We start from the raw sequence: 288,358 nt of genomic DNA on the forward strand, positions 1-288,358 counted from the left end.
CAGGACTACACACTTGCCAAAGTCCCAGTAAAACACCTGAAATCTGGTGGCTGGGGTGGGGAGGAGGGAGGATATTGGCTCCAAAATACAAGAAGAGTATAAAATTAAAATGAACCAATACCTATTTCAATGGCTACAAAATGTAAATTATATCAGCTCCCTTAATTGTTAACTTTTGCTTTCATAAAAGTTTCATCACATTTGAGAACAATTTGTAGGTTAGGTTTTTCTCATGTTCAGGTTTCTGACTATTCATGGCCTTGAGAGAAATCATAGCCAATATATATTAAATTAGTTTTTTGTAGCCAAATAATTTTAAAAAGCAAAGTTATAAGAGATCTCTGGGAAACAGCAATACAGTGTACCTTTGATGTGGGGGGTAGGCACGCATTTCATGCCTGTTCCTAGGTGGGGCAGGGTCTCTAGAAGGAAGAGCGCCTGGGTGGGGCAGTCTGGAAGGTGAAGCCCCGCTTATTCCTTTCCTGAAGCAACAAGCAGCTGAGGAGTCCTCCTCCCATCCCAGCCTCGGAGCGGCTCTGAAATGCAAATGCATTCAGGTCCATTCCTGCCAACATCTTGCCTGGAAGAAGTCCTCTGACTCCTAGGCTAGGTGGGCCCCTCTCCTACCCGCTCACCTAAGTCCTGTGCTTCCTTGTGTCAAACCACTTTCCTGTTTGAATTTTAATTATCTGCCTCAGTCTGTTGCCCTGGGAGATCCGAGGGTAGGGACCACCTCCTAGAGCTCTTTGTTTAACATTGCAGACATTCCAGAGTTGATGATTAAAAGAATGAATGACAGGCTGGGAGGAGGGGCGGCGACACTGTACAGGGGTCAGGAAGGGGGTGACGGAGGCCAGGTGAGCTGAGCCAGGCTGGGGTCGAGTGGACAGAGCCCTCCGGCGCGGCGCTCAGCAGGGTGGGCACCCCAGTCTGAACTCCGGTGAGGGGCTGGGAGGGAGAAACCAGGTCGTGGCCACTAATAGGAGTGTGTGTGTGTCGGGGGGCGGCGGTTGAAGGCCCGGCTGGGGCTGGGAAGAGGCCACACAGGAAGTGCGGGCAGAGGGAGAAACCAGAGCTCGGGGAAACCTCACCACGGAAGTGTGGGCGGTGAGCGGCACCAGGAAGAGGAGGAGGAGAGCTGTGGCAGGACTGGGAGTGACACCCGAGTGTCCACTGCCGCTGACCCGGCCTTCAGCCAGGCCCGGCGCCCTGCGCGTTGCATGGACACCCCGCTTCCCGGTGTGCGACCCCAGGCGCACCCCGGCTGGGCCGCCGGCCCAGGTCACACAGGAGCAGGGACTCGGCGGCGGGCTCCACGAAGGCCAGATGGCCCCCAAGTGGGAGCGAGGCTGGAGCAGCGTCTGAGCAGGGAGCGCTGGAAGCCGGGCTGCAGGGAGCCCCGAGGCGGCAGGAGGTGAGGAAGGACAGGGCAAGGGGGGCGTTTGCCATTTCACAGGTGTGTTTGGTATTTTTTTCCCACATCAAGAAGCAATAGCCAGTTACTTCTATAATTTTGATGTCTTTTAAAAAATTGCCTTTGAATGTAGCAACAGAAACATAAGCAGCCCTCCATGACTCTTAACTCCTCTTCTTTAAAGCCGACACGCACATCGGAGGGCTTTGTGTTCCATATACCTGCATGGATTTTCTTCTATTTTCTTTGCCCACAGACGCGTTTGCAGAGCGGTGCTGCCTGCAGAGCCACCTGGAGATATGAGGGAGAAGGGGGTGCTCCGTCCCTCCTGAGGCCTTTGCTCTGGATCTTTCTCCCCAGGCACCTGCCTGGCTGACTTCGCACCTCCCCAGGGCCTTATGCCACCTCGGTGAGCCAGCCTGACCCCCCTTACGAATATTGCGGGGCCCCGCCCCGGGCTGCCGCCCCCCAGCCTCCTCGCCCTGCTCTGTTTTGTTCTTTTTTCCACAGCAATTGTCACCTACTATCTGTTTTGTTCCCTGACCTCTCCCAGGGGCCTAGAGTAGTTCTGGGCACTTAGTAGGCTCTCAATTTTTATTTCTGGAGTAATAAAAGGAGTTATCTCAGGGAGCAGTGACTCCATGAAATAGGAAGGGCTTCAGCCAACCCTTGAAAGATGGGAGAGGGACACAAGGAAGGCATTCCAGGTGGTGGAGTGACAGGAGCAAATGCTTGAAGATAGGAACAAGCCCATCATCCAGGGCTGGTTTGGTGGTGCCCAGGATGTGGGCGTCCAATGCCAGGATGGAGAGTGTGGGTTTTCCTTTACAGGCAATAGTGGGGAAGGGGAGGACTATCAAAAAATTCTGAGCAGGGAAGGGACTGGATGCAAGTGATATTTTGGAAAGATGAAGCTGGAGGCAGGGTGCCCATGGGGTGGGAGTGGTCCCTTCCGGATGTGTCTCTCGACCCCCAACCGCCCTCCCCTTCCTCCTGAGTTTTCCAGCTCAGTCTGGGACTTTCCTGTGCCCCATTTCCTCTGAGCTCCCACTGCTCCAAGGTACGCCAGAGCCAGAATCTGCAGGTGTGTTGAGCATCTTCAATTTGGAGGGAGGGGGCTTTGGCTCTTTCCTTTCTCTCTCGAGGTGAAGTCAGGGGAGGCCTCAGCCATGGCCTCTGGTTAGAAATGGCATTCAGCACTTGGTATGCATCTTCCTGCTCCTCCATCTTCAAATTTGTGTAGTGGCAACACTGAAATTCCAAAGGAGTAAAAGGCATGAAGACCTTTGCCTGGTACATCAAGAATGTGGACAAATTTAGAACTAGAGCCTTGTGATACAATTGCAAGTCAAACTCCAAGAGGGGTAACAAGCCCATTAGCGCAGGAACCTGGAAACTGACGTTTCTGCCATCTCTCCAAACCCACACACACATACACACATTCATTGGGCCCTTGAAAGATCAAGGCCAACTGCAAAGCACCCATTCCCCAAGACTCCTAATTTATATTGGGAACTAGCTATAAAGCTCCCCCTGGCCCCCAATCTTCCCTTGCAATGATAAAGAGCATGTCACATCACACTAAATGTGACACTTAATCAAAACCCGTCTTCTTTAACAAACCCTTAACCTCCAGCACACGAGAGTCACCAAGGCCAAGGGACGAGACGGGGAGCCGACTCAGGTGGCACATGCTTTGATTAAGAAGATACAGATGTCCTTTTATTTCACTTTTATCAGAGTTGTAAAATTCTGAATCTGTCCCCTTTTTGATTTGACAACAGCACATTTCAATAGAGGTTGACACCAAAAGACCAAGACTTGTTCTCTCTTCAACCGGGAGTAGGCAATAATTTCTCTGAATCCTCTTCAGTAATGATCGTCAGAGCTTCTGATCTTCCCACAAGCAAGTTTTGCAGGGAACATGGTTAAACTGAAGCGCAAACCTGGCTGGCATCTGGTCCATTACTTAAGTGGTATCTAAATACCCTTAATCTATAGGCCCTGGAAGAGACCTCCCCTTCTTTCCTCCTTCCCTGGGTCTTTTTTTCTGAGACTTAAATCCTCAAGTGAATTCTTTTGCCAGATTTCTGGGGCAGGAAATCTACTTCCCTGCCACATAGTACATTAGGCCTTCTGGGGGGTTCCAGCAACTGTCCATTTCTGTCACACGGCCTGTGGTTTTTCTCAAGACCTATTTAGGACTTTATCTTTAAGTTATAAAATCATCAGCTAAATTAGATAATTTACTATAGAGTTAGTGAATTCTAGTTATGGATGAGGTATGTCTTATAGGAGAGATTTATTTCGGCTTTCAGAAAACTTTCAATCTTGAAGTAAAATGCAATAATGGTGAGACAAGATAGAATGGGACAAGTGGCTACAAGAGTTCCAAAGCACAGGTGGTTCATGCCTTCGGTAAGTGTTGTGCATCTGCCATGCACGAGACCCTCTGCTAGGCACGGGGATGCAGCAGTGTGCAGCATGGACAACGTGCCTGCCCGCAAGGGGCTTGCAGTCTGGTTGGGGCTTGGAGTCTGGTTGGGGCTAGGCAGCATTTTCAACTTTTGTATACATTTGGCTTTTGGACAACCCACACTTTCCAACTGTATACACTGACTCTCTTCACTCACCTTCTGTAGGTTTGAATTTGGACCCACGGACAAGCGAGATGTCTGAGCTGTTGCATGTCGCTGCTTGGACTGCACTCAGCCTGTGCCATGTTGGCCCCCTCATCTGTCCTGTGGTGCTGGTGCCCTTATTGTTCACTAAGAAATGAGCAGAAATGTTAACACTGAAAGTGTGGATGCTGCTGGCAAGGCATGCACTTCTCATTAACTTCTTATAATTGAGACAAAGATGGAAACCATTGAAGAAAAGCAAAATTAGAGAACCCATTTAAAACACTCTAGGAACAGCAAATATTGAGTCGGACAGATAAAGTATAATTAGGGTTTTTAAAATTTATTTGTTGTTTCTGGGAGAGCAGTCTTTTCTTATAACATGTTGGCAACTGCTCCGGCAGGTTTTCAGCAGCAGCGGTTTCTAGGCACAACCCCTCCACGTGAGGTCTTCTTAGGGCTGTGGTCAGTACTAAGAAAGGACTGAGGCATGAGAGCCCTTCAGGAACTTACGTTTTACTCATGGTCATAAAGGAAAATAGAATACCCAGCATATTCCAATGCAGAAGGAAAAAAATTGTTATCTAGAAAAGTCTATGTTATAGGCCAAGAGGAGATAAGAAAGTAGCAAAGAAGCTCATCCTTCGCAAGACCAAGCTAAGGGTAAGGATTGTAGACCAACCTAGAATGGGAAGGTGGAAGTTGGTGCCAAAGCCCAGGGCCAGGAGGAAGAGAATGTGTGTGCCAGGCCCTGCTTTAACTCTTCTAGCAGGAGGCCTTCTCCACTGCTGTGAAGGACAGTCTTTAGCCTGCCCAGACCTATACCGAGTGTCCAGCAAGAGACTGGCATGGGATTATTCCTGAAGATGTGTGCTGAGTGAGTCAGTTCGGGATGACAGCCAGCACAGCGATGGGAACGTGTTGAAATTTTGTGGTGAGGGAAGCAGGGCCAATCCAAGGCTGTGATAACAGGAACCTTACCTAGTTGTTACTCAATGGCATATGGCCTGGGTCCCATTGTCTTTTGCGCAGGCCCTGAGCCACTCATATAGCAAAGCAGTCTGCAGAGGAGAAAGCCACAGCCCTGAACCTGGTGGGAGCTGGAATGCAGAAGGCTGCATTTGTTCTGAGTGAGGCTCCCTTCCCTCTTCTTGCTGGGCAGAGGAGCTGAGTCTGGTACTACAACCTCTGGTCAAAGCTCACAGGAGTCACCTTTGACTGGCCCCATCTTGTCACTTCCCTACTGTGCCCAAGAGCTGACCCCTGGGAGGACTAAGGACCTAAGTACAGAATTCAGCCACCATTGAGGCATATAAACAGGTGTATATTGGTTCTCCTCTCTGAATATTTTTAGACAATGATAAAATTGTATATATTTCCAACTCGTTAGTATAAAAATCTTTTCAACATACATAAAAGTGGAGAGGATAGTATAAAGCATCCCATATATACTCATCATCTCAATTTAACCATGAACACCTTGGCATGTTTACTTCATCTTTTTGTAAAAAAGTATTTAAAAACAAATCCCAGACATTGTATGTCACCCTTAAATACTCCAATATATACCTTTTAAAAGATAAGCACATTTTCTTGTATAACCACAACACTATTAGCACACATATCAAAATTAACAATCGTTCTTTAATATTTTCTAACACACCACCCAAATTCAACTGGTCATCCCAAAATATCTTCTTAACAGTTGGTTTGTTTGAATCCAAACACAGTCCACACATTGCATTTGGTTGTTACCTCTCTTCCATTTCTTTAATCTAGAGGGCCATTCTGAAGTATTAATGAATGGGCTGCTCTCGCCCACCCTCCCCTCTGTCCTGGGCTTCAGCGACTTTCTCCAGAGGTTCTCCCAGGCCCCTCCCTGGCAGTCCCGGCACCAGACCAGAGGGACCAGGGGCTGAAGGAATGAGCCTTGTAATGGAACCAGAAGCTCACGGATTTTGAAAATTCCAGGCAAGAGACTGTGAGATATGGAAAAATGTATGATGTAGTTTCTGTCCTCCCGCCCCAGACAAGAAAAAACTCCCACCAGGCTGGAGAGAGAAGGAAGAGGGATCCCAGGATTGACCCCAAGATAGATGGAGTGAGGAGAAGCCACCCACACACCGCAGCCCCGGCAGATGGGCTCCAGCTGCAGAAGCAGGTGAGGGGGTGGTGGGGTGGGGTTGTGCTGCCCCCACCCCCAGTCTCCCTCCTCAGGGTCCTCTGGTGAGCCTGGCCCCTTGGCAGTCTCCTTTTGTTTGTGCGGTGGGAAGGATGCTCATGTCTGCCCTGAGAGCTTTGCAGTCAGAGGCCCACGAGCCTGGGCAGGCCCCTTCATCGGGGTGAGCGCTGTGAGAGGGCTGGCGGTGCTCAGCAGGCGGTTCTCCTCACCCGACCTGGACAGGGCCACAACGCGGTCATCCGCGTCGCCTGTGGGCCGGGGGCCCTGGCACTCCCCTGCTCCTTCCGAGAGCTCAGCCGTGTGCTCGGCTGGTTCCCATACAGAAACATTGACGAAAAGAAAGCATTTCTTACAGGAGAGGATGATTGTCTGGCGCCTGTCTTTGTGCCCTACACTGTATTCCAGCTTACACTGCGCCCCGGGGCCTCTTAGACCAGAGCTAACCCTGTGGGTGACCCGCAGGCCCCGACAGCTGCGCTCTCGGCTGCGCCCAGCCAGAGGCCCCCAGCGTTTCCGTTTGCATCTGCCAGAAAACTTGTCCCTGAGAAGCACGTTTGGGGGACATGCATCTTCCTTGATGACCCAGTTAGTGTTCTCTGGGCTCTCGTCCTATCTTTGCTGGCTCTGGTGGCAGCTGCGGGGAGGGTGCTGCGCTCAGAGAGGCCTCGGTGGGCCCCCAGGGGCTTGGTACGTGGCGGTGGGAACCTCGGGGAGATGCCGCTCCGCGGGCCCCACGTGCAGCGCCGATCCCGGCGGCTGCAATCTGGCCTGCATCTGATCGACTTGATCTGCAAAGTATTCCGAAAATTTCTCTCCCAGAGAACACGCTGACCCTGTGAAGGAGGGAATGCGGCGTGGGTCGCCTGTTTGAAGACATCCTCAGTTTTGATGAGGCTTTTGCAGAGACCCAAGATAAGGCTCAGAACGTGAGCCAAGCGGCGGGGAGAAGGCTCCTCCGCGAGCCCCCGCATCTTCCCGGCCTTCCATTTTACGTGTTTACCGATTGCGAAAGCAAATCCAGCTGTTGGGAGGAATTGCTTCCAGATGACATTATGGGAAAGGAAAACACACTTTATAAAAAAGCTGCAGAATGAAAACCAGAACATGCAGGCTCTGTGGGCCAGGATTTCATATGGACTATTTCCTGATATTGTGCAATAAGCCCGCTCCTGGGGTAAGTAATAAGAACAGTGCGAATGTTCCCCCTGCTAGAGTCAGGAGACTTGGCAGAACTTAGGGAAAATCACTTGACCTCACTGGGCCACCATATTTTTCTCCTTCCCAAGAACTGCTTCCCACCTTGACTTGGTTAAGAGAAACCATGAGAAAGCAAGGACGTTTTGCTTTTGAAACTGGGATGTGTTTCTCAGCCCCCAGCGCAGAATTTGCTGTGTTGGCTTTCTCAACGATTTTAGAAGCTCTCTAACGAGCTGGAATTAAAGTGTCCCTTTACTAATTTGGTTTTACAGGTCACTGGATAAACCTACTTAGAGAAGTTTGGAAGAGGATTAGGACATTTGCGGCCCTTCCAAGTTGACTTTCCAGGCAGGGTCAGTCAGCAGCTGGAGACTCCCTTGGCTGGGGGCCAGGGCTCTCATACGCTGCAGGTTTTAAGGGCCTGGTGAACACACTGCAACTCTATTATACAAGAAACGGACAGTTTGCAGGGAAATTAAAATGCAAATGTTTAAAAGGCACACATTCCCAAATTTGCCTTCCCTGAGAGAAGCCAGAAAACCCAGCAGCCCAGTTCCCCAGGGCTCGGGAAGCATCCAAAGCGATGGAGTTACTTTCCCCACCTCAGGCCTCACCTCAGCCTTGAGCAACTCTCTCTCTGTCCTCTTTCTTTTTTCTTAATTTTTTAAAAATTAAAATTTATTTATTATTTATTTTTATTTTTTTCTTTAGAGACAGGGTCTTGCTCTGTCGCCCAGGCTGGAGTGCAGTGCGGTGATCATAGCTCACTGCAGCCTTGAACTCCAGGGCTCAGTTGATCCTCCCTCAGGCTCCGGAGTAGCTGGACTATAGCAGCACACCACCACACCCTGCTATGAGCAACTCTCTCAACCCCTCTTGGGGCCAAGCAGACTTAACCGGCTAGCGAATTGCTTTAAACACAGGAAATCTCCTTAGCTGGCACTGGAGCCACTAGCCACAGGTGGCTATGTAGATTAAAATGTAAAATTCATGTTTTTAGTCTCACTAGCCACATTTCAAGTGCCACATGCCACTAGTGACTACTGAGACAGTATCTATACTGCTAGAGACAGTATAGATAAAATGAGCATTTGCTCATTTATTTAACAAGTATTTCTGGAGTGCCACAGCAGTGAACAAAGCATATAAAATTTCTGTCTTCATAGAGTTTATGTTCTAAAGATAAACACTAGGCAATAAACACAAGGAGTAAGTAACTTTTTCTATCAGTTGTGGTCCCAGCTGGAAACTAATGATGATGACATACTCAACTGAGTAATTGAGAAGAGTTTAATAACAGGAGCATTTACCAAGATGTGGGCAGAGTCCAGGGAAACAAGGAATGGTGCAGAACCAGAGTTCCCCACCGTGGGGAACAGTTACCACTACCAGGCCTGGAGGGAAAGCCCAGGGCAATCCCCAGACCCAGTGAGAGGTGGCAGGGAGGGCTGCTGCCGGACACCTGGGCGGGTGCGGGACGGAAGTACTCAGAGCCCACTTCCATCCCTTCTCAGCTCCCAGGCCCAGGCCCAGGGAAGCCAGAGGGTGGAAAGGCTGGAGGATGGGTCAGAGGGACAAGCAGAGGGCATTAGCACTACCACGCAGTCTTCCAGGAGGCAGCCGGTGCTAGGAGACCCAGCGGGGTAAGAGGTAAGGAGTCTGGGGCAGTCTAGGAAAATAACTGCCTCAAGCGCAGGGTCTCCTTCATTGCCATCCCTCCACCCCTCCTCCGGTTTTCCTATAACTGATTGTGTCCCTTTCCCATGTCCTTCTACCTGTCCTCTCTATGGCTCTTCCTTCTGCCACATGTCCTGTTCCTTCTCTCTGGACACCCTCAAGGACACTCCCCTCCTCAAAGGCATCACAGAAAGTTCCCTTATACCCCTCACCAGCTTCCCCTAATGGTACTATCTTACATAACCATGGTGCAGTTATCAAAACTGAGAGTAACCTTGACACCAGTCTATTAGCTAAACTACAGACTTCATTCAGATTTCACCAATTTTCCCTCTAATACCCATTCTTCTGTTCTAGAATCCAATCCAGGATACCACACTGCCTTAGTTGTTATGTCTCCTTAGTCTTCGCCAATCTGTGATAGTTTCACAGGCTTTCCTTGTCTTTCATTGCCTTTTTGGGGATGGGGACAGGATCTCACTCTGCCACCCTGGATAGAGTGCAGTGGTGTTATCGTAGCTCACTACCATCTCACACTCCTGGGCTTAAGGCGTGAGCACCCAGCCTGTTTTTCATGACCTTGACACTTTTGAAGAGTATTGGTTAGGTATTTTGTAGAATGTCCTTCAGTTTGAGTTTGTCTTTTTTTTTTTTTTTTTTTTTTTAATGACTAGACGAGGGCTATGAATTTTGGGGAAGAATACCACTAGGGGAATTGTCTTTCGCATGACATCATACCAGGGGGTACATGATACCAGCATGACAGATTACAGATGATGTTAACCTTGGTTAACATCACTTGGTTAAGGTGGTGTCTGCCAGGTTTTGCCCCTATAAAGTCAGTAATTTTATATTTCCATACTTTATTTGTTAGAATTATGTCACTAAGTCCAGCCCACACTCAAGGGGAAAGGAATTAAGCTCCTTCTTTGGAGGAAGGAGTATCAAAGACTTTGTGGACATATGTTAAAACCACCACAGTCACTAATTAATATTTTGGGGTAGATACTTTGAGGCTATACAAAGATCTTGTTTCTTCTCAAAGTTTCACCCGCTAATTTTAGCATTCACCAGTGAGCACTGCCTGTGGCAGTTATTACTGTGTGATTTTCTACTTCCCTCATTCCTTCTACACTTATAATTTGGGATCCTGCTGTAAGGACAGTTTGTCTCTTCTACTCATTTATTTATTTATTCATCATTTATTTATATTAGTATGTATTATGGGCATTTATTTTATTCTTTGGGTTAGAATCCAATACTATTGTTATTTTATTGTTCAAATTGTTCCGGTTTGGAACATTGGGAGCCTTTTCGGGTTTGGTCCTGTGTCCTTTTGGCATGGCTTCATCCTTTTCTGTGTTTTTGCTTGTTTTGTGTGTGTGTGTTCTGAGCACTCCTCTACTTTTTTCAGGATAAAATGCTCCAGGCTGAGCCTCAGATGTCCTAACCCTAGAATTCACCATTTCTCAGAGGGCCTGCCAGGGCATTTCAGATTTTCCTGTTGATACACTAGTGATTTTACCTGCTGCTCTGCCAGGATCACAATCCTTTCCTTATGAGCAACTCTCACAGTGCTACAGAGTTCACTGTCCCTGCCCTGGCACATAGGCTTTGGGCAAGTCATCCTGTGTAAGCCCCTAAGCGTTCTCTTCTGTAAAATGGAAAATAATCGTACTTCCTTATGGAATGTTGTGAAGATTAAATGAGAGAATGCATGGGAAGCAGTTCACATGCCTGTCATAAATACTTTTTTTAGAGACAGGGTCATTCTGCCACCCAGGCTAGAGTGGCATGATCATAGCTCACTGCAGCCTCAAACTCCTGGGCTCAAATGATCCTCTTGCCTCAGCTTCCCAAATAGCTTGGACTACAGGCATGTGCCACCATGCCTGGCTAATTTTTTCTTTTGTAGAGATACGGTCTTGCTATGAGGCCCAGGCTGGTCTTGAACTCCTGGCTTTAAGCAATCCTCAATTTGTAATCCCAAAATGCTGGGATTACAGGCAAAAACCACCCTGGTGGCCAGCCCTGTCACAAATACTTAATAAATATTTGTTGATAATAATGAAGATGCTACTGCTTTTGGTACAGGTGATTGGTTTTAAGGGCATGGATGCTGGAGGCAGACTGCCTGGCTGTTGTAACCTCAGTAAAACTCTCTGTACCTCAGCGTCTCATCTGTAAAATGAGGATCATCATGATACCTATCTTGTAGAGTTTCTGGAGGATTAAATGAGACAATATACACGAAGCATTCAGAACAGGGTCTAGCATATAGGAAGCACTTGCTAACTGTTAGCTATTTATTGTTTGTAATGATTATTCTTGCAGGCTAGATCTCTGGCTCCTTTGGTGTTAGCCTACCCTTGGTTGGTAGGCCAAGCATTATAGTAGAAAAAGTAAACTATCTAGTAAAAGAAACCACTATGAAATTGAAAGGTAATAGACGGTTCACATCACACAGCTTTAATCCGTGGAAGGAAGGAGAACAGCTAAATTCAAATTCATAACTAGTTTGATCAGCATCGTGCGCCGCTGACATTTTCTCCTCTGCGGTGTTGACAAATGGCTGTGATAGAATTACTCACTTCACATTTGTCTCACATTGACGCATGAGGCCCAAATGGCCAGTGGCTTTGGGGAAACTCTTTGTAAATCCATCAAATTTGGCCATTAAAAAATGATAACTATGATCAGCCAATGCTGAGGGATCCATTTTGTGGAAAAAAAGAAATGGAACCAACACAGTTAGTGACACAATAATTAGGACGCAGGGGAGACTGCTGACAATTTGGAGATGTTTTCTTGGAGAAAATATCAAATAACTTACAGTTTGCAGGACATTAATAGATAATTAAATTGGCAATTTGTTGCTGCAGAGTGACAGTGTGGCCTCTCCTCCCCACACACAGAGTCAACCACCCAAAGGCAATTTCTGCTCTCTCTTAATTGTAGGAGAGAGTGTCATGAAAGCTCCTTCCCTCCCACTGCAAACCCCAATGAGTTTTCTTGTCAAGAATGTTGGGATTTTCTTACTGTTGTCAAAGATGAGCATGGAGGTATGAGGAAGGCCCTCCTGGCTCAGGGGAGCCCACACAGAAGCCCTCCCCTCCTCGCACTCCCCTCAGACTCCTCCACCTTCCTCATCCCCATAGCACCCTCCTTGAAGCCCACCTGCGCTATTCATTTGATGAACATTTCCCCAAATGCAGTCATTTGTGAACAACCTTCAGGTTTTGCCTTATCCACAAACCATATGGGTTTTTTTTTTTAAACATTTCTCGTTTAATAAATTCACTTTGGAGGCTGGGCGCAGTGGCTCACATCTGTAATCCTAGCACTTTAGGAGGCCGAGGCAGGAGGATCGCCTGAGCTCAGGAGTTCAAGACCAGCCTGAGCAAAAGCAAGACCCTGTCTCTACTAAAAATAGAAAAAAAATTAGCCTGGTATGGTGGTGCACACCTGCAGTCCCAGCTACTCAGGAGGCTTAGGCAGGAGGATCACTTGAGTCCAGGAGTTTGAGGTTGCTGTGAGCTAGCCTGATGCCATGGCACTCTAGCTCTGGTGACAGAGCGAGACTGTCTCAAAAAAATAAAAGTACAAACTTTTGCTTCTGGAAATGCTGTTGAGAGGGAAAAAAAGGAAAAAAAAAAACTCACTTTGAAAAACATGAATGCCCAATTTAGCCTCCTCCTAACCAACGATATTCATGGAGGCACGGGGCCCTGATGACACTGAGAAATGTCAACTGACCTCAGCTAATGGCTGCATGGGGTCTCCTCTCTCTCTGAAGAAAAATCCACCGGGATCTGGCTGGGAACAGGAACAGAATGGATGAGGGCCTATGGGAGAAAGCTGGGCTCTCAGTCTTCTCCAAAATAAGACAATAACATTGGCAGCGAGCAGTTCTAACATGAAGGGACACACATCTGTTCACTATTGACAAACACTAAAGTGAGGGGTGGAGGTTGTTAAATGAGTCAGGAGTCTGCTGGAGTGAAGAGGAGATAATCGACTACGAAGATCAAACTTGCTGGCTGGCCCATGGTGGGGCATGTAGGAAGAGGAGGAGCTCCCGATGACTCCTGGGTGTCTAACACAGGTAACTGACATCACGAGCAAGACAGGAATAGGACAGGGAGAGCAGGATTTGGGGTAAAGGTGATACACTCAAGTTATTCACAGACAAATTGGAGGGATCTGTGAGATACCTTTTTGGAGACGTCCAGTCTTTGGTCACAATGACCTAGAGTTCAGGACAGAGGGATGGGCTTGAGAAACAGATCTGAGTTCTAGAGTACATGTGATAGAAGCCTGGAGAACAAGTGGTGATGAAATCATGAAAAGCATTTTCCACAGCTTGTTGAAAATTGAGTATTTTTCCTTGCAAGAAGTGGTCCAAAGCTGGAAGAAGTGGTAGTCAGTTGGTGCAAGGTCTGGTGAATATGGTGGATGACAGAGAGTTTCCAAGTCCGGCCTCTGTAGTTTGAACAGCATTGTTTGTGTGACATGTGGTCAAGTGTTGTCTTGCAAGAGGATTGGCCTGTCTCTATTGACTAGTCTCGGCTGCTAAATTGTAAGCATCCGCATCATTTCATCCAACTGGTTGCAGTAGACATCCGCTGTAATCCATTGACCAGGTTTCACGAAACCGTGGTGGATAATACCAGTGCTGGACCACCAAACATACACCATTAGCTTTTTTTGATGAATATTCGGTTTTGGACTGTGTTTCGGCACTTCATTTTTATCCAACCATTGTGCAGAATGCTTGTGATTGTCAAAAAGAATCCATTTTTCATCACATGTAACAATAAGGTTTAGAAATGGCTCACCTTTGTGTAGTGACAGCAAAGAAAGGCAAGCTTTGAGATGATTTCTCTTCTGGTGCTCATTTAATTCATGCGGAACCCATCTATCCAGCTTCTTTACCTTGCTTATTTGTTTCAAGTGGTCCAATATTGTTGGAATACTAAAGTCAAACCTTGCTGCTAATTCACATGTAGGTTGAGATGGATTCGCTTCCACTACAGCTTTCAGCTCATCATTATCCACCTTGGTCTCAGGTCACCATGGCTCATTTTCAAGATTAAAATCACCAGCATGGAACATCTTAAACCATTGACCTGTGCATTCATTAGCCACATCCTTTCCAAACACTTAGTTGATATTTCTAGCTGTCTGCACTGCATTGGTTCCATGATGGAACTCATATTCGAAAATAACATGAATTTTTGACTTATCCATGGTTTCACAAAAACTGCTCAAAAAAAAATTTGAAAGATAATCACAAGCCAAACCATCCATGCATTTGAAAGAATGTGGATGTACTTTCACAATAAAAATAAAACAAGAAGCGTCAAAGTGAAATGTCAGAGATATCAACTGTCTAACGTGGTACTTAATGAAATTGGACATTTCATATTTAGTAACCTAATGCAACTGGGTGGCATGTTTGGGGAAGCAAATACAAACTGTATTGGACAGCAATTTAAAAACAGAACCAAAGGCTGGGTGCAATGAGTCATGCCTATAATCCTAGCACTCTGGGAGGCCAAGGCAGGAGGATGGCTTGAGGCCAGGAGTTTGAGACCAGCCTGAGGAAGAGTGAGAGATGCCGTCTCTACTAAAAATAGAAAAATTACCTGGGCCTTATAGCCTGTGCCTGTGGTCCCAGCTACTTGGGAGGCCGATGCAGGAGGATCACTTGAGCCTAGGAGTTTGAGGTTGTAGTGAGCTATGATGATGCCACTGCACTCTAGCCAGGGTGACCCAGCAAGACTTTCTCTCAAAAATTAATAAATAAATAAAAATTAAAAAAATAAAAACAGAATTGGCATTTATATATAAATATTGTATGTGTGTATACCAGGATTCCTCCCCCAAACTCAAGTATTCTCAGAACCCAGAGGGATGGAATCATAAAACAGTATTTTAGATTCAGCAGACATGTAGGTTCCTCTCACCATGTCTATTCATTTGCTTTGGAGAACTATAATTTTTTGCTACTCAGATGAAGCCAAGTTTTTTGGGTTTGTTTTTTATGGATAAACTGAGGTATAGTATTCTGATGACATAGTCACATAAGTTATTATAATTGAAACAATAAGACCCATTCACAGACATGTCAGCACATATTAAATCTATAATAAATATTTTTGGGTAATTATGAAGATTAAATATTATTTACTTGGCATTTATGCTTCCTTTAGTGATAGTCAGTATGAATAGTATTTCTCACTCTTCTTGGGTTCTTGTCAAACTTTTGAACAGTCTTTGGTGACACAGGCCAGAAGTTACAAACTGGCTGCCCACAGAATGAGTTTTGATGGTCCTGCAAGTGTCTTCTTAAAAGTTTGAATTAGGGGCAGTGCAGAGGCTCACACCTGTAATCCCAGCACTTTGGGAGCCTGAGGGGGGAGGATCCCTTGAGGCCAGGAGTTTGAGACCAGCCTGGGCAACACAGCTAGACCCTGTCTCTACCAAAAAAATTAGCCAGTGTGGTGGCACATGCCTGTAGTCCCATCTGCTGGGAAGGCTGACATGGGAGGATTGCTTGAAGTTCAAGGCTGCAGTGAGCTATGAGGCTGACATGGGAGGATTGCTTGAAGTTCAAGGCTGCAGTGAGCTATGATCAAGCCACTGCATTCCAGCCCGGGTGATGGAGTGGGAGACCTTGTCTCTAATGAAAAAGAAAGAAAGGGAGATAAAAAGTTTGAATCAGCTGACAACATTTAAAAATCAGGTGATTTCACATCAAAATTCAGATTTCTGGCTTCTCTTGAAAAATTAGGAGATGTAGTAACCTGGCCATGCATGACAATAATCAGTGCAGGCTACACGGGGACTCCACACCATTGGACCAGGACTACCTTCTCCACAGTCCCTTTCTCTTACCTTCATGGTCTCTGGAAGCACTTGAGTTTGAGACCTCACTCCTGTTCTTGGCCAACTGACCACTGCTGGCAGTGAATTGCATTTGCATTGTCTTTGACAATATTTTTGTCTGTTTCTTCCGGTCAGACTGGGAGGGCTGGAGTGTTACTTGTTTTATGTGCTTATGTGCCTACGGCCCTGTGCCTGGCTTATAAATCAAATAAAAGTTTGATTAATGAGTCTATGAGGGTCAATTCTTCGCAAGCATTTGGCTATAATGAGGAAACTGAAATTGCAGCGATGGGCCTCAGGTACAAAAGCTTCAAAATCCTGATCATGAGATTAGTCCAACCTGCTTGTGAGGACGTGAACAAAGGAGAGGCTCAGGCTCGTGTTCAAGTGCATTCCTTGGCAGATCAATCCTCAAGTGCTGATCCTATGGATCTTTTTCGAGTCACAATATGCATACCAAAGGCTCTGAGGAATTCTATTGTAAAACAACAACAAACAAAGAATCTGTTTTATTTGGTTTCACTGAATGTTTCCTAATCTTCATCTACCTTTTCACTATTTTGACACTCAGTCTTTGATTTCATAACATTCCCTCTTCCCAGATGTACTAAATGGTAAGCTGTTTTTTAGTGATCATGAAATAAAAGTATCCTGGTTAAGACAATTTTGCAAGAACTTTGCGACTGTCCCACAGGTCCCTGGGGTCTCCCCCAGGGTATTGCTAAAACAGCATTGGGAAACGTGGCTTTCACTGTGGTGCTGGAAGTCAAGGTTAAGTTATCCTGTTTCTTTTTCTCCTTTGATTGGACCATAAATCTCTGAAGATATAATAGCTTACATTTGTAGGGCATTTTATAGTTTACATTATCTCAATTTCTCCTGCAACCACCCTGAGGGTAGGGATAATTATTCCGTTTTTTTGGATGAAGAAATGGACTCCAAGAGTTTCAGTGACTAGTGTAAGGCCCTAAGCCATCCAGAGGCAATGCCCAGACTTAAACCACTCTTTTTTCTAGATCTGATGCTCTTCTGGTACCTCTGATTCTGTCTTGAACACGTTATTTAGCTTCTTCGTCAAGTTGGAATGTTGGCTGTAAATTTCTACGATTGGGGTTGTAATCCCTTCCCCCACACCGAAATGCCGACCCTGCTGTTCTCCAGTGCAGCTTTGAAGACCACCACGGGAAGGTGCGAACGAAGGTTCTCATACCTGGAGGGCACACGCGGGGACGTCGAGGGGCTCAGATCTCAGTGCAGGACACCGGTGAAAGGGTCTGACCTGGCCTCTCTTGCTCCTTCACCTACAATCTTACCCTCCCTCCACCGCGCCGCAGGGCCGCAAGTCCCATCCAGTGTCCAAACTTTTTCTCCAAGGAGTTGCAACCTTGCCTCTTACTTCCCTGTCCTATGGGAGGAGCTACTCGTGTGAATAGCTTCATTTGCCTAAAGGGCCTCCTCCAAACCCGTTTCTGAGCCTTTAACCTGCTGGGCAGGTGTCGCTTGCTTTTTTTGTTTTGCAGATTCTGGGTCCAGATGCGCCGGGACGCAGGCGGGCAGCGCCGCTGGGGCCCCGGGTTCCACGGCTTCTAGTTCCCCGGGAGGAGCGGGGAAGGGGCCTTCACCTTTGCCCCAGAGGGGGAGAGGGGGGGAGGGGGGAGGGACGGAGGAGGCGAGGAGAGGGGAGGGACGACGAGGGGGTGGGGGATGAGAGGGAGAGAGAGTGAGGGGCAGAGAGAAGAGGGGAGGAGGGGGAGGCTAGAGAGGGGGACAGAAGGCCGAGGTGCTGGGGCGGGCCGGAGGGGGAGGGGAGGAGGAGGAGGAGAAGAGGAGGAGGAGGGCCGCGGGGAGCCGAGACCCGCCCGCGCCGGCCCACAGCCCGTGCCCTGCGCGGTGCGAGCCGCCCCAGACCGGCGGGCGCCGGGGCCCTGGAAGTCGCCGGCCGGAGGCGGCCCAGCAGTTCCCAACCAGAACGGGCGGCGTGAACTTTGGCTCCGTCCCGCGGGGAGGCCGGGGCGCGGGCCCGGGAAGTGAGCAGACGCCCGCGCGGACCGGGCACCGACGGGCGGCGCGAGGGCGGCGCTGCGGGCGGCGCAGGCCGCTCCCTGAGTGCTCTCGCCTCCTCCGGTGGGTTCAGGCCGCGGGGGTGTCGGAGGCAAAGGGCAAGAGTGCCTCTGGGATCTGGTGCTCCGGTCTGAAAGGCGGGAGCCGGATGGTCAGGGGTTCAGTGTGACTCTCATGATTCCTCAACCAACTCCTCCAAGGGGCTCCTGGGCCTGAAAAGGGGGTCTGCATTTGGGTGGGGCCCCATGTTGTAAACCTGCAGAGGAAGGGTAGGAGGCTCACCCTTCCCCCACGCTGAAGGTGTGCGTGAATGCGAGCGTGCACCCAGCAGGGCTGAGCGCCACGAAGGATGAGGGTCTCTGGTTCAGGAACTCCTCTCCCAAACCTCTAGTGAGTAGTGGGGTGAAGGGTCAGAGCTACCTGAAAGGGAGCGTGTCCCCAGGGAAGCCCAGCCTTCCAATGTGACCGAAGTGCTGAGCATCTTAAAGAATGCTCCAGATACTTTGCCTTCCATTCCTGTCCTCTCCTGTCCATTGGTGATCCTATAGGATACTTAATAGTGACGTTTGTTGTATTTGTTCTCCCTTCTCACCTGTTCTCCACTCCCAATCCCAGGCTACAAGCTCATATTTTTGTATCTACTAATGCTTGGCTGGATGTTTCCAGGTTTCTCTTGACTATCCAGTCTCCCCTAGGCCAATGGACATCTCATAGAAGCATGTTAGGAGTCCAACTCTGGAAACAAACTTTCACTGTTGAATCTCAGCTCTGCCACCAACTAACTCTATGACTTGGGGCAAGTTACTTAACTTCCCTGTCACAGTTTCCACTTCTGTAAAATGGGGATTGATGAAATGAAATAATTCATGTAAAATTTATCTAGTATTATCTGTCAGCCAAGAGCCCCCTTTCCACTTTACTTTGCTTCCCCACTCATTAAATGGGAGGTTGCTTGACTGTACATTTTCTCTTTTTTTTTCCCCTGAGCCACAAGGTCTTGCTCTGTTGCTGGGGCTAGAGTGCAATGGCTCATCATAGCTCACTGCAACCTCGAACTCCTGAGCTCAAGGGATCCTCCTGAGTTAACCTCCCAAAGTGCTAGGATTACAGGTGTGAGCCACTGCGCCTGGTGATAGTACATGTTCTTTGTGTATAGATAGCTTGTTTCCTCAACCTACTTTTTAAGTTCTTTAAATTTAGTCACTTTTATTTCTATATATACTCAAGGGCACCAACGTGATGGTGCTCGTATTCAGTAAATGTTTGATTGAATGATGCATGAAACCTCACTGATACCTGAAGAGACATTTTTTTTCTAGAAAATTTGAAGTTATGGAAAAGAAAACTCCTCATGGGGCAGGATGAATATAAGAAAAATTATATGAAGTCACTTTGTTCATTTAGGGCCATAAAAGTGTATCATGTGTAGTAATCTCTGCTATGTAAACTGCAAAAAATAAAACTGGAAGTAAAATGCCAAATGTTATAGTTGATGCCTCAGTGTAGGATTATGAGTGATATTTTTCTCTCGTTTTATCCTTTTTAGACCTTTCCAACTTTTCTACAGTCAGTATGTATTTTTGAGTTACTCAGGAAAAGTACTTTAATTATATATACAATTTAGCTGGTAAAAATGATCATATTTTGGATATTTAGAGATGAGATGGCCTTGGAGGAAAGAATATCTTGAGGACAAAACAATAGTTTTCCTCTAACTTTTCCTTCATTTTTTTTCCAGGCCAGCCAATCTTTACTGATTTATGCTAGAAAATCAATTCATCAGTTTGAAATATAGAGATATTTCTATTTCAGTACCAGAATATTTGTCTTTTCTATCTAGGAGACTTCCTTTGAAGTGTCAAGATCCCAGGCAGGGAACTAAAATCACAGAAGAGTCATCCTAAATCTAGAGTCAAGACAAAGTGAGTCAAATGGTCTTAATGGTTATTTCAATTAGTCTAGTGAACTTTCACCTTTCCAGTGATTTTTTTTTTTTTTAGGCTTAGAGACGGCTCTTTTGCTTATATTACTGTAACACTTTTTATTAAATAAAAGCAATTTCCAAATTTACAATTCACTTCAATCAGCATTACCTTCCATTTCTATTGAAAATAAGAACAATGCCTCGAACAAAAATTTACTAAGTACCTACCAAGTGCCAGGCCCCATGCTGATGCTGGGGATACCCAAACCAGACCCGATCCTTATCTTTCAGAAGCTTAGGGTGCAGCCTGGGCAACACAGCAAGAACCCATCCCTAAAAAAAAAAAAAAAAAAATTAGCTGGGCATGGTGGCACATGCTTGTAGTCCCAGGTACTCCGGAGGCTAAGACAGGAGGATCCCTTGAGTTTGAGACTGCAGTGAACTGTGATCACTCCACCCTGGGTGATAGAGTGAGACCCTGTCTCAAAAAAAAAAAAAAGATGCTTAGTGTGTAGTTGGTGGACACATATAAACAGTGACATATAGAGAATTGTCTCTGGGGCTTTGGTAGATCCAAGTAGACAGACTTACAGCAGCTAGTGGGACGTGAAGATGTAGCCAGTTGTCGTGAGGCAGAAGGACAGCAAGGAGGAGGAAGCAGGAGAAGCCTCATAGATAACCAGTTAACTGGGCTGATTATGAATCTGTAGCTTATGAGGGTAGATCTTCCTGACTTGAGACTATTGTTTTTTTCTGTACTTTGCTCTAACCATATTGTCTTATAGACTAGCTGTCTGATGACATTTTCTGATACATTAATGGTATGCTTTGTGATTCCTTCCTTCATAGATAAATGCAATAAGTTTATAACATTTAAATCTTATTCTATCATATTCTAAGAACTAGCTGAATTTTTAAAATATATTAGTTCTTTTATCAGGTATAATTGAGATTTATAAAACATATATACCTTAAACTTTTAATTTTTACTGAAAGCATATAATTGTACATTCATTCCCCAATCATTACATGTCGGGTTCAGTGTGTGAGTTCTCTGACTGAAATTACTCATTGTTTTTCTTGCACTAACCCCACCCTTGATACATTGGGTTTATGATTTCCAGCTTTTGTTCTTCTATAGAGGAGAAAGCTTAAAGACACTTGTAAAACAATATCAGTGTGGAATTCTTTTAGGCTTTACAATTTCTTTTCCCAGTCTTTTATAGTTTTCTAGTCCATAACTAATTTGACAAGACTTTTTATTTTTTAGTAACTGGCCTTTGTAGTTTTTTTAAGACATTCAACTTCATTTTCATAATTTGGTTTTTTCGTTTGTTTCATGGTGGGTTTTTTTGCACTCATATTTCATTGTTTTATGTAATAAGCATAAACAAATAACTGACTGTAAACACAGAACTCAATTGATTTGTACTTTTTCATTTAAAAAAATGCTGGTCATGACCCAATGGATTTATTTCACCCCAGCAAATTGGTGTGAAGACCTGCAGTTTGAAAAATACAATGTCAAAGAGTGGCCTTCTAGCATTCAGTGCCCATGGGCATCAGTGGCTGTTAGAGAGGGATAGAGAGTCAGCTAATATAGTGAGTTGGTTAGGCAGTGTTCCATTAAGAGAGCTTCTACTGTATTAAGATTTTGTTGGATTAAATTTCTGGACCAACCACTAGGGTTTGGAAATCTCATTGCATTCAAGCTTTGGCTGTTGTGGTTTGAATTTGAAAGACACCAGGCCTAGATCTAGAGATCTCAAGCTTAGAGTCAGTGTTAATTGCCCACAAAGTTCATATTATATATTTAACTAACCATAACTGAGCCTTTTTAAGGCCATTTGATTATATCCTTTTCAATGGATAGAACAAGGAGATTGATTGATAAAATGTTTAAGCTAATTGAAGACAACATCTTTCCTAGTCTATGGCAATGTCCGAGCCTTCTAAGAATGTCCACTTAAGTCTTAGCCCTGAATTCTCCAGGGACACAGGACTTGAAAGATATTTGGTGGAGCCAGAAAAGGATATGGAAAGCAAGAATATTTGTTTAAGTTGAAATCAAGACCTTTCTTCTCCTTGGTAGAGGCTCCTATATATAAAAGGTATTGGGGGCTGTCTCACCAGAGAGCATAGAAAAGGCAGGTGGGTATTTTCCTGGGAGGATAGTTTTATTTACCCTGGTGTGTAGAACTAGCTCTCAGAAGTTGACCCCTTTTCAAAATGCCTGTCTTTCAGGGAAGATGGGGCAAGTGCAAGAATGGATCATCTGTTGCAAACATCTGGGAATCCCTGCCTGCAACTCAGGTACCTCTATCTCCTTTTTAATGAGGGTACACACTGTGACATCCTTCCTTTTTTAGGATGTCAGGCCTGGACACTTAGAAGTATTTGATGTGAAGATTGCTGGGAAGCAGAGCTGGCACATCCCTGGCTTCTCTATCTGTTTTCTGAGTCCTTTAAGATGGAGCTCCCTCTTGCAGTTATAGAGAGGATCCAACACTATCACAGAGAGAAGCCAACCAATTCTGAAAACATGGCCCCATGTGGGAGTCATTGCAGTTTCATAGTCCCCAAACTCAATGTTGTCAATGTGACCAGAGTGACCAGGTTCTGGGGGACAGATTCATGCTAGCCAGACTTGCTGAAGAGCCATGAGTGAACAGAATGCCGGTTCACAATGGGGACATTCATCTCTAGTGACCAAAAGACTCATGTGTTTTCCAGGACTCTCACTGCTAAATCCCGGGTACCTGGGGAACCATACTATAAACCAGAAAGTTGTTTGCTGATCTCAAAACCACAAAAGAGAAATGGATGGTGTTATGGGTTAAATTATATCATTCCCAAATTCATATGTTGAAGTCCTAACCCTTAGTATCTCAGAATATAACCTTATTTGGAAATAGAGTCATTGCAGTATAATTACAGCTGACCTTTAAACAATGTGGGGGGTCTGGGTGCCAACCCTGAGCAGTCGAAAATCTTTGTATAACTTTTGACTCCTCCAAAATTTAGCTACTGTTGATCAGAAGCTCTACTGATAACAAACAGTGGACTAACATATATTTTGTTTTATGTATTATATACTGTGAACTTACAATAAAATAAGCTAGAGAAAAGAAAAAGAAAAGGTTATTAAAAAATCATAAGGAAGAGAAAATACATTTACAGTGCTGTACTGTATTTGTTGATATCAGTTTTTTTTTTTTTGAGACAGAGTCTCACTCTGTTGCCCAGGCTAGAGTGCCATGGCGTCAGCCTAGCTCACAGCAACCTCAAACTCCTGGGCTCAAGCAATCCTCCTGCCTCAGCCTCCCGGGTAGCTGGGACTACAGGCATGCGCCACCATGCCCAGTTAATTTTTTCCCACATATATTTTTAGTTGTCCATATAATTTATTTCTATTTTAGTAGAGACAGGGTCTTGCTCTTGCTCAGGCTGATCTCGAACTCCTGAGCTCAAACGATCCACCCGCCTCGGCCTCCCATAGTGCTGGGATTATAGGCGTGAGCCACCGTTCCCGGACTGTTGATTTCAGTTTATATCATCTGTTTATAAGATCAGTCGTCTGTCTGAATGGTGGGCAACCACAGCTGCAGACCTCAATCCATGGTACATATCAAGTAATTCAACTTTTTCTTGTCATGTCATGCTTTTCTCTGCATCTTGGGAGCACTTCCAGCATTGGTTGGGAGCCAGTGCTGTGTTTGGCGGGCAGACTGGCAGGAAGAAACGGTCCTGGAGGCCGTGCTGTGCCACTGGATCAACACCTGAAGCCTGATCTACCTCTGCACTTTCAGTTATGGGAACCAGTGCCTTCTCTTTGTTATATTCTAGTACTTGCATCCAAAAGCATGCTTGCTGCTACTCTGAACCAGACTCTGAAAAGTCTCTCAGTTGCACTGTTTGCCTAAAGAAAGTTTGTTAAAAGACTTAACGTTTTTAGAGCAGTTTTAGGTTCACAGCAAAATTAAGAGGAAGGTACAGAGATTTGCCATGTATCCCATCCCACACATGCATAGCCTCCCCCGGTATCAAGATCCCCCACCAAAGTGGCACCTTTGTTACAACTGGTGAAACTACGTTGACACATCATTATCACCCGCAGTCCGTAGTTTACATGTAGTTTACATTATGGTTCACTCTCGGTGTTGTACATTCTAGCGGTTTGGGCAAGTGTGTAATTACATATACTATTTATATCATCACACAGTAGCATCTTACAGAGTAGTTTCACTGCCCTAAAGATCCTCTGTGCTCCACCTGTCATCCCTCCGTCTCCCCAGCCTCTGGCAACCACTGATCTTTTTACTGTCTCCACAGTTTTGTCCTTTCCAGAATGTCATATAGTTGGAATCATACAGATGTAGCCTTCTCAGATTTGCTTCTTTCACTTATTACTGTGCATTTAAGGTTCCTCCATGTCTTGAGAGCTCATTTCTTTTTGGTGCTGAATAATATCCCGTTGTCTAAATGTACCACAGTTTATCTATTTAAGAAGTCCTTTACCTACTGAAGGACATCTTGCTTGCTTCCAAGTTTGAGCAATTATGAATAAGTGTGCTATATAAACATCTATGCAGAGGTTTTTGCGTGGACATGAGTTTTCAACTCTTTGGGTAGACACCAAGAAGTGTAGTTGCTGGATCATATGGTAAAAATATGTTTAGTTTTGTAAGAAATGGACAAACTGTCTTCCAAAGTGGCTGTACCATTTTGCATTTCCACCAGCAACGAGTGAGAGTTCCTGTTGCTCCACATCCTTGCTAGGACCTGACATTTTCAGTGCTCTGGATTTTGGCCAAGGATAGGTACCAAGAGGCTGGTACTACAGGGTTGTTTGCATTTTTCTTGTTGAATTTTTAAGAATTCTTTGTATATTTTGGATAACAGTCCTTTATCAGATGTGTCTTTTGAAATATTTTCTCCCAGCCTGTAGCTTGTTTTCTCCTTCTTTTGACGGTGCCTTTCACAGAAGTTTTCTCCTATGTTATCTTCTAGGAGTTTTATAGTTTTGCATTTTACATTTAGGTCTATGATCCATATTGAGTTAATTTTGGGGAGTGTAAGGTCTATGTCTAGATTTATATTTTTGCATGTGAATATCTAGTTGTTCCAGCATCATTTAAAGAAATTTGTCACAGCTCCACCAGAGCTAGACTACATGTAGACCTCAGGGACAATTTTCCTCAAACATTCTCTTTCATGTCTCTCTCATCTCATTGAATTGGTCTCTTGGCAAATTGCAAAATCCTTAGAGCACTGTGCCAGGAGCAGGGCCAGACCAGCTCAACATGGCAGAAAGCCTGAAATTATTAGCATAACATCCCCATGTGATAGTTAGTAGTTTATATTGCCTGTAGTCTACAGAGTTTAGGGTAGAGATTAAGAGACTTACCCAGAATCAGAAAAGTCTTCTATTTCAAATCTAAGATTAGTCTATCTGAGTAATTACAATCCATCTGTCACATGGAAGAGAGTAGGGCTGTTCAGGAGGAGACTGGCTAGCTGGCTGCTTCACTGATTGGTAAAATATTTGTACAGATACTACAGATCTGATCCAATAACTACTGGGCCCTTCGCTTGAGGTGATTAAGCAGAAAAGGATCAATTCATCATAGCCAAACTTATAAGAGACTGATGTGTAAATCTGTTTGTCAGATTATTTATAATAGCAAGTGTTTCTCTCACTTAAGAACCTATAGACTCTTGAATATATCCCAGTTTGAGAAACATTGCATTCAAACTTCCATTATAAGACTTTAGGTGATCACTAGACCAAAACAGTCATAAATCCACATCTGGTCTGGGCATTGATATTATGTGGTAGTACTCTGTAAAAAGGTGGTGATCCAGGTGATGCTTGTGTTAAAATTTTTATATTATCTTTAAAATGAAAAGACAAAATTTAAAAATTCTTCTAAAGAATTTATGGACCTCTGAAAATATGATTTAAGAGTCTAATCTGAAAAACAATGCAATAGGAGAAAGGCTTTGTTTGAAAATTGGGGCTGTTTGTGTATACAGGATGCTCTAAAGCAAGTCCACTCAGGAAACTATTACAGAGTAGAAGGCAGATCGGTGAGTATAGAAAAAGAAGAGGCAGTTGGCTGTCGTCAGGGAATATGGCACTCAGACAGAGTAGCTAGCTATCCTGTCTGCATTTGCTGCCCAGATATTTCAGTTTAAGACTCTACCAGTCATGGAGAACAGAGCACCATCTTTCTTGCATTGCGGTCGAGAAACTCTGACAAATTATTACTCACTAACTTCCCTTTTCCTAGACTTCATTCTGAATCCACGAACCCTCCCTGCCAGTGCATCATTTCTAGGTAAATAGGATGTGCTTTGTACTTGACAAGAAAGAGATTTGGACCAGATCAGTGGAACTCCAGAGCCTGTGTTCTTTCCAATTAGCCCGTTGCTAGTTTCTCTCATTGAACTAAAATTATGAGGGGCCCTTACATACTATGGGAGACGGTAAAAGCAACCTTTTATCTCTTTCCCAATTTTGTCTACAGCAGTCTGAGAATCACTGGTTCTCAGATGACTTCCCCCGGTTTTCTCTACTTACCCCTTTTTGACATCTGCCTCTGACCAACCCACCCCTTCTCCCACCTCCAGTCTCAACTGGGTCAATGCTAGGAACTTGGGAACGCCCACGGCCCACCGCCATGTCCTCCCTCCTAGCTAAGGATCCAGGTTGGACTAGAGCCAGACTCCGCGCTGGGCAGCCTCCAAGCAGCCTGAGAAAATGCCTGCTGTTCCCAGGCAGCGATTCCGGGCAGAATTCAATCGCCAATTCTTCCCTGGCCCCTGAGAGCCCAGAAAAGGCATGTCATCCCTTACACCGCTTGGCAAATGCCCGCTTGCTCTCCAGCACGGTCAGAACCAGGGAGAAGGGCGCCTGCCAGTCCTAGAAGTGAGAGGGCTCCGAGAGAGCACGGCCTGACCTCCAGGTGGGGGCTCAAGGTCGGTGTTCACCGACCCCTGCCTCACCTGTCTGCCACTCCACTCAGTGCTGACGCCTGCGCATGCGCCAGCAGGGACCTCAGGAGCCTTCAGTCCTGCCCGCAGGGCCCTGGGGTCGCCCATCTCACCCTTCCCGTTTCCTACCTGTGCGTGCCTGGACTGCTCCTCCCTTAAAGCTCCTCCTCACCAAGTCCTCCCCGCCCTCCAAGAGCCACAGCTGCAACGAACCCACTGGAAAGCCGTCTGTGATCCACAACCAGAAAGGATCCCTTTTTTTGCCTTCTAACTGCCATACCCATTTTCCTGGCCCTATCTTCGAACACAAACGACTTTCTGTTTCTGTTATGGCTGTTGATGCACATTTCTTATCTATTCTCCCGGGAAATAAGGTGGACATAAGGACATGTCTGATTGGCTTTGTTCTTCCCATAAAGTTCTGCACATTGTACGTACTTAATATTTGTTGAGTGAATAATAAATCAGAAATATGTATACAGGGTACACAAATTACAGAAGACTGGACAAGTCACAGGTTTTCTCCAGCAGCTGCCGTTATGCTGGGCTTCCCTGGGACCTCTCTGGCCGACTTACACACCTGCAGCTCAGGGGCCCTGTTGCGTGGGGCAGGGAGCCTTGACCCAGCAATAAGCCAGCGCCCTTCCAATTGGACAGTGCTAGGCCACACCAGTTGTGTAATATTTCGACTATCAGCCCTGCGTTGAAGGGAGGCAGCACTCAACCAGATGACTCAGGAGAGACACTGTATACAAATGCGTGTTACAGCAGTAACATGAAGGACAACGAGAGAAGTCAGGGAATCTGGTGCTGCTGGAAGCTGAAAACCAGGGGAAATAATTTCACCTTTTGTTAAAACCTTGTGCAATTTTGGGCAAAAGAGCACTAGTCTGGAGTCAGATCTGAGTTCTAGTTCTGGTACAGACACCTGCACTTGGATCTTGGACAAGTCACTTCTTCTTGTCCTAGTTAATGTAGCTACGCAATAAAGGGAGATGGATGGTGGGTTATAGTGAGGTAGAGTGCATGCTGCTCGGTGGATGTAGACAGTCACGAATGAGGCCTTAAGAATGGATATGTCAAAGGGAATGTGTTTATATGTTGAATCTTCCTGTAAAGAAAGTATACATTTTTTTTTCCCTGTGCTTCAGTAGGATTTATTGACACTAGACTAAGTCTTGAAATTGAGCATCTGACAAAAGAGGGAGAAAATAAACAGGAGTATTTAACATTAGCCTGGTGTTTCGATAAATAACATGCCCAGTTTGCTTGAAACAGGAAGTATTTCTTGTCAGTTCAGATCACAATTAAACCATGCTTCTATTTCTTTGTAAAGACAGTTTTTAAACATTTAAGTTCTTTATTATTTCTCCTCTAAAAGGGCTCATGACACATTGCCAAATGTACCCAGTGAGCACAGAGTAGGTATGTAAAAGTCTGGCAGAGTTTAGTTTATTACCATTGTTTTTATGACTTAGTAAAAACAAAACAAAAAAAAAAACGCTTGTTGACTGTATTCTTCTGTGCGAATAGAATTGCTTAATAGAAGAGAAGGAAATAGAGCAACTGTCAGTAAGTTCCCTAAAAGCAGAAGTTGAGTTCCTTTCACGTGTGTATTCAAGTGTGCCAGCCACACACTCTGGTCTTGGCCGCTCATGACTGGGGAAGGCCAGAGCTGTGTAGAGTGAGGTCAGAAGTGAAGATGTCTGAGCAGCCAGAGGAATGCCGGCAGGAGGGAGACTCAGGGAGGTGGTGTTGGGGATGGATCTGCGAGCAAAGCTACTACTTAGTAGCAGTGAACACCAATCACTCACAAACCCAGTTATAATCTGTGTAACAGAAACTTGTTGTGGACTTTCTAATTTCTCACACGTGTTGTATTTCAGGAATCTTGAAAGCTCCCCATGGGAACTTTCTCTAAACTGGTTCTGTTCAAGATCAAATCCCTGACCCGTAAGATGATTTTCTGTATTAGAGAGATATTTGGAATCTGAAAGTCTTGAAATAAGTATATCATAATAGCTTAGAATCTGGAACAGAGGTTCATAATTTTAACATATGCACTTAAAATTGAATTATTATCATTGGTTAGACAGATATCAAATTTATCCAACTCATAATTCTCAGCCTCGTTTTTCTGGATAGAAGCCATGAATATAGTACCAAATGGGAAACGAAGGCTGACAGGTGAGCAGTGGGACAGATGATTGTCTTTCTAGCAGAGGGAATTTTCCTAACTCGTTCATACCCCAATGGATCAATGCTAAGACTGGCTATTGGCTGTTAATTGTCTCCTACAAAAATTTGGTTTCTGTTTTTAATCTTGATAAGAAAGCAGTTGTTACTGTAGACTTCAGAGAAAGAATGGAACCTGAAAGAGCATGGCACCAACAAGTAGGACCAGAGTTTTAAAGAGGAGCTTTATTACATAAAAAGGATCTGGGAGTTGGTATTTCGACACATTCTGCCTCAGAAAATTAAGTTTTATAATTGCTTTTGTTGTTAAATGCAAGTACATAAAATATATGTCTGATTAGTTTCATGATAAGAGGACAAATCCCCAATTCTGCTTTTATCAGATATAAGCTGATGCATTGGTTTTACCTTAAGTTTGATGTTTTAAAAAAGACTTTAAATGTAAGTATTGTAACTAAGGGGCAGCACAGATAATTATGTCCTTCAGGTCTCTGATCAATGTCACCATCTCAATGAGGCCTACTTTGACCACCTTCATTAAAATTGTGATACAGTCCCCAACACCCATACTGTATGCTTTTCTCTATGGCACATATTGTTTTCTGACTTACTAGTTTACTTGTTTATTATGTTCATTTTTTATTATCTGTCTCCTTCTACTAGAAGGTAACCTCCACCAAGGCAAGATGGCCTATGTTGTTCACTGATTTTTTTTTTTCTTTTTTGAGACAGAGTCTCACTCTGTTGCCCCAGCTAGAGTGCAATGGCATGATCATAGCTCACTGCAGCCTCAGGCTGGCCCAAGTAGCTGGGACCACAGGCACACGCTACCACACCTGGCTAATTTTGTCTACTTTTAATAGAGACGGGGTCTCACTCTTTCTCAGGCTGGTCTCGAACTTCTGAGCTCAAGGGATCCTCCTGCCTCTAGCCTCCCAAAGTGCTAGGATTACAGGTGTGAGCCACTGCGCCTGGCCTCACTGATATATTTTTAGTGCCATAAACAGTGCTTTCACGTGTGTATTGTTTATAGTAGGCACACAGTAAATATTTGTTGAATGATTGAATGGACATCTATATATCTGTATTTTCAAATCCTCTTCTGTTCATAGAATAATACCAGCATCTAAGAACCTAAGATACATTTCTTAAAGGCAAAACCCCTGTGGGTGTATATGATCAAAATATAGTCAGAGTACTGATGTTGGGACACAAGTGTTTGGAGTTCTAGTCACCCTTTGAGCACGTACTAGAAGCAGCTCAGTGATAACTTTGTTTAGGACATAAGGAGAAAGCTCTCTCGGTCACTAATAAGTCAAGTCAGTATGTATTTGTGAAGCGCTCATTTCTGTGTGCCTGGTGTGAACCCCCTGTGGGGCTCCCCCAAAAGGAGAAGGCCTTGCCACTGTTCTCAACAAGTTTGTGGTCTGGCTGGGGAAGTCTCTGTAGTAATGGCTACCTTATGCATCGTGACTCTTATTAGCAGGAGGATGCACCTAAGTTTGACAAAGAAACTGCTCTAATTTGAGGCCTTTTTTCTTTCAGGCCAGTGAAGATCATTAAAAGCACCTACTATCACTTGCTTATACCGGTAGCCAGTTCCTTTGGCCTCATGACCAAAGATTTTTAAAAGTGATTATTTGTGCAGTGAGGCTGAGCTGGATATTTTGAAAATATCTCCATATCTGAGCACTCTTGTGAGGAGGATAGCATGCATGTTTCCCTGCAGTCTTCTACTTGCTATGAACGATTCAGTCATGATGGGATGCCCAATTCTCTTGTCTCTTTAAGACACAAATCTGTGCTGACCCGAGGTCCCCAGTCAGAGCCCCCGGGACCTCCCTCGCATGTTCCCCTGTGTTCTCACCTGGTCCATACAGTCATCGGCTGGTCTCACTGTCTCTGGTCCCTGCACTTCTAGCCCCTCCTGCATGTCAGAGCCAGATTAATCCTTTTAAATTATGGCTTTCATCTTATCAGGCCCCTCTTTAGGAGTTAACTTTACAACAATTCCTAGAACTAAATCCAAACTCCTCACCCTAGAATTCTAAGCCTGCCATCCAGTGGGACCAGCTGGCTTACGTGACCTCGGTTCCTGCGCCTGCCCGGGATGAACACCGTGCTCCAGTCCCTTCCCCACTCTCATTTTCCCATTCCCAGCCCTTGCCCCCCACCTTGACACCCTCTCCATGCCTTTGTTTATGCTGTTTCTCCTCCATCCATCATTCATTCATCAAGTAGATACTGAGCTTCTGCCATATACTAGGCAGTGTTTGGGGCCCCCAGGATGTAAACTCAGCAATTTGGAATACACTCTCTCCCCTCCTCCTTCAATCCAAGGCAATCCAAATCATAGACTGCCTTCAGGAGCAGATTCAAACCTCACCCTCCCAATGGTTCCCCAACTCTGGAAGGCATCCAAGTATACTGGTTAAGAGCAAAGACTTAGGAATCAGATAAATCTGGGTTGGAATTTTGCTCTGGCACTAAATACCTATGGAATATTGGGCAAGTGACCCAATCTTTTCAAGCTTCCCATTACCTCATCTACAAAAGGGGGGTCATAGGTACCTCATGGATTCGTTGTGACAATAAAGAAAGATAAAAAGGCCGGGCGTGGTGGCTCACGCCTGTAATCCTAGCACTCTGGGAGGCCGAGGCGGGCAGATTGTTTGAGCTCAGGAGTTCGAGACCAGCCTGAGCAAGAGCGAGACCCCCGTCTCTACTAAAAATAGAAAGAAATTATCTGGACAACTAAAAATATATATAGAAAACATTAGCCGGGCATGGTGACACATGCCTTTAGTCTCAGCTACTCGGGAGGCTGAGGCAGGAGGATCGCTTGAGCCCAGGAGTTTGAGGTTGCTGTGAGCTAGGCTGATGCCACGGCACTCATTCTAGCCGGGGCAACACAGCGAGACTCTGTCTCAAAAAAAGAAAAAAAAAAGAAAGATAATAATTAAGAGTGATGCTGCTGTTACTATCTTTTCCTTCTCTGAAAACTTACAGCAGACTAAATGATGCCGGGTCACTTAAGAATGTGTAAATATTACTTGTCATGTATTTGTGTGTCTCATGAAACTCCTCTGCTCAGCAGTAAACGGTGAATGCACGCTCAGTAAGAGGACACTTGGCTGTCTTGTCTCTCTCCCATTGGATCCCCAATTCCTCAGGGACACCAGCTTCAGGCTGTCCTTTCTATACCCTCTCCCAGTCAAGATGGGGCTTTTCTGTGGATTGAAAGCTACCGAGGTAGAAATGGAGAAGCCTCTATCTGATCTGAGGATAATGGGAGAGGAAAACTTTTACAAACTGGAGGGGGCCTGAATTTCCAGCTAGTGTTAAGTGGCCATAGCAAAGTAGAACCCATGGCTTCAATTTGGCCTGTCAAAGATGGAATTAAAAGTAAATTTGAAGTTTCACAACATAGTTCTCTCTATTACGGGTGCTGCTGTGCATTGAAATCATCTGTGTGAGGCTTGTCGTGATGGGCAGAAATTCAATCACTGCTAATGGCTCAAGGAAATGGGGTGGTGAGAATTAGGGTCATCTATCCCAATTGGGGCAAGAAGGAGAACCAGGAAATGTGTTTTCCAGTCTTGACATCTTGCCAGCTGGAGCTGGAGGGAAATGTTTTTCTGAACTCATTGAGCAGTCTACTCACAAATCACAGAGATAGCTGCATTCAATGAGACTAGATGTAATTTTTATATGGTCTGGTTACAGACTTGCACCACCCACTCAGAGTGGTGCAGAGCACCCCTTAGGGACCTTTGAAACTATACCACATCGCTAGGTAGAAGTCCACGTTAGCAAACACCATGGCAACTGGTTTTACGCAATGAAGCTATTTACATATCCTCGGTAACAGTTTGGAATATTACAAGAGTAATATGATATGGCAGACACAACCACCAAATCCTGCATCAATAGATTTTAATCATCAATAGATAACTGAGATATTGTCTACTAGGAGTAATATTTAGGTGTAGTGTCTGTTTTGGAATTTGGTGTGAAGGAGTCTTAATATGAATAAATATTCTAAATAAGTGACAGGTCAACTTTATATTTTCAAAAGAACTTTCATATGCTCTCTTTTGTATGATCTCACTTGGTTCTTTTTTTTTTTTTGACAGAACGTGTCTCGCTCTGTCACCCAGGCTGGAGTGCTATGGTGTGATCATAGCTCACTGCAACCTTGAACTTCTGGGCTCAAGCCATTCTCCTGCCTCAGCAACGGATCGTGTTCTTCAGTTCAGTTCTACAGGTACATGCCACCACTCCTGGCTAATTTTTAAAATTTTTTTCAAGGCCAGCCTATGTTGCCCAGACTGGTCTCGAACAACTCCTGGACTCAAGCAGTCCTCCCACCTTGGCCTCCCAAAGTGCTGGGATTACAGGTGTGAGCCGCCACACCTGGCCTCATGATAATTATTATACTGACTCCATGACCTACTTCTCTGATTTTTCTGCTCTGCTGCTTCAGCCTACCCTGGGATAGGGAGTAGGGTGTCCCTAGCTCGGTGCTTGACTTTCACAGGGGCAGGAAGGGGCCGGAAGCCGGGGCCGACCCTCCTGGTCCATTTTCTAAATTTGCTTGGGGCCAGGCCTGAGTGGGATATTTAGAACTGGAGCCCTTTTTACATTTCATGTTTTTCTGGTTTCTAAAAATGAAAATGGCAAGAAACCCATGCAGCAGGAGTATTTGTTCCAGGCACGGTGTTTCCTGCCAGTCTCCTCCAGTAGGAGGATCTGCCTTTTGCTCTGACACCTTTTAAAGCTTTATCAGATTCAGCATTTCAGTTATGTCCTGGTCTGACTGTTGGATTAGAGTCCAAATGCAGTAGATTGCATGGATCTACTTCATTAAAAAAAAAAAAAAAACAAACTATTCTTAAAGTTGGGAGGTGCACTCATTATGCTGAAGCTTTAAGAAGGGCCCTCCCCAGCCCCAGGGGAGTTGGGCTGGCTGGCTTGAGTGCAGGAAGGAGCAGTGGTGACCAGCACAGGCTGACACATGCTGGTTTGGAGGTGGGGCGGCATCTGGCAGGAGTCCTGGCTGTTCATTATCTGAGATCATTCACCCACATTTGGTCTTTGCTTGGATTTCTTTTGGAAAAGAAAAGGAGAAACACACCCCAAATTCCAGGTAATGGAACTTCATTAAGTTGAAGGAGCCAAGGTTGCGTGAATGAGGAGGATTTTCATTGCACAAGAAAATGTAAAATACCCTTGCTCCTCCATAGCTGGAACTCATCCATATGCACATCTGCATTAATCCTGCTGCTGCTGATTGTTCTGAGGGCCAGGACCTGAGTTTTGGATGCTTACAAATCAGAGCGGTGCCAGGGGAAACCCAGAGCCATTTAGCAACTCTACCCAGAGAATGCAGTCCCCTTCACACGCTTCAAGGACTGCAGGAGAAGGCATGACTTGGAAAGTCTCTAGCAGGCTGTAAGAACATGCTTTCCCACATAAACTCTGAGACATCTGGGGAGAGAGAGGGATGGAAAGAGGGGTGGAGGCAGGGAGACTTTCTCTGGATAGAATAAGCCAAGAGTGCAACAGCAGCCGTGAACGTGCCAGAGGCAGGCAGGCAGGTAGCCAAGAATCTTTGAGCAAAAGCTAAGCAGCAGGGCAGCCCCCTCTCCCAGCAGAGTCACTGGTCTGGAAGTGTTAGATGGTGCCCACCAGTTGCCTAGACACCACGATGGTGTCTAAAGTCCCCAGCGTTTCCTTTGAGCTCTAGTCTGGCCTCCAAGTGGGGGCTTCCTGATTCTTTCCTGACTTCGTGGGGAGCAGCTGGAGGGTCTGAAGGAACCAGGGTGGTTTGGGGCTCCCCCTGGCCAGCAGAGCTCCTGGCCTTTACAGACTGTGTCACAGCAGCAGCTGTGTGCCTCCCCAGCTAAGATCTGCATGTAAAATCATATTTGTTACTGTATCCTAACCGTTTCAGCATGGCTGTGACTTAATTTTTAAATTGCCCTTTGCTGGCTGGGGATTGTGTTCTTCTCCCCAGAGTCCCTGCGTCACAGTTCCGGAGCCTCCAGCGTCTTCCAGCACTTATGTTTTCTCCTCTCCCACCCCAGCGAGAAAGAAACTGAGCATCGTGACATTTAAAGTATCTCAACCCCAAATCCTAGGAGGCTCAGCCCTCAGGAGAGGAGGTGGCCTCATGAACACCAGCTGTGTGCAGCCCACATCCAGAGAGGAGAGGAGGGAGGGCCATAAACCCCAGCCTCCTCTGGCCTCTGCACCTCCTCTCTCTTCAGCCCTCTTCCTTTCTAAGACACACTGCATTCCCTAAGCCGCCTTACTTTATTTCCTGGCTCCCAGAAATCTCTGGTGTGAGAACAGGCAGAGGAATCTCCTGGGGTGTGTTTGGAAGGAAGGGAGTAAGCTTGGGGTTGGATAACTTCCACGAGCAGAATCTAAATCAGTGGTTCTTAGCCCTGCTGCACAATAGAATCATCTGGGAGCTGTTAAAAAAAATTGCAAGGCCCAGGCCCAGAGATTTGGTTCAGTGGGTCTAAATAAAGATTTTGTTTTGTTCAAAAAAATTTTTTGACAAAGATGTTTTTAAAAACAATTCCCAGGTGATTCTGAGATGAGAAGCACTGATCTGAAGGTGAGTAGCTTGGGCACAAGCACAGAAAAGGTTCCTGTGTGCTACATAATGGGCCTGAGCTTTGTTTATCTGCAGGAAGCCTCTCAGTTTGGGCCAGCCAAGCAGGTGTGCTTGTTGGCAGAGACCGCTTTCTTCGTCTGTTTATCTACCACATACACCCCCTAACTTGGTCTAAACTTGAGGGAGGTTGTCTTGGGTAAAAAGGCCCCCAGTGCTGTGGTACCATTATAGGAAAGAAGCTTTTGAGTGGTCACCAGAGGAGAAATACAACCTCAAAGCACTGGGGAGGTGGGTGGGGGGTGGGGGAAGGAGATGGTTGACTTTTTTTGAACGTCTAAAATAAAACCCAGAGGAGGGGTGGGGCAAAGACAAAAGGAGGAACAAAACAGAAGTGAAACAGCAGATAGAATCATGAACGAAAATGAGAGCGTCCAGCACGATTAAAAACTCTCGCACACCTGTTCTCTGAACATCTCAGAAAGTTGGTCTTTTGACTCAAACAATTAAAATTACAAGTGGCCTTCCTTGAAAATCTGTCTCAAATCTCTGAATAGCTATAGCTCTGGCAGCTGCATTGGGACAGTTATTTCAGTGTCCCAGAGGAAAGATATTTTGGGGTTTAGTCCTTGCCAGAAATAAGAAGCCAAGAGAAAAGGAGAAACATTACAGAATTTCCAAAAATATTTTGATAGCAATGCAAAACTTTGTAAAGGCTTAAAGAAAAATTAGAATACATTCTTATTTTAAGGAAGCCTAGTGGACTGACTCTGTATTTTGGCCAGTAGATTAATTATGTTTCCCTGTGTTGTCAGATTGGCGGAAGGGCCTGTAAGTTCATGGACATACACGTTTGAGTGTGTGTGTGTGTGTGTGTGTGTGTGTGTGTGTGTGTGTGTGTGTGTGTTTGTATGTATACTTGCATATGTTTATAATGTATTTTTTTAGTTACTTTTCTCATTTGGGAAAATGAGGGTGATAACATCAAGTAACTCTGGTGGGAAAGTTAAGCAGGGGAGGCTTCAGTTAGCAATTTAAAGTTGGACTCTACATCTTCAGAATCAAATATGACCTGACCCACGGGCCAGGTGCGGTGGCTCACACCTGTAATCCTAGTACTCTGGGAGGCCAGGGTGGGAGGATCGCTCAAGGTCAAGAGTTTGAGACCAGCCTGAGCAAGAGCGAGACCCCGTCTCTACTAAAAAAATAGAAAGAAATAAAATATGACCTGACCCATCTGTGGTCATCAGGGCAGTACTGGCTCATTACTGTATCAGGAACCTTCCATGGGCCTGGCTGGAAAATAGTTTGCTCCTAATAAAGCTTGCTGTTTTCTTCCTCCAGTCCTTCTTCCCTCTACCAACTCTTACGTCTCTTGAATTGCTTACGAAAAGTCTCTTTCCTTTTTGTGTTTTTTAGAGCCGAGGTCTTTCTGTGTTGCCCAGGCTGGGGTGCAGTGGCTATTCACAGGTGCAGCTGAGTGCACTACAGGTGCTAAGGGTCCTCCTGCCTCAGCCTCCTGAGTAGGTGGAACTGCAGGCACTCACCACCTCATCTGACTTGGCAAAGTCTCTTTCTAATGTGTCCCAATCTTAATGGTTAAAGGACTTTGCTCCTCCCTAGCAGCCTGGCAATAAGACTATTTTATGGGTTCTCATTTTTAATTGGTGTAAACTATTAGTTATTGTTCTGTAATACTTTATTATGATGTGCTCATTTTCTCTGCTAACATCCAAAGATGGCATTGCACAGGGTACAATTTTAAAAATAAAATAAAATAATAAAATAAAAATGTGAATTATGCCCTGGAGGTTGGCAGATGTGAGCCTAAGAATTCTTTCATCGTAAGGGTATCCCTCAGTCCTGTGCATGTTAGTAAATGTCTGCCTGTCAGTCACCTTGTCTGGGCAACCAAATCTATAGAATCACTTTGGGATCGAAGCTACCAAAAGTGGCAAAGCTTTGCTTGTCTCAGCAAAGATAGTGTTCATGCAGTTTGGGATGGAAGAATAAACATTTCCATGGTTGAAAATAAAAGTACAGGATCTGAAGGAACAGATTTTCCCAGTCATCAAAGTGTGAGCCCTTTTGAAGGAGACAGGCAGTTACTACCAAGCAGAATTCAGACTGGAGTTCTGCTGCAAAACCCAGCATTGATTAAACAATGTTATCTGTTCCATAAAATGTGTAAAGAAAAATTCATCCCAGTGGCTCTTTTTTTTTTTTTAGATTTCTCAGTGATAAGAGAAAGAAATTGTATATTTATTAAAGGAAAGAAGGAAGAAAGAAAAATAAAGAGAAAAAGCAAGCAAGAAAGAAAACTATGTTTGTGCACATGATTATACAGGAATTTGTTTTGTTTCCTTGAATTTTAAAATAGTAACATTGATAACATTCAAACCCCCCAATGCAGAGTTTCAAGTTCATATTGTTATTAAATGTAAGATTGAGCTTAATTAAGAAAGTTTTTAAGTGGAATGCTAATTGTAACAATAATTAAAATTTTACAGTGCTTACAGTTTATAAAAAGCGTTCATATGCTTGCTCATTTAATTTTCACAACCGAGAGAGGAAGATCAGGGAGGTTTTATTATTTCCACTTTATTGGTAAAGAGACCAACTCTCAGAAAAGTTAAGGAGCTTGCCCCAAGTCATAACACTGGTACTTGGAAAAATTAAATCTGACACCAAACCCGTGCTTTTGTTTAACTGCTAATTGATTAGTTGGTAAGGACTGTTAAAAGCTAATGAATTATGTATAGGGTGTCTTGGATCATATGGTTTCTTATTAAGTTTTAAGTTTTGTCAGAGTTCTTTAAGAGAAAAATGTCAGATGGGAAGCAAGGGTAAGCTTCCTAGGGTTTCAATTTTCTCCATCCCATAGTCATCAGTGCTGTTGGCTCAGGCAGCTGTTGTTCCTGGTTCCAATATTGAGTGAGATCTAGAAAAATTCTTTCCTCTTAGCATAGTCCAGCCCAGCTGTGACAACACTGGACCCCTTTCAAAATTGGCGTATCCTAATAAACTGAGAAGACAATTATAAAAACACATAAGTGGATTAGTGCACGGAACACAGATTTTATTCTAACTTAACTATAGCCTGGCCTATAGCCACAGGAGCTTTCAGGACACTGGATACCAGCTCCTATGCCTTACTTTAATCCTGTTTGGGGTGATAGAGAAGATGTGATACCTTGGTAATCGAGATTTCCAGCCTAACAAGAAATCTCTCTATCGTCATTCTTGATATGAGCTCTCTCTGACCATGTGTCTTGCTACGCCTCTGTTCTATAGGGTCTAACCTACATTATTATTTTATTTTTAAAATTGTACCCTGTGCAATGCCATCCCTGGATGTTAGTAGAGAAAAAGAGCACATTATGTATTACAGAATAGTAACTAATAGTTTACGCCAATTAAAAACTTGTTAGACCCTATAGGGTGTGTCATTTATAATATGATAGAAAAGCACTAGGCTGGGAGGAAGGGACCAGGGGACAGGGGACACATCCAAGTCCTCCTATGTGACACTGGCAAGTCACTTTGGTTTTCTGGTCTCAGTTTCCTCTTTTGGGAAGTAAGTGGGTTAAACTGGACCCACTCCTATTTTCTCAGCCCCTCTCCCAGAAGTCTCTCTCAGCAGTCAGAGATCCTGAAGGCCAGAGCCTAAGAAGCGCCAGCTGAGGTGGTGAGAAAAGCAGAAAAGTCTCTTCTTTAACCACTGCATATGCACATGGGAGAGAATTGGGTTGAACCTGGGACCCAGAAATGCAGAGACCCTGCCTCTCCAAAGACCCAGGGTGCTGAAAACAAACTCGTCTTGGACCCAGAGATGCAAACACCAGGGATGAACAAGGTAATAACCTCCAAGAATTGAGACCTAGAGAAAATGTGAAACTACCACAAGGATTGACAGATGATGCCGAGATGGGACTCATTTCTGTTAGAATTCAAACTTCATTCTAACAGGCAGTGTTTTTATTCTGTTTAATGATGGATCCCACATATAGGTGTTCAATATATGCTTGTTGAATGGTAAATGAACTCTTTACACTTGTGATAAGCTCAATGAACAATGTGAGATTATCTAATTTATCTAACTGCATTTACCCTAAAATCACCCCTGGGTCCTAGGGCAGGGCTCTGGGTGGTACTGGTGTATTTAGCTAAGCTACTCTCCATGTAGCCACTCAATGGTGTGGCCTTTCCTTGTGCAACTTGCATTGACCCTTGCCTGTGGATTGGTTGGTTTAATTTATGACTCTGCCCGTCATCAGTTAATCAGCGTCCCCAGAATAATCACACTGTAACACAATTCAGTCATTAAGTGGAAATGGTCGGTAAGAGCCCGCAGTCCCCTGGAAACTTTGTGCAGAACTAAGGATGTGTTAACATGTGGGTGGATATGTAAGTAAACAGTAAACTGAGACAAAAAGGAGAAAAAGGAGAAAGCCACCGTGTCCTGGTGCCTCTGTTGCTCTGATAATTAGGAATGTGCTCAGATCAGTTTAAAAATATTCTGCCTGTGTTCCACTTTGTAAACAGACAACGTAAAGTGATTTCATTAACATCATTTTACATATAATAACTTACATATAGGGTTTTTTTGAACATAAGAAAAGCCTGACACAAAAAATGGAAGAAACCAAACAGGGTAATAGGGTTAGAAAAAACCTGGCAGCTCTTGGAAGACCAGCCCGGGGCCAACTGCAAAGTTCTAAACTGTTGTTGAGCCACACACACCCCCTGAGGCCAGGCTGCTGCCTGTCGGCTCTTTCTCCCTTTTTCCGACAGGTCTCCGACAGGTTCAGGCTTCTCTCTTTGGTTTATCTCCTCTTCAGCATTCAGTTCTATACTCTGATGATTTGTCTCTTTTGCTTAATTCCTACGTTAGTAGTTGCTTTTTTTCCCCTACCAACCTCTGTTCTGTGTCTGTGTCATGTGAAACAATTCCTGGTGGCATATGTGTGCTGTGAGACACACACACTAAGGTGCTGAACCCCGTGTGTTCTTCCCAAGAGGCATTTAGGTTTACATAGTTCGGGTTATATGTGCTCCTTGCCCTCTAAGCAGGTTACAGCCAAGTAAACAGATAAGGCAAGCAAATATTGGATGATGTGTAAATAAGTAAATCAATTGACTAGGACAATATAAGTTACTTGGAATATGTATAAAATGCATAATTTCCAAGGAAATATAGTTGTTTTTAGTAGAGAGAGTGAAAAGTTCTGGCAGATAGATTGGATTTACGATTTGCTCTAATGATAAGTACGTAAATGTTCTATGTTGGACACTGTAAGATAGAAGATGGATGAGACATCATTCCCACTCTCAAAGGTTATAGTTTGTAGAAGAAAATGATGTATGCACTCATATCTAAAATACTAGGTAAAAAATGCTAAGTGTTACAGAAGAGGGATGCAAGCTTCAGCAAGGGAGCGATGATTTTTGGCTAGGGAGGAGGTGAAAGCATTTAAAGTGGGCTCGAAGCTTGGGTGGGATTTCATATTTTTCACATAACCAGTGTTTTCAAGGTCACTGATGCCTCAAGGCAAAAATAAGTTACACTAACTGAAGAAATAGCATTTTTCTAGCTTTGGCCAATGTATACCATAGTAGCATGTGCAGCGTCTTACAAACTCTGCTTGCCCCAGTATTTTTTTGGCAGTTGCCAGAGCAGTAGTTCTTTTGAGGATGACACTCTCTTTTGAGAATCTTATAGAACCTTTTTGTAGAAAAATAAACATATACCTAGTAAATTGCATGCAGTTTTCAGGAGTTCATGGACCCTTGCAGCCTACTCTTAGACTCCCAGGAGTCCATGGTTTCTAGTTTAAGAATTCCTGGTGCAGACAGTGCCTGAAGTCCTGAAGCTATTGGTGTTCAGAGCAGCATAGCAGGGTCACAGTGCCAGAGTCTTGGGAACTCTTATGTACAGAGCCACATTGTTTTCTCTGAAGCTCTCAGTGCCTTGGGTGCAGGCTGATCTGCATAACTTTGAGGGCCAATTTTGGTGCAAAAGCAGGGCTCCTTGCACCACATGCGCATGCGCACACACAAGCACACAGAATGAGAGACGTACTTGTTCAGGATACACTTTTTAAAAGATTTCCTGGTGATCCTGACATCTGCAATGTGTTCCCCCACACCCGCTGCCTTAGGATGTTATTTTCTATGAGCTCCTCAGTCCCTCGTGCTGAGAGACTCCTGGCAAGCCCAGCAGACATGCCCAGACGAATCTGTATCCTGGCTCAGAGCCCAGCTTTGGCTCAGACTAGGACATCCCTCCCACTCCCCTTCCATGCTGCATTAACATTGAAACTGGATGGCAAAATAAGGTCACCAACAAGGAAGCTCTAGAAAACAGGGAGTTTACAAGTTTAAAAAAAATATTTCTATAACACAGCTTCATTGAACAGGACCTGGGCTGAAGCCTTTTGGAATCAGGGATGTGACCTGGGGTTGCTGGCTTTAGGTTGAGTTGTTCTGATTTGTAGCTTTAGAATTAGGCCAGCTTTTGCGAGCAGTGAGTAGGTTGGGGTGTACACCACATCCCTTTGACTATTTTAATATCAGTACAGTAGCTACCTGAGGACCAAAGCTGGATTTACCCGGTAGGTAGGAGTAAGCACACGCTTGAGGCCCTAGCAGCACCCTACATGGTCTGCTCCCCCTTAATTAGGGCCCAATGTGCTCTTTCTCCATCAAGATCCCTTTTCTCAATGAGAAAGAGCAATCTGGGAGGAACTACAGGTACCCCTTTGTTTCTGCAGGACAATCTGCATCTCTGAAGACTTGAGGACAGACACCTACTTCATAGACCTCAGGACTTCACAAGGATAATTACATTTCTAACACTTACACATACCCACCCTATCTGGGTACTGGGTCAGGAACTTCAGAAACAAACCATTTATGGTGAGTTGGTGGCAGGGAGATATTCTGGGGAATATGTGAGGAGGAGACCTTCTTGAGGTCCCGTGATTCCCAGTAGAAAAGCAAACTATGCTCACGCCTGTCAGAATGGCTATTATCAAAAAAGTGAGGCCAGGTGCAATGGCTCACACCTGTAATCCCAGCACTTTGGGAGGAATCGCTTGAGGCCAGGACTTTAAGACCAGCCTGGGCAACAGAGACCCTATCTCTAAAATAATACAAAAAATTAGCCAGGCGTGGTGGCGCATGCCTGTTGTCCCAATAAAGAAAATGTGGTATATTATACACGGTGGAATACTATTTAGCCTTATAAAAGAAGGAAATCCTGTCATTTGTGACAACATGGATGAACATGGAAGACATTAAGTGAAATAAACCAGAGACAGAAGGACAAATACTGCATGATCTCACTTATATGTGGAATCTAAAAAAGTCTGTCTTTGGAAGCAGAGTAGAATGGTGGTGACCTGGAGATTGAGGTGGGGAGATGTTGGTTAAAGGTTACAAAATTTCAGTTAGACTGGAGAAATAAATTCAGGATATCTATTGTACTCTCTCTCTTTATATATATATATATATATATATATATGAGATCCATTGCTGACTATATTTAATAACAATGTAAGGTATACTTGAAAACTGCTGAGAGGGTGGATTTTAAATGTTCTCATTACAAAAAAATGATAAGTATGTGAGGTAATACATATGTTAATTAGCTTGATTTAGCCATTCCACAATGTATTTGTATTTCAAAACATCATGTTTTGTACACCATATATATAATTTTTGTCAATTTAAAAAAAAACCAAACTGGCCAGGTGCAGTGGCTCACACCTGTAATCCTGGCACTCTGGGAGGCCAAGCTGGGAGGATCACTTGAGGTCAGGAGTTGGAGACCAGCCTGAGCAAGAGCAAGACCCCTAAGTCTACTAAAAATAGAAAAAATTAGCCAGGCAATTAAAAAACAGAAAAAATTAGCCAGGCATGGTGGCACATGCCTGTAATCCCAGCTGCTCGGGAGGCTGAGGGAGGAGGATCGCTTGAGCCCAAGAGTTTGAGGTTGCTGTGAGCTAGGCTGACGCCACGGCACTCACTCTAGCCCAGGCAACATAGTGAGACTCTGTCTCAAGAAAAAAACAAGCAAACTATGTTTACCATCTGTGAACCAGTCCTCCTTCTTGCCTCAAGTGTTTCTTTTTTATTTATTTATTTTTTTCTTTACTTAACTTGAATATAAAGCTTTCATTGTCTTAAGTGTTTTTATGTTAAAAAGAGAAGAAATAGAAGGCTTTTTAATCTTTCTAGTTCTTTCTAATAACTATCAGTATTGACATCTGTCATAAAATTGTCATGACTGAGAAGGAGAAACAGGAAGAGAAAGCCTGGCCTCCTTGAGCAAGACAGGAGAGCCAAAGCTCTTATTCCTTGTTCCGAGGCAGCCGGGAGCCTTGGGGGAGGACTTGATGGAAGGAGGCGCAAACCATGTGCTGGGAACCCCTACTCTGCTGCACTAAAACCACTAAAACAGACTATTTTGAGGTTTTGGAGCTGAATTGTGTTAAAAGATGGGTGCTTTTTTTGTTGTAACTGAAGGTTATCATTATCTTTGTAATTTATTTCAGGGCAGTGTGCTTTTGAATTTGTTTTCACTTCTTGTTTGTCTTCCAATGCTTGGGGCTGTGAGGATGGGAGTATTGCCTCACGGGGAAGGGGAGCACTGTCATCTGTGAGGAGACTGCTGTGCCACAGGGCTTAAAGACCCACAGGCTGACTTGAGCCGCCGGGAGCTACCAGGATCTGGAACTGAGCTCTGTTTTAAAACTCAGCCAACACCAAACCAAACGACACAAACAGCTTCCAAAGGTAGAAAGCAAATGAGAATGGCTCACACCTCTGAATAGCTAGACATCATTAAATGGCAAATGAAAAACTGGCAAAAAATATTTGAAACATTGAGAGAAAAAGCTTAATGTCATTAATGTGCACTTTCAAATCAATAAGAAAACAATGAATGACTTAATAAAAAATTGGATAAAGGGTATAAACAAGAAATTCATACTGTAATACAAATGGCACTAACCATATAAAAATGCTCAGTCTCACTAGTAATCAAAGAAATACAACTTAAAATGAAACAAAAGAGAGCCATATTTCTTAAAATTAAAAAAAAATTTTTTTTTTGAGACAGTCTCACTCACTCTGTTGCCTGGGCTAGAGTGCCGTGGCATCAGCCTAGCTCACAGCAACCTCTAACTCCTGGGCTTAAGTGATCCTCCTGCCTCAGCCTCCCGAGCAGCTGGGATTACAGGCATGCCACCATGCCTGGCTAATTTTTTCTGTTTTTTAATTACCTGACTAATTTTTTCTATTTTTAGTAGAGTTGGGGGTCTTGCTCTTGCTCGGGCTGGTCTCCAACTCCTGACCTCAAGTGATCCTCCCACCTCAGCCTCCCAGAGTGCTAGGATTAAAGACGTGCAGCCTCGCCTGGCCAAGAGCCATATTTTTGATGATCAATTTGGCAAAGGATAAAAAATTAAGTGTGTGGAGAAACGAGTACTTTTATACATTGCTTGTGAGTGGATAAACTGGTAAATTTATCCACTTTGGAGGGTAATTTAGCAGTGCATGTCAGAAGCCTTAAAATTGGTATACCCTTTGCTACAGCAAGTCCACTTACAGGAATTCAACCTTAGGAAATTATCATGGATCTGTGCAAATGTTTAGCTACAAGGATGTTAAATAATGCAGCCATACTTTGAAATATTATGCAGGCATCAAAAATGACATCAGAGGTGTTTAATTATATATAAAAAGATATTCATGCTATATTAAATGTTTACAGTTAATTAAAATTAGTGTGTATAGATAGAAAAAAGATGAAAAGGATATAAAAACAGTTAACAGTTATAACCAGTCATTTTTCTAGGGTAGGGGAATTATAGGTACAGTAATTTTATTTTATTTCTTTTAGTTATTTCTTCAAATAATATATCTTCATTTCATAATTAGAAAAATAAACTTTTGTAGCTTTTTTTATTAGCCAAATGGTAGTACATATTTTTATTCTCTGAGAGTGGCACAGGTAAAGAAGTCTCATGGCTTCAAAGGTAACTTGGACAATGAGCCCTGCCATTTTGAGTTTAAATAAAAATTTTTTGAATTTGAAGCAATTTTGATTTTGCCTTTTGTGGAACAGTAATGTGAGAACTGTATCTAGAATCAGAAAATTCAGTCTTACTGTATGATCTTGGACAAAGTGATTTAATCCCTTTGCATTAAAATAATGTTCTGTGGAATTTAAAGTCCATATTGGTTAATGTAACCATGAAAATAAGCACTGTCTTTGTAGAGTTTAAAAATAGATTAGGGCTGGGCACAGTGGTGTGTGCCTGTAGTCCCAGCTACTCAGGGGGCTGAGGCAGGAGGATCGCTTAAGGCCAAGAGTTTGAGGTTGCAGTGCACTATGATGGCACCTGTGAACAGCCGCTGCATTCCAGCCTGGGCAGCATAGTGAGAACCCATCTCTAAGAATAAATAAATAAATACATGAATAAATAAATCAATAAATAAAATTAGGGGCCCAAAGCCCATTAAACACCGGTCTAAACTTGAGGAAAACATCAGACAAACCCAAATGGAAGTACTTTCTACGAAATACATGCTCAGTACAGTAGTGCCCCTTATCCATGGTTTTACTTTCTGCAGTTTTAGTTACCTGCAGTAAACCAGGGTCCAAAAATATTAAATGGAAAAAATTTAATGGAAAAAAAAATTAAATGGAAAAAAATTTATAAGCTTTAAATTGTGTGCTCTTCTGAGTATTGTGATAAAATCTTGGGCCATCTCTCTCTGTCCCACCTGGACATGAAGGGTGTACACTGGATACCCTTTTTCCAGTGTATCCACACTGTCTGTCTTTGCTACCTGCCTGTCAGTCACTCAGCAGCCCCCTTGGTGATCAGATGGACTGTCATGGTATCACAGTGCTTGTGTTCGAGTAACCCTTATTTTACCTAGTAATGGCCCCAAAGTGCAAGAGTAGTGATGATGCCAATTCGGATACACCAAAGAGAAGCCATAAAATACTTCCTTGAAGTGAAAAGGTGAAAGTTCTCAACTTAATAAGGAAAAAAAAATTGTATGTTGAGGTTGCTGAGATTTACAGTAAGGATGCATCTTCTGACTGTGAAATTGTGATGAAGGAAAAAGAACTTTGTGCTAGTTTGCTGTTGTACCTCAAAAGGCAAAAGTTAACAGCCATAGTGTGTGGCAAGTGCTTGATTAAGATGGAAAGTCAGCAAATGTGTGGGTGGAGGATGTGAACAGAATGTGTTCCCATTGATGGCAATTGGGTCAGTACTGTCTGCAGTTTCAGGCAACCATTGGGGGTCTTGGAACATATCCCCTATGGATAAGTGGGGACTACTTTACTCCTCAAAAGAGTCAAGGTCATGAGAAGCAAGGAAAGACTAAGAAACCGTCACTGGCCAGAGGGCACTAAGACATGATGACTAAACATAGTGAATGTGGTATCCTGAATTAGATCCTGTTATAGAAAAAGGACATTAATGGAAAGACCAGTGAAATCCAAAGAAAGTCTGGAGTTTAGTAGTAATGCACTGGTGTTGGTTTCGTAGTTTTGACAAATGTACCATGGTAATGTAAGATGCTAACATTGTGGGGCGATTAACCTTCCCAGTTTGACTGGGAGAGGGTTTCTTAAGATGTGGGACTTGCACTGCTAAAACCAGGACAGTCTGGGCAAACTGGGATGATTAGACAACTCACATTGGGGGAAACTGGGTTAGAGGTATATGGGAATTCTGTATTATCTTTGCAACTATTTTTGCGATCTAAAAGTATTCCAAAATAAAAAGTTTATTAAAAAACTAAGATAAATTAGGGCAAACTCAGTGGCTCACACCAGTAATCTTAGCACTCTGGGAGGCTGAGGTGGGCGTATTGCTTGAGGTCAGGAGTTTGGGACCAGCCTGAGCAAGAGCGAGACCCCATCTCTACTAAAAATAGAAAAAAAAAGAAATTAGCCAGATGTGTAATCCTAGCTACTCAGGAGGCTGAGGCAGGAGGATCACTTGAGCCCAGGAGTTTGAGGTTGCTGAGCTAGGCTGATGCCATGGCACTCTAGCCCGGGCAACAGAGTGAGACTCTGTCTCAAAAAAAAAAAAAAAAAGATTAATTAAAAACAATAGAAAACAAGTTAGGGACAACTGACTAATAATGGGATAAGAGAAGTTAAATATCCATCTATTCAACAAATTTATTGAAGTTCTATGTGCAAAGTTTTCTGTTGGTCTCTACTTTCAAGTGGGCAAAGCAGTTAAGTACAAATATAAAACTGCTCTTCTTTCTAGTATCTTGCTATTATATTTTCAGAGACAATGTGTTTATGGAGAACTCTGTGAGTTTATTCATTTTCCCTTTTCATGCATATACTTTTAGCATACATTAAGTAAATTTTTAAAAGTTTGTACTTTTTTCCATTCTGCTGTATCCATGGATTTTACCTACTTCCAAACTATTAATTTCTACGCCTTATTCATACATTTTTATCTCCTCCTCAAAAAAGTTTCCACAATTAAATAGTCCATGTTAAACCCCTCTAGGTACAGGGGACCTGTGCCATCCTCTGTATTATTCTCACAGTGTTTCGCTTTCAGTATTCTACTGGGTTTTTTTTTTTAAGTAAAGATTCTCTCTATTTTTTTCTTGCATTTAAAAAAATTGAGGTATAATTTATATATGGTAAAACTCATGCTTTTTAGGTACACAGTTCTATGAATTTTGACTACTGTAATAGATTTATGCTATTGTAATTCAAATATTTTCTTCTTGATTGTTAACAGATGTTTGAATTCATCAATAAAGAGAAAATGACTTGAAATACTTTATTTTTTTTTAAAGACTAGTCAAATGCAGTAGTGAGAAGGGGGGAAGAGTAGAACAGGAGCTTGATCTGTTAATGACTGTGAACAATCAAGTGAGATAACTCACTACCTCTGGGCTTTGGACTGGCATGTTAGAGCCAGGGCCTCAAAGCTCCGCTGTACACCCCCACCCCAAAACCCCAACCCATGAAAAAATTGTCTTCCATGAAACTGTTCCCTGGTGCCAAAAGGTTGGGGACACTGAGTTATAATAAGTAAAACCCTCATTCAATTATGTATTTATTTATTTATTTTTTTTTTTGAGACAGAGTCTCACTCTGTTGCCCAGGCTACAGTGCCATGGCGTCAGCCTAGCTCACAGCAACCTCAAACTCCTGGGCTCAAGCAATCCTCCTGCCTCAGCCTCCCGAGTAGCTGGGACTACAGGCATGTGCCACCATGCCCGGCTAATTTTTCTATATATATTTTTAGCTGTCCATATAATTTGTTTCTATTTTTAGTAGAGACGGGGTCTTGCTCTTGGTCAGGCTGGTCTCGAACTCCTGAGCTCAAACAATCCACCCGCCTTTGCCTCCCAGAGTGCTAGGATTACAGGTGTGAGCCACTGCACCCAGCCTCATTCAATTATTGTTCATTCCCCAAATATCCCTTTTCCTCCTGAGCATGAGATTCAGAAATATTACGTTTAACTTAATGAGAAGGCATTGGTAAATTTTGTAGGAAATCAACAATTGGAAATATCAGAAAGTTATGATTCAATTTAAGAAGTCAGCATGGATTCATTTTTGATCTGCCTCAGTGAAGTAAAATTACTTCTGGTTCTAATAACAAATATCAGCTAAGGGAAGCTGTGAACCGATTACTTGGACTTTAGGATAAAGCACCATGAAAAGAACACTATACAAACACCTAATCTAGAAGTCAGATAAGTATGGTATAGGGATGAACTACTTAAGTAGATTAAACATTGACTTTGATATCAAAGTCTGGAATAGTTTGGAATGGATGGGTTACAAAGCTCCAGGGATCAATATTAGGACCAATTTTATTCATTTTGTATGTCAATGACCTGGAAGAAGGAACATGCAGTAAGCTTGTTATACAAAACTAGAGGGAGGGTCAGTCAATACAAAGAAGGAATGAAATGACTTGAGTAGACTAGGAACATAAGCAGATAAGTGGCTTATTCAAAGCAGTGTGTAGGAAATCTGAAGTAGAAAGATTGTCTCACAGTAATGTGAAATGAGAATGTTCAAAATAGAGTACAAAAGTAAAACTCATAAGATGAGTAAATAAGCATGCTAGAAACAAATTAATTCCAATGCTATGAGTAAGACAGGAATATTGACTATAGCATTTAAAGAAATAGCATATTTTTGATATACTAGACTAAGAAAATAACTCACTGAAATATATATAGTTAGAACAAAAATGAAGTCATTTGTTGTGAAGGGTGATAGAACCCTTAAGTTATGGGTGTCTATTGGTTCCAGAAATCTTTTAAATTAGGTGACTTCATCACTTAATTTATTATTTATTATGTTTTATAAATTACATATACATTGCACATATTTTATATATATAAAATGGTTCATAATAAAACCATTTAAAGACTTCCTTATAAGTGTTTGACGATTTGTTCAGCTGGTCAATACCAGTTTTGTGGCCCCTTTACAATCAGCAGGTCATATTATCAATAGTTTCTCCATTAAAATAAGTCTGAAATCTTAATCCTAAAAGAATCCAAATTCATGGCTTATTGAAATCAATGAATTCTTCAGTAGATACTTATTGATTGTGTTCTATTGCTCAACACTGTAGAACTGTTTCTTGACCTCTTTCATTAAACAACATCCCTCTTTTGATAAAGTATAAAAATCTCACATTTTCCTTTGACATTTGAACTTCAAATAAGTTAAATGTCATAGCTTAAAAAAAAAAAAAGTCCCCATGGGACAAAGAGCTATTTTGTTTTCAAACTATACCTGTCTCTTTCCTTGAAAATCAGTGTTTAAGAACTACACAAGAAGGCCGGGCGCGGTGGCTCACGCCTGTAATCCTAGCACTCTGGGAGGCCGAGGCGGGCGGATTACTCGAGCTCAGGAGTTCGAGACCAGCCTGAACGAGACCCCGTCTCTACTAAAAATAGAAAGAAATTATCTGGCCAAGTAAAATATATATACAGAAAAAAATTAGCCGGGCATAGTGGCGCATGCCTGTAGTCCCAGCTACTCGGGAGGCTGAGGCAGTAGGATCGCTTAAGCCCAGGAGTTTGAGGTTGCTGTGAGCTAGGCTGACGCCACGGCACTCACTCTAGCCCAGGCAACAGAGCGAGACTCTGTCTCAAAAAAAAAAAAAAAAAAAAGAACTACACAAGAGTAAGGTATGCTTGTGCATAAAGTGCTTATGATTTCAATTGTGGTGACGATGCTAAACCATGAATTAAATAAGTGCAGTATTAAGGGGTACATCCTAAGGTTAATGGAAAGTTAAAGATGAGGGAATGGCCAATAGCTGGAAACAACGGCTTTATGGAAAGAGATTAAAATGAGAACAAGAACTGAAGCTTAAAGTCTTGTTAGAATTTGCACAAGCACAGGGAAGGGGGAAGGAAAATTTTGTTGGCAGACACTGAATAAATTCTCAAGGGTAAAAGTTACTAACTGGGTGGCCACGAAGAATTGTGAGAGATATTATACATGGGAATCACTAAAATCTTTTGAGCCAGGTAAAGGAAGATTAATATGTGTTAATACATGTAGAACAGAAAGGAGCAGAAAGTCTGGTCCTGTCCAGGGCTGCAGAAGTTGGCTAGGGCAAAGCATGCTTTGATCCCTTCCAGAAGGATCTAACTGACCCCTGGTGATTTCTGAATGCAGAGGTAGTCGTTTCATAATGCATCAGGTATATTTTAGATTTTGTTATTTCTTTTCTCTATTATTTGCATTTGTGTATATTTTGTTTCTTAGGTGGATTATCTGTTTCTTGAGAGTAGGGACTACACAGTGTCTTGCAGAACAGGTTCAATAAATTTTGTGATTTCAGTGATCAGGTAGCTGAGAGAGACTCGCAGGAAAACTGGTCAGCACCTGGTAAGTGGCGGCCTATGTGAGAGGGAAGAGAGGAAATGTGTCAAAGACTTCTGAGGAAATGAGGCATTGCTATCACACAGAAGCGTCCGAGGGGAGGTGGAGCTGGTTCTGTACAGACAGTTACAAATATTCTGAGTGTGAGGTGAAAGTGCCAAGTTCAAGAGGCATTTACAGTGCTGAAGGGTATGGAATGGAACTCTGGTGACAGGAGATAACTAAAGATAAGATTTGGGATTGAGTTGAGAGATGAGGGCTGAAGTTGCAGAATATTGAGTTTCTGGGGGAGGATGAGCTTCTAAAGAAAAGCTCAAGGAATCAAAAACTGAGTCTGGAGTAATGTTCTTCTTTAGGGGCTGGAAGGAGGAAAAGAAACCCTAAAGCTGCACTGTCCAATATGATAGCTGCTAGCCACATGTGGCCATTCAAATTTAAATTGACATTAAATAAAATTAAGTAAAATGAAAAATTTCAGTTCCTCAGTCACACTAACTACATTTCAAGTTCCTAATTGGCCACATGTGGTTAGTGGCCACTGTAAGGGACACATCAAAGATAGTTTTTTCATGGGACAGAATGGCAAAGATACAGAGAAATATTCATTTGAGAAAAAAACAAAACAGATGACGTACCAAGGGAGGAAAGAGTTTCAAGGAGGAAATGTTTACAGTGTCCAATGCTGAAATTGGGTGTAGACTTCAATTAGGAAGGCAGTAGGAAAAGAGCAAGTTATTGGGATCTTAGACAAAGAAAGGAAGGAAAGAAAGATGACAATAGCTAGAGACAACAGAGGTCACATGGAGGTTTTTTCTGTTTTTGTTTGTGTTTTTTGTTTTTGTTTTTGCTGTTGAGACAGAGTCTCACTTTGTTGCCTGGGCTAGAGTGCATTGGAATACAGGCACGTGCCACCATGCCTGGCTAATTTTTCTAATTTTTGTAGAGACAGGGTCTTGCTCTTGTTCACGCTGGTCTCAAACTCCTGGCTTCAAGTGATCCTCCCACCTTTGCCTTCCAGAGTGCTAGGATTATAAATGTGAGTCACTGTGCCCACCCATATGGAGGCTTTTTAAAAATGGAGAGACTTGTTCACGTTTGAAGACAAATGCATGGAGCTAAGAGCCTCCAAATCCTTACCTGCCACTGTTTCTCTTTGCAGCTATAGATTGAAACTGACGCTAGTCTGTTGGCTACCTACCTCATGGTGTCCTGCTAGCTCCTTCAACTTGGCACATCTAACACCAAACTTAGGATCACCCATCGGAAACTCATTGTCTCTTTTTTTTAATCCCTTATTTTATTTTATCTTTCTAGTTGCTAAAGCTGGAAAACTTAGTCATATATGAATCATTCTCCCCCTCACCTCCACCCCTTCAGTCAATCAGTTGCTTGGCATATTTATTTTACTACAGTACTTCTATCATGGACTCATTTGTTAATTTTCTTTTTTTTTTAGTTTAAAATAATGATTATGTAGTATTTCAGGCAAAGAGAGCAGTATAGAGAATATAATAATAGTATACTCAGCCAAGCTTAAGAAAACTTGCAAATATAAACAAAGCCTATAGGAACTCATTCAAATCTCATTCTCTTTATACCAAAGGTAATCACCATTTTAAATTTAGCGTTTATCATTCCCATGCAAGATATTAGTGTTACTACACATGTATATATCCATATATAGTATAGAATATAATTTGGTACATTTTAAAGCTTTATATAAATATTGTAGCATTATATGGTTTATCCTTCTAGCTTTTTTCACTCAATAGGTTTTGAGATTTATCCATGATGACAATCATCTCTTTCTTCATTCATTTTATATTTCATTTAATGACCATATCCACAATTTATAAATTCATTGTGGATTATACTATATGTTTGTATATTTATATCATTTATACATATATATTATACATATATATGTGTATGTGCATATAATTGCATTTATTTTTTACTTCAACTCTTGGGTTGAAATGGATTGATTATATGGTGCAGCATTTCAGCCATTTTAGGGGAAACTGGAAAAATTCTATTCCCTAAAGACAGGTAAGAACTGTCTTCAGTATTTTCTACAGTTTTATCTAGTCTTCTCCCGGCCATGTCATTTTTTATTTTATTCCTCTTCCTCTTCCCTTCTCTAGCTAGACTTTGGGTATGCTTGTCTCTTTTGGGATTAGTTGCTATATAAGTCTGGTTTATATAATTAAAGGGAATAAATTTTATTGTAAGATAAAGACTGAATTATGAAATAAAGCATGAATATACTCCAGGCTGAAGGTTGTTACTCATTGCTTAAGGATATCACACTTAAATGGTTATTTGTTACTTATTATGGTCAGATTATTTATTTATTATTATTTGTTAAGTAAAGCCACCTCTTAAGTTTTCTAGTTTATAATCAAGAGAATCTGGAGCATTCTTTTTCTAAGATAGGTTATTAATGAGGTAGAAATAAATAAACCATTTTTTCTTGGAAAATTGCCACGACTCAGAAATCTAACGTCAGTGGACTAAGCCTCTTGGACTGACATGAAGATCGCTTCAGGACTGTTGTAAATAATTAGAAATTTTAGAATACCAAGGAATGTCAATGTTCTGGATAAAGAGAATGGGATTCCTTGAATTATAAAGACATCAGGCCTTTTGTACCATAGTGATATGGTTGGTGTGGAGCTTGAATGAAAATCGGGGTCAAGGCCAGATGCAGTGGGTCATTCCTGTAGTCCCAGCTACTTGGGAGGCTGAGGTGGGAGGATTGCATGAGGCCATGAGTTTGAGAAGAGCCTGGGTAACATAAGGAGACCCCCGTCTCTAAAAAGTAAAAAATTTAAAAAAAAACCAAAGAAAAGAAGGATCTGACTCATTTTGGGAAGGTGATTTTGAAAGAAGTGAGCTATTATGAGGTCAAAGAAATTTTACTATACAGTATTTATCAGTTAACTTTTTTATTTATCATCCATTTTCCCACAAGATGATTGTCTTGACAATCTTTCTGCTTATTATTAAACATCTACAATGTGTCAGTATTGGTTAGAGCATTCAAAGTATAGGATCCCTAACACAAGGAGCTCAAAGACTTACTTTAAAAATGATCTTTCTTATAAATATGTACCAATTTTATCTACTTTATTGTTTTATTTATCTTGTATTTATTTACTTTTATTTTTTCACATAATGGGCAGGTTAATCTTTTAAACTGATCATTTAAAAAGACCTGATATGTTGATTGGCAAGACTGAAGAATGTGGGTTTGAATCTTGTCACTTATTTGAAAGTGACATTGAGCAAATTCCATAATCTTTACAGTTTCCTCATCTGTAAAATGATAAATCTATAGTACTTGTCCTACAGGGCTATGAAGATTAAATAAAGATCTGAAGGACTTGGCACATAGTAAAATAGTAAAAGCTCAAAAATGTTACCTCTACCTTTTGTTAGATTAAGAAAAAAATAAGAGATATGATTTTTGAGGTATATTTTTGAGAAAGTAGGGAAGATATGAAATACGAAGGGGGTTAAGTATACCTGGTTAATGTAAACTAGAATGTTTCTGAAGTGTGATAGTGATTATGTAAGTAGAACAAATTAAGGTTCTTGAAATCCTGTGAACAGGTTAAAGAGATCTAGGGTGGGGAAAAATAGGGTCACAATTATAGCAGTAAAGGTTATGTTCATGAGATATTGATTTAGGTTGAACTATACAAAACTGCCACCTTTTTAGATTAAAAAACAGTTGAATATTGGCAATTTCATATGGTCCATTTGATAGATGTTCAGGAGGGAAGAAATGGACAAGTAGAGAGCATGAACGAAAGGACACAGTCCTTCAGTTGTGCACCTATCCAGGGCTGTCTCTGTTTTTAGTACAGAATGGCTAGCCTCTTGCAGATGTACATCAAACAATATTTAGTGGCCTCTTTTCTTTGTAGGGAAGAAAGGGGTTGAAGATGAGCGAAAGATTTCATGCCAGTAGGTGTACAGAACCTTGGAGACTTTTGACCTTCATCACATTTCCAAAGGATTTAAGAAAACTTATAAAAACACATACAATTTTTTTTAAAAAAGTGATGAAATTGAGGATAAGGAAAAATAAGGTGACATCCAGATCTCCTACTATGATGTAAGCAGTGGCCAGCACAGAGCTTCCTCAAAGCATTTTGCAAAAGAGGAAGTGCAGACAATAGCCAGTACTGTACTGCTCTGTTAAGCAACTGCAATTTTGGGTTCCTATGTAAATGTAGCAGTAGGTGCCACTGAGGTACCTTCTACTAAGAAAACAAATATCTTTTAATTAAACTGTATTTCAAGCTTTGACAATAGTACTAAAATAGTTAGGAAAGGGTGTTCTTTGAAGAGACTATCTTAATTTCCAGCCATCTTCTTAAGATATCCCATGACAATAACTCTTTCAAGTATGGTCCAAGAGGGTTCTCTGAACCTTACTGTAGTAGTGAGTGATAGTTTTGGTATATGTATCTTTTTTTGTTCTTAATTTTTTTTATTGATACATAATATTTTTACATATTTGTAGGGTACATGGGGTATTCTGATACATGCATACTATGTGTAAATGATCAAATCAGGATACTTAGGTTATCTATCACTTTGAACATTTATCATTTCTTTGTGTTGAGGACATTTCAAATCTTCTAGTTATTTTGAAATATACAACATATTGTTGTTAAATATAGTTAACCTACTGTGCTATCAAACACTTATTCCTTTTATCTGTATGTTTGTAAGCACTAATCAACCTCTCTTCATTATCCCCACCACCTCCCCCATATGTGTCTCTTAAAAGCAAAATAGTTAGTTCAGGTAGGTATTTTCTCTTTTTCAGAAAGAAGTGTTTTTTGCATGTCAGAATGTTCTATGGACTAAAAAAGAAAAAACTGACAATTTATTCATGTCATTTGTCAATTGGTATCCATTAAGAAATGAATTTAATTCCTGTGGCCAAAGACTTTGCTTTCTTTGGGGGTTGGACTAATGCTTTGCAAAAGGGGCATAGAAATAGTGTACTTAGACCCATAAAACACATTTCCACTTCTGGAAAAACACCTGAAAATGTCTGAAATATCCTTTCTAGGCAAAGAGCTAGCCTCTAGCTAACATATCCAGGTAAGAGCAAAAAGTGATTAAGTGTGACTTTTCTTCCACTCTCTCACTCCACTTGTTTTCATCGCTGCTTTGCTCTTCAAGCCACCCATCCCTTTTTCTATCCCCTCAATCAGCTTATTCTTTTATTTTCCTTTAAAAATCTAAGTGTACAATAGTATACCAGTTACACTATCAAATTTTAAAAATGATTCTTCTGGTTAAATATGAGACCAAAAGTACTTACTATAATACAGGAAGAGATCAACCCTCTTCTTGGATCATTATTTTGAGTCTTGTTTTAGCAAGTTTGTGGTTTTTAGGTCAATTCCCTGGAAATCTGATCTTCTGTACAATTAAGAGTCGAGTAACTATACAGTGTTTCTGGTCCTATGAGCATAGTTGGCAAGTGTAAGTGCTTTGGAATTGGGATGCAAACTCAGTATGCCACAAAAGGATTAAGAATTTTTTTAGTTAATGCACAGGAAATCTAGTTCAAGTGCTTGGACTTCACTACATCATCCCCCGGCAAAACTACACTTATTACACAAAATATAATAACCACAGTAACTGGAACACTGATTCTTGTTTGAGTCAGATTTCTAATAAAAGGGGTATTGTGGACAGTGTTCCTATCTCTTAAATTTAACACCTTTCTTGGCAACTACACCTAAAGGTAATAGGCAGAGATGTCTCTTAGTTGGCAAAACAAACACATAAAACCTGAGCATTTTCCCCCAAGATGACAGTAAGATATCAAGGATGCCAAAGAGGGAAGGAGTGTTAACCTAATCTAATAAATAAAACAAGATTTTAAAGTAGAACGAAAACGTTCCAAGATAAAAAAAAAAAACTACTTCACTGAGATTCACTACTTTAAAAACACTGGCAATCGTTGATGGGCTTTCTCAGGAGATATCTAACTTGGTACCGAGGATCAAGAAGTGGGTAACATATGTTTGTGCAACAAAATGATTATGTGACTGATTTTTTTAAAAAGGATTCTGCCCATTGAGTATATATGCACACCACATATAAAATGAAATATACTTTTAAGTCCTTGTTTGGTGTCACTGGCCAGAATTAAAGCTTTCGTCCCGTAAGTGAGGTGGCCTGAGATTTCTTTTGTGCTTTAAATGCCTGCCTCCGGGGTACGAGAAAGCGGGAGACCAGTTGGAAACTCAGGGCTAAGGGGGATGGGAACAGGATGGCTTTGACTGTGAATCTAAGAGCTGAATGTGTGAGAGAGAAAATCCTCCTCCAGCCTCGGAGGGGGTGTCTCCCCCAATACCAGCTCCCTCCCCCCGGGCTCGTGGGGCGGGTCTGGTTCGCTCAGTAGCAGCAGCGGCCGCAGCAGCAGCCCCGGGGCTGAGCAGTGGTGGCCTCCTGGCAGCGCAGGGAAGAGCCGGTTCCGAGAGCGCGAGGCCCTGGGGAGATCCGGCCAAGGCTGCCGCTGGGATGGAGGAAGCGTCGAGTAGAGCCGGAGTCACCGGGGACGGATTTCCTTCCCAGCTCAGCTCCCCTACAGCTTGGCGAGGCCTGCTCCTAGCGCCTGCGAAGTGGAGGAGGACTGCGCCTCGGGCCTGGCAGCGGCAGCCGGCGAACGAGGCGGGCACAGCAGGGTAACGGGCAAGCCGTAGCCGCTCTCGGGAACCTACGCCGCCACGGTCGCTCATTGTCTCTCCCCTTCCACCCGGGGGGCAAACAGGAAGCGCGCTGCCTGGCCGAGCGACGGACATGCGTCTGGACCAATGAGCACAGCCGGCGGAGAGCGTGGTGGCGAATGAGCGCGAAGAAGAGGGGCGGGAGTTCCGGGCGGGCTGTCACCCTCTTCCCCCCTTTTGGGCTGGAGGCTCCACCTTTTGTGTTTCCCGCACAGTCAATCAAAATAGGAAAAAAAAATCCCCGGACCGCTCCGGCCGTGTCCGCCGCCGCTTCCCGCATCCTCTCCCGGCGCCGCCGCCTTCGCTCCTCACCATGTGTAAGGCGGCGGGGAGCCCCGCCTGAGGTGCCCTAAACACACTATGACCGGTACGTAAAGCCGAGAGAGAGCAACCCTTGCTGCTGCCGCCGCCGCCGCCGCCGCCGCTGCTGCCGCCGACCACAGCCAGCCTGGGGCCGCCGCTGCCTGTCCCGGCCCCAGCCCCGTGTGTGCGACCGTGTCTGTGAGAGGCAGAAAGCCGCACTCCCCTCCGCCTCCCTCCCTTCCAGCCACCGTCCACCCCTGAAGCCCCAGCAACGCCGTCTCCCCGCCGCGCCCCGGGGCGGGTGGCCCGGTCCGCCGGGAGCGCATCCCCCTGTGTGCGGGCGCGGGCGGGCGTGTGTGAGTGACTGACGGTGCGAGAGGAGCGAGCGCGAGTGAGAGCGAGCGGCGCGAAGGGAAAGGGGAGGAGAGGAGAGGAGAGGGGGCAGGGGCAGCGCGGGGAGGAGGAGGAGGAGGGAAAAAGGAGGAGGAGGAGGGTTACAGGCAGCGGCGGGCGGGGGCAGCAGCAGGAGGGGAGGAGGGAGCCGCCGCCGGGGGGCGGGTGGGGGAGGGGAAGGGGCCTGGGTCCGGGCTTTCGGAGTAATTTCTCCTCGGCCCGCGGGCCCCCTCCCTCTCCTCCACCCGCCTTCCTCCCCACCCCCCCCACCCCCCCCGCGCTGTGCCTGCAGCTCCCGAAAAGCCCGTGAAACAAGAGGAAATGGCTGCCTTGGACGTGGACAGCGGCGGCGGTGGCGGCGGCGGCCACGGCGAGTATCTGCAGCAGCAGCAGCAACAGCAGCAGCAGCAGCAGCAAGGAAACGGCGCGGTGGCGGCGGCGGCCCAGGTGAGGAGCGGCTGAGCCCCGGCCGGGCTCCCCCCCTCGCGCCGCTTTCTCCTCCCCTCGCCTCTCCCCTCCCTCCTCGCCTCTCCCCTCCCTTCCCCCCGCCCCGGGAGCTGCCCGCCCGAGGCGCCAACGCTCCCGACCCCGCCCGCGCTCCCCCGCCCGCCGCCTTTTTGTGCGTGTGTGAGTGTGTGCGCCCTGCCGGGGGTGGGTTCCGGGCGGAAGGTGGAGGCCCGGCGCGCAGCCCGCCGCCCGCCTACCCGCGGACCGGGGTGCCGGGGTGCTTGGGAGCAGGGGACGCGAGCCGGAGGCCAGGGCAGGAGTTAGAGGAGGAGGAGAGAGCGGGCTGGCGCTCGCCCGGGCGCAGCCTGCGAGGACCGAGTCGCACTTCCTGTGCGAGCGGCGGCCCGGCCCTAACCGCCACCCCCTCCTCCTGTCTCCCTCTCTGAACCCGCCCATCGGGGGTAGGACACTCAGCCGTCACCGCTCGCTCTGCTGGCCGCTACCTGCAGCAAGATAGGGCCGCCATCGCCGGGCGACGACGAGGAGGAGGCGGCCGCCGCAGCCGGGGCCCCCGCCGCCGCCGCCGCCGGCGCCGGAGCGGTAAGTCCCGCGCGCGGCCCGCCCCCGCCGAGGCCCTGCGCCCGCCATCCCGGGCCTGCGGCGCGCCCGCCCAAAAGGCCTCCCCGGCGCCCGCGCTTGCCCCGAAACGGACGGGTCGCCGAGCCTTGGGGCGCCCTTTCCTGCTTTTTCGCATCCCTGTTTGGGTCGGGAGCCAGCCCAGGCTTTCTTGAAATTGTCACTGCGGCACCTCGCTCAAAATTTTCTACAAAATGAAGTCTGAGAGGGCGGGGGTAGAGGACTCCAAAATGGATGTTTGAGCAATTCATATCAGTGCGGAAAACTCCTTTGCTTGAAAACACTACAAAATTTTCAAGCACAGCTTGTCGGCCATAGATAGTATCAACTACAGAGGCACTGTCTAGTATTTTTGAACCTGGAGCTTTTACTGCTGGAAGTTGCTAGATTACTGATTTAAATCGTAGATTATAAAAATCGTAAATTATTACTGATTTAAATCGTAGATTATTGAAAAAGAGGGTTTATTCTTGGAATTATCCTTTTGCGTGCAGAAATGAACACTCTTGGAGTGCTTTTTTAGTGACCATTTGAAATTATTGAATTTTAGTTTTTGCAGACTGCTAAAATTTACAGTAAGTTTTCTGAAGTGGGGGTAAATGAAACGTTTAGCGACCATTGACATTAGCGAAGTTACTTAGCACTTCAGCTTTTGAAATTGAATATGAATATCTGTTAGAAACAAAAGTACATGTAATGAATTGTATTTACATGCATACTGATACATACCGTACTTGCCTTTGAATTTGGTCGGCAAAACTCTATTTTTATTTTATTATGATTGTTAGTGTGATAGGATGTGGTGGGATTCTTTTTGTAATGCTTTTACAGTCTGAAGCAAGGGGAGGAGCTGGTTTATGTTATACGAAGGCTTAATTAATACAAATAAGCTAGGAGTAGATTTTAGCCTGTTAATTGCGAATTTTACATTTGTTTGGATTTTTGCTGTTTAATGTGTGTGTTCACCTACTAATATAATTGAAACCCCTCTCAATGTTTTTTTGGTAGTGGATTATAGGATTTGATTTGTGTAGTGATATTTTAAATAGTAGATGGAAAAGTTAGGTATAATCTGCAGCAAATAGTATGCTTAGGCATTAAAAGTTAAGTTAAACAATTAGTAAATATTATATTTGTGATTTTAGTGCTTCAAATTATATTATGGGGGATGTGAGTAGTTTTAATGTCTTAAGTTGTGCTTTTGTAAGCTCAAATGTAAAGGCATAAAATTATGTTGTGAGAGACATAATTGTTATTTTTAAACAAACTTAGGGCATGCTAGACCTTTTTTATGAAATGTATCCCTCCAGTCCCAAAGTGCCAAAACAAATTGTTTATCTTAAGAAACCACTGTATAAGTAAAATTGAAAAGCAGATTGCTTCTACTTATGTTTTTATATTTCAAATAGAAGAAAAAATTTCTTGGAAATGTAGTTTACAAAGTTCAGATATCAGCTTACAGATGGGGGAGGGGAGAGTGAAGAAGGAAGTTAGGAGTGAAAAATATGTATATGTACTTAAATATGTGAGTCTTCAGCCTTAGCCATCTGTGGCCATATACTTGTAGGGAAGTTGTTTCCATGTCTCTTCTGCGCCTTCTCTGAATTACCGAATCACTACTGACAACACATTTCCCGCCAGCTGAATGTGGGACTAGAATCAGTCTCATAAATCTAAGATTTATCAATCAAATACATCATAATTTGTCAATCACAGTAAAATGAAAATACAGTTTTGCCAAAAACCCCTCAAAACATACATTTCTTTGTATGCTTGGTACCTATGTACAAGGTTTTTCACTTCGAGTAAAATTGGTAAGACCGGCTTGTATATGCCTTAGCAGATAGAAAAATGATTTTTCCAGTTCAAAAATGAACTTAAGACATTTTTTCAGTACATTTTAGAAAGTGAAAGAAATTCTTGTGAGTTGTTTTTGTTTTAAAATGTGCTAGATAATCTTATTTTAATTACTCAAATTACTGGAAATCAGGTTATAGCTGTGTTTTTAATTGTATTTTGGAACAATTTTAGATTTACAGAAAAGTTGGAAATACAGAACTGAGAGTCATACCCTTCACCCAGCTTCCCCTAATGTTAACATAACTGTGGTACATTTGTCCAAACTAGGAAATTAACAGTGGTATGATATTACCAGCTACAGCCTTTATTCTCATTTCACCACTTTTTCCACTAATGTCCATTTTCTGTTCTGGGATCTATTCCAGGATACTACATTGCAGATATATGGTGTTTAAAATCAAACGGAAATATATATAGTTCAACTTTTTGCCAGTTTAGCTTGGTATTTTAAGATTAAAAGGGGCTTGAAAAGCCAATCAGCTACATTAAAGATTTGCTTTGAATATTTGGGTTTTGAATTTGGACTTTTTTTTTTTTTTTCATAAAAGAGGATCCTGGCCAAGGGTGTTTGGTTACCCTCAGGACAGTGCTGAAGAGGTCTAATTGCAAAGTAGCCTCACCTGTAATGTCCCACAACATGGACTCCCAAGGATGATTTTATAGCAAGTTTCCTTTGTAACTTTTTTTTTTTTTTTTTGAAACAAGGTCTTGCACTGTTGCCCAGGCTAGAGTGCAGTGGCACCATCATAGCCCTCTCCAACCTCAAACTCCTGGGGTCAAGCAGATCCTCTTGCCTCAGCCTCCCAAGTAACTGGGACTATAGGTGTGAGGCACCACACTGGGCTAATTTTTTATTTTTTATAGAGACAAGGTCTTACTATTGCCCAGGCTGGTCTCAGACTCCAGGCCTCAAGTGATCCTCCTGTCTTGGCCTCTCAAAGTGCTAGATTACAGGCATGAGCCACTGTGCCTGGACTGCTTTTTTATTTTATTAGTAACAGTTGTGTGGTTAATTTTAGAAAGCCAGGAAATAGAATAAAGTAGATCTTTATGCAAGTATTAACTTGTCCATTTCACATTTGTGTAAACTTAAAGATTATTAGTTTACTTACTTCATTTGTACTTTTAGTGAAATAAACTGAACAACATATTAAGAAAGTCATTGCCTGATCTTTGATTTAGGTTGTAAAGTTAGTGTTCATTAATTTAGCATGTAAATGTTGGTGAGCTAAAAAAAAAGATGAATAGTAGCTTATTTTTTTAAAAAGTCATTTTTGCCATTACTTAAGACCTACACTGTCATTATTGTAGTTAATTAATTGGGCAGGGTGATTTTTTTTTTATTTGAAATGTTTGAGTTCTATTAGTGTTCCTTGAAGATTTTTAAGAAACTTGAGTATTTGCCTAAGAATGGTTCTTAGTTTGTTTCCACCTTACCTTCACACTTGTTCTTGTTTCCAGTTATACTCCTTTCTTGCCTATTTCTGGTTTTCATAAAGCCATTTGTGGGAACTGAGAAGTGAATATAATCCTTTCCAAGTGCTATGTAATAAGTGGTGTGAATTTTTTCTTTTTCCCTTTCCACAGGTATTATCTAAGAAGATGTAACCTTTTTTTCTTTCCTCTCTAACCCCCCCCTCCAACCCTCTATTTTTATGTCCAGTTGTGTTGAAGAATGCCCTTGTATTGAATTGCTATAGCAGTGTCTCTGCTGGTGCCACCCCCTGGTGCCCCCACCTCCCAGGGCTACAGTAGGTTGTGGTCCTTTTCACCCTGTGGTTATGTGTTTATGCATAGAGAGACTTAGAGTGCCTTTAGTTACAACTTTTTGCTATGCTAATGCCAACATCTATGTTAGATGGTGTCTTGTTTGTTAACTGTCCAATAAGAATATTAGAGTTACTTAGAGAAACACTGGTGGGTTTTTTGTTTAGTTTGTAAGCTTATGTAAAGGGTTATCTTGCTTCTCAACCAAATACTAGTTCTCCCTAGAATGTATGTTTTTATGTCTTTCTCTTTGTGTTTCCTATAGCCTAATATCAAATACATATATATTTTTTTGGGGTCCCAGATGATTTTTCTAATGTATCCCTTTCCCATTTGGTATTTAATGTGCTTTATCTCTTTTAGTGGTATGTTACTGATGAAATTTCTTTTACAAATTAATGGGCTTGGAAAGCTTTGTAGTTTTGAAATATTTGGGGCTTATTCATTGTGTAATTATGGAAATAGGTTTAAAATTGGTTTAGCCTTCTTCATAGAAGGCTCTAATACCTCAAAGTTAGTGTTCTTTCTGATACGTTCTTTCTGTCATTTTGTTTGCAGTGATTTTAAGTAAAATACCTTTAACTGTTGATTCAATAAATATTTATTGATCTTTGTGCCAGGAATTGTGCTAGGCATCTAATGGATATTTTTCAAATCTGTTCTCATATTCTTAGTAATCATAGTGATCTTTGGGATTGCACAGTACTTTATAGTTTATAAAGCTTAACATTTTCTTGACCCTGCGAGATAATATTTTTCCCATTGTTAACACGAGGAAATTGAGTCTTGCTCTAAATCATGTACATTTCCACAATTCTAGCTAGGATGAGAACTGAGTTCTGAGTTCTTTCCTTTCTAGTATAATATACTCCTCTCTTCCAAGCATAGTTTTAGCTTAAATCGTCAAAATCTGGTAGTTTTCTGATTTAGTGTGTTTTTCTATTCCATTAAAAAAATGGTATTTAGCAAATTTTTTAAAACTGTATATTTATTACATTAAAAATTCTTTTTCTTGCCTCATTCTTTTGTTTAAACTATCCATTGTTTTTTTTCATCTTTGTGCTTCATAGATATTTATATATGCTTTTCATCTTAGGTTTATTTAAAAAAAGTTCAGCATACGTCATTTTGTCCTAGGTTTGGAGATTTTCCTTCAATTAATGGCCTGCATTGCTGGGAAAAATGGTACTACAGTTTACTTTTATTTAGCTTCTGGAGAGGGGGTGACTTGGCAATGTTTACTCAGACTTAAAGCTGCTCAATGGTGGCTGAGTATCTGCCTTTATTACTATTTTAGATGACATAAGTTTTACTTTTTTTTAAACAAAGGAAAAGGAACAAAATGTCAGTATTGTAAAATTAATTTGTGTCTAACATAGTATATTTGATAAATGTTGAATATTTGTAAATTTAATGTTGGTCATAAGAAATTTAAATCAGTTCTTCAGAAGAACAATAATCTTAAGGTAAGGATTGGTTTTAGGCATACAGAGCACAGATTTTAGTATAAAGTATAGATTTAGATATTTTTAGTTTACTTAACATGCCAAAAGACTGAAATGAGACATGATTTGTTACTGTAATGTTAGGAAAGGTGACTTAAGCTTATAATTTCTATATCAGATTGAAGTTGAAGAATGATATATGACTTTAATGTCTGGTGTTTCATTTTAAAATTTGAGTTTAGTAAGTTGAACTTAAGTTTTTGTATTTAAAAGACAGATCACTGTTTTAGTTTAGGCCTAGGGATTTGTGTTAGGTCCTAGGGTTTCTCGGCCTTTAGTCTCTTCCTCATTTCTTTCAATCTCCTTTACTGGACCTTAGTTTATCTTTATAAAATACAGATGTGATTGCACCACTCACTAGCTTATAAACCTTTTATATTTTCCTTCCTTTATCTGCAGGATAAAGTCCAATTTAGTGGGATCCACAAAGCCATTTACAGGCCTTGATAAAAATGTTTAGTCCTGTTCCTTATTACTTTTCTCTGTGAATATGAGCCTTTTCTAGATCCTCTCTTGAACTCCAAACTGCATTCGTCAGGGTTTTTTTTTGCCTGTGATTTTGTATACCTTTATGAATGCCTCTATTTTCTAATTGACCATAGTGAAATCTTATATTTCACTCTAATATTGCTTCAGATATCTCTGTGACATCTTCTTTTTCAGTTTTCTGTGTCTCCACATGGTGTTTTGGTCATACGGCTAGTATATGCTACTTTTGATATTGTATTAGCAAGTATGTATATGTCTGCTTGGATTGATTGTGAAGCATTTGAAGGTAGGGAGTATGTATCTGATGGGTTTACTCAAATCTCCTTACTTCACCCTGGCAGGTATGTTCAAATGTTTGAGTCATTAAACTGGTTTATCCATTGAAATACTGTGTATAGTTCTCAACTGTGTCTGCGTATAAACTAGGTAGTAAGTTTCTTAAAGAAACTTAAGATCTTTTGGTTCTATAATATTTGCATTAAATTTTATGGTATAGTTTATGTTGGGAGAACCATATTTATTTTAACCTTGTTTTATGGTCACAGATCCCCATTGAGAATAGATGATATTGTGAAACCCTACATTATCCCTCCCTCCCATCTTGCACTTTGTCAAAAATGCTGTTTTAGAGGATTCAGAGATTCCTTGTTGCCCAGTCGTGGATCCTAGGTTGACAATATTGCGCTAGATATGCTTATATTCTCACTGTCTAGTGATATGTGGAGTTATAGAAAATCACAGATAGATCTAGAAGGAAATAGGATAGGGATGGCTTTATTTTGATGGTGAGTAAATCACATGGGGTCTATTTTCTTTCTTGATCCCTGGTCTTAGAGGGGGACAGATACGGTCTAAGGGCCTGGTGTTAAAGGGCTTGGGTTTTAGAGTTAGGCTTAGCCTAGACTTAAATCCTGTCTTGTCCATTTGATAGCTGTGTGATTTTGTCCCTCAATTTTCTCATCCGTGAAAATTGGGATAATATTAACATCTACCTCATAGGATTGTTTTAAGCGGTAAATAACATAATCTTATAAACCCTTCTCATAGTACTTGGCATGTAAAAGAAAATCTCGCATGTTAGATATTGCTGTTGTTCCCTTTAAAAAAATCTACCCTTGGACATTGACATGTAGAATTCTGTTGCTTTCTGCTTTTCTATGTTGGTATTTTTCCAGTCTTGCCTATAGGGATGATACCTGAGATTTTAGCAGGTCACAGAATATAAAATGTGTATCCCTGGCATTCTACTGGAGATTTAAAATAGAATAGTAGGTAAAGCCACAGTTTATATCTTCCAGCTTTTAGATTCTAGAAAAACCTTTTAGATGGGGCTAATTTACCATGTGGTCACAGGGCAATAACCTTCCTCATTAAGTTTTTTTAAGGTCTCATATATTTTCTAGTAGTTCATGGGAAAAGTAAAGAGTTTGATAGCCTCCTAATGGAATAGCCCTAGCCTTGAGTTTACTGTAGAGTACATTAATACACACCATAAAAGAGTAGCTTTAATAATTTGATTTCAGGTTTATAGCAATGCTACACAAATCTTACGTTTCTAACTTGGATGACTTAATACACTTCACTAATGTTCCTTTTTTATACACAGATACAATGCACCTGATTTAGTCATGTATTTTTAGTGAGTTGTATACTTTCTGAACCCTCCAGTAGTTGAGATATGTTTGATTTGAACTGTTCATGATCTTTTCCAGCCACCTCCACCTTTTTTTTTCTTTAACTGTATAGCATTAGAGATCATAGATGTAGGATCAGAAGATCAGTTTGTGATTATAAAACAAAAAACATTTTGATTGAGATTTTTTTTTCCCTTGCTCAAATGGGATGGACTATCTTTACAATAACAAATAAAACTGGAAGTTGATGTTTATTGTAGTTCATATAGTAATGCTTTTGTTTTTGAACTCTATTGTGTTATTAACATAACTTGCATCTTCAGGTAGTAGGATTTATACCAATTTTTAGAGCTTTTTGAGGGTTGGTTTAAATATACCACAAATATATCACAACATTTTTGTTTTCTTCATCCAGACAGGTGATTTGGCTTCTGCACAGTTAGGAGGAGCACCAAACCGATGGGAGGTTTTGTCAGCCACACCTACAACTATAAAAGATGAAGCTGGTAATCTAGTGCAGATTCCAAGTTCTGCTACTTCAAGTGGGCAGTATGTTCTTCCCCTTCAGAATTTGCAGAATCAACAAATATTTTCAGTTGCACCAGGATCAGATTCCTCAAATGGTACAGTGTCCAATGTTCAATATCAAGTAATACCACAGATTCAGTCAACAGATGGTCAGCAGGTTCAGATTGGTTTCGCAGGCTCTTCAGATAATGGGGGTATAAATCAAGAAAGCAGTCAAATTCAGATCATTCCTGGCTCTAATCAAACCTTACTTGCCTCTGGAACACCTCCTGCTAATATCCAGAATCTCATACCACAGACTGGTCAAGTCCAGGTTCAGGGAGTTGCAATTGGTGGTTCATCTTTTCCTGGCCAAACCCAAGTAGTTGCTAATGTGCCTCTTGGTCTGCCAGGAAATATTACCTTTGTACCAATCAATAGTGTCGATCTAGATTCTTTGGGACTCTCGGGCAGTTCTCAGACAATGACTGCAGGCATTAATGCTGATGGACATTTGATAAACACAGGACAAGCTATGGATAGTTCAGACAATTCAGAAAGGACTGGTGAGCGGGTTTCTCCTGATATTAATGAAACTAATACTGATACAGATTTATTTGTGCCAACATCCTCTTCATCACAGTTGCCTGTTACGATAGATAGTACAGGTATATTGCAACAAAACACAAATAGCTTGACTACGTCTAGTGGGCAAGTCCATTCTTCAGATCTTCAGGGAAATTATATCCAGTCGCCTGTTTCTGAAGAGACACAGGCTCAGAATATTCAGGTTTCTACAGCACAGCCTGTTGTACAACATCTACAACTTCAAGAGTCTCAGCAGCCAACCAGTCAAGCGCAAATTGTGCAAGGTATTACACCACAGACAATCCATGGTGTGCAAGCCAGTGGTCAAAATATATCACAACAGGCTTTGCAAAATCTTCAGTTGCAGCTGAATCCTGGAACCTTTTTAATTCAGGCACAGACAGTGACCCCTTCTGGACAAATAACCTGGCAAACATTTCAAGTGCAAGGGGTCCAGAACTTGCAGAACTTGCAAATACAGAATACTGCTGCCCAACAAATAACTTTGACGCCTGTTCAGACACTCACACTTGGTCAGATTGCGGCAGGTGGAGCCTTGACTTCAACGCCAGTTAGTCTAAGCACTGGTCAGTTGCCAAATCTACAGACAGTTACAGTAAATTCTATAGATTCTACTGGTATACAGCTACATCCAGGAGAGAATGCTGACAGTCCTGCAGGTGAGTCTTAATTTACGTCATGCCATAAATAAGTTCAATGATAATATATAGGACAATTTTTTACTTTAGGTGTTTATTAGTATCTGATTCTAATTATTAAAGGTGGTGGTCCATTTCCTTATATTTGTATGAAAGTAGACATCAAAGTATTTTTGCAAATTGTTCTTTGAAAGTTTGTAGTTTTTGAAGTTAAGGATTCATTTTTATACTATTCCAATTACATTTGTAGTTTTTCCTTAACAAGTTTACATTCCTTTTGATATCTCATTGGTATTGTTAAGCATTATAAAAGTTTTATTTGGCAGGTAGGGTGTCTTGGTTGGCCTCCATGTAATGTGAGTTAAACATTTTATGCCTTATATTTGGTTGGAGAATCAAGTTGGCATAGTGAAAACATGGTACTGGGAGCAAAGACTACTTATTCTGTCAAAGCTTCTAGCTAGGTGTGATTTTGGCCAAGTTATTTTTCTCTTACAAACTTAGTTTCCTCAGTGTGTAGGTAACTATATCTAGGGTACCTTCCAGATCTAAAATTGTTTGATTCTGTGATCATAGACACTAAACTTAGCTGTGCTAGATATAGTTATTGATAGTATGGGTAGAAATTTCAGAAGTCTAGTCTTTGAATATTATGTAAGAATTAAATAATAAAGTTTAAAAAGAAATAGTATCCTTGTTACCCTGTTAATGTTATTTGTCTAGATAATGTTTTATTGAATGTTTAGTTGTGCACTAAATCCTGAACTTTATTACTTTAATTCTACTTTGTATTTGGGTTTCTGTGGAGATTGTACTCTTAGAACCTTCCACCGGGTCAGTGATTCTAAACTCTTAAATTGGGTCACTTGAATTGAACTTAACCAAAATAACTCCCATCATCACTTAAAGATTGCCCTTTTTCTCTTGAGAAATTTGTAATATATACTTAAAAAATTGAAATTTTCCTGGAGTCTCAAATCTGTATTTGGAAATCCTTTAATTGTGTTAGAGTCTCCTGAAGCTGTGGTTTACAGCAGTAGTTCTTTTTTTTTTTTTTTTTTTGAGACAGAGTCTCACTCTGTTGCCCGGGCTAGAGTGAGTGAGTGAGTGCCGTGGCGTCAGCCTAGCTCACAGCAACCTCAAACTCCTGGGCTCAAGCGATCCTCCTGCCTCAGCCTCCCGAGTAGCTGGGACTACAGGCATGAGCCACCATGCCTGGCTAATTTTTTCTGTATGTATTTTTAGCTGTCCAAATCATTTCTTTCTATTTTTAGTAGAGACGGGGGTCTCGCTCTTGCTCATGCTGGTCTCGAACTCCTGAGCTCAAATGATCCGCCTGCCTTGGCCTCCCATAGTGCTGGGATTACAGGCGTGAGCCACTGCGCCCAGCCTTGCAGCAGTAGTTCTTAAAGTTTGATCTGGGGATCCCTGAGGATCCTTAAGACCCTTTTAGGGATCCTTCATGTCAAACAAACGACTTTTCATAATCATACTAAGAAATTATTTACCTTTTTCTCTGTGTTGACACTTGCACTGATGGTGGATAAAACTGTTTGTGTCTCAGCCTGATCAAGGGAGTGGCATCAAACTGCGTTAGTAGTTGCTGTTTTCTTCATCACCAGATGTACACTTGTAGTTAAAAATTCCAGTTTCACTCAAAAATGACCTTGAAGAACCAGTAAAAATAGTTATTATTTTTTTTTGCTAAATCTTGACCCTTGAGTGCTGCCTATCTTTTAGAAAAATAATAGCTTTATTGGGATTTCAGTCACATACCATAAAATTCACACTTTATACAACTCAGTAGTTTTCAATATAGTCATAGACTTGTACAACCATCTTTACTGTCTAATTTTAGAACATTTTCATCACCCCCAAAAGAGGCCCATACCCATTAGCAAGTCACTCATTCCCTCCACCCTTCAGTCCGTGGTAAGCACTACTCCACTTTCTGTCCTTTCATTTTGCCTGTTCTTATTTCATATCAGTGTAATTACATAATATGTGGCCTTTGGTGTCTGGATTCTTTAATTTACCATTATGTTTTCAAGGTTCATCTGTGTAGTAGCATGTATCAGTACTTCATTCCTTTTTATGGCTGAATAATATTCCATTGTATGGACATACCACATTTTATTTACCTGTTGATAGACATTTGGGTTGTTTTTACTTTTTGACTGTTATGAATAATGCTATGAATGTTTGTGTAAGTAGTTTTTTGTGTGAACATATGTTTTCTTTTGGGTATATACCTAGGAGTGAATTGCTGGGTTTTATGGTAACTCTATATTTAACTTTTTGAGGAATTGCCAGACTGTTTTTCCAAAAAGACTACCATTTTACATTCTCAACAGCAGTGTGTTGAGGGGTTCCAATTTTGCTATAGTCCCAACAGCATTTATTATTGAGCATCTTTAGCCATTCTAGTGGGGGTGAAGTGGTATCTCATCGTGGTTTTGATTTGTAGTTCCTGCTGCATGCCTTTTATATTTTGTGTGATGAAGTGGGAAGTGTGCTTTTTTAATAAAGCATTTCTGCTGCGTACAAAAATAATTGTCTTTGAAGAACACTTTTTCCCCCAGCTATGTAGTTCTGCAAGCTGAACTAGATTCCATTTTCATGAAACATGTTTTTACTTGAAAGAAAATTGACAAACTATAGTTTTTGAGATTAATACATTCAAGTGACAGATATTTTCTCAAAAAAATCTGAAGTGAGCATGTCACTTAAAGGAAAAAAACCTGAAAGTATTTGCTACTGTTGATGAAATTTGGGCTTTCCAGTGAAAATTAGAATTTTGGAAAACTTAAATCTACTCCCATGAGCTTGATGCTGCCTTTTCCTTAAATTTAAAAAAAAAAATTTTAAACTTTGCTGTTTTATGAGGCTTCTTAATATTTGTATTTTTCTGTTGAGATAAGTTGGATTTTTTTGATATTGTATTATAATGACGTGCCAATACTTGGAAAATATAACTCAGTGAATCAGTAGTTTTCAAATGGTCAACTCATTATGTTACAAAATCATGCATGGGTAAAAGATCCAAAGTGCAGGATAGACCAGTAACGGTATAGAAAATTTACAGATAAGGTTTCAGATTCCACATTCATGCTGACCTTTAAGAAACTGCCATGTGTCAAGTTTGGTATCAAAGAAGAATACCCACAATTGGCTGAAAGGCTCTGAAGTTATTTCTCTCTTTTCCAGCTACATATCTGTGAGACCAGATAGTCTTCAAGTGCTTCAGGCCAAACCACATATTGCAAGAGATTGAATACAGAAGCATATCTGAGACTCTAAGTGTCTTCTTTTAATTTTAACCTAGACATTAACAGAGATTTGCAAAAATGCAAAACATGTTTTTGCATTAAACTTTTTAGTTTTTTGTTTTTTTATTTTTATTTTATTTTTTTTTATTTCAGCTTATCATGGGGGTACATAAGTTCAGGTTATATACATTGTCCATGTCCCGCCCATCCCCTTGAGTCAGAGCCTCAAGCGTGTCCATTCTCCAGACAGTGCGCCTGGCACTCACCATGTAGTCATACCTCCATCCCCCCCCCCCCTCCCCGAGTCAGCACCTTCAAGCATGACCATTCCCCAGAGGGTGTGCAACGCACTCATCATGTAGGCATACACCCATCCCCTCCCCCCACCCCCCATCTCAGTCTGATATCCTTGCATTAAACTTTTTTTGTTTTGGAAAATGGTTTTTTATAAAATGTTAATTTATGGAAACAGGTAATAGATTTATTTTTAAATGAATCTAAAAGTTTAAGATTTCTGTTTATAGTACATAGGTATATCTTGTAATTTCTAATACAGTAAATATTGAGAGATACATACATATATATTCTACATGAACAAAAGTTTTTTGTGGACCTTTGTAATATTTAAGAGTTTAAAAGGAGTTCTGAGACCAAAAAGTTTGAGAACTACTGGTAAGGTGACAGATTTTTGAAGACATAGATAGTTTTAGAAACCGGTTTTTAACACTTATGCAAAGCTAATGTTATGGAGTTCTATACATGTTAAGAAAACATTTCTAGAAAATTTGTGATTTTTATGGATTTATGTTGGTTATGAAATTAGGTTGGTATAAAGCACCAAGTGATTTATGAAGTAATTTCTTTCCAAATGTTACCAAATAGAAACATCATATGAATAAATGCAAAATGGAATTTTTAAAGTGCTAATTTAGTTTGTTGAATGGTGGCCAGGAAGCATAAGATAAAATGTTCCAGAAAGCCATTAAATTTGAATTTTGTCCCAATTTTAAAGGAATGGGAAAAGAATTTGAGAAAGTAAAAGTTAAAGCAAATCAGAAGTAAAAGTGCTAGGTGGTACATAGCATATTTAGTAATAGAAATTAGAAAATTCTTATTTTGGGAATATTGAGTATTAGGAGAACTGTCTCTTAGTGTACTATCTTTTTAATTGGCAAGAAGGGGGACAAATTATTTCAAGAAGTTTTTCTCACCAGAAAATCAGAGCAAAAGATCTTTAATCTATGTTAGGCATATGTTGTATGCCCAGATGAATATGATTAAAACTTTGACATCCTTGGTTTGCATTTTTATTTTTGATAGGTATGAAATTAATGTAATAATTTTCCAAAATAAAAGAGAAGGGACCTTTTTTTTTTTTAAAAAAAAAACTAAGGCTCACAGAAAAATGACTACTACTCCAGCCTCTCCACCTACCAGGGTCTTACTCTGTTGCCTGGGCTACAGTGCAGTGGCAAGTGGCATCATCAGAGCTTACTGCAACCTCAGACTCCCAGGTTTGAGTGATCCTCCTGCCTCAACCTCCCAAGTAGCTGAGACTACAGGCTCGCACCAGCGTGCCCAGCTAATGTTTCTATTTTTTGTAGGAGATGGGTGATGGGAGGGTGGTTTACAGGGGGTCTTGCTCTTGCCTGGGCTGGTCTCTAACTCTTGGCCTTAAATAATCCTCCCACCTCAGTTTCCCAAAGTGTAGGATTACAGGCACACCCAGCCCTACTCTATCCTTTTTAAGCAGTAAATCTGACTCTGGGCCCCTTTTCTCATAGAGTACTTTTATTATTCTTTAACCCTTAGGAGCCAAACCACCATCTTCTTGGAACATATAGCCCATCAGGCCCCAAGCTGCAACCCTACTCACTCCTTATATTTCTATCCTCTTCTGGCCCACTGAAAAATCCATGCTGTTTTAGAGAAGGTTTTTGTCATCTTATTTTTACTTTGCTGTCATTGCTGTGTATTTTAAACTGAATCGGAACAGGCAAAGTATGAATTTACGTGTCTTTCCAGCATCTTTTCTAGTCAGAAGATGTCCCCAAAATTTAAGCCAAGACTTATTCAATCTCTCAAACTTTAGTCCTCTGCTAGATTTTGTTTTATCTAAATACAGTTTTATTCTTTAAGGCTGGGTATATTTAAAATGTAGTCAGATGTTTGAAGTAGGAAGAAGGAATTCTAGAAGTTATTGCTACTTTATTTATTTATTTATTTTGAGACAGGATCTTGCTATGTTGCTCAAACTGGTCTCAAACGCTTGGGTTTGTAATCCTAGCCTCTGCCTTCTACAGTAACTCAGATTACAAGCAACTTAATGTTTAGAATTCCCCATTATCCATGGAAAACTGGATATGGAAACCAGTTACGGACTAGCTGGTAGCTGTATTTTTTTTTTTTAAATTAGAGAAAATAGAAGTGCTATAAAAGTTGGATTTTTTTTTTTTTACCCTATTTAAATACTAATGAGCAAAAGGGAGAGATCTCTTACGGGCTCCTCCTGTGTCAGGTACTGTTCAGGTATTTTTAGATATATTATCTCATATAATTCTTTCTTAAATTAATCTCGTTATTATTCTAACAATTGGATAGGAAAGAAACTGGCCCGAGGCTTCGCAATTAAGCTTTGTTATTTTCACTATACTATACTGCCTTGGCAGTCTGCTATTTAATTTATATCAATGTTGTGTTTTTGTTTCTTTTCTTGGTTATATTTATTTAAGATTTTTTTTTCCTTTTGGGGGTAGATATATTAACCTTTTTGAATTAAGTATTTTTTTTATGGTAAGTGGAGGAAATGTCTTCTGAAACATTTTTATTGGTGATTCTAACAAGGTAAAAGGTAAATCTTTATTGATTTTTATCTAAGGGATCATTTGTCAGAACTGGCTGATTATAGAACTGTACCTCAGATATACCAAATCCCTGTATATACTGTGTTTTTTCCTATACAGTAATGGATGGGTACCTTATACAGTGTGGGTAGGCTGGCAAAGGGATGATTCATGTCCCAGGTGGGATCGAGAGAGACAGCATGAGATTTCATCATACTAAGAATGGTGAGCAATTTAAAACTTATGAATTATTTATTTCTGGAATTTTTTATGTAATATTTTTGGGCCACAGTTGACTACAGGTGAGTGAAACCACCATGAAAAGAAAAACCTTAGATAAGGGGGGACTACTATACTTGTTAAGTATTTGGATCAGGACTTATATCCTATTTAAGTATCTATTAATATAGATAAAAGTACCCCACATGAAGAGGAGCTTAGAGTTAGAGTCATCCCTTGAAGCCTGGGGCTGGAGTAGAGCTCCTTTTTGTTTAAGTTGGGAGCTACGAAAAAAGCTTACTTTTTGTTACCCCAAGGTATGGCTTAAATGAAGGTTTACAGAGATGAGAAGAGGATACAGTGAAATAGGAGGACGTCAGCACTGTCTTGTGACGAGCATCTGAACCATTCAACTGTTAGTGTCAGGATTTATGATAGTATTGCTAAATCTAATATAAGAGTTTAGGGGCTTGCAAAAATGCTAGACACAGAATTGTGATACAGAGAAAGAAAAAAAAAAAATTGTACTTAAGATGAGCCTGAAAACCGACATTACAAAATGAAGGTGAAGGCAAAACCTATGAAAGATAGTTGGTAAATGAACAATTAGAAGATGAGTTTATGTCAGATTCAAGAAAGATAAAACAATCTGTTAAAGAGTTTAAAATCCGTATAATTGTCAGTGAGATAAAATAATAGCTTCTATAGATAAGAAGTGAAACAAAACATATGAACAAGAGTCAAATCCTGGATGTGAGAAATATTTCACTGATCCTAAGACACACATTTCTGAAATATGCATCTTGCATTTGAAATGTGCACCTTCAGGGTGCATCTTTCAGTCCAGGGCATGTCAGTTGACTTTGACTGCCACACTAGAAAAAACATTTTTTTCCTTGGGGCCATGGTGTTTTATTATAAAAATAGGATAAAAACTTTGAAAACAAACCAATCTTTTCTAATTTAATGAAAAGTTTGTTATTTTTTATTTTTTTCTGCCTGTGAGTTATATGCAACTTGAAAAATAGTTCTTGCAGCTCCCAAGGTGAAGAGACATGTGAGTTACATATGATTCAAGAGGCCCTAGACTCAGAACTAGCCTGAGTTAGATACAACTCACATGGCAGTTAATGTGTTATTGGCAGTGCTTTTTCCTTTTTACTGATAGTAGTGTGTCTTAGATTAGAAGAAATATAATTTGGGGTCAGGGGGAACCCAGGACAACCTTTATTTATTTATTTTTTTTTGAGACAGAGTCTCGCTCTGTTGCCCGGGCTAGAGTGAGTGCCATGGCGTCAGCCTAGCTCACAGCAACCTCAAACTCCTGGGCTTAAACGATCCTACTGCCTCAGCCTCCCGAGTAGCTGGGACTACAGGCATGCGCCACCATGCCCAGCTAATTTTTTCTGTATATATTTTTAGTTGGCCAGATAATTTCTTGCTATTTTTAGTAGAGACAGGGTCTCACTCTTGCTCAGGCTGGTCTCGAACTCCTGACCTCAAGCGATCCACCCGCCTCGGCCTCCCAGAGTGCTAGGATTACAGGCGTGAGCCACCGCGCCCGGCCCAGGACAGCCTTTAGAATGGATTTAGGAAAAGAATGAGTGAACAGTAGTGTACTGAGGAATTTACTCAGAATATCACACAGAGATAATGTACATTTAAGAGACATGGAAGATAGATTGAGAACCACCAGCATGGGAATTTTAGAAAAAGAATAGAGTGAATGGGAAGAGAAGCAATATTTGATGAGGTAATGACTGAGAATTTTCTTCTGTTAAAGAAATACAGTACAGATCAAAATTTTACTATCTAGATAAAGTAAAAAGTCCATCTCTGACGTAAACTAAAATTGCAAAGACACAACAGAGATGTTATCCTATCTTAAATGTTAACAGAAAGAGAAAGACTAACAAATAACAGACCTACTACTTTTTAGCCACACGGATGTCAGAAGATGGTGGAGCAATATCTTCACAGAGTACTGAGAAAAAATAACCAGCAGCCCAGAATTGTATATGCAATTAAACCACTACTCAAGAGTTAGGGTTTTGTGAAGATATTTAAACTATCATTATTCAAAAACTCATACTGAGCTAACTACTGAAGGATTAAGTAGAAAAACTGGATCCTGGGGAAATGAGGAAATAATGCTAATCATAGAAATGGATAAAAAATCGAAAATTTGATACTAAAATACAGGTAACTAAGAAAAATTACAGGAAATTTCAAAAGTACATGAAAGCAGAATGTGTATACCGCTCACAGCTTCAGCAGTTATTAACATCCTGCTACTCTTGTTTCCTCTGTTCCTACCATTTAAAATTTTGCTTGGTTATTTTGAACCAAATCCCAGACATTGTATAGTATTAAGCTAAAATATCAATGGAGTGATTCTGTGTGTGGTCTGAGACCTCTTGGGCAGGTGTGGGGGGAGTCCCTGAGACCCTTAGGTGGAGGCCTATGAGGTCAAAGCTATTTTCATAATGACATTAAGATGTTATTTGCCTTTCACTTTGACCTCACAAGTAGGGTACAGTGGAATTTGTTTAGCTATTTGTGTTTCTTTGGTAAATTGCTTTTTATGTTTTTTGCTTGTTTTCCCTCACTGCTAATTTGTAAGGCATCTTTATATGTTAAGGATATTAACCTTTTGTCATACACTGCAAATATTTTTACCATTTGTTTGCTGTTACATTTGGTCATGTTGAATTGTAGTACACATAAGTTCTTACTAGATGTTTTTGAGTAAAATAATTCAGAAACTTAGAAGTTTAGTTTTTGAATTTAGTTTGTATTGATTTACAAGTCTTCTGATGCAGTGGCAACAGTATGTGGAAGAAATTGGGAATTTTAAATTATATTTTCTTTGACTAGAAGACCTAGAATACATTATGTGACCTTTAAAATAAAATCATTTTAAATGTGTTTTTGGTCACATTTGTTATTTTATTTAATTTTTTTTGAGACAGAGTCTCACTGTGTTGCCCGGGCTAAAGTGCTGTGGTGTCAGCCTAGCTCACAGCAACTTCAAACTCTTGGGTTCAAGCAATCCTTCTGCCTCAGCCTCCCAAGTAGCTGGGACTACAGGCATGCACCACCATGCCCAGCTAATTTTTTCTATATATTTTTAGTTGTCCAGCTAATTTCTTTCTATTTTTAGTAGAGATGGGGTCTCGCTCTTGCTCAGGCTGGTTTTGAATTTCTGACCTTGAGCGATTCTCCTGCCTTGGCCTCCCAGAGTGCTAGGTTTACAGGGGTGAGCCACTGTGCCCGGCCCTCACTTGTTATTTTCTTAGTATTTTGTGGAAAGATAGTGTTTGCAGATCCATGAGATTCATCCTTGATGATGATACTTTAAAGCATCAAGCAATCTGGAATATCTAATTTAACACTGGTAAATACTAAAACCGCTTATGTGTTCTGATATAGTTATGTGATTTAATACATTGACTCTTAGAGAGTTCAACTAATTCGTTAAATGCATCTCCACCAAATGGCTGCTCAGTGTGTATTTTTAAATACTTTTTGTTTTCTGAAATAGTATAGCGAATTAATACTTAACCAAATTTACCCCATAGTATAATCAGTAACAATAATGCAAATTAGAATTCTGGATGGGCACAACGAATGGAAATCACCTCATGTGTGATCTTCGTCAGAATGCTTTGATACATTGTTCTATAATGCCATATTACTTTTAATCTAAGAGGAGACCTTTATTACAGCTTGTTCTCTAAACTTGTCCTATTAGTGGTTCTTGGGAACAGTTTTTGTATTCAACTTTATTTTATGAGAGCACTTAACATGTGATACTGTTTTTATAAGTTTCCATAAGTTCTACTCTGATGAATAATAGTACCATCATCCAGCAACCTAGATTAGTCAGTTGTCATTTATTCAGTCAACAAATGTTTGAGAGTATAGTCACGCACCGAATAAGGAAGTTTGTGTCAACAACAAACCGTGCATACAATGGTGGTCCTGTAAGATTATAATACTGAATTTTTACTGTACCTTTTTTATGTTTAGATACACAAATACTTACAGTTGTGTTACAGTTGCCTATGGTATTCAGTAAAGTAACTTGCTGCACAGGTTTGTAGCCTAGGGGCAATAAGCTGTACTATATAGCCTACGCCTGTGTGTGTAGTAGGCTGTATCATCTAGGTTTGTCTAAGTACATGATGTTTGCACAGTGAAGAAATCACCTAATGACGTTTCTCAGAATATATCCCTGTCATAAAACAACTCAAGACTATATACTACAGTATTCAAGGCAATGTATTTTAGGTTCTTTGACTGCAGCAGTGAAAAAGACTAAGTCCCTACTCATGAATCTTGTGTTCTAGTGGGTGAAGACAAAAGCAAATATAACAATTTTAAATAATTAGTGTTATGAAGAAAGTAAAGCAAGAGTTATGGAACAGTAGGGTATGTGGAAAAACCTATGTGGAAAAACCATGGACGATGGTGGTTATTTTAGATAAGATGGTTAGGAAATACCTTCTTATGGGGAAATGAAATTGAACTACAGATCTGAACACTGAGAAAGGAACGTTTCATACTGACATCTGGAGGAAAGAGTATTCCAGGAAGAGGCAATGAGCGAGGTGGCTGGAACTTAGAGAATGAGGGGTGTTAGAAAATGAGATTGGAAATAGGCAGGGGCCAGATAATAGCCATGGTAAGGAATTTGGATTTTATTTCACTTTTAGTAGGAAAACATTGGAGGGTTTTGAGTAGGGAAGTGACATAATTGGATTTATGTATTAAAAAGATCACTCTGGCAGATCCCTGTTGCAGAGTAAGCACAGGCTGATGGAGTAATACAGTTGTCCTTTGGTACCCATGAGGGATCGGTTCCAGGACACCCCACCCCCATCCTCTGGGATACCAAAATCCCTAGATGCTTAAGTCCCTTTTATAAAATGGTGTAGTATTTGCATGTAACCTACACATACCCTCTTGTAAACTTTAAATCATCTCTAGGTTACTTATAATACCTAATATAAATGCTATATAAGTAGTTGTTTTACTGTATTTTAAAATTTGTATTTTTTTATTGTATTGCTAGCTTTTTATTTTTGAATATTTTTGATCCGCACAGTCGGTTGAATCTGTAGATGTCAGATCTATGGATATGGAGGGCTGATTGTATAGGCAAAGGAGGATGATGAATTTGGCTAGCCTAGTAATGATGAGTAAAGGAGGAATTAAGAATCCTATTTTGGTTTTAAGTTTGAAATGCCTATTAGGTATCCAAGTGGATGGTTCAGGTAAACAGTTGGATATCAGAATCTGGTGGTCAAGTTGGGCTGGAGATGAAATTTAAGGTGTCATTAATATATATAGATGTGACCAAATGAAATCATTCAGGTCATAGCTTCTTAACTTTTGACTGCATGGTAGAATGTTACAGGAGACTTTTAAAAAGTTCTAACAACTTATGTTCACCCTCCTCCCTCCTCTCAATTCTAATTTAATTGCTGTGCATGAGGCCTAGGAAAGTTGTGTTGTAAAGTCCCAAAGTGATTTTGACATGTAACTGGTTTGAGAATTACTAACTTAGCAGGGAAATAATATAGACGGAGAAGAGATTGGAAAATAGTATTCTGAGCCTCAAATTACTTCTCCAGAGTTTTCAAATGCAATGTCTAGTACAGAATCAAAGGTAATGACCAGGCATATGAGGAGAAGAGACACCATGAGTGAGAACCAGCAGAAACAACAGAAATAGACCATTGGAACTGCACATATTAGAATTATCAAACACAGACTAAAACAACTGTTCACTATAATCTAGGAGACGATACCAAACTTAAAAAAATTTTAACAGAGAGTTGGAGACTATAATGAAATGACGTTGCAGATTTGTAAAAGAAACAAATAGAAATTGAGGAACTGAAACTTAAAATATCCAAAACTGAGGAAAAGCCTTAAGGATGAGTCCTAGGACATTTCCAACAGTGAGAGGATGAGGAGTGAAGGAGGAGCCAGCAAAGGAAACAGAAGGAGCTTCCACAAGAGCCAAGTATATCCTGGCAACCAAGTGAATAGACTGCTCAAGAAAGGAGGAGAGAGTGCTTATCTTTTCATATAGTATTGTGGAGAGGATACATAAGAGTGAATGGGATATTGGATTTAGCAAGATAGTGGTTGGTGACCCTTAACAAGTGGTTTCATTGGAGTTCTGGGGAGCAAAGCCCGAGTAGAATGACTTAAAAGGAGAAAAGAAGAGGAGTAGTGACAGCAATTACAGACTAATATTGTAAGGGTTTTTTTCTGTTAGAAGGAACATTGAAATAGGAGATGGTAGCTGGAGGTAGACTTGGTTGAGGGAGAGTTTTTTCCTGGGAATAATAAAGAATAGGAAATCGATGATGCAGAAGAGAAAGTATAATAGAGGAAAATTTTTAAGAAGGCAAGCAAGATGAAATACAGGACATTGGTTTAGAGGTTGGGCACAGGAGTGTGGGGATAATGGTGTTATAACAGGGGAAGGGCATAGGATGGACCTTTGCAGATGCAGATATGTTGATTGGAAGATAAGATAATTCTTGGCCAATTGCTCCTTACTTCCTGTTGTGGTAAGAGTCAAGCTTAGATAGGTGGTGGGAGCAGGTGTTAGAAGTTTGAGAAGGAAGAAGGTGTGAAATGGTCATCTGAGAGAATTGGAAAGTGAAATGTGAGATACAGAATTTTAACAGTATTGGGTGCCTGCTTGAATTAATTAATTAGCACAATTGTGATTTTTCTCCAGTTATCTTTAGTTGCTGGGGTGCAGGTCCAGGGGTAACTCTTCTCTGTTTCCTGTTAGTTCCAAGTCATTTTATTCTGTCTCTGCCATATTTTTTGCTGTCTACTTTTTCCTCTCCATTCTCATTTTGTTAATCTGGCTGTTACTATTAAAACGTCTAATCTGTTTTCCATGCCTCTAATCTTTGTTTTTCCAGTGTATTTAAAAAATTTTTTTAAAATGTATTTATTTCTTGAATAAGCAATATCTACCTGTACAAGGTACAAATTCAGAAGGTATAAAATGATAATCAATAAAAAGTCCGTTCTCCTTAACCCCTGAGTTCTCCTGTCTAGAATTAACCGTTGTCACTGGTTTTTTAAATGTGTAGAATATCTCTGGTGGAAGGATACATTTATAAACATTATTATATATTTCTCTGTCATTCCCTGAAATTATATCATACTGTACCCATTTTTCTGAATTTAAAATTTTTATGTTCGATTGCTTTTGTTATTATAAGTATAGAACTATCTCTTTCTTAGCAATGGCAATAACAGTATTGAACAGATGTTTTGTAATTTATTTAATATGCTCCTTATTGATGAATATTTTCAATCTTAATGTAGCAGTGAATATCGTTAAACAGATGTTTTTTTTTTTTCATTAGAGCACATATGCATGTCTGAATTATGTACATCTAAAAGCAAAATTCCTGGATTAGAGAACATATGCATTTTTAATTTTAGAAGACATTGGACGTTTTTCCAGTGTATCCTTTTTATATCACTCATCTTCTCTAAACACAGCTCCTGTTGTTGCCCTCTTTAAAATCTTCATTGGTGGCCAAGTGTGGTGGCTCACTCCCATAGTCCCAGCACTCTGGGAGGTCAAGGTGGGAGGATCCCTTGAGACCAGCCTGGACAACATAGCAAGAATCCCTCTTTACAAAAAATAAAAAAAATTAGGTGGGTGTGGTGGTACACAACTGTAGTCCTAGCTACTTGATAGGCTGAGCCAGGAGGATTGCTTGAGCCTGGGAGTTGGAGGTTGCAGTGAGCTGTGATCACACCACTGCACTCCATCTGGGTGACAGAGTGAGACCCTGTATCACCAAAAACAACAACAAACTTTACTGGCTCTTCCATTGCCTTTATATTTGAGGTCTGTTGAGTGTACACATATGTATAGAGCTCCTGCTGTGTGCCAGATATTGGAGATACAAAGACGAATATGATATTTCTTGCATGAAAGTTGCTCATAATCTTAACAGGTTAGACTAGGATTTCTCAACCTCTGCCCTATTGATATTTTGGACCTGGTGATTCTTTGTTGTGGGGGCTGTCCTCTGCATTGTATGGTGTTTAGCAGCATCCCTGAGTTACCCACTAGGTGCTAGTAGTATCTTTTTACACACTCTCCCCACCCCCGTCCAGTTGTGACAAAAATGGGGTCAGACATTGCCACACGTATCCTGGAAGACAAAATCTTCCCCCCCCCCCCCCGCCCCTTGGAAACTATTAGTTTAGACTGACAAGCAGATGATTCTAATATAATGTGTAAATGGCATATTAATAGTGAACCCCACAGCACTTTAGGAACAGAGAGGAATAGAGGAGTAACATTCTAGTTGACATCTTTCAAGGCTTAGCACAGATTCCTGTAGCCTTTCCTGCTTCCTGCTTCCTTTAAATTGCTGCTTGTTTCCTTTGTTTTGTATTATATAATAATTAATATGTTTTTCTCCTTTTGGAATTCAGCAATAACTGCTTTCTGTGTTTTTTTAATGGATAAACTAACATATCTAATAGATACAGAATAAACATAGATTTGTATAGTAATGTGTAATATAATGTAAATTTTACCTGCTTGCTTTTGAAATAATTTAGTTCATATGTGTGAGATGCATGGATTTTATTTTTTTATTTTGTTTTATCTCATACAACTACCAAATGTGTAATTGTGTTAAATTAGTAGCTTTTTAAAGAGCCTTGACATTTAGAATTACGTTTCAGAAACCAACCTGTTGGGAGAAAAACTAAGAGAAGCAAAAGGAACTTTAGATTTAGTCTTGCCTGCATGCGAGGGAATTTAGAAGAATTAAATGACTTGCCCCGAAGTCTTTTTTTTAACACTCTGGATTTCATGTATTTATTCTAAGAATAACATGGTGAGAGATTTTAAAAATGTAAGTTCTTTATCTTTGAGCAGTACATATTAAAATATTTGTGGATGAAATCTTAATATCTGGGATTTGTTTTCAAATAATGTAAGGCAGTTTGGTTTATATGTGAAACAGAATTGTCCCAGAGTTGTTTGTTAAAGTTGGGTGATGACTACATTGGGGTTTTTTATACTGTTTTACTTTGGTATATATTTGAGATTTTCTATAATAAAAAGTTTTTTTGAAAATGTGAGTTTTATTCTCATGTTTTTGTTGAGTGGAAATTTTTAACTGAAATTTTTAAAAAAGAAATTTAACATACAAATAAGATTGGACTTTAAATTTGTTTCCAAAGCCCCCTGTGATGTTTGTGTTTGTGGAGCCTTGTTCATAGTAACAGCTTCGGCAGAGTGTGAATACTTAACTTGGTTCACAAGTGGGAAGAGGATTTTACAGTTCTAGGAAAGCCTTGAAGATGGATTTTGACTGTTTACACTATTTCCCTCTGTTATTTTCTGTGTTATGATGAAGGTAGTTGATAAATTTCAGGAGATAGCCAGTCACACTAAACAACAGTGGAAATATTCTTGGTTTTTCTTGTATATGAAGGGGAAAGCCAGATACATTTTTTTATAAATGCTTTTGGTGCTTCCATTTTGATAGCCTTGTTTGGGCAAAGGAATAGTAAAGGCTTAAGAACTTGAAAGAAAAGAGGTGAACAAATTTCTTAGAGTGGAGCTGTATTTAATTAAGTAAGTAGCACTTTTATCGTGTTGTGTGGTCTGTAAGAGGTGTATGTATTAATACATGTTCATAGTCTCAAGAACCTTACAGATTTGTTGGGATATTTATAGACACGTGGAAGAATAATCAACAGTGTAAATCATTGTATAATCTACAATATAAATCAATGTAATCACTCAATTGCATGATACAGAAAATTTTGTAAAAGTTAAGAGGAGTAGGACTCTAGTTGTCAGGGGGGATACATCGAATGAGAAATCTAGATTTGTATAGGTAGAGAGATGAAGGGAAGATGTTTACTGATAAGGCAAAAGCAATATAAGAGTAGAAGCAGCTTGTCAAGGAGACAGTTCAATAGCTCAGCGTTTCCCCAAAATGGTTTGTAAGATGTTAATGGATATTATTAAATAAGTTATGAAGAAACTCATTAGCAATGTTAAAAGTTTCTGAGAAATCCTGTGGAAAATAAATCTATTTAAGGAAAGGAAGCAGTATCTTTTTTCTGTTTTAGATTATATAATACATCTGTAGAGATTAGTATTTTATTGAGTTAATTGTGAGAGGCACTCCTTTGGAAATACTATAATAGCATGTATAGAAATCTGGGCTGTGTTTGGTGATTAGAGTAAGTATAGTGAGAATGCAGAGCGCTGAATACTGTTGGTAAGGATTTTAGTTTTTTTAACTTGACTTAAGGAGTCCTTGAAAGTTTTTGAATGGAGGAAAAACATGAAGAAATCAATGCTTGGAAAACATTTCAGGAACAAATTGGACTGGGAAGAAACTAGCACTAAAGAAGGGTAGGAGGGGCTACTTCAGTTATACAGGGATAAATTTATGAAAGTAAAGGAAGAAAGAATGCTAGATATTCCAAAGGATGAATTTATAGGCTTGGTGATTAGCTGTCAGAAATAAAAGAGATGAATCCATTGTTTTATGAAAGGTTATATCATTGGCAAAGTTGTGAAGGGAAAACTGACCTAGGGACAGCAAAGTGATACTAGTTTTAATGGTTTGAATTTGTGGTGTTAATGTTGAAAGGACTATTGGTAGTAGAGAGAGGACTGAGCTCAGGGCAAAGGCATGAAATTCTGTAGGACAGAGGTTACGAGAGCAGATAAAACTGAGCAAGGGAATTACAAAGATGTTTTGGGAAATTTTGGGGATTTGAGTGGGAAACTATAATTTAAATGAATGCATTTTTTTGCCATTTCTGAGATTCTTTTTAGGATAAGTAAGTTAGTGGGTGATATATTTCTTTGGATAACAGGAAAACGATTTCTCTTTCCTTTGACATCTGCTATTGGAAAGTTTAATTTGGACTTGGTGGATAGTTTTGATTTCAGTTGTTTTGCTGGTTGGGTTTTGGTTTCGTCTTATTTGTTTTCACTCAGAAAAGCAGCTACATGGATTGCCTGTCAGTTGTAGATATTATCACCTCTGCTTTATTTATAAGAGCTTATTTTGTCCTAGACTGATTGTTAATAAGTTAGAATCCCCAACTTTTAAAACAAAAGTTTTGTAGGGAGGAATTAACTGCTATATGAAACCAATTCACATACATACCAGTACATTTATTCCCTAAGCAAAATTTGCTGTTATATTTACATAAGCTGCTTCTTGCGATGCTTTTTTATTGCCTACATCTTACTTATAGATTTGTAATTAATTCTAAGTACTTAATTAAGTCATTTGTTACTTTTGGTCATCCTGTATGCCAGAATTCTTTCTTAAATGCTTAAGAGAAAATTGAGTGGAGTTTAAGGACTTTTTTTTTTTTTTTTTTTTTTTTGAGACAGAGTCTCGCTTTGTTGCCCGGGCTAGAGTGTGTGCCATGGCGTCAGCCTAGCTCACAGCAACCTCAAACTCCTGGGCTTAAGCGATCCTACTGCCTCAGCCTCCCGAGTAGCTGGGACTACAGGCATGCGCCACCATGCCCGGCTAATTTTTTCTATATATATTTTAGTTGGCCAGATCATTTCTTTCTATTTTTTTTTGGGTAGAGATGGGGTCTCACTCTTGCTCCGGCTGGTCTCGAACTCCTGACCTCGAGCGATCCACCTGCCTTGGCCTCCCAGAGTGCTAGGATTACAGGCGTGAGCCACCGCGCCCGGCCTTAAGGACTTATTTTTAAGAGAAAGGGTTTTTATAGTCTTAGAACTGTGAAAGCAAAGTTTTAGACTTTGAAGGAATACCTTATATTTGTGGATAAATGAGTAGGCAGTTGATTCTTACATTATAGTGTTACATGGCAGAAAGTTAACTTTAAACTGGTAAGAACAGATACTACACTTAATCTTAGCCAGGAGGCTGAGAAGTGATAGAAAATTAACTTTAAAGGCTGTAAGGAGATCTTTTTGAAAATTGGTAAAAATATATTTAGTTTTGATTATTTCCCTTGCTTTCCTCTCTTTCACCCCACTTTTGAGGAATAAATGTGGGTCTTTTTTCTTCCCATCTGATTTTCCTTCAGAGCCTACACTTGTTTCAACAGCAGTAACCAATCAGAAAGGCTTGGTAAGAAACTTTTAAAGAGAATTTGAAGTAAATAAATGAATTTGCTAAAATGAATTAAAAGGAATAGTATTTGAGCCTGTTCCCATATTTTCAGTTGGTTTTTACCAAATTTTGAGAAACTTTGTTTAAGGGAAAATTATGTTCCATGGTAAAGATATTTTATTTGTCCTAGATTTACTGTTTTATTTAGTTAGTAGTAGTTTATTCAAGTAGTAGTTTATTCAGTATATTCAAAGAGCCCCCACCACTTAATCATTTTATTTGCTTTTTTGAAGCAGGCTTATATTGGAAGAAAAGGAAAATTTGAAAGGTAGAATTCCTTGAAAACAGTTTGAAAGTTTTAAATTATGATGTTAAAAAATGGGTATGTTAGTTATCAGTGCTGTACCTAATATTTCTGGTTCTCTTCCTGGGCACACCCAAGTTGGGTGTAGCTGGGCAGTTTGCTTTCGCTAATGAAATATGCCATAGTGTGACTGCTTCATTAGGATTGATCTGGAAGTGAGGAAAGCATACAGTACACCCTCAGCTGACTTACGATGGATGCGAATGAAAGATAAACTTTTGTTTTAAGCCACTGGGATTTCAGGGGTTGTTACTGCAGCTTCGTTTTGCCCTGCATTGTCTTGTATGGTAGCCACTAGCTCTGTGATCCTATTAAACACTTGAAATGTGGCTAGACTGAATTGAGATACGCTGTAAGTATAAAATACAAACTGAATTTTGAAGATTTAGTATAAAAAATAGAATGTAAAATATCTCAATAATTTTCATACTGATTCATGTTGACATATAATTACTTTGGACATACTGGTATACCTTGGTTTATTGTGCTTCACGGATACTGCGTGGTTTAAAAAAAAAAAAATCAAAAGTTTGTGACAACCCTGTGTCAAGCAAGTCTATTTGTGCCATTTTTCGAACAGCTTGTGCTCATTTTGTGTCTCTGGGTCACATTTTGGTAATTTTTACAATATTTCAAACCTTTTCATTATTATTATATCTGTTAGGGTGATCTGTGATCACTGATCTTTGATGTTACTATTGTAATTGTTTTGGAGTGCAATGAGTCACATGACCATAGACGGTGAACATAGTAAATGTTGTAGGTGCTCTGACTGCTCCACTGACTTTTCCCCATCTCTCTCCATGTTCTTGGGCCTCCCTATTACCCTGGGACAGGACAGTATTGAAATTAGGCCAATTAATCACCCTACAATGGCCTATAAGTGTTCAAGTAAAAGGAAGAATCACACATTTCTTATTTTAAATCAAAAGCTAGAAATGATTAAACTTAGTGAGGAAGGCATGTTGAAAGCCAAAATAGGCCAAAAGCTAGACCTCTTACATCAAATAGTTAGCCAAGTTGTGAATGCAAAGGAAAAAGTTCTTGAAGGAAATTAAAGCTGCTCCCCCAGTGAATACATGAATGATAAACAAGTGAAATAGCTGTAATGTTGATATGGAGAAAGTTTTAGTGGTCTGGATAGATCAACATTGTCTTAAGCCAATGCCTAATCCAGAGCAAGTCCTTAACTCCCTTCAATTCTAGGGTTAAAAGACTGAGAGAGGCTGAAAGGCTGGTGGCTCATACCCTGTAATCCTAGCACTCTGGGAGGCCTAGGTGGGAGGATCACGTGAGCCGGGGAGTTTGAGGTTGCAGTGAGCTATGACGATTCCCCTGCACTCTAGCTGGAGTGACAGAGCAAGACTTTTGTCCTTTAAAAAAAAAAAAAAAAGGCTGAGAGAGATAAGGAAGCTGCAGAAGAAAAGTTTGAGGCTAGGAGAGGTTGGTTCATGAGGTTTAAGGAAAGAAGCTGGCTCCATAGCATGAAAGTGCAAGTTGAAGCAGCAAGTAATCTAGAAGATCTAGCTAAGATCATTGATGAAGGGGGCTACACAAAAAACAACAGATTTTCAGTGCAGATGAAACAGCCTTATATTGGAAGAAGACCTCATCTAGGACTTTTATAGCTAGAGAGGAGAAGTCAGTGCCTGGCTTCAAAGCTTCAGAGGACAGGCTGACTTCTTGTTAGTGGCTAATGCAGATGGTAACTTTAAGCTGAAACAAGTGCTCATCTACCATTTTGAAAATCCTAGGGCCTTTAAGAATTATGCTAAATCTTTTCTGCCTGTGCTCTATAGTTGAACAGCAAAGCCTGGATGACATCTGTTGACAACATGGTTTACTGAATATTTTAAGCCCACTCTTGAGACCTACTGCTCAGAAAAAAAGATTTCTTTCAAAAAATTACTACTCACAATGAACTTTAACACCCAAGAGCTCTCATGGAGGTACAAGGAGATTAATGTTTTCATGCCTGCTAACATAACATCCATTCTGCAGCCCATGGATCAAGGAGTAATTTTGACTTTCAAGTTTTACTATTTAAGAAATACATTTTGTAAGGGTATAGCTGCTCTAGATAGTGATTCCTCTGATGGTTGTGGGCAAAGTAAATCGAAAATCTTTTGGAAAGTATTCACCAGTGTAGATGCCATTACGAACATTTATTTGTGGGAGGAGGTAAAAATATCAACATTAGCAGGAGTTAGGAAGTTGATTCCAACTCTCGTGGATGATTTTTGAGGGGTTCAAGACTTCAGGGGAGGTGGCCGGGCGCGGTGGCTCACGCCTGTAATCCTAGCACTCTGGGAGGCCGAGGTGGGCGGATCGTTGGAGCTCGGGAGTTCGAGACCAGCCTGAGCAAGAGCGAGACCCCGTCTCTACTAAAAATAGGAAGAAATTATATGGACAACTAAAAATATATATAGAAAAAAAAATTAGCCAGGCATGGTGGCGCATGCCTGTAGTCCCAGCTACTAGGGAGGCTGAGGCAATAGGATCGCTTGAGCCCAGGAGTTTGAGGTTGCTGTGAGCTAGGCTGACGCCACGGCACTCACTCTAGCCCAGGAAAGAGAGTGAGACTCTGTCTAAAAAAAAAGACTTCAGGGGAGAAAGTAACTGCAGATGTGGTGGAAATATTTAATAGCAAGAAAAATAGAATTGGAAGTGGAGCCTGGGCTGGGCATGGTGGCTCACGCCTGTAATCCTAACATTCTGGGAGGCCGAAGCAGGAGGATTGCTCCAGCTCAGGAGTTCAAGACTAGCCTGAGCAAGAGTGAGATCCCGTCTCTACCAAAAAGAAGTTAAAAAACCCAGCCAGGTTTTGCAGCACGAGCCTGTAGTCCCAGTTACCCTGGAGGCTGAGGCAGAAGGATCACTTGAACCACCAGGAGTTGGAGGTTGTAGTGAGCTACAGTGATGCCACTATACTCTACCCAGGGCAGCAGAGTGAGACTCTGTCTCAACAAAACGAACAAGGCAACTGAGCACCCCTCCTCACAATCCCTCACCCCTTCATTAAAAAAAAAAAAAAAAGTGGAGCTTGAAGATGACTGAATTGCCGTAATCGCTTGATAAAACTTGGAGGGATGAGGAGTTGCTTCTTGTAGATGAGCAAAGAAAGTGGTTTCTTGAGATGGAATCTACTCCAGATGAAGATGCTGTGAACATTGCTGAAATGACAACAAAGGACTTAGAATATTACGTAAACCTTGTTGATAAACAGCAACAGGGTTTGAGAGGATTGACTTCAGTTTTGAAGTTCTGTTGTGGGTAAATGCTGTTAAACACCATTGCACACTACAGATAACTCTTTAGTGAAAGGACGAGTCAGTTGATATGACAGCCTCATTGTCTTCAGCAACTGCCACCCTGATCAGTTAGCAACCATCAACATTGAGACAAGATGCTCCACTAGGAAAAAGATTACGATTCGGTGAGGGCTCAGATGATTGTTAGTATTTTTTAGCAATCAAATATTTTAATATTAAGGTATGTATATTGTTTTTTAGACATAATACTATTGTTTTTCTAATAGAGTATGGTGTAGTATAAACATAACTTACATGCACTGGGAAACAAAGCTCATATGATTTGCTTTATTTTGCAATATTTACTTTAATACAGTGGTTTGCAACCAAATCCATAGTATCTTCTAGGTATGCCTGTATTGGATTAAATGAAATATATTATTAAAATTAATTTCAGTTTATTTTTACCTTGATGTGGCTATCAGAAAATTTGAAATTACATATATGACTTGCTTTATGTTTCTATTTGATAGCACCTATATTCCAGGTGATTGTGACTCATATGAAAGTGTATGCAAGGAGTAGTGTGCTCTAACAAAAAACCTCAACTGTGGCATTGGCTCAAGGGTCAGGCAGCAAGAAAACTGATATTAGAGTTTGGGAAGATGATGATGCAGAGAAGTTGGTAAAACTTGCCTGCAGTAACTTGGAAGGCAAGTTATGTGTCTAATGCATTTGTAGCTTTAGGGGATGAGGTTGGAAAACATTATATTTTAGCTGCCCTTGGTTTTATTTGGCAAGATGTTATAAGAAAGAGATGAGCTAGAAAATAATTGACTGGTTTGCAAGTAGGAATGAGAAGCAGTAGAGAGTCCAGAAATGTGGGGATCTGTAAGATTAGAAGAAGCAATTGCTTCTCACTTCCAATCAGTAAGGTGAAACTGAAAAGACTTTTGAGCAAATAATTCAAAGTCAAGTCTTTTGGCAGGGATCCAAACAAGGTTATGACCATCACTTGCATTGTTAAAACTTCTGAATGGTTTAAAGTAATTCAGAGTATAGGTCTGCTGAGGGAAGTGTGTAGTGCCTTTCATTTGGGTTAGGGAGAAGAGACTAAAGGTGTGGATTCCCAGCTAAAGCCAGGTGTAAGCTCAAGGTCCCCACAATCAAGCAGAGAGAAATAGACCACCGTATCATGGGGGCAAGAAAGCAAAGAAATGTAGTAAATCTAAAAGGCATATGTTAGGAAAAAAATCAGTGGTTGGAACTGGCTAGAATCAAATAGATAAGCCTTCTAAGTTTTCCAGGGAGTTGTACAGCCAAAGAAACCACAGGCATGGACCAAAGTCTGAAAAAAGTATAATTGTTTGAGACTTAATGATCTTGTTCCTCACCCCATCCCTCCTGAACCTTCTACCTGCCTGCTGAGAATTCTGCTCAACTGATAAGGCCCTCTCTCTGATGTCCACTTCCCTTGCAGTAGAAGATACCAGACCAGCAAAAACTCCCAAAGGGCAGAACCTAGGGGCACAGAGAACAATAGACTAAAAACTCCTCCCAAGTATCAGTCACGGCATTCTGTACCTTCCAGGACAGAGAGCCCTTGCACTTACCTGTTCAGCTGGGTTTATAAATTGCTATGAACCAGTGACTCGTAGGTCCCCTTTTCTTCTTTTGAATAGGAATATTTTTTATGGTTATGCTTATGTTTATTGTCATTGTATAGTGTGCGTGTGAGTTGCTGTGAAGAGGGGCCACATCCCCTATAGATCCTGTCCTTTGAGCTTGATGCTGTGACTAGATGGGATATTTGGATTACCTCTGCAGGGAGGGGCAGGTGTATTTTGCTTGTGGAAAGAAGAATAAATTGAATATTTGACCAGCAGGGGGACTAGGGAGTCATGATTCTTCATAAAAGGTCTACTTTTCTTCTAAGCACATGATAGGATTGCCTTTTCCTTCAGTTATTAAAGTCAGGCATGGCCCCATATTTTTTTGTAATCAGTACAATGTGAGTGGAAGTTTAGGATGAGGATGTAATTTGCCACGTTCCCTATTACCTTCCTTGGCAAGGCAATCTTGGAAGCATGTGTCAAGTGAAGCCTAGGTTCCTGAGGGACTGTTAAGAGCAGATCTCCCCTGCCAACCTGAATTGGACGTGTAAAATTTATAAGAAATAAACTTTTGTTGTATCAAGTCATTGAGATTTTGTGATTGTTACTGCAGCACAACTTCACCAGTTATGATGGATGTGTTAGGTTATAATTTTGGTCACAGTAGTTCAATAAATGTTTGAATTGAATATGTAGAAATTTGAGGATGAAAGAAAAATATACAAATTCTAAAACTGCTAAGATTAAGCTTTTTAGCTTGTATTCCTTGTAACAGCCAGCCTACATGTTGACTAAGTGTCCTCTTTTATAGGTAACATGCAAAGAGAGAGAAAACACAGGAAAAAATAGAAAACAATGAAGCTTGTAATGTTATAACTAGGAATAACTGTTTAGAGCAATACATAGGTGTGATTTAGTGGATCATTTAAAGCTGTTCTCTATTTCTAGTAATACCAACCCAAATTAGGATTATTTATAATCTGCAGAAGGTGTTTTAAATAATCCTTAGAAAAAATAATATTCCTTTCTAACACAGTAGGAAGAAAGGGAATCTTTTTGTTTTGTTTAAAGGCAACAATTTTTTAACAAAGGGGGGAAACCCCAAACCATGATTTTTTTTTTTTCTAGCCATAGCAGCAATGACAGCAACATCGGTTTTAATCCAGTGCTGGAGCAGAAGCCTTTCTTCAAATGAAGTCTTAGGTAGAACTCCAGTGTATAAGACTAATCTCAGTGGGGCTGCTCTGATTTATATGAGGGCCAGAGACCTCATATATTCCTCTTCTCTGCTAGCACTTAAGTATCCTTTAAGGAAACAGCTTTCAAGTCCCTGTGCTGGAGCAAGTGTAGCCACTGTGGCCGTCATCTTTTTGGGGGGTTTGGGTTTCTTAGGAGCAGCCTCAGATCCTTTCTTTAGTCCTACTTTATCCAATAATTATATATAGTTTCAACAATCCTAACTGATTTCCAAGTTTAAAACTGGCTTGAAAGTGTACTTGAGAAGGGATGAGTATGATGACCTGGGAGGTGGAGGATGGAGAGAGTTGATGTCACCAGAGTTAAGAAGAAGGCAGCAAAACAAGTAGATATAAGAAATCAAAAACTAGCATTCTGGACATTTTTAGTTCAGTGTTCTAGGGATTATTTAATAGCATAAATTACTTTTAATAACAAATTAGAGTCTTTAGACAAAGATTAATATTCTGAGCTTCCTGCCAAGGAAAGTAGGTATATGTTTAATTGATTCTGAAGAGGTTTTTGTTCAAAGTATGGTAACTTGTAGTTATCTGGTAACTATCCTAAATAACTTGTGCCCTGAAGAGTTTGAATTTTAGAAGTTTTTGATGTATTCTTAAAGTGATACACAAATAATTAAACATTGAAATAGAAATAATACTGTTTCCCGAAGTTTAATTTTTTTTTTTTTTTTGGAGACAGAGGCTCATTCTGTTGCCCAGGCTAGAGCGCCGAGGTGTCAGCATAGCTCACAGCAACCTTAAACTCCTGGGCTCAAACAATTCTCCTGCCTCAGCCTCCCAAGTAGCTGGGACTACAGGCATGTGCCACCATGCCTGGCTAATTTTTTCTATATATATTTTTAGTTGTCCATATAATTTCTTTCTATTTTTGTAGAGACGGGGGTCTCGCTCTTGCTCAGGCTGGTCTCGAACTCCTGAGTTCAAACAATCCACCCCGCCTTGGCCTCCCAGAGTGCTAGGATTACAGGTGTGAGACACCGTGCCCGGCCAAAGTTTACTTTCACTCTTCCTAACTTCTGGCCCCAAAGTTTAATTTAAAAAAATTTATAATTAAAGCATATCAAAAAGAACCTCAGGTTATTTAAATTTTAGAATATGAGTTTATAGTATGCTATATGCCCTTACCATTGTATTTCAGCAAATTATAAGGAAAGCATAACTGAACTGTGTTTTGTCATAGCTATTTCTAGAATATTTTAAGAGATAACTACAAGCTACAAGCCATCCAATTTAAAGAGTTTTTTGTAACATGCAATTAGACTGGATTATTGATAGTAATAGAATTATGTAGAACCCATTTTTACATTCTTGGTGAGTAACATAAACAAATATATATATGAACCTGAAAGAAGGTATGTATCTACTTGGTAGAAAGAATGAAAACTGAGAATAGGATTCTTATAGGTATACCTACTAAATGCCAAGAGATGAGGTTAAAAAATCGTATCATTTATTGTTGTTTTTATATATTTTTTTCCTTGGTATTACTAAAAGAAGGAGGCTTAAAAAAACAACAGCGTATTTTGTTCTCAAGTACTTAGAAAGTATTTGCTTATTCTAGTAATACAGTGTTTAGAAGCTTAGGTGATTGTGGTGTGGGAAGCTAAGTAAACTACATTAGGATCCAATTTCTATTATAGTCATACTTTGTTTTGAATCAAGAGCAATATGATATCTCCCCATTTGAGTACTTAACCTTATTCATAATATACAGCTTCAGATCATTTTTGATTGTCCCTAAAAGTTAAGTCTACTCTTAGGGTGAACGTTTGATATTCTGAGGATTTGAATAGTGAGGGTTGTGAATTACGCTAGCTGCTTTTAGCAGACCACTTTCCTGTTTTTTCTTGGATAGCAGTTAAGAATTACTGGGAACTATCTTTTTTTTTTTTTTTTGGTATTACTCTGGGGGAAAAACTTTTTTAAAAAGCCTTTATAGTAGCTTTAAAGTAGTCTTTCTTTTTTATTCTGAAGGAGAGAGGAAAACTAGTCCCTAAAGCTTATGGGGAAAGGGAAGAGCCTTAGGAAAGAGTACCATATGAAGTAATAACTTAGAAACATATTGATGTATATCTTTCATAGTTATTCTAAATTTCTTCCCTGTGGCATTGAAGATTTTATCTGTGAAGTTCCTAAAATAAAAAGTCCTCTATGGGAGTGGGAAGCAACAGGAGAGACTTTGACAGATTTTTTTTTTAGTTATGGTAAAAAACACATAGCATTAAATTTACTATCTTAACCCTTTTTAAGTGTATGGTTCAGTAGTGTTAAGTATATTCACATTGTTGTACAGCAGAGATCTAGAACTTTTTCATACTGCAAAACTGAAACTGTACCTGTTAAATGCCAATTCCTTCTCTCTCCACTCACTAGTTCTTGGCAGCTACCTTTATACTTTTTGTTTCTATGGTTTTGAGTACTTTAGATACTTTATATTTGTGGAATCACACAGTATCTGTCTTTCTGTGCCTGGTGTAATGTCCTTGAACTTCATCCATGTTGTAGCATGTGATAGGATTTCCTTTTTGAACACTGCATAATATTTCATTGTATGTATATACTAAATTTTCTTTATCTTTCCCAGATTTTTAAACTCTTGTTAATTTGATTTGATGAAACAATTATTAAAATCACAGATATTTATATGTAAGGGATGCTAACGGAAAGCTGCTATTCCTGTGAACTTGCCCTGGTAGGGATCTGATCTTTAGCAATGCCTGCAGTATGGTTTTGCACAATTTTTTTTCTTATGTCCTGGCTCCATCCATTTTCAACTGTGACTTCAGGCAAACTATATGACCTCTTTGTTTTCTCATCTAGAAAGCAGAGGGAAAAAATGGTACTAACCTCAGGGTAGTAGGGAGCATGAAATGAGTTAATTTAAGTGCTTGTAACAGTGTCTGACAAGCAGTAAATCTTATGTGTTAGGTAGTATCATCATCATTATCATCAAAGAGAGTAGAACACTGTCCCCTTAACAGGGGCTTACTTAGTACTTTAGATTAAATAAGGTAAAGCTAATATTTCACTATTCAAAGTGTATTAATTGCAAGTCACATAGTCTTTTTCTCACATATTTATAGTAAGACTATGTAAAATGAGATCTATTAAGACATGTTAGAAAGTCAGTCATTCCCATTTGTATGTCTGCGTATCTTGTAAAAGCTTGCATTGTGTATATTTAATAGGAATGATCTTTTTAATGTATAATCTCCAAATGAGTGGAAAAGCTTTGAAGATAATTTGGAAAACTGCTACAAAATGTGGAAGATTAATAAAAGATTAATTTTAAATGAGAGGAGAGGACCAGTTATAGAAGAGTAATGATCCAAATCTAAGGAGATGGAATTTGGGGGAAGAGATTGCTTAATGTTAAAGCATAGATATTATGTATATTTTAAATTATATTTGGTAAGGGGAGAAAAATTTAGAGACAGGGTCTCACTCTGTTGCCCAGGCTGGAATGCAGTGGTGTGATAGCTCACTGTAGCCTCGAACTCTTGGGCTCAAGCAGTCCTTTCCAGTCCCCTCCTATCTAACAACTTTTAGTCTCCTTTGCTGGTTCTTTTTAATCTCCTCTGTTTATTAATTTTGGAGTGTTCCAGAGTTTCCTCCTGTTCTACTCTGTATTCATCCTCTTGAGTACCTGGGACTATAGGCATGCACCACCATGCCTACTTATTGTTTTTAAATTTTTTGTAGAGATGGGCGCTATGTTGCCCAGGCTAGTCCCCAGCTACTGGCCTCAAACAATCCTCCCACCTCAGTCTCCCTGGGTGCTGGGATTACAGGTGTGAGACACTAGTCCGGCCAAAATTTACTTTAAAACCAGATCCCTGAAGAGCTGACTTCTTTTGATTAGACTAGGGAAGATATATTTTTAGGAACCCATTTCTATAATTTAGAACTATCCCCTTAAAAGAAAAGTTTAAAAAAAAGCTTGAAGTAGCTCTGAAATGTCCATAGCAATGTGAATAATTATGAAAATCTAATTAAAATAATAGATGACATCTTGTAGGATTATCTTGTTATTCTGTGTAGGTGATTTTTATGGCAGGGTGAAACTGATTAAAGGGCAAATGTAAATAAAATTAACTTTTAGAATCAAATGAAGTAATTTTATCAGTGCTTTAAAAAGTCAAAGGCAGAGAATTTGAAAGACTTTGATAAGAGCAACAAAATCCTAATGATATGCTATTGACAAAGGAGAACGTCTCATTTTATCAGCTGTACCGTAATTCATATTTATCTAGTGTTAGCTACTTAAGTTAAATATACATGTTTCAGACTTGATAAACCAACTGAGAATTTATCTTAAACATTCTAGTAGCTCTGATGAGAAGTAATTAGCAGTTAATTTTAGGAAGAGGTATTTAGGATTTTCTTCGGGCAATATTTTTAATAGAAATCTATCCATGCCCTGAGTTATTAATGCTTAATTAATATTGAAAATTAGTGTTGGCTGGGTGTGGTGGCTCACGCCTGTAATCCTAGTGCTATGGGAGGCCAAGGCGGGAGGATCACTCGAGGTCAGGAGTTCGAGACCAGCCTGAGCAAGAGCGAGACCCTGTCTCTACTAAAAATAGAAAGAAATTATCTGGCCAACTAAAAATACATATAGAAAAAAATTAGCTGGGCATGGTGGCACATGCTTGTGGTCCCAGCTACTTGGGAGGCTGAGGCAGGAGGATCGCTTAAGCCCGGGAGTTTGAAGTTGCTGTGAGCTAGGCTGACACCACGGCACTCTAGCCTGGGCAACACAGTGAGACTGTCTCAAAAAAAAAAAAGAAAAGAGAAGAAAAAAGAAAATTAGTGTTATCTTTGTAACGATATTGTGTGTGCCTGTGTGTGTGTGTGTGTGTATTTCATAATTTAACTTTCGTGTTTCCTTTTTACTTCAGCTCTTGCACAGGTTTGCAGGAAAATTTTTTCTTATATACATTTCCCTTTGATAAGCTAGTTTTATTGGTAGGCCTTGAAAACAACCATACTCATGGGACAAAGATACTGTCAGTGTTGTACTAGGCCAGATGAAACAAACTTAAACATTTTGAGGTAGAGAAAAGACATAATAAAAAAAACCAGTGTAGTTTATAAAGTTCTTTAGTGTGTTATGTAGGTATCCTTGAATTTGTTTCCATTGCTTAAATATTTTGCATTTAAATTAGTTTTTCCTTAAACACAAAAGTCAGATTTAAATGAGCATATTCATTTTTTATACTGCCAGTGTATGTTAGATACTGCTACTAAATATAGCAGCTGGTTTACAATATTTCAGGTACTCTTATGTGTTAAATCTACATTTGTGGGCCAACCTGTGCCAATTTATAACGTTTGCTCTTACAGATAACTCTAAGCAAAGCTCTTAGAGTTATCTGTACTTGTCTCCAATTCATCTCTTTCTATTCTTGAGTCTACTTTAGGCAGGGTTTTATCCTTACTTCACTGAAACAGCTCTTGTCAAGGTCACCAGTGATTACCACAATGTTATATCCAAGGATCATTTCTTAGCCCTCATTTTAAGGATTTTTCAAGCATTTGACACAGTTGATTATGTTCTTCTTGAAGTGATTTCTTCATTTGTCTTCTGGACACCAGTTTCCTCCTATCTCACTGGCCACTTTCTGTCTCCTTTGCTGGTTCTTTTAAATCTCCTCTGCTTATTTTGGAGTGTCCCAGGGTTTCCTCCTGTCTATCTGTATTTCACATGACTCTCTATACCAATTATATTGGCAGGTAGACTTCCACCTGAACTCTAGACCCATTCCCTGCCTGATCAACATCTTCATTTGGATATTTAATAGGCATTTGTAAACTTTCATATCCAAAAATGGGCCCCTGATTGGCAACCGTCCTCCACAAGCTTTTCTACCTCCAGTCTACCTATCTCAATTAATGACAACTCCATTTTTCTAGTTGCTCAGGACAAAAACCTTGGAAGTGTCTTTAGCTCCTTTCTGTTCTCGCACCTCACATAATAACCTATTATCAATCTATTAGTAAATATCTTTGACTCTACCTTCAAAATATTTCCTGACTGACTACTTCTGCCGCTTCCTCATCATTGCCCTACTTTAAGGCCACCATCATCTTTTCCTTTAATAGTTACAGTAGCCTCCTAATTTAATTAGTCTTCCTACTTCTGCCCTTGCTTCCCAACAGACTCTTCAATGCAACAACATCTAGAGTGATCCTGGATTTATTTTAATAAAATGCAATTCAAATTACATCACCCCTTTTACTTTTAATCCCCGAGTAGCTTTGTGGCTTTTACCACTCAGAATAAAATGTGAAGTTCTTATAATGGTCTACAAGGTAGTACACAATGGCCTGTAACATCACATATGATCCTCATCTCCCCACCACTACCCACCGTTGTTACCTCTGTGATGTTATCACTTACTGTTCTTCCTCCATGTTCATTCTACTCTAGCTACACAGGCCTCTTTGCTTTTCCCTGAACACACCAAGAACACATCCAACTTGGTTTTCTTGCTTCTTGAGTACTCCCCCTACCCTTTCTTGCTTGCTCCGTTGCCTCCTTCATGGACAAATGTCAGCATATCAGCAAAGCTTTCATTGGCCACCCCATTTAAAATGGCAACCACTCCACTCCTCTTGTTTCTTATCCCTCCTTACCTTACTTTTCCCGCATAACACTTAACTACCACCTAAAATACTGTGTATTTATTCTTTTTTTGTTCTGTCTTCTCCTAACTAAAAGGTAAACTTGACAAAGGCATGAACTTAACTCTTGTTAACTGCTTTATCTTTAGAACCTAGAACAGTGACTAGCACATTGTAGCCACTCACATATTTGTTGAATGAATACATTTATATTCTAAACTTCAAATTATGGGATTTAATTTGTGAGGCACACTCATTTTAAGTTTTTTTATTTGTATATGAGGAATTAGAATTGAAGCCACAGAAAGAGAAATTTATTATCTTTAATAATTCCTAAGTAATCTTATAGATTACTTAAAATATTTCATTTAGAATAATCTTTATATTGAAGTATTAATATGCATCGAGAAAATACACAAATCATGTGTGTATAACTTGATGAAATTTTACAACATGGAACACATAGGAGAAACTACCACCCAAATCATGAAATAGGATATTATCAGCAACCCCAGATAATCTGCCTGTACTCAGTCATTATTCCTCTCGAAAGTAGGCAGTCACCACTCTTCCATCACCATAGAGTGGCCTCCTGCCCTTTTTTAAAGACTTAAAATTTTTTTAGAGCGGTTTTAGGTTCTCAGTAAAAATGACAGAAAGGCACAGAGATATACCATATACCTCTGACCCCCACATACATAGCCTCCCTCATTATCAGCATCCCCATCAGAGTGATACGCTTGTTATAGTCGATGAGCCTACACTGATGCATTGTCACCCAGAGTCCATACTCTACATTAGGGTTCCCTCTTGGTGGTGTGCAATCTATGGGTTTGGACAAATGGACGTCATGCATCCACCCATGTTATACAGTGTATTTTCACTGCTCTAAAATGCCTCTGTGCTCTGCCTATTCATCCCTTTCTCCCCCTTAACCCCTGGGAACCACTGATCTTTTTTACTGTCGTGATAGTTTTGCTTTTTCCAAAATGTCATATAGTTGGAATAATCATTGCTTATTGTTTTGAGTTTTATATAAATGGAATTTTTTATTTATATTAAAAAATCATGTATGATCCTACTCCCTGTATATATAGAGAATACATATATAAGGGGGGGAGTGTGTGTTGCTTCTTTTGTTTAAAATATGTGAGGTTAGTTCTTGTCATTGCATATAAATTGTTAATTTTCATTGTTTTGATCCATTGTATGAATGAATATATTATGATTCATTTTTCCATTCCAATACTACTGGATATATGGGGTTTCTTTCCAGTTTAGAATAATTACAAATAATGTTGCTGTGAATTTTGTGCATGTTTTTTGGTGTCATATATATGCATTGCTATAGGGAATATACCAGGGGATGAAATTGTTTGGGCTGTAGGGTATATACATAGGTTCGGTTTTAGAAGATATGGATGAAGGGTTTTCTAAAGTGGTTGTACTGATTTACACACCCACCGTTATCGTGGGAGTTTTAGTTGTTCCACTTCCTTGCCAACAATTGTCATAGTCTGTTTTAAAATATTTAGTCATTCTGTGGGTGTATAGTGATTTCTCATTGTGAATTAAATTTTTGTTTCCCTGATATTTATTAATGTTGAGTACCTTTTCATACTTTTATGGGCATTTGATGGATTATTATTTTCCCTTCTCCTGAGCCTTATAAACAGTATCCACTGTAGAATAATTAGGTACTATGTGAGACACTAAATAGAGCACAGTAAAAAAATGTTTTCCTATCAGCTACACTAAGATATCAAGACAGATGTAAATTTGACTGCCTAGTATTGATGACTTATTTTTCAGCTATCTCTATTAAATTGGTATGTGTTTGGCAAAGGAGAATTATTTAGGACTTACTAGATAAATTTATTTTATGATTAGCTTTCTAAAATATACCCAGATATGTATAAGTGCAATGGTTAATAATTGGGTATAACACTTTCTGGGCAATTAATTTATTGTCTTTAGTGAGCACTTTATGGTCATGTCTATGTGTGACTTAATCTTATAAAATATCTTCTCTTTATGTATTATTTGCACATAGAAGTAGCATAGAAAAGTAGAGGACGAAGTTTTTCCATGTAATTATTACTTATATTGGAAGTTCCCTTTTAAAGAAAGTTTATTCATTTAGTCAAATTGTATTTTCTGAGCACTTTTGAGTGAAGCATTTATTATCTAAAGGGATGTATAAGCTAATAAATATAACTAATTCTGCAATGAGCACGTGTAAAGGAGATTATTTTTGAGCTAGTTTTGAAGGATAGATAGAGGTTAGGTGAAAAACAAAAGAATTAGAGAACAGTCAAGGCAAGAGAAGTAGCGTGTGGCATTGGGAGAGGACATGTGTTCTGGAAATGATGAAAATTTCAATGTTTTAATATTGAAGATGGAAGAGCAAGATAAGGCCAGATTGAAGGATTTTTGAATACCAAGTTAATGAGTTTGGACTTTATCCTGTATAAAATAGAGAATTAGTGGAAGTGTTAAATTAGGAAAATGATATAATTAGATTTTTACTCAGGAAGAAAATTTGGGAACCTGTGTAGAAGATGAATTGGAGAAAGAGATGAGAGGCTGGGAATGGACTAACAGGACTCACCTGAAGTTGACAGAACAGTTAGGTTGAATGTAACTAAGGGGATACAAGGACCAGGTTTGGTATGGACAAGATATGTTCAATTTGGGCCTGCTAAATTCTGTATGCCTATGGTTCGTCTAGATGGAATAAGAAAGAAAACTAACTTGAAAGGAGTTGTGTCCATGACATATTCTTTAAATGTGTGTTTTAGGTTCCAGTAAGAGAATTGGTAATAGGAAAGAGTACAGATGTTCTAATATCTTCTTCATCCCCCTCAAATTGCATTTCATTTTTTTCCCCTTTCTTTTCTTTTTCTTTTTTCTTTCTCTCTCTTTCATCTCTTTCTTTTTTTTCTCTTTCTTTCTTTTCTTTTCTTTCTCTTTCTTTTCTTTTTTTTTTTTTGGAGGCAGAATCTCACTCTGTCACCTGGGCTATCACTGCAACGTCAAGCTCCTCACCATAGCTCACTGCTGCCTCAAGCTCCTGGGCTCAAGCAATCCTCCTGCCTCAGCTTCCTCAAGTAGCTGGGACTACAGGTGTATGCCAAACATGCCTGGCTAATTTTTCTATTTTTTTGTAGAGACAGGGTCTCAGTCTTGCTCAGGCTGGTCTCAAACTCCTGGCTGCAAGCAATCTTCCAGCCTCAGCCTTCCAAAGTGCTAGGATTGCAGGCATGAGCCACCACACCTGGCTATTCATTTTTGATATTAGTATTTTGTCCTATTTTTTTCCTACTGTCCTATCAGAAATAATTAAAAACTCAAAAAGTTGAAAATTAAACTGTAAAATGAGCAGCTTTAAAAAGTCCAGTAAGAGTCCTCATATTATAGACAGAATTTATGTAATTTTGTATATGTGATATCCATATGTTCTCTTTCATTCAATTTGTAAAAGCTATCTTGCACAATATTTGTGCATTATTTTTGACATAATGATACAGGTGGACACATGATTATAAAGGCACAGAGTTAAAGACTCATGTACCTGGAATGATTTTATACACATCTGATTCTTCACTGAGAGTTATGGAAACAACAGATTGAATCTCCTTCAGTTTCCCTTTAATTTCCAGCTATCAAATTTATTCTGCATCTGGGTCTAGCATAGTTTGTGGCACAGAGTGGATAACTATGAATATTTATTGGATGAATGAATTTCTCAACCAGACTTTTTTGAAAAAGTCTGTATTTGTTATTAATATTTTCTCACTTCTCATTCATTTTTTTAGTCAGTTTCTTTCTTGATTCATTGCCTTTGATGTTGTCCACTTCTTCCCTTTCTTGAAATGCATGTTTTCCTTTTCTTTTGTGGTAGCATGTTGTAGCTGCTCTCTTCTCCCCTTTCCTTAAAAGTTTTTGTTCCTCGTAGGCCATCTTCTCATCTCATGCTACTCATGGCCCTTGCATGATCTAACTTACTTCTTTGGATGGGCTTCTTACTGGTGTATTTACTGATAACTCTCAACTCTCTATCTGTAGCACACACACCACTCTCTGAGCACCAAACCTGTAGGTCCAGCCTTTTTACTTGTGTGTCTCACAAATGGTTCAAACTCAGTGACCTTCAACCTTGAACTCATTAACTGTTCTTTTCCACCTGGACCTTCTCCAGTATTTTCTGTTTCAATGAATGACACTGTCATCTACCCTGTTGTGCCATTTCCCCCCCTTGATTCTTGATGTGATTATTCTGGTAAAATAAACTCGTTTTAAGCTGTTTGAGGCAATTTTCTTGACTGTTGAGTGTACATTCTAGTTTTTGTTAGTATAAATTCAGGAGTTATTAGGCACATTTGATTTTTAAGGTTATTTTTGCCCCAAGTATTGGTGACTAATACAGATCTAAAATTAAGATTTTTTTGTTAACATACGTCAAACCAAGTTTTGCAGGAATTTATGTTTTACCAAAGATGGTTATATTCAGTGTTGTAAATCGTTCATTGTTCCTTTTAAAAAATTAGTTTTCTGAAATGAAAAAAACCTCAGTTGATCTGTTCTCTTAGTTTCACTTAGAAAATGACGTATTATTAATATATAAATAAATGTTTGGCTCTGCCAAAAAATGACATAACTTCCTGCCATATTCACTTTTTTTCACCACTGCATGCTTATTTTGTTTCCCAGTCTGGTTTATAATAAAAGTCCTTGAAAATAGAAACTGTCTCATACTTCTGTACCTCCTTCTACAGTAATGTTTTGGCTGTTTTAGAGATTTTAGTAATGATTGACTTTAGAGCTTAAGTTTATAACAATTTTAAGTGAATTCTACCTTCATTTGCATTCATATAGTACCTATAGATAGGCATAATAGATGCAAGTTGTGAAGTAGAGATTAAAAAGGCACTAGAGGTTGTTCCAGTCTGAACTGATCATTGGATTTATTGACTAACTGAACAACTATAATTAAAGTTTCAGATTGCAACTCAGCTTGCTCAAAGAGTAATACCTGCTTTTATTACCGAATCTTTTAAAAAGTAAGCTTTCATGTTGGCTTTATTCCCTTTTTGGCTTAATCTCTGATATTTAGAATAAAATAAGTTGTTTTGAAAGGAATAAGCCACAATGAAGAGCAATGATTAAGCTCTACAAACAGATGACGTTTGACTTCTACATAATATTCACTTTACCTTAGAGAGGTTCAGATCTCTTGCTATCTTTTTGGGCCAGTGGGCTGCTTCTCATCTGTATTTGTTTTTTTCTTTAGATATTAGGATCAAGGAAGAAGAACCTGATCCTGAAGAGTGGCAGCTCAGTGGTGATTCTACATTGAATACCAATGATCTAACACACTTAAGAGTACAGGTGGTAGATGAAGAAGGGGACCAACAACATCAAGAAGGAAAAAGGCTTCGGAGGGTAGCTTGCACCTGTCCCAACTGTAAAGAAGGTGGTGGGAGGTATGCACACATGAAACATATCCTTTTTTTTTTTTTTAAAGAATGCTAATATCATCACCCTAATTTTTGAAATATTGCATGCCATATCAATTTTGAGAAATTATTCATTACATGATCATTTTGGGTGTGTATCTGTATGAGTGTGGCAGAAGTTAGGGAACAAAATATTTGAAATTCAATTTTCAGATCTAAATGCCTTTTAAACTAAACTTATTTAGTTTACTTTTTTTTTCAAATAAGTGTAATAGATACCATTTAATAGGCCCACATCAGAAATTAGCCTGTTTGCAAACCAGTAATGAGATTTGCCTTAATTTGGATAAAAAGTTGATTCTTGGGTTGAGAATAGCAGTTATGTAAACATAAGTTAAGGAGTTCAAAAATAGTTGATAAGCACTTCCATTTTTCAACGAAAGTGAAAAGTAAACCTTAATAGATAGAATTTTTTACAAAGTGGGATTGTAGTAATTCACCTCAGTGTTTTTAAAAATAAACATTAAGACAATAATGATAGGATGATCAGTAATTATATTAAATGTGGATAAATTTAGCTTAATTAAGAGATTAAGGTTCAGATCATATTTTAAAAAAACAATATAGTCTGGTGTTGATTATAAGGAATACCTCAAATAATTGGCACAGAAATGTTGAAGATGAGGCATGGAAAAAGATTTATTAGGCAAATGTTAACAGAAAGAAAACTTGGATAGCAATGTTAGCATCAAGCAAGTTGGGAGGGATTAAAATGATGAGCCTCAAATGGACAGATAGGGGATATATTATATTTCTTTAATATGAAGTTTCCATCAAGAAGATTTAATAGTCATGGTACTTTTTTGTGCAGCTTTGAAATATATAGAGCAAAAATTGATAGAACTCTAAAGCCCTACCAAACAAGTCCTCAGTCGTGGTGAAAAGTCTTAACACACCTACCTACTCTTAGAAATGCACAGTTTAAGTAGACAGAGTATACTATTTAACACAGTGAACAGACTTGATCTAATAGAACCTGTCTGTCTTTGAATTGGTCTCATTAGCTAATTTGGACGTTGGCCAGCCCCTTTGCAATAATAATGGCTAGTAACTGCTAACATTGAGAGCTTGCTGTGCTCTGGACAGTTTTATACATGAAATGGAGGTTGAATGACTCTTAAGAGTACACACAACTGGGATTTGGACCTAGTTTCTTACGCCAGAGCCTTAACCATTAAACTGTGTTGACTCCCAAGTGGATCTGGATATGCATCTGATCCTTAGGTATTTGTATTTATTGTAATTATTCAATTGTTCAAAATGTTATTTATTTTTTGACATGTTTTAGTCAAATAAAGTAAGTGTGAAATTCTGGCTAGGCAATAACTTTTTTGAAACTTACTTTCATTTTAGAGGATCTTCTAAAATAAATTATTTATGTAAGTAAAATCTAATAAGAGGTCAAGGCCCTAGCCTATGCTTCACTTATTCTTTACTTTAAAATGAAAATTGTTTAATTTATTAAACTAACACATCCTCATAAAAATTCAGAAACATGGAAGAATGTTTCAAAACACTAAAATCTTACCCTACTTCAAGATAAACACAGTAACGTTTTTTGCGTATATCCTCCCAGACCTTACATGTATTTTAAAGTGGAATCATCATCATCTTAGTGTTTTACATGTCTAGTCTTGTTTTGAGAATTTTTGTGACCATATTTCCAAGTCTTTATAGTCTGTATCTTTTTTTTTTTTTTTTTTGGCTGTTTAGTTTTCTATTGTGTGAATGTATAATAATTTAACATATTTTGTTGGGACTTTATTATTGTCATAATCCTTATACATATGTCTGCACATTTGTCTGATTATTTTTTTAGTAGTATAAGTTGACAGAAGTGGAATGCTGGGTAAAAGGAATTGACTGCTAGAAAGGGTAGTGTCTCCTCTTCACCAGCAGAGTATGAGAGTATCTGGTTCCCTACACCCTTGCCAGCAGTGGATTTTATCATTTTTTTTACACTTACTAAAGTCTGGCAGATGAAAAATAATACCTCAATATTGTTTTAGTGTATTTTTTTGTTGCTTGGTGAGGTAGAACACTTGGTGTTATTTTTGCCATTTTAAAATTTCTTTTGTAAATTGTTTCTCTGTGTCTTATCAATCTGTTAATTTGTGTAACTGTCATGTATAAATATTTTTCCTAGTTTTACACTGACTTCAAATTTATGTCATTGGTTTGGAAAATACATTATTAATATATGAGTAAAGAAAGAGTTCCATCACCTGTAAATTGGAAACTTTTTTTAAGCACAAAAATTTTAAGTTAATCTGTCCTTTAGTAGATGCCTTGTTACCACTATGCTATTATGTTTTCCCTATCCCAAGGATTATAAAAATGTTCACTTAGACATTTTCTAGAACTTTTGTGACTTCATTTTTTAAAAGCTTACTTACTCTAAGCAATAAAAATTGAGATTCTTAAGAAACTACATTGTTTCTTAGACCTTGTTTGAACAAAATTCAACTAGATATGCATGATAGGTACACTTGTATAAATGACAATTATTGCATATAATTAGTGAAAGCATAATATATGTTGTAAATCCAAAATATTCCAAAGTGTTCTGTAAAAGTGAGTGAGGCAGTACTTAAAATTGTTTTTAGAATATTGGCCCTTTTTTTCTCGACTATTTCTTTAAAAAAAAAAAAAAGGATATAGGCAAGATGGCATTTTTAGAGAACTAATTTCATTTATCTTTAGAGAAGTAAATTTTATTTGCTTACCTTTTTGAGTAAGATATAAAATATGATTAAATACTTAAAATTGTATTAATTTGGGCAATATTTATTGAGCAATCAACCATCCTTCAGAGACTCTCTAATCTAGTGGAAGAGATAAACAATTACAACGAAGTAAAATGAATTCTAGAGGCATTATTGCTGTATAGGTTTTGTATGGATTATGCATAAATCCATATTTTTAAAATTATTGTGCAAAATCTATTTTCTTTTTTTGAATGAAAAAACCATTTAACAAAAGACCAATTTATATATTCCTTTGAATTATGTCCATAAAAAATTTAAATATACAAATCATATTCCCAAACCCAAAATAATCTTTTCAAAAAAATGAAATACAGACATAGACAAATTCAGGATCCAATTCATTTAAAAAATATTGAAAAAAAACCACAGTAAATTATTTTTTGTAATAAGAAACAAAACAACAAAATGACAGTTTTACACAATTATTAAAATTTCAAAAAGCTCAATGATGGAGCAGTGGTGCCACCATTTATTTAAATAAATAAGTACTGTTCACTAATGCTTTTACAATATGGCTATTTTAATTTCTTTAGATAATGGATTTAAAGGTCAAATCTTGAAACATCCAAAAAATAGAATTATAGTTATTCTTTAAACATTGTAATTTTGCCCGTGTGCCTAAAGTTGTGAATTTAGAAATATCCTCCAGAAAAGTCAGGTATTTGGTAAAGCAAGGCACAAAGGACGAAATTTTGATAAAGGTGCCTTTTGTTTGCTTCTTTGACTCTTTTAAATATCCTGGAGAGTCTAAAGATGACTTTCAATATAGCATAAATAACTTTATTATAAATTTTTTCCTATGTAAAGCATGTACCCATAGCAATTAAATATTATAACAATAAACATAGATAAAATGAGTGATGCTAAACCCTGTTTTAAAAAAAGTCAGTTGAATGTGCAATGACATTTTAAAAGTCCAATAATTTGATAAGTAAGAATAGTCAGTATTACAGTAAGTCAATATCCTTTCAGATTCTATCTCCTTTAGAATCTAGTTTAAATATCAGACCACCTTTTCTTCTATGAAATTCTGTGACATTCAATATAAATTTATGTAAACATTTAAGTTTTGCATCTCTAAACTACATATTCCACCATAAAAGTAACCTACAGCCTTTCTAAAATCACCTATTAAAGAACCGTTAACATTACTGTGTTTAAACATCCACCTGTTGCATTTCTTCCCAAATACTATATTTTTAATTTTTAATAGAACTATCACTCTTCTCCCATGAATTAGCACATTTTCATATTGAACACAAAGTAGTTGAGAGATAATAAACTTCAAAAAATATAGGAATTTAAATTATTAAGGATTCATCTTTATAAAATCTTTGTAAGTAAGGGCTTTGGAGATCATGAATCCGTACACCACACACCATCTGCATACAGATACAGATCTGCCTGTATAAGATACAGGTCTGCCTTCTTAAATATGCTTATTTCTTTATGAATTAAAAGTTAAACTACATAGCCCAATCTCTAATAAGTATTTCCAAACCCACTAGAGAAGCAAAATATAAATTATGCCAGTCAAATAAAAGTTTTCTTTGAAAATGTACCTTACACTATTTTGTCCATTTTCACAACTCTTGATTACTTTTTTATAATTTTTGTTAGGAATCTTGAAAATTCTGTTATTTTGAACACCGGAAAATGTTATTACTCTGATATGTCTGATATCCGATAATTTACTTATAATTTTTTAAAGTGTTAAAATAGGGGCAGACTAAACTTGAATTAACAATTGTGAATGCACACTCCATTAATATGTAAGTACCCAACCAACACTTAAATGTGAGCTGAACATTTTTAAATTATTGTGCAAAATCTATTTTCTTTGTTAGCATTTCAGTTTATGTACTGTTTCTCCCACTCTGAGCAAAAGAGACTGGACTTAAACTTTTTGTCATCTCTCTACCCACAGTTTAGCTTTATTTATAGTCACTTTACCTTGGCATTATTAAGTTATTGGGAACAAGTTTAGGTACTCAAGAATAGAAACTTAAAATTGTTAGTTTTTCTAGGTTACATAATAGGTATTAGTGGTATAATTATGCTAACCAAGAAGAAAATTTAAGACTAAAGCTTTTCTTACCTGAAGTTTGTTGAGAAATTCACTTTAGTTCTCTCCCTTCCTTCATATGACATGCTATAAAATCCATATTGAGCATATTTGTATTTTATCTTGAATCACATTTCCTTTTTAAATAGAAACTTGGACTTGAATGTTAAGTTTTTCGCTTACATTATATATTTGTGTGGGACCCTGCCCCCATGTTTCTCTTTCTTAGATGGCTATCCCATTTACAAACAAAGACTGTTTCTCCCGTTTCCTTATAATTCAATTGAAAGTATCTTTCCCTAGCATCTTGCTTTTTGAGAACCCAGATTTGTTGCTGTTAGTTTTTTAGTCTTGTGCTTTTTTAGTGCTCCTAAGCTAAATTTTGCTAAGTTTGTGAAATAGTACTTTTGAATACATAAAAGTGCATTTATTTATCTGAGTGGTAGGCCTAGAGGAGAGACAAGAAGTCACAGGTATATGAGTGAACTGAAGTGAGTTCTCTGTGAAATTGCTATGGTGAACACAATATGTAAAATTGGTTTGTACACCAGTAGCCACAAACATTGCTGTTTTTCTTAGGGCTATTTCAGAATAAAATAAGTTTAAAAAGCTAAATTAAATGGAAACAGTTTTGGCTTTGCTTAATAGGACTTTGGCATTGCAAGTGAGCCAGAAAAACCTGTTTCACTCAACTCAGCTCTTTGAAGAGAGTTGTATAAGTTGGGGGTGGAATGGAGCAGAAACTAGAATTGTGTTAGATTATGACATCCTTGCCCTTGAGACAACAGCATGACTCCTCCTTGTCTTTACTTATGCTATTCCTCTGCCTGGAATGCCTTCCCTCCTTTCTATCTAAATCCTACCCACCTCCTCCACGAAGCCTTCTCTAACTACTGGAGCCCACATTGATTGATGTCTCCCTGTTCAGAACACCTATGGCATCTAACAGCCAGCACTGCACCGTTTAGCACTGTTTGTCCTATGGCAATTTCACATGCTACTGAGTGTGAGTACATTAAAATATAAATGTGGGGAAATATGCATTTTTCCAGTAAAATTTGAAAAACAATAGGTGTATTGTATACTGGAGGATTTTCAGGCTATAGAAGGTTTACAGGCTACCACCTAGATAGATAGACTGAGATTGGGGGAGGAGGGAAGTTGGGGAGGGGGGTAAATATACTTTTTTTTTTAATCTTGGAGAAACATTGTAAAGTTTATATAATATTTTGATAATTGTTGTGTCCAAAGTGTCATGTTTTTAAAAAAACTATAATTAGTAACTAGCCTTTTTTTTTAAGCTTGAAAAATAACATTTTATGTAATGTTTAATATTATTTGGATGGCAGTTCTGGAATCAAAAATTTTTCTTCTTAGGCTAAGATACCTCTGTTCACCCATCTAACCACATATTTTCCTAACTCTCTTCTTGGTATCAAATACTAAAATGTAATGAATGTCAAATTTTGCAATGTGGAGAAAACTGTATTTTAATATATCTTGTGTATGATTTTGGGTGTCTTTTGCATGGTTAATATGAAGGGAATTTTAACTGTAAAGATAATTTTGATTTGTATTTATTTCAACTAATGCTGATGGAGTTAAGATCATAGTTTTAGCTAGATTTTTCAAAAAAGCTTTCTCCAAGTTGTATATTCAGGGCATGGCCATATAAATATGAATAAATATGCCTAAATCATGTTAATTTAAAGTCCACTTAGCTGCCTATCTACCTTTTAATTGTACCTGTGATCAGTTTTACATTCATTCTTTGGTTTAAATAGTTTTAATTATCTGAAATCAATACTTTTGAATAAAGACCATTTAGTTTCCCATACAGTTAACTTAATTGGATTGGACTTATGCATGTAATTTGTGAATGGTTCTGGCAGAATAATAAATAGCTTTATTATACATTTTTTATGTATGAAATATCTTTTAATTACATATTTATTGAATGTATTTACATTTGGACAGCAATCACATTAATTCTGGAGTAAAATTAATATGTAAAACATATACACTTGGTATATAAATTTTCATTTAAATTGATTTTAAATGGTTTTGGTTTCTGATTGACCTCGTGGTGATATCTTTTATTTGAAACTCAACATGGAGTATGTAAGTGCTAATATCCATTTGAGTATTTTCATGTAAGTATATATTCTGTGTGTTTTTTAGAGGTACCAATCTTGGGAAAAAGAAGCAACACATTTGTCATATACCAGGATGTGGTAAAGTCTATGGGAAGACTTCACATCTGAGAGCTCATCTGCGTTGGCATTCTGGAGAGCGCCCTTTTATTTGTAACTGGATGTACTGTGGTAAAAGATTTACTCGAAGTGATGAATTACAGAGGCACAGAAGAACACATACAGGTTACTACTATTTACTTTTAACAGACAAAATTGAATTACAGGGCTACATAACTACCTTGAAATTTTTTTAGCATACCTTACTGAACTGAATTTTTAAAATACAGTGAATTGCATCAGATTTTTACCTTTAGTAACACCAGTTTAAAAACACTAATTCGAAAGAACAAGCCATATGGGTTATCTTGTAAAGTAAAGTTTTATTTTATGCTGACTTTGGTTAGCTTTTGTTGACATTGAAAGTCTTAAGCCACATTTATGCTATTATTTATGCTGTTAACATTTTTAATTAGTTGTCTGCTTGTACTCTTTTTTTTCCCTTCTCTCTCTTTTTTTTTTTTTTTTTGAGACAGAGTCTCACTCTGTTGCCCAGGCTAGAGTGCTGTGGTGTCCGCCTAGCTCATAGCAACCTCAAACTCCTGGGCTTAAGTGATCCTCCTGCCTCAGTCTCCCAAGTAGCTGGGACTACAGGCAAGCACCACCATGCCCGGCTAATTTTTTTCCATGTATATGTTTAGTTGGCCAGATAATTTCTTTCTGTTTTTAGTAGAGATGGGGTCTCGCTCTTGCTTAGGCTGGTCTCGAACTTCTGACCTCGAGTGATCCTCCTGCCTTGGCCTCCCAGAGTGCTAGGATTACAGGCGTGAGCCACCACGCCCGGCCTGCTTGTACTCTTGATCCATCTTTTTCTTCTTCCTCCTTGACACTGTAACAAAGAATAATCCCCTTTCTTCTGATAAATTTGGGCATTTCACTTTTTCTGTTTAGTACCTGTGAGGTAAGCGAAAGACTTCGCATTGAGGGACAACCAAGGCATTGTTGATGTCAAGACTCTCTTTCATTATATTGGTTTTATGTAGGGTTGTGTGGTTGTTATATGAAATGGACCTAGGACTGATGCAAACTGAAGCCTAACTTAATGTAACTTAGAGATAGTTTTCTCCTGTTACCATGTAAACAATCAAAAGTGTTCATTAATCTAGTCTCAGTATTGGAGAATGGAAAAATATGTATCTATAATCCCTAGAGAGCTTAAAAGAAGTATGATGAATTGGAGCATGGATTTTGAAGTCATCTGGCTTCCAATCCAAGTTCTCTATTAGATTAAGCCAAATACCCTATCTTCTGATGCTGCTTCACTCCTACTTTGGCTTTAAATATTGTATGAAATAACCTGTGAAGTATGTAGTAGTACACAGATGCTCTACTTGTTTTAGTTCCTGTCTCTTTCATTGCATAGCTAGACAGATGAGATTAACTTGCGTGAAAGTGCAACAGTTAAGTAGATAATGAAGTAAAAGATTTTGTGTAACAATCTGTACTGTTGAATATGAATTATCTGCTAAGGAAGCAGCGATAATTAATGCTTGGGTTAGTAAGGCATAGGATAGTAGAGCTCAAGGTGACCCTATAACGGAATTTTCCTCAGTGGAATTTGATCAGCAGGTTGTAAAAAGGAATAATACAAAAGGGAAAAAAGGTCTATGATCAGATAAGTATGAGAAACACTGGGTTAAGGAGGACACAAGTACCTTTAAGGCTGCCTCTTAGGACCTTTAAATTGAATGCTAGATGAACATCATGCATCTATAAGTGGGAGATGTAATGTGTATATCAGCATTTCCCAACCTTGTGTGATCATTGTGCCATTTGCCATGGAACATCTCTCAGGACTGATGTTCCTGGTAAAGAGTGAGGACGAGATTTTACATAACACATTTCTGTTAAGTAGGCTCAAGGCACTTTATAGAGGTCCCTGTAAATTAGGCAGTAGAGCATCTAAACTGTTATCTGCAAGTTACCCTTGTATTCCCACTTCGTATTGATGGTAAAGTTTTGTACTGCAATAAAATTTGGTATTTAAGGAAGATGTGATTGATTTGTGTTAGAATGGCATTGATTTGTGTTAGAATGAGAAGGTGAGACGAGGGTGTCATTGCAGTATGGTTCAGGCATGATGTCTGATAAGGACCAACCTAGAGTGGAGGTGCTAGAACAAGAGATAGGGCAAAACATTTTTGAAGAAAAACTTAAGAAAATATGAACTAGATTTATTGATTGATTTCTCTCTGAATTCCTTTTAGGTTGACCTTTTGTCTTCTAGTAATCCTCTTGCATAGTAGGTCTTCAGTGTGATAGAAGACTGTTGTTTTTGTATTCAAAAGTATTTTACTCATGCAGGGAAATAAAATTTAGGCATCAGGGTCTTAACAATTTTAACATCTTGATATATTAGGCTGGCTCTTCATTGTTCCAGCTGAAATCCAGTCAGCTAGCTCTTTTTATTATTCTTGGGATTACTCAATCTTTTTTTTTTGAGACAGAGTCTCGCTCTGTTGCCCGGGCTAGAGTGAGTGCCATGGCATCAGCCTAGCTCACAGCAACCTCAAACTCCTGGGCTTAAGCGATCCTACTGCCTCGGCCTCCCCAGTAGCTGGGACTACAGGCATGCAGCACCATGCCTGGCTGATTTTTTTCTATATATATATTTTAGTTGGCCAGATAATTTCTTTCTATTTTTAGTAGAGACGGGGTCTCGCGCTTGCTAAGGCTGGTCTTGAACTCCTGACCTCGAGCAATCCACCCGCCTCGGCCTCCCAGAGTGCTAGGATTACAGGCGTGAGCCACCGCGCCCGGCCTTGAGATTACTCAATCTTGATGAGTCTTAAGTTTGTGTCTTTCCTTTAAGTACTCTGTTACTATTTGAATTCATATTTAAGAGTTGAAGGTTTAGTATCATGGGCATGACATGTTAGTAGTATAGTTTGAAAGAATGTACTTTTATTTAGACTTTAAAGAAGTGTGTTACATGTTATAGATGATCATTTTTTAGCTGGTATCTTAATATGGGTGTTTCAGAACAAACTCTTAGCATAGTTGAAGATTGCTTTTCATCAGAAAGTAAAGATGATGTTTATTTTGAGCAGAAATATTCTATAAGAAAAATCTTGCAGAGACAGCTCATAAAACTAATACTATTTTAATAGACCCCTACTACCCATCCCCAACTGTCAGTGTTAGCATACTTTCTGTTTTGGAGAATATAATTGGTTTATTAAAGTTGAATTTTAAACAGTAAGTAACTTAATTTTTTCTTAACAGGTGAGAAGAAATTTGTTTGTCCAGAATGTTCAAAACGCTTTATGAGAAGTGACCACCTTGCCAAACATATTAAAACACATCAGAATAAAAAAGGTATTCACTCTAGCAGTACAGTGCTGGCATCTGTGGAAGCTGCGCGAGATGATACTTTGATTACTGCAGGAGGAACAACACTTATCCTTGCAAATATTCAACAAGGTTCTGTTTCAGGGATAGGAACTGTTAATACTTCCGCCACCAGCAATCAAGATATCCTTACCAACACTGAAATACCTTTACAGCTTGTCACAGTTTCTGGAAATGAGACAATGGAGTAAATATTACACAAATACTTATTCATTGTGGTTATTTTTATACAGTAGTGAGAAGAATATTGTTCCTAAGTTCTTAGATATCTTTTTATTGATGTGCAAAAATTTTTGGATTGACAGTAACTTGGTTATACATGACACTGAAATGCCTTACTTTGTATGATATTCCATAGTATATTAAAAAATGGTAAAATTGCATGGGTTTTGTAGGTACTTTTGGAATCTAGAAGAAATGAAATTTTACCAAGTTATATAAAGAGAAAATTGAATTTAACAATGCGAATGGTAGTCTAACCAAATGCATCAATCCTGTGTGGTTTAGTGTATAAATGAGAACATGTTGGTATTTATCTATTGTAAGATAAAAAAGTTGGTGGGTGAAAGAAATCATGTTATGATAAAAAAATTTTGTAATTTTCTTGATGACTGGAATTTTTATTATGCATAACTGACAAATCAAGTTTCCAAGCAAATGTTACATAGTGTAGGCTTTACTTAGCTTATCAATTTGTCATTTTGAAGCTAATTATTTTAATTAGGTTAACTATGTACAATATTTTAAGCATTACTCTTGTAAGATTTTGAAAACTACATTTTAACATGGAACTCTAGGGATAGTCACCTTTTAAATCCTGTTGAAAAGCCATGTTTAAGATTTAATTTGCCAAAATAATGTCTTGTTAATATTCTTTCAATAACGAAGTTGGGCAATATAACCAATGTTTAAAAAAGTTTAAAATGTATAGGTTGAGGCATTTGGGTGGTAAGAAAATGTTATAGTGAGTGAATTATCCCTTTTCTTGAATATTGGAGGACCAAAAAAAATGAGGTGTATTGCGTCTTAGCAGTGATTTTTATCCAATCTTGTTTCCAAAAACCATGTCTGCCAGGGCCTTAAAAGCCATCATGTAAATTTACCAATAAAGTATAACATATGCAAACATAACAAAATCACTTCCATAGTGACGATACTCCAACCATATGAATATTAGTCATAGAAAACTAGAGGTTTTATGATATTTTTTTAAGTCTTTTTTTTTTTTTGTCTAGGTAGTCAGTCTGCACTTAAATATCAATCATTTTCCTTTTTTGCTTCTTACCTTAAAATTTATATGTATCCAGTACATTTAATTGAGAAACGTATGTTTTTTATTACGCTGTATTTTCTTTTTATTTTTTAATTATTGTTTATATTTTCAATTTAAAGAAATGTACAAAATAAAGTTACATTGCTGGTCTTGTAAGAGCTATACAACTTTCCTAAATGTATACCTATAACTGCAGCAATTCACCTATTTCAAAAATTTGGAATTCTGTTCATTTATTATTCTTAAGACCACCTCAAATTTAAAGGCTACCTTATTGTACGTTTAAAGTGTATTATAACAGTGTGGTAGTTAATAAAACACTATTTTTTTTTCTTTTGAGTTTGTTGTATTCCTATGCATTTAAAATACTGCAATGGTATCGGGTAAGAATCTGTGTTTTATTTTTCAACTTAGCATTTTATTTTTAGAATCTTGATTTCGGACACTGAAATGTAAACAGGTATATTTATTTTAAAAGAGATGTATAGAGGCACTGGCAGTTTACTAATTTTTTACCTAAGAATGAGCTTATAATTTTAATAATAAATATATTAAATATAATTTTTGAAAAAATCTTAGTGCACATTGATTCATATCAATTTTATCAATGGCATTTTGCAAACCTTTGTTTCTGTTTCACCTTTGAAAGCAATGCAGAGTATTTTGATTTATCAAAGAAAGACCTGAATTTACATAAAGATTGTTGAAAATGATAACATAAGACAAATTTCAGTAACCATGACAGGAGTTATTCAAAAAAGTCATGTTTTGAGTTTGTGTGTCTAATCATCATAAAGGTGGGGTAGAAGGAAAGGAAAAAGCAGCATATTAATAATATGATTATATTAGCTATTTCAAGATAAAAATCAAATTCGTTTCCACATGCATACAGTGGGGGTAAAGATTTCCATTGTCTATTTTCCAGGCTCAATCTGACATTGTCAGTACTATCTTTGAGTGCACTGGGTCACAAGCATAAACATGGACATTTTTCTAAATGTGAAACTTAAGCTTGTGAGATATGAAGTATTACTTGGAATTACAGAAATGAATCAATGGAATTTACAATTATTTTGAAGTTACAAGGATTAGAATTTGCATCTTAACTCCATTAGGTAATTTTTAGAATTTTTCATTCTGTAAGATTGTGTGAAGAGGATTAGGTGAGAAGATAGATCACTAAAATGCCCATTAAGTCAGGAGATTAAACTGTTTTAGAATGATAATGGAGATGTTTTTAAGTAATACTGAATTTTTTTTTTTTTTTTTTGAGACAGAGTCTCACTCTGTTGCCGGGGCTAGAGTGAGTGCCGTGGCGTCAGCCTAGCTCACAACAACCTCAAACTCCTGGGCTCAGGCAATCCTTCTGCCTCATCCTTCCAAGTAGTTGGGACTACAGGCATGCACCACCATGCCCGGCTGATTTATTCTGTATATATATATTTTAGTTGTCCAGCTAATTTCTATTTTTTTAGTAGAGATGGGGTTTCTCTCTCTTGCTCATCTGATCTTGAACTCCTGAGCTCAAACAATCCACCCCGCCTCAGCCTCCCAGAGTGCTAGGATTACAGGCGTGAGCCACTGCACCCGGCCAGTAATACTGAATTTTTACAGTAAGTTTTTAGAGCACTTTTGATACATGAGCTTTCAAGCATATTTTATCAGTTCTTAGAGAATGAGTGCAGTGAAGAAAGTAGTCTTGAAAATTATTTAAGTAAGTTTTTAGCTTTTTTGAGTGCCCACTAGGAATATATTAGTGAACTTTAGATCTTTTATCTAACAAAGTATTTAACCTTACTGTAGGTGATTTTGAATATTTCTATTTTTATATTAAAAATGTTGAATATACTCTGGAAGCCCAATATTTGAAGATTTACTCTGAAGTTAATTTTTTCTAGTTATAAAATCTGTATTAGTATTATATATGTGTATAATATTAGTGTAAGTATACTCTTTATTAGGTGATTTGTCAATTGCTTTATTTTTGTAAAGGCTAGAGTTAGTGCATATTCAGTATATTTATATACAAATAATTCATATTGTAACATTCATCTAGTGGACTGGATTGTCTGTGCTCTATACCTCAAAGAAAATATCACATAAGAGCATCTCATTTTCTGTAGATTGAGACTTAGTGACTTGGAAAAGTGACTCAACCAAAAAGCACATAACCCTTTAAAGGAGCTACTCCTGTTGAAAAAGTCAGGTGCCTGTAAATAGCTTTGGTCTTTCAAAATAGTGAAAACACTTAAAATACTTAAAAATATATGTACATATAAACTGAAGGCATGTCAAATATATTTCATAAAAAATAGTTCTTAACTAGTACTGTTCATTAGAAAATGCTGGGGAGCATTTTTAAAGGTCCATAGGCCTGGCCTCATCCCAGACCTGCTAAATCAAGATCTCTGAGGGTAGAGTATACATTGTATTTTGAAACAGCTCCTCTAGTGGCTCTGATAAACACTCCTGTGTTAGAATCGCTTAAAATAGAGAAGCATCCTCTTAGGCTCTTAATTGTAGTTAAATCCTAGTACCACCTGCTCAGGATCTCAAAGTTTAAGTTTTTGTCTTACTAAAAATTTTTATTCAGTATTGTTTGAAGTTTGGGGTTTAATGATTATGGAATAGCACTTGGTTTTAAAATATAAGTTGACATGGTAGTCATGCTACCTGTTAGATAATTTGGTTTTCAGTTTTAATTATATGATATTGATAAGAATTTAATGTTGATAAGTTTTTAATGTAAAAATCATTTGCTTCACTAGTATGTTTAAAACTTTTTGCCATGAATGAGCACTAAGCCTTCTGTTGTCTGACAAGGCACACAAAACAATTAGTTGATTGATACTTTGAGGACAAAATTTGGTATTTTAGTGAAGTCACTTATTTAGTGTTGGAAACAAAAATATATTGATTGCCCCCTTGCCTTATTCAGACAGATTGGCTTATAATCAAATATAATGTGGCAAATATATACTAGTGGCAGATACAAAGTGCTGTAGAAACATAGAAGAGGGAGAATTCTGCATGGACAAGTCTGTGAAACTTGGCAGAGGGAATGGCATTAGCAAAGGTATGGTATATTATGGGGACTAGGAAAGTTTGTGAGGGATGGAGTGGAAAAGTTTTCAAGGGAGATGTCAAATTGCAAGGGAGTTAAGAATTTAATTTTTAGCAGTGACTTCTAATCTTTTTGGGATCACAGGCCTTTTAAATCCCCAGAAAAATTAAATAATGAAAGTGCAGGGTTTTCAAACACTATAGGAATCTGAGCTAAGCATTGAACCTTGGAAAACACACTTAGGGAACCTGGTGGAGGAAGAGGAGCTATCAAGGAGGTTAAATTGGACGAAAAGCAAGAAAAGGCTTTGGCAATACTACTGATCTCTGGAAGCAGTTGAAGAGAGTTTGGGTAAAAGTCACACTGGTCAACTGAGGCCACAGGAAAAGAGGCTATGGAGGCGGTAGGGATAGAATAGTCTAATTTGGTGGTGAAGAGAAGAAAGCTGGGCAGATGCTTGGCTGAGTCAGGACTGAGGAAAAGATTTTCTGGCTGTGACACTTTATATTGGTGAATATTGAGAAACTAAGAGCATAAAAATTAAAATGTCTAAGCTGCCCAGAGATAACCATTGTTTAAATTATTTTCTTTTAAAGTGCATAACAAAATTGGACTTCAGAGGATATACAAGTTTTTTTTTTTTTCTGTGACCTTCATTTGATGTCACAAGGCTTCCTTTATGATCTATCTATATATCTATCTGTATATATTTTTTGTGTCTTGGGGCAGGTTCTTGTTATAGCCCCAGCTGGAGTGCAGTGGCGCAATCATACCTCAGTGCAGACTTGAACTCCTGGTCTCAAGTGATCCTCCCACCTCAGCCTCCTGAGTGGTTGGGACTGCAGGCACACACCACCATGCCTAGCTAATTAAAGAAAAATTTATTTTTCGTGGAGATGGGGTCTCTATGTTACCTGGGCTGGTCTTGAACTTCTGGCCTCGGGATCCTCCCACGTTGGCCTCACAAAGTGAGCCACTGTGCCTGGCCAATGTATCTTTTTAAAACAGGTTTTTAAAAGCTGCATGGTATGCTGTCATGTAACATCATACCATTTCACTGTATATTTAAGATACAATTTTTGGTGTTAAGATGTGCTAAAAAGGAGGTCTATTTCCTTCCGTCCTTCTCCTCTCCCCATTTCCCACCTTTTAACTTTTCTAAATTCCTGCTAAGCTACATACTAGATGTGATATTGGATAGGTTTTCTTACCATCTTAAAACCTAATTTTCATCATCCATAAAAAGAGGGTAACAATAGTATCTCAGGATTTTTGTGAAGGTTAAAGTGTAAGCATTTAGTATGGTGCCTGGCTTATAGTAGGGACTCGGTAGATGTCTCCCCTGTCCCCCATCTGTTAACTGGAGTTTTTGTTTTTCTATAGTGAAGGGACCAGTGTTTTGGCATTTTCAAAATTTGTTTGATTATGGTTCAGGCATTGATTTTCTCCCTCAAAATGAGGGGAAGCTTGTTTTTAATGCTAATATGTGAAAGAACATGTAGAATCTAAATTGAGAATAAAACAAAGATGAGAATTCAACCTCAGAAGAAAAAGGTGCAGAGAATGGCTGCCTTGATTTCTGATAACTTTGCAGTTTTTCTACCAGTATTTCATGCCTGTCTGTATTTCCTGCTCCTGGGCTTCCATAAGATAGCCTTAAAACCTTACAGAGCGACTCTCCAACTTAGTTTTTTCTTAAGCAAATTTAGGAGGCTGTTACTTGCTACCAAATAATGTCAACTAACACTTCTGAGATATAGTTCATCCATGCATAAAACACAATAGTTTGAAATAGTTGGTGACTTGGTCCTGTAGAAAATACCAACAAAACGTCATGGTTAGTGCCAGATGAGTCAGGTTTAGAAGAAGGAGAATGTAATATAGAGCTCAGGTGACTGAGAAGTGGTGGGCCTTCAATGAATGCTCAAGAAAATGGATTAGGCTACAGTCTCAGGACACCCTCTTATCAGAAGGCTGTGTCTGTGTCTATGGTTGGTCTTAAGGAATATTGACTTCCTGCCAATGTTAGCCTTAATAGTTACATCTGACACCACATAGTCTTCCCTGTATATTTTTATTATATATGTTAGGACTCAGAATAGGTTTGGGTCTCACTTTTAATTGTGTAAACCCAATGGCTTAGTCCTCCTCACACCCTGATCCTTTAGAAATTCTTAATGTTAATTGCATTTTTTTTTTTTCAGTTTTACTCTTGGTAGCTTCCTGTAGATTTTTCATCTTAGTTCATTTAGTAAAGTTGAAACCTTTTGTAGTGTAATGTAGTGATTAAGTGCATAGGTATTGGACTTGGACACACCGGGGTGTGCTTGTATCCCAGCTCTGTTGGTTACTAGCTATGTGACCTTGGGCTCTACCTTTCCACTCTGAGCCTCAGTTTTCTAATCTATAAAATGGGGATGATTATGGAGATTAGATACTGTAAACCACTTTCCACAGTGCCTGACACATTAATTATTAGTAAATGTAAGCCTTGGAGAAATGAATATTCCTCCTACACTTGGAGATAATTGTTATGATATATTATTGAGTTAATTTGCTCCACCTAGTTGTCAGCAGACATTGATCAGCAAAACTGCTAGTATTTGTATTGTGCCTTTTTCTTTTCAATTATGAAGCATTTCAAGCATATAGAAAAATACAGAAAACAGTGTAACAAATACTGGTGTATCCATTATGTAGCTTGTACAATTTTATTTTTTACCCATTATTGCTTTTTTTCTTTCAAAAAGAAATGATTATAGCTGTAGTTGAAATCTGCACATCCCTGTCTCATTTCCATTTTTCTCCCTTGACCCAGGTGGCTGTTGCTCTGAATTTGATGTTTATCAGAATGATACCATGAATGGTTTTATATGCTGCTTATATGTGTGCATACATAGGATTGTTCTCATGTTTTTGAAACTTTGTATAAGTGGTATCATCCTGTAAATAACCTTCTGGGACTTGTTTACCACTCATGTTTTTGAGATATATCCACACTAACATGTTTCTCTAAATTATCTTAAATGCTGTAGTTCGTATCACAATTTATCCATTTTCTTGTTGATGGGCATTTCAGTTATTTCCATTTTCTGACTATTATAAACAATGCTGCAATGAAATACCTGACATTTCCTTATGCACGTATATGAGCATTGCTTTGAGTTGTGTGTATAGGTTCCTGCATGTGATAGATTGATGGATGTGAAATGATAACTCATGATTTCGGTTCTCATTCTCCTGTATTATTCTGGTGAAGTTTAGCATGTTTTCATAAGTTCATAATCCATGTTTCCTCTGAAGAGAATTGCCTATTTGAATTTTTTGCTCACTTTTTGGGGTTATTTGTATTTTTGCATTGATTTTTAAACTTTACTAATAAATCCCAGGTACATATTTTAGGGATACGTACGCTGATAATATCTTTTTCCAGTCTGAGACTTATCTTTTAACTTTGTTTATGGTGTTTTGTGTGTGTAATTTTTTTTTCTTGCTTTATGTGTGTGTTTTGTAGAGTTTTTATGGTAATCTATGAGTTGTGGCTTTTCTGTCTTTCTGAAAAAATTCTTTACCTGCTGTCATAAAAATATTTTCCTCTAAAAATTTTACAATTTTTGTCTTTCCATTTAGCTTATTCACTTTGAAATTATTTTTATTTATGGTGTGAAGTCTAATATTTTCCATATGCATAATCAGTTGTGTCAGCGCAGTTTGTGGAGGGGCCCCTCCCGTCCCCACTGATTGTAATGCCACCACTGTCATTGATCACGATTTCATTTGTGTGCGGGTCTATTCCTCGACTCCTTGCTGTCTCCCTGTGCTGAGACCAAACTCTCAACGTCATGGATTTAAAGAAGACTCCTCTGCCCGTGCTTCTTTGTCTTTCAAAATGGTTTTGACTGTTCTTGAGCCCCGGCTCTTCCTGTGGATTTTAGGATTAAATTACTGAATTCCATTAAACAATCATGTTAAGAGTTTGTTGAAATTACACTGAATCTGTGGATTAATTTGGAGAAGGATGTTACCTTCCTACCCATGGTCATTCTGTATCTCTACATCTATTCAAGGCTGCTTTAATGATTTTTTTTATAAATTATTTTCTCTTTATTACATTTCTTCCTATGTCGTTTATGTTTTTGTTATTACCATGGAGAATAGGCTTTTTAAAATTAAGTGTTTGAATTGATCAATGCTGGTGCTTTTTGTCAATTTTTTTTTTTGGTCTAACAATCTTACATAATTCTCTTACTACTTCTAATGGTTTGCCTGTAGATTCTATAAGATTTTTTATGGAGACAGTCATATTGTCCTCGAATAAGAAAATGTTTGCTTCTTCATTTCCAATTCCTATACCTCTACTTTTAAAATATCTTACTGTGTCATCAGCTTCATGTTAAGTGGGAGTGGTGGTGACAGACGTCTCTGTCCTGTTTCTGACTGCCACTTTTCTTTCCTACAAGAACCTTCTTTAATCCTTGTAAGGTTATGAGATAGGTAGACTAGGCATTGTCTCCATCTCCAGTTCGGGCTTAGGTAAAGCATCAAAGTCACATAGATAGGAAACATCAGAGTGCAAACTCCAGATTTTCTATCTGAAATCCTGTGTGATTATCCCAAGTACAACAGCTGTCCTCACAGAACTTAGAGGATTGATGGCATTTGTTCCTTCTTTCAACAGACATTTGAGTGCATATTTTATACCCTACACTTGGGATAAAATGGTGACCATTTCATAATGTCTGTCCTGAAAGTTATATAGTCAGAGAGGCTGATGACATCCTGACTACAGTCACCTTTCTGACTTTCAAAAAATTCTAGCTGGTTTTTCTAGTTTCCTGTACTTTTTCCATTACAACAACATATTCCCTTTATTTCAAAGTTAGGGAAGAACTAGTTTTTTATTTATTTTTTCCTACACACGATCCTCTGAGAGCTACACCATAACTCTGCTAAATGTCCACAGACGTGCCACCTGGCTTGTCGTACCCCCAAGCACGGGAGAGGCTGAGTTAGGGCCTCCGGCTGCTTGGCATGGTCATGTGCATGAGGGCACCTAAGAAACCTTTTAGGACATTCAAAGAAAGTACATAGGGCCTTACTTGTTCAGGCTCTAGTTTTAAGCTTGAGGCTTACTTGTTAGGCCAAATTCAGGGTAGGAAAAAATTAAGAAAAGTTGCTTATGGGATGTGTCTTTCTAGCCAAAGTCTCCTCAAATCTACTGTAATATTGGAGACAGTTGAGTCAACCCTGAAATGGAAACTAGAAACTGCAAGGCAGCAACATATGCACAAAATTGACTTTCTAATCACAGTTGGTGAAGAGGGCACATGTGATATTCCGCCCTGCAAATCATTATTTGACTGATGTCGCAAAGCAGGAGGGGCAGCAGGGGTGAGCACCCCCAAACCAAGCAGCTTGTGTTACCTGGGCCCCTCTCTGCTTGGCTGGTTCCTTTTTCGACTGGCAAAGGATAACGGGACTGTTTGGAGATATTTTCTTGTGCCCTAGAATTTAAACTTAGGACACAGAGGGCGGAGCCTCGCTGGAGAAGGGAACAGTTAGCTGTTGGTGTAGAGGAAGATGACAGGGTAGGATGAATGGGAGTGTCCTGGGGTGAGGCTTAGGTCCTCTTTTAACAATCTCTTGCCCACAATCCCAGCACTTTGGGAGGCTGAGGCAGGAGGATCACTTGAGCCCAGGGGTTTGAGGTTGCCATGAGCTATGATAATGTCACTGCACCATAGCCTGGGCAACAGAGTAAATAAACAAATAGATAGATGATAGATACATAGATAGTAAAATAACATAAACTATGAAGGGGTCCATAAGGCACAAGTGCCTAAAGCCCACGGGAGCCAGGAGGCAGCCCTGAGCGGATGCACAGAGTGCAGAGGCGGGCAGGAGGGAACAGAAGCCATCTGAGGAGGGGCGAGGACAGCTGGCCTCCACACAGCAAGTGAGGGACCCCTCGTCTGAGAAGAGGCTGGGGAAGTTGGCAGAGGCCCAGCCAGGCCCTGGCAAAGACTCGAGATGCTACGCGAAGTGCCAGTAAAGAGTTTCAAGGATTGCTGAATGTGATGGTGCGCCTATAATCCCTGCTACCCTGGAAGCTGAGGTGGGAGGATTGCTTGAGCCCAGGAATTGGAGCCTGCAGTGAGCTCTGATGACACCCCTGCACTCCATCCTGGGCGACAAAGTGAGACTCTGTTTCTAAACAAACAAACAGTTTTAAGGAGACTGATATTTTCAAAGATCACTCTGGGCTGCTGTCTGGCGTGGACTAGCAGAGGTCAAGAAGAATGCTTATGGGGACCCCAAAGCCGAGGATATTGCTGTAATCCAAGCAAACAGGGAGGGCTGATGGCTAGGATGCTGGTAGAGATGTAGAGAGATGCATGGCTTTGAGTCATGTGGACCATCAACACGATGGACACTGGGACGGGCAGGAGAGCAGCGTCACTGTCAGCTCGCGCATTTCTGGCATGAGCACCCAGATGCATATGACGATGCTATTCACTGAGATAATTCAGAAATTGAGTTTTGAACACATAAAGTTTGAGGTACCCGTGAAACTTCTGATATAGGGGCCAAACAGGCAAAGCAGTACCTTGCCTGCAACTCAGTTGAGGAGTGGGGTGGAGATGGGAAATTTGGGAGCTGTCAAAGTCTGGAGTGAAAGGAAATTCCCAGAATGAAGGAGATCATCCAGTAAGGGTGCAGAGTGAGAAATCAGCTCAGGATCAAGCCTTGAGAAAACGCAGCACTGAAGTGTCAAGTACAAGAAGATAAGCTAGCAAAGGAGACAGAACAGGGGAAAGGAAGGAGGAAACCCCACTGGACCACAGGTAGCTATCAAGGGAAGAGACTGTTTCGAGAAGGGGATAACAGCCAACTGATTCGAACACTCTGAGGTCAAGCAGGATGTGAGTGCTTAAATGGTACGTGGGTTAGTGACAAAGAAGTCACTGTTGAAGTTTTCAAGAGCATCTTCAGTGGAGTTAGGGCAGAAACCAGATGGGAGTAAACTGAGAAGAGAGTGGGAGAAAAGGAAGTGGAAAGAGTGTGGGCAGCTCTTTCAAGAAGCCGATTGTGAAGGTGAGGAGTAGTGAGAAAAGTCAAACCCCGCTTCACTCACCAAAGCTGCCTGCCCACGGGGCGATAGGGAAACTAAGGCAGAAATACCTTTGCCAAAAGCAAAGGAGTTAGCAGCCTGGTGCTGCTAATTCTGAGAGATCAAAGATGAGCATGGCCTGGGTCCTTCTATAGCTGGTTGCCTGAGGACTAGCAACTTTGACAGAAGCTACGCCCTGAGCCTGCTGATTTTATGATTGTTTGCAAAGGGACAGTTTTCTCTGTCCTTGCAGAGCAAAACCAGAGAGGAATTTAAGTTTGCAGCTTGCACCCTAGCAGATCTCAAAGTCGTGCGTGTGTGTGTGTGTGTGTGTGTGTGTGTGTGTGTGTAGGGGAAACCTCAAGAACAAAGGTGTGATCACACTGGGCTGGAGTCCAAAAAGCCAGCTTCAAATAATATTAACACTTTTTATCAGCCGCAAGAAGCTGCTTCATGTGAACTCTTTTGGCGGTTCTTTAAATACAGATTTTTGTTTGTTTGAGACAGGCTTTTGCTCTGTTGCCCATGCTAGTGCAGTGGCGTGATCATAGCTCACTGCAGCCCACAACTCATGGACTAGAGCGATCCTCCTGCCTCAGCCTCCCCAGTAGCTGGGACTACAAGTGTGTGCCACCACACCTAGCTAATTTCTCTATTTTTGGTAGAGATGGGGTCTTGCTTTTACTCAGGCTTAAAAAATTATATTTTAGGGCTACATTAGTACAAAGATGAATAGAATCTAATTTGGATTCATTTCTTTTTCTTTTTTTATTGAAATAAAATTCACATAACATAAAATTAACCATTACCATTAAAAATGTTATTAATTGACAAACAAAAATTGTATATATTTAGGCTGTACTTGTTTTGAAATATGCATACATTGTGGAATGGCTAAATCAAGCCAATTAACATACGCATTGCCTCACATACTTATTTTTTTTGTGGTGAAAACACTTATTATTTATTCTTTTAGCAATTTTCAAGTATGCGATACATTGTTTCTATCTATAGTTACCATGTTGTATTATAACATTAACCATTTTAAAGTATACAATTCAGTGGCATTTAATATATTCACATTGTTTTGCAATCACTACCTCTATCTAGTTTCGAAACATCACCACAAAAGAAAACCCTGTATCCATTAAGCAGACACTCCCCATAATCCCTTCCTCCTATCCCCTGAGAACCACTGATCTGCTTTCTGTCTCGATGGATCTACCTATTCTGGATGTTTCATATACATGGAATCATACTGTAAGGTTGAATAATATTCCATTGCATGCATATACCACATTTGGTTTATCCATTCATCAGTTGATGGGCATTTGGGTTGTTTCCACCTTTTTGGTATTGTGAGTAGTGTTGCTATGAACATTCATATACAAGTATTTGTTTGAATGCCTGTTTTCAATTCTTTTGGGTATATAACTAGGAATGGAATTGCTGGACTCATTACTCTCCTGATTTTAAAAGAAATTAAAAGCATTTTCTTGAGCCCCTAAATGTATTGTGAGGCTAGGCACTGTGCCTACTGTACCTGATGGTTAAGTTGGCCCTGTATTCTCCTTCTGCCTGGACTGCTTCTATGGCACCTTTGTTGCACTAGGAGAGGGGCAGTCTCAGGTAGCAAAGTGTCCATTGGGAAGACCTACTATGCCTTGTAGAGCAGAAGGGGCCCACTGATAGGATAGAGAGTGGATCTGGAGCTAGTCTCAGTTCCCATCCCAGGGGAAACCAGAATTGATTGCAACAATTGCAGTAGTCAATCTGAGCTCAAAGCAAAGAACTATTCTGCACATCTGCATAATTAGCTCACTGTCGACTCTCTTAGCTGGCATAGGAGGATGCAGAGCCTATCCCATGTCTCCAGTTCTTGGCTAGCATATAGGCACCAGGGTCCTTTTTTTTTTTTTTGAAATGGGGTCTCACTATGTTGCCCAGGCTGCCCTTGAACTCCTGGGCTGAAGGGATCCTCCCGCCTCAGCCTCCTGCCTCAGCCTCCCGAGTAGCTGGGTCTACAGGTGCATGCCACTGCACCTAGCTAGCCAGGGTCCTCTTGTTTCTCGTACACTTTCTACCTCACCGCAGCCACCACCCCTTGGAGAGCCTGACCTTAGGAAAAGAAAAAGAACTGATCCCCCTAGTCTTGAGTATGGCACTGGGGTGTTAAATAGTAAAACATAACCAAGTTTTGTTGACCTAATTATTTTTTTCAAGATCTTAGGATTATATTCTTGTGTTAACTAGAAAGTCTTAAGTAAATTTTGAACTTTATGAAGAAAGAAATTCCAAGTAGAATAAGATATAGAAGAGGGTATGAGGATTTCCCTGGGACTCTACGATAAATCTCCTAGGGTAGTTTGGCAGCAACCCAATGGTAGCTAAGAGAAAGGGGAGAACCATGTTTTGTTTGAACACTACTCTTTCTCTTTATATGTTACCCCCAAGAGTTTTTATTTTTTCTCTTGTTTCTTCTTTCTCTTGCATGTTAATTCAGCTAAACTAGTACAGGGTTTTATCAAAAGAGACAAAGTATCTAAATTTATGAACCTTATATTCTAGATTTATCTCTGTCTTTTTTATTGTTTTCCTGCAGCTCAGGTGGTTAAAAGGAAGGATCTGAACACGTCGTGCTCTTTGCATTGGTTCTTCCCTATGCTGACATTTGTAACAAGAGAAGATTATAGTCAGGAAAAGTTCCTAACCAATTTTTTCAGTCAAACCCACAATATTTTCCATTCTCCCTTTTAATTACATTTGCTCTGTGGTTTGGTTAAGTAGACCACGTTGCTTGCTGCCTAAATTATTTTCCAACTACCAAATTATTATGTCCCTGAAATGTCCCAAATCATCTCCTATGTGTTTTTAGGCAAACTGTCTTTCAGGACATGGAATTATGTTCTTTATCATGATGTACAATTATAGCATCAATGTCTATACACCTTTGTTACAAATATATGCTAATTATTTTTTCCTGTTTCAAGATTATTAAAGCAGTTCTTAGGCATTAAAAGGTACTGTCAACAGAGTAAGTATTGAAAAGAAGATTTGGGGGAAATCCAGAGAAAGCAAAGTTTCATAGATTAACCTACAAACCTTACCCTTGGCATGATGTCTCTTAATGTTTTTGACAGTTTGTAATTGGAGAATTTACCTACCTTCCTTCGAATTATTTTGTGAAACCAAATGGGTCATTATGAAGCCTAGATACTCAATAATCTTATTTTATCTTGTTAAAATTACTTCTATTTGGAGATGTGCAAATGATATTTGTCATTACTTAGCAAATGTTTCACTGTGTTGGAAAATTGCCTCTTGACTTTTGTCATGAGCTCAAGATGATAATAAATACCGCGACAATACAGAATGGCTAATGGGTCTGGGAAACCTAAGAGCATAGGTCAAGACTATCAGAGTTTAAAAAAATAAGGAACATAAAAAGTAAAAAGGTTTTCTGAATCCAAGATACTGTGATTTTTTCCAAGGCTTCGTATTTTATGAGAGGAACTAGACATGAAAGGGTTTTCTTTTAGCCTGTTTGATAATTTTTCTTCCCTCTACTTTAGTTTCACGTTGGTTTTGCATTTTTCAGTATGATTTATAGGTCTGGTTTTAATTTAAAATTTTGAACATGGGACTTGGGCCCTTAACAGTCTTAATTCTCAATGATGGGATCTGCTTACCGAAATCATTCTATGTGGAGGCCCAGGAACGGGCAGGAAGTCATAAGAAGGCACATTGTGAAACTCAAAGATAAAATCTGGGCTATGAGTCCGGTAGCAGGAAGAGCTCTCAGTCTGCCCATCGATACTGGAAAGGTGGGTGAAGAAGGCGAGTGTCTGTGAGCACCGTGTTCACGATATGCCTAATTAAGATAATAAAGCAGAACCTAGCCAGGCTTTGCCGGAGTTAATTAGCTTTCCCCATTATCTGCTGTTTCATTACCTTCTAAAGTTTCTTACGGAAAGTCTCGCAAGAGGTGTTTTATGAGCAAGTTGTAAGTGTTTTTATGGATTTTGGTGATTTAGACCAGATTCATGACCCACGACCACATTTACCATTATGAAGAATATAGACTTTATTTTTTCCACATTTTGTGCAATGAATATCAATTTTTCCCTCCTTTGAGTAGCACTTAAGAGTGATGTTTTCTAAGCCAGGTGACGTGGCTCATGCCTGTAATCCTAGCACTCTAGGAGGCCGAGGCGGGAGGATCGCTTGAGCTCAGGAGTTCGAGACCAACCTGAGTAAGAGTGAGACCCTGTCTCTACTGTCAGGTCAGGCCTCTTGGTGGACTGTTGTCCTGGGTCTTTGGTTCCTTGCTTGCAAATTCACAAGCAAGGCTCGTGTGAGGGAGTGACCACGGACAGGAAGCAATTCCACACAAACAGCTTTTACTGCAGGGAAGAAGGGAGCTATACAAAGTGAGGGTACATTCCAGAGAGGAACGGGTCAGTCTGCACGAGTGGAGAAAGATGTTGAGGACTCCCAGGTGGTTTCTTTTATTGGCCATGTGTGGGGGAGGGCTTAAGGGAGGCGTGGGATGTTACCAGATGATTGATATACGTGATTGACAGGTGTTCTTATAACAAAGTTGCAGTTCCACAGGTGTGTGTGCCTCAAAACCCCAAGTTCCTGCTCTTAGCTGCGTTTTCCTGAAGTCCCTTCCCCGGCTTCTCTGCCCCTAGGAACTGCCCTGCTGGCATGTATCTGCCACCTACAGATTTGCTCCCTGACTAATATCTACTAAAAATAGAAAAATTAGCCAGTGTCATGGCACACATAAAGAGTTATTTTGTGTGGTCCTTTACAACAGAAATGAAAATGACAGGAGATTTTGAGATAAGTGAACTAACACATTTGCCCCTCTTTGCAATCCCGGGAACTAGAGTTCCCTGTCGGTGCTAAGTGCTACAGGGGTGTGCACAGGATATTTCAGGAGAATAGAAGAGGGGTCCTTTAAACCAGAGTTGGGCTCATGGGATGCTCCCTAAAAGAGTGACAAAAGCTGGGGAGGAAGAAGAGTTGGACAGATAAGAATGGCAGATTAGATGTGTCTACTTTGCTTAGCACCATTTCCTCAGGGTGTAGCGGAAGACCTGTTTAGGTATAGCAGGCCGGCCGTAAGTACTCGTTGAATGACTGAGGAAAAGGCTACCGATGTGCTGTCCTTGCAGAGTAACATGCTTGCATCGGCCCCTTTGGCAGCAGAATGCCTTAACCCGGTGCAAACATTTTGGGCAGCAGCAGCCTTTGAGGGAAAGAGCTTAAGGTCAGATGGTGCCTCAAGTGAAAACTCTCTCTGTTTGGCTGCCTTCTCTATACTTGGCACTTGCTTTACGTCATTGATTGGAAAACTGCAAGGAAAAGCCGAGGAGATAAAGTGCTTGTGATAATTGCCTGAATTTCCTTCATGAGTAGAATGTGGGTGCTCATCTGGGCTCACGAAGGGGGTGTGGTGCCCTGTGGATGTGGCAGCAATCTCGGGGAGACACCAGATAACTGCTGATCCAGCTGAGCCGCAGTTTCCACTACTAGCCAGAGAAAGGGCTGCGGGAAAGAGTTTGGGCAAAACCAAAATAAGCATTTGCTCATTGTCTTCGTCAGGTGATATTCTCTAAAGCATGATGGGACTCTTCTCCATGGGAGTGAAATAACAGGGAGGAACTAACATGTCTGCGCTGCTCTAAAGAAAATATGCCAATTTACTGCTTTCTCCTAGTCAAGATACATTAGAGGCCGTCCCACAAATTCACACTGTCCTGGAAGCAGTCGGAAGAACTGCCTTACAGGTAATGGTGATTTCCCTTTCTCTCTAACCTTGTTTGCAAGAAATAACTTAGCAGAAAAGGAGGTAACAAAGACGTTTTATTTTTTAGGTAAGATTTCAGCAAGATTCTTTCCTCCATTGTCGTTTGCCTCTCACCACCCCAACGGCTATATCAGTATGCACAAAAATTGTCAGTAGTGAGTCTGATGGCTGCCGAGAAGCTCCTTCCTGAACTACAGCCTCCTGTCCTCTGCCTCCTGCCACCTCTGAAACGAGCCTGAGCGTCAGGAGGGTGACTGGGATGATGGTAGCCTGGATGCACAGTTGAGGTAAAAGACAACGAGGTCCCTTGTCGCATTCCCCAAAGGAGAAGAGGATTGTGCAACTGGGAAGTATCAACATGTCCTTGTCCCTTCCTGGGTGAAAAAGGTTTGAAAATCATTTCAATGCAGGGCTGCCACTGCAAAACTTTTGCATCCATTACAGAAAGATGTCACTGTGGGCCGCTGCGGCCCCCTGCAGGACTCGGGCGTGGCAAGGGGAGCACGGGCTGGATTTCAGTCCCTGCTTTCACCAGGAACAACCTGCACGACTGTGCGTTAGGACTCTGATCTGATGTGCCCCTTAAGCCAAGCTGATATTATTCCTGGAAGTGGCAGGTATGGACAGGACTCTTTGGCAGGTTTGCCCTTGGCACTGTGCCATTCTTTTTTTCCTGCTCCTTTTCTCTCTGCTCCTCTCTCTTCTTCCTCCTGGTACCTTCAAACTAGACCTCCAGAGTCAGCACACTATCCAGGTTTCTCCTCTTAGCCTTCAAATCCTTCCTCCTCATCCTTCATTAAAAATTATTCACTCTATGTTCTGTTCCTCAAAACCCTACCATGGGGCAGAAATTAATCTTGTTAATAAATTGGTGCTAAGTTGCTAATGATTGATAATATATTAATAATACATTACTCCTTCAGATAGAACCTGGATAAATATTTATAGATTGGGCCACAGCATTTACATTTTAAGAGAGACCTATAAGGCATTAACCCAGAAGGAGATGGACGCTGTGACTTTCATGTTCTATGGCACAGCCAATAGAATGATGTTTTAGGGCGGAGTTTTCTTGCATTTCTCAGGCACACCATTTAGGTATTCTCCTTATGGAAAAAGTGAATTTGGTTGACAACTGAAAGTGACATTCAAAAGTACTGGTCAGGCTGGGCGTAGTGGCTCATGCCAATCATCCCGGCATTTGGGAGGCCAAGGCAGGAGGACCACTTGAGGCCAGGAGTTCAAGACCAGCCAGGGAAACATAGTGAAATTCCAACAGTACTAAAAAAAAAAAAAAAAAGTACTAGGCAAATTGAAGAGGCATATTTACAAACATTTCAACTTTTGGTTTTCAAAAAAATACTGATACTATCCTAACATTTTGTAGGTTACACCTCTTCTCTGCCTTCCTTGTTGAACACTTTTCCCCTTCTTTACTCTTGATGTCCTGTGAGTTTACTACACTTATCTAAATTTAGTATATTGTTAGGTATGGTGCATTTATGAGCACGCTTGTCCAGGAACAAACAAAATGTCCTGGACTAAATCAGTTTCTGTCATAGCATGGTCCAGGACCTCATATGACCCTTGTTTCCCTTTCCTTCTCCTCCTTACCCTTTAATCTTCAATGACCCTCTACTTTTACCCTCTATATTAAAAAAAAAACTATTTTGAGAAAATTATAAACATATAGAGAAGTTGCAAAACAGTACAGAAAGTTCCTCTATGCCTTTCACCCAGCTTCCCCTGACATTAATGTCATGCATGACAACAATACAATGACCAAACTAAGAACTTAGCGCTGGTGCAATACAACTAAGCCAAAGACTTTAAATGTCACCAGTTTTTCCCCTTAAGTCTGTTCCAGCATCCAGTTGAGGGGCTCATGTCATCGTGGTTGTCATGTCTCCTTAGTCTCCTCCATACTGTGGTATTTCCTCAATCTTTTTTGCCTTTCATGACTTTGACACTTTTAAAGAGCACTGGCCAGTAATTTTGTAGAAGGTCCTTCAATTTGGATCTACTGTGTTCTCATGATTAGGCTGAGGTTATGCATCTGTGGTAAGAATGCCTCAGAGATGATCTGCTCTTCCCAGTCCATCAGATTGGGGGTATGTCATGTCCATATGTCATATTCCTGGTAATGTTAACTTTAAGTGATGTCTTCTGGATTTCTCCAAAGAAAAACTATTATACCCTTTGTAATTAATAAATATCTTGGGGGAGATACTCTGAGACTAGGCAAATATCTGATTTCTCTTCCAACTTTTTCCTGCTAATTTTAGAAACCATTGGTGAATCTTGCCTGCAACAATTATTACTATATTTTTCTAATAGTAATTTTCTATTTCCCTTATTTCTTCTACATTTGTTTGTTGGAATTTTTCTATAAGAAGAGCTATGTCTTCTCCTCCATTGATTTATTTATTCAGTTATTTATTGAATAGATAAAATTTATTGATATGATCATAAATATTTATTTTATTCAAGGGCTATAATCCAATATTTATTTTGTTGCTCAAATGGTTCTAGTTTTGGCTACTGGGACTCTTTCATGCCTTTTGATATGTCTTCATCATGTTTTTGAGCCCTTGCCTACTTTCTGGCACCACGAGATACTACAGACTCATACTACAGACTTTACTCCAGCGCTGGAATCATTCACTTCTCCAGGGAGCCCTGGTTCATTTTATTGGAGAATAGTATTTAGCACCCATGATCTGGGTGCAAGGCATGCTCATTATTACCAGGGTTTGACTGTATCTAAGCTTTCCTAGCAGACAAGGCTAGGACATATATGTATTACCCCAGGTATAAATGTACTAATATACATCTATATTTATTTCTGTATGATCTATCTGGATGTATATTGGGGGGAACACCCGTGAATTCATACTAGTGCCTCCAATTCCAATCCCAAAATCTCAAGGTTCATTCTAGCATTCCTTTTTTATTTTTATTTTTCACTTCTTTCTTGGACAGTGAGAAACCTGGCTCTCTTTATCTACAGTGTATTTACCTATTTGCTCAACCCTTGCATAAACGTCAGATGGTGCTTAAGGTCAGATGGTGCCTCAAGTGAAAACTCTTGCATAAACGTATAAAGTAGTTACCAGATTGCTAACCTGTGTCCTATGTCTTGACTCTGCTTTGCCTTGGGTAAGCCCATCTCTTGGTCAGGCTCTGTCCACGTGGCAGCCCAGCATCTTCAAGCTTACATTCTCTCACCTGATTACCTTTGAAGAAAGACCACTTCTTTTCTCTTTCCCAGGAGTTTCAGAAAAAGTTTTAAGGTGGGTTCTTATTGGACTGATGGGATTCTGTGCTCATCTCTGATCCATTTACTGTGGCCAGAGGGACGGAATAACTCGACGGGTTAGATGTGAGATGCATGCCCACCTTTGAGCCTGGGAGGTGGCGATGTCCCACCCAAACCTTGCAGCGGAGTGTAGATGAGGAGTGGTTACCTGAAGAAAATTAGAATCCTATTATCAGAAGAAAGGAAAACAATTCATGCAGGTCAAACAGGACAGTAGTGCAGCAATGCCAACTGAGGGCGTGGCAATACTGTGGGGAGTGGGAGAGTATAGGTAATACTGCAGAGATGCAGCCAACAAAAAAAAGTGGTTTTTAAAAAATGTATGTACAGTTGATACGAAAAGGAATATTGCTCCAATTCAACAAGAATTATTGCCAAGCTTTTTAGCTTGACCTAATTTAAGAGGAAATAAAGAGATGCTCAATATTAATAACTTGAATGCTTTTCATCCACATTCATGCCAAAACTCTATGACATGCCCTCCACACTCTGTTTAGTTCCAACAAGTCAATTTGCCCAAGATTTGGGCAGCTGCCACCTTGTTGCCAGGACTGCCCCATGGGTTAGGAGGGGCCAATTGGGCCTTCCAAAGTTGCTGCTAGCAGGGTCACTCTTTTTTATTGCTATAAAATGACTGTAGCTTACAGCTTCTATATGGTAGACACATTTAGAAATTCAATCTGTTTTTGCAAGATTAGAAAACTATGTAAGATGTAGAGTTAACAAATGCTGTTTAGTCTCCAGCTGTGAACTTATTCCAAATCTTTCCTTCAGGCTAAACTCCTTTTGAGGTTTTACTTTCTCTGGTCTTCAGTCCTAAAAAGAAACCAGCTATATCTTTTAGTTAGCCACCTGTCTTGAGTTCAAGAGAGTTCCAAGGACAAGGTTGGATTTTCTGTTATATTTTCCTTGGCATGCTCAGGAACTTTGCTGATAACTATTGCTCCCCTCTTTTATTGCCTCTGTCTGATTAATACTTCATTTACATAGAAAGAAATTTCTTTAATTAAACCTTACATTTCATTAATCTAGCATTCTGCTAAAAATCGTATTTTAACAAGACTTTATAACTCCCAACCTCTTTAAAAAACCATCTGTATCTTTAAAGGGACTTGGCTCTTTTCTCTTCTGAAATGTTAAAATGTATCTATAATAGATTACAACAGTTTTTATGCAGCCACCCAGTGGTTTAATCACAATGCAAAAACAACATTGCTAATCTGAACAATCTACATGGGTGATAACTCATTGAAATAACTATCAATTAACAACATAATTGTCAGTTATAAGTTCCAACATTAAAATAGGCAATTGTTACTTCTATGAGGCTTTTGTGCTTTTTTTTTTTCTTTTTCTTCACAGGGTGTGGATATAGGGCAGGGGCCTGTGTGGAAAAGTTTAAACTGAGGACCAGGTTAATTGTTTTAATCATTGGATCTTCTTTCTTACAGGTCATTCTGAAGTGACAGGGGTGCTAGTCATCAGATTCCGTTCCAGGCTTGGCAGGTCAACCATGCCTTGGTTCTGAGATCTCTGTAGCATGAAATGTGATGTCAGGTCTATATTCTCTTTAATCAGGGGCTGTTGTAGACAGAGCTTAATATGCGAGTTCTGTTCTGTTCTGTTCTATCAAGATCATGTCAAAGAAAATCCAGACTCTGTGTGAAGGCAAAGTCCACTTTTGCTAGAGCAGCTGAAAAGAATCTATAACCCAGTATTGTCAGGGTAATGGCCTCAATGTCTCCTTTCTACACTATTTAAATATAGAGATTACCCCCAGCCCCGTCACCCCAAGCCTCTGTGGGTGAGCAGGCAAAAAGCACAGAAGGAAAAGATTCAGGACTTGGTGGGGGAAGGGCACCATGGAATTATTCTCTTGTGTTTGCATCTCTCTCACTTGGGGGAAGACAGATGTCAAGGTGGAACCAGGTTCCTTGTCACGCAGTAACACTTTCCGGAAGAACTACCTAAAGGTAGGACTCCAACTTGTGCTTGGGCCCAAAACACTTCATGGTGCAAATTCATGTTCCATTAGCCAAGACCTGGAGCTAGCTAAAATAGGAATTATGGCATAAATCCAGCTGGTTCTTTTGCATTAGGCCAATTGATCTGCACCATCAGGTGGTACTTCTCCATTTGAAGACAGAGTTTGACTTGGAACTTGCAACATACAGCCACTTTCCTCCATGGGGGGTGTAGTGATGGAATGCAGAGAAAACAAGCTCTTGAACCAGACCCCTGGAATTGGAATAGCTACCACTATTGAGTTACCATCAGAGTGTGGTTAGGTTCTTTTCTTGGATCTTTAATTTCTAACTTCTAGAATGATGAGAATAATTCCATCTTGCAGTGTTGATAGAAGATTAAATGACACATGTAAAGTGCCTAATGTATTATTAGTGCTTAGAAGTAGCTGGTCATTATTAATTTAAAGAGGTATCGACAAAGACACTTTTATTGACCTAAAAATATTAAGTTAATGAAATCGTTTTAGTTCTTTGATCTTAATGAAAGGGAATTTAAATTAAAATTTAAAAAATAGTCATCAATTAATGTTTCCATTTTAAAACTCACTTTTTAAATTCAGTGAGCTATTATTGTTATTACTATATATAATAACTTTATTAGCCATAAACCCCTGAATCAAGCTTTTCTGTGCAACTGGATAGGTGTTACTTATAAGTGGCATTTAATAATAATAATAAAATAGCAAATATCCTTTGGCTTCCCCTCATAGTTATATCATTTGACTGTATGTGGTGTAGACAATATTCCAAAGAGGGCAAGAACTCTTTATTATCCTAATTTAAACAATCATACTTGGAGAAGATATAACTCTTCTTTTTATGCTCATTGGCTTAGAGTGGGAGGGGGGGCACGTTTTAAGTGCCACAGAATGAGGTTTCCAATTATTTAGCGCTTTGCATATTTTCCTTTTCTAAATGCTTCCCTAAGGCAGCCCATTGTTGTGCTTGTCATGTCTACTTCGGTGCGTCTAGACATCTGTATGCTTCTCCAGCTGCATGGGAGATGCGCTTCACCTTGTGGCTCCTCCCTTCAAAGGTTACATTTGCTGCATGGAAGAACAGTTGACTTTGCTGATCGGGAATGTCTCATTGCGCCCCTTTTCCACACCATCTGTCTGACCTGGACCCATTCCAAACACTACGGCTTTGCTGGCAGAATGGTCTTCCTGCTACAGAAGTTTTGTAATCTGCTAATTGACAGGGTAAGGAAAATTTATATTTGGGTTACAGCTGAAAAGTTGGATGTTTCTTTGATGGGGCTTTAAATACTGACATATGCTGCCTTGGTGTTTGATGTTCGGCATCCCTGTGTGAGCATGATCACGCACTCTCCCCTGTGTTCTCTGCCTCATTGAGAATATGGCAGCCTTTGGAGAAGAACACCAATATGACCTACCAGGGAATTATCATCTACTTAGTTTACTCATTAAGCAATGATTTTATTATTATTATCTCTTTGTAGTATGAGACAGATGGCAAAGAAGGAGTTTGCTTTATTGAACAAGATGCGGTTTTGGGCATGGCAGATCTCTCTGAATGGTTAACATCTTCAGCAGTCATTCTGCCTAATGAGCATCTTTGCTTTTGTACAGGGCCTGGTTCTACACTCAGCTCTTAATTTAAGTGCAAAGCTCTTATTAATTCTTTTGTTTTCTTTTTTTAGATACAGGGTCTCAGTATATTGCCCAGGCTGGAGTGCAGTGGCTACTCACAGGCATGATCATAGCACACTACAGCCTCTAACTCCTGGGCTCAAGTGATCCTCTTGCCTTAGCTTCCCGAGTAGTAAATTTTTTTTTTTTCTACATGTGGACCAAGGGCAAAAGAATCCTAAAGAAGGAAGTATCATTAAAATCATGTTGTTCCAGTTGACATTTGTGGTTGCCCTCATCTTGAAATTGTGCTTTAAAACTCAGTATGAGCAACCCCCACCTAAGTAAGCATAGTCATGCTTACTGATCCAGACCCAAGTCCCTACAGCAGGGTCCTCTGTGCACAGAAGCCAGAGGCACATGTTGCAGGTAGTGCACGAGTGTGGTGTGACATTGTGCCTCCAGACTCCCTGGGCCCCTCTCTCAGTTGCAGCCCCTTCAACCTGCACTGGAACAATGATCAGCAGAAAGAAAGATGAGAAAGAAAGAGGATTTATTCCATACCTTTGAAAACTTCAAAGAAGTTGTTCCCAATCTGGTTCTGATGATCCATGTCTCAGTGCAAAGCGTACATAAATATCTAAAATCTGCACACTGATGGGAAGTAGTTTTTGGGAAGTCAGATTTAATCCCATGAGCCAAATGATCACTACCAACAGCGATCAGGGAAAACCAAAGTCCACAGCAAATTTTAATTTGGCAAATGCATAAAATGTTCAAAAGAGCAGAGGTCTCATTTACATTCCTCCCTCTTATATGGGATTTTCTTCTATATTAGTAATTAAAGGGTGCAGGCTATAGAGCGCAACTATATCACATAATAGCCATCGGGGGGGACACACTAACAACTTCCTTGAAGTAACGCACACTAGGGTGTTTATGGTTCAGTGTCACATAGACTCTCTTTGATCTAAATTAGGAATCATTGGCAAACTCACAACAGGCTCCACATGTACCCCTCTCAACCTCTTTCTTTTAATCATGGAAATTAGAGATGGAAAATACCCATTAAGTCACTTAGTCCATTTCCCTGCTAGAGTGAAATTGTTGCCTGTGGTACGTGGGTACTGCATGGTCCAGCTTAAATGTAAACGTCTCAGGGGGTATGGAGGCTCCTGATTTTATAATTTTCTTCTTTCCCTTCAGAGGGAAATTTAGAAGGGAAAAGATTATAAAACAGAGGAAGAGGTTTTGTCCCCTTGTTCTGAGTTGGAGGTAATGGTGGTGGGATGGGCAACTGTGCTCATATGGTGTCAGCTTTCTGGAAGCCACACCTCTCGCTATGGCAATTCCATTATTCATAACGTACACAGATAAATTTAACTCTTGTTCAATGGAGCTATCCAGATTCCTGAACTTTTCCTGTAAAGTTGAGCAACTAAGCCCTACAGGTTTGGTGAGGGAGGATGAGGCCCAGGAAAGGAGAACCTGTCTGTTAGGCTCTCTCATTGATTAGTAATGAACAGCACGGCCCTTCTGACTGATGTACGAAGTCACTGGTGCAGTGTGAGCTCATGACTGGGTCACCGCCTATCTGCTGCAGAGTGGCCAGGGGAGGTATTTTTATACTTTGGACATGTGGTACCTGAAAGATGAGAAACGTGTGTCATTGTGCAATGAATTCCCTCCCTGACTCATGTTCAGCAACAGAAGGAAGATTGTCACTCAGCATCTGCCTGTATCTCTAGCTGTAGAGGCTAGTTCTATGGGAAAGTCACAGAAACCCACCGACCATCTCTCAAGTGGGATCTCTAACAGAGGATACGTAGCAGTGTTTTAGCTGAGACTTCAAAAGGGAAAGGATGTTCTGGCATTACTTAGTCAACTAGGAAAAAATAAATAAATAAAAATAAAATAAAATAAAAGGGAAATAATGACCCATTATGAGATTTACATTTTGGGTTTCTTTTAGAGGCTTCCTTTTAGTCTGCCAGAATCACCAGTGAGATTTTGAGATGCAATATCTTAGGAAAATTTGATAGGTGAAAATTTCAAATTCTGATCCTGATGTGTTAGACTGTGATTATTCACATTGTAAGATGGAAGTCTTACCTCCTAAATTCACTGTGGGTTTCATGAAATAGCTGGCATCACTCATGCATTTGAGGTTTGCAAAACCTGATGTACTCATTGAGGAGGATGCTTATTGTATAAAGGAATGGCAAGTTTCTATTAGAAAAAGTTCTTTCGGTATGTCCAAACACTGTGGCTGACATTAACTGTGCATTCACAGGACTTCTGTAGTGTATAATGCATTCCCAAGGAATTTCTTATTTTAAACACCCCTGAGTGGTAATAGATAATAGGATTTTGAATGGACAAAAAAAAAAATCAGATCAGTTATAACTTGATGGTCTAGAATCAGAATCTACTGAATGCAATTCTGATACTGGATTCTGTACTTTGCTAATGAAAAGCTTCAGTTTTAAAGCAGGTGTGGCAGAGCCTGCTTGTTGTTCTTCCAATAGTCATGCTCCCTGATTTTTAGTGCCTGCATTTCCCACCCACCCATATTGGCCAGTTAACTGTATTCTGGCCAAGGAGATGTAGGGGCAAGTGGTTTGGATGTTCCTGCATTGTGTCCTTGCAGACACCTCCTGATTGCTGTCGGCCTAGAAGGGCCACGAGGTTGGTGCTCCAGTTTAGATCACAGGGCTGAGTATCACGTCCTAGGAGTGACCGGAAGGTGCCTGCATCCCAGATAGTTTCGTGGAGCTTCCAGAGTAACCCTAGAGAAACTTCCTCTGGACTTCTTTTTACATGTAAAAATAAGGCCCAGTGTGTTAAAGTCATTGTTTTCTGAGGATTTCTGTCAATCCAACCTAATCTTAATCCTAATCCTGTCACCAGCCTTGACCCTGATTTGGTAACTACTTAGCATCTTGTTAAAGCCTAAGGATTTCAGTTTCAGTTGTAATCAGTACTGGCTTACATTTATTCCTCTGCACATGACCTTGACATACTTGGAGATAAAGGTGTGTGGAAGAACCCAGACTTACAGATTCCCAAATATATGATTAGCTAAAGTAATGAGATGGACACGGAGGGGGAGGTATGGTTCAGTTTCTCGTGTCCATTCTGTTCACCATATGTGCACTCGCCTTCCATAAAGGGCTTCATGAGAACCCAGGCAAAGATGATGATTTGTGTAAATAAAAATCAAGAGTGACTGCAAGGAAAAAAACAGTCAGGACCAGTAAAAGGTAAAAACAGAGGTACAGATAGATGAGTTTTCAAGTAGTGTGCACACATGGGGATCTATTGTGGTTTGGGGAAAAATATCTTTATAGTAGAATGTTTAGTTATTAATATGTTTAGTTAGAGTCATTTTTATCCTAAAATGAGAGACATTAAGACCAAGTAAAATTTAACATGCAGATTGGCATGTGCTTCACTCTGCCGGCTCATGACACTTAGGGACGCCACAGTGGCCAGAGGAACAGAAGGCCTTAGAATGAGGTGTATGGCAGACTGTCCTTTATGGGGTAAAAAGACCAGGAAGGTTTCCCAGCAGCCACTGGGGAATGTGGAACCCACCCTCACCCTCTGGAGTGCTTCCCAAGACTCAAGATGTGTGTAGGCCAGAGCAGGAAGGGTAGAAGTTCCCCCCTGCTCACCTGACCCTTTCTGAACACACCTGAGCACCATCAGCACTTGATTAACACCTGCCGCCCTGGGCCTGGGCAGAATGATGGTGAAGATGAGGGGGAGGAAGAAACAGAGGGAAGGCAGAGGAGGAAGGGGAGGATGAGAAGGAAGAGGCGGCGTTAACCCTCTGGAGGGCTTCCCGTATGCCAGGGCCTCAGTCATTTTCTTATCCGACCCACACAGGAGCTCCTCTTCGCAGGGGCCCGTCTGAGGCCGGGGCGGTGAGTGACTCGGCCAGTGACTCACTTCTGCGACTGGGCCTGCTCTGTGCTCTCCCAGCCCCGACTCCCTGTGTTTTGTAATTATCTTTCCTGACAAGTCTGATCTCAAGGGCTTTGTCAGGTGCGGTGACAGTGGTTCCCAAACTTTTCCGTTCAATGGAATCACCTGAGCACCTTCCACAAGCGCCGATGCCCCGTTCCCACGCTCGCAGGTTCCGATGTGGCTGGTGAGGGCGCCACCTGGGCAGCGGGAGCATTAAAATGTGCAGCTGAGTCTGGGAACCACAGCAACCTAACACCTTGGAGGACACGGGATACTGGAGAGATTGTTGGTGAGTTTTTTGGTGTGGGTAGGCTGTGGATTGATGAATGATTCCAGTTGTAATAGAATTTTGTTCACTGCCTGTTTATCATTTCCTGATGGCCGTGGTTCTCAAACTTTGAAGTGTATCAGAATTACCTGCAAGGCTTGTTGAGACCCAAATTACTGTGTCCCATACCCAGAGTTTCTGATTTAGTAGGTCGGGGTTGGGGCCTGAGAATGTGCATTTCTAACACAAGTTCCCTGGTGATGTTGTTGCTGGGGGTCCAGGAACCACACTTTGAGAACTACTGCCTTAAAGCAGTGTTTCCCAACCTTCCCCTGGGGAATTTGTTAAAACACAAAGATTCTTGGGTCCCACCCTAACCTGCTGAATTGGTCCCTACAGGGAAGGAGCCTGGACTTCAGTTTCTTATCATTGGAAGGTGTGGGGCAGTGCTGGAAACAATACCTTAAAGCAATACCAAGTGAAGAACCAGACCCATAAGCCTATGTTAGAATAATAAATATTTCAAATATTTGAGTTTAGAGTTGATAGTGATTTAGCTGGTAATTTTTTTAAAAAAGGCTAAAGTGGATATGAGTAGAGAGACCCTGAAAGTGTTCTTTCCTCCTGTCCTAGGCTTTCGCCTCTTTTCATCCCAAACTCAGCCCTAGACCTTAGTACTGGATCTTCTAGTGGATGATGTGAAATGATTTAAGTGAAGCGGTGGATCCCTTGCTGAACTGACCAGTATTGTAGGGCTTTTCCCTTTATAGAACATAACTAATCTCAACTTATTTTTGAACTCCGTTTGACAGATGATTTGGAGACTGGGGAAGAATTTAAATTTGAAAGCTAAAGACAGATAACTCAGTGCTTTCTAGCTTAAAGCAGTTAGCTCAGGCACATATTGGTAAACGCTCCATTTTGGGGAGTCTCTCCCTCTTCCCCCTTCCTCTTAGCCAAGCTGTTTCTGGTGCAGATAGATGCTTGGGTGTCCATTGTGCAAGGGAGAGGGGGTATCTGGTCCTAATTCTGAGGGTCACTTCTCAGTGGCCCTGCCCACATTGTCATAATGATTCCAACAGCTCTCAGTCCTGCAGGTGATTTTTCTCCTGGGGTGGCAAATCTTGCACTAGACTGACAATGGGCCTGTGATGTAGACCTTCAAGTGGATGTTTCTGAGGCCTGCAGGAATTTGTCCTGCTGAAGAAGAGGCGGGAATCTGTATACAGGTTCGTAGACGTCTGTGAATTTTCTTGAGCTCAGGAAGATTAGATGACTTGCCCTGGGTGACAGAACTTGCTTTTTAGTGATTGACCAGGGACAGAATTCAGGTCACTTGGTTCCTGGACCAGGATTTGGGATGCCTGCCCACCTCCTGTCTCCGTCCCCATTCCTATGGCTGGCCACAGCTCCACCCCATCCCATAATGGCTCCCTGTTTCATTCTATCTCCATATGCTGATCTTAGCTGCTCCAGATCCATGAGGTAATTTGTTATAAGAGTAACTGATCAGGTGGAGCCAAAATCTGCTGTCTTTAGACTCAAGTCTACTATATAGCTCATTTCCCGAAGATTAAAAATGCCAACCTGTGTAGAAAAGCATTCAATTCACTCGCTCATTCGTGCATGTATTTACAGAGCCTCTACCGTGCTTTGGCATTGTGCTGGGTACTGCTGAACACAGAAAGGTCCCAGACATAGGCATATAAAAATTAAATTGCAATACCAGGCAGCCTTTGGTTAAGAACAAAGTGTTGATGCTGTCAGTAAGAGTTAGAGGAGAACCTGACTCTGTGCTGGAATAGTAAGAGAAAATGTCTTCAAGAAGGTAGGTCTTGGAGCAGGATCCGAGCTGAGTCAAAACTCAAGGGGATGGAATCAACTTGACAAACGGGAGGTTCAACTGCACAAGGCTCCACACATCGCAGGGATGAAGAGTTTGCTGTTGCCATTAGTAGCCGTTGTGTGCCTACAAAAATGGAAGCCTGGGGCAGGTGAATTCTAGTGAGCAGTTAGATGTCACAGTCATTTACCAACTGGAGGAGCAGATGACATAGAGAATACCAAAGAAAGGGATGAGGAACGGGGAGGAGGCTGTAGTGTGAGCCTGTGCCACCATTAAGATATTATGTTTCATGTTATTTTATCAAGAACAGATGTTGGTGTGAGTCAAATTGATTTCAAATGCAGAAACACCAAATCTTAGATGCACGGAACCCTTAAAGCTTTGGGAAAACTGGAAATTTTATGATCTATTGATTTCACTACTCCATCACTGTAGTAATCTTACCTAAGAAATGTGTAATATGAAGTCGATTTTTCCTCTCATAAAACTTAAGGATGAAATGTATGAGGGAAGACAACATAGGGAATATTTTTGTAGAACTAGTAGTAAATTCAAGTTATCTGGCTGTGCAGCTGGGTATGTTCATTGGCCTGGCTCCAAAAAGTTATAAAGGGAATATGAGCAAATGCAGCTTTTGCTCCACAGAGTTCATCGAAATCCATATCTTTTACAATTCTTTTTATGTTGGCCCTAAAATGCTACTTGACTGAAATAATTTTCCCCTTGATAGCAAAGAACGTCTCACAAGCTACAGATTAATTGGTCAACTTGACATTCCAGGTTCCCAATAGCTAATGCTGGTGCCCCCTTTTTCCAGAACACAGATCTTGTGGGTGATTTATGGGTGGGAATGATTTAAGGCTCAATTACTCTCTTTTTAACAACTCCTGTAGTGCCTCTTACTCTGAATTGTATAGTATTTCCCATTCTGTTCCCTGTGCTTCAAATAATTTTCCTCTCCATTTTAACATGCTGACTTCTCCCTTGACTTTAAGATTCACCTTGGAAGAAAAAAGAACATTTATTGATGCTTTCTATATACCAGACCCTGCACCAGCCTTTGACAGTGGTTATCTATGTAAAATGATCAACAGCTCTTTGAAGAAGGTATTATTTTTGCCCTCACCCACTAATTTTTTCATTTTACAATAAAGAAATCAAGGCACAGAGAAGTAAAGGAACTTTCTCATTGCCACATGTTAAGGTTGATGTAAACTGAGGTGACTTCAGGGGTCTCAATGATCTCCCCTCATCTGAGACAGGCCCCCAATACAGAGGAGAGGAGTAGCAGGTATTGACTCTTGTCAGTCCAACTGAGTCATTCCTTGGGGGATCTGCAACCAGAATTGGGAGGAGAGAGTTGATCCCACCCTTATGGTTAAGCTAGGGAATGAAGACTAGTTTGTGGTTTCACTACATGAGCAAAGCCAGTCTGGAGGAAATAAAGCCAAACCACAGGGAGATGCAGAGAAGAGGGGTACAGACAGAGCACGCAAGTGAGCACACGGGCATGCTGTGGCTTGTGAGTCTCTCGTCCCAGCCACCTCTGATGTCCAGTGGCATCCCAGCTCTTCCCAGATGGTATGTGAGCCTTCTAATAAGCTTCCCTTTTTGTTCAAGCTAGTGTTGGTTTAGTTTCTGTCTTTTGTAATAGAGTCCAAATTTTCCTAGTAATCAAGATTCCAAAACACGCGATTTTGCTGTCTCCCACATGACATGAATTGAATTTGTCAGTCATTAGGGTTTCCCTGACTTAGTCTCATTGATGACCTGTAATCAGTTCATTTGGTCACTCCTGCCCCATGACCTTCTCATGTTTGGGAGAACAAGGAAGAAAGGCAAGAGCCTGACAGTACAAAAACATATTCCATGCCACTACCACAGCAAATGCTGTGTTCCATTTAGAGTGTGAGTTACCCGAGAACAGAGACCAGGACTTTTGAATTATTATATTAATATATAATTGTAGAACACCTTAACTGTAAACACATTTAATAATGCAACTTTGAAGATTGAATCTAAATGAAGTCTTGTAAGGAAATCTGGAATTAGACTGTCTTTGAGTTAACAGGCAAACAAACAAACTGTCTAAACACATACAGTATGCACAAGGCTAAATTTGGTTGAGAGAGAGAAAAAACAAACAGAAAGTGGTTGGAAAGGAAGCAAACAATGGCAAGATGGGCTGGAGGAAGGAGTGAAAGCCCAGTGGTGACATGAACATCTGTCTGCATGTGCAAAACTGCTCTTGTTCCTGAGGGCTTGAGGAACAGAACACATAAAGCAGGGGCTCTTCGTTGTCTGGAATACTAGGGCAGCTGAGAAGCATGGACTCAACAGACATGCTCAGCATTTGGAAGGTGGGACGAGAGACCTCGATAAGACAGATCACCTCAGTCCCTCCTTCCACCTCCTTTTGGCACTGGGCTCCTTCCTGCTAACATGAAGATAGTCATCGACATTCCCTTCCGGCTCTACAATACAGTCGTTCTGTGAAGGTGATGGAAAGAGAAGAAAAACATGCAGTTTTCTAATGGAAGATGTCTTAGATAACATGTCTTCTAGAACAGGCAGAGGAGAGACTTGTTAGCATTGTTGCTGTTCTGCAGAATGGCGGCCGATGGAGGAAAGGCACCAATGGGAGCTAGAGACCCCAGAGACTATTTCACTCCTGTCATTTTCCATAATTGAGTTGTCTTTGTCATCTGTTTTTAATTAAAAGCCAAAAAAAAAAAAAAAAAAAAGGCCAGGCGCTGCGGCTCACGCCTGTAATCCTAGCCCTCTGGGAGGCCGAGGTGGGAGGATCGCTTGAGGTCAGGAGTTCAAGACCAGCCTGAGCAAGAGTGAGGCCCCATTTCTACTAAAAATAGAAAAATTAGCTGAGTGTAGGCACAGGCCTGTAGTCCCAGCTACTCGGGAGGCTGAGGCAGGAGGATGGCTTGAGCCCAGGAGTATGACGTTGCTGTGAGCTATGATGACCCCATGGCACTCTACACAGGGGGATGGAATGAGACTCTGTCCCCCCCCAAAAAAACAAGACAATTTTTTTTTCCCTTTTCGTCCCTTCCGAAACTTCCCCGCACCCCTGGCCTTTTTCAAAGATAAAATCAAATCTAAAAATAACAAGCGAGGGCAGGCTTAAGCTGATGGACGAAGGAAACCCTGGCAAACCAGACGTGGAGCACGCAGAGAGCGCTGGCTGGAAGCATCTGCGCAGGGATCGTTCAAGTGGGAATGGACGACACGAGGTGTGCGATCGATCATCCTTTGGAGTCTCAGGACTGAATTTCAGATGTCAGCCTCTGGCCCTCAGTGGAAAGTGGCCGATTCCTTCCAGAGCAGGGAAAAGAGAAGCAGCAGACATTCGAGTGTTGACTTACGAACAGAGGGAGGAAGTAGCATGGCTAACGGGTACGGAGGCGAGTCTTCGTCTGCTTTTCAGGAAAGCCGGCGGCGAGCTGAGGCCGGCGAGGCGGCTGGAGAGGAGCCGGCCGCTAGGGACAGCGGCTTCGCGGGGCGGCCAGCCACTGCCTGCCCGGCGCCCACGCGTGCGTGTGGAGGGAGCGGGACAGGCGCGCCGCGGCGGCCGGAGAAGCTGGTGCTTCGTCGGGTAGAAGGCAGTTCCCGGGGGAGTTCGGGTCTGCGCAGCTAAATTGCCGTGTCCTTCTCCGGGGCCGGAAGGCAGGCTTGCTGCAGGGTGGGCGGACACTGACAGGGGACGTGCCGGCTAACGCGGCCGACTTCCTCAGAACACCGTGGAACAAGCCCGCACGCTGGGTGGCTCAGCACCCACGCACTCCCGGCTCCGGGGCCCGCTCCACTCGGGCCGGCGGGGGCTCTGCTCCGCACCGTCACGGTCACAGAGAAACAGCGACAAGATTGTAGAGGTTTCACGTCTCATAGCGGCGCTGTCTGGGGTGTGTCGCCTCTGCAGCCCCCGGAGGATCCCACTCCGGCTTTACGCGCTTTATCCCGTACACGCCACCCCTCTCCGCACAGCCCGTTGGCCGGGACTCGTCCCAGGGCCTTGCCCGGCTGCAAGGGGGCCGAGACTGGAAGGCCCCCGCGGGCCCCAGTCAAGGACTAGTGAGACTCACATGCCACGCAGCACTGGCCGCCGGGCAGTGCTGAGGGGCGACATATTAAAGGACAGTTTAGCACGATCTCTGACAATACAGAGGAGACGGAGGGGTGGGCAGGCAACAGAAACGTGCACCTGTAATATAAGCACAGCACGGTATTCCCAGGAGTTCACTGTCCGGCTTCAAGGCGGCCATTTGGCAGGTAGGATAAATCAGCTGTGTGTTATGGGGCCAGGAGTCCAGGCTCGCGTAATTCCTGGGGTATTGTTTCAGCCATGCTCCTGGAAATTCACAGGGTTAATTTGCAGGATATTAGAGTGTTTGTCTTTTTAGTGTGTGTGTGACTGCTTACTCAGAGTATGCAGAGTAATCAAGGCCTGTTTTTTTTTTTTAATGAAGAACATATTGTTTTAGTTATTTGGGGTTAATATTGATTGCATAACCATATGAAGTCAGACGTGACACTCTGTGTACCTCTCCCCACCCCAAATAAAGGGGTAAGGAAAGAGCTTAAATATAATAGCAGAGATGAAACTTTCATCTAAGTAACTCTTCAAAGAAATTAAGTACTCTGCATATAATTGAAATCCCACAAGAGTACACAATGGTAAAAAGTATGTAAACTTATCTAATTTACAGTTGCATATTTCTACATAGAAGGCTTTGCCAGTGTTCCCAATGTTATAGTCGTTTCAATGTATTTACATCATCCTTGGATAAAGATATAAAGCAATGACTGAAACATTTTACCATTTTGCTTGTTTTAGGTTGTTCTGTGGAGTATTAAGCAAATGTTTTACATATTACATCATATCATTCTGGTGAAAATGTATTGATTTAGTCTCAATGAATCTATTTTTTTTAAAAAGATAACCACTTGACAAATGTTTGCTGTTTTGTTTTGCTGAATGAACCCATTACTATTTTTCTTACTATTTAGAAAATCCTTCTGTAGCATTCACTTGAAGCTGATAATGAATATGATCCCTTTTGTCATAGGGCTTTTTAAACTTTAACTACAATAATTCATTTAACACACATTTATTGAACATGTCCTTCATACCAGGCTTACACGTATCTTATTCCTAAGATGATTTTTAAAAATTGGATCAAGAAGATTTAAAAAAAATGATGCTAGAATCCAGGAAAGAAATACTTTGAGAAACCATACAAACATTTCAGAGCGACTTTAAACATTCGCCACGAGGAACTCAGTGACAGTGTAAAGGGTGCAGAGCTGCCAGCTGCCTTGCTGACCCTGAGTGTTCCTGAAAGGGCTGAGTCACAGTAAGACTGATGCCCAGGGAGGGGGTGTTCTCTTTTGCGACAGAGAACATTCTCTGTGCTCTTAGGCTGCCACATGGAGCATCTTTTCTTTGGCCTTGAGGGGGAGACTCTGGTTCCAAGATAACCGTCAGCCAAGCTTTCTAAGAAACACGAAAGATCATCAGGGGGCAGAAGGGCTGGAAAGTAGAGGTCCCCAACACTGATGTATTTTAAGGTCATTATAAAAAGCAAGAGAAAATATACTAATGGGAGGTTTCCTGACCCTTCTGACGTCACGGCACCGACACCTGAACCGCACGAGGCAGGAAGCGCCGAGCAGTTTGGCTGCGCTAGACCATGCTCTGGGGGCAGATGGCACGCCACGGTCTTGAGGGTCAAAATAATAATTAGGAATTTAGCATGTTTCCAGGGAGAGCCATATAAATCCTGGTCACATATAGTTTTAACTATTCATATTTTTAAAAGTTTTCAGAGTTGTCATTGTAAGAACAGGAGGGCTGCGGCCATCTCTTGGCACAGCTGTACACACCTGTGGCCAGCAGGGAGCTGTGCCTCGTGACCACGGCTGGTGGGGGTCCTCTGGTTTGGCTCTGCCCCTAACTGCTGTGTAACTCTAGCTAATCTCTAGACTCTTTTTCACCATCTGTAAAATCATGAAACTGATGCCTTTTGAGGACCCCAGCACTGCAACTATGCAAAGTAAGCCAGATGTTCTGCAGAGGGCTGGGTATTCATGGATTTTTTTTTTTTAAGAGGAAAACCAGATTTTTACATTCAGGTGGTGTTGGCATATTCCTTGTTGATTTTCACAAAGGTTTGATAACAGGGTCTCAGAAATTGAGCCAGGGAGGTCTGTCTCCAAATGCCAGTCAAAGCTGGCCACGTTGTACCCTGGGCAGGTCTCCTGGCCGTGCTGGTGATCCTGTAGGCAGGAAAGGCTGAACTGGGGCTGAAGAAGCCAAGCACCAAATGGCATTAACTTAAGGCTCATTCTGAGAGAATCGAGACAGGGAGCAGCCCAGAGCATGACTGCTAGTGAGTGCCACGCTGACGTCACGGCGAGGCCTGGCCCTCGGTCCCCATTATGGGCAGCTGGAGCTCAGCTGCTGGGCTGTGTTGAGGGCCACGTACTAGCTCAGATGTATTTTCTGCCAGCCCACTGTTGCCATTTGGCATGGACTTGGTAATCCGACAGTTTAGTTTATCCTTTTAAGCAGAGGAGCAGGGAACATATAACTACCTTTTCCAACTAAAACTGAAAACCACTTGCTCCCAGAACATATAACATAGAAACACGACACGTGTTTCTCCTCCAGTGCTTTGCAATGATGCTATAGCTCGAGGTTCTGCTTGGCCTGCTCTGCCCGGGGTCGTCCCCATTTCAGATGATGGCAGCTCCGTCTTTCCAGTTACTCAGGCCAAAGACCCTGGAGCTATCCCACATTCAACTGGCCAAGAAATCTTCTTGGCTCTACCTGCATGATATCCAGAATCCAGCATCTCCTCACCCCACACTGCTATCACCGACTCCAAGCTCCTGCTGTCTCTTGGCTGGACCCTTTCTGTAGCCTCCTAACTGCTCTTCGTGCCCTACCTATCCCTGAAGCAATAGCCAGAGTGATCCTCCTACATTAAGTCAGGTAACATCACTCTTCTGCTCAACCCCTCTTTGCTTGCTGTCTCACTCACAGTAAAAGTGAAAATTTGCATAATGGTCTATGAGGCCCAGCAGGATCTGCCATGTGCTTACTCTCTGAGCTCCCCTCCTACTCCTCTTGCTCATTCCTCTCCAGCCATACAGGGCTCTTTGTTCCCTGAGCGAACCAGGCATGCTCCTACCCCAGGGCCCTTGCACTGGCTGTCCACACTGCCTGCAATGCTCTTCCCCTCACATCTGACTAGCCGGCTCCCTTCTTCCTTTGGGTCTTGACTTAATGTCATCTTCTCAGGGAGGCCTCCCAGGGCTCCACCGTCTCAAAGTGCAAACTACCACTGATGTTGTCTACACCCTTCCTGCTGTATATTCCTCCATGGGACCTGCATAGTGTGTATTTCTACTTGTTGGGTTTATTTTTTCCCCTCCATTAGGACATAAGCTTCTTGCAGGCAGGGATTTTTGGCTGTTTTGCTTGCTGCAGGATCCCCAGCAGCCAGATGATCCCCTGGCCATAGTAGGTGCTCAGTAAAGACTGGGTGGAGGTGGGAACACTACCCTGAGCCCACAGAATGTGCAACAGGAGCACCCCCTGCACAGGCTACTTGCTCAGATCGGCTTCTTGTCCCTATCAGAGGACATTAAGGAATTGTCCCATGCCCTCTCTCATTTGGAATTTGATAGATAGACTATGGTAAAATTGTTGATGGGGGACAATGGCTGAGGGGGAACAGGGAGAGAGGTTGGTCCATGGGTACAAAGTTTCACCCAGGAGGAGTAAATCCTGGTGTTCTATTGTTCAGTTGCACAGCACAGTGACTATACTTAATAATAATGTATTATGTATATCCAAAATAGCTAAAAGAAGGGATTTTAAATGTTCTCCACACAAAGAAATGATAAATATTTGGGGCAACAGATATGCTCATTAGTCTGAATTGATATTCCACGATGTACGTATGTATGGAAACATTGCATTGTTCTCTATGAATATATACAATTATTATTTGTCAATTAAAAATAAAACAAACAAAAAGGCCAGAGCCCTGGGGGCTGGGTCTTGTCAAAGTTCCCTGGGGCTCCCGGACTTTACAAGCAGCACCTGTCCTGGGAAGGCCCAACCCTGACTGGGGCAACACCCATCCCTGCTCCTTCTCCCAGCCTTTTGGGGGGGCCCCAGCCCCTCCCAGGAAATTCTCAGCCTGTGGTTCCCCAGGATCACTCCACTTCCAACTCTTTCACAGAAACCAGACCTCCACTTCCTTCTCCAACTCTAAACTTATTTATCCTTTCCCACTCTCCCTCTGTTCTCAGAGGAAGAGGCATCACACTTTTATCTCCTGTCCCTCCTGCTCCCAGGCCTTGCCTCAGCGCAAGGCAGTACGGCGGAGTTGTTGGGGGTGCTCTGATGTCACAGCCTGACTGGTGGGATGACGTAGGGCAGGCTACTCACCATCTCTAAGCCTCACCCTACTCATCTGCAAAATGGGGATGATGAGAGTCGGGTTGTGGGGATTAAAGGATTAGTACAGGAAAAATGTTTGGAATGAGGCTTGGCACAGTCAGTTAAAGGTTCTTATTTTGTTCAATGATTTCTTCCTTCGTGGCTTTAGTCACAGCTGGGAAGAAGAATCAGAAGTACTGAACATTGCTTTTGTTACCTGGGGCTTTGAGGGAAGGCTTAATGTTCTCTTTTTCTTGAAAGTAGAGTTGTCAAGTTTTGGTCTGAAATGTCGGTTCTTGACGTACTCATGGCCCAAGAATGACCAGATGCACTGTAGTGGGCAAAAATGAGTTTTATTGAGGAGAGAAAGACAGGATTGTAGATCAAGAGCAAGATATAGGTTTGCAGAGCATGCTACATTAGCCACAGATGACGACTACACCCACCCTCCCAGCAAAAGGAGAGCCAAAGGAAGGGCATAAAAAGGGGTTGGTTAGGGTCTGCGTCTTATTTTATTTATAGTGCCCAGATTGGGACCTCCCTCATGGTTCAGAGGTCACCACAGAATCACTGTGATTGGACAGTTGGGAGTTGCATTACTACGCATGCAAGTTGTTCTAGGTCATTTCTGGACTCTCTGGTACCTATGCTGCTTGGCCCGCGTGGGCTAGAGAGTCCTCTGCATTCTTTTGCAGCTCCTGTGCTAAGTTATGATTGGCAGATTTGTAGGGTGTTCTCTCCTCCCCAGGTATGGCAGTCGCTCGGGAGAGGATTAGGGTGTGGCAGGACCAAGACGGGGGCCTGGGGCCCACCCTTGTCCTTCTTCCCAGGTGGGGCGATTGCACCAAGGCAACAGCACCCACTTTCGTCCCTAGGAGACCCGGTAATCCTCCACTATCTACCTAACAAAGTCTTTGCCACAGGTTCTCCAGTCTTCTGTTGGGAGGTGTCCCCAGGATACTGGTGGGCGATGGTTGACAGTGTCTGTTCAGGTCCCTCCTGACTTTTAAACTACGTTGACCCATTGGGGCCACCCACGACCTGTGCGCTTCAGCCCTTCCCGCACCAAAAATTGTTCTGTTCCTTCTCTCCTCTCTCAAAACCTGCTCTTGGCTTCCTACTCAGTCCTGCATCTTCCTCGTCTTCCTGCTTTGTTTCCTGTTTCTGCCTCTGTGCTAGTCCTTTAACTTTGAGGACAAATTCTGGCTTTTCTAGCTTTGACCACCGGCATCCAAAAAAATACATATTCCCCCATTTTCTGGCTCTTTCGATTCATGGATACTCTGATGCCCTCGCCCACTGAGCCCATGCCTGCAGGACCCCCTGCCAGTGTTGGGTGATTGGCCAGCTCAGCTTGCCCTGGTTCCCTCAGGGACAAGTGCACAGTGGTACATGCTGATAAGAATGATGCTGATTTGTATTTGTTCAGCTCTTGCTGTTGTCTTGAGTGGTTTAAATAGCCTGTGGCATGTTATTTTAACTGTAAATCTGTGAAATTTTATCTTCATTTTGGAGGTGAGGAAAGTAAGGCTCAGCAAGGTTAAACTCAAAACCACACATGCGGTTGAAGGGGATCAGACTGTGCCCCAAAACATGCCATTTGGCATAAGGATTATTTTGCACTGAAAGCAGTTGAGAATCAACCAAGGCAGGAAGCGCTCTCTGCCCTCCCCTTACCTGCCTAGAAGCAGGAATGGCCCTTTGTGATGGCGGCACCCCCCCCCCACTCCCCTGTATGGGAAGAGGAGAGTGACTGTTATCACCTGAGATGAGGAGTTGACCTTGAGACAAATTTGCATAAACAGACCTTATTAAGATAACCTTTATCTCCCATTAGCTCCCCATATATTTCCTAGTCACTTTCCCATGATTTATCATCCCCTGAAGCCAAACCCCCCTTTCCTTTGTTAAGATGGTGTACAAGCCCAGAGTCTAACTGGTTCTTTGAGTTCCACTTCTTTTCCATGCATGCAAAAATCATATACCTTTTTTTCCTGTTAATCTTGTTTTAGCTTAATTCACAAGCCCCCAGGCGCTGAGCGTAAGAGGGTGGAGGGAAAGATTTTCCTCCCCAACATAGTGAATGTAGTTCAGTTCATGGGCCCCAGAACACCTTCTCCTCTGTCAGTGGCACCTGTCACCTCTTCCCTTTCGCCTTCCACTGCCTTAACCCAGAGCCTCATCAGCTCATTCAACCAATGTAGCAGCTTCTCGGGGCTCGGTGCCCTGCCCTCAGGTACCCCTCCTTTGATCCACCCTGCACTGCTGCCAGGGAGCGTTCTGCGGGGCAGGTCTGTGCGCGCCGAGCTCCTGTGGGAAGCCCGTCAGCAGAGACGAACCTCAGCCTCGCTTCTCATCGCTGCCCATACCTGTCCCGTGCTTTCCAGACTCCTGGCTCAGAACATTCCGGGCTCCACTGGCTCATGCTTTCTTCCCTGCCCAGAGTTTCTTCCCTCAGACTTGGCTGTCTGCACCAGATGATGTGTTGACTCACCTCTCCCGGGCTCCTCTTGAACAGCACCTCCTCTGTTAGTTCACCGCCTGGGATTTAGTCACCTCCCCCAGCTTAGGACTCTTTCGACATTGCATTTTGATGATCTGTTTACAAGCTGTCTCCCCTCCACCCGAGCCAGTGTGTTCCTGGAGGACAAGGACTGCAATGTGCTCATCCTGTGCCCCCGACACCCAGCCCAGAAGGTGGCAAAACAGCCATGTAAACATTTAATGGGTGAGACACTGTCTTACCCTAAGTGATAAAACAAATGGGTCTTTTGTGTCTCAACGGTGCTAACTTATTTCCTGCAAGGATTATAATATTTTAGAACTTTAAACCTTCAAATTATCTCCTCCAATCCTATCATTTTTATGGGCAGGGAAACGATGGTCTAGAGTGGTGACGTAACTCCATCCTCCAGCTCCTCTGGTTCAGAGTCCTGTGGTCACAGTGGCTGTGGCCCCAACACTGAATGGAAAAGACACCCTTGTCCTGGCTCCTAGGGTGGCACAGTTGTGTATGTGTGGGGAAGGGAACAGCATGGTACTTCCAGTAGCTTCCTAGGCACCGCTGACATTGCTGAATTAGAACAGCTCTAGAGCACTTATTTTTATGTGGGAAGATCATTAATGGCACTCTAAAATTATCAATGTAGCCTATTACAAATGATGAGGAAAAAAAACCCCTCAATGTTTTATTTTACTTCCAGAAAAGACCTAGCACTTAACTATCAGAGAATGCCAGAAATGGGAAAAAAATGTTCACTTTAATGTCACCATAAATTTATTTCTTTTTGTGTTGCATCATTGTTGATGATTCACACAATTATAATTTTATTTTGAGGAATCAAGACCTTTGCCATGAAGTAATTTAAGTTGTTCTCTGGGACCTTAAATGTCAAACCAGGGCAGAATCTCACCTGGTCAAGACGGTAGAGTTATGGTTGTCATATAAATGGGGTAAGCATTTATTGTTTTGTTTGCTAAGCACTCTCCCTTCCTTTTGAGACTGTGTTTTAGGAAACTCCAGGGCTAATATATGATGCAAAAGGGAGCTGTACTTTTAAAATTTGACCTCAACTCTCTAGCATTGTGTTTGTCGCTGCCTGGCAAGGAGGAGTGGTTTGAGAATGGGCATGTGTCCAAAACTAGACTAAGCAGAGTCTTGCCTTGGCATTTTTGTAAAAATAGAAGCTGGTAGGAGGGAAGAAGACTTTCTTTACTTTCCTTAATGCTGAGAGTGAAGCCAGCCAGCAGAGAGAAGCAGGAGAAGGGAGGGAGAGGGAGGGAGGAGAAAGATCTCTGACAGGGGCCCTGGTTCCAGTTGTTCGTGAGGCTCCTTTTTTCCTATAATCTGGTATCAGCCAGTGATTTTTAGTTTTCTTTTTCGCTTGTTGGGTTTTGAAGCTTTGCAGCTAACCATTACTAAAGTTCTAACACATGCAGATTTTGTTTTGCTTCGTTAGCCAAACAAGTTAAGCAAATGTGCCTTTTCTCTCCTAGAATGTAGATCACATTGTCTGTGTGAGGCAAATATTTCTAAGCACACTATACTATTTTTTCCTAACTTCTCTCCTACTTTGACATTTACTCCATATTATTTATGTAATAGAAAATTAGAAAAAATAAAGTTTGGGAAATGTGTCTAGCAACTTGGCTAAACTTGTCCAACTGCCAGGCAGTCCTCCTCTCTGCCAGGTAGATCTTAATCTGGAAAATTTCTTTAGAAACTAACCAGTTTGATACAAAAGTTTTTGGTATAGAGTAGAACTGGCTCTCTCAAGAAGCAGCCTATTTATAGCAGTAATTCCTTCGAAGAAAACTTTTTTTTGTTTTGAGCGCATGATCAAAGCAACAGCAGAACACTGAATGGATCTATTAACCAAATGAAATACATTTTGGTTTAAATTCTGGAAATTTGAAGGCAGGACAACTAAATGGATTTCACTCAGCATAGTATGGGCAAGGAGGGAGGCTTAAAAATAAAATCTGAATGGCTTTAGTTTCCCTAGAATTTTTCTGCAGGAGAGGGTCGGGGCCTGGTGCATGGGTAAAAGAAAACGAAGAGGAAAAAAGTGTTATGATGCCTCCACCATGTGCATGGACACCTGAGAATGACCGGGACAAGGAAAGCCACTATTTCTCAAATACTCCCTGCCAGCCCTCGAATTTATTCTTGCCTGAAGTGTTCCTTTCACAAACAAAAGGTAAAACAGCAGAAAATGAGAAAATTGATATTGAGTTCTGCAGAGCCAAGAGCAAACCAACAGTTAGATCCTCTAACTCTGATATTCAGAACTTTATTCTGGATCAATTTGTGTTTAGAAGGTTTATACAAATTGGAAAGTGAACAGGAATAGAGACTTGCCACTGGATTTAGACTCCCTTGTTTGCAACCCTTTCCTTGCCTGGAATTTGGCAGGTGCATGATGGGAGAGCTGGCGGGAGGTTTGGATGCAGTCAAGGGAACCACTTGGCTAGTGACTCACGGTTTAAGTTTGTTTTAATTGTTTTGGCAAAGTCAATACGTTGTTCTTGTGTAGAAACAGAAATAACAAGGACATTTGGGTGGATGTTGTTTCTGAGTTTTTGAAGGAGCTGCAGTAGGCCTTAAACAAACAGAATGGAGATTAGGAAGCAGGATGACATCCTTTGCCTAATTAAAGGTTTCAATGAAAACTAGAGTCCTCCAGGAAAAGAAATCCAACCCTTTGGAAAGCAGTCTTGTAATACAGAGGAAACGGCAGCCTTTTGGATAGTGGCTGTGAGACAGGAGTCAGATACCTAGCGGGCAGCTAGGGCAGGGGTCAGAGGGAGAAGGCCAACATGATAAGAAAGTCACAAGAATGTGAACGTGCTTAGCTAAGATAAATGTAACCAATAGGGACCCCTTAGTTATTTCACTTTAGCCATAACATCTTTTTCTAAGGCAAAAGGGGGAATTGTTTTCACTGTGGCATGCACACAGTTGAGGCAACAGTGTCCCTAAATGAACTACTCTCATTAACATAGTAAAAATCATACCCACCAGGGCCATGACAGTTTACAGATGCCCTGGCAACTCCCAGGAGTTACGCTATAAGGTCAAGAAAGGGGAGGTTTTCTGGTTCTGGGAACTCGCTGTGCCTTTCCCAGAAAACCCATGAATATTCTGCCCCCAGTTTAGCACATTATTAGGGATTAGCATAAAAGGACAGACCCTAACCCTGGGGTGACACCGTTCCTCCTTGGATCAGTACGCTCTTTTGCCTTTCTTTTAAGATTGTACTCTGCTGTGAAGAAGTCTATCTGCTTCTGCTTGTACTTGGTGTTTGACTTCTTCTCTTGCTTGTGACCCTGTGCTTGAATTTCTTCCTGCAGGGAGGTCAAGAACCCTCTCTGCCGGTGCGGGCGGTGGTCTGTGCTGGTCTCAGTTGCATTTTTGAATATTGAACATACTTTATAGCTGGAAATTGTGTTGTGAATAGAAGCCAGTCATTTTCTTGATAACAATTTCTATTTGTACGTGTATGTATCTGTTCATGGTGACACCCAATTTGCCAATATTTCTCAACTATCTGCAACTTGGCTGACAACGAGAGAGTGAGAAAAAAATGGCCAAATGAGATGCCCCTGAGTCCATTAACTAAAACCGTTACACTTTATCTGTAGATGTTCTTGTGGTCTTCTAGTGTTTTCTCTCTTGAGTAAAGGCTCCACGCCCATCTGTTTGCATGAACCAGACCCCTAGGAGGTCTCCCATGCACCTTCCTCCTCTCCTCCGGGCACACCCATTTATATCCAGGTCTTGCCACCTCGACCTTCTAAATAGCTCTCAAACCATCCACTCCATTCCACCGGGAGGGGTTCTTAACTTATTTTTTGCCATGAAACCCTTTTGTAGTCTGATGGAGCCTATGGGCCCCTTTCCAGAATAAGATTTTAAAATGTATTAAATAAAACACAGGATTAGAAAAGAAACCAATTATGTTAAAATGCAGTTATAAAAACATAAATAATTTTGAGTTACAATAATTATGTTTCTTTCTTAATGCATTCTGTGATATGATATAGTGGCAGGCCTAACAACCATAGTATTAATAATTTTCAAGTAGCAATGAGTATAAATGATATCTTGATCTATGTGCAGCAACTGTAATGTAATTGAAATCACCTGTGATTTCTCTTGGTAGCAAGGTCACAGGTGCTGATAATACCACTGTTGTTTGTTGTCTATGTTCATAATGGAAGGAAATACTAAATTTCAATTGGAGGTTGGTGAAAATAAAGATGTGCTCGTTTTCTCACGTAAGTTCACAGAATTCTGTGGCGCCTAGATTGAGGACTATTGCCTTTGGCCAGGCCACCATCGTTTCTCACTGGATTTACTGCCACGGACTCCTATTGGATGGATGTACTTGCTCACGTCCAAAACATCCTCCACTCTGCAGCCAAGGTGGTGTTTTCAAAATGCAAATTTGTTGTCACCTGCCTCAGCTCCCCTCCCCTACCACACACACCCCTCAACTGCTTTCCATCGCTCTCAGAATAAAGACCAAAACGCCTGAGTCTCAGCGCCCAGGGGCCTATTCCTGTGTTGTGGTTTCTCCAACTTCCCTTTGACCAAAGGGCTTTTGCACTAGTGCTTCCCTCTGCTGGGATCCTCTCCATGCCCCTCCTCACTAGTGACCTCTTCAGATCAGCCCAACCATCACAACCTTAAGGAAGGCTTCCCTGACTTTCCCGATGAGCTCTAGGTTCTCTATTACACCATATCCCTCCTGTTCCTTAGAGGCGATGCTACTTGGCTATGCGGCATCAGCCTAGCTCACAGCAACCTCAAACTCCTGGGCTCGAGCGATCCTCCTGTCTCAGCCTCCCGAGTAGCTGGGACTACAAGCATGCGCCACCACGCCTGGCTAATTTTTTCATTTTTAGTAGAGATAGGGTCTCACTGTTGCTCAGGCTGGTCTTGAATTCCTGACCTTAAGCCATTCTGCCTCAGCCTCCCAGAGTGCTAGTATTACAGGTGTGAGCCTCTGCGCCTGGCCTGGTGGTACTACGTTTATTTGTGTGACTCTTTGACTAATGTCTATCTATATTCGGTGTGAGTTTCACGAGGATGGGTTCCATTCTATCCCTAGGACAGTGCCTGGCATATATTAATAGTACAGGCTCATTAAATACTTGTAGAATAAAGAAATGAATGAACGAGTATTTTAGAAGCAGAAAATCCGGCGATGTGGTGGGGACTGGGGTGAGGGGGATGGGAGGGCATTAGCGGCTGACACGTGAGAGTAGGGAGACGTGATCATCTCTCATTCGGACAGAAGTCCTCAGACAAGCAAAGAAGTAACCAAAATCAGACACCCTCTCTCCTGAATGGAGGCCTCTCAGTGAAACTGAAAATGGGAATTTTATGTACATTAATAGGCCCCGAGAGCTCCACTATGTTATAGGAGAGAATGTTAACTTACATTTCTAAGGTCAACCCTATATATTAATAAAAGGTTAAATTACATTATTGGTATTCACATATTAAAAAAAAGTTACAAAAATAATGAAACTCAAGATTTGCTCTTGAAAAGAAAAGGTTATTTGGAAAATAAATTAATATATGAGGTCAGATGAACCGTCCTGTATTTATTTGTTTCCTAGAAATATATTCTTTGATGCCAACACTTAGATATTTAATTTCATTATTAGATCTAAGACATATTTCTTCAACAATAGAATCTAGAAGTGGAATTTTCAGTGGGTTGATGATATCTGGAGAATGGTACTAATGAGGTAAAATCATGTGTCATTTTCTCACAAACTGGTGATGATGCTGTGCTCTCTGGTATAGATTTCACTCCCACTTCTAGCTAGACATGGTGCAAATGCAGGCCTAGGGGACTGGATAAAATTGCATGAATAGTTGGTACAAATCCACCCTTTCTAGTTAAAAAATAACTCGAGGTTGGCTTGTATAATATAATTTTGAATACCTGTGATGTTCAAGGCTTGGTAGTAGATACTGGATGTGTGGCAATCCCATCTCTGCCATCCTAGCATTGGATCTATTTTCCTATATGAATGGATGCATTATTGCTGAAGTTGTGCTGTTGTGTGGGGACTCCTTTTATGGGGAAAGATACAAATATTAGTCCTGGGCTGGTAAAAGACAGAATGCTTTTATTCAAAATCCCCATAGGGAAAGATAAATTATTAGACGTACACCCTATATGCCTTCGCTGTGTGAGGCAAAGATTGGAGCAGCAACTCCCGAGAGACTGTTCCCTCTGTGCAGCTCTCATCTGTTCTGTGAGCACCTGGAAAACACTGCCCAGGGTTTAGAGTCAAACACGAAATTATCTGATTGGCCCATTTCCACATTGGTTACTTGTCATGTGCTTAAAGCAAACCCACATAAAATCCTCCCTCCCGTGGATCAAGTTGGCAAGCCCAATCTGGAAAAGTGACCGACTGTGCCAAGTGGGGCGAAGGGCCTGGGTTATGGCCATCAGTGACTCGTGGGGCCGATTTTCCATGGTCCGGACCCAGCAGCCTGAAACAACGCCTATGAAGCTGTCACACTCTGTTGTGTCAGGGTGACTCAAGCACCTTTGGGCTGGGACCATTGAAATGATGGACTGTTACCATCTTCCCTTGTAATGCCCATTTAATGCCTGCTCAGGGAGCACTTCATTTACACATCACTTACATGCTAGACTTATGCAATTTTGGGTGAAAATTCAGTATTGTTCTTGCACGGGAACCATGCTCTTATTTAAATGAGGTGAGCTCTTGTCCCTTAAATGCAGGCCTGCACACGTATTTATCAACCAATTTCTGGTATGACTTATCATGGAATTACATTGCAATTTTTAATGAAGATAATGCTCAGATTTCAAAAGAGAAAAAATAGTTTGAAACAAGAAAACATTTGGATTTTGCTTAAGGTAATTCTTATGAAGAATTCAGAAGAGTTACAGTCTTGTGTAATATGCTTTAGACTAGAGGTTTATTACCTTATCTAGGTCATAGGTTTGATTGGTGGTAGGAATACAAATGCAAATATGATATACAACTTGGAGCAGTGAGTCAAATCATTGTGCTTATTGGGCAATTTCAGAGATTGTCTGTAAATACAGTTTCTGATTTCTGTGTGATAGAATTAAAAAGCATAGGAGGTGGCTTTACACATATACAAGAATAATCCAAATTTAAGATTAAAAATACAGAAAAGACTAATAATGATCCATGGAGATCTCATCATATTCAGATATTAAAACAGAAGAAAATTCTTTTTCTAGTCCCAGTTCTCATATATTGAAGAAATGACTGGGGAACAATGAGGTCTCTTTCCTTAGTAGTTAAATAAGTAGAAACACATATTTCACTTATTTGTGGTGATTATAAATAGCCAGGGTGAGAATTTTAAAGTCATCACCACAAGAATAATATCAATCAATTTTAGTCCATTTTTGTTTTTCAATGAGCTTGTAATGCAACAGAACATGCAATTCTTGGACTGTTCTTTTAATTAAAATTGGAAATGAAAGTTATTTGGGGGATGTTTCTGTGAAGGAAGAATATTGATATTTTAAATTAAATTCTGCATTGAATTTCCAATAAATTGGAATGCAGGGATTTCTCTCCAACTACATGGAACGTTTTAGCAGATTAATGACTGGCCATTTCAAGAGTCAAAAGGACTCAACCAGCTTTTGATGGGAGAAAATGAACTACCGTATTTCCGTTTTAAGTTTATTCATCTATAGGGTGTTGACACTACTAATTTATAACAGACGGTGCATTTGCAGTGATTTAGCCTGTGCTATTGCACCTCTGTCCTGGCCAACCGCGGTTCCACACCTATGGTTTTGAAATGCCGTTTCCCCTCAGTAATTGTGAAGCTGGAAATGACTCTTTGCACCTTGTTCACAGTTCTTTTTACCTTTCACAGTCTTCCATGAATGTAAAACCCTGGGGTTTGGACGATTTGGGTGAGCGGTTTGTTTCTGGTCCCCACGTCCTGAGATAGCACGTGGAGGTAAGTGGGCCTCCATCTTACAGAGACGACTGAGCACTGGGAAGGGATCTGTGGTCCCTGTGGAAAAGGTATTGTAAAGCAGCAGCAGAAAAATGGAAAATACAAAAACCAAAAGAAAATTCCCCAAACAGTACAACAAAAAGACTTCCTGTAGCCGTGGAGAGACCTTCAGCATCCCAAACCCCACCCGAAAGGCGGTGTTCACGGCCTCATGAATAGCAAGGGCAGAGCCGGCTGTGGATAAAGCTGCGGCGCCGTCGCCCACGTGTCTTTTGCTTGTTCAGCTTCCCAGGTCGGCACTGGTTTTTGTTTTTTTTCTTTTCCCAGAAGCTTCGCCTCCACTCTTCCTCCACTTCAGGTGCTCAGCATCCCTCTTGCTCTTTTGATCCTTTCTCCGGTAGCCATGCCAGCTCTCCGGGCAGCCTGGACCCTCACCCACACCCGGGAGCCCAGAGCCCGACTGCTGGTCAGAGACGCGGACGCGCCTGCGGAATTTCAACGGACTCTGTAAAGACACCGAATCCTGTCGTGTGTTTTGCTCATTTAGCCTCTAATTTCAAACACGACCTTGCAGCTCACACAAAGCAAGAGAAAGGATGGTTGGAGGCTGGAAATGTCAGGACAGAGGCCATGAAGGAGGAAGCAGAGATGAGATTTTTCATTCATGCATTCTTGCTTTCTCCCCCCTTTTCCAAATCAGTCTCAAAAAAAGTTTGTATATTTGTCTTATTATAGAACCAACATTCGGCTTGATGATCTTCATTTTATCTTTGTTTTCTATTTCATTTATTACTACTTTTATATTTTTACCACTTTTTTTTTGTTTTTTCTTTTCTTTTCTTTTTTTTTTTTTGAGACAGAGTCTCGCTTTGTTGCCCGGGCTAGAGTGAGTGCCGTGGCGTCAGCCTAGCTCACAGCAACCTCAAACTCCTGGGCTTAAGCGATCCTCCTGCCTCAGCCTCCCGAGTAGCTGGGACTACAGGCATGTGCCACCATGCCCAGCTAATTTTTTCTATATATATTTTAGTTGGCCAGATAATTTCTTTCTATTTTTAGTAGAGACGGGGTCTCGCTCAGGCTGGTTTTTGTTTTTTCTAATGTCATAAATTGTATGCTTAGCACATCAATTCTTAGTTTTTAAATTTCCTAATATAGGCATTTAAGAATATATATTTCCCTCTATGTACTATTTTTGCTACATCTGCAAGCGTTGATATGCAGTATTTTCATTATTAATTTCTAAGCATTCTAGGTTTGCAAGATTTTTTTTCTTTGAGTAATTAGAAGTAAGTTTTTGAAGTTTCCAAATATGTGAGTTCCCTCCCGATTCCCCCCGATCTTTTTGCTGTGGACTTCTAGTTCCACACCATTGCTCTATTTTGTGATCAGAGGACAGGTTTTGTTTGATGTGGACTTTTAAAAATTTGCTCAGACTTGCTTGTGGGCCTAAAATTGTGGTCAGTTTTTGTAAATGTTCCCCATGTGTGTGTTTGGGAAGAATGTATATATTCCTTGGTCGTTGGATCTGGCGTTCTGTTTCATCAGTAAACTAAAGCTGTAAATTGTGTTGTTCAAATCCCCCATCTGTGCCGGATTGTCTCTGTTTGCCCTCCAGAGCTACTCCCGAAGTTTCCTTGCCCTGCCTTGTGCATCTGGAGCTGGCCTGTGCCAACTATAGCAAGGACACCCTTGCTGCCCGGCTTCCACGGGTTCTGCCAATGGGAGATAGGGCATGAGATTGAAGAGCTGTAGAGAAAATGGTTGGAGTATTAATTCATCCAGCTCCCCACTACTGGGCTATTTTGGCAAAGACTGCAATACCCTGTCCAAGGCCACCGAGCTTGTCCACACCCTCTCCTTCAGCTACAGGTCTCCCTGGTGTTGGTGACCACACCCCTGCCCAGGCCCTTGAGGCCGCAGGGAGGTAACTGCCCCTGCTGCTAGCTCAGGAGATGCTTCTCCCACGTCCTTGGCTGGTGTCTCCAACCTCACCCACTCCTTGTGAATATTTCTTCATTAAACTCTCTCCACTCACCTCATCTGAAGGTGGCATCTCTTTTCTGCCAGAACCTAATTGATAGAATCTCTGGACTCACTTTTTCCTGCTTGACTTAATAATATTAATAATCGAGAGAGATGAAATGCAATTTTCCATTATGATGGTGGATCTGTGCTTTATACATATAGCCTGCCCTCCATACCCTTTGGTTCCACATCCATGGATTCAACCAATCACAGATCAAAAATATTCAATAAAAAAAATTGGGTCTGTACTGTACATATACAGACTTGTTTTTCATGTCATTATTCCTCAAACAATGCAGTCTAACAACTAGTTACATAACATTGGCATTGCATTAGGTATTATAAATAATCTAGAAATGATTTAAAGTATATGGAGGATATGCATAGGTTAAATAAATATGCTATGCCATTTTATGCCAGGGACTTGAGTATCTGGAGATATTGGTATTGAGGGGAATGGAGAGCCCTGGAACAAATCTCCCACAGATACCGAGGGACAACTGTATTTTTGCTTAATATATTTTGAGGCTTTCTTTTTTTGAGATGGGGTCTTGCTATGTTGCCTTGGCTAGTGTCGAACTCCTGGCCTTAAGAGATCCTCCTGCCTCAGGCTCTGAGTAGCTGGGACTACAGGCATGCACTGCCACACCCTGCTGAGGCTGTTTTTCTTAAGTGCATACAAGCTTAGGTCTATTATAACTTCATGGTGAACCTGTCATCATTATATAGTACTCTATATCTCATAATGATTTTTGTCTTTAAGTCTCTTTTGTCAATATTAATATAGCTAGATGTTTGTATAGCAGCTCCTTTTTATATTCTTAAAAATTATTGAGAACTCCAAAGAGATTTTGTTTATGTGGGTTATATATATCCATATTTACCATATTAGAGATTAAAGCTGAGAAAAGGTTAAAATGTTTATTTATTAATTCATTTAAGAATAACATTAATAAGCCCATTGCATGTTGATATAACACATTTTAAAAATTAAAAACATTGTGTTTTCTGAAAAAAAATTAGTGAAAAGAGTGGTGTTGCTTTACATTTTTTGTAAATCTCTTTAATGCCTGGTGTATTAGAAGAGAACTGGATTCTTACATCTGCCTCTGCATTTAATCTGTTGAGATATGTTGTTTTGGTTGAAGTTTATGAAAAAATCCAGCTTCATACAGATATGTAGTTAGAAAAGAGAGAAATGGCCTTTTCAGATAATCATGGATATTAACCTTTGATATTACCCCAACACTCAGCAAGAGGTGGTTCCTTAAAGCTGGCTATAATATGAAATCTGAAGCCACATCAATGACATTTTCATATTCTGTTACATTAAAGCCCACTGATCTGTCTTGTACTTTGAGTGAGTCTCTTACCCATGCATGATTTTGTAATGTCATTCATTGGCCATTTGGAAAATATTGGTTCACTGAGCTTTGCAGATCTTCTAAACGTTGATAGATTTAGCTATACAATATCAGAAAATCACTTCTGTACTGTGCATTGTATGTAATGAACTAATTCTAGCCCCAACTCTGCTTTCTGAACTCATGGCAACTCTTGGGGCTCAGAATACGATACCCCAAAGTATGGTGCTTTGGTGGGCTGAGTACCTTGAACTGAAGATTGGAAAGGCCTGAGAAGCAAGATCTCTCTAACCTGCTCCTGCCCTCCTGTCTCCTGCCTCTTTTTCTCCCCCAAAGTAAGTCACAGAAGCCAGAGTTCCTCTTCCCCAAGGCAAGTCTTAGAAATTAGACCTTCTCTCCCCTAAAGCAAGCCATAATACCTAGAAAGGTCACTTTCTCCCTCCTCCCGTGAAGATCCTCACTCCAGAGTGGTCCTGCCCATGCCCAGGAGGAAGGGATAGCTACACTGAGAGGCCCAGAACAACCTGAACAGGCCTTGCTGGGTTTCCCCCTCAGTCTGTTAGCATTAGATCATACCCTTTTGTCCAGCTACATTTCTACATGGCTGTCCATTCTTCACGGAAGCTTAGCATAAAAATAATTTTCCCTGGATCTTTGGGTCTTCATTTCTGAAGGCTCCTGTGTCATGTAAGACTGATTAAATGAGTTTGTTATGCTTTTCTCTTGTTAGCCTGTCTTTTGTTATAGGAGATTAGCAGTGACCCTTACAATGGTTAAGAATCACACTTATCTGCCCCTACACAACCTTTTAAATACTTGAATTTTTTGGCAGCACAGTTAAACGTGAATACCTATTTACAGGAAAAAAAAAATAGAAAATTGAGAAAGGTTTTCCATAGCCATCATCACATTATTTATTTACACACTCTTTCAGCGCAAGTGCTGTTTGCACAGTGCTGTGAACTGCTCAGGCTGCCATATCTTGTAACTTTCTAAGGGCAAAAGTCTATCGTGTTGTGTTGAACATTGGTTCTGTCTTCCAGAATGACTTGACATCACACTATAGCTGTTTCCTTCTTCTGGCAGAAACTTGTACCAGACCTCAGGCTGATATCGTGACCCACCTGGCTCAAGATTTTATCTGGAAGACATTGCCAGTATGTATTTTTCAATGACGGCTAAAATATAGTTTACACATTGATCAAATTTTCCTGGTACCCCCAGCAGGGTTCAAGGTTCACCAGGGTACCATGGCACACAGAGGAAAATGAATGTGGTGCAGTAGTTGCCATAGTGACAGCACCAAGGATGTCAGGCCCTGCCCCATTGCCTCTGAGGGGGCTCATCATGAACTCCTCTGGAACCTGCCCTGTCCTATCTCCTGAGCCAACCAGGAAATATGGCGAAGGCTCAGTTATCACCCTTCCTTCACTCCCTGATCTATTCAGTGGGGCTTAGAATGAATCTGCTCCTTCCCTGACTCCAGCTCCAGGGTCTCAGCCACATTCAATCAGTCTCTCATTTGTTCTTAAGGCACGTTAACCCCCCGTCAGTCCCATAGCCCAAAGAAAGGACCACCAGGTGTCTGAGTCACTATCTCCTCCAGAACCCCCCATCCCTAACCCCTTTCCACGACTCTGCTTGCCTCTTCTGAATGCTAGTATGGTAGCTGAGGGCCTGATTTCTGCCTTAATTTTGCTGGTGCTCCTCTCTGAGGCTGGAGTGAATCTTCACCTCGAGAGTAGGACAGGGCAAGGGGCTGGGTTTGGGTGGAGGGAGTAGAACTGAGAACTTATCCTCAAGTGTCGATTTATTTACAGAGAAAATATTGAAACTTATATTTCAGCCCCAATAAAATATTCTATAGAATCATTCGCAGAAACACACACACACACACACACACACACACACACACACACTGAATTTGCCTAAGGGACAAGCTCTTTCAAAGTAGAAAGGATATCACTTGGAGCAAAAGAACCCATTTCAAACTTTAGCCCTACAACTGGACCCAAAATGAACATCCCTTTCCCCCCAAAGAGTAAACAAACAAACAAAAAATCCTCTCTAAGCACAAAATCAACAAAACTGACAAACCACACGACTGGCGAGTTCACAGACTTATCTGCAGCGACTGCCACAAGCACCAAGCCAGCCTGGCTGGCCCTTGAGCCCTGCATTGGGATGCGGGAGATCATCCGCAGTGTGAGCAAAACTGAAGATCAAATAGCCACCAAATTATCTGGAGAGAAAATGAGCCAAGTGCCCAACCAACAACAACAAAAAAATACGGACGGAAAAGAAGTGGGCAAATACACTGAGTTATGTAAGATTCTGAGAAAGAATTCATAGGGTTTCTGGAAACACAATTTCATCAAGAGCCGAAGGAAAATGAAAAGGAAGACAGCGGGCGTAATTGCTGTGAGCAACAGCTCCCCGCTGAGACAGAAGAGTTTCACCATCAGCCCGGTAAGAATACATCCAGGCAAATACAGGAAACACGGAAACAAATACTTCTCATAAAATCGGGATGGGAGGATGAAAGGGGGCACAGAGACCTGCCCTGTGTAGCAGAAAAGAGAATGGCCAAAGGCCAGAGAAGGTGATAATGGAAAAAGAAAAGTGAGAAAATTACATCTCTGTGGGCACCATGAGGGTGGAGGAAGGCAGGCAAATAGAAGATACTTAAAATGTAACGGAGCAAAGCACCCACACCACCCCAGGTCAAATCCTGTTAGAGCGAATGGTGTCAAAAGAAAATCTCTTTATAACAAAGGAAAAAGGAGGAAGGCGGTAGGTGTAAGTGCAAGAGAAAAAGTGGCTGCTGGAAGTCAGGAGAATCAGGTCCTGATGCTGGTCCTCTTACCACCCAGCCATGTTGTCTTGGGCCACCACCTAACCCTGCTCAGAGCTCTCTGGTCTGTAGCACCCAGGGCTTAGCCCAGAGTAGCGATCTGGGACTTTCTGGCAGCGTGACCCCTTTAAGAATCTGACAAAGTTCATAAATCCTTCCCCCAGAAAAGTTTACACAGGCCTGTATGTGATGTTTCATACCGTTTCCAGAAGGTCTTACATATTTTGAAAGGAGACGTTGGACCTTAGATTTAGAATTATAGCCTTGCCTGGTCTCTTATATCTTTTCCAGTTTGAAAAACCTATGGGTCAACGATTTCCAGGTGGTTAAGTGTCGACTTATTTCAAATAATATTTAATGCAACAAAACTGCAGTCCAGGGAGACTCTGCTGGAGTGTGTGGAGACCCTGCCAAGGGGCTCCATATGCAGCAGTGAAGTGGGCGTGAGGAGGCAGTGAGGGGACAGTTGACCTGGCTCACAGTCTCTGGCCTGCCCTTTTAGCAGCACTGGGTTTTCTGTCCATTTAGTCTTTCAGTGAAATTTAACCTAACATATTGCTGGGGTTTGTCTTGGCTCGGTTCTTCCTATTTTGATGACCTCATATTCTTTCCCTTGTTCCATTTTGTCTCTTTCCTTCTCTGACCTTGTCTTCTCACCCTCCTTTATCCTACTTTTTTTATGAAGTGATGGAGTGATTAGGGTCTAGTGGCTTGGAGGTAAATATTAATAACTTCAGAAAGAGCCTTCCATGTGCCAGAAGTGGCGCCAGGGCAGAGAGAACAATAAAAACAATATGAGACACCATCTCTGTCCTCATGGAATTTATAGTGCGATCAGGAAGATAAGGTATAAATACATGAAAAATGAAGTCGTCATAAAGGATTAGGTTACAAGAGAGAAGATTACAGTACAAGAGGTGTCTTTAGGATGCTCTATCCTGTGGATGAGGTGCACGGGCCATTAAAGCTATAGGTTTAAAGGTAGTTGAGAAGAGATGCATCCTGGTGTTGGGCAGCGGCCAGGCCTGGAAGGATCTAGGAATGCGAATGTCTGGAAACATTCAAGAGACAAGGAGCTGAGAGGACATTCTTATTCAATTCATCTTGGTTCTCCTCCCTTTCTTTCCAGGCCCCTACTGGAAGCCCTGCTTCCCAAACTCTAAGTCAGATTACCAGGTAGAAGACAATCAACACGGTGGCCCAGACAAGATGGGGCCATCTTTGGACTAAGGAAAAAGAGCATCTCTTTTGCATCCACCAGGACGTAAAAGAAAAGCTATAGTGACTAGTCCTTTGAGAAACCTCTTCGTTTATTCATCAATGTCTACTGAGCACCTACTGTGCCAGGCACTGTGCTGCACTGTAGGGATACAGCAGTGAACAAGACATAGGTGGCCCTGACCTCTTGGAACTTAGTGAAGGACAGCCAGGCACCAGTTTGCACCGTGTCCCAGGGGCTCTGTAGACAGAGGACGGCTGACGACAGCACTGCTCTTCCAGCAGGGTGAGAAGTCTGACAGCCACCTGCATTCTGTCAGGACCTGCTCTGGCATTCGGCTGGTGGCTGGTTGGTGGGTACCACCATGAGCAGCCACTTGTCCAGGGGCAGAATTTCTGATTCTGGAAAATGACAAAGATGCTAAGGGAACACTGACATCAGAGCAGTAAATGGAATTTCAGCATTCAGCTCCTGATTAATGAAGCTAGCAGTGTGGCAAGAATACAATATAGAAATCTTCTTCAGGTTTGGGAGAGGTACATTATAGAGATCAGTGGTATTACCAAGAATACAAATAGCAGGTAGGAACAAGTAGGCCTTTGAAAAAAATGCCCCAAACCAGGTAGCACAGCAGAGATAAATAAAATACACAGTAAAGAGGCAAAATAATAAAATACTGTAATTTGGCCTCCCAGCATGAAGGAGGGAAGCTGAGACTGGAAGAATGGATTAGAATTCATGAGTCATTTGTTCAGGTTTGAACTGAGGGAGCCCTGGCTGTGTGGGGAGGCTGGAGCAAGCTGCTAGCATTTCCTTCCAACCCGGGACCCCCGTGCAATGGACTCACACTCTCCTCCTTTCTCCTGTGAGTCTAACTGTTTTTAAAGCAACAACTTCGGGCCCAGCGATGTGTTTTTCATCTTCACAAAGCCCTGCTAGGAATAGATAAGGAAACTGGGGCTCAGAGATGTGGAGGACACAGCTGATTCCAGTCTCCGTGACTCTGTTATTGGTGCTCCTCTTCCTAGAGTCTAGCACTTCCTGTGTCCTTTGACACTTGTCAAATGACTTCTGTTTGAGAGGCAAAGCAGAAGCCTCATCAGAGTGAGCACCAGGGAGTCAACCTGTCTAGAAATATCCCTTTCCATGGATAAAAAGCAGGGACATCCCTTTAATTACTTCTGAGGCTGCCTTAAATCAGGGTCTGCTGAGGAATGATTTGAGAAACAAGTCACATCTTGTAGTGCCAGAAAGTAAGAAGGTGATTAAAACCAAACCAAACCGAACCCCACATGGATTGGGGGGTAGGCTGACGGCAGACGGGGCCCAGCTGAAAGAGTTTCCAGTGGCCAAAGCGGGAACAATTTGAACAATAATATAAAGGGGTATTCAGTTATAACCCAAAGTATACAATAAACATTCAAGAGTCCGTACTGATATAAACAAATGATCGAATAAATAAATAAATGGAGGAGAGGCAAATCTCTGCATAATAATTCCAAATAATTTCTGCAGATACTTTGCCCCCAAGAGTGGGTTGCGGACAGTGACTTCTTTTCAAGGAGTACAGTGTGGAAGGGTGGGAAAATGAGTAGCTTTGCAGGGGAGAAACCTGACGCACACTACCGCAGCCACGGGCTCGAAGTCCACAGCAACAGCGGTAAGTCAGGGTGATGTGATGTGATGACAATGGCACTTTACCTCTGTGATTTCCCAAACCCCCATAATCCTAAGAGAACGACATTCTACAAAATAGCTCACCAGTCCTCTTCAAAACTGTGAAAGCCATCAAAAACAGAAAGCATCTGAGAACCTGTTGGAGCCAAGAGAGACCTAAGAAGACACATAGACTAAAGGTAATGCGGTGTCCTGGATGGACCCTGGCACAGATAAAGGACCTCAGGTAAAAACCAAGCAACTATGAATAAAATAGGGACTTCAGTTAACAATAATGTGTTAATATGGCTTATTAATTTTAACAAAGACATTAGTAACAGGGAAAACTAGGTATGGGGTATATGGGAACTCTATTCTCAATTTTTCTGTAAATACAACACTGTTCTAAAGAAAATAAAGTCTATTGAAAAAAACAGGCTAAACTCTATTAGCAGGATAGTTTCAGCATGAATTTAAAATGCTGAGTGTAGATGGGCATTTTAAATGCTGCCGTCTGTGACGCTGTTTATTGCAACTCCAGGCCAGCTCGCAGTCATACCAGGGGCTGTCAGGGCTGCCCCTTTGGCCTTCAGAAGGGCTGGGGGGAAGGGCTGTGCAGGGGCGCCAGTGTGCACGGGAGACCGAGCCTGGGACCTTTCTCCCTGGGACTCTCGCAGGTGAGCGGCATCGGCTGGCACAGGGCTGGGCTGGGAGGGGCGTTGGGAACAGTCACAGAAGTCAGGCGGGTTTCCTGGCCTTCACCCCCTCACACTCATGGGCCCATTTTTACACCTGCATGACCCCTTTCCAGATGGCCCTGTACATTTTTGCCAACCCCAGTCCTATTTTTTGTTTTTCCCTCCCTTCATTTGAACACATTTTCACTGAGCACTTACTAAGTGCCTTACTAGGTGCTGGGTCTATGTAGCACAGGGAAGACGGACGAGAGAGGCACACGGGTGCACGATTGCAGATTATGGGGAGGAAACAGAGCTGTGGTGGAGACTCAGGGGAGGGCCCTAAATTAGATGGGATAGTTAGAAAAGACCTTTTTTACCCTCCACTTAAGACAAAGGCAAGTTTAGAGAAATTCGGTTTACTCCAACCAGGTCGAAATTAGATGTTATTCAGCATAAAACTTGGGGAGAAGTAAACAAAATCTGTTATCAGCTCTAGTGATGGATCGAAGGGTAGTGCACACCAGCTGTGCCATGCTCGTAGACCAGCCCTTTCTGACCCCGACTCCTAGGCCAGCAAGCCACCTTCTTGTCTTTGCTGTGGTTGCCAGGTATTTTGAAGTCAGGAAGGAGGATCCCTGTGTGCGTGACACAGTATTCCAGTCACTGGAAAAGACTGAGTCTCATCGTAAATAAACTTGCAGCCTGGTTTGCAGAGCTTATGATGGGGCTGCCAGCCAAACCAACGAGGACCAAGTCCTGGCACAACAAGGCTCAGCCCCAGCCTCTGTTACCAAGGCAGACAAAGGGCCTGGAGAGACCCTGACTAGAGCCCTACGGCTAACATAGTAACTCTGAAACAGCTAGAAAAGGCTTTTCTGAAGAGGGGACATTTCAGGTGAGGCCTGAAGGATGCAAAAGAGAAGTCATGCAAGGTGTGGAGTTCTTGTAGAGGGAACAGCATGTGTGAAGGCTCTGAGGCAAGAATGAGCTTTGCTTGGTTAAGGAGCTGAAAGAAGGCCAGAGGGAAGGAGAGGGGCACAGGATGAGAATGTGGAAATGAGCTCGATGGCTAACAAAGACACTTAACCCATGTAGACAGATCTATTGGTTCTCTCCCCCAAGAATTGCCCATCTTGGTTAGTGGCACTGCTATCCACAAATCCAGTGGTTATCTTTGATTCTTCTCTTTCTCTCACCTCCACGTCCACTCCTCTGGGTATTCCTGCGGGCTCCACCTCCAGAATACATCCTTCCCAGTCTCCAGTGCCCATGCCTGTGGCTGGTATAAATGAAAAATCACAGAAGACTATCCCTTAGGCTGCTAAATAAAGGCTTTCCTCATGGCCCATCTCTTGGGAAACTCTAAACCTGGGAGATTCTGAATTTGAGTTCTTGCCCAATTAAAACCTGCATGTATAGTGTATGTGTCTTTCCTAAACTCAGGTTTTTTTTAATTTAGAAAACAATTTTCATGTTTTATAAATGTATTTGCCCTCAGCATTTCCAGTTATTTTAATGGTAAATAACGCTGGTGCTTATATTTTATTCCACCAGAATTCAGAAGATTAAAGGAATGACAGACTCTGATTTACATTTTGTGCAGCAATCTAAGTTGAAACCTCACTGTCTCTGGCTCTTTTAACCCCTTGAGAAGAGAAAAGAATGGTTTATAGGCTCTGGTGAATATTTGTAGTCATCACTTTCCCCCTAACATCATTAAGATTTGTCTATCTCCCTGTTCGACACGTTTTTGGGAGAACATACTACGTACAAGCCATCGTGTCCAGTGCTGGGGCTCTCCTTGGAGGAGACACAAGGGCACCAAGAAATCCCCTAATTCACAGGGTGACGTGCAGGAGAGGAGCGGAGCGAGGGGAGGAGAGTGATGGCAGCGGGAGGCCCCGCTGGGGCTTGGGCGTGGGCAGGGCCTCTTGCCGGGGATCTGGTGACGTGGCGCCTGCCATGCAGTGGTCCAGCAGAGGGACAGCAAGTGCAAACAGCAAGGAGGGCAGTGGGGCCGGAGGATAAACAGCGAAGGAGTCTTTGTGCAGCGCACTTGAGAAAAGTTGTCTACGTGGGGCAGCCACGTGGGGTGATACGTGGTAATAAAAATGATAGTAACAATGGCTGCCAATGATAGAACATATATTCTAAAGCTTTCTTCCTCTTAAAAAGAAAAGTATCCTGTTCTTGTTTCACAGCTATAATATCTTCTATCTTCTTGAAGAATAAAAAAAAATCTTTTAGTCTCTAGTTTGTTTTTGTCCTTTTAATTCCTCCCTCCCCCCCCCATTTGTTTGTTTTGTTTTGTGTTGTTCCTGCTGGAGCTTGCATGTTCCCGGGGGCTTCTGGTGGTCCTCGGGTCTCCGTGCGTGTTCGAAGGTGAGGCACTAGAGAGCTGACGGGAACCTCTGAGTGCGTGCACAGGCTGGGCAGCCGCTTCTGTGTCGTCCACTGCAGAGTGATTGGTGGCTAGCTGGCTTTTTTGTTGGGGGGTCCCCAGATGTAGGATTTTTCATTGAGGCTATCCAGTTTCTCTAAAAATGAGTCCTTCAGCCTTTTGTTGGGGTGGGATTGGGCATCGGCTGTCAGCCTGTGGGGGCAGGGCAGGGGAATGACCCCACCACTCAGCATGCAGACCCTCGTGGGACCCCCGCTTTTGGCCCTGTGGCTTGCTCCCTTCCTTCTTCATGCCTTTCTAAGTGACTCAGGGAGTCTATCTTCTGTAGCCCCTGGAGATGGGAGAAGGGTGGTTGGCTGCTTCTTGGGGTTAGGAGGGAATCTGGGGTCCACACCCCAACCTCAGCTTTCCACTCAGCCCCTGTATTCACCTCGTGCCTCCCCCATGCCTTCCTAGACCCCTGCAGCCTCAGCCCCTATGTCTTTCTGGGGTTCTGGGAGCACCTTAGCTCATTTCTCGTTATTATCCCTCTTGGCATAAACTGCTGAATCGGTTACCATTCCTCCATCCACTTTCTACCTCCCTAAAATTTGTTGACATTTCGTGTCCATTATTGCCTCCTCTCTCGAACTCCTTGTCCTCTGAGTTTACGTCTGTTTTATTTCTTTTAAAAGGAAAATGAGATAAGTGCCTGTGTTCAATCTGAGTATCTCACTGAGAATCTAATTGTTAGCTCCAAGTATCTCTCTTATTTCTTGTAGCAATTCTGTGAGGTAGAGTCCTGTCCTGGCAAGGCAGCTAAGGCAGAGAGAGACATATGTCTGCGGTCATGCCTAGCAAGGGGGACAAGGCTTTGCAGGCAGGCTTTTCTGACGTCACAGCCCAGACCCTTGACTGTGATGCTAAATTGCCTTTTGTTACAAAGGAGTTCAGTTTACTCTCCGCTTAGACTAGATCTTACTTTTTTTTTTTTTTTTTTTTTTGAGACAGAGTCTTGCTCTGTCGCCTGGGCTAGAGTGCTGTGGCTCAGCCTAGCTCACAGCAACCTCAAACTCCTGGGCTCAAGCGATCCTCCTGCCTTCCATGTAGCTGGGACTACAGTCACATGCCACCACACCAGGCTAATTTTTTCTATTTTTAGTAGAGAGGGGGTCTTGTTCTTGCTCAGGCTGGTCTTGAACTCCTGAGCTCAAGAGATCCTCCTGCCTCAGCCTTCTGGAGTATTAGGATTATAGGTGTGAGCCACTGTGCCCAGCCCAGATCTTATGTTCTTATACAGACAATAATGTGCTGCTGTTCTCAGGTAGATTAATGGTCACAGAACTTTGTTTGTGGTGGGGGAGAAATAAAGTCAATCTCAGAAATTATTTTCTATGGAACATGTAACATTTTTCATATTAATCTATCTATTTGAAACACATTATTATATGGAAGTTGATGTGAAATATATATATACTTATTATTATATTAAGGCCATTTTCTGGATAGAGCAACACAGAACTTTCTCCCAAGAGGGCATCACTGCCCAAGTGATACTCTTTGCTTTGCCCAGAGTACATACTCGCTATCCGCTGGTTTGCGTTTTGCTTTGCCTGTGCACTGGTCTGTGTCAACACACTAGATTTTGTAGATCTGTTTGCTTGGTTTCTAGGAAGGCTTTTCCAGCTCTCACTGAGATCTCTGCTTCTGATTCTATCAATATTTTATAAGAAAATTGGTCTCAAGCAAGTCATTGTTAACAGAGAGAAATAGAGAATGGGTTTTTTTTTAATGTATCTATTGCACTATAGGTATTTTGGGAATGTGAAGTCACTTACAATGGTCTATAAATCAGTTTTAAATGACTGATGTTTGTTACACAAAAGCAAGCACTTTGGATGCATAGCAGTTTTCTATTTTATCTCATTTGGTCTTTTTCTTTATACCTCATTCCAGAAACTGGAATATACCTTTGGTATAATTGCCATTCTTTGTAAAACATTGTTTTTGACCTTTGCTAAATAAATGGAAGGCAAAAGGCTGACTTCAATGCATGGTGTAGCGGTGAGAGAACCTTTGCTCTCCCCTCGGGAGGTTCGATAATTGAGTCTGCTGAAATAAACTGGCAATAGATCGACAGGAGAAAAGGCATACAAATGCACTGTGTGCTTGGGGGCATCACAGGAAAGGGAGTACCCAGTTGCCCAGTGAGATTCAGAAGCTTGTATATGCATACGCTTCTTCATAGGGGCGAAGGAGGGCTGTAGGCAGTTTTAAAGGAAGAGTGAATGGTTTTTAGGGAGATGAATGGGCGCAAAGAGCAGACAATAGCCTGGGACAAAGGCTCTGAGTGTGGTGTCAACTCTAGTCTTCCTCCTGCCAGTTATTCTTCCCTGTTTGATGAGGTTATGGTGGGGGGGAACTCAAGACAGATGCATTCCTTCTGGAGGAACTCTCCTTAGTCTGTGCTTTGGGAGAGGCAGAGGGGTGAGACACAGGGGGTGGGAGGTCAGAGAGATCTCAGTTCTGAGGCTGCCCCTTTAGTTCAAAGCACTCAGCATGTCAAAGCCCCACGCTTTGGGGTATCATTTTCTGAGCCCCAACAGTGGTTTCAGTGCAGCAGGACACTGTTTTCTGATTTCTCTCCTCCCTTTTGTTTGGAATCGTCCTCATCTGGTGGCAGCAGAATCTTTTAATAATTGGTACTGCAGCCCAGCTATGCAAGGTGCTCGCTATCAGCACAAGGCAAGTTGATCTTGTTCCTCTGCTCTGAAATCATGGAAGCCCTAGGCCTGCTCCTACTGAGCTCTGGCTTGGGGACCTCTAACTATCACCTCAAAAGTCCTGAACTGTTTTGTTCCATCTACGCCCAGTGCAGACATCTCCTCTCCTTACCTCTTCCTTAGTTACAGATACCGGGGCCGTCTGTGCAGAGCAGGCAGGTGGGCCTGAACAATGCTGGGACTCTGAAGTCTCTCCTGATGAAGGTCTGCAGGTGGTGTGTGCTGATCAAGTCCAGCTCACTGTTGCCAACAGGAGAATTAGCCGGAGTAGGCTCTGGGTACCAGAGGGGAGGGGCTCCCCTCACCTGGCAGGGTGGTCGGTGGGGGGGGCCGTCCCCGGCAGGCTCTGTACCCCCAGCTTCCCTTTCATGGGAACTTGGCCAGGGTCAGACCCTGGCCCCTCCCAGCCACCCCCTCACTTTCTACCAGGCCCCAGTTTCCACCTCCTCTTAGTCTTGGAGGGATACAGAGTCCTTCCCTTTTCCTTCCTGTGTCCCTCAGTGGAAGAGACAGAGAAAGGACAGAGGCTCAGCAGAGGCTGGCTCGGTGTGGACGCAAAGGTAACTCGGTGGGAAAAGTAAAGGCTCTGTTTAGAGCTCTGGTGTGCACGTGGTCAGCCCAGGCTGCTCTGTTAGGCCGAGCTTCTGCAGACATTTCCGGGGCTGTGGGTTTCCCTGAGGAGCTGGGGAAAGCAGCACACACCCCGCCGTCCCTCCCTGCAGCCGCCATGGGCTTCCCATCTGTTTCTGCCTTTCATCCTGTGAGCCCTTGGCTTTGTCATTCCCAAGCACTGCCTCTTCTCCTGGAGCCGTCTTCAAGGCAGGCTGCATCTTTCCCATCAGCCCTACTCCTTGCTCTCACTAAAGGAAGTGCACGATAGCTTTTCTTTTCAAGGGCACTTTACTGTTGGTCTCTCTAGGGAGAAGACGCAAGTAGCAAATATTCAGACAGGAACACGGACTCAAGAAATAGCAGTTGAACGTTAACTCAGACTCTACTCTGGGACTCAAAGGGGCCTAGGCTTTTTTTAATCCTTCTTTCTCGAAACCCTTTTTCTGGGTGGCACTGTGGCTGTTCCTCCGGGTTTTGCCTGTGTTGTTTATTCTGTCCAGGCTTCTCTGGGCTGGGTGTTTTTAAGGGATATAGGAAAGAAAATAGAGTGTTTTTTTCTGTTCTCCTCTCTTACACAGTCACTCTATACAACACTTCTGACATTAGATATGTGGAGGTTTCGTATATACACCAAGCAATCTGGAGCAGGCATCGGCTGGATGGCCTGTGATTCGATTCAGCTCTGACACCAACCACCTGTAGATAGTATTGGGCCCCACAGGTTAGGGGCTCAGTCCCACAAGACTGCCCCCCACTTCAGATGCACCAACTTCAAACCCCAGGTTGTCACCTATGCAAAGCAGAGCACCAACTACTCCCTCCTTGGGCTCAATGAATTTACTAGAGTGGCTCATGGAACTCAAGGGAACACTTGGCTTACACTTACCCATTTGTTATAAAGGGTCTCACAGAGGGTACAGCTGACCAGCCACATGGAAGAGATGCAGAGGCGAGGTTTGGGAGAAGGGGTGAGGAGCTTCCATCCTTCCCCTAGGTGCACCACCCTCCAAGAACCTCCATTTGATCAGCAATCCGGAAGCTCCCTGAACTTAGTCCTTTTTGCGTTTTTAGGGAGGCTTTATTGTCCAGGTGTGAATGATGACATAATTGGCAATCAACTCAAACTTCAGCCCACTCCCTTCCAGGATTGAGGGTTGGATGGAAAGTTTCAACTCTCTAAACACAGTTGCTCCCTTGCCCCTACCGCAAAAGTCCCCCATCCTGAGGCTATGTGGGGCTCCTGACCACCAGCCATCTCATTAGGAACGAAAGACATTCTTCTCACTCTGGCGACGAAGACCGAACACATATTTCACAGTTTCACAGAGCCGAACTAATTTCCTAGCTCCCAGCTACTTTAAGGTTAGTGTCTTCGGGATTGCTGGTCACTTTTCCCGACAATCATTGGGCTCCCTTCAGGACTTCTCTCCTGGATGTGGCAGTCCCACTTGGCGTCTTCTCCTGTGGTTCCAGCCTCCAGACATCCCCCCTGGTGCCCTGGCCCTCTTTTCTCTTCTTAGCTTGGTTTGTATCCAGCTCAGTCAGGGGCAAGCTGCTCGAGCCTATTCCAATCTCAGGTGAACAAGCCCCGCTCCTTCAGCTGTTGCTTTATGTCATGTTTTGGCCTAGAGGGTCTATGAGTAATTGTTGGAACACAACAATCCCAAAAGGAAGGCAAGAGAGCCTATGGCCAAATGAGCAGGCTCTGGAGTCTGCTTCCCTGGCTTGTGGCTGGGCTTCTCCACTTATTGATAATAGCTGTGTGACTTCGATAAAACTCACCTAAATTTAAGTGGGGATGGTAATATAGCTACATATGCAGTTGTGGTAAAGATTAAATATACAGCTCTCAGAACAGGACCTGGCTTGGGGAAGGTGCTTGATCCCTGTGAGCTGTGATTATTCCCACTTTAGAGGTGGAGAAACTGAGGCCTGGAGAAGTCAGGTTACTTACTTAAGACCATCCAGCTGCAAAGCGGAGGAGCCGAATTCCAAGCCCAAGGCAGCCTGGCTCCGGAGCCCTTCCCCTTAGCTGCCGGGCAGTGCCAGCTGATGCAGGCTCCGTCATCTCCACTGGTCTGACCTACGTTAGCGCCCACCGACAGCCCCCACATGGCCTTGTCAACCTAAAATGAGTGACAGAGCAAAGAGTTTATTGGGGAAGAGCGGGGGATTGCAACGCGGGGTATGGCAATGGCATATCATAGGCGTATCCAAAGGGATTGGGGCAAGAGGAAACTTTTAAGACAGAGAAGTCCACGTAAGCTGTTTTGAAACAAAGGTCATTGGTTACAGGGACTTGTTGCAGGAGTTGGCATTCGTTCACTGGTGAGGACAGCCGTGTTAGGCAAGTGTCCTTGTGTAAGTGGCTTATCTGGAATACTGAAGTTCTTGTCATAGGCAAATGTGTGTGGGGGCTCCCGGCTCCATTTTGTTAGGGTTTGACATTAGCGACTCCATTTCCACGCTGTCTGTTTTGCATTCCCTCCAGCTCTCCTACCGGGGTGCTGAGCAGGCTTTGGGGAGACGTGCCCAGCTCACTGCGAGGCCAGCCAGTGCCCACTGAGCTGTCACGTCCTTCTGGCCGGTCCCTCCCTCCACACACTTCCTTTGTTCTAAGTGATCCATCGCTCAGGCACATCTCTTATCCCTGAGGAAGAGCTCTTTAATAAAAAAGCGTAAAACTCACAGAACAATAACCGATAATATTTCCACTGGGGGAAGGGTGGTCCCCTGCACAGGTATGGGGAAACCAGTTGAGGTGCAAAGGAAAGTTGTCTTGGGCTTTTATCCAAAACTCAAACCAAACACGCAGGCGCTGATTTATTTTTAGGTTTTAAATTGTTCAGGAAACAACATTCCAGTTTTCCATAGCCTTGATTGTTGGGGTTTTATCCAGGTTCACAGGACATGCTTTGAAATACCACAACAAAGTCTGGGTTGTGGGGAGACAGTGCCGAGAGGAAGGATTCGGGGAGAGGGAGCTTTTCTTTTTGATGGCAAGCAGGAAGCACCGAAGATCTTGGAACGGAGCCGGGTCCTGTCATACTTCTGGCCCCATTGTAAAGCCCAAGGTGGTTTGGCTAAACATCAGAATGTGGGGGTGTTTCTTTGAATTCAACTTTATTGCATACGGACTATATAGGAGAAATTCCATTTTTATGAATTTCAGAAGTGTGATCTTTTTTTTTTCTTTTCCTTTCTCTCTTTTTGGCTTGAGAGTTCCAGCATTTTGCTAGAAAGACAGTATGGAAACAAATAGGACCAGTTACTCTAGAGACAGAAAACCTGGGCTCTTGCACAGGGCAAGTCCTTGAACTCCTTGGGCCTTGGTTTCTTTAATGAAGGTGAGTGGCTGGCTGGGGGCGAGGGGAAGGGATTGGCTCCATAAACTGGGCACAGCAGCCACACCTAAAGTAGTAGCCTTCTTATTATCTTGTTATGGGGCACCAAACTCCATCAGGGACCAGAGTCAGGTACAATGTAGTAACCTGGAGTTTCTCATTGATACTTCATAGTGAGAAACATTTTTAGAGTGGGAACTGGGCCATTTCTATTTTAACATAATTTTGGTCAAACCAATCTGATAAGAGCACAATTGCTACTTAGATCTTTTAAATGAAAGCCCATTACTACAGAGAACGTAAGGAGAAAACTGTATCGTTTATTGCTTTTTATAAAACTTTTTGACACAATATTTAATCATATTTGCAAAACAGAAATTAGGAGGAAGCTTTTTGAAATGCGTACCTAAGGCAGTCTTATTTTTTCATATCTAAAAACTTTTTATAACAGATTTTTCAAACATATACACCAAAGTAGAGAGAATAGTAAAATGAATCCCCATGTTTCCATTACCAGTTTCAACAATTATAAGCACTTGGTCAAGCTTATTTTTTCTATTTTTCCCTCACACTCATTCCTCCCATATTATTTTGAAGCAAATCCCAGATATTGTGTAATTTTATCCATAAGTGTTTCAACATGTATTGCCAAAAGATAAGGATTCTTTCCCCCCAACATTTTATTAAGAAAAATTTGAAACATACAGCACAGTTGAAAGCTGTATGCCCAGCCACCTAGATGCCACTGTCAACCTCTCACTATACTTGCTTTGTCCTATAGCTCCCCATCTACCTGTCCCTCCATCCATCAAGCCATCTTGTTCTGTTTTTGATGCATTTCAGAGTAACTTATGGACATCTGTACCCTCCACCTTAAACACTTCAACATGCACATCATTAACTAGAGTTCAATATTTGTTTATAGCTTTTCCCCCATTGGATATAACATGTATTATCAATGAAATACACAAATCTGAAGCACACATTTGCTGCATTTTGACAAATGTAGTCTAAACTCCTGTCAAGATACAGAATATTACTACCCCCCAAGAAAGTTCCCTCATGCTCCCTCTTAATCAATCCACCAACCGCACCCCCAATTCTGATGTTTTTCCACTATAGTCAAAGCTGTACTTTTCAGGATTTATCTTGTCTGTTGTAACTAACCATCAAAACAGTATACACAAGATGAACTCTTTTTGATTTGCCCTCCACCCCCCAATGCTATGGGTTTTTCAAGTGCAGCTGAGGCTTGGGTCACGGGGACTCCATATTTCCAGCCTCAGCTCCTCAACAGGGCAGTTCTCTGTGTGGTGTGCGTGAGATCTTGTTTGAGCAAAAGGATCTATTGCTAACATCAGTTTGAAAATTAATGCTCTAGTCCTTTCGGCTCCAAGTTTCTTTTTCTTTGAAAGCATATCTGGCCACTTAGTAGTTCTCTGGGCAGTTGTCCACTTAGTACTGCCCAGAATCATCTCAGTCATGAGAGCCATCTGCCTATTCTTTCCCTTGCAAAGAAGTTTGAGGGCTTTGAAGGTTCTTCGGAAATGTAGCCAGAAGTTATTCTGTGCAAATGATCTCTTCTTATTCCCATCTCTGGCCAATAAAACTCCAAACTGAAAACCTCCCTCCAATAACAATCAAAAAGGCAATTTATACCCTGTCTTTCCTCAAAGTACCAAATTACTTTGTAATCCAGATGTCAGCGGACATTCCCCGTCCCCTGAAGTTCAAGTGAAATTAGATTGAATGCCATCCTATGTGCGGGAACCACCTCTGCCCCAACCACTGCTCTGGGCACCCGGGGGCATTTGTTTTCCTTGTACCTCTGGCCTGAGCTCCCGCATCTACTGAATTATTCAGTGTCTGGGTCACCTTGCTCTCCACGAAAGTGTCCCATGTCGACCCTGAAGTGGTGCTTTAGTCCCTTTGCTTAGATATCTGCTGAAACTCACTATCACAAGAATTTTTGTGTATATAACGGGCATTTCTAAAGGTTTAGGGAATTGGAGGAGGGTTACATCAAAGAAATGCAAAAATCTTTAAAAATTTTAGTTTCAAAAGAGATTCCTATTTTGAAAGAAGCCTTATCTGCTCATTCACGTTGTCTGGCTGTGCCTTCTCTTCTCTCCCCTCCTCCTGAAATGGCTGTTTGTTTTTTGTACAGAACAGTTTTCTTTTCTCTTTTTGTCCTTGCCTTCTTCTGTGCTGCCGTCACCCAGCAGATGTCTCAAGACTATTTTCCTGGTCTCTGCTATACAAGGAATTATAGTGCAGCATTCAGATTTTATATGTAAAATGTGTAGTACATGTGTGCATTTATAAATATATAAATGAATATTTATATATAAAGTAAGTGGTATATTCATATATTTATATTTATACATATACAAACAATGTTTATATATAAATATATAAAAACATACTTTTATAATATGTAGTATATGTATTTTTATATACATATGTACATATGTATATAAAGTATATATGCAGTGCCAGCATTACGATTATATATATAAAATATATATTATATATACAAAACCTTGGCTTTAGCTCTAGGTGAGGCACTGAATCTTTCTGACTTTATATTCTCATTTATAAAACGGAGACCATGCCAGTCTTTGTGAGGGTCAAATGTGATATTACATGTGAAAGCATTTTGTAAACTAAAAAGTGTGCAAACAACCTCCATGACCATCAATGACTGAATGGATACAGATGTGATAAGAAAATGTGATGTGTATGCACGCAACAGAATATTATCAAGTCATAAAAAAGAAACGTGTTTTACCAGTATCTTTGAATATCCTGGCAGATGGAAAGCACTCAGTAGTTGTTTGCCCAAATCTGAGTTATTATCCCTGTTTAATAGATTGAGTGTTCATTGACTTACAAATCCATCCATTAGATTTTTTGTTCAACTTTAATTGATATTGTCTATATAACTGAAGCAAGTTTGATTAGGAAACAGCAGGAAATAACCTTGTTATTAAGACAGGTTCTAGGTAAAATCTGTAATAATAATAACAACAGCCACTGCCACTTTTTGAACGCTTACTAAGTGCCTGGTATGGTGCTATATAGTTTTATATATTCATATATCACCTCATTTAATCCTTGCCATAATTCTGCATGGTAGCTAATTATGGTAGCTAATTTTGTGGATGAAGAAACAGAGAGGTTAATAAATGTGCCGAAGGCCATATAACCAGTGGCAGAATTAGAACTGGAACCAAGCCTTAGTTCTAAAATTCTGTGTCAACCACTTAGGGTGACACTAGCTGTCTTTGCCCATTGATGCTTCTATAATAAAACACCTTTGACTGGGTAATCTGTAAGGAACAGAAATTTACTTCTCATAGTTCTGGAAGTTGGAAAGTCCAAGATGCAGGCTTGGCAGACTCGGTGTCTGAGGGGCCAGTGTCTCCTTCCAAGATGGCGCCTTGTGCCTGCATGTTTTTGAGGAGACAAATACCATGTCCTCACATGGCAGAGGAGTGGAAGAGCATGAGAGGCAAACTCTCTCTGAAGCCCTGTTTATAAGGGCATTGATTCACCCATGATGACTCTTTTCATCTTTTCCCAAAGGCCTCACCTCTTAATACCACCACAGTGGGGATTAAGTTTCAGCATGAATTTTCAAACTACAGCACTAGCTAATCTATGGCAAGTGTTAATGACTGTTCTCCTCTCAGGATCCCTGTGCTGTGTGCACTGCTGTGGGGGATGATGCCCGGACCGATCTATTCCAGCCTCCCTGCTGCACCCTCCATTCATACCTTGTGGGTGGCCTGAATCTAGGCTTAACTTTAAGTCTGCTTATCCTGCTGAACAGGGCAAGTGATACATGTTAAAAATAAATAGGGTCCTGCCTGTCCCGTGGCGCCATAAATCACAAGGCGCCTCTGTGGCTGTGTCAGGAGGCTGAACTAGTGACTAGATGTTGGCTCCTGCCAGGCCCTTCTGTGGAGGCCAAGGAATAGCCTTGGGTGGTGAGACAGGACGGTCTGGTGGGGCAGAGGTGGCTGGACAACCAGGCTGGCAGGAGGGCCTCGTGGAGGGGGGCAGGAGCAGCCCTCGTGCACTCCCTGGTGCTGAAGAAGGGTGTCCCTGCTGCCCCAGGGCCAGTCCTCAGAGGAGCAGTGGAGCGTGGCAGGGGTCAGTGCCTTTACTGCCTCTTGCCTCCCTGACCCTGGTTTCTAAGAACATGAGGAGTCGTGTCCTGAGTATTTCAATTCACTTCCTGGTGTGGGCTGAATTGTGTCCTAGCAAAACTCATGTGCTGAAGCCCTAACCCCCAGTACCTAGACTGTGACCTTATTTGGAGAAAGGGTCTTTAGAGAGGCAATCAGATTAAGATGAGGTTACTAAGGTGGGCCCTAATCCAATATGACTGATGTCTTTATAAAAAGGGGAAATTTGGACACAGACATACCTACATATAGAGAGAACGCTGTGTGAACATGAAGATGGCCAACTGCAAGCCAAGGAGAGAGGCCTGGGATGACAGACCTTTCCCTCACAACCCTCAGAAGGACCAACCCTTCTGAGGGTTTTGAATTTCCAGGCTCCAGAACCATGAGATGATACATTTCTGTTGTTTAAGCTACCCAGTCTTTGGCACTTTGTTAAGGCAGACCTAGCAAACTAATACCCTCCCCAGCAGGTCAGCTTTTGGGGATTTGTATATGAAGAAGCAGTTCTGATTTTTAGAGTGGGTGGAAAACACTTGGGGCCGCCCTCTGCTTTGTCTGTCTCCCTGTTTTGGAGGCAGCTTCATGGTCAGGGTTTTGCAGTCTCAGCTAGGCCTGACTTCTGACTCCAATGCTTACCTGTGGGAAACTGGGCAACTTGCTTAACCTCTCTGGTCGTCAAGCTCTGTAACCACAGAATGAGGATAAGAATGCCTGCCCCACTTGGTGGGGGGCAGTGGAGTATTGTGAGAATTTCATGCTATAAAACAAACACATAAGGTGCCTCCCCACCCATAACTCATTTAATGGATGTTACACTGTTCACATGCCCTAGGCAGCCAAGTTATGTATCACATGACCTGATTCCCCCTCCAAAAAAATAGTGACTGCTGCAAGAGTGACACCTGCTCCAAGCAAGGCAGCCAACGCACAGGCCTGGCCAGCTACCCGTGACCTGGTGTAGGAAGATGGCTGGGTCACTGCGATACCAAATTCTTGGAAATTTGGATCAAAGAGTATTAGAAAAATTGCTAGTGGTGGGAGCTTTAGCTGAGAAGCAGTGGGGTAGAGTCAGGACCCAGGAGGCTGTGCAGAGGCTGAAATTATGAGAGGAAAGCAATCATGGGTAATCTGAGAGGCTGAGCAGAACTTCAGCTAAAGGAAAAGAGGGATAGAGAGAGAGAGAAAGGGACAATGCATGTGAGCCACTGTGCCAGCTCAGGTCCCATAGTCAGCCCCTCTTAAAGTAGATGCATGGGTATCTGCTTCTCTTAACCAGAAAATTCTAGCTGAAGCAAAGGAGATTCTATGTATCAGATGAGAGTCTTGTGGCAAGAGCTCAGTAATGTTAGTTACATTCTGTTACCTCCTTCCAGGATCTTCTTTGATCCTGACCCGTCAGGGTAGAGCTGGGGGCCAAAGGAGTACAAGGGGAAACAAGGCAACTAAGAGCAAGTGAGTTGCCGCAAGGGCTGAGAAGGAACTACAGCTGCTGTATAGTTCCTCCCCTCCCTGCTCCCCTCTTCCTCCCTCCCTCCTTCCCTCTGTCCCCATCTTCCTGCAAATTCAATGCCTACTATGTGCCCAGCATAGACACTGGAGACACAGTGCTGGTTAAGATCTGTGGTCTTTGTATTCTAATGGAGAAGACAGATGGTAAACGAGTAAACAAACAAAAACTGAACAAGATCGTACCATGAGGAAATAAAAGAAGATGATGGACAGAGATGGGCTGAAATGGGCTTGCAAGTGCCAGACCCACCCACAGTCTCCGCTGAGGTCAGTCTGGGCATGACGCTCTGCTGTCGCCGTCTTGGGGGTCTTCATACTTTTTTAAACAAGTATTTTCATTTTGTGCCTTACCAGGTCCTGCCTGACAGGAGAGAGGGCAGTGAGGCAGAGCCACGGAGGCACACGTTGTTGAAGCCCAAATCACCCCATATACAGAGGAATTTTCTAATGTAGCCAGTTGATGAGCCATGACCTGGGAAAAGCTTGTGCAGTTCTCTTTCTTTGAAGAGGTTTACAAATCTTACAAAGCCTCCCTCTTCTGCTTCAGTTTAAATATGTGGTTCTGCCTCAAGGCAGGGACATGGGCATTGTGCTTGAGGTACCTGCCTGTTTGTCTACAAATCCTTTGTGAGTACAGAGAACTTTGAGGAGTTTTGTGAAGAAAGCATTTGCCCCCTTTAAAGAGTGCATTGAACGTCACAAAAAACTTGTCAGTATGAAACTGAAACGATCCCAAGAGACGCAGGAGAGACACAGGAGACACCAGGGAGTGCGATTGCGCCACACCCACCGCCTGCTCGTTCAGGGTGCGAGGAGGCTTGCAGGGGCTGCTGCAGATAGCCGTCCGCGGGGGCACTGAAAAGCCCACACTGCATGTTTAAAAAGGAATTCAAAATGAGGTGGATGCCTTCCTTCCTGAAGTGTCTGTATTAAAAAAAAAAAAAAACCCAAACCATCTGGTTTTTCAAAAATATTTGAAAATGGTTGTTTGTTTGCCATGATGAGGGGAGATATATTCCTTCTAGAAACAGAAGTCCTAGTTGCTTCTGTAGATTGCATTTCAAGCAAACAGTTCCAGGAGTAATGGGCATGGACTATATGACGCTAACTTTAATCTAGAGGCGAGTTGATCTCTGTCTTGGCAAGTGGACATTGTTATTTTAGGGATTTCTCATTGTTGAAAAGGATGGGAGGACATAAGAGTGAAGAGATTTTTGTAAGTGTGTATCATATAAGCACAAGGTGATTTGGTGGCCGGTGGATGAAACAAATGCTCCCTGAATTTCTTACTTGTAGATATTTTCTTCCACGTAAGCCAGTGTTAGCTGTGCATTATGTTTGCAGGTACTTTTTATTTTTCTATTAGTTGTGTGTTACGGGAAGGTGGTGGTTGACATTTTTATTTCTCCTCATCTAGGTAGATTTGCAATCCATACCATAATGGAAGAAAAATGACTAGACAGAGGTTTAAGGGACGCAGCCACAGACAATTATAGAAATCATGTTAGGGGGAAAAAAATGACGTCTTCAAGAAACTCCACCTCTTATCTGGGTGGAGAAACAATTAGAGAACAATACGAGACAGTATATAATCAAGTGCTAAATTGTGTGGTGCGGATAATGAGTGCTATAGGGATTCAGAGAAAGGGAGCGGACAACTGTAGAACAATTCACTGCGTTCCGTGCCAACAGCCCCACTTCCAGGGAGAGATGTGTGCATTTTCTTTGCGAGCTGATTGTGAGGCTCATCTGGCCCACTCTGTGAATCTGTCATTAATGGGCAAGATCAGGTCTTTTGTATGTGCGATTGCATATCGGTTATGGTGTAGCCTGGGTAAGTGGGAAGTGGAAACCACTAACTTGCAGCGAGTCCTCTGGTCTGGGTGAGCAAAGCGACAAGATGGCCTCTGCATGACAAGCACCCGCTTCGGTCTCCCTGACAACAATTTCCACGGAGTCGAAAGCCATTAAGAGGTGGATCTCTACAGCAATAGCCTACATTTTCCAAGGGATAAATCTTTCCTGCTACAGAGGTTGGCAGCTGAATTTTCGGTTCCCCTGGCTCCCCTCCTTCACGCTTTCCACAGAGCTGTGCGAAGCCAGCAGCGGCTGATGGGGACGGTAAATATTTCTCATACAGGGTGAGAAATCTCTTCCGATTTGTGACGAGACATCACCTTCTCAGAGTGAAGGGTTAACATCAGTCAGGCTGTGAATGTGCTTGGCTTTCAGCTGTTCCCCAGGAAGTGTAATACCTAGAGATTCGGAAAGATCCTAACATATCTGAAGTTGTGACACACTTACATCCTAAAAGAGAAATTCTCCAAGACGTAAATATGGACCATTTTCTTGGACAGGTGTAGGTGAGAACAAAAAGCTGTAGGATAGCCGAACCAGCCTGAACAATCCGTTTGAATCTGTGTTCAAATTCAAGCTCCAATTAGAGAATGTTGATGACTTAAGACCTGTTAAGCCTGTCGGCCTTCGGGACTGTTAAACTGTTAAACCCCATTGCGTGTCACAGGCACTGCTTTGGTGTAAAACATGTCAATCATGGTTTCTAGTGGACATGACCACAGAAGAGCACGCCCTTACGTTTTTTTTTTTTGGCTTGGGTTTTTTCTTTTCTTTATTAAGTGTGGGGACAGGAATAAGCACTTGGATTGTTATTATTATGATCAGATTTTGATGTGCTTTTTGAAAAAATTAAGTTCTTTTTGTAAGGAATTATTTTCTACTTCAATGGGTAAAAAAATATATGACTGATAAAAAAAATTTCATGTTTATCGCCCACAGAAACATTTCTGTTTTTATATCAGGGCCTGAATTTAGTCACTGAGTGGAATTAGGCTATGAAAAAGCATCTTGCAATTAAGACCTCCCAGTCCCACCCATTTTGGCAACCAAAGTGACGAACATTGGCTGGCAACTGAAATGATAATGATAGCTGATATTTCCTGAGCCCTTCCCATGTGCAGATACTACAGAAGGCCATTTATATGTTATTTTCTCATAATCCTCATAGCCACTATACTCCTCATTTTACAGGTGCAGAAATGAGACACAGAGGATGGTAACTTGCCCCAAGAGAGTAGCAGAGCTGGGTTCCATTCCATGCAATTTAATGCCCAATCCATACACTTGACCATCATGCTGTTCCACACAGCATAGTCTGGTCTGGAAGGTTTTGATGTGCTGGGGAAAAATCTCTCCTAAACCTGGGCAGAGCTGAGAGCAGGGCACCCAGGCCCAGAAGTGCATGGGCAATGTGGAGCTTCTGTGAGAGCCACATTGATTGAGCAATGGCCTCTTTTCCTTGAGATGGAATGTGTGAGGCATCCTGCTTGCCTCGATGGTAAAGAATGCATGGTCTGAGTTCTCCATCACCCAAGAATTTGAGCAGCTTATAGCTGGTTTAAGTGAGAGTCCTTTGAAGTCTTGCCCTTACCACAAGGACAGAACTTAGGTCAAGGGACCTCTCTGTGAGAGAGAAAAGGCAAAGTTGGAGATTTTTCCAAAGGAGTTGTTTAAATATAAGTATGGGCTGGATAACTACTTCTAATCACTCACTCGAGGCCAGTGAAGTCACTTGTTTGACCCTGTTTACACAGTCAAAGAAGGTTATTCCCAGGTCAGCCAATCAAGGCTCTCCGCATACATGAACAACACCGCCATTACTGTAAAAGTCACATTTGCCAGCTATTATCTGGCCTGCTAAATTTGTACCGGTCCTTCCCACAGATGCCTGTAATACCTCGTCTTCCCTGTAAACATAAGCAGCAACTTTTTGTGCTTTTCTTACTCGCTAAGCAAAAACCGTTAAGTACTGATTTTCCTTCGGTGAATGTACCACAGAAATTTCCCTTAAGGAGTCAGGAGAAAACAGCAGAAATATTATTCAATATGTCCTATTTCTGGCAAGGCTACTGCTGATTTTCATTAGATACACAGGCTGAATTCCCTTAAGCCCACTTTTATTTCTCTTACAGGATTAGATGTGTTTAGTGTTTACTTTCACGGTCTTTAAAGAACTTGCATGGCATGGCAGGGAAGAGGTGTGAAACTCAGGTCCAAAGAACTTGTCTTAACACTAGTGCAGTCCAGCTACACCCAGGAAAGACTTAAGGTTATCTGGCTGATCTAGGCAGGGTCTTGTAGTAGCTGAAGTGAAAAACCAGTTAAAGCCAAAGTTCCTTTACAAATGGCCAATTAGCAGAGGAGAAAAAGAAAAGCCTTTCTAAGTGCTTTTCTTCACTAACTTATCATTTTCAAGTCATTACCAGGACAAGCAGAACTTACTCGAGTCTCATTTTGATGAATGGGAGTTGTCACTGCAATTATTTCATTTTATGTGGATTGTCCAGGATGCTCGAGGGTTCATATCAGTATCTGTTAGAAGCAGCATCTGATGGAAATCTTCAAGCCCAACTCTAAATCCATCCTTTTATTAATATATGGGGCCTCACACATCTTGAGTGATAATGAGATGACTCTCCAAACTTTTTAGAACCATGCTGTCAATAACAATGTCACTAGCAGGGGAGAACGTCTCATCAAGGCTTCAGGGTTGCCTCGTTTGTAGAGGGAGTTGCTAGACACCTTAGAAAAGACACCTGTCAGGTACTGCTTTTCTTTCAACAAATGAGAGCTCTCCCTGGGGCATTTTCCAGCGACTGCCTTTTTACCTCCTTCATCCAAGACTTGCCAAGGAAGCTTATATTTAGGCAATAACTCATTCCTGTCTGGCTTTGTTTTCCTGTCTCTCTAGGACTGAAGGGAGTAATCAGCTTGAATCTTGGAGAAATTCCCAGTTAATACCAAAAAGCAACCAACCAATTCAAACTGTTGGCAAAGTATAGAAAATAGGGGGAAATGGCAGTTAACGTTCTTCCTTCATGTTTTGGAATAAACTCCACTTTTATCTTCTGAGTACAATCAGATCCTGTGTCCCAAATCTGTGTATTCATTTTTGAACTCCTTCTCCACTCAGTATCTCTTCCAATTATGTTATTTTTCAGGGTCGAGAACTGAACCAAATCTGTGAGCCATTCAATAAACATTTATTGGGTAGTGACTAAGTGCAAGGCACCCGTGGAGACTTAAAGATAACTGCAAATACTTTTACATACCTTCCGTTGAGAAGTGCGACCTTTGCTCCCTACCCTTGAATGTGGGCAGGCTTTGGGACTGCTTTGACCAATAGAATATGCCAGAAGTGTTGCTGTGCTAGTTTTGGGGCACAGACCTCAAGAAACTGACAATTTCCACCTCCTATCTCTTTGAACCCTCTCTTCAGGAGCTTCGAGATGCCAAATCAGAAGTCCGACTGCCCTGTGACTGCCATGCTGCAGAGGCCACAGGCAGGTGCTCTGGTCCACAGTCCCAGCTGAGCCCAGGCCTCTAGTCAGCCCTGCCAGGGCCAGTCACGTGGGTGAAGCCATCTTGAACCCTCCAGATGAGCCCACCCAAGAGCTGCACACCATCACTACGTGAGGAGAAGACTCACCCAGCTAAGCCCAGCCCAGATTTCTGATCCACAAAGTTGTGAGATATGACTGCTGTTTTAAGCTATCCAACAACCTCAAATTAGAACAGATGTTTTGCTAAAATCCGAACTGTAATTGCTTTGAGAAATTGAAGTGGCAAATGAGCTAGTGTGGGAACAGAGCTCACCACAGGGTCTGGCATGCAGTAAGCACTCAGTGAGGGGCAACTTTTGTCAGTATCACCGTGGTCACCCCGTTCTCCTCCTGGTTTTTAGGTTTTGCTCCTTGATCTATTCTCCACATAACTGCCAGAATCAACTTCCCAAAGCACAGTCATGTGCTTAATATGGCAGACACTGCTAGTTGTGCCTCCAATGGAAAATCCTGTCTTAGTAACAGAACTTTGAATATTAATTGGGTATATGGAAGCCCATATTAAAGACCACGTTTTCCAGCCTCCCATGCAGCTGGGTGGGGCCACACAACCAAATTTTGGCCAATGATATGTAAGCAGAGGTGGTTTCACAACTGTCAGGAGTGTCCTTCAGGGGAGAGCGGAGCCTTTCTCTTTGGTACTACCTGGAATCCAAATCTGTCGCCCAGAGCCCTCTCTGCTGTCTCAGACAATGCTAACAAGGGCCACGTCCTTCAGGTGGCAGGAAATAAAGCTGGCAGGAGAGTGGGACCCAGACTCATCTTCGGAACTGCCTGAGCAGCTCGGATTCTTAGTGGTCTCTGGATTTTTATGTGAGAGAAAAAAACTGTGGACCTAGGCCCTCTTAGTTAGTTTTTGGTCACATGTAGTGGTACCTAATTTTAACTAAAACAGCCACTATATATTAGGTGCAGACTAAGAAGATGAATGAGATGTGGCTCCTGCTCTTCCAGAGTTCTTAGTCTTTTGGGGAAGAGTGAATGTAACAATGCAGGGCCATAGAACAGATAGAACAAATACATATTTCACAGTTCCTGTGTACCAGGGATACCTTTCTGTTCATCATCTCACCTTGTCTTTACAATGGTCCCGTGAAATAATGATTTAACAACTGTAAGGCAATGACACCTGTGGTCAACATGCTTGTGGGCAATCACCTCTGATTTGACTTTATCTTCCTCATAGTACCAGTCTCCTGGCTGCTAGGGAGGAACGTCAGAGGTGCTTACAGTAAAGACATCAGAGAGGTCTTTGGAAATAGCAGCAATGGGATTCTTTTGCCTATCTGAGCTCCTTAGGTGGGAAGGAGGTGATGATGTCAGAGGGAAACCTTCACCTTTTCTATTGATCACTGTTGATGTCTAATTCTGCCAGTTCATGAATGTTCGTGCTGAAAAAAATCTACTCCCCACTTATATAGAGATTTAGTTGCATATTTTTCTGGTCTTAAGAAAACCAATATAGTTTGTGAACGATAAGTTAAGTGGGTAATTTTTCACTTTCCAAAAGAATTTTCTACTTTACCAAATCATTCACAATATATTCCCTTAAATAACATGATCCCCTATCATACTTAGACTGTAATTCTTTTTAAAAAAATTCAGTTAAAGTACAACATTTTGAGAACTTGGGTGAAATAAACTCTCACTCTTACTTAGTGGGGTGCTGGGTTGGGCTTTGGAAGGCAGCAGTCTAGCTTGTAGTCCACCTCTGAGTCTTCATGGTTTTAAATGAAATCATTGGCTCCGCTTACTTTTTTCCATTTTATTTTCCCATTAGGAAAGAACATGGCTCAGATGGATGTGCTAGAGGAAATGCACCAGGAAATCCCAAGCAGGGTGCAATCAGTCACCATTAATGTTCACAAGCATCAAAGCTACTTGAAGAAATACAGCTACTTATGGATGGACGATAAAATTGAATTCATGAAGCAGTTCCTTCTCCATGGGTGATTTCCTGGTGCTGAAGAACCGGAAGTGCATGCAGACTATGAGTGTCAGAACTCTACACTGCAGTTAGCACACTTTAAAGAACAGGTATTGAATTTTAGCTGAGTCTAGCATCATCTTTTTCAATTCCCTGGACAGCTGTTAAATCATAAAATATTTTGAGATATAAAGCTCTTGCCTATGAGAGGTCTTTCCTTTTTTTTTCCTTTAAGATAACATCTATGAACTATTATGTGAAGGAGCTGATAACTTTAAAAACCAGAAGATATTTAGTGGCTAGCTTCAAGTTGATATTAAACCTTTTAAAAATCAGTGATGAATGTTATAAAAAAATGGGGCTTGATGTTTAAGGAGCATCTGCTTAACCATGTAACCTGCAGGTAGCGTAATTTGAATTTGATTGTGAAAGGAAATTAAAATAACACAAATCATTTGATGAAACCATCCTCATAGAATTCTAATTTAACTCAAATAGTAAGTATTTTAATGGTTCTCCTGTGTGCTTATTTTTAATCTCATATTCTATAAGTTACAAGAGAGTTGCTTTCATGCATGTGAATTGCAATTCTCTTCTTGTAAAAACTTGACACAATGCTTATCCATTTGATTTGATTGCATTTGCGTGTTCATTAATACAATTGAAACATGTAGCTTCCCCCAAGTTTTCACAGGCTTATCCCTAATTAACTGTTGGCATTTTCTCACATTATATGTTAGTATAACTGAGCGAGGGCAATTTATTGATGAAATAGGAAAAGGTCAAGCAGAGGAAGGGAAGGGAGGGTTGAGCAAGGGAGGATTCAGCCCATTAGGACTGACTGGGGACCTGCGGGCAGCTGGACAGCCCCAGGAAATGGCCCCTGAAATCTCTGCTATTTTAACTGCTGAACTGAAGCTTCCAGAGAGATTCATATGGACATAAGTGATATGGACTCAAAAAAGAGAGTTTATCTCCAAGAGATAGTCGGTATTACTTTTCTCCAGCTTGGCCCCAAACCACAAATCAAATGAGACTCATGGTCTTCTAAGTATGCTCTGAGTATTTACAGGGTATTTTCAAAGATTTAAAGATTTAATAGAAAGGTCTGTGAACTTGGAAGGAGAAAATAGAGGTTCTGATCTTTGCTCAGCCATTTTTGAGCACTGCGATCATACATGAGTGAGAGTTAATCTGAGTATATTTTCTCACTGGGCTGTTGTGGGGGTTTACATGCAAGTTAGTCTGTCCTGATGGTGTCAGTCAGTATATACTTGTTGAAACATAAGGCTGTTTTTTAAAAAAATCAAAGGTAGGAAATAAAATGCACAAAGGAGGTGGTCAGTAAAATAGACAAGTGAGATTTAAATGGAGATGACTTTTCAAATCAAATGTTTAAAACCCTGTTTTTTTCCCTTCTCCTAAAACCCAATTTTTGTCCTTTACAGATTAACGTGGGGATATCTGACTGAAAAGAATTAAGGAACCTCCTCTACCCTTATTTTCACTTTTGCATTATTCCCCTTTCTCTGTATGATAGAATTGTTATACTAACTGGCTATGTTAACAAAATCAATGAGATAAATTCATAGCAATCCAGAAAATTTTCATTTGAAAAAACTCCACTTTTCATTTAATGAGATTAAATGAAAGGAATTTGGTTGACAAATTTGGCAGGCACCCATTTCTGACAATAGCTGTATTCCTTTTAATCTCTTATTGCAGTCCCATTATGTGCTTATATCCTTTTAGAAGCGTTCAGTTTAAACAAGTAATACAACCAAAGCTCTCTCGGCTCTTATCCGTGCAGAAGGAACCTCCATCAGGGTTGCTGGTGACAGCAGGCACAGTCAGAGGAGCCATTGTCACAGGGATTCTGCAGGTGAAGAGGACAGGATGCCATGTGGCAGGGCTGGGCCTAGTGAAGGACAATCATCAGGATCACACACAGTTTCCTCCATGGAAACTAGTTTCTCCTGCACAGCAATTACATTCTTATGTAGTTGTTGAAAATCTATATTGGAATCAGCAGATATCTTTGGAGGAGTTCTGCCCTTCAAGGAGAGGTTGCCACTACTTGTGAAATGCCAAGGCTAACAAAGCTGAGCTTTCTGTCGTGTGGTGTCACCCCTACCCCGGAAAACTCCATGAGATAACCATCTTTTCCATATAGAAAGGTTGTAGGTAAATAAGAAGTGGTGAATTCAGCTAAGTAACCTATTGTGGGTCATACTGAATGACCAATTTGTTTCATATTTTATCTGCTTTGGTACCTTGCAGACATGGTACAATTAGGTAACTCCTTACTATATGTGTAAGTATATCACAAACAACAAAGAAATCTCTCCTCATGCTTAAGATCAACTAGAATCTATAACTAAAAGTATATTTTAAGATCTTCATCTGAATTGTGGCAAAGGATTTGAATGAAGTCCAGGAGGGCAGGCAAAATAGCTCAAGTTTGGAAAGGAGTCTCACTAAAAGTTGTGGGGGGCCTAGAGTATTTACACAAGTATCTTCTAAAATAATTAATAGTGAAACATTTATATCACATTGCTGGCTCCTCTAACAACCATCATATTTTGCTCACTTTGTTTGTCTGCAGTAACTGTTGCATGTATATTACTTTGAATTAAATATTTATTCAGGAGAAAAATGCCCAGAGGAAAGTAAAGGTTAATAGCAGACAAGGAATAGCAGGCCAAGTTGCCAGAATGTCATGGATTGATTATTCAGGAATTCAAACTCAGTTCTTGAATCTGTAAATTGTTTGTGAGAGCTGGGTTTTTTTTTTCCCCTTCTGTTTTTTGTTTTATTTTATTTACCAAGTTTGCTTGCCTCAGATTCACAGGAACAGAAGCTGTGCAGAAACTCAAATTGGTATTTTTCAATTTTTGTTTCATGTGAAATGAAGAATGTGAAAGAATTTGGATTACCAGGAAATGGAACTATAAAGGAGACATAGTGTGGGGAGAAAAGGAGAAGATGGAAACCATAGGCCTTTTAGAGTCAGGGACTTTGACAAGGCTGCTGTAGAATGCTGATGGAAGCTTGTGTCAACTTGCCTGGGCCAAGGGATGCCCAGATGATTGGTAAAGCATTATTTCTGGATACATCTGTGAGGGTGTTTCCAGAAGGGATTTGTATTTGAATCAGTGGGCTGAATAGGAAGGTCTGTCCTCACCCAGTGTCGGTGGACACCATCCAGTTGGTTGAGGGCCCAGATAGAACACAAAGGCAGAGCAAAGGCAAATTTGGTCTCTTTTCTGGAGCTAGGACACCCTTCTTCTCCTCCCCTTGGATATCAGAACCCCAGGTTCTCTGGCCTTTGAACCCTGGGACTTGCACCAGTGCCTCCTCCCCACCAGGGTTCTCGGGCCTTCAGCCTCAGACCAACAATCATACCATTGGCTTTCTTGGTTCTCAGGCCTTGGACTTGGACAGAGCTACGCTACCAGCTTCCCTAGTTCTCCTGCTTGCAGACAGCCTACTGTGGGACTTCCGAGTCTCCATAATTGCATGAATAAATTCACTCTCTTCTATCTATCAATCATCTACCTGTCTATCTATGAATCCATTCTTCCTATTGGTTCTATTTTTCTGGAGAACCCTAACTAATACATATGGGAAAGAAAGGGATTAAATAAGCCAGTATAAAAATAGAAAATATAGAGAAGCTAGAAGAATAGAAAAAAAAAAAAAAAAAGATACATAGAAAATAAGACTGCCCATTCAAGAAGCTGTGCTGATTGTTTCAAGGAATTCCAGTGTGGAAACGTGGATGGAAGGAGACATAGCCAGAACAACATGGAAGGTGCTATGCTCTGAATATTTGTGTCTCCCCCTCCCCCAAATTTATATGTTGAAATCCTAACCCCCAAGGTGATAGTATTAGGAGACAGGGCCTTTGGGGAGGTGATTAGGTCATGAGGGTAGATCCCTCACGATTGAGATTAGTGCCCTTATAAAAGATGCCCAAGAGAGTCCCTTCATCCCTTCTACCACCTGAGGACACAGTGTGAAGACACCTATATGAATCAGGAAATGGGCCTTCACTGGACACCAAATCTTCTGGCACCTTAATCTTGGACTTTTCAGCCTCTAGAACCGTAAGAAATACATTTCTTTTGCTGATAATACACGCAGTTTATGATATTTTGTCATAGCACCCAAATGGTGCTATGTGTGATTATCTTCAACTGCAGATCTCGATCTCTCTGTAGGGTCCCCACATCTCTTGTGGGGGGTGGGAAAGTGAGGGGTCCACAGGGCTCCCATTGGTCCTAAGATGGGACTCTGTGTTCAGGAAGGGTTTGCAGCTGAGTCAATGTGGAGGTAACTGGAGCAGCTGCACCTTAGCCCAGTGAAGGCTGAGAAGTGTGAGCTCACAATAAAAAACGCTCTGGAAAGTAATAGAGCTGGTGGGTGTAAGAAGAGGTAAGAAGTCTCCTTCAGGGCAAAGAGCTTGTTAGCCCTCTGGCCCTGGGCTAGGAGGGCCAAGGACAGACACTGAATGCAGAGGAATAATCCTTTCACGAGCCCTGCATGGCCTGGCATTCCAACTGCTTGCTTGTCGATGGGTTAGAACTAAAAAACACTGTTTTGGGAGCATAGATATTGGAGTTGGAAAGATCTGATATTTAAATTCAGTTACCTATAACCTCAAGTAAGTTTCCATCTCTGACTCTTGGATTTTGCTTTGGAAAGTAGGAACACTGGTAACCTCCTTGTAGAGTTGTTGAGTGGCTTAAAAGAGATAATGTATGTAAAGCACATAGTTTGTTGCTGTTAGAAAAATACAATAGTTAGTAGAATAATAAAAGCTTTATTCTTGCTCTAACATGACTCTGCTCACCACCAGCTCTGGGCCTTTGGGCCAGTGAGCTCATCCCTTTGGGTCTTGGTTTCCTCATCAGGAAAGTGGACTAGGTCAGTTTGCTCCAGATTTTTTTTTTTTTTTTTTGAGACAGAGTCTCACTTTGTTGCCCGGGCTAGAGTGAGTGCCGTGGCGTCAGCCTAGCTCACAGCAACCTCAAACTCCTGGGCTTAAGCGATCCTACTGCCTCAGCCTCCCTAGTAGCTGGGACTACAGGCATGCGCCACCATGCCCAGCTAATTTTTTCTATATATATTTTTAGTTGTCCAGATAATTTTTATTTCTATTTTTAGTAGAGACGGGGTCTTGCTCAGGCTGGTCTTGAACTCCTGACCTCGAGTGATCCACCCGCCTCGGCCTCCCAGAGTGCTAGGATTACAGGCGTGAGCCACTGCGCCCGGCCTGCTCTAGATTTTTGAGCGAGGCTTCTCGAACTGGCACGTGCAGAGGAATCACTGCGGATCTTGCTCCAAGGCAGACCCCGCTTCATTAGGGCTGCCGTGGGGCCAGAGGGCCTGCAGGTCCAAGGAGCTCCCGGTGCAGCCAATACTGCTGGTCCACAGGCTTCACTTTCCACAAGGCTCATCACCTGTCATGTTTCACTTGCTGTGAGTTTATTTAAAAAAAAACAAAATTTGACTTCTCAGGCTCTGAGAGAATAAGATGGAGTCTTTTTCAATGTCTGGAGAGTGTGTCAGAGAGACGTGGAAGGTGTCTAGGAGGTGGGGAATTTAGGTCCAGGGAGACAGGAACCAGGGACGGCTGCCTGTCAGAAGGGAAGGTGGGCCGGGTGTGGTGGCTCACGCCTGTAATCCTAGCACTCTGGGAGGCTGAGGTGGGAGGATCGCTCGAGGTAGGGAGTTCGAGACCAGCCTGAGCAAGAGCGAGACCTGTCTCTACTAAAAATAGAAAAAATTAACTGGGCATGGTGGCGCATGCCTATAGTCCAGTTACTCAGGAGGCTGAGGCAGGAGGATTGCTTGAGCCCAGGAGTTTGAGGTTGCTGTGAGCTAGGCTGATGCCACGGCACTCTAGCCTGGGCAAGAGAGTGAGACTCTGTCTAAAAAAAAAAAAAAAAAAAAAAAAAGAAGGGAAGGTGATAGGTGTGGAGTTGGGGTGGGGGTGGGACAAAACCAAAGAGGGTTGTGCAAGGCAAATTGCATCTAATTCCCTATTGTGTTTAGTCTCTAATTGGGACTCAGCAGAATAATACAAACCCTGTATCTCCCTAGTACTTTTCAAGGGGAGCCACTGTAAAACTTCAGTGTTTCTGAGTTTAATCCATTACAGGTTCCTATACTTAATGAAATTACAACAATTCAACAAACGATATAATTGCCCTAAATACTGCTTTAATATAATTATGTGTAACTCACTGGGACGTGCTATTGCATTCTATAATATAATTATGACATATAACGTTATCATAAGATTCCTTATCAAACGCATGCCAGGAATGTAGTTTACATCTTAATCAGGTGTCAGTGTTTCCATATGACGATGTTCTGATTTAACAACATGATAGGAATGTAAAGATATTTTTCAGAGAGCTAGAAGCAATAAATGAGGCCATCCAGAGTGAGGAAGATTAAGGTCCGTGTTTCTCAGCATGAGGCCTGTGGATCACCCGCATCTGGATCCCCCAGGCACTGGTCCAAATGCAGCTTCCTGGGCTCTTTGCAGCTCTTACTGAATCAGAAGACACAGTGGGAAATATGGACTTTTAAATAAGTACCCCTGAGGCATTCTTATGTACCCTAAAGTTTCTGATCTGAATTTGCCCCTCTCTAGACATCATCTGGGACCTAGGCAAGGGCCAGTCTGGCCAGGCAAAGGTCCAGCTGGGCAGAAGGAGCCCTTGTGATCTCTGTACCCAGGCGCCTGCATCTGCACAGCCCCCAGGGCCCTCTCGCTCAGGATGTCCCAGCCTCATCCCTGCTCTGCTGCCTCTGCTCCCTAGACCAGGTCATGGCACCACCATCCATCCAGGAGCCCAGAGGCAGACCTGGGGTCGTCCTGACTCCTCGTTCTGTCCATTTCATTGATTATTGAATCTGATCAATTTTACCTCCTAAGTCCTTCCTAAGAATGTCTTCTCCCTAGGCCAGGCACGGTGGTGGTGGCTCATGCCTATAATCCTAGCACTCTGGGAGCCCTTGAGGTCAGGAGTTTGAGACTAGCCTGAGCAAGAGTGAGACCTGTCTCTACTAAAAATAGAAAAAATTAGCCAGGCATGGTGGTGTGCACCTGTAGTCCTAGCTCCTCGGGAGGCTGAGGCAGGAGGATTGCTTGAGCCCAGGAGTTTGAGGTTGCTGTGAGCTAGGCTGATGCCACGGCACTCACCCTAGTCAGGGCAACAGAGTGAGACTCAGCTTAGAGCCTGTTAGATCCATCATCTCACCATGCAACAGCCTCTTCATTGATTTCTGTGCCTTGAGCCTTATCCTTGGGGCTGCCAGAGTGTTCTATATAAAATGCAAAAAGAAACTTCCACTCTTCTGCATAAAATTCTTTAGTGGCCCCCTGTCGTCTGCAGGGTAAAGTTCAATGGTATGGAGTATATGGGTCTGTCTCCTGCCTGCCTCCCTAGTTTTGCCACAGTGCTGTGCCCTGATCCAGATCTGCTAGTAACTGCCCTCAGCATGGGACATCTCTTCTCTCTGCCTTTGCTCGTGCCAAACCCTTTGCTTACAATGCTCTTCCCTTGTATGTTTCTTGAACCTGGTGTCTTAGTCATCATTTTATCTCCAACAACTAGTATAGTGAACTAAACTAAAATTTTCACTAGAACTTTCTGGGGAGGATCTCATCATCATATTATCCCCATTTCACAGATGAGTAAATTGAGGTTCAGAAAAGCTAAGTAGTGACTGGAATTGAACTGAAATTGATTATCCCAAGATCACAAAGTTGAACACAGATCTGTTGTACTCCAAAGACATTTTGTTTATTCGACTCCCTGCAGAACTACCTCCATTTATGCCTAGAGCAGATCTGCCAGGCCTCCCTTTTTCCAGGGGGAAGCTGGCTACTGTTTAACTGCCACATCAGCACTTACGACTCTCTCACAACTGATATTCTTCTTGCAAGTGACCCTTTTCGGTAAAAACAGGCAAATTGGTGAAAAGGTATGGCCATGCATCACCTCCCTGGCTAAATGATGAAGCAAAAAGTCCACAAGATAGTGCACAACTTTCTTCCTATAGAAAAGATCCTGGACTTCATAATTTGTTTTAAAGCTATCTGGTAAGCCAAACCTTTTTACCATTAAAAAATAGGAAAACAATATTGAAAATCTGGAAAATAAGAAAAAAATTGTCATCTACTCTAACGTAAAAATAATTTTTATTTTTGCATATTTCTTTTCATCTTTGCTCTTATATTTATTTTTATGAGGTTAGATTACATGTACAATAATCAAGCTATTATCTTAATATTGCAGCAGAAACATTTTCTGTTTCTACATAGTCTTTATATTTATAATTTAAAATCTTTGCATTATCTCCTAGCCCGTGGATGTGCCAAAATTTAGGTGTTGCATTAGGTTGTTGAGATTTTTTTTTTTTACCATTAGCATCAATATTAGGTATATCTTCCCATTTATGTTGTTTTTGTTTCTGTTTTTGAATGCTTTCCTTAGAAAGCAGAACTAAGATGGACACTTTTTTACAATCATAATATATGATATGAAAAATCTTTCCCAGAGCTGTTCCACCTGGAAGCCTTTTCTATTTTTTTCAGGGCTCTCTACAGAGGACACGTTGGACCTGTGGGAACACTTCAAACTCGGCTAGAAAACCGCTTGTCTGGGGCCTTGCAGGAGAACTCAAGTACCCGGAACACTGAGGCCTTCTGAGGCAGGGTGGGGCCACTTCCACAACCAGCTCCTCCCGTCCTCAGAAGCTGAGGTTTTGGAGAAGCTTCTCCCTCTGGCAGATGAGTGTCCTTCCATCCCTCCTAAGCCAAAATGAGCCAGAAGAGCAGTTTGCCACCTGCCCATAAGCAGATGTCCAGATACCATAAAAAGACAGCTCGCTCTGCTAAAGACGTGTGATAGATACTTGCTCCAGGATGTCAGGAACACTGAAATTGGAGGCTTTATCTTTCACTTCTAGCCTAGAGCATGATTAGAAAAAGCAATACATGTATAATAATGGCAGCTAACATTGAAAGAGTAGGCCAAGAGTGGCGGCTCAAGCATGTAGTCCAGCACTTTGGGAGGCCGGATTGCTTGAAGCCCAGAGTTTGAGATCAGCCTGGGCAACAGAGAGACCCTGTTTCTATTAAAAAAAAAAAAAAAAAAGTATTAGCATTAAAAGAGTGCCTGTTATCTCATCTTCTTGGAAATCCTGTTGCTGTCACTAATCCCATTTTATAGATGGGGAAACTGAGTTTTGGAGCCATTCAATATCATACCCAGGGGCCCTCGCATGTAGTAAGCAGCTGAACCAGGAACCTGGGACCTAGAGGATGTAGAGAGATCATAGAAGGGAAAATCTTTGTACCACAGCATTAACAGTGCTATTGGCATTACTTTATCTGGAACATTAAGATTTTTATCAAGCAATTCTTAAATTATATTTAGAGACCAGTTATAAAATGTGGTTCCCCAAAATAAAAACTGGGGTTGGGGCTTCACCTCTATTACCGAGACTAAGGGAGGATGGAGGCTGCAATACTCATGTCAGGAATTGGTAGGTTTTTCTCAAGTTTAGCTTCTGAGAAATTTGCAGACCTGTAGGAGATGGAAATCAGGGACCTTTGAAAGTATGATTGCTTACTTTTCAATTTCCATCTTTCAAGTAGTCTCATACTTCCTGGGACAAATAGAGTTTACTATGAAAATGTTTTCTAAGGTGCAATTTGAAGACAGATTTCTTGTACCCTCATTTATGAATGCATTGTCAACAAATTGCGTGTATTTATTCAACTTGTCCAAATAAAAGCCAAATAAGACTCGGAAATAGATTTCTCGGCAATTTGACTTTCTGAGGCAGAGAGTATAGTAAAGAGCTTATGGATATATTCTCCTTGGTTAAAAATAGAGTCCTTTATTTAAAGGGACATGAAGAAACTTTTGGGGGTGATGGATATGTTCATGATCTTGATTGTGGTGATGATGTCATGGTTGTATACACATATTACAATTTATTAAATTGCACATTTTAAATAAGTACAGTTTATATGTCAATTATACCCCAATAAAGCTATAAAATCAATAAAGAAAAAAACTGAGTCAAGCTATGTGTCCAATTTATGAAACTTATTTCAAAAGTTGACCTTTTTTCCCCCTAAATTATACAGAGCTCATCCAAAGATGGCTGAAAGAAGACCCTATTAGAAAACCATAACTCACCCCAAATGAACCTTACTATTATGTAGGGGTAAATACAGCAGAACTTGAGAACCTTACGGCATTTTGTTGAAACTGAGGAAATGCAAGGGCAGCTGGACAGATGTGCGTTTCTAGATCTGAGGCCTGAGTTCGAGCCAGTTTGGTTTCCGGCTGCTGCTGACTCACACCTGACCTTGTAACAGCTGTGTGAAATCGGAATTAAGCAGAGATGCTGTAAAATCAACAATAGATTCACGGCATTATGAAAAAGAGAGGGATATTTCTAATAAGAAGGTCATTTTCCTTATTTTCCCTGTCTCTGGGAAGCCATATATCTTTTGTGGCTGAACATTCTGTTTTAATTTCCATTCTCAAGGCTAAATATTCTGTTTAACTCTTCTATATTGATGAAAGGTGTTGGTATTCGAAAAAAAATTATTTGATGAATGTGGTTTTCTACTATAAAAAGCAAGATCTGTGAAAAGGCAGTGTTCTGTGGCCCGCAGACACACCTTCCTTTGCAAGTGGCTACACACAGGTAAGAACATTTCATTTCCAGGGATGAGAAGTACCAATGAAAATATCTGATGAATTTTCTAACACATGTGCTAGGCTATTATTAATTCTTTATCTTGATTCTAACTATCATATTCCTTTGGATAGAGACCTTTTGCTTCCACTCCTACATCCGAGAAAAGGAGCTCTATCTTAATTTGGAGGAACGGAAAAAAGAACAAATATTTCTTGTGGGCTTTTTCCAGGTGGTCTCCTGATTTTAGTACCTTTCAAGTCACAAATAAGACACCACAGTAATATTCAGATCCCAAGCCATGTCGACTGCTAACTATTTTGTGATGACAAAATGAAATAACCCATCCTTTTTATATCCAGATCACCATAGCATGAGCTGCCTTTGGGCACCTTTGCAGAAGCGACCCCCCTGCGAAGTGTCCTCTCAGGAATCGCTGCAAATTGCCAGGAATCTGGGCCCCTGATAACCAGACGGAGTATCCCTAAGAGCAAGTCCCTCTAGTTCATCTTTCTGCTTAGCCTTCTCAGCCTGATGCCAGACTCTGCCTGTACTACTGATGACCCTGCACGCAGTGACTCTGACACAGCCGTCTCCAGCACATGCCTACTTCAGCCTTGGGCAGGGACCCCTGCCCTCCCCAGTTCTCCACTGAGCACCTCAGGTGATGCCCTGGCTTTCAGCTCTTTTACCCTAGGCTTGGGGGTAACAGAGGGACTCTCCAATGGCCCAGATGAGAGTTCACCATACATGTACCTATGTTTAGCTGGTCCAGCCTCGGATAACACCCTGCAGGGGACACCTTCCATCCAGTCCAGGGTGGGCTGGTACCGAGGCTAACCCAGGGTCTTCACTGTGTCCCCAGAGTCAGGGGACGAGGAGGTCTGGCCTGATAATCCCTGATAGTTCAGCCTCAAGCCCCAGCCTCCCACTAGAAAATGCCTGGACAAAAAAGACACAAACATCTGCCAGGGTTTAGGTGCTCTAAATCTTGGTATGGGGGGTAGCCGTGCTGAGACTCTGTAGGAGAGGAGTCCTGCTAAGAAGCCCGAATGACATTGTGAATAGGATGCTCAACCTCTCAGTGTGAAGCCTAGGCATTTGGTTGACTACCCTACCTCAGGGTCTTCCTGAGAACAATGAGTCTACTTTCCATATATTTGCATGACTAAAAAGTTCATTAAAATGGTCCCTCCAGACTGGAGGATCTGTCCTAAAAACAAATTCCATCCTCTGCTCTCCAATGCCAAAACTGCTGGCCACTCCCAAAATAGCAAGTTACTACCTTAACAAAAATTACAGTTGGGCTGTACTTAGATTACTTAATTAGTGCTCACAACCCATGCTCACGTCCTAATCAGGGCTGCTTTGACTCTAATGAAACCCGAAGGCCACATCCCAGATGCTTTCTGCAGTCTGGGGCTGCCCTCAGAGTGAATCTATGCCACAGTCTCTCTCTCTCTCTCTCTTTTTGCAAAGTTTCTTGAAATTTTGAAATTATTTTTAATCTTCAGTATATTTATAAAGAGGAAATATGATACAAAAACGATAGAATGAAAACATCAAGAAAACCCATCCCTATGGAAATAAAGACTGATATTATTTTAGTCTCCGTGAGTTGGCTCTGAAAGCAGGTGAGCTAGCCTGCAATTTCCAATTGTTGCATTTGCCCAGCGGTGTGATTTTGAAGGGCAGGGGAAGATATTTGAAGGAAATAAAGAGTGCTTAGGTCGGTACAGTAATGAGATGGCTTTTGCTTGCACGGATGCATGATCCAATCGCACCCAATCACGATGCGACAAATTCGTATGTGTAAATAATTAAGTACCAGATTTGGCAAGCACATTCTTTCTATGCTGACGAACAGACTCCCAGAGACAGCAAAGGAATGTGTTTTCAGGGAGAACAAAGGATATTTTGGTTCTGCCCAGAAAAGAACTTTCTATAACTTCAGCATCCTAGAAAAGGGAAGTGGTTAGCGTCAGTGCTGTAGCAATAAGGGCTCATTGAAATAGAAGAAAGAGATGAGGATAATGAATTTGCCAAGGTCACTCTTCTCCCAGCATTTACTACTGTTCACCAAAGACTTTTATAGTCACTCATGTATGTAGCATAGGTTAAGAAAAAATTTCAGACAACTGACCCTACATTAAATTCAGTCCAGAAGTTGTTAGAGCCATCAAGAATCCTAGAATATCCACAATATTACCAGGAATGGAAGAAGGTGGCAACTTTCCAAACTCACTGTATTGTACAAAGTCCCACCTGGTTCAGCTTATCTGGAAACTTCCCTGAAAAGGAAAAATTATGATAGAAATTTGATGTCTGAGTTTTTTGCTTTTACATTTTAAATACATGTTCATAAAATCATTTGTGTTCTGTAAACATTTATTTTAAAATGTTTGTGTTTCATTTTTGTTGCATTATCACTTTGATATTCTTATTATCCAAAGGCATTTGAAGTACATAACCCCAATTTTTAACACTGTATGTATAGGACATAAGGTTATAAATTATTTGTATATTTTAGAGTTTACATCGTATCAGGCTTTTTAACAGATGTGATCTCATTTAAACCTCAGGACAGCCCTGGAGGGAGGTATTTTCCTCTGGTAAGGAGGCAACCAGGTCCAGTAATTTGGTTTAACCAGTCACCCAGCTGGTTAAAGGCAGAGCATTAGTGTTTAAATACAGGTTTCCCTGGCTCCCAACTCTGCTCTGTCCCAGGCAAGAAGGCTGCCTTCTAGGAATTACATGGTTAAAAAATACTTTCTGAGTTTCGGCCTAAGTGAGTTTCCTAATAACACACACAAATCCCTGCCTCCTGCACACACAGTCTAACTCTTACATCTTGAAGATCTTCCCTGATTTAAATATTGATTATTTAATTTGAATTATTTAGAAATCACAAAGCACTTCAAGGTTTTTCCAATTAAAAAATATTTCCGAGGAGCAAAGTAACATGGAAAACAAAAGAATGTGCTTTAGAGAAACAGCTGAGGTACATTAGAGTATAGATAGGCAAGGGTAAAATCAAAGCCAGATAATCACTGAATGAAGCATTTATTTCCTCCAATACTTCCTAAATATCTACTACTTGCCAGGTTTTAATGCTTGTTGAGAAGTAGATTTCCAAAATGCCTTAGCTCCTCTTTAAAACTTGACAGAATGGAAACAAACATAACCAGTAAGAGAGAAAGAGAAGGGAGGCAGAGAGAGAGAGGGAATATATTTCTAGTTGCTTGTAAAAATGATTGCTTTCTTACACTGGGAACTTTTGGACTGAAAATTAAAGTTCAAAATTTGTCCTAACTGAAAGGGTTTTGAGCTCTCCATGAGTGAGCTAGAACCTCATTTTTCCAAAATAATTCAGTCTCCCTTCCTTTCTGTTGTCCTCAAGCCTTTAGAAAACTTGAGATTTGATGCCTTATAAGCGTATTTATATGTCTTACAGTGAAAATGAGTAAAAATACATCTAACGAGAAGAAACTAACCTGAGACAGGTTCCTGCTCCGTAGCTTGCTTCTAACTGGAATTATTTTTGCAGTCCTGTTAAAGTCTGATTTTCGTTCCAAAGTCTGATTTTTCTTTTTGTATAAACAAACAAAACCCCCAAAACATGGCAGGCTGTTGTATCCAAACTTAATTTATTTAACTTTCATTAATTAAATTTTGTAAGTTTGCTTTGCATAATGAGTTCAGCTCCATTACTAATGAGAAAGGTGGAAGGACTCTGGCACAGCCAAGATGCGTGTGTGTCTGTGTGTGTGTGTGTGTGTGTGTGAGAGAGAGAGAGAGAGAGAGAGAGAGAGAGAGAGAGAGAGAGAGAGAGAGAGAGAGAGAGAGAGAGAGAGAGAGAGAACGAGCTCACGCTTACTGGGTGTGACTGTGATTGCGGGCATGAGTGAATATGGGTGACACGTGTGCTGTTTAATTAAAGGACAGAGGTGGGGCTTGGCAGGGCGCCCTGCTGGTAAACAATGCCTGTTTGTAGGCTCCTCAGGAATTACCTGGGAAGTGGAAGGACCCAAAAAGGTTGTGCATGAAGTGGCCCCTTGGCTGTCCAATGAAGTGTCTGTTATCAGAAGGAAATGTGTACTTTTTGAGGTGAGATCGGTTCTGTGCTCTGAACCGAATGATTTTTCGTTTTTTGTTCTGATAACAAGCTGGTGGTAAGCTTCACTGAACTGGGAAATTGTAAACTCTTAGAAAAGGCTGTCTAAAGATAACAATTCAATGTTTCTCCGTAATGTATTCTGGAGGAATCTGATAATTTAAAGCCCACTTCACCAAAATGGGAGTGGTGCTTGCGTCCTCTTTATCTTCAATTATGTCTAATCTGTTTCTAATTCAAACACTGTGCTGCTGTTGTCAGATCAAATATAGATTTTAAATGTTTTATGCTTCTCCGCTGGGAAGGTTTAAAATGTATGCGGGCTGTCTGTCAGGACTGTGCCAGTTGAATCTAATAAAGTTTTAGATAAATTTAAAGGAAATAAAAGAGTCCTTAAAAATGAAATGATTCATGGTTCATGAGATGGAACATGTTTAATGAATGGCAGTTCGGGAAAAGTTATGGTAGAGTCTCTACGGATCACCTGCTTCACCTCTGCAGAGCTCTCCTTGAATAAATACATTGTGTCTTTCAGCTTTAGAGGCAGGAGTTCAGAAACCAATTTAAAAATCAAGTCATCTTTGGGTTTGATGCAAACAGGGCCTCATAAGCATATGGGCAGAGGGACTGTAATCCATGGGTTTTCATTCCACATGATGACACTTCCATCACCGCCAGCAGATTGGAAAACATAGTTGCAGTTTTCAATCACCGAATAGGATGCAGTTGTTATTGTTATTAGAATTCTTCTTTCTGCTTATTTATGTGGAGGTGCTCTAGGTACCTGTGTGCTGTAGAATATCAAAGCGAAAATATGTTCAGAGATAACACGGGGCATTGTTAGACCTGGGACCCGAGGGGCCAGTGTCAAGGCGGTATTTGTAGAAATACTACTCTGACAAAATTTTTGAGATCTTTTCCTGGATTTATGAATTTAGAGAAGCATGGAAGAAATGTTTTATCAGAGCTCAGACCATGTTTATGTTTCTGTCCTATGAAAGTTCTATGCAGGAGCGTTTAACTGGGGGGCTTAAAGGGGGAGGCGCTCGTGTAATTTGTCGCCACAAAGATCTTTCTTGGGTTTGCATCTAATCCCTTCTGGACTGCCAAGGGGTTTATTTTTTGCTGCTTTGGGATGTCTCTCCTGGTTTGGTTTTCAAAGGATTTTTCTGAAGTTTCCTTTAAATGTTAACTAGAATTTGTGCTTAAAAGGAAAGGGCTTTGAAGTTTTAAAACCGTAATCCTTCCAGGTCACCATCCTCCTTCTCCCCCAAGTTTATCTTAAGAGAGACAGTATTTTTATCTGGGGTAAGACTTTAGTGTGATAAAGAAAGTGGGACTAAGCTGATTCCTAGAAGGAAAAAATAAAATAAAATTACTGATCTCTTACCTCACTTTGGTTTGACCCATTTACAAAACTGATGTTAAAAATCCAAGAAAAAGGCATTTCATTTATGACCCTCATTGCATCTTTCTTTTCTTTGAAGTCTAAGGTCAAATTCCTATAAACAAGCAATATTTCTTTCTCACTCAAACTCTGTAGGGATGCAAGAAGATTCTCTCTGTTTATTTCTAGTGGCATTTCCCTTCAGTTTTTTTCTGACTGGTTTGTGTTTTCTATCCATCTGAAGATGTGTAGGGCTGAGCTGTGAGGAAATGATTTTAGGTTCTGAAAAGGATACATTAGATTTTCCCACTGGGAACCACTTATGCCTTTGTAACTGGGGTAACCGCTGACATTCCAAGTAGAAAGAGAAGATGAGGATACCGGCATGAGGGCAGAGTACCAGCCTACATGGCACTTGGTGGCCGGCTCCCATGACGTTTTGGAATGTCCAGGGCCAATGAGGACTTTAGAGCCAGGAAATGCCGCCTGTGGTCCAACATGAGCTTAGGTTACACCATTTCTCCACCACTCATCTCTGAACCCCTTTCTCAGTTTTGGCCTCAGTGTGATTTCTGTCTGTGTAATACAAGGATGTGAATCAGGCTTAAACCCGTCCCTTCCAACTCACTCAGGGTGGTTCTGCCTCCTCTCAATTTCTGTTCTTGGAGAGTATCTCATGTGTTTCCTTTGAAAATGGAAGTCCTTTTTGTACCATATCGTCCTTATTAAAAAAAAAAAAGAAGAAGAAAAAAGAAAGCACCGATGAAAATGTTAACCTCTAATTCTGAAGTTGTCGTTTTTGGAAGCTTGTGTAGTTGAAGGCTTTCTTTAAAAACTTACTCATTGTGTAACTACAAGAATGTAGGAGAGAAGGTTAAAATAGTATTATTTTAAGATGTTTCAAGTCTGAGTAAGTTTCTTACAGGAAAGAGAGCGAGAAAGAAGGAAAGACAGAGAAAGGTATCCCACAGGGCGTCTAGTCTGCTGAGGATCCGCTCCTGCCACACTCTTTGTCCCCAGAAGGAGAAGGGAAAGGAGAAGGAAGCCAGTGTAAGAATGTCATGGAAATCAAGGGCAAGAGGAGTGAGCCACGTGGAGACAACATTGCCCAGATGTCAGAAAATGTGGCACTAGCATCTGCAGTCAAAGGGATGTGTTCAGGGAATTGTCAGGCTTCTGACATTAATTGATGCCCCTAAGCACAACAAGGAGGAAATATACATTACAGGGAGAGATTTTTTTTTTTTTGACAAAGTACATTATGCACTGATAAGCCATTTACACTTCCTCCCAGACAAGAGTTAATTTGGGGATGCAGGATGGCTGCTTTAGAAATTTAATGAAATGACACTCAAAAGTGGAAACATTGCTGTTTCATGGAGAAAAGGCAAAACAGGAGGGAAAGGCTAAATTGGCCAGAAGACTGAGAGTAGGAGAGAGAATTAGAGAGCTGGATAAAGAAATTAATTGTTCTAATGTTTTCCCATTAAAAGATAGTGGAAGAAACACACACACACCCCTGCAAAAGGATGATGAGGTATGTTATTTGTATAAAGATACAGAACATGATCTTTCAGAATATTGAAAAGACCTTAGACTACAAAGTAATATCCATATTCTTTGGTGTTGTTAAAAAGATATTTCAGAATGTTAGTGTAGAAGCATGTGGATGAAAGAGCAGGAGTCCTAGTTGCTGCAAAAGGCACTGTGTGATGACTGCACACTGGACTAGAGGGTTAACGAGCAAAGGGGAAATTGTAATTCAATGTCACCTTCTTGTGTGGTGTTTTCACCAGTGTCACCCTTACACCAGCATTGCTCTGACTTTTTGCTTCCAGGGAAAGAATCTGGCCAATTCTTGGGTCACTAGTTACCCACTGGGCATCTGGTATGAATCTAACATTGCACTGAGATCTGTGATTGATACAGAAAAAGTCCGCTATGTAATTCCTTAAAGAATTCCCAATCGAGGTGTAATACCAAATGGACATATACAAAACAAGTACACATTGTGTGAGGCAGGGTGCCATTCTACCCTTAGACAGGAATGAGGGGCCCCCTGCCTCATGCCTCACAGCTGAGCGGGTCTTGAGTCTTGAGTGGCTTCCTCAAAAATTTCGAAGTCCACCTGTGGTGCCTGAGACCAGGAGGCCAGCAGTGCTGTCCAGGCAGGACTGCCATGAGCCAGGACCGGCATTGCACAGACCTCTGTTTCTCCCCATCCCTCGATCCCTTCTGTGGGGTTGACCGGGTGCCGCAGGGAGCTCCAGGCCGCGGGCCTGTGGGTCCTGTGGCTGGGCTCAGGTGCCAGGGAAGCCTTGTGGCAAGCAGGTTGTCCCTGCTGGTCAGTGCAGCAGTTCTTTCATGGGATCATATGAGACAGGACTGCCAGAATGGTGCCGACATGCTGATTTGGGGTGACTCTCACTTGCACTGAGTAGGGATGAGTTTCAGGCTCTGGGTTAGTCACGGTCTACGGCTGCTGACCCTTGGACTTGAGCTGTGTGTGTTGGCTCTAACTGTGGTGCTACTTCTGGCCTATGTATGGTACCCAAAGGCAGATATCCTTTACTCTATGTGACCCCCACTGCTAGCACCCAGGGTGGTCACCCCACCTCCTCCACAGGTTTTGTGCCACCTGTCAGGCACTCCTAGGGGTGGCTATGTTTATCTCCAAGGGTGTTTGTGACTATTGTTTCCTAAAATCCAGTGGAACCAGCCCTTCTAACCAATGTTCTCTGTAGCCTCAGATGGAGTGGTGGTATCATGTTCTCCCTGGGTGATCTTAAGCCACGCTGGCCAGGAATGGACATTCCTTGCATTGATGGAGTTCTTGCACCACACATACACCCCCTCATTTATCCCTCCTGCTGTGATTTAGCCTAAAGAGTTTAAGAGCAGATGAGGCCAGAAGATGTTATGTTCTACCTTTATGCTATAAAATTCCAAATAGTAAATAGAATACAACTAGGAAGTGAATGATTGTTTGCATTTTCCTACATACTCTGGGTAAGACTTGCATTTGTGATCATCAATGAAGCACAGTTAACAACATTTGAGAGAATGATTGGAAATCAGTATTAATGGGCTCTAGGTCAGATAATTTAGTGTTATGCATTTTTTAATGCTATAACCAGCATTAAAAAAGTGGCATGAGGGAACTGCAAACCACAAATAGGTTCTGAAGAGCCATGCATTGTGAGTGCTAACACCACTGCTACCTTTCTTCATGCATGGGTGATATAAAACTGTCCAGGAATGGTACAACTGACAATAAAAAAAAAAACCCAAAACACTACAAGATGGTGCCTGAACACTATCACGAATCTTCCCGTGCCCTGATCGGACAATAGCAAATCCAGAAGTACCTCTTCTCTACTTGTTATTCTGAATCTTCATTGATAACTCCCTTTGCTTCACATGCCATGTATTTTACCATACTTTTTTTTTTTTTTTTTGAGACAGAGTCTCACTTTGTTGCCCTGGGCTAGAGTGCCATGGCATCAGCCTAGCTCACAGCAACTCAAACTCCTGGGCTCAAGTGATCCTTCTGCCTCAGCCTCCCAAGTAGCTGGGACTACAGGCATGCGCCACCATGCCCGGCTAATTTTTTCTATATATATTTTTAGCTGTCCATATAATTTCTTTCTATTTTTAGTAGAGACGGGGTCTCGCTCTTGCTCAGGCTGGTCTCGAACTCCTGAGCTCAAACAATCCACCCGCCTTGGCCTCCCAGAGTGCTAGGATTACAGGCGTGAGCCACCATGCCCGGCCTACAATACATTTTTAAATCAAAACACAAAAAAATAGTTGCGTGGGTCCTCAAACACCTTAGAGGTGGTCCTGGCGGGATCTCGTTAAATGCAGAACTAGTGTTCTGTTTTTCATTGATTCATCAAGCATTTACTTTATTAAGAATTTTTAATTCTCAATTTAAAAATATATAAAGCCTAGACAGCACGCAAGATAAAAGAACACACATGAATCCACCATCCTAACATTTTTCTGATGTTTGCTTCAGATTTCTTTGTTTTTGAATAAGTAATACATTACAAATACCGCTAAAATGTACCCCTTGATTCATCCCCCTTCTTCCTTTCACAGAGGGGTCCCCCTCTCCTGATGCTGGCAAATATCTTAGAATATCTTAGCTCGAGATCTCCGGGAAGCAGATCCTGAGGCAGGGATCTGAGTGCAAGTAGTTTATCAGGAAGTCCATCCCAGGGAGACCTGCAGGGAAGTAGAGGAGCGATGTCGGGCAGGAAAGGGGGCCAGGCAGAGTGTGGGAACAAGCAGGTTATTCCTGTGGGCAACCGGGGCTCAGTCCACAAGAAGCTTTGGAGGACTACATAGACGTCCCATCTGAGGGCTGAGGAGGTTTGGGGTACGGACCTGACAACTCCCTTTTGTCATTGGTTGTAAACTCCTTGGAAGTCCAGCCCTGCCCTGAGGGGCTGAGCCGCCTCCTGCAGCCTCTTTGAGTGGGAGGTGTTTGCGGTGAGGAACTGGGTACACAGGGGCAGCTAGTGTGGAGGGAGCCTGGAGGGGGGGCCCCTGACAGCATCTGCTACAGCTAGTAACACCCCTCTCCGCGGTGTACTTCCTATATTTGTATATAGTGAGAAGATGTAGAGAGTATGTTCTATGAGGTTGTAAGTTTTACATAAATGGCATCATATTAAACATATTTGTGAGCTACTTGCTTGTTTTCCCCCCCCAAGAAAAAATTTCACAATATACTTGAGATTTATTCATATTGAAATATGTAGAGGTAAATAATTTATTTCAATAGCTCTGCTGTGTTCAAATATTTGCATAAATCGTTTATTTGTCCATTTCCCCATTGATAGTGTAAGGGAGATAAAAAGTAATATCTTTTCCTCACCTGTTACAAAGTTCAGTGGCTGAGATCCCTATAACAAAAAACAGCTGAACAAGGGAAAAGCTTACAAATTTATTTAATGTAAGTTTTTTGTGACCTGGGAGCTTTTAGAAATGAAGACCCAAAGACCTTGGGAAAACTGTATTTTTATGGACAGTTGTGCAGAAGCAAGATCGGAGGACAAAAGGGTATAATGCAATGGTAATAAACTGGGGGAACTTAGCAAGGCCTGTTTGTTCAGATTCTTCTTGGCCTCTGGGTACAGGGCAAGACCCCTCTGGAATGAGGGTCTTATGACCTACTTTCAGGGAAGGTACATCAGAGAATTCTTTTATGGCCTGCTTCAGGGGAGAAAGGCGGGAGAAGGTCAGAGAGTGACCTTCCTGCTCATACAAGTTTTCTCAGTTTCCTTCAGTTTAAAATAGTATGCCCAGGTGCCATATTTTAGGGCAATGGTTTGTTTCCACTTTTTCTGTTCTTATGACAATGCTATATAATGGGCATCTTCGCATCAACTTGAGTGCATGTTTTCTCTGAGATTTCAAAGAATAGATTCCTGGTCATAATGTAGTCACGTCTTTGGCTTTACTAATAATATTGCCAAATCGTGTCACAAAATATTTGTGCCAATTTATTTATTTAATTTTTTTTTAGGTTTGGGGTCTCAGTATGTTGCCCAGGCTGGAATGCAGTGGCTATTCATAGGCATGATCCCACTACTAATCAGTGTGGGAATGTTGACCTGCCCTGTTTCCAACCTGGGCCATTTCACCCCTCCTTAGGCAACCTTGTGGTCCCCTACTCCTGGAGGTCACCATATTAGGGCCAAACTTAGTGCAGACACCCCATCAGCATAACACACTACAGCCCCAAACTCCTGGGCTCAAGAGATCCTCCTGCCTCAGCCTCTCAAGTAGCTGGGCCTACAGGCATGCACCACTGTGCCTGGCTGTTTGTGCTGATTTATACACCCAAAAGCAACATAAAAGAATAGAAGGATTTATTTGCCTCCACATCTATGCCACATCAGATGTCTGATATAAGATTTAGTAATTTTTGCCAATCTGATGGTTTGAAATGATATTTTATTATCATTGTGTGTTAAATTTGCATGTCCTTTATTTTAGAGGAAGTTAAGCAGATTTTCTTATGTTTCTTGGGCATTTGAACATTCTCTTTTGTGAATATCCTTTTCATGTCTTGTGTCTTTTTTCCATCATTATATATTTTTAAGTGATTTGTAAAAGTTCTGTGTATATTCTACACATTAATAGTCAGTTATATATAGGGAACAAATGTCTTTTTCTATTCTGTGGCTTATCTTTTCACATTGTTTATGGTATTTTTTGTCATAAAGTGTTCTATTTTAATGTAGTCAAATATAACAATGTCTTCTTTTATGGATTGAGTTTTGGCTTTACATTTAAGAAATCTTTCCCTATCCTGATGTCCTAAGTGTATTTTATGTTCTCATCTAAAAGTTCCAGTTTTGTTTTTTACCTAAATGCCATCTATGGCATGAGGCAGGAATCGAGTTTCATAGCTCACTGTCCCAGCATCGATTATTGACTAGTCCGTCTTGTTCCTACCGACTTGCAGTGCCACCTTGGGACTGGACCAAGTTCTTTGTTATATGTGGGTCTGTCTCTAGGCTTTCTTTCTTTTAGTTTGTCTTTATCTGCACTGACTTAAATGTAGTTTTATAATAATCTTTCTTGTAGGGGTGAGTCTACCCTTATTATTTAAAAGTTTCTTGGCTATTCTTTTTTCCTTACTTTTCTGCCTGAATTTCAAGATCACCTTGTCAAGTTATGTGAATTGTTCTTTTAGGATTTTGGTTAGAAGTATGTAGAATTTATAGAACGATTTGAGGAGAATCACCATCCTTATGCATTGAATCTTCTTTTTCATGAGCCCAATATATGTTATACAGCTTTTCATTACATCCTTTATTAAAGTTTTATAACTCTTCCTTGTACATCTTTTGTTAGATTTATTCCTAAACATCCCAAATTCTTTGTTGCTATTGTAATATATCTTTTAAAAATGTACTTTGTATGATTACTGGTGATGTATAGGAATGATATTTGTGTATGTGTCTGTATGTATGTGTAAACTATAAATTAAAATTATGTAACTGTTTTAGGTATATTCATATTTTTCCTTCTTTTATAGTCCATTTTATATCATTTTTTTAGGGAAATTATCCATTTTATCTAATTTTTCAAGGTTATTGGTATAAAGTTCTTACTTTCAAATCTCTGTATATAGAGGACATCCTCTATAAAAGGACATAGTTTTTTTCTATTTCTAATATTTTTGTTTGAGGCAGAATTCTTTTCTTATTCATCTTGCAAAAAATTGTCTATTTTATTGGTCTTTGAATTATAAAGCTTGTGATTTCTTGTTTTCTATTTCATTAATTTTTGCTGTTATTTTTTAGTATTTTTTCCTACTTTCTCTAAGTTGAGGATTTTTTGGTTTTGTTTTTTGTTTGGTTTTTTTCCTTTTAACTTCTTGATTGTATTCTTAGCTCAGTAAATTTTAATCTTTTTTTTTTCTAATATATTCATTTAATAGTACATATTTCTCTCTAGATACTGCTTTAGCATTATCCCATACATTTTCATACATTGACTTTCAGCTCTAGTTTCTAATTTCGATGACGATATCATCTTTGTCCCATGAATTATTCTGAAATTTTAAAAATTTCTAAATATCTGGAGGATTACTTTTGGTTATTCATTTCTAACTCTATTACCTTATAATCAGAATATATGGTCAGTGGGGGAGAGATGCTTAGGTACATGTTGAGACTTGCTTTGTGGCTTAGTACGTGATAATTTGAAAAAAATGACACGTGTTTCCTTAAAAAACAAGTGGCATTTAAATCTATATCTTTACTTCTTTTAAAGTTTTTCGATTTATTGATTTATTGAAAAATGCTAAGATCTCTCACCACAATTGTGGGTTTGTCAATTTCTTCTTATAATTTGGCCAAGTTGTGTGTTATATATAAGGGAGGTTATATTATTATATAATTGTTATGTATTTATGTTTATATTTACTTTTTATTTGTGACAAATGATGTTTTAAAATTTATAGTAATAATATAAAGTTTCCTTATAAAATAAATTGTATTAAGCAAAATAGGAGATGATGATTTGAAGACAAGTATTGGTTATATAATGGAATAAGTAGCAAGCGATATGAAGGAAAATCATGCAGGTGACAGAGGAATGGCTCAGGAGTGCAGCACTGTCTCTCCCTCCCCTGGCCACCCTTCTGCACAGTGGTTCTACAATCGCTATTTTCAGCCCAGAGCTCTCAGGCATCAGCTCCACAAGTCCAGTCCTCCCTTGTCACTTCCATCTGGATGATTCCCCAGCCCCTTGCACTCAAAAACACAGAAGTGAGTTTCTTTAATCTCTTCCGTCCCTCCTGCCCCGACAACACTGCCTATTCCTCCTGTATCTTCCCTGTCAGCCAAGCTAGAAACCTCAGACCTCCCTCTGCATGCGTATCAAAACAGAGAATGGGTTCTACCTACTTTGCCTCGTTGGTATTTCTCTGTCTCCCTGCCTCGCCATCCCCGTCCTGGTTTCCTGTGCCCTCCCTACCTCTGTGTGGTGCCCTCACATCTGTCCTCCGCATTGAGGTTCTGTGTGCAAAACATACTTGTCTTTGCCTGCTGCACACCCTGGAATGCCTCCCTGTTGTTTTCAGGGTAAAATTGAGTCCCTACCTGCTGGGGCCCCACCTGCTGCTCTCACCAGCTCTGCCTTGCTCTATGCCTCAGCCACAGGAACAACTTGCTGTTCCCAAATAGCACCAGACTGCCGTGCTTCTGTGCAATTTCTCGGGTTGCACCCCTTCTTGTGATGCATTTGTCTTACTTTGTCTACTCAACAAGTCCTGTAAGATTCAGCCCAGGTACCACCTCCTCCCAGAAGCCCTCTTGGTAACTCTCACGCAGTAACACAGACTGTTCTCCTTCTATATACCCTCCCACCCCTGATGGGTCTAGGGGTGGGAGGGTATAGACTAGACTCTAAGCTCTGTGAGAGCAGGAACTGTTTCCCAGTCTTCTCTATTCTTCTGTGTTGAATCAATGAACACATGACCGCTAACTGTGAAGAAAAATCTAGATGTTGGGAGCCTGGAGAACTATCTTACCTTTTATCAAAGCAAGCTAAGTTGCCTCTGGAATTTCCGAAGAGGTGTGGGATGAGAAAACCGAGTGTTAGCTCTTCCAAGGCCATAAGACTGTGTGTGTGCACTGTGTAAATGCAGAAAGAAAAAGCACATGAAAGGAAAGCGTAACTAAATTATGTCTTATAAAAACTTGGAGAATATCCCAGTTTTTTTTAAGAAGAATATCCATCAACTGTTCCAAATCCACTTAGTAGTCTTTAAAATCATTTTATGATCATTTTCACTAATAAGCTTAGCCCTAAGAGGGGACAAAGACTCATAAATACTTCCTTAAGTAAAAAGTATTTACTTATGCTACCAGCCTAGTGTTCCACATCATTTTTAATATCAAAGGAACTTTGTTAAAGCATTTTCTCATATTTACTTCCTCCCTCTTCCCCATATCCCTCCCTCTTTCCCTAGATAGTTATAGTAGTAGGAAGAAAAGAGCCGCACTTGGAAGAAGCCCCCTCCCCCGCTCCACCGCCAGGCATGGTCAGGATGAGAATCAACCATCCCAGAAATCAAACAAAGAAAGGCAAACAGAAAAATCTCAGATATATATCCCCTTTTTCCTCCTTTATTAGTTTTATTATGGGTCTAGATTGGAACACAAGGTATGTATTAAGGAAGACCAGGCCAGCCTTTTCTAAACTACATTTTGTTGACTACTACTTCAAAGCTGTTAAATAGGTGTCTGGGTGAAAAGGGGATTGAAAAGGGGTTCCCTTCAAAGTATATATTAGTACATTAAAAGCTCTGAGAAGTCCTGCAGTAAAAACTTGTTTAATTGAATTTAACCCAACATTTTCCAACATTTATTTGATTATAAAATCCTTTTGTGTGGAGCACCTATTAACATGTTACAGAAACACATCATTTGGGTAGAAATAGGATTAAAAATAGACTAATTTGAGGGCACAAATTGCGCGTAGGAAAGAGGATTCTGAAATAGTAGAGAGTTAATGAACATTTTAAACAATCTGAAAAGCAGTGTCAGAAAATTTTAAAAATGCTGTCAAGAACTCATAAAATATACAGTATATTGTGTAGCAATATTGTATAATACTGGATGATACATTAAAATCATCAGATTTTACCCCATTACCCTACAATCTTCTAATCACATATTTGTACCTTTTACATTATATCTGCAAAATGACTCCTATTATAAATATTATGCTTAAATTATAGAAGTATGCTATAATCCTAATAATAAAGGATTCAGTGAAATAAGAAAGTTGCAGCTTTGGATAGTGAGATTACTGGAGTGAAAGAATGATTAAAAATTATAGCATCACAGAACTTTGGAGTGAAAAGGAATTTTAGGAATAATTTTAACCCAGTACTCTCATTTTAGAGAAAAGGAAATTGACAATTATTTATGAAGTCCTCAAGGAGAAGGATAGGGAGCAAAAGTGTAGAAAAAAATGGGAAAATCTGGCACAGTAGTTTGCCTTATGCTACAGTTAGCAAGAAATAATCAAGTGCTCCGAGAAGACCAGGAGGTTAGAACTTTTTAAGAAGGAAGTTTGAATACATGATGGTTGGCATACTTACCTGGTCAAAGCAGGTGTGAGAAATTATAAGAACAAACAATGCAATCAGCATGAGACAATCCTAAGCACACAAGTGGCTTGGGGGAAGGGAAGGGTCCTGAAGCCAAGATGCACCAAGACAGTGACTTGCACTGAACCAATTGCTTGTAAGTGATAATTGCCTCAAGTAAGTGGACGCTCATCTTCCGAGAGCAGCATTGCTCATCCTGGGAGTCCCTCCAGGGTCTAAGTCAGCCATGTAGATGCTCCAAAGAGCGTGTGTGTCCTCCAGGGCGATAGATGACTGAATTGGAAGTGGATACCTGCCCAAATTCAACCTCCTCTCCTCTTTGGGACATAGTTAAGCTTCTGATGTGTCTAGAATAGCTACATCCTTCTAGTTGCCTTGTTCCTCCTCCACTCAGAGGAAGCTGCATTTTGCCAGGTAAGTGGAGAATGTATTCTTAAGGGAAATGCTTTGCTGTCAGCCCATGAGGTTGGGCTTCTGACAGACTGGGTGGCTGACTTGTCATTCACTGCAAGTATCTTAAAAGTCTCCATTAGAGAGCAAGCTTTGCACATCTGTTGAATCCAGTGGTTGCTTGATATTAAAAGCACATTGTTAGTGCTCTGAAGCTGTCAAGTCAGGATGGTGTTGCCACATCCTCCAAAGCAGCTCTTTCTGGGTGATTTTAAAATGGAAGAATGTCGGTGTTCTGAAATGAGAAGGGATCCTAGAAGAGCTAAGAAAAACACCCAAAGAGAAAAGCTGTCCCCATATATTAGCTGAGCACTCGGTGTACCCAGCGTTATGGCACCATAATAAATGTCTGTGTGCACTCATTATGCACATATCCAATTCCCTTTAAAATGTTGTTTATTTTTAAACAGTAATGAAAAGTAAATTGCTGGAAAAAGTGACATTTTTGTGATAAGACTTCTTAAGCATATTTGTAAATGAGTTTATGTGCCTTGAAGGAATAAATATTTAAAATATAAACAATAAAGCCTGCATGTATACTCTCAATAGAGGGGTATCCAAACAGGGTTAAGGAAAGAGAAATGTGGAGGACAGTGTGATGCATCCCCGTATGCCCCAGATTCCCTTCCAATGAGGGACTTGTTGCCCTGGCTGCTGGGAGTGCTGTGGCAGATGGCCTTAGCTGTCAGCCCCTTAGGAGATGCCTCAGTTGTAGAGAGCTGTCTTAGCCAATCAGGGCTGCTGTAACAAAAATACCATAGACTTGGTGGCTTAAACAACAAACATTAATTTCTCACGGTTCTGGAGACTGGGAAGTCCAAGGTCAAGGTGCTGGAGGATTTGGTGTATGGTGAAGGTTCAATATGCCCCCCCCCCCCCAATATATTGTTTTTTATTTATTATCTTGACTGCAGTGGGCTGGGGGGAGAGGAGGTAGTTTCAGAAACTTCTACCTGGTCTTGCCTACCACAATAGCTCTCACCCTACAGGCCAAAGACCCAATGTGAGTATTGTGCAAACTACCAAATATGTTTATTTCAATTATATGAGGTACAACAATAATGTTTGAAATATTTGTATATTTCCTTTCCCCAGTGCACAGCTACCCAAGCAAATGGCTCTGGTAGGCAGTGGTCCCTGTGATTTTAGCTGTGTCGGTGGCGAGAGAAGATGCTGTGTGGAGCGTCTGGCAAGCTCCAGTGAAAGAACTGCCATGCTAACCTCTAGAGTTGTAGCTCCATCAGAGAACTGTAAGACTTTTGGAGAAACAGCTCTGGGTGCTGCTGGGCTCCGACAGAGATGCAGTGTCTGAACATGAACACCAGTGGTCACGTGGCCATCGTGAACTAGGTTCTATCAGATTCACTGAGCCATAAGTTTGGACAATAACAATCCTTTATAAAATGGAAGTAGAATATTTGGGAGCAAACATGAGCAGGGTCAGAGGACATAAGTAAGCTGAGTGAATGGGTAGCCCGAGCCCCATATCAACGCCACTAGTGTACCAGTGACTCTCCCTCAGCTCACGCCTATGGCTAGATGGTTCTTTTAGATCAGTTGTTTGAGGAGGATAAACCCTCAGTTTGATTCACAGATGGGTTGCTTCTGTATGCGTGTGAAAACCGAAAATGGAAGGCAATTGCTCTACAATCCTGGTCAAGGGTGGCCTTGGAAGACATTGATGAGGCAAAACCCTCCCTGTGGGCAGAGGTTTGGGAGATTCCCCTAGTATCCACTGGGGAAAGAGAAGTGATTCAAGGATGGAATATATGGATTTGTGGGCAGTGGCAAATGGTTTGGCTGGCTGGTTGGGGCCCAGAGGAGAAAGACTGGAAGATCAGGGACAAAGAGGACTGGTGTAGAGGATGTCAGTGAACACACAGGAATAGTCAAAATGGGAAAGTTATTGTATTGTAAGTTTAATCCTCCAGAAAGCATCTGTCACAGAAGTGGCACTAATCAACCAAGTAGACAAAATTACTCAGCCCATTGATGTCACCCAGCAGCTGTCATTAGCCACACCCATGCCTGGCATGATGGGCGCATGAGTGCAGCAACTGTGGCGGCAGAAAAGGAGGCTATGCATAGGCCTAACAAGATAGATCCTGCTTACCAAGGCTGGTCTAGCTACTGCCACCATGGATGTCAACCTGCCAGCAAGTGAGAACAATGCTGAATCCCTGATGTGGCATTCATCAAAGACTGTGTGACATGAAGAGTCCAGCCAGACAGTTGGTAGCAACTTGACTACATTAGGTCCCTTGCTCCCTAGGTGAGACAGCAATTCATAATCCAGCATGAGTTTGTCTTTCTTGTCTGTAGGGTCTCATTCAGCAGCACCATCTGAGGGCCTGCAATGTCGGGCCTGGGGATCCACTCTATAGAGAAGGAGGTGTGGGAATGGGCCCATGACCATGCTGTCCACTGGTTGTATCTTGTACTGCATCCTCCAGAAGCTGCTGGCCTAGCAGAGCTTCAGAATGGCCTTTAAAAGACACAGCTGAAGTGCCAGCTCCGAGGCAATACTTTGTGAGAACAGGGCATCACCCTTGCGGCTGCAGTACATTAGATATGGTGCCCTGTTCTAGTAGCAGGAATACATGGATTTGGAAACCAAGGGGAGGAAACAAGAGTGGTCTTACTTTCAGTTACCCACTGGGGGAATTTGTGCTTCTTGTACTTGCAACTCTGGGCTCTTGTCAGTTTGGAATTTCAGGTACCCAAATGGGGAACGCTTTCTCTTGGGGCACTGACAGAGTCCCATTGAATTGCAAAGTGTAACGGCTGCCTGAGTAGTTGCATCTCCCTGTGGCAAGGGGCCAGCAGGCCAGGGATGGAGTCATTATCCTGGCAGGGATAATTGGCCCTGATCTTCTGGAGACATTTACACAGATGCTGTGACACATGGAGGTGGAGGTGAGTGTGTCTGACCCACCCCAGGTGGTCCCCTGGGGTGGCTCTTAGTACTTCTCTTCCAATTCAATGGTAAATGCAGAAGTGCAAGTTTGAAATGTAGATCCCCCTCCATTTCTTTTTTCCTGCGCAATTTGTTGTTGTTATTGTTGAAGAAACACAGTTGCTTGTCCTGTAGTGTTTCCCAAAGTCTGGATTTTACTGATTGCATCCTTAAGGTGTCATTTAATGTGTTCCGCTGAACTGTTTATTTCCTAGAAGTTGATAATTGGAGCAAATGTGGTTAAATTCATGTTATTTATTATTATTATTATTGTTATTATTTTTTTTTTTTTGGCAAGACTACCTCTTAGATAGTGGTGGCTTTGCCATCGGGGGCACATGATGTGTGACTGTCTTTCTGTGATCTGAGTAGCCACCGGTGATCACTGTCTGAATTTATTTTTCTACCAGAAGTAACCAAGGGATAATTTTATTATTCTTTCACATATCCTTTATTTTTAAGGATAGAAGACTTCTATAAAGAGAAATTTTCCTTCATCCACTGTTTGATCATCCAGTGGTGCAGTTTATATGGGAAGAGGCATAAATGCTCAATTCTTTCCTTTTGTTTATCAGTTTTCAAAATAGTGAGTTGGTTCCCCAGCATCCCCCAAATGTGATCAAATAAGCTATTGTGACCATTTTTTTTACTGTCATTATAACTCATAGATTTAAATAATTTCAATCTCTTGCTATTAGTATCTTTTCTAATACTCAAATAGTGTCAACTTTGATCAGTGGGAGCCTATTCAGGTTAGCTCCTGAGTCCTTTTGACATGACCCTGGCAGTGCTTGATAGCTTCCTGGTGTTCAGGTATGATCAGATGTTTTGTGTCACATTAGCGCAGGCCTGGGTCCATTTGGATATTGTTTTACGTTGTTAGGTACCTGACTTGTCCCCGGAAAGCATAGGCTGGAAAAGTAAATGGCTATAACTTCCAGCTCAGGCTTTAAGAGGAACTGTGGATTCAGCAGGATTTCCAACTGCTCTCCTCCTTGGCAAAGGGGAAAATAGGCGCCCTCGATCGTGGGAAGTGAGATGACCCCATCACAGCCTTGAGCTGTGCTGCGGCGAAATACTACACGGCAAATTACACACGTCAGGCAGGGCGTCAGGCAGAGTCATAAATGCAGGCACAGAAGGCATTGATCATTGATATGAGTGAAGAAGGTATCTGGCAGCAGGCAGTTAGGTTTGCTTCAGTATTCCAAATCTGCAGATTTAATTCTGAAATAGTCCAAGATGCTAGTCATGGCTTACTCCATCTGTGAATTGTACCATATTACAAATGAAGAGTTCAGACTCAGTTTAACTTGACAACCTTGCAAAATAAGCATGGCTCATTACAGTAACTGTGTTCGGGCTGTGTGTGAGTGTGGTGACCACGGAAACAGCAGCAAGGATGACCAAGGAGGATACAGATGTGTGTGGCCTTGAGCCTGGGGTGCCACTGTGCTCTTTGACCGTGCTGGGGAGTGGCAGGGATCCTTTTTCCAAATCAGGAAAGGCAGATGTCAGTGGACCGAGGCTCTTGGGCTATTTTTCAGGGTCAACAAATATCTTTTATTCCTTTATTTTGGAAAAGGGCTGCAAAGGGCAGGTTATCATCATGGTCCCTTTGCTCTCCTCATTCATCATTTTCTTATCAATGAGGTTTTTTTTTAATTAAAAATGAGTGTGTGGTAAACACTGAGTACAAACGTTAGGAGTGAGGTGAAGTGGAAACAAGTCATAGCTATAGACGGGCAGCCCCTTTGAGTGTTCCAAGCACAGCACCTGAGCAGCCTTCTTGTTCTCTCTCCCTAGTTTTGCCCTAAAAAGGGGGCTTCACCTCCACGCAGCAGCTATTCTTGGCCAGAGCCCCCGGGGTGACATCTTCTGCATTAGTGTGGAGGTTCAGCTGCCCAGAGCCATAGGGGAACACATGTGAAATGGGTGCTTCCCTGGGAGACTCCCCCGTAGGTGCCAGCATGGAGGTAGAGATGGCCTGAGCGTCCTTTTCCCATCCGACTTTGAAGGTGGGGCATGGGCACATTCTCAGCTCAGCCTGCCAAAGGCCTCCGACTTGGACTTGAGTCAGAAGCGAGTGATGTGAAGAGGCAGGGACCGTGACAGCGTCTAGGACCAGTGTCTGCAACAGTGGTGGAGGTTTTGGTGTTTAGGAGCAGGGGCAGTGGACTTTAACCATGTATCGGGAAACTTTGCTTCTCTGTTCCTGCCTGTTTTGTGAGTTTGGTTCTCCAACTTCCCTGGACACTCTGTGAGCTACCAAGACATCCTTCCAGTAGATGCTTACTTTGCTTAAATCAGCCAAAATCTGTGCCCGCGGTTTGAAATCAAGAACCTGGACTGATACAGGAAGTAATCTCTTTATGTTAAATGTTAATACATCTCCCAAACACCTACCTTACAAACAGAGAATGAATTAGACTTACTCACGACCCAGAATTACCTTCAAAACTTGTGTTTTGGTAGAGCACACGATGTTGGACCTCAGCATTCGTGGGTGTCTGCTGCTGTGGGATGTTTAAAACTGTCCCACAGGACCGGTCCCTGTGCCTTTGATGCCTGAGGGATGGCACTGCTTCGAGTCTGTGCTCTTCTCAGAAAGGCATCATCTTGCCAAAAGGTTTGAAGAGCCCCTCTAGTCACCCCAGCATGAGAGAACTGAGATTGCAGCTGAGAGAGCAGCAACTTAGAAAGCTCGTGTGATAGTGACAGCAAGCTCAGCCGCAGAGCGACAGCCGGCATTTGCCATGTCCAGCGGAGGGGAACAAAGGTTTCTGCAGACAGCGATGGAGAAAGACTCAGTTCTGGATGTCTAGCCCTTGAGTGGCTGCACAGGCAAAACCTAAGACCTGGTGCACATTCCCTAACCCAGGGGGTGAACATCTATGTCCAGCTAGTGTGGGGTCTGAGCAAAGGGCTCTCACCAGAGCAGAAATACGAAAATGAGCACGCTGCAGGGTACCACCTAGGACAACGGGCAATACGATAAACTCTCAAGCTTGCTTTCGGCTTGGTCGCTCGGATTTCATTCTTGGACCATGGCAGAGCTGTTGTCCCATAACTCCCACTCTGTACCCCAAGTTCTGATCAATTAACCCCAATCATTAATGTACTTTAAACATTTTATCATGGAGCTGTGATACTGTGATACAACATAAAACATATGTTTGGTTTCTGCCCTACAGTGCCTGGCACAGAACTCCTAAAACCCTTGTAGATAGGGGCATTAGGAGAATCTTTTGTTCTGACATTTAGTTTTTTTATTCCCTAAACCAAAGTTCTCCTAAGACCTTTCCTTTGTCATTTTATGAGTGACAGGAGTGTCTAACGCAGGGCTCCTAAATTCCTCAGCATTTCCTGGGAGATAGGAGCATCTTTTGTTCCAATGAGGCAACTCTTGGTGGGCTCCTGGATAGCCTTGGGATGGGGGCTACTGCCAGGGGAAACAACCACGTGGTTAGAGGGTTGGAACTTTCAGCCCCTCCCTTCAGGGAGTTGAGAAGGGCTGAAGGTTGAATTGATTACCAATGGCCACTGATATAATCAATTATGCCTATGTTAACAAAGCCTCCATAAAAACCCAAAAGGACAGGGTTCGGTGAACTTCTGGCTTGCCACACAGGCGGAGGTGCTGCGAGGGGACATGCCAGGAGAGGACAGGGAAGCTCCGTGCCACCTGCCCCATACCTTGCCCTGTGCATCTCTTCATCTGGCTGTTCATCTGTATCCTTTGTAATATCCTTTACAGTCATGAGTAAATGTAAGTAAAGCGTTTCTCTGAGTTCTGTGAGCCACTCTAGCAAATTAACTGAACCCGAGGAGGGGATCATGGAAGAGCCAAGCCCATTGGTCAGAAGCACAGGTCACAACCCACTACGCGTAATTGGCATCTGAAGTCTGGGGCAGTTTTGTGGGACTGAGACCTTAACCTGTAGGATCTGACGCCATCTCCAGGTAGATAGCGTCAGAATTAAACTGAGTAAGAGGACACCCAGCCGGTATCTGCTTCAGAATTGCTTCGTTGTGTGTAGGGAGCACCGCATTTGTTGTCAGAAGTGTTGTGTTGAGTGGTGCGTAAGAGCTGAAAAAGCACTTTGGTTTTTTTCTGTGTCTCAGAGAAGCACTTTGAAATACACACAGAAATAAACAGAAGAATACAATGAACAGTGCCCAAACAGCACGTACCCGTCATTCAACTCCAACAGCCATTAACCCTCAGCCAATCCTACTCTGTCTGTACTCCCATCTATTCTTTTACCCTCCTGTATGAATTTGAAGCAAATTCTGGGCATCAAAACTTTTCGTAGAAGTGAAGGGCTCCCCCACACCTGTTTTTTTTCTTTTCTTTGTTTTTCTGCTCGTTTCATTTTTTAACATAACCACAAAACCATTAACAAAGTTGAAAACATTAATAATAAGTTTTTAAAAACATCAAATATCCACTCACTATTCAAATTTTCAGTTAACCACATTTAAATCACTAATATCTAATCCTTGGGAATCTTGCAACCTGGAGCAAATTTCAAGCTTTGATTTTTTTCATACTTGCCTGAGGACACACACACATTTTGAGAACTGGTACATCCAAATTCAAGAGAGTGCACATGGAGATTTGTTTCACACTGGATTATAGTTGGAATTTTATGTCTTCAGAGGCATTTTAGAGACCTCAGAAGGAGCTGTCGTGGAAAAGATAAGCTAGCAGATTAAAGGGACGGATGATAATTCCGAGTAAGGGTATGTGGCTGGAAAGCCAAGATCCCGAAGAAGAGACAAGGGAAGCACTTCAGGGTAAGGGCAAAGGTACTGAAGAGACAGGGCAGTTTCAAGAAGCTGAGTTTTATGACTGGGAAGCACTTGGCCTTTGGCTACTCATGCTGCTGGCACGATTAGTTGTCATTTCTTATAGGCAGTGTCACTGGCCCCAATCAAAACTTCTTTCTGGATCAGAATGTAATATGCAAATAGAGTAGTGATTTTGGTAGGGGATGCAGGTTTCAGAAAGCTTCTAGAAGCCCTGTGAAAAGGGGGCTGAAAATGGCCTCAATAAAATAATAAAATAATTTCTGTACAATCTGGGGTTAAAGTTCATTGTATAGTAATCTGTATGCAAAGCGAAAGTGACCAGGTCCGGGACTTGCAGATGCAGGCGGGAGGACTTGGAGTGTGTTTTGTCAATAATGCACGTGCTAAGAACTCCCTGAATGTGCATTTCCATTGGGCTACTGCCAGAATTGTTGCGAGCTGGTTGCTAAGCTGTCTCTCTCTACACACACACACATATATATATATATTTATTATTATTATTCTTTGCCTTACATCAGCATTTTCTAGACTAGGTTCTGAGCAGCACTAGGAATTTGGTGATTTTTCCATTGTCAGACAAGTCTGACATGGAGAGTCATTTCTGTTCTTGGAAAGTCACAGTGCACATCGGTATATTAAAAGTTCTGAGAAATCCTTTGTTGAATTTTGTGGCTGGCTCATAGTAGGCACTAATTCTAATATTCAATGAATGGATGGCTGTTACCCAGTGTTTTCCAAAGCTTTAAAAATTTTTTATTTTATTTTTTAGAGATGGGGTCTCACTACATTGGCCAGGTTGGGGTGCAGCGGCTATTCATAGACATATCATAACTCACTGTAGTCTCGAACTCCTGGGCTCAAGAGATCCTCCCTTCTCAGCTTCCCAAGTAGCTGGGACTGCAGGCACATGCCACTGCACCTGGCTTAAAACCTTTTAAATCTATGGAATATTTATTAATATCTCAAGGTACCCTAGTGTCCTGCATAGGACATATTAAGACTAAAAAATTATTTGCTATTTGTGTGAAATTTGAACTTGAGTGGGCCTCCTGTATTTTTATCTGCTAAGTCTGCCCACCCTATCCCTTCTTCATCTTCCTCCAGCCCGTTGTTTCAGTGTGGGCAGTGGTGTTTGAACGAATGCCCTTTCCTCTATTCACTGGGCGAGTGGTGGGCACCTTATCCAAGCTGAGCCCATCTTATTCCTTCTTTGGGGAAGTGGACTTAGGGGCAAACGCACGCAGGCCCTTTGGGGTGCCGTCCGGAGTGGAAAGACACCAGTGAGGATGCGCTGGTGACGGCCGCTTCCCACCTTGAGGGCTGGGAAACAGAGAAGCGTGAAGCCGGGGATGAACTGGGGAGAAGACTCACTTGCAGGGCTCCCTACAATGTGCCACCTCCTGCTTCTCGCCCCTTCTGAAGCTTGGCTGTTGAACTGCTCTTGAATTCCTTACGATACTCCCAGAATTCTTATAATCCATCTTTAGTTAAGCTAGCTCAAATGGAGTTCTATTTTTTGCAACCAAAAAATATCCTAATAAAGTGTGTTTCTTCCCAGAGGGGAGTCGATTTGCTCTATCATTCATGATTTGCTGTAATAGGTCTGGCGTAGAGTGCTGACATGCATTCTGAGAACGAGGCAGCTTATCTTTATGGAGAACACTGACATCCAGGGGGAGTCTGGGTAAATCATGACACAGGGGGCAGTGACTTCACCGTTTCCCCAGTTAGCTCCACCTCTAGCCTGGAGGCCTCCAGCTTCCAGCCAAAGGGAACCTCAGGGAAATAAAAAAACCACCACACAGGCTCCTTCTCTGGGTAAATGGGCAAGTTCCCTCTGCATGCCAGATTGAGACACTGTACTTTAAAATCCTGAAGTTCCCAAGACTGGAATCCTGAGTGGAAAATTGGACCCCCCAAGGTCCATGGCTGCTGGCCTTGAATTAAGTGTCACCCTTTGTTCTTACCATGGGAAGTTCAATTTAGAGCAATTTGGAATGATTCCCTCCAGTCTCAGGGCATCATTAGGTATTTCAAGGCTGGTGGTTAGCTTGGTAAAAACCACTTCCCCATATTAGAAGATCACAGGGACTATTGAAAAGATATCACAGAGTGTATGATTTTAAGCAAGTCATAGTTTTCAAATTACCAGTATTTTCAGACAGTTTAAAAAGTGCTTGTATCTTATATATAAACACAATCTATATAGGAAAGCTCACATTGACCTTGGAAAAAGCCTCTTTAATGCAACATGGAAGTGTTCTGGTCTCCTTGGTTATCGTGGGTTATTCAGGAACATCTTATTTTATTTTATTTTACTTTATTTTATATTATATTCATTTACTTTCCTTAAAACCAGCATGGAAACAAATAACTGTGAACCTCACTAAACAAACATAAGCCTCAGATTAGGGACTAGTAGCTCCTTAATTGATCTTCTTTTAAACCTGGGGCATGATTTTTACTGCCAAGAGATTATTTTTTACGTGAGTTTATTGCTGGTTCGCTCTAGAGTGTGATTCTTATTTTAATCCTATAAGACCACTGTTCTTTAGCCAGACAACCTTAGTGTATCTGGAGTTTTCAGCTGCTAAACTCAATGTGATGAATGTGATACAATATCGTATCCAGAAGACACTAATGGATTCATGCACATCGTAGAGTCATCACCACAAACAGGCCACGTCAGCATTGAAACTGCAAGTTGAGGCACACATTTATTTTTTAGTGGTGATTCCTTTTTTTAAAACTAGATCCAAATGAGGTTTTCCTCCATTTTTCAAAGTGTATCTAAGAGTTTAGAGATGTCTGCTTTAGCAAAAGCTGTACGTCGAAACCTGTGCTTGGATCTTGAGGAGGGGTTTTATTGAAATACCGTGGTCTGACCCAAGCACACTCTTCTGAAGCTGATGTACAAGTTCACATTTTTTAGGTAAAAGGTGACTTCTAGGAAAGAGATCTGATAATGGCACGATTTTAATTGAGGAGAAAAGTCTCATCTCTGAACAATATGCATCTATATATTCTACATTTAAGGATATGCTTTGGAGGAGTTTAATGGTATCTTGGTTTTCTTCCTCTTTTATTATATTACTATCAATTTTGTCAATAAAGACGCAGCTTTATGGAACTTACTTGTATCTTACTAACTATGATCTTAGGCAACTTAAGCTCTCTGAGCTTCAGTGTCTTCATTTGTAAGAAGTAGATAATGCTTATTTCACAAGGCTGTTGTAACTGCTACCTACACAAGAAAATATATAGAAAATACTCCAAACAGAGTGATTGGCATATAAATATGTGCATGATAAACATTACTTATTTTCTTTCTTTCAACTAGACCAACTGCAAGAGGGACTAAAAAAATATCATGACTAAAAAATATATATATATATATTGTGACAAACAAGACACAAGAGAAAGCATGGGGAACATTCCATGTGGTCTTGGTACCAATGCAATCTAGCTGGGCCATTTCATTGGAACTATTTTAGGTGGCAGATGGTCATGATAACTCTCTTCTCTACTTCCACAGGTTCTGATGAGAATCGCCCAGGCTAGGAAGTTCCTGGACTACTAACACAGAGAGCAACCCAACATGGTTCTGAGACTCCATCAAAGTCTGAGGGTTGTTACAGATAGAATCATATAAAGTCTAATTATCATTCGAAGTTTAGAATTCATCTTTTTTCAGTTAGTTTTTTAAAAATTTAATGATGAATGTAGTTTTGTTGTTTTAACAGAGAAAATTCTCCCCTTCACCAGCATGGGTCCATTTTTTTATCCAAGCTCTCATGATTTCAAGAGCCTGCCGTCACCTGGCTGTGTGACCTGCCTTGTAGTAGAAACAAGGGGGGATTCCCATCTCTTTTGCACCCCACCTCTTACCTGCATCTGTAATAGTGAGCTTATCTGCTTTTCCAGAATATGCCATGCCTTCTCACCGCTGTGCTTGTTCACACTCTACTCCCTTCTCTCTGAAGCACGAAGGAGCACTCCTGAAAGCAGCTGTCAAAGGGAGTTGCATGGGGGAAAGGGAAGGCTTCCTGGAGGAGTGAGCCCTGCACTGGGGTCTTGAGAGGACCCTGGAATCCGTCCAAGAAATGAGGAGAAGACATGGGCAAAGGCCCAGGGGCATGGAGTGGCTGGGGGCATATGGGAATGTGTTACTGGCTAAGTTGCTGGAGCCCAGGGACAAGGAGAGCAGGAAGTGAAGGTGAAGGTGTTGGCATAGGATAAACCATGGAAGGCCTGGGTTGCCAGGTTAAGGGGCTTGGTTCTTATTAGGCAGGCCACGGTGAGCCTTTGATGGGTTTTAAGTGGGGGAGGGGCATGGGTTGATTTTTTTTTTGGTCCTGGGTTAGGGGTGCAGTGTGGAGAGGGGAGAAGATGGGTGGCATAGAGTATAAGTGGCCAAGGCTAGGAGCAGGAGATGAGTGAGCAGGCCACTGCCATAGTCTAATTAGAGATGATGAAGTGAGTGAGTGTGGTGGGTGGGGAGAGGGTGCTATTGTGTCAGTCTACACAGCTACCCCTACTCTACCCCCACCAAATCTAGTTGGGGGCATACATTGTGAAGGTTAGCTATTTCTTTTGATAAATACACTATATGATTGTCGAATAACTCCTTCATTTTGACTTGTATAGGTAGGCTGCACACTGTAATCACTTGGAGACTTTTAAAAACTACTGATGGCTGGGTTCCAACCCTGGAGACTCTGCCTTAATCGGTATAGTCGACAGCTTGGGCATGGGATGTTTGAAAGTTCACCAGCTGACTCTAAAATGTGTAGTGAAGATGAAGAACTACTGCTGAAGGTTATCTCCCAAATAGCATAAAAAAGAAAAATATTCATTGGGACAATATATTCCTATCTTTCTGACCTTGCCCATGGGCTTAGGAGTTCATTTTTTTTAAAAAAAGACAACAGTGTTCACAGTCATCAGTCAGTTGGGGTTATCAGGAAGTTATGAGTCCTACACAACAATTGGCCAGCACAATCTTGGGAGTTACCAGCTGAGTCCTCGCTGTATTTCTGCTGCATAAATTGCTCATGGGTACAGATGGCATGTCATGAAAATCTTTGGCACTCTCTTTGTATTAAAAGTGATTTTCATTGCCAAGGAAATGTTTCTAGCATGGATTTATTTATTGACTCTAAATAAATTCATCCTAACTGGGTTATTTCCATTTAATTGTCTTGGGTTAAATTATCTAGCATCCTCGCAGACCATTTCAATCACGGCCTACATCACCGCTTCTCAAATTTGAATGATCTTTGAGAATCACCCAGGAATCTTGTTAAAATGCAGGTTGGAATTGAGTAAGTCTGGGGCGGAGCCTGTGATTCTGCATTTCTAATGAGCTCTCAGGTCTGGCTGAAGCGGCTGGTTCATGGACCACACTTTTGGTAGGGGATCTCGGGGCCTCAGGAAATACTCTAAAGTCACTTATAGTTTTCCTTCTCTTCAATTGTAATTCTATGACGGGAAGTATAAAAAAGTATTAAAAAAGAAATAATAGCATTTAATTTCAAAAAATATCTAGGTGAAGACTTATGTGTGATTGTCAATGAAATAAAAACAAAATCATTTTTCCATCTGTGCATGACATTTCTACTCATTTCAAACCTCTCTATTGTCCCTTTGGGGTCACCCCAGAGAAATTAGTTCAGGCCCATGTAAATATAAGATGAGATTCTGGGTTCCATTGTTTTTAAGGGTATCAGGATCCTATACAAAATAGTTGAAATGCTTGATGTATATCAATAGCTGAAAAGACATCCTCTCAAAATATGTGACAATGTTATTAACTTCAAATTTTGACAATTTGAGATCATTAAAGTCAGGCTTGTAAGTGTGGGGAGTGCTCACAGCTGAGTTTATAATTTTGGAGAGCTTTGAATCTAATGACAGAAAGGTGAGATATTTTTCCCCTTCAGAGTACAAAGTTCAATGAAATTGATTAAAAATTCTTAGGAACCAAAAAGATATTTAATATATTTTATGAACTCTAAAAGTTTGATTTTTTTTTTTTTTTTTTTAGTATCTCACTTAAACAGGGAATATCTAGCAAGGTGTTTTTTTTTGTTTGTTTGTTTTTTCCTTTAGGCAAAGAGGTCACACGAAATCCTGACTACATTTCTAGAAGAACAAAGATGTAAGTTTGTAAGAATGAAGGGTAAGATGAAATTGGAATGAAACTTATTTTTGATTTCCACTGCTCTTTAGAAGTTACTCAGTGGGAAGATTTTTGTTCATTGAAAACTCTGACAGATTTCAGGAATGTTCTACTCACTTAAGGAGTAGAAAATCCTTCTATCAACTTAAGCCGAAACACACGGTCTTGATTTAGAACTAGAATTCCAGTCTAATATGTAATCAATCTTCCAATAAACATTTAAAAGTAAGACCTCCTCTCCCTTCGCCAGCCATAGCTTGTTCTTTACGGGCTGCTTGCCTTCGATGAAGGAAAGACGGTGGCTTTTTCTTTCTTGTTTTCCACTTTCTAACTTCCAGGCTCCTCTGGGATCAGAGCCCTGGGAGGTGAGAAGGAAAAAGGTACAGCACAGCTCTTACTTGAATGGTGTGGTTGTGAGATAGCTTTGCCCTGTCTGGGTCTGGCAGATGCTTGAGGGTGAATCTTACTCTTGTGGGGATGTTGGTGGGCTCTTCAGAGCTTCCTCTGCAGGGTCCCTCCAGTTTCAGGCCTGGGAGGTGAACTGAGTAGACTGCTCCTCTAGCTGCTGCACTCTTTTGGCCGTTGTTTTCTGGAGTTGCCACTCCACAGAGACTTTGGAGTCCCATCGCTCCCAGGAGATACTGTAGAAGCAGAATTCAAAATGGCTCCAGCCAACTTTTCTCCTTGTGGGGTGGGATTAGGAGTTACACGGGGCAGCAGCTCTCTGCCAAAGAATTCCTTTATTTCCTTTCCTGCTATCCGCACTTTTGACACTTTTGTATCCTTCTTGCAGGTTTTAGGGCTGCCCAGCTTTTATAACTCTCTTTCAAATTTCCACATCATGATCTGGTACCTCACTTTGGAAATTTCATATTTCTAGAATTTTTGGTGCTTCAGTTATAAGTTCAGACTGAATATTCAATTACCCTATAATTTAAATTTCTATTTCTCTTCCCAAATAGGGCAATTCCTAGACTACTGACCTATGTCAAAATATGTTCTTATGTATTAGGGTTTCTCAATCTCAGCACTGTTAACATTTTGGTTGCTATAATTCTTTGTTGTGGAGGACTGTCCCAGGCACTGCAGAATGTTTAACAGCATCCCTGGCCTTGTCCCTACTAGATGCCAGTATCACACACCACTCCTACCTGCCACCCCTATTCAGGACAATAAACACATCTCCAGACATTGCCAAATTTGCCCTCAGGAACAAAATTGCTTCTGGCTGAGACCCGCTGCCGTACATTCATGAGTACAGATCTCAGGGAAAACGTGTTTGATGTGCATCACAGCTATGGCCTAGCCTGGAATGGTAGCGACCTCAGCCATCTGCCTTGCCCTGCCACCACTGTATAGACATGGAAACAACTCGGAGATGTCAAGTCAATTACCTGGTGTCACAGTGTCCCTGCCATAGGTAGGACTGGGAAGAACCTAGGTCTCCTGACCCTCACACAGCACTCATGGTGAGGTTGGGGATAAATAATTAGTAAATTTCAACAGCACTGCTAATTTTAAAGTACCTATGCTTAGAATTTTCTGTGCCAAAAATAGAACATAGAAAAACCTTATCTAATTAGTTGGTGAATAGCACTGAATTAAAATTGGACACTATAATTAATCAATGCTAAATTGTAGTCAAATCCATTACCCTTGAGGAGATTATCTGTGTGACCCACAGTCTCCTTCTGACACCGCACGTTGGGGGTCTGCAGGTGCCGATTGGAGGGCGTCGTGAAGGGGAGAGGCTGGGGGTGGAGGGGAACCTGTGAGTGGCAGTAAATCCTTTTGGGTTATCTGTGGTTTGCTTTATCTATGTCACTGTTCCTTTCCATTAACAAAGCTAACTGAGAACTGACTATTGCAAGCTTTTATTACAGAAGGCCAGAGATGGAAATGCACCTCCAGAAAAATAGAAATTATTCAATTGTCTTTTCTAACGATGGTCATTTTCTGGACCTAATGATCAGATTCCAGAAACATTTCTTTCTCTGTTTGTTTTTTTTTTTAAACTATCACTGAGCAAAATATATGCTTTCTACAGAATTCTTTTTAGCAGTGTCTTGCAAGAAACAGGTTAGAAGTAAAATTTAACAATTTCCCTAGTATTTTATTTCCTGAGAGTACATTTCATTTCCAAGTTCTATGTGCTTAGATATAACCTGTGGTGTCTTAATTGGCTGGGAATCGCCTCCTGAGTGCCTCGTGCCAGCCTGAACCCGGCTTGCAGGGGCTCCCTGCCCACTTCTCCAAGGCACCTTTCTCTCCCTGCTCTGTCTGCTGTGCCCCAGTCTCCCCGGCTAGAAATGTGGACATTACCAGTGAGTCTTCTCTCTTAATAATAATTTTAAAAATTTAAATAACAAAAATACTGTTATCCATTTACTGAACCCTTATATGCACCAGACTCTGTGCTAACACGCACCCTGCTTTAGACCATCACAATCCGCCCTTGAGGCAGGTGCCATCTTTCTGTTCTCAGGTGAAAGAGCTAATCAACACGCCCAAGGTCATTCTGTTGTAAGTGGTGGGGCAGAGAGTCTCAGGTCTCCTGAAACCCATGGTCCACGCTCTTAACCACCACCTGGTACTTGGTCCCCTGGTTGAGAATATTGGGCTATTTCTCTCTTTAAAATATGTCCACGGTTGTCCTTTTTCCTGGGGCCCATTGCCTTATGCCTAAATTCTTCTAAGAGCCTTCTCTGCAAATGGCACATACCTCGTACCGATCTACCCCACGTGCTGCTTTTTACAGGCCACTCTTCCTACCTAGATCCCTCTATAGCTCCCTATTACTTATCTTAGCAAGCTCAAAGGCTTCATCTGACTCAGTGCTCCCTCATCCAGGTGGTCAGCTCATGCCTGTCCTTCTCCCTTTGGGCATCCTTTTTCCCACCTGGGAAAATGACAGACTCGGTCCTCCATCCCCTAAGACCTATCAAGTCACTGAGCCCCAGCCTGAAACTCATTTCTCTGTGAAACTCTGTCTAGTATTGTAGCCCACCTGATCCCCAATTTAGTTGGTTCAACCTGGTTAAATTCTTGATTTTTCTCTCATCATTTCATATATGTTCTTGGTCCAAATCTTATGATCTTATGGCTCTGTTGTGTTTCCTAAAGTCCAAGGGACCAGAAGACAAATAAGTTTTGAGACAATCACTATATGCCCAATAAATACTTGTTGGTTTATTTGGGACCACTTTTCAGAAATGTGAAGTAACACTGGAGTAGAAATAAGACTCAGTGGAAGTCTCTGAGCATTGCTAAGACCACCAACAACATAGATACTCAATCTTGATGATATTATGCTTTCCTAAAAAATATTTACCATCATCGGGAAGTGGGAGAGTCACACTCATTTTTAAACCAAAACATGTTAAACCATCATTAGGTTTTCTATTTCACAATTCATCTTAACATGACTTGTGAATTAGAGCAGGGTCTAATTGCCTATTTGTGATTTGGGATCATTACTTATTATTAATTTGAGAAAATTATTTGTTCTGATTCTAAAATGGATGTTTCTAATGCTCTTGGTGAAATAAAATTCCACGCATTTCTAAAAAGCACCTTACTTTGGATTTTTTCCATTTCCTTGCAGTCTACAGTGTAATTTCTGAATCTCATGAGTTATAGTAGTACATCTGCTTTTAAAGAAATTTTGAAAATAATTATAGAAGATTTTTATTTGTTAATGCTGCCAAACATTTTAAGATTACTTTTGGTATTGACAGAAATCAGTAGACTGCACAGGCACATTTTTTTTTTTTGGTTTACTTTTTTCTTTTTTTAAGAGTCAGTGTCTCCATATGTTGCTGAGGCTGGAGTGCAGTGGCCATTCACAGGCATAACCGTGGGGCACTGCAGTCTTAACCCTGGCCTCAAGCCATCCTCCTGCCTCAGCCTCCTGGGGAGCTGGGGCTACAGGTGGGCACCACCACACCTAGCTCACAAAGCACATTTTTAAGGATACCTCCAGGAGATGAATAAGTTTAGCATCTGTTAGTCACTCACTCTCTCCTTCTCAGCTTGCCATATCTAGCTCTAGCTAAGTAAAGAAAAGGCCTGGTAATGTTGTATAAGTGATGATATTCTAGCTGCGCTTTGTTAGATTCTATGTTTATCTACTTGGCATCCATTAATTACAGGCCCAAACTAAGCCAAAGTTGTTTCCCTCTCCACTGTGATCCACAGCCCACATGCTGAACCTCTTCCTTATCTACCTCTCACACACCAGTCAGTATTTCCCCTGTCCTAAATCACCCAGGGCCAGGTACGAGGCAACTAGACACCACCCCTACAGCCCAAAGCTTGCCGACATTATTCAAACTAGCCAATTCCAAGCTGTCTTCCCTGCTCTGCGTTTCCTATAGAAATCCCAATAAAGGCTCGCCCCCCACGCCTGCTTCTGCGTCCTGACCAAGCCTTGGTGCTTCCCTCTGTGGCCCCGTGTGGTGTGGCGTGCCCCCTCCTCTGGGGAAATGTAAGTAATAAAAATCTTTCAATGGCATTGGCCTCTCTGTGTTGTCATTCAGTCACCTCCATAAATTAAAATCTTTCAGGTACAAACGAGACAGAGGGCAGTGCAATTTCTTAGGAATCTTCTCTTTGTCAAGCGCATCTGCATTCTTTATTATGCCACTCTAGTAGCTGTCCTTGTCCTGTGCTCCTAGAAACCTGATGTCCAAGGTGTAAAAAGCTTTTTGCCTATGCAAAATGCATGCTGTCAAACTTGGACTGGGGCCCTTTGGGTGTGGGGAATATCTCTCATCCTTTTTCCCATGTTAGATACCCTCTTTCCTGGGTCTCATGCATCGTTCTTGGTTGAGTTTCTAAGAAAGAGCATATGGGAAGTACATTTTTGATTATTTGCATGTCTAAATATAAATTTATTCAAATCTCTTATTTGATTGAATGCTGGGCTGGGTCTACTGTTCTGGATGGATTCTTTCTCTCAGAACCTTGAAGATATTTGTTTATGTCTTCTAGCATCTAGAAGAAATCCTATATCATTCTGATTTCTTTCTTTTTATATGTACTGTAGTGTTTTCCTCTCTAAAAAGTCTTATGACATTTATTCTATTCCTGGTGTTCTGAAATTTGAGATTATTATATTTTCTAATCTCCTTTCAAAAGCATGTTAGAAAAGTGTCCTGAAAAGAGCTTTGCAAAGTTTCCAGAAATTCTGTGGCCATTAAAAAAAAAAATACTCCTTTAGGGAAGCGTGGGATGCTAGTAGAGATAATGATCTGAAAAGAATCAGAAATTTTGGAAGGCAGATTAAGTATTCAATGCTTTCTGGGTTTTTTTTGCTTCCTTTAAAACAATGGGTTTTATGTCGCCATAAAACATGTTGCCACACAGGGGACATTTGGCCATGTCTGGAGATATTTTAGGTTGTCATGACTTTGGGGAGGGAGGGCTGCTACTGGCAACTAGTTAATAGAGCTCAGGGATGCTGGCAACATCCTACAATGCATAGGACACTCTACCAACAAAGAATTATCAAGTCCAAAATATCAGTAGTGCCCTAACTGAGAAACTCTGCTTTAAAGATTTCAAGTTTCTTTGTTAGGAGAAATGCCAATAATTGAGTAGATTGGTTTCATTCCACATTCTGCATTCATTCATAGAATCTCCACATACTTCACAGATATTCGTAAAATTTCTAAAGGTTCGTACATATTTAATGGCATGTCTAGTAAGTGTCAGGCACTGTGCCTGCTCTCCCAGAATTTACAGTGTCTTGAAATAAACTGGCTTGCTTTTTATTTTTGGTATATTTAGAGATTATATGAAACAGACTATTTTTTCCCTCAATTTTAGGGTAAAAATGAATTTCTTAGAGGAAAAAACGACCTCTCCAATTTTGCTGTATTTTGGTCTTGTACTTTCACATTCCTAACCCCCGTGAGAGTGTGCGGGAAATGGTGAGGCAGGATGGGGCCTGTGTTTGAGAAGGACAGAAGCATCTGAGTTATCTCAACATTGCCATCTGGGCAGCAGAGTCGGCTGGAATGCTTGTTGAAAACGCAGCTTCCCAGGACCTGACTCAGACCAGAGGAGCCAGAATCACTAGGCTGTAGCCAAGACCCTTGTATCTTAACGAGTTCCTTGAGTCCTTCTTCATTCCCTGACATCTGAGAACCTCTACTCCAGACTCAGTGCTGTTGTGAAAATGGGTGTGAACATTTAGATCCAAGGGTGAAAGTGGTGGTAATTAGTGCACACAGCATCTTTACTATTAGAAATAATATGAAATATTAACACCGAAGGCCAACTCTGTTGTCAGACTGAAGTATTGACACAGAGCACCAATTCTGTTGTCAGACTGCCCAAGTTGACTCCTAGCTCCACCGTTTATTAGCTGTGTGACATTGAGGGAATGATCTAACCTCTCTGAATTCCAGTCTCCTTGTCTGCAAAGTGGAGATAATAGTATATATTTCATAGGGTGTATGTTGGGATTCTTGTGAAATGCTTGCACAGGGTCTGCCATATAATCGGTGCTCAATATTATAGTTATCAAGTGACCCAACTCTTGTGATCCTGAGAACAAAATTCATCTAAACTTTTCTGATTTCTCCAGCCAAAGATTCCCTTCTCCCCAGACTAAATGCACAGACATGCTCACAAACCGTGCACACGTTTGTGCACACACACACACACATGCTCACACATGTTCCCTCTCTCACACACACAGACTCTATTATACACTTTCTCTCCCCCCCCAAACAACCCCCCTGCAATTCACAAGATGCCTTTCCCCTTCAGGGCTGAGCATCTGGTTGACTTTCTTTGTTCCAGAAAGGCTTCTTGTCAGCACTCTCCTTTCCAATATCTATGGCATTGTGGCAAATGGGCTGTAATATTAATAATTAGTCCCTTTTGGATGACACAGGTTTAACCATAACAAGTGGGAAGAGCTGGGTGGCTGCAGGGAGGGAGCAGGAGGTGGGGAGGGTATGCCAGGCGGCAGAGTCAGGGGCTGGCTGGATCCTGGGATGGCTGGAGCCGGGACATCTCTTTCTCCTCTCTATGGCCTGCGGTGCCAGGTTTGGGGATGAAGTGGAGATGGAGCACCCTCCTGGTGGCAGCCCTTGCTCACTTGAGCCTCGAGCCACAAGGAGCACAGAGTGTTCCTGAAGCCAGGCAGAGGCACTGAGAGCCCTCCATGGGCTCTTCCAATCACAATGTTGTGATTAGTCACACTCCCTGCTTGGAAAACAGGCAGGCAGATATTTAAAAGAGAAATCCTACTGTGAAGTTTGGATGGGATTTCAAATAGATTTTTTTCCTGCAAATAAGATTAAAGGCAGAAGGAGGAAGGGAAGTGATTCTAAACTTTCCTGCGGGCTAGGACTTGTTGAGTCTTAGGGGAAAGAATGCGCAGAGACCCTGGGAGCTCCAGCCGCCTACAACTTCATTATATGTTGGACTTTCCTATCCAAGTGACTTTGACTGACCAGCATGCAGATTTGGTGGGCAGTTGAGGCGTGAACGAGGTCTTGAGATGGGTTTATGTGGAAGAAGACTTTCCTAAGCATGTTTGTTGCTGTCAGTAAACATCTGTTGAGCACCTGCAGGGGACATCTAGGGAAACTGGCTTGGTGACGGGGCAAGTTCCCTAAGCTCTCTAGTCTTGGTTTCCTCATCTGTAAACTGGGATAATCACAGGATTTATTTCACAGGACTATCATGTTATTGGAATGAATGCTCATACAGCACTTAAACCAGGACCTGGCATGTAGCCTTGAGGAAATGTGAGCTATGATTCTCATGAGGGATTCATCAATACTGTGTAGGTCAAAGTGTTTGTAGTCAGGTTTGCCGAGGAACAAGTCATTGTGGAAGTTATTGTGAAGGCCTATAGCTTTATATTACATTTTGAGGATCAAAAGAGTGATTTTATATATGCAGAATGCTCTGGAAATACAAATGTACATTTTAAAATTTAGTTCTGAGAGGTAGCTAAGAGCTCCCGCTGTGGTGGTGGTGGTGGCTGGCATGTGGAAAGGAAGCGCGCTTGTGTTTAATACGAAGCTCGCCAAGAACCTCCTCTGCTTGAACTTTGAACTTTACAGAGGAACTAATAAAATTCATTGGAGCAAAAATTCCTCAACTCTCCTGCCACCAGCAGATGGGTTTAAGGGTCGCTTAGTCTCTCTCTGGACTTAAGGAACACGTGGCCTTCTGGACAACCTTTGTAAGGAGACTAGCTTCTGTACTTTTTTCTTTTTTAACTTTTGCCCTAGGACTTTGAGAAAACAGATTCAAACCACATGGAGATAGTAAACCAGAATGTTAAGGAAAAAAACCTGGAGTTTTGGTCATTCAGAAATAAAGTGATGGCTGCTAGTTGAAAAGTCTATTTTTGTTATTCAGGAAGCAAATTAAAATCGCAACAAAACAATGGAATGATCAGCTTGCAAAAGTTATGCGCTTTGATTAAAAGCGCCAATAAATGTGTCTTGGTTTTATAGCTGCTTCATTTAGCACTTGACATATAATAGATTTTTTTCATAGTATAATATCTCCATTGAAATATAATTATTTTGAAGATTGCTCAGCTGAATACTTTTCCAAACATGCTGTTAGGGGGACTCACCCCTGGTGATCATCAGGATGTTATGACAATGTGCACAATTGATGGACATGTGAGGGACGCGGCGGCCATGCGCCGAGTGGAGAAGGTGATTTGTCGCAGAGCAATTACCCTAATGCATTTTTAAAAGCATAAAATAAAGAATCATTTCATTTGCTGAAAAGATACTTTAGGTGTTTTGGTAAAGCAGTGACAGAATATTTTGAGTGTCAGGGTTTTTTTTTTCCTTTATAAAGTTAGATAATTATATTTACCAGTTAAAGAATTGCCATTTAAAAATAATATTTTGTCTAAATGTTTAAAGATGTCTATTAAAAATGTATACTGAACGTGACAGCGGCCTTTTCATGCTGTAATTCTAGTCAGTGGTCTGAAAACAATTAGGATGAAAAGAATGTACATTTATTCCATACTAGCTCGGGAGTCAAGACTCCATAGAGTACATTATGATTTTTTCAGATAGTTCTATTTTTGCTCAGATAACAATTCTAAGAAAGATAGATTTTGTGGCTGTGTGTTCATTTAGTTTCTTTAGTAACTTCTCCAGTGGGCAAAGCCCCTAGTTGTCTATGGTCCTGGGCACCTGCTGTCCCGTGCACAAGAATAGAGAGAAAATGGGGAAAAATTTTCATAAAACAGCCAAATGTTACCCATCTATTTAAGCCCCTCATGCAGCTGGTATATTCCCTGGCATGGCTGTACTCATTGTTACAACACTGAAATATTTGCTTACCTGTGGGAAAAAAGTCCTTCCCCTAGTCCAGGGATGGGGAACCTGTGGCTGTGGCCTTCTAAGTCCTTAGTGCAGCCTTTTGACTGAATCCAAATTTTACAGAACAAATCAATATATTTTTGTTAATAAATTTTTGTTCATCATTTATATTTTTATTGTATTTTTAAAATGCACATATTTAAAATACCAAAGAATAAAATAAGTTTCAACAAAATAATCCTCCCAGATTGACCAGCACAATTAGAACATTAGTAAGCTGTAAGGGCTCATGATTTAGTTCTAAGTTTCCGCAAGAGGCTGGTTGGTGAGAGTTTATGGGGGTCGAGTACTCCAGTCTGTTATTAGCTTTTGGCAATGGTGCACTGTGTTTCTGTTTGAAGTGGAATTTGTGAATAGTTGCACAGTTGGACAGTATTTTTAATTTCTGTTTGCTTAATAGCCCATCATGTCAAAGAAGACCAAGAGAATGCTGAAGGAAGAAAACAGATTTTTTAATAAGGATTGGGAATTGCAATATTATCTTGTTTCTGCTAAAGATAAGATGATTTGCTTGCTTTGTGATACAGCAGTATCAAAGAAATTCAATGCTTATCAGCATTATAACACTCATAAGGACCACGACTATTTTAAATTAGAGGGAGAGGAGCAAAAGGTTGTACTGCAGAAATGGAAAGATTAAAAGCAAAAGCAAAGACAATTCTTTCAAGCAGCAATAAGACCTGGAAATATTGCCACTGAAGCAACTTATGAAGTAGCTTACACACTGGGGAAATAAGGGAAGCCATTCAGTGATGCAGAAATCGTGAAAGAATGCATTGTTGAAGTTACAGGATGCTTAGACCCAAATAATGTTTCAAAGCACAAACAACTGCCTCTTTCAAGGAGAACCACAACTGGTCAGCAGCATGAATTAGCCTTCAACTTATCAGAACAGCTTCATGCAGTACTCCAAAGAAAATATACATTGTTCAATCACTTTGGATGAATGAACTGATACTACTGACTCGATGCAGGTTTTATACTTCATTCTGGTCATAACAGATTTTCTTTGCTACAAAGAGTTACTCACTTTGAGTACTCTTTTGAACAGAAGAGGGAAAATAGATATCTTCAACAACTTTCAAGATAAATGTCATGAAGTTGGGAATTTGGTAAATTTAGTGAATGTATGTACAGATGGTATACCTTCCGTGACAGGAAAACATGAAAGTTTTATTGCACAGATGAAAAAAGTATGAACACATCTATATGCTCTCATTTCTTTTCATTGTATCTTGCATCAGCTAAATCTCTGCACTAAAGCTACTATTTTAAGTGACACTTCGCAAGAAGTTATAAGTATTGTTGACTATATTTGTGCAAATGCAACATGGCATCATCAGTTTTGTAACATGATAAGGTTAGATGAGGTATTCAGTGTAGATTTGCCATATACATTCTAAAGTGGATTGGCTATTGTAGGGACAGGTGTTAGCCAAAATTTTTTATCTGAGAGAACAGACTTAAATTTTATGATCCCCAGTTGGCCCCCCAACCCAACAGCCAAAAGACAGACACCTGCCCCAGTTGGTGTCTGGGACACACCGCTTTTCACCCCTGTTTAGATTGCCCTTGAGATTCAACCTGGGAACTTTTGGAATACTCACAAGCAGCCTGTGGAAGATGGTGTGGGGCATGGGGCAGGAAACTGGTAGGATAACACAGTTCTCTGGTCCCCTGAACCTGAGTGAGGAAAGCACCTCCTGCCCCTTCCAGCTGCACCACTGCTGGGATTGTCTATCAATGGAGAGTCCATCAGACCCTCCCAGTCCTCAGTGCCTTCCTAGTACCCACAGCGGGGTTTCTAAACCTTCCTGAGCATGCACCCCCAACTTATGCATTTATTTATTTATAAATTATATACAGCTACTATTGTATTGCTGTATTATAGAGGATATAAATATATAAGAATAGATCTAAAACAGATGAGATAAGATTAACAACAATAGACACGTTAATATTTTCTTTCCATGCCCCCAGTGGATTGTTTTGTACATGACCCATTGGAAACCAGTGGCCTGGAACCATTAAGCACCCCAAATCATCAGAGGATCTTGTTAAAATGCAGATTCTGAATCAGTCTGTCTGGGGTGGGGCCTAGAGCCTCTGCTCTAACAGCTCTCAGGTGACGCAGTTTTTTGTGGCCATGAAATGTTCTTATAGTTATGCTTATGTGCATTTGTCCTTGTCTTCTGAGACTTGTGCAAATAATCCTTGAGTTTTTTCTTTTTTGACTTTTAGAACTTTTTCTAAGTAAATAACTTTTTCTAAGCTAAGTGATAAATGTTTTCCTGGCGCTAACTTCTCCGAGAACAACCACTTAGACTTTACAACATCCTTAATAAAGAATTAATTGAGTACATCTTTTTGACTGGAGTAATTTATTTAGTTAGAATTTTTGAAGAAAGTAATTTTTATTTGTGCTCACAACAAAGTAATTAGCAATAGTCATTTTACTTAAAAGAAGGATTTTTAAAGAGGCTTTTTTTTTAAAGGTATCATTTATTACGGTGGAGCCTATGCGAGGAACTCTTTGTCCAGGACAATAGTCTTTTAGCCTTGTTAGTGTCTTATTCTATATAAATGTGCCTAATTGTTACAGTTGCTAAACAGAACTCATCCTACTGAGTGTGATCATTTAGCTGTGAGGAAGCATAATAGCGGTTGCATCTGAAATTTGGAGCAATTTTCCATATTCTTTCTGCAGAATTTTTTTTTTCTTGTTGCTAAAGGAGCTGAGGAAGGGCTGCCGTCTCTCCCATTGTCAGGGGCAGCTGTCTCTCTGTGCTGAGGCTGCGCACCCACCAACGGAGCAGATGGCGGCTGGTAGCTGAGGCATGTCTTCTGCGCACACACAGGACCCACTTTGCTGGCTTTGGGGAGCGCAGCTGCCGCACCGTGAGGATGGTGACAGCGAGGCGCGTCTGCCTTTCAGACGCGGGAGCCCTCGTACAGAGCCACGCGCTCCGAAAGGGTGCTTGAGGTCTTCAGAGCATTGAAATAGGCACTTGCATATTCAAACTGCCAGAGCTGTGTGAAAATATAGATTCCCATTAATTAGAATTTTGGATAGGAATCAGGCAGGAGGTGTGTTGCAAGGACGAGGGGGAGCTGTCCTGCCAGATCTGCATGTTAATGTGTTCCTGATGGCAGAGGCGAGCCAGGGCACTGCAGCCAGCTTCACGCCACCAGGTTTCTAGGACCCGATTCACTCCTCCACCTTCGCCGGTATGGATCCTTTATGCTAATCAAATACATTCTGAGTGAGACTTTGATAAAGCCCTCCACTGTCCGGGGGGAGGGTTTTTCTCTGCGTAAGGTGGAAGAAACTTTCCTGACCCTGGATGCTGCGACGTGGCCCTCCAAAGAGGGTGTTTTAATGGGGAAGCCAACATAGGGACCACGTCATGACGCTTCGTTTCCTATTGTCAAGTCTGGCCCACCAGGCATGGCTCCAGCCCTGTGACGCCTTTCGTATCCTCCCCGTGTTCTGCCCCCTGTCCTCAAAAGTGGACATTTGGGCATAACCCAGATATATAAGTTTAAAAAGAGCTTTATTAATATATGATTCACATATCACACAGTTCACCCATTTAAAGTATACAATTCAGTGGATTTTAGTATGTTCACAGATACGTGCAATCATTACCACAGTCAATTTTAGAGCATTTTTATCTCCTCTAAAAGAAACTCTAGGGTTTCTTTTGCTGATTCTTTACCCTTAAGTTATTACCCCTAATTCCTTCATCCCTCTCCCTCAGCTCTAAGTAATGGCTGATCTACTCCCTGTCTCTGTAGACCTAGATAGTTCTGTGTGTGAACAGCTCAGGGCTGTAATAGAGGGTGTGTGTGGGGGGATCTGTATATAGGGAGGGGTCAAGAGGAGAGGATATGGAAAACTTCCAGAACAGATGAGAAAGCAGCCCTAGCATGTAAAGCCATTAAGTTTGGTCACCATCTCTTGAAGTCAAAGTGATCCACTTCTCATTTCAGCATCCCAAGGTGACACAGGACCTTGTTGGCCCATCACTAACTCTGCCAATCTTTTCTTTTTTAAATCTCTTATTTATTTATTTAGACAGGGGCTCACGTTGTTGTCCAGGCCAGAGTGCAGTGGCATCATCATAGCTCACTGCAACCTCAAACTCCTGGACTCAAGTGATCCTCCTGCCTTAGGCACCTGAGTAGCTGGGACTACAGGTGTGCACCACCATACCAGCTGCTAATTTTTAATTTTTCTATAGAGATGGGGTCTGGCAGTGTTGTCCAGGCTGGTCTCAAACTCCTGATCTCAAGCAATCTTCCTGCCTTGGCCTCCCAAAATGCTGAGATTACAAGTGTGAGCCACCATACCCAGCCTAACGCTGCTAATCTTAATAGTTTACCTAATCAGAACTGTAACTTACACAGATTTGAGAAAAGCTAAGTTTAGTTTTTACACCATACCATAAAACAGTATTTTTTTTTGTTTGGCTCATCATAATTGTATATTTACATAAGGGGCCACTTATGTTTCAGAACTGTTGACCAGTCAATCAGAAAATGGTGATAGTGATAACCTATATTCGAAGAAGTCAAGACAGAATTTGCATTTGATAAGTCTCGGGTCATAGCTTTACTTCCTTTTTAGAGTTTTGATAGTTTGTCATTATTTCATTGTTGTTTGATTATCTGACCCTAACCATATCATTTCCCTTATTGTTAGTAACTTCCCAATCTATCCCCTGCCCATACCAGCACAAGCAGATTTTTTATGAATTACACATAGGTTCAAAGAATTTGGAGCTGGAAAGGATTTTAGGGACAATTTCATCAAAGCCACTTGTATTAATCAGCTCGGGCTGCCATAACAAAATACCACAGAGCAGGTGACTTACATCACAGAACACAGTCTGGAGGCTGGTGCCAGCATGCATAGCTGCCTGCTTGCTGTGTCCTCACATAGAGAGCAAGGAGCACATAATCGCAAGCTCTCTGGTGTCTCTTTTTCTAAGGACAATAATCCCATCGTGAGGGCCCCACCCTCATGACCTCTCCAAATACTACCACACTGGGGGTAGGGCTTCCACATGTGAATTTTAGGGGAGACACAATTCAGTCCATAGCACCACTCATTACAATTTCCTTTATGTTAACATGAGATAAAAATATCTGTTTTAGAGAATGCCATTGCATTTCTGGAGTGGGTTCTAGATCTAATCAGATATCAAAAGTATCCCATATTTTTGCTCCTTGCTTTGGTGCTTTATTGCTGGTTAGAACTGCTAGATTTGGCAGGAGATTCTTGGACATTATGCCAGAATAGAGGCAAAAAATGAAGATGCAGTGAAAATCTTGGGTGTGGGGCTGAGAGGATCTTCGGGCCATGGCACAGGGAGGGTGGAGGTGACGGGCACTCTGAAGGGAGTGAGGCTTCTTGAGGGAGTGGGTGGGACGACGGAGGCAGATGTCTGGTGGGAATAACCTGAGAGAGGCTGAAGGCGAGGAGCCTTTGGTGGAATTGTCTGAGAAGACGACTGTCCTCAGACGGCCCGTCTTGCTGTGTGAACACCTGGGCACGGCCCTCTTGCTTCCCTCTCAGCTGCTTTCTTTCCACCTGAGGTGACAGGTGCTGCCTCTCAGTGTGGCGGGCCCCATCGATGGGGCAGCAAGTTAGTCCCAACTGTCATCAGGAAACAGGTTCTAACCTGGCGTGACCCTTTGATGGCCTTTGTCTCTTCATCAGAAGGATACTCATCTATCGAAACCAGGAATGACACCAATGGAGGTGACACAAGCCCAGTCTTGGTGGTTATGGAAGTCACCAGGCTGGGATATCTGACCCACTGCTTTCCTGTCATGCGCAAATCAGACAGAGCTGGGTTGTACAGTGAACAGTTCTCAGTTTATGTGCTTTAGGGTTCAAATTCAGTTTGGGGTGTTTTTGTTTTGTTTTGTTTTGTTTTGTTTTGTTTTGTTTTGTTTTTGCTTGAGGATAGGTTGACACCTTCAGTTTACACCAGAGGATATGTTTAAATATAGTATTCAGTTCTCTTGGTGTATTTAAATATGATTTACTCAACAAAGATTAAGTTAGCACACAGCCTAGTCACATCTCTATAAACAGCAAGGCGGACTTTCTTTGTGTGGACACCAGACAATGGCAACCTGTCCATTTGCTGGCATGGAGAGGCGCTAATAGGTATTTTTTCAGTTCACCTGTGAAAACATTGACCTGCAGAAACCCCAAACGAGGAGCATCGATCAATTCTTCAGCATGGAGACTTTCAATTGTTCCTTGGGTGTTTGCTTTGTTACAACCATGTGTAATATATTTCAAAAAACATTTGGTTTTGGAAGAATCTACTTAAATGATGCCACAGAACTGTCAGGAAGAGTCGGGTTCATTTACTTCATGGAGACCGTGAAATGCTATTGACTAAGGAGGTCTTACAATCCTTGACACTGAATGCATAGAAGATACAGCAAATTTGCTGGACAGTCTTAATAGATATTTGCATAGATGGCAAATATGTGCACACAGCATTCTTTAAATATTGGTTTTTATAGTGAGCATGAACATTTTTCACTTGTTAAGTTAATGGCTGAAATATCCAGTTGACTGAGGTGGTAATTCAATTTCTGTTTGGCTTAGGACAGCGCTCTGGTTTTCACATTACCACATGGCTGTTTGGGAAGTGGCTGACTGTTTTCACAGGGCTCCCACGGACCTAAACCACACCCTCACACTGTCTCCTTGACCCCTGTCAGATGGCAATGATGTGCGTGTGTGTGTGTTGTGATCATGTGGAAGAGAGACAGACAGAGGGAAGAGAGAGGCTGGGATGGAAAGAATCTTTCCCTGAGTGGGAGAGTTTTTGAACCATTTTCAGGAGATTTGTGTGTCATTTTCCCAGTGTTTGTTTTTATTTTTAAGCTATGGATGGCTGTGTCATTTTTGTTGTTGTTGAACTACAAGAAAAAACACTGGCAATTCTGACAAGATTATGAAGCCAGAAGAATTTCTTGGGGAAAATATTCTCATGTGTTATGTAAGAACATTCTCATTTTGTTTCCTTAGTGAAAGGTCTCAACTCAAAATTAGTTATAAAGCTCCTATAAACATTTGTTATTTGAAGAAAGTACACAATGAAGACTTTCTACTTTAAAATGACGATCAGGACATATTTATTGAGTGTCTACTATAGGCAATGTATTTAATTAGGTGTTCTGAAAAACATACATAAGACAGAAATATGTACTTGGTGTTTGCTTGGCATTGTTTCTGAAAGGAGTTACAGTGATAATTTCATGGAACAATTGGCTGTCATTATAAGTGAGTTCTACGGTATATACATACGACAATATGGACAGTTTCCAATTTAGGATGAATTGAGTTCCAAGAATTCATTTGACAATTAGTTGTTTGAAAATCAGAAAGCATTCACCTATACTAAAAAGTTTTAAGGGCACTTAGCCTGCTTTTATAACATCTGATTGATTAAATGACCAGAACGGCCCCTAGAATGTGAGAGAATCCCAGGTCATTTTTCTTCCTCCTGGGGCATCTGTTTATATAAGCAATTTGAGTCACCCAAAATCAGAGTGTCAGAACCATTCTGATGCCCAGTCTCATCTGATCACATGAAAAAGTGCTACATGGACCAGCAGGGACTATGTCTTTGCTAGGCTGCCCTCTCAGAACCAGGGCCTAGACATAGCACCTTGGGGGTGACCCCACAGGTGTGAGTGCTGGAGCTCCTCATGGCATCTGGTTGATCTCACAATTGTGGGGAAGCAGTGGAGGCTTGGAGAGCTCCTAGGAGGTGAGAAATGGGGACTGGAGCCCACATAGGTCCTGGCCCAGGCTCAGGGTGACTTCCCAGTTGGCACTCAGCTCTTGGCCTGTCCTAGGCACCAGAAGGAACGTCAAAGCATGGGAATTCCTGAGTCCTGGGTTCTGGGTTAGGCCCCTGCTTTCCTGAGTCTAAGAGTGCTAATGTCAGTGACAGAATTTCTAGGGGAAAATGCCTTATCAGTTTCCATTCAGAGCAGCAATAACACATTTCTCACGTGCCTGGCACATTGTAGGTGCTTATTATATTTGCTGAAAGCAAAGATTTGAGGATGGGCTGCTCCTTCTGGTAAAAGAGTAGGCTGTTCATGTTTGCATAAGAAAAGGCACTTCTGTATGTGGGCCACTGCTCAGCTGTCCTGGTTTAGGAAGTGAAGGTTAATTATAATGAGTGGGTGAGAACTGGGAATACCAGACGTGGATATTCAGCTCTGTGGTAGACATGGATCAAACATTGACAAATCACAAATTCTTTTTATTGTTATATTTCTGAAGAATTATAGATGGAAAATATTGTAAAAGACATACAAATTCATGCAATTTAGTTACAATTCTGATGAGACTTAGAATTTCCAATACTCAGTTTGACACCAGCTTTTGAGACCCACAGTGAAAATGTGGATAACAAAATAATTTTTTTCAGATAATAATTTATAAAAAGGTAATTTAAACACTCTTCAGTGACCTACAGAGAAATTCCTGGCATTTCTGAACAATCCTTAGATGAGCCAGGAGTCAATATAGCAATTGTCTCTTAGAGAGTTTTCGTCATACAGTCCTGAGTGCTTAAACCCCCTTCTGCACGTGCTGACGTTAATGCCACCTCTCTGGATGCTCAGGATGGTACATTGTGTGTGGCTGTGGAATTGCAATTTTCCCAGTAGCTGCCACATGTACCATCCTCTGGAATTGGTGAGAAGGAAGTCGAGAAATTCAATATGCCTTTGTTGCTTCTGCAGAGACAACCACCTGTATCTCTCATTTGAAAAATGGGTGGACGGGTAGAGGGTAACTTTATGTGATTGAAAAGTATTTTCCTTTGTTGGCTCCATGCCAACAGTGACTGAAATAACCATTTAATGTAATTAGTGATTATTAAGTACTTTGTGCAGTAAATGCTTTGCTGGAATAATAGCAAACAGTTTTAACAATGACTTCACAAATGAATTAGGATGAGTGGGTTTAAGATTAATGGGGGCTTATCACAGGGTGGTCCTGGAAAGACCTTTTGGTCCTAGGTTCCCATTTATGAAAAGCCTTGAAATTTACATTTTGCCATTACCTTCAAATGAGGCTACATGTAGTCACAGGGCTACCTTGCCAAGACTGAGCATTTACAATATTCTGTTATTTGTGTAACCCTGTTTCAGTATGTATTCATATTTTAATGCATTGAAAACCTCAAAACATGGAAGTGATCCAACAGTCTCCCGATCCGGATTGCAGGGAGGCCCTGACAAGCTTCCCGGTCATTCTCTTTCCACATGCACAACCTTCTACTTTATGCTATGGAAACGAAAGGAGTCAAGGGCTTTATTTTCCCAGCCTGGACGTTTATGAAATGGCAAAGCTAACGTGGGGATAAGTTCATGGTACCTGACATTAGGCTAATCCACTCATTCCTTCTTTTATTCACGCACTGAACAAAGATTGAGTGGTCAGATAGACCTGAGGGTCCAGGCTCTGCCTGTCCCTAGGCATGCGGCCCCTGTGGGTCTCAGTTTCTTCCCCCATTTGTTAAGTGCGATCAACAATAGTTCTCGCCTCAAAGGATATTGTAGGGACCAAATGAGGTAATGTGTTAAGGAGGCAGCACAGGCCTGGCATGAACTACCAAGGGCTCATTAAAAATTAGCTGCTGCTATTAGTAGTATTACTTTATACCGTAGCATGTGTTAGGTGTTATGCTAGGTGCATAAAACATGTCCCTACCAAAAAGTGGATAAAACATGTCTCTATCTTCTAGAGCAGTGGTCCCTAACCTTTTTGGCACCAGGGACCAGTTTCATGGAAGACAATTTTTCCACAGACAGGGGTGGGGAGGTGGGTGGGCAGTGGAGCTCTGCAGCCTGCTCCCTGACAGGCCTAATGGTACCTGTCTGTGGCCCAGGGGTTGGGGACCGCAGTTCTAGAGGCTTGTGGTTGAGGAAGACAGGAAAACACTTTCAAATTCAGCTCAGTAGGAATAGCTGGCATTTGTGCAAGGGGCGGGGAACCACATAAAGATACAGTGTTCAACTCTGCCTTGGGTGTAGAGAGGGGTTCATAGATGTCAGAGAAAATCTGCATTCTTGTCTCACCCAACCCCTAATTAATTAGCTGGGAAACTTTGGGCATATCATTTGGCCACTCTGCGTCTTGGTTCCCCAATCTGCAGAAGGAGGGGGCAGACTACAGCCTCTTAAAGACTAGCTGAGCCCACCATGTTGTGGAACTGATGGGGGCTCAGGTGCTTCCTAGAATGTAAGTCAAGATTCTGACTTTGTTACGGATTCATCATTATACCTTGAAAAAAAATCCCACCACACTTAACTGAACTTCCTCAATGTCTCATAGTTAGCTAATTTCCAGTTTTAATGAACGTTGAAAACAAAATGTCTCATGCCGCACGTGGGTAAATTTATCTTGCGGAGTTCCTTGTGCACCCAGTCTTGCTCAGTCATATTTTGGGAGTCAAGGGGCTAGAGTGAGGCTTCCCACAGGGCTCTCATTAATATCTCAGTTCTTCTACTAGAAACTTCTCTGCTATTTTTTTATGAATCTAAAAATGTTAGGGAAGCAGGCGGGAGGATGAATTGAGTGTGTTGGTGTGTTTCTGTCATCCTTCAGAGCCAGGGATGTTAGTGACTGGAGGCTTGTCCATTTCCTCAGCCACGTGTTGGAAGCGTTTTGGTTTCAGTATGTTTCAGAAATGCCCTGGCAGATATTGAAGCACAAATTACAACAAAATAGAACCCCTAAACTATTTTCCAGGCCAAATGCCTTAATCCCCCATGCCTCTTGATTCATGCGTCCCTCACACAGGACCTTTCTCCAACCACCAGTAGGTGGGTTACTCGTGTGCACTTCTGGTACAGGAGAGACCAGAGACCAAGAGCATCAGGCCTCTTCTGATGGGTTCTGTGATCACCTACAGATGTCAGGACCAAATATTTACCGGGAATGGTTAGATATTAGCTCTTCACACTGAATGAAAAGGACAAAATGGCCCTTACAAAACGTTTGCACTGCTCTATAGGGAAAAAATGCCTTTATCATAGTCTGGTGAAACTTAATGCTAAAATAATGCAACATTAAAAACTTATACATCATCCTTAGAAAATAATTTGGAGAACTATGCTTGATAGCAAACCAAAACAATTCAAGCAGTCTTGGTCTAGTGCCCAGAAAGCTGCATAAACACAATAATACTTGCCCCCGCTCCCCACGGTTCTTCCCAAGTGGGCCAGAACAGAGTTGGGAAGTGTAGGGACGCTCAGCTCCTTATATGTTGCCGCTGACTGAGAGTGACATGGAAAGCGAAGCCTCTCTCACCCACAGAAAGTTTTGGGTAATAAACCTTCCAGCCAATGGTTCTACCATTTTTAGAATACTATTAATATAACACTTTAATAGAAATCCCATTTAAACAGATAGTATACAAATATCGCTGAAGATAATGTTTTATACTGCTGGAGAGACTGGCTTCCTTTCCTTCTGCCTCCCTCCGTCTCATTTACCCTCCTTTTCAATCTTTTCCCCTTTCCTGCCCCGCTCCCTGCCTTTCTTTATTTCCTTTGCCTTTTTGTATGTAAAGAAATCACTTTTTCAATTGGAGTTGAGTAAAGAGTGCCATGAAGTAATTTTTTTTTTTTTTTTTTTAGCATATAGTAAGTGGTTAGTTAGTAAAATCTTCCATTCTGGCTCATTTCTATGGTGAGAGAAACGGGCAGCTCCTAAAGCTGTCATATCACATACCTGTTATTTTATGTGACTTAGTTTAAAAATGCAGTCCTTCAATGTAAAGGTCTAAGTGAAGTAAATCGACCCTGAAATTTTCATGATATCTACTGTTACAAAGTCCAGAATTTTAAACAATCTATTAAAGTGACTAAATCATTCTTTTTGGCACAAAGCAAACATTCATTTTGAAGTTTTAGCCTCTTGGGGTGTTAAAGATAAAAATAATATTTAATTTGGGAATAAATTCTATGTTGGATACGTATTTTGCAGTACTTGACTTAAACTTTCCAACCAATGATGAGGTATTTCTTATAATTATACTTTATTTTGGCTGTGTGGTATTTATTGGAATTGAGAAGAGGCTAGGATTATCAGTTCTTTTCTAATAGATGTTTAAATAAAACTGCCTACAGTGACAAAAACTGTAGTTTCCTGCTTTGCAAGCTGATTCTTCTTAAATTCGATTATTTATTTATTTATTTATTTATTCATGATTCTTTCTTGGAATGATCTTAAATCAAAACCAAAGCATAGGCCAGGGGCGGTGGCTCACGCCTCTAATCCTAGCACTCTGGGAGGCTGAGGCGGGCAGATTGTTTGAGCTCAGGAGTTCAAGACCAGCCTGAGCAAGAGTGAGGCGTTTGAGGTTGCTGTGAGCTAGGCTGACGCCACAGCACTCTAGCCCAGGCACCAGAGTGAGACTCTGTTTCAAAAAAAGAAAAATAAAACAAAAAACACCAAAGCATATTATTTAATTGGTTAAAGGTGATTTCTCTCAGAGGTGAATCCATAAGGTCAAAATATTTATCCTTCTAGCTGTCCAATCCTATGCAAGTATACATCTTGAGAGTCCTTGCTGAGTGTGTAGATTACGCAGTTCATAGTCTTCTCTAAGTATTGTTAGTTGCAGCCAAACTTTTGATAGACTCTGGATAGAAAACTGCACTCTCTGATGAAGACTCATAATACCAAAGCTCTTTATTGCTGAATGAAGGCGTAACTTTAGACTTTGGCAACGAAGAGAACAGGTGCTGGTGGGTGAAGCCCAGTTCAGCAGGCTGAGGAGACAGTGTAGGTTGTAGGCCACACATCTCTACAAGGAAACGAATCCCATGGGGTTCTGCGAGTGGGCCCAGCCAGCAGTTTCTTTAGTAAGCAGCCTTGAATTTGTTCCAGCCTTGAACAAATGACCTGTTGTCTCCAACATTTCATACACAACACAGTGATTTTCAAAACAATTTTTTTTCATCAAGGGAGTTTGCTTCCAAATGAAATTTTATATAGAACCTGCATGTACAAAATAGCCCTAAACATTGCGGCTTTGTTTGAAGCAAGGTGGAGAGCCCAGTACAGATGAGGTTTGGAACTGGACATTTCTTGAAGCAGGTCTACCAGTCACTCACCAGAGTCAGGAAACCTTAGTAGCGTTCTCATGGATTACTCCATTATCTGTTTACAGAGCAAGTTAATTGCAGAATGTAGATCCAGGAAACTGAACAATATGACCTGCAATAATTTAATAATTGAATGAATCTTGGAGAATATCTAGCAAAAATGATGACTTTATTGTTATTGTGGCTACGGTATAGTTCATTGGCAGTGTAGTGAAGTTACATCAGATGTGTGTTAAGTATATGTGCCTAGCCTGAAACAAAAATAAAAATAAGTAAAACACTTAGAAAGAAGTCTAACAATGACAGAAAAGGAAACCTAAATAAATCCTAATGGAATTTTCTTTTGAGAAATGTGTCAGGCTGGTTCTGTAATCCATAAGGATAAGAAAATGTACAAAATAGCTGATATCATCCTATTAGACATTAAACATGCAATTACGTTTTATTACTTAAAACAATTCCTGGCATAGTAATAGATCAATGGAAGAGAATAGGGAGTTCTGAAATGGATGCATGATAAATGGGGACTTAATATAGATTTTAGGTGGAAATTTAAATCAGGGTGGAAAAAAGGAAATCTCCAATAAATGATGGGGAGATTATTGACTACCCATTTGGAAAAAATAAATAAGATTAGAGTATTCCCTTGTACCAAACTATGCAGCAAACTCCAGATGGATCAAGGAGTTAATTGGAAAAAACAAAGCTATCAAAATAGTAGAATAAAATATAGGAGATTGCAAATGAAACACGCATTTAATAATTACTGCTCAACTTCACTGTATTTAGGGAAATGAAAGTTAAAAAAGTAAAACACTATTTTTGCCCATTGGGTTTACTGGAAAACCAATAATGTCCAGTAGTGGTGAAGACTAGGGAAACGAATTTTCATTTACAATTTGTGAAGATGTGAATTGATATGGCCTTGGGGAAATGATTATTTTGCTGAAGCTGTTATAATTTATAGCAGTTCCCCTTATAGACATTTGTCCCAAAGAAAGACTTGGACGTATGCCCAATGTTTTATATACAAAAAACATTCATTACTGCAGTACTCTGACTGTGGTAGGGAAAAACTGGAAGCAGTAGAGGAGTGTCTGAACAAACTATGATACCATGCGCTATGCAGCAGTGTTAACTATACAGCAGTTAAAAGGTATGCAAATAGATCAGCATACACTGCCATTGAAAGACATCCAAGACAGATTTTTGAAACAAATAAAGCAAGTTGAAGAGAAATATGTATGACATGACATCATTTGTGTGAAAGATATCACCATATAATTATATATTTATGGATACATATATCTTTTAAATATATTTTAAAAGGTCTGGAAAGGGATATACCAGAAATTCTAATGATTTAACTCCAGAGAGGGGAAAAAAATTGGGGCAGTGGTGATGGTGGTGGTGGGATGGCATGGGCAGTTAAGAAGGACATTGTATTTTTGGCATTGTTATGTATTATTTGGCATAATGAGTACAACATAATTTGTAATGAAAGCAAAAACAGACAAATGGGATTGCATTTAACTAAAAAGCCTCTGCACAGCAAAGGAAACAATCTACAGATTGAAAAGGTAACCTACCGAATGGGAGAAAATATTTGCTAACCATATATTTAAGAGATTAATATCCAAAGTATCTAAGGAACTCAAAACACTCAATAGCAAAGCACCAAATAACTCGATTAAAAAATGAGCAAAGGACCTGAATAGACATTTCTCCAAAGAAGACATACAAATGACTAACAGGTATATGAAAAGGTGCTCAACATCACTAATCATCAGGGAAATGTAAGTCAAAACCACAGTGAGATATAGCCTCACACCTGTTAGAATGGCTATTATTAAAAAGACAAAGGATATCAAGTGTTGGCAAAGATATGGAGAGAAGGGAATCCATGTACACTGTTGGTGGGAATGTAAAATTGGTATAGACATTATGGAAAACAGTACAGAGGTTTCTCCAAAAATTAAAAATAGAACTACCAAATGATCCGGCAATCCTACCACTGGGCATGTATCCAAAGGAAATAAAATCAGTATTTCATGCATTCCCAAGTTCATTGCAGCATTATTCATTATAGTCAAGATATGAAAGCAACCTTAATGTCTGCTGACAGACAAACAGATAAAGAAGATGTGAGGTACACACACACACACACACACACACACACACACACACACACAGAGGAATATTATTCAGCCTTAAAAAAAAAAGAAAATCCTGACATTTGTGACAACATGGGTGAACCTAGAGGACATTCTGTTAAGTGAATTAAGCCAGACACAGAAGGAAAATACTGCATGATCTCACTTATATATGGAATCTAAGATAGTTGTTTTCATAGCAGCATAGAGTAGAATGGTGGTTGCCAGAGGTTTGAGGGTGGGGGTAATGGGGAAATATTGATCAAAGGGTATAAAGTTTTAGTTATGCTAGATGAATAAGTTCTGGACATCTAATGTACAGCATGAGCATGGTGACGATAGTTAACAATATTGTATTGTATACTTGAAATTTGCTAAGAGGGTAGATCTTAAATGTTCTTGCCACACACACACAAAGATTAACTATTTCAGGTGATAAATGTGTTAACTAGCTTGATTATGGTGATCATCTTACAATGTATATGTATTTCAAAACCTCAAGTTATATACCTTAAATATATATAAGTTCTATTTGTCAATTATACCCCAAGAAAAATGAAAAATAATTTATTTTTAAAAAGCAAGGAAAAATGTAAACTAAAATGATAATGTAATTATCACTCGATGAATTCAGAAAACTGCAAGATTGAGAAATAAAACCAAATGTAGGTTGAAAAAAAGTGTTGAATGCCTGGCAACAACACAAGGCCTAGGAACTAATAGTGCCCTATGGAGAAGGCAGCTGTCTCGGGCTGAGATGACAGGGATGTCCCACAGCCCTCCCATCCCATTGCCCTGTGCGGAGCCTCAGACACTCCTGTAGGCATCTCTGAGAATAGATATTGTGGCCATTTGTCCTTGAAGCAGAGAGCTCTTATCAGCTGGGGACTTCATTTAATGCCCAGCAAAGTGGCCCGCAGTGGCTTTGGACGGGTGACCCTACTTTGGGAGCAGACGCAGAGTACTGCATCCGGCAGGCACCCTGACAAGATAAATGATGCCATCCCTTCTGTCTTCTCTGTTTCTCTTATCTGCATGTGATGTGTTCTTAGAATAAGCAAATGTTTGAGAAACATTCCATGATGTACTCTTGCATTATTTCAACTTATTTACCCATCTGTAAGGCTTGCCGTGTTGCACAACTCCAGGGGAGATAAACAGCAATGAATGATGACGCTCACTGATGTTGTGCATATTGGAGGCTCCTCTTTTCCTTGATAATAGAGTCTCAAACCATGACTCTGGTTACATCAAGTACACTTCTGGGTTTTTTTGTTTTTTTTTTTTGAGACAGAGTCTCGCTCTGTTGCCCTGGCTAGAGTGCGGTGACGTCAACCTAGCTCACAGCAATTAAGTACACTTCTTAACACTGTCTTCGTTTCCTTCTTTTTCTCTTTTCTTTTTTTTTTTTCTTTTACAAATATTTGGTTGGGATATTGTTTAGTCATATTTTCTTCTGGGACTTTGGCATCCAGGATCCTAGAAGAGTAGAAACCTGCAGCTTTCAGTTATTTTGTGTGGCGTCATGGCAGGACAGAGCTGGGAGAACGAGGGTCAGCTATTTGTTCTGCTGTGTGTAAATTTGCCAGATTCTGAAGATATCCACCCGATATGTGCTCCTGGACGATGAAAGCATGGATGTTTTGTTCTGTTTTCATGATGAAATATAGATTTCCTTTGCAAAGGGTGTTAATTAAAGATTCTTGCTGATTAAATTAAAGCTCTGAGACCTGTATAGATTGGCTTCCGAACCTAAACATCAAGCTGTTGGCTGTGACTTGATCATGTGTTCATTTAGCAGCATCTTTGTCTCAGACCAATAATGAAACACTTTTAGGTCAGTAAAATTTCTACTTTAAAAAATGAGGATTAAATATTATTTTGAATGGTTATAAAAATAATATTAAATAAATGTCAATGTAAAGAGAAGTTGGAAACACAGAAAAATATAACGGAAAAAATGAAAATTGCTCATATCTGTCATGTAGAAATGACCACTATTAGCATATTGGTAATTATCTTTTTTATTTATGTATGTAACATAATATAAACATGTATTTTAAAGCTAGGATCATAATGAGTATATAGTTTTATAACTAGTTTTTCACAATATAGCATCAAAATTTCTCATGTCACTAATACTTTTATAGTGTAATTTTTTCACAATGTATAAGATGTTTATTTATTTAAACAAGAACAAAACCAGAGATGCGTAGTACATAGTGATCGTAGATAAAGATAAGGGGTAGGAAAGGCGCATTAAATCTATGACAGTGGTTCCTCAAGCACCAGAGCAGGGAGGCCCTCCCCCAGTCCCAGGGCTGGGCAGCAGCGGAGCTGGGAGCTCAGTGCCGCTGTCTGACTCCCAGAACCCAGTCTCAGTCCACACCTCGTTGAGCCCTAAGGCACTCTGACCCAGCCGCCCCCGGTTTTGAATTACCCCTAAGATTCATGATGGCCAGTTCTTCTTTTGGTCTTTTTTTTTCCTTAATGTAATTTTTAAAATATTTCAAAATATTAAGGGGGTGCAAATGTTTCTGTTACGTGGATACCTTGTATAAAGCTTAAGTCAGGGCTTTTCATATGCCCACCACCAGAATAGTGTTCACTGTACCCGATAAGTAAGTTTTTACCCCCACCCCCTTCTACCCTCTCCCCTTCTTGGATTTCAATGACCTTTACATCTCTTTGTGCACATGTGTGCCCATTCTTTAACAGGAATGGTAAAGTGAATGCTCACATACTGCCACCTAGATTTTACCATTCACCTCTTACAATTCTAGCTTTATCACGTATCTATTCATTCTTCTATCCATCCATCAAGCACTTCATATTATTTTTTATGCCTTTCAAGGTAAGTTGCAACATCAGTGCATTTCACCCCAAAATGTCTCAGCAAGCACATTATTAATTAGAAGTCAATAGTTATTAATGTTTTTTTGAGGTAAGCATTTATCTGAAATATGAAGCAAAAATCTTAAGTGTATGTTTGCTGGATTTTGACAAGTGTAAATATCTGTGTAAACCAAGCCCCCCCAAGATACAAAGTATTACCATCACCCCCAAAATTTACTTCTTGCTTTTTCCCAGAAAAAGTCCTTTACCTTCCTAACTTCAGAAGCAACCACTGTTCTGAGTAATTTCCACCATAGTTTAGTTTTGCCTATTTTAGAACTTCATATAAATGTTATCACACAGTATATACTCCTTTCATGTAGCATAATGGTCTTGAGATCTATCCATGCTGATGTGTGTTATCAGTAGTTTATTCCTTTTTATTGCTAATATTCCATTGTATAAAAATATAAGAATTTGTTTAGTGATTATCTTGCTGGCAAATACCTGGGTTTTTTCCAGTTCAGGGGTATTATGGGTAAAGCTACTAAAACATCCTTTTTAGTAGCTTTTTGTAGACATGACTTCATTGCACTTGAGTAAATACGCAGGAGTGAACTAGCTGGATCATAGGGTAGGTATATGTCTATCTTAAAAGAAATTACCAGGCCTTTTCTGGGATCAATTAGGTCAAGTTAGTTCAAAGAGCTGAAGATCTTCTGTTTTTGTTGTTCTTGTTGTCTAGTTTTTCTATCATTTTCTTAGAGAAGGATGTTAAATATTCCAACTGTGGTTGTGGAATTGTCGTTTTGACTCTTCAGTTGTTAGTTTTTGCTCCATGTGTTTTGAAACTTTGTTATTAGGTGCATTCCTGTGCATTTCTGATGAATTACTTCTTTCATCCTTACTTCTTACTCCTTGTCTTAAAATCTCAGCCTCTAGTTCACCAAATTTCTTCTTATTCTTCCTAATGGAGGAGTATGTCTAACCCCTTTTCTTAGCATTACTTCCATTGGCAGCTGTTGAAAGATTCCTCAAAGATTGTCAGAGATGTTTTTCCAGGTGGACAGCAAAGCAAATAACTCTCAGATGTCGAAACAAAGCCAAGTCACCTCTTGGAGAGTGAGTTTACGGAATACCAAGTGGCGGCTCATTTGTGAGGTGTCCTGGTCACTAATACTATCTGGGGAAGATTGAGTCCTGTGATTTATTGGACAATTAGACCAAAATTAATGAAAAGGATTGTTCCAAGAGGGGGAAGTATGTTGTTGGATGTAGTCCTGTCCTTGCTTGCTGATTTTCCTCGCTTAATTAATTAATTCAGGAACCGTCTGATTGACTAATTGTATATCCTTAATTTTATAGTTGGCATTGCTGATGAGATGATGTATGTTGAATTACTGTAAGCTAAAAGTTGTTATGCTTTTGATTTCGATTCATCCTAATGAAACGTGTTCATGTTTTACTGGGCTTGAGCTAAATCATTACATTAGTGGAACTGCCATCAGAGATTGCTGTAAACATTTCCGTTACACTAATTGCCATGATTTAGTCCAATTCTGTGAAATAACTAAAGAGCAAAATGACCCTCTTATAGACATTAGTTTTTTTGTTTTTGTTTTTCTTAGAACACAAAAATGTACCCATAATTGCCTGATAGACACAGTATTTAATCTACAAAAATGAAATTTAAAATAAATTGATGACAGTAGTTTGACATGAAGGGGGCATATTTGATTTTAAGAATGTTCTCATTTATGTTTGTATGGTCATGAGTTGCTGCTATTTTGTGTTGTTATTGCTCTTTAACCTATGGAACTATGTTGAAAGCTTAAATAAGATCGAAAGACCAGATATGTATTGGGAAGTGGGCATATGCTGTGGGAATTTCTCCACAGATAGTTAGAACCTTTTTTTGTGGACATACAGGAGCCCACCAGAGAATATAAAGAGGTCATTTCCAATGCCTTTGGAAGCGTCCCAGAAATTGGTAGGAACTAAATCTTAGTTAATTATCTGTTAAGCCTGGTAAGGTGTTTGTGCTGTCTTCCTTTTATTTTCCCTATCTTTGTAGGTTTATATAGTTTTTTAAATTGTATTTTAGAAACTTCTTGATGTAGTTTTCATGGGATTTAGGAGAGAGTTAAATTAGGTATGCTTGTGACATCTGTCACGTCTCCATTCATTTATTAGTTCTTGAGAACTTTCATGTACCGGGGACATGACTGAGTGCTGGGGTTTAAAAAATGGGAAGACAAAGTTTTTGGTATCAAGTAGTTGACAGTTTGATGGGGTGGAGGGTAGGAAAGAACCAACCAGGTTAATAAATAGTTGAAACACGCGGTAATAGGAGCACATCAGAAGTCTGTGTCAGGTTCATTGTGGGATTAACCAACAGAGTTAGGTGCTGTGTGATGAGTCTTCAGAGAGACAAGCGAGAAAGGGCATATAGAACAGAGGGAGCAGCACGTGGTTTGGGAAGGCTGGCTTACAGGGCGGTATCTGACTTTGGGCAGCTTCCTGAGTCACTACACCCCTGCGACATTGCAGTGCCCAAGGACAGCTCCCCTTCCTGGGTGCTCAACCCTGACTCCATCCAGCTCTGAGCCTCCCAACTGCTGACCTTGCTTCCTGGCTCCCCTCATTGTTTGGACGTGATATTTCCAGAAATGCTCTTGGTGTCTCTTATTGAGATCCTGGGTTTCCACCTGGCCACATTGCCTCTGTGCCCCTCTGACAAATTCCTCACCCAAGTGGGGAAGGCCAAGAACCCCCTGCCCAACCTTCCGTAATGTCCTGACCCCCACTCTCCAAGAGGAGAAGACAGGGTCAGTACATCAACTAGGGAGCAGTGGCCAGGGTGGATGGTTAGGTTCTCGCCCGAGATTCTCAAGGAGAGGCCAAGGGCATATCAAGGATGATCAAGGAGGGGCCAGAGAGGGAACCACTGCTGCCAGGATGCAGTCAGTGCTGGGCTCAGAGATAACTGTGACTTATGGACAGTGCCTTCTTTTTTGGTCAGGATTAGCTTAGGGACCTGAGCCTATAGATCAGGCATTTGCAGAATCTATGGTTGAAAAACCAAGGAGGGGGGCCGAACATGGTGGCTCACACCTGTAATCCTAGCACTCTGGGAGGACGAAGTGGGCAGATCGTTTGATCTCAGGAGTTCGAGACCAGCCTGAGCAAGAGTGAGACCCTGTCTCTACTAAGAAAAATAGAAAATTAACTGGACAACTAAAAATATATAGAAAAAATTAGCCTGGCATGGTGGCACATGCCTGTAGTTCCAGCTACTCGGGAGGTTGAGGCAGAAGGACTGCTTGAGCCCAGGAGTTTGAGGTTGCCGTGAGCTAGGCTGATGCCACTCTGTAGCCCGGGCAACAGAGTGAGACTCTGTTTAAAAAAAAAAAAAAAAAATCCAGGGAGGGGCACACATATATTGTCCCAGTTGTTTTAGGTACATGGGGTCCTCTGTCTCCTTCTGCCCTTTGTTTGCCCTGCTCTCTGGGTAAGGGTGGCGTCTCTGCCCCATGCTACTTTGTTCCTCCACTTCCTCCCCACGTGGAGAGGGAGTCTTTTAGCAAAACAGCCCCTCAAGTCATGTTACACAACGTGGTCATTGTTAATAAGAGAGAAGTTTGTTCTGTAGGTTCCCCACTCTGATGAATTTGATTTTTCTCCAGGGCAGAAAACACTTGCAACTCAACCACAAAGGGGTCTGAGTACTCACAAGTGAGAGGGGTAGGAAAAGAGGGAGGGCAGGAAACTAAGGGAGAGGAGCCCCTGGCTCCGTGTGAGGATTTGGTGCTGGCCTGAAAGGCCAGCTTCTGTGACGAGATGCTCATACTGTCCCATGGACTCTGGATCCTTTTGGATTCTTCCTGTTGGTAGACTGAGCTTTCCAAACTTCACAGTAAGTTGAAGGCAGCTGTAGTTTTTCTCATTTATGAGTGGGTTTGCTAAAAGGCCTTACACTTCCTTCCTTTTTCTAACCTCCTCCCCTCCCATATTTTCCTCCTTTTATCTGGGTTACCTCCTTTCACTTTCAGCACTCAAGTTCTACAGCCAATGAAATTGCCCCATACGATCCCTGTTGCAATATAATCCCAGTCTCAGCTAGGAAAGTATGTGAGTCTTCAATAGCACATGCAGTTGTACAAGTACTTAATGATTTCTTCCAGGTATAACCCAAATGTCTTGGTGAACCAGCTGGTGAAGGCACCAGTCTCATTAATATTAACCTACCTGTCTGGATTCAGAGATTCTAGTGTTTTGCTGGCCTGCCTGTGGCAGAGAACACCTCTGAGCATTCCTAGGGGTGCTGCACATGCCCATGAGTCAGCGCTGGTTGTTTAATCTGTGCTTTCAGCTGGTCATGGTCACTGCTGCTCCTGCTACTTCCAGAATGAGAGTAGAAGGAGAACATTCCATTTACGTGGCACTCCATTGGAAGAAAGTTCCAATGTAGGTTCACGGAAGTGCAAAAGTGTTACAACTCTAGAGGTCAAGCATCTGCAGAGGCTGGAGCTGAAAAAGCAATTGACTTAGGGCCACTTTGTCCCCAGGGCAGACACAAGCCACCCAAGGTCTGAGGAAGACCTGGGGCTATGGGGATTCCAGCCTGAGGCCGTGGCTGACACCATACAGACACCTTCTTCACTTACGATGAACTGTTTCACAGGAGCACTGTTATTCTCCTTGCACTGTGGCTCCTTCACTCTCCACCCAGGCCAGGCTCCCAGTGCTGCAGGCCATCAGATGTCACTGTATTTGCCTCAGCTCCCCCAGCCCCTCAGTCCACACGGGAATCACTGGATGCCTAGATACATGGGGGAAGGGGTTCGGGAGGCTGCCTGACTTGTCCTTCACGAAGCAGGCAACTTAGACCCACCCACAGATATTTGCAGTTTGAGTTTCTATTGTAATGACCATTTCTTTCCTTAGTAAAGAATTTAAAATATCAAAGAACACACAGGAGCCAACTTTTGTGGGAAGACTTGAAATCATGTTCCAATCCCATTGAGATATTTTTAATTGACACATTGCGTTACAATTGTGTGTATTTACAGGGTACGATTTGATGTTTCGATATGTATATATGTTGTATAACGATCTAATCAAGGTAGTTAGTCTATCACCTCATGAAAAAATGTTCAACATCACTAATCACCAGGAAATGCAAATCAAAACCATGATGAGATACCATTTCACCCTAGTTAAAATGGCTATTATCAAAAAGACAAAGGAAACAAGTGTTGTTGAGGATGCAGAGACAAGGGAACCCTTGCACACTGTTGGTGCGAATGCAAACTAGTACAGCCACTGTGGAAAACAGTATGGCAGTTTCTAAAAAGAGTTAAAAATAGAGCTGCCATATGATCCAGCAATCCCACTCCTCGGTATATATCAATGGAAATGGAATCAGTATGTGGAGAGACACCTGCACTCCCACGTTCACTGCAGCACTATTCACAACAGCCAAGGTATGGCATCGATGTAAGTGTCCCACTACAGATGAATGGAAAGAGAATTTTTCATTAGTGTGACTCTTTCCCCTTTGCTTCCTTTTCCCTTCAGATTCCAGCATGCCAGCCCACAGAGGGCCATGGTCAAGTTCAACTTCCTTGTTTTTTCTACTTCAAGTCCAGCTGAGAGAAAAGGATCTGCATACCGAGTGCATATCCCATTTTCCCACTCAGTTCTTTGGAAACAGAGCCAAAACCTAGCAGCAGAAGTCAGTCGATTTATTCTAACATATGCTTCGTGTAACCTGAGATGTTGAAAAGCCCTGCATAGTTGCACTGAATTGAACACAGTCAGCAAATCCCATGGTCACCTGATGTGTAATTTAGACGAGTGGGATTAGTCGGCCTGGGACTAGGCACCTTCATGCATGAATATGGGTGTGGGTTGCCAAGATACCCTCAAGAATGTCCTATGTGCCTATTGAAGCAGGAATCCAAAATTAGAAAAATGCAAATGGCTGTTGTGCATGCACACGGTGGCAGGATGGGTCTTTGCCAATTCAGTTGGCTCCCCTCTAACACCCAGGGCTGAGTCTTCCACGAGGTAAGGAAGCTGTAGGCTGGGGACTGATTAGGAGAGGAGGAAAAGTATTCCGTTTGTTCAAAGCGACTGTAAGTCCTTTGGAGGGAGCTGGTGTGCAAGTCTAAATAGATCATAAACTGATGAAGGGATGTGTGTGATGGACAAGAAAGAACAATCCTGACACTGTTCACACCCTCTAGTAGTCAAGAGTCATCAGACCTGCAAATTTTTCATTGGGCTGAACCTTGTCCAAATGACACCATTTCACTCTTCCTCTCTTGTAACTCCCATACTCACAGAGCGTGGGCACCCACTGGAAGCAGACATCTCAGATTCCCACTGAACATAAAACTCTATCTCCCTCCATCCCTAAACGTACACACAGGTTAGAAAAGAGCCTTCCATTGGGGATTTTGCCTGCTTTTGTTTAATTCTTCTGCTAGAGCTTTCTGAGTATATGCAGTAGGATCTGCTCTGCCCTAACTCCAGGGCAGACTTGCAGATCTCTTTCAAGGAATGCCTTGGTTTCCTTTTAAGTCATAGACTGAGGATATTTGATATCAAAAATCATCAAAATTCTGCAGTGTTTTCATGTGTGGGGAGAATTCTATTCCACCATGGTGAACCGTGTCATCAGCAGGCATCCCTGGTCATGCCGCCCTCCTCCATTCCACACTGCGCACGGGAAACGTCTGCAGAGACCATGGCGCTGTGCGGCTGAATTCCACACTCCTCTGTGCGGTGCTCCCTGTGGAGGGCAGTCAACACCACCATTCAGGACGCGCCACCACACAAGTCAGAGGACTGAAGGAGATAAAAGACAGTGATTCCTGTCAGAAATCTATCCTCAAAAGATAATCTTTTAGGGAAGGAGAATAGCTTTTGGTCCAACTCTGTTCTGCAGGAGTCCAGCATTTCAGAGCTCTTCAGCTCATATTCCATGTAAAGGCCTTAAAATGAGTGATCATAGGAAGGAAAAGTCCTTGAGGATTCTCTGGCTTGGTATTACTGCCTTAAGCATTGCAACGATAATAAACATCAGCAAATGTCTTGTAGGAATAAGTGACTAACCAATTATTTTATGAATTATAAAGGCCCACACATGGAGTTATTCATTAAAACGATTTATTTGCTGAGTTATTCACCTAGCTGTGCTGTTTCTATTTTGCTATTCAATGTAGAACCAAGACTGGCCAATAATGTAAGATACCTCGCCTTGCCTTGGATGCCGTTATTGAGATGGGTTCAGCAAACTCCTAGGGCATTCTGCTGCCATCAGATCAGACAGAGAATCAGAGTCTCTAACAGCCATGGTCTTGCCCCCTAAGAGCTGGCAGTTTGGAGGAGGATGGACATGTAGGCAGATGGTTTTGATTGTGTGGCAAATGCAGCTGTAGTTTTTGCCAGGCCTGAGGGACACTTAGCTGGCCAGTACGAGTCAGGCAAGACTTCTTGAAGAACAGGAGCCATGTGGTAAATATTTGTATCTGTACATTTTGGGAGGAAAACTGTTTAAATTACAAAATGAATCCATGTCCAGTTTAGCAGTGCAGAAATGTGTAAAGCCAAAAGTGAAATGAGATGAGTCTTAAAAGGTAAGTGGATATGGGAATTCTCCCAATCTAGGGTGGACCTAGGGTGGGAGGGTATGAATGTGTTTTATAGGCTGAGGGGAAGCATTCAGGGGAGAGAGAGAGAGAGGGAGAGAGGGAGAGAGAGAGGGAGAGAGCAAAAGATACCAGAGAGGGGATAAGCAATGGCCCAAGGCTGAGAAGAGCACGGGATTAGGGTTACAAGGACATGTGATGGATTGACCCTGAGCAGGTGCAGGGTCAGCTCTTCCGCTAAGATAGGAGGGAAAGGTGGCTGTGGCCGTCAGTGCGCTGTCTGTATGAGGACATACAGGCTAGAAAGTTAAGGTTGGTTACATCTGATCGTCATGCTGTTCCACATTCATTGAACAAATATGCCCATCAATCACCTATTATGTGCCAAGTGCTGTTCCAGGCACTGGAGATACAGCAATGGACAGATCAGCTGAAATCTCCACCTCCTGAGGGCACAGATGGAATGAAGTGTGCCTTGTGAAAGTGGGGAACTCAGAAACGGCTGCAGCACATTAACTGACGACAGGTGGCACTAGCTTGGCAAGGCTCAGCGTCTCGTGATCTCTACTATCCACGATGTGATGTGAGATCTAACTGGGACTATTTCATCCGTGATCATTTGGCCAGGAGTGAAGTGATGACAGCAGAGGCTTGTCCAGGCTGTGACCTCTTTTCTTAAGGACTAGCCTAACCCCCCATGGGGAGGGACCCAACAGACATGCTTGTGTTATGCTGACCTTGGCCATTGCCCTGGTGTAGTCAGTTGAATCGGGACTAGTTTTCCTGGGAATTTGGAATTGGTCCTGAGAGAGCTACTAAATTTCTGCAATCACTTTAATTAAAGATATGTAAATTCGGGAACTGTGGGGATGGCCATGCTTGGCTCCGTGTATAGAGGAGTCTTGAAAGGCAAGTTGAGGAGAAAGAGAGAATTGATGGTGACAGAAGTGGAGAGGGGGCAGGGCTGAAAGGCCAGCTAGCCTGAGAGAGGGAGGGGCAGGGGCAGAGAGCAAATTAACGCACTTACCCAGCAATGACTTGAGTGCCTGCTCTGTGTTCAGACGCTAGGAACACTGTGGTGTCAAGATACACAAGTTACCTCCCCAGAAGCTTCCATTCTGGAGGGAAGAGGTCTATTTTCCTCTGGAAGATTGTCAACCTGGGGCAGGGACAGCTTTCTGATTCTTGGTCTTCCTCCATTACAAGCCATTTTCTGCTCTGGTTTCCATCTAACTTGTTTCTTATGCTAATGTGCCCCTCCCCCGCCGTTGCCCCTGTGCTAGCTGGAGTGAGTCTCTGTTACATGTGCCAGAAGAATCTTGATCAAATAGAAATTTGTCAGTTTTAAATATTTTCACCTGACAGCCCCAAATTAAATATAAATCTCTCCAGATGATCATGAGATTGCAGCCTGCTCTGCTTTAGGTCCCCAGTAACTACCTTTTTGTAGACGGTGATGAATCTGTACAGCAGAGCCAGGAGCCACTTGTGACAGATCGGTAGCAAAGCAGGCTAATTACATTTATTTCACTATGTATGGCAGATTGCGTGGATTGAGTTAAAAACTCTTTTGTAGAATAACTAATTCCTCTTATCTATTTTTACTCTTATTTTCCTTTCAATTTATGTAGGGAATTTTTCCCAGTAGAACAAAGGACATGATCCATCATCACCCACCCCACCCCCCTGCCCCCAACTCTTGCTGTGTTTCTGGACTCTGTACCAGGGGAGGCATTTTTATTGTTATTTCAGAGGTAAACAGAGACACAGATGGGTAATTCTCAATCACGTTGTTAGTGCACTGATGGGATCTAGTTCCTGTGTTTTTTGACAGGAAGACCAACTCTTAGCTCCGCACTGTAAGGACGTTGGCAATTAGATTTAGCTTGAAATCTGTGATTAACACTTGAGCATGTGATGAAATCGAGTTATTGTTTTCACGAATTGAGTTGTGAAAACACATTTCATAAAATAAAGTTTTTACAACTTCTTCTACGCATACCTTTCAAAAACAGAAGAAAAATTTAACTGATCAACTAGCTGACAAATCATTCTTGTCTCCAGTTTAAAATTTTAGGCAAAACTTAACAGTGTTGAAAGCTACAGTGGGCATATTTATAACCCTTAATTCCCAACATGTGGGAAGCATTAAACTTTCAGAGAAACTTAAAGCTTGTTTTTGGGTGAGAATTGAATATAATTTTAGAATTTTCTAATGGTCCATTAAGTGTGCATTTTTCATTTTACCAATGATCAGCTGGTCAACTAGAGAGAACAATTGTTCTTTTTAAAAACTCTGAGTAAAAAAAATACATATTTTAGGAATATCTATAAATCTTAGGACTGCGTTTTAGTAGTGTTCATATCATTAACAAACTTCAAAGGCAAAAAAGACTCTTTGCAAGTGGAATTTTGGGGTCAGCAGTAAAGTGGGGTCTAAGAATTAGCTTTCCCATTTTATTGTAAAAGTTTTACACTAGCATTATTTACTCTTTCAACTTCAAGAAATGAAATTTAGACTAATTTTAAAACTTTTTATTATAAAAAGTTCAAACATACATAAAAGGAGAATGAATAAATCATGATTCCTCATATATTCATCACTAAACAGTTTTTCATATTTTGCCATATTTCATTTACCAGTCTTCTTTTTTTTTTTTTTTTTTTTTGAGACAGAGTCTCGCTCTGTTGCCAGGGCAAGAGTGAGTGCCGTGGCATCAGCCTAGCTCACAGCAACCTCAAACTCCTGGGCTTAAGCGATCCTACTGCCTCAGCCTCCTGAGTAGCTGGGACTACAGGCATGCGCCACCATGCCCAGCTAATTTTTTGTATATATATATATTTTAGTTGGCCAGATAATTTCTTTCTATTTTTTAGTAGAGACGGGGTCTCGCTCTTGCTCAGGCTGGTCTCCAACTCCTGAGCTCAAACAATCCACCCACCTTGGCCTCCCAGAGTGCTAGGATTACAGGCGTGAGCCACCGCGCCCAGCCTACCAGTCTTCTTTTTTTGCTGAAAAGTTTTAAAGCAAATTCTAAACATTGTGACTTCATCCTCAAATACTTCAGTATGCATCTCTATACAAATAAGGCTTTTTAAATATATAATCACAATGCCTTTATAGCACTCCAACAATAATTCCTTAGTATCATTTAATACCCTGTCCACATTCAATTTTTCCCAATGGTTTTCCAGAATTTTTTAGTTGTTAGTTGAGATTCAAAAAAAAAGTCCATATGTTGTGTTTGACTGTATGTCTAAGTCTCTTTAAATCTAGAGCCGTCTTCCCCACCCCTTTTTTATTCATGCCATTGGCTTACAGAGACTCACTGTCCTGTGGGATGGTCCACATTCTAGATTTGCCTGATGTCTTCCTCATTATCTCATTGTGTTTCTTCCTCTATCTTTTGTATTTCTTTTAACTCTAAAGGGTTTAATATATTTGGGTGCAATATCTTGGGTTTTGCTTCATATTGCATCAACATGGGGAGGCAAAAAAAAAAATCTGGATTATCCTTTAGTGATGCCAAGATTAGTCAATGAGTTCAGCTGGCGACAGCCAGACCCTTCCATTATAATGTTGTGGTTTTCTTCTTAGGACTAGAAGTCATCTACCAAAAATATCTAGTTCTTCACTCATCCTTCACTCTTAGCATCCATTCATGTTTGTTGCCTGAATCAGTTATTATATTAAGGGTTACAGAATGATGATTTTTTAGTTCTATCTTTCCTTTATTATGTATGGATTACATATTAGGTGGAATTCTACCAAAAAAACCTTCCCTTCATCAACTAGCACTAGTCGGTTACTCTGAAATATAGTTCATATAATAAAGACAGAATAAAGGTTTATCCTTCCCTTTAATTGCAAATTTTCAGAGTAATAATCCATTGTTTTTAAGCATTGGCTACTGAAAATGCTTAAACAATTGTACCTGTGATATCATTAAGAAAGTGGCAAAATCCTCAATCTCTGGGCCAGAATCCTATATGTCAAGAATGGACATCTCGTGAAGACTATGTCTCTATGTAACAATATAATAGATAGAAGGGACATTTGTAGGTACCTGTGTACAGTGGCCTGTTCATTCTGGAAAGTTTTGAAGGTCAAATTCTATTTCTTTACCCTTAAGCTCATAGTTATTTGATGTTTTCCTCTTCATTTTTCAATCATAATATTTTAAAAAATCAATTTATGCTATTCACAGTGTAAACAACACCCACATAGAAAGGAGAGACATAACCGTGAAGGTGGAATGGTGGGGAAATGAAGATGCTTGGAAACTTTACTGGACTGCAAATGGTTCACAATTTAAATAACATTCTCTAAGCAATGGGTCACATGGCATTCCACTATTTCAGATACAAATTTTACTTTGAAATGGAGTTTAAGTTAGAACATTTCTCCAGCCATTAATTGTAGTGTCAATGTCTCATAATAACAAAATAGTCTTACCTAGTTGTTTATGCTTCTACTGGCTTCTATAGAGAGCAAGAGTTTGGTATTTCCTTCTATTAATGCTCACTGTATTTTAACTACATTTTTGCCAGTTTCTGTGATTCCAAGAGTTGAGATTTCATGGGAAATTATATGTGGGCAAAGGGCCTTTTGGGTTCTAGGATGTTTGCCAGGAAGTTTACCTGTTTCCATGCACTGTTGACAACTGCCTTCTTAGCAAGTGACAGGTGTGACCTCTTGTGAAACCCTGCCTATTATCAAATTTATTTAAAAACTCTGTGAATATCTTATCAAGAGTGTAGCAAATTTCATACATGCCTAGTTGCAAGGAGTATTGTTTGCATTGGACATGTTGGCTCAAATTCTTGTGTGACCAGCTATTCCCTGCCCTCCACATATGTTCTAAGAAGCTCAGAGAAAAGCATCCTGCGGCCTCTCTTGAGTGTAGGGATATGAACAGGAAGTAAATCTCTCTCTTCCTTGGGAATTGTAAATGAGATACATGTGTTCAGTCTGGAAAGATATTCTTTTCCCGTTGGAGCAGTCATAGCCAGAAGTTCTGGTCTGTGGAATCAGGATATTAATTCTCAGTTTTTTAAAGGCAGAAGAGAAAGACATCTTAGTGACCTTAGAGACTTTTAAGAGCACTTAAAGGTTATCATCTCCATGGCAACATGGAGAAAAATAGTATCTTGCTGTACTTATATAGCATATATTCTGGTGTAGCATGACTCCCAGCGGAGCCTAAGCCTCGTCCCCCCGTGGGAGCACTCATGGTGCTCCACCATCGCCTCCCCAGGCACTCTGCCACCGCTGTGGTCCTCAGCAAAGGCCACGTGGCACACAGGCCTTCGAGCCCCAGAGTCAGACTGCCTGTGTTTGACTTCACCACTTAAGGACTGTGTGACCTTGATAATGAGTTAACTTTTCTCTACATCAGATTCTTTATAGACAATGTCATAACAATTCTTAGTTATTGTGAGGTTCAAATAAGACAATAGATACAAAGTACTTATAAAAGTGCTTAATACTTAGTATGCACTAAATCACACCAGTGGGAAACTACTGCGATCACTGTGGCTGCCGTGTGAGCACAGACCCCAGGAGATGGGTGAGAAAGAAAGAAAGAGCACAGTTAAGAGCCACTGGGAGAACCCAGGTGAGAGGTGATAGCAGCTTGGGTCAGGGTCAATTAGGTACATAAGCTATACCTTATAAGGCAGAAAATAAACACAACCTGGTGGTTATGAAAAAGGAAACAATTTTGGGCCCCTACTGCATAGGAGGGTAAATGCTAAGCACATTCCATGTATTTTAAAAATGTCATGCTTACAACAATCCTATGAGGTAAGTATGCCATTGTCTATGTTTCATAATGAGGACAGAGGGTAAGTCACTGGCTCAAGGTATACAAAGGGGCAGCTGAGATTCAAATTCAGGCTGTAAGATGCCAAATCTCTCATTTCCCTTCTTGTTCTCCCCATGTCCTTAGCAGAATCATGTTTAAATGTTCTTATTTAGGTGGTCTTGGCTGTGCCCTGGATAGTTCATGAACGAGTGGGTTGGAGGTGGAGCAATAACTGTGCAATCTCTCCTGAGAGTGGGTGAACCTCAGGACACAGGGATTTGGGTTATGGGCTCTGGCTCCCACCCAAGGGGGATTTCTTGCCCTCCTCCATCATCATTTGCACAGAGTTTGGGCTTGATTTAACCAAGGAAGCCTTTGGTTCCCTGACACATGTGAACAACTAATTAGAATACAAGATACTTGCTGTAATTGAAGTTTGTGCAAAGAGCTAACCCAGGAATTTTTTCTGTCAGAGATATCATAGAACTACTTAAAGTACCTGATTATAAGAGGATAAATGGTGAAACAGGCTTCACATGTCTATTTTTCTGTAATAGTGTGAAAATTGCTTAATTAAGTCTTATTCATAGAGACTGATTCTCTGGGCCCTTTTGGAATCAAAGAGGCTTATGGTTCATCCAACCTCTTCTGATCTGATGTAGGTGTGCAGAGATGCCTGAACTGGCTGCTCAGCTCAGGGGAATTGATGATATATAGACAGGTCTGACCTCAGAGGCTCTGCTGGTATTTACCTGCAGCTGGTTGTTAAGAGTTGCTTGGGAAGGCACAGCGGGCTGGGCCCCGTTGTCCCCAGCTTCTGAGCCCACGTCAGTGAGATCTGATGGCACTCTATGGAATTCTCTGGGCTTTATCTAGTGGTGGATAACAGGGGCATTTTGAAATACACCAAACCTCTAAGCTGGGCCTAAGCCTGGTTCACTGCCTAATTTTTCTAGTGTCATTTTCTTTTCTTTTCTTTTCTTTTTCTTTTTTTTTTTTTTTGAGACAGAGTCTCACTCTGTTGCCCAGGCTAGCGTGCTGTGGCGTCAGCCTAGCTCACAGCAACCTCAAACTCCTGGGCTCAAGCGATCCTACTGCCTCAGCCTCCCGAGTAGCTGGGACTACAGGCATGAGCCACCATGCCCAGCTAATTTTTTCTATATATATTTTTAGTTGTCCATATAATTTCTTTCTATTTTTAGTAGAGACGGGATGTCACTCTTGCTCAGGCTGGTCTCAAACTCCTGAGCGTTCCACCTGCCTCAACCTCCCAGAGTGCTAAGATTACAGGCGTGAGCCACTGTGCCCGGCCTCTAGTGTCATTTTTACTGCAGGTGGGTAGGTAACCCACGCCCTTCCAAGAATAAGAGCATTCTCAGCAATTCTTAGTTGTTTTTGTTTTTCAGAATTTCCCTGGAGCAGCTAAACTTCCAATGGTGTTTTCAGAATGAGAGTTCACCACCCATTTCATGAACACCCACTAACGCTGTGTTAGGTTCTTCACAAGAGTGTGTTTTATTTAATTCTCACAACAGTTCTGCTCAGGTAGATATTATTGTTATTCCCATTTTATGGATGATGAAATTCACATTCAGGTAAATCACATAATTTTCTCAAGATCAGCAATGACCCTGGTAAGGGGGAGGTCATTTGAAATTGCACCACTGATTTTATTATACAAAAAGCAAGATTTTCTCTGGTGAACTGCTATTAGCACTTGACTGTGGTGTCAAATAAGACAGGAGAAAACCTTCTCCCCTCTCTGGTCAAGGTGCACAGACAGTCTGCTATCCTAACTTCCTGCATTGAATACTTTATAGTAGAGAAGGCAGAAAGGACAGAATGGGGGTGGACAGAGGAAGAAAGGCATTTGTTTCTGAAGGAAAGGAATTCAGAAGTCCTCTGAGCTGTGAGTGGCAGGTGCATCCTTGATCCAATATAAGAGACTTAAGCAGATACCAAATCGTGAGCACATTGCCTTTTACATCTCATTTTCTCATTCACAAAATTAAGTAATTACATCCTGGGGGGAGAAAAAGCTGCAGCATTGGATATACAGCATGCAGTTGATGTCACTACAGGTAGCAGATTGAGTTTAACAAACCATATGGGTTGTAATTGTCTAAGTATGATTAATTCATAATGTTTGTTCATTTTATGCCTTATATTATGATTTGTTATTATTTCATTTAATTACAGCGTAAGTCCTTTCTCTAGGCGTTATCAAGAACCTTAGGGATTTTGATATTCCCCAAATAATAACAAATGACACCCCTGTGTTCCTGGACTTCATCTGGGACTTGTTTCTCTTGGAGGAAGTTCCAAGAAAGAGCGAAGTGAGCTTGGAGCAGATGGTGCATCTTTCTATTGCAGAACTCCGCTTGTAACCCGAGGAAAACTTTACACCGAAGGTGGAAATAATGGCTTTCTGCTCAGTTTGTTGTAAATTCTAAATGGGGTGATTGAAGGCTGTAATGATCACTGTGTTGGACGCCTCTGGGCTTCAACATCTGGTGAATGCCTTTACTAGCTGACAGCCGTTAGCCTTGGCATCACGGGTGTGCTGCCCAGATCTTTTGTTTTAAATAGGCTGGGGATTATGCTAGAAGCAAGTATCACTAGTTCATGTATCAAGACAACAAAAAAAAAAAGAACAACTTTATTTTCAGGATTAACTTTACCATGGTACATTTAGTAAAAACAGAGCCTTTTGCCTATTGTTATGGAAATGACACAGCCTCTTATGCTCAAAACCCAAGATTTTTATTACATTTTTAGTTCAAGAATTTAAATTAATATTCTAAGCCCTGTTTAGCCGCCATCAGAGACAAATCCAAATTGCTAACAAGCACAAGGAAAATTTAGGAAAATTGGCTTATGTTCTGAGATCAGGTTCAAGCTGAATTAGTAAAATTGATACAACAGAAAAGGGAACAGTTTGTGTTCTGAAGATAACAGATTGAAGGGATAACAGTGAAAAGTCTGGTGCTTTGCATTGGAATAAGCAGTTTGTCTATGATTTAAAAGTATTGGCATTTAAGAAATAATAATAATATAGGCAAGATGTTTAGAGTAAATATTTCCACCACTAAGATTATGCCAAGATACTTTCAATCTAGGCTTTGGGTGATTAACACATTTTCAATAACAATAACAATAACATTTCAAAAAATTTAAGGGTTTTAAAAATGTTTTAAAGTATTTTTTCTTAGGAATTATTCAGATTTATTTTCTTTCACATTTTTAAAACATTGTTACTGGATTTAGGGACCATGAAATTTTGGTCTTTTTTTTTTTTTTTTTTTTTTGGTAGAAGCAAAATAGCTTTTTCGTAAAAGCTATTTCAATAAGTGTGAGACAGAGAGAGAGAGAGAGACAGGCTTAGGTCTGTCTGATGTGAATCTGCCATTTCAAGAGCTAAGGCTACTGGCAGAGTTATAATCTGAAAGCATCTCCCCTACAACTGTATACATTCCGTGTGAAAATAAGGCGAGAAGTTTTGAGGTGAAGGAAGAAGAAGAGATAATGTCTCACCTGGGAACTTTTCAGAGAGAGAAGGCCTAATTTTTCAAGGTAACAAGTAGAGCCTCTTGGGAGAGTAGAAGTGGAGAGAATTCCAATATCTGCAAACGCCTCCCCTTTGCTAACTTCAAAAACAAAACATTCAATTCTCTGATCTTCAGTGTCCCTGGCATGTTTACTCTAGAAATTACGTTGCCCTGCTCTGTAAAAATGCCAAGACTCATCATCAAGGGAGATTCCTCCAGATAGTCGCTATGCCAGTGGTGCTATGACAATGGTGACATTGAGGAGGACAACTAACCTTAGCTGAAATAGTAAGAACATTATTTTTAAAGAGTCTGGCGTTTTAGATGCCCTTATACGTGTTGATACACGTTTTAGGAACTCCACCAGTAAGAATGATATTTCAAATCAGCCACCTCCAGAGAGAAATTCTGGTAGTGCCCAAAGTTGATATCTGGGTGAATAATGGGTCTAGTTATATGAGTGTGTTGAAAACCAGAATTAAAAAAAATACAAGTTTACATTCATTAGGTAAATAAGAGAAATTGGCATGTGATGAGCATCTTTAGTGTCTCATCTCAATAAATCCTTATGACAACTCCGTGAGGGAGGTGCTAATTTTACCCCTGCTTCACAGATGCAGAAATGGAAGTTGGAATGATTAAAGAACCTGCCCAAGCTCACCCATTAAGTGGTAGACCCAGGATTTGAATCCAGTTTTCCTAACTACAAAGTCATCGGCTCTTAACCACTTCAGCAAAAGAAACTTACTTAGGAAGTTATTGTTACTCTGGCCTCCTCATCACTGAAGTCATCCCTAGGTGCTCCCCGCCCCCCACTGTCTTTGTGTGTCCTGCCGCTTGGTCAGAGCACACAACTGTGTTTTCGAGATCACAGCATGTTGCTTTAGCTATGATTACAATATTACAAAATCATAATTTGGATGTTACTGTTTTTCCAGGAGCTAATCATGTGTGTGAAGTGGATCACAAGGGCAGCAGGGCAGAGAATAAAGAATGCTACCTGCGCGACAGGGTGAGAACTCTGCCACTAGCCAGAGGTGCGACCACGCCAAGTCATATAGCTTCTCTGAGACTCGTTTTCCTCTACTACCACATGAGAGCATGAGAGTGAATTATGTCCAAGGTCTCTTCACATCATAACATCCTATGATTTTAAGGTGGTTAAAGTCACAGGTCATATGAGGAAATGGCCCTTATTACTTTTATGCCATTGTTCTTATTAATGTGGAAACATTTCATTTTGAGACCTAGCCTAATGAGTATATTTTCATATAGCTTGAAATAGAGGCAAATGGCTTTACCTATTAAGTTTTCTGTGCCAGAGAAGGTCTAGGATTTGCTTTTTTGGGAAGGGCTTGGGAGGCCTGGAAGCCTGCCAGTCCTCCTGAAAACGGTTGCAGTGTGGTGATGCCAAGAACTCTGCATGTCAATCTGCTCCCAATACCGTGTCTCTTGTTATTGTCTGCGCCTGCCAACTGCTGCTTTCTGCTCCAGCTGTTTGGAATCTGGACCTGGCACTACGAGGTCTGCCTTGGCATGCCGCGTGTGTGTCTGCGTGTGGCTGTGTGCACGCGCATGCGTGCACGGTCCACAGACTCAGTGTGACATAATGGAAAGGAGTGAAAACAGCAGCCATATATGGAACTTTCTCGTCCTTACCTGCACACAGCCAAGCCGAATTCCAAATGTGGCTCTCCCTGCTCAGTACCTTTTGCTGTACTGAGCCAGGCAGGGCTGGGAAACCTGTGGCCTCAACAACACATGTGGCCCTCCTGATCCTCAAGTGCGGCCCCTTGATCGAATGTAAACTTCAGGGAACAAATCCCTTTATTAAAAGGATTTGTTGTGTAAAATGTGGATTCAGTCAAAAGGCCACACTCAAGGATTCAGAAGGCCACATGTGGCCCCCAGGCTGCAGGTTCCCCACAACGGCCCAGCATATGTGATGGTGCGAATCCCTGAGCATCCATAGAATGACACGAGTGTCGCATGCTTTCTGCTTTTTTGGCTTTTGACTCCTGGGTGAACCACAGGGGTTGAGACGGTTATGGTTTCACCAGCCATACCTCAGGCTCCATCTTGGGCTGGGAGTCACCTGGCGTGTTGGTGGGTGTGCCTCTCTGTATTTGGGTAGACCGCAAGCCCAGGGCTGGCTCAGAGGGGTGTGGGGAAGCTGTAATCACTCACTCACTCATGAACCGAGGTCTTGTAGCTGTTGATGCTGCAGCCTGGTCAGGACGATGAAGATGACCTTTCTGGGCCCAGGGTTTTTCAAATGACAGTGAAACCAAGGGCAGTCTCTATGGTTTGCAAGTCAGCCTCAGGTGGTTGAGAGAAAAATACCTTATAGACAATAATATTACCTGTTAAATTCTGAGATAGGTGAGAAAGTTTTCCTTTTTATCATTGTTTGTTCCCTTTAACTGTTTTTTAAAATAATAATAACAGCTCTGCGTCCTGGCACTGTTTTACAAACCCTCTGATTGTCTAGTTACTTTGGCAGTTGTTCGAGCAGAGTTACAACAGTAGTTCATTCATTCACCACGTCCCCAGATGGTTGCTGGGAACACAGATTAACAAGGAAGACCCAATGCTGCCTTCACAAAACTTACATTGCAACAGGGAAGACCCTGAATGACTGCAGTGAGGTATGTTGAGCCCTGCGGGAGGGGACATCGGGAAGTAAACAAGAGAACACAGCGGGGACCCACGAGCAGAGTCACTACCCAGTGCCACTGTTCACTCCACAACGTGCAGGGCATTGAGAAGTCTGCGAGACAGGCGGGAGATAAGATGCTGCCTTCAGAGACCTCAGAGTCTGGCCACGGAGACCAAATGAACTCATGGGGAGCAGAAGCCAGACTGGGAGGTGCCACCCCAAGGCCCAGTTGGGTTTCAGAGCAGTGGCCTTTGGGGTGTCAGGAGTAGTCAACTCAGAATGTCTAGGATTTGTTCTACTTATTTGGTTCTAAATTATAAAATGGAACCTGTGGAGCTATGTGATCATTTAGGACTAGTATCATTGTATAACTTAACTTTTTATAAGTGTGTAGCTTTTTAGAGTATCTCTTAAGTTTATCGAGGGCAGAAATCATGTGTTTCACTGCTCTGTGTTCTTTATATGTAGTCCATTGCTATCTCTACAGTAGCCACTCAATAAACATTTGTGAATAAATGCGTGGCACCACGGTTCCTAATTGTTTTACTGTGAGTAATTCTAGAGCACAGGAGGCATGAGGGACTACGATTACCCAGGGAGCTGGAAGTTCTAGATTCATTGCTTGCTCTCCTGGTTACTGTTTCTTCTACGAATGCACCAACTAATGTGTCTCCAGGTGCCCCCTCCCCCATGTGGGACTGCCATGAGGAGTGTGATTTTCTCTGCTGGTGACACCCTCATAGCAGGGCAACCTCTTACGCTTCGAGGGGTGGAGAGTGATAGCAGACAGATGGCCATCGACAAGCACATCCCCTCGTGGCCCCGCCCCCATCACAACTGAGTCATTCTGTCATTTGTGCTGTCGCCAAATGAGGCCCATCCCAGAATTAGAAAGAAGAAAGTTTCTAATGACTCTTAATCACAGGGACAGGGCTCTGTGGGGTGTGTGCTTTTTGGGAAGGGGCTGGCTGTAGGATTTTCTAAGAGTGGAGAAAGGAGGCAGAGTATAGCTTATGGTGGTGGTGATATTTTGCACTACCTCTGGATTTGGGTTTCGTTTTGTTTAACAGATAGCTCTTTCCTGCTTCCTGCCCAGTCTGAATTTAAGGAGGCTGGCTTGGGAGCTCAGGAACTGTGTTGAACCGCGGTCCACACCAGCCAACTGTGCTGCCTTCACACTAAGGGCACTTCACTCCACCTGCACTGAAGAGTCCTCACCTGCCAACCCCCAAATGACCCCGTGAGTGGGACAATACCCTGCCCATGCCCATATAGTGTATGCGCCCCACATTCTGTTGGGTCATTCTGTAAGTTCAGTCTCCCAGGGCTCCAGGACACTTGTGGGCTCCAGGAGCCTCTTGGAGGGTGGAAGGAGCTCCTGTCCTGTAGCCCTGGCAACAGATGTCCCTGTTATATACGTCTCTGTCACTTGCCTGGAAAACTGTCAGTCACGATTCCAATCTTGGAGAGCATGATACCCTGGGAAATGGGAGGATGAGATATATTAGGGCTGCTTGGACGTCCATTCCAGAAAAAGTTATTTACTAAATGCATTTAGAATCAAATTTTATTTATTTACATAATTGTTTTAACAGGGGAAAGACCGTTGTTTTTTCATTGCTTGACACACTTTCTATTTTGCTAAAGTTTTTCTCGATTATCCCAACAACTTCATCTTACTCATTTTCTATACATAGTCTTTCTATGATCTGCCGAGGTGACATTACTCGTGCATGAAGTCTGTTTGGTTAATTAATTCAACAACTACTTATTAATTTTCTACGGTGTCCCAGGAATATGGAGATGAATAAGGC

The 288,358-nt window shown here is 41.3% G+C and overlaps 1 protein-coding gene and 1 non-coding gene across 3 annotated transcripts; one reads left to right on the plus strand and one right to left on the minus strand.

The window, feature by feature from the left end:
- Positions 1-22,211: 22,211 nt before the first annotated feature.
- SP3 (Sp3 transcription factor) lies at positions 22,212-118,422 on the plus strand. 2 transcript variants are annotated; one of them, XM_045558944.1, is made up of 11 exons: positions 22,212-22,280; positions 33,296-33,426; positions 39,400-39,640; positions 58,206-58,434; positions 58,521-58,843; positions 59,465-59,619; positions 60,085-60,219; positions 67,926-69,285; positions 106,149-106,341; positions 113,389-113,585; positions 116,685-118,422. In XM_045558944.1, the coding sequence occupies exons 5-11, from the start codon at positions 58,837-58,839 to the stop codon at positions 116,999-117,001; spliced, it is 2,364 nt and encodes a 787-aa protein (XP_045414900.1). In that variant the 5' UTR covers positions 22,212-22,280; positions 33,296-33,426; positions 39,400-39,640; positions 58,206-58,434; positions 58,521-58,836; the 3' UTR covers positions 117,002-118,422. The 2 variants fall into 2 exon arrangements, with proteins under 2 accessions (XP_045414900.1, XP_045414901.1); XM_045558945.1 differs by lacking the exons at positions 58,206-58,434; positions 58,521-58,843.
- Positions 87,380-87,564, minus strand: LOC123644290. The gene has a single exon (XR_006737099.1). It is a non-coding gene; the product is annotated as a U2 spliceosomal RNA (small nuclear RNA).
- Positions 118,423-288,358: the final 169,936 nt, after the last annotated feature.

The sequence above is a fragment of the Lemur catta genome, chromosome 8 (genome assembly GCF_020740605.2).
Source record: "Lemur catta isolate mLemCat1 chromosome 8, mLemCat1.pri, whole genome shotgun sequence".
Classification (NCBI taxonomy): Eukaryota; Metazoa; Chordata; class Mammalia; order Primates; family Lemuridae; genus Lemur; species Lemur catta.

What these genes read in the sequence shown, in the direction of transcription:
- SP3 (XM_045558944.1), top strand. An exon ending in CGGTGGCGGCGGCGGCCCAG is followed by an intron (nt 59,620 to 60,084) that starts GTGAGGAGCGGC and finishes CATCGGGGGTAG; the next exon opens with GACACTCAGCCGTCACCGCT. An exon ending in GAATGCTGACAGTCCTGCAG is followed by an intron (nt 69,286 to 106,148) that starts GTGAGTCTTAAT and finishes TTTTTTCTTTAG; the next exon opens with ATATTAGGATCAAGGAAGAA.